Source organism: Corella eumyota, chromosome 6, assembly GCF_963082875.1.
Source record: "Corella eumyota chromosome 6, kaCorEumy4.1, whole genome shotgun sequence".
NCBI classification, from domain to species: domain Eukaryota; kingdom Metazoa; phylum Chordata; class Ascidiacea; order Phlebobranchia; family Corellidae; genus Corella; species Corella eumyota.
This window is the reverse complement of record NC_137495.1, coordinates 6,879,718-7,128,501: the sequence shown is the minus strand read 5'-3', so window position 1 is coordinate 7,128,501 and position 248,784 is coordinate 6,879,718. Positions and strand designations below refer to the sequence as shown.

Genomic DNA, 248,784 nt, shown 5'->3' with positions numbered 1-248,784 from the left:
CAGCGTGTATATAAAGTAAAGGTTAGCAAGTCTTACCCGTTAAGGCATTCGCAGCTGAATGTTCCTGCCATATTATGACATCTGCCCTTGACACAGATTTGTTCAAAAGCACATTCGTCAACATCTAAATTTCAAGTATTTTGTTGAAGCATCAAATAATTGCCTTAATATATTTTGTTAAAGCATCAAATAATGCCTTAACATATTTACTAAAAAATCTTTATAACATGGAATAGATTTGATTCTAATTGTAATAATAATCTATAAAGTACAGTTTTGAAAAATCAAGCTAATTCTTATATATGTATGCCATGCCAATAAAACACAGAAAATAGATATGTTGTTTCTTACCTTTGCAAGCTTTTCCATCAGCAGTTGCAATATAACCCATCGAACAGTCACACATAAAACTACCATCAACGTTCAGACATTGGCCGTTCGGTCCACATAACGTTTCGTCTTCAATGCAATCGTCGTTGTCTAAAATAAACAATATATTACAACAACCGTAAGATAATACACAAACCAAAAGAGATATGCCTTTCTATTTAAAATCACATTTTAACCTTCTTAAGAAGTTACCATAAGAGAAAATAAGCGGTAAAGTTAACTTACCTGAGCAGGAGTAACCGTCTCCGTGGTATCCGTCTGAACAAGTGCAAGCATACGAACCAAGTTTGTTCGTGCAAACAGCAAACTCGTGGCAAAGGTGAGTTTCAGAGGCACATTCGTCGTCGTCTAAAACACAAAAAAGGGTAATTCAATTTTAAAAAACTTTTTAATAAGACTATCCTTAAATTAAGATCTCAGATAAGACCAGCTTAATGTATCAGCGTAAAAATTATTTTTTAACTAAATAATATTGTAGATTTTCAAATGTTACCAAAAGGCTGACGCAAAGTTTAAGTAAACTCACCGTGGCACATGAAGCCATCCCCGTGGAAACCGTTAAAGCAAAGACAGTCGTAAGAACCTTCGGTGTTGTTGCACTCTGCATTAACGTGACAATCATGTTTGGACATTTCACATTCATTTTCGTCTGTTTAAGAAAGCAATTTTTAAAATTATACAAATTCTTTAATTGTAATATACACTGATATTAAACATATCATTTTGGGCATTGGTTTTAAGTTACGACACAAGGAATAGGAAAACTTGAAAAATGTTCAAATCCAAAGTTACTTTTTATTTTAAGCATAAAATTCACATAAAAATATGAATACTCACCGACGCAAAGCATTTGGTCTTTTGGTACACAATAACCTTCATCGCACAAGCAAGTATATGAACCTCTGGTGTTGTGACATCGGCCGTGCATGCAAACATTTTCGTTTATGTCGCATTCATCAATATCGTCACAAAATCTATACAAAATTAAAAAGAATTTTTAAAACATACCTATAGAAACAAGTTGCTTATGTAAAACCAAGCAAGAATTTGTTACACGATTTTTTATATATGTATGTTGGGAAAATTTAAAATTATATTCAATTGCTGGTTGCTTATTTGTTAAAGACGATTACAAATTCTTGAAGGGAGTAAAAAATGCGCAACATTATTATCGCCGTTACCATTTAGCCTTACAGCATTTAAATTCAACATTTTCAAATAAATTTAGTTGATCTATCGTTACAACTTTAAGATGCTGGGGTTTAAAAATTCTTACTGTAAGTCTTTGTCAGCCATGAAGCCGTCGAAGCAAATACATCTAAAGCTACCGACTGTGTTCTCGCATCGGCCGCCGTCGCATCTATTCATTTGTTCCATACATTCGTCACGGTCTAATTAAAAAAATTAGTAAATACAGTATTACATATTTAAAGGAAACGCAGAGTTAATAGCTAGTCCATTTTTACTTGATTTAAATAAAATCCTATACCAAAGAGATCTTGTTAAACAAAGATAGTGCATTTAAAAATCTACAAACGTTTGTGATGTTATATTTATTTGTTACCTGCACAAGAATGGCCATCAAAAGCAAGCACAAATCCGTCATTGCAACTGCACTGGTAAGAACCAACGGTGTTAACGCAATGCATGTGACAACCACCATTGTTTGCCGCACATTCGTCAACATCTAAACGAATATATCAATGCAGTCTTTATTTTACTTGTTACATAATTAACTTTTCGAATATTGTAAAATTACTTTAAAAGCTTTTCATAACACATAAGTACTTTTAACTTACCAACGCAGTCCAACGAATCAGCAGTTGGTACAAAGCCAACGTCACAGCGACACATGTAATGTCCCAACAAGTTTTCACAACGACCATTCGGAGTACATAGATCAGGTGTAACGGCACATTCGTTCACATCTTAACAAAATCACCCGTTAATAACTTTTAAATATCTACTATTGAAACATTCTTTATGTATTTTAAAATAGTATGTTTATCAGTATAAGTTATTTTTACTTACCAATACATTCTTTTCCATCTGGACTAAGTGCCCGTCCATCGCCGCAATGACATTCGTAACTTCCTATTGTGTTCATGCAAGTTCCTCCTGTACAATAACCTCCCAAGGCGCATTCGTTGATATCTACGAATATTAAATTGAGTAATAAATAGTAATGCTTTTTCGTATAACTTTTCTTTATAAGGGGTAAAGGGAATTGAACAAACCTATGCAAATTTTCAATTCTGGTGATGGTTTGTAACCAACGTAACAGTTGCAGACAAATTCTCCGTCGACGTTGGCGCAATCACCCTCACCGCAAAGTCCGGGACTGAAATACAACAACAAATTACAAATTATAAAACAAACTGTAAGTATGACCCTTGTTAATGCTTAAGCAATCATCAGTCTTGTAAAAAAGCAGTTAAATTTATCAATGTATTTTAAATACAATTCGATTTTGTTGATCAAAAAATAAACAATTCTATTTTTATTTGGTTTTCCACTATTTTTGAAGTAATTTATATGTTTTGGTTCAACTCAAATTTTACCTGATAAAACATTCGTCAATGTCAGTGCAGTTTCGGTTGTCAGGAGTTAAAGTGTAACCCTGGTTGCAGTCGCATATAAAACTACTGTCTGTGTTTCGGCAAACACCGTTGACACACAACTCGGGAAACAGGAGACATTCGTTATGAGTTCCACCTGTTGAATATAAAACAGGATTGTTAATTATAAAACAATGCAATGTTATAGTGTTTAGTTAGATCAAAACTTTACAAATAATACTCAGTTTAGAAGAGCCTGATTATTTTAATAATGCATGATACTTCTAGTTATGAATAACAAGATTAAGCATTTAAATTAATGGTTTAGATCACGACTTTAGCATATATTAATTACTTTGAGATCCAGGAGGATTTTGGCAAAGTTTTCTATATTCAGGTGTCATTTCTGGACAAACTTCGCAGTCTTCTCCCCAGCCTGCGCCACCGATACAACAACAACTCAACTTGCCTACAAACAACTCGCCAGGGTTGCTGCAGGTGTTCTCAGAAGACATCTCGTAAAAGCAAATGCCTACACGTTGATCTGAACAAAAGGAAAAAATCAATCAAATATGTGCAAACGTGGTTTGTGAAGGTTGGATAACGTTAAGATTGATAGCAATAAAAGTAATTATATGATGTTAACATATTATACAAACTTGTGTTAATTCAAAAAGCAGTGTACAAGTTAAAGGTATAACTATTGTACTTTGTGTAGTAAAAGTTTATAAAAAACATTTCTTTTATTTTTTGTTTAATATATTTACCAAAACAGTGAATTCCATCTGCGTCCAATGTGAAACCAGGTGGACATTGGCATCTAAAGGAGCCGTCGGAATCGATGCAAACAGATCCTTCTGGACATATCTTAAGATCGCATTCGTTTATGTTCACGCACACGTCGTTTACAACATCGTAGAAGTAACCTTTGGAACATCTAGTCTCTGTAACATAAAGTGCATTGAATGTAGTTAAATCAGTAACAACAAAAAGTCATCAAAAAATGTTTATTGTTTTTTCTGACAAAGTGGTACACTGTTAAAATATTTTTAAAGTATAGCAACACAAAAGTGTATATGAATGATATAGCGGTCGCCAGCTGATACGCAGTTTAAACAAATATTGCAATTAGCTGGGGAAAACTATATGAAACCTTGATATATAATTTTTAACATACCTATATCTGTGCAGGAGATACAGTCACCCCAAGCTTTACCGATTGAATTGCAGCATTGCTCTGCAGTCATTTCAGACTCGCCGACATTGCCAGAGCATACACCATTTGAAATCTCTCTCCAGCATTTACCAAGACTAACGTCTAAAAGAAGAAAATTAATTTACAGTTAGTGTTGTTAATAATATGTAATTTTTAGAACATTACAAACTGCCTTGTAAATTCTTAATATAAAAATCGTTTTAAATGTTTGTTATCTGTTATTTTATTACCGTAGCAAATGAGTCCAGTTACATCCAACATGTGTCCATCTTCACACACGCATTTGTAAGATCCAGGTTGATTCACGCATCGGCCTCCGACGCAAGGATTGGAGAAACATTCATCAAGATCTAAAAAACAATCACTGTTATTACTAACCCATTCAAAATTTATTTTGATTACTAATTTAATTAAAATTTTCAAAGTTGTTAAAATTCCTGGTATTAAATCCCGCAGTTTAAAACAATAAAATTGTCTGTCGTAAACTTTAAAAAAGTAAAAAAAAATTTTTAACCAAAACTGAGTCAACTAAACTCATCACAAATTTTTACTTATTCGAAATGTATAAACAAATCATAACATTCATTTAAAACCTGAAATATAATTGTAAAAACACAAACTCAACAACTGTCCAAGCAACAAAACGTTAATAACACAGCCATACATCAGCTATATTAACTCAATGTGTAAGTACAATAAAACAAAACAATGATATATAAACAAATCAAATTTAACAAACCTTCGCATACATCTCCGATCAAGACAAAACCTTCGTCGCAAGTGCATTGGTAAGAACCAGGAGTGTTTCGGCACATGCCATTGCTGCAAAGATTCTGGATACATTCGTCAAAGTCTAAACATAACCTCAATTAGTAATTATCGTTTTGTTGTTTATTTTAATTTAATTAATTAGTTGCAGCTACATAATAAGTCAACGTTTATTTTTCAGCAGTTTCCGTAAAAGAAAAACATGTTCAATTCTACCCAATTACATTTTATGTCAAGCTCTACAAAAACGTTTACTGGTAAAATATACGCATTAGTTTTCCCCCATTTATAAATCTAATTAAGACATTTGTTTCCACATACCAACACAGGCTTTTCCGTCCGCTGTTGGTAAAAATCCAGTATTGCAAGAACACCGATATTGGTTGAACAACATTTTGATGCAGTGCCCGTTTTCGCAAGGATTTTCAAGTAACTCGCAAATGTTGGTCAAGACGGTCTTATCGCAAAGAACTGCGTAGTCAGCTAAAAAGAAATATAACAAATAATATAAGGGCTGACATTAATACCCAACATTTACATTAAGTAAAAACTTTTTTTCAACTCACCGTCCATCGTTTCGGGACACGGTTCGCAATCGCTACCCCACGCGCTTGTCGCATCTGGTACAGCACAACAACAGTCCTGACGAGTGGTTTCCATCTGCAATGCGTTGTGAGCTCGGCATTGGCCCTTTCGTACGCTTCTGAAGCACTGGCCAACGCTAGTGTCTAAAAGACAAAAAACAATTAATGGAAAGCTTAGCTTAGCTATCGTTATTAGAGTAGTTAACGCTGGACTTGCACAAAATAATTTAATGAAAAACACATTTACCTAAAGCCAAGCCAGTGTTTATAGATTGTACTCAAATACTAAAGTTTCAGTTTAACCTTGTTTAAACGCGGAATAATAAAAATATTTTATTGTAAGTTGACAGTTAACCAACAAGCAAAGATCGTAACATAAAAGTAACAAACAAGATTTTATTCTTACCTAGAATACATCTGGTGCCAGTGTCATCAAGCACTTGGAAACGATGACAATGACAGCTGAAACTACCGACTGAGTTCTCGCATCTACCGTTGGCACAAGGTCTCATAAGACATTCGTTAATGTCGGCGCAACCCCTTCCATTATCCTAAGTCATAAGCGAGAATTAGTATACAGTTTAATGCGACGATTAAGAAAGAGTTTTGTACGAAAATTGGTACAGATTTTTGTGCAACAATTAGTTACAATTTTGATATTTTTAAACTAAGTTATAGTCAGATGAGCTTAAATGAAAGTAAGTAAAAAAATTTGTACCATAAGTTCATATCCGTCGTGGCACACACATTTGAACATTCCTGCCATGTTCACACAATCACCATTTGGACACATATGATCGTGTTCACATTCGTTGGTATCTAAATATGGTCAAGAAACAGTTAAAAAACAATAAACCAGCAGTTTAATAAAAAATGTGTAGCAAAATGAATGCTCGCTTTAGGCTTATTCAGAAAAAAATGTATATAGGCCTTTATGTAAAATGTTGATTCCGTCAACTCGAAAATATCAAACCAGTCAGTCTTTGGTTAAATTTAGGTAACTTTTTTTTTTTGTATATATCTTTATCCTCGATGTGGGAAAGTCGAATGCGCGACTTAAACATAGAGTAACATAAGTTACTCCGACCCAGTCTCGAGTTGCCTGTGGCAGGTTGTGATATTATAGATTATAATTGCCTGATAATTATACTGCTGATCAAGTGCTGGCTCAGCAGGAATTCACAACGTTTATAGCGCCTTACTCAAGGGCGCTACAGCATGAGAACAGTGGGGATTGAACCCACTTTAAACTAATATAAATTCAAAATCAAATTTTTACCAAGACATTCAATCTGGCTGGGCGACAAGAAGAACCCAGGATGGCAAATGCAAGAGTATGCACCTCTGGTATTTATACATCTACCGTTCTCGCACAAACCGACAGTTTCGGAACATTCGTCGATATCTAAACAAGAAAGATGGTATTAGTCAACAATATTTAATTGTCCTTAACATTTAAAACTTTAGACATGAATTTTTGTATATAAGCATAAAGTGAAATTATGTCTGACTTAAAAGACCAGAATGATCAAATTAAAGTTGTGCACATTCACTTTAGCGTGTTGTGCCAAAACAAGCGGTTTCCTCTTCTGAGTCAGGTTTTCTTTGCCAAACCTAGTCAAAATCGTTCAGCAACATCAGAATCGAACGACGAGCTATTTTTGCTTTTATAGCCAATTGATTGACCAATCCTATGTCATATATGTCCTTGTTTTTACAAGTCTTGGCGTCTTCATAGAGTTTACCGGCAGTCGAGACAGTTTTATCTGAACTTTTCATCTGGCATAGGCTATTTTCAAACCAAGTGTACGCGTGTCCGACTATAATATTGTCTCAATCGATTTGTTATTTCCGCTGAGAACGTGCCATTAAGCGCAAAGGACAGTTACAACTTGTGTAAAAGTATAGGTCACAAGCGATCGTTCTCCTTCGAAATACAGTTCTGTCTTTTTGACTTTGACGCAACAAGAATTTTAATGACGGTATTGCGGTTAGCGTTTAAGAGAAGATCAGACCGGTGTGAATGCATTACAAAAAACGTGACAAGGTTTAACAACCAGTTATAAATTCAATAACATTCTTACACCAACTAAGTAATAAAATTAAAAAACCATATCTTAACAAAAGAAGGTATATGCCAAATTTTAGTTTGCCGCATAGGATTTGCCCGTAATTTTTAAATCTACAAATGCTACAAACACAAACATATCTTATATAATATTAGAATTCATCCTTTACCTTCGCATCGTTGTTTTGTTGCAATTGCTCTGTACCCTTCATTGCAGTCGCATATGAAGCTTCCACGGGTATTGATACATTGACCATGTTGACAAAGGCTTTCGTCCAAACATTCGTCAATATCTAAAAAAGATAAAATTTAACAAAAAAAATATATTTTTGTATTCGTGTCTAGCTCAAGCCTTAACCATGTGAATCAACATAAATTAACAAACAGCTTTATTAAAATTATCGTTTTCTATTAACACCTTTGATCTAAATATAATCTTACCGACACATGATGTTAGGCTTCCTGGTTCATTTTCATAACCATGAGAGCAATGACAAGTGTAGGAACCGTCTGAGTTAAGGCAAGTACCGAAAGGTCCACAAATATCTCGAATCTGTCCGTTCTCCGTACATTCGTTGGTATCTAAAATAATACTAAGAGTTAATTGTGTTGTTAAAATTTTAAAATCCTAAGACATTTCAAAAAATTTTGCTCATAAGACACTACAGTTATAAATCATTTTGCATGTACCAGACGTTCTTACTGATATGCACCAAGAAAAACAGTAAACACATTACGTACAAAACAATTACTCGCTCAATACACTTGTTCGAAACATCATCACAAACTCATTAACGAAAAGATTGTTGGCTTACCAACGCAAAGTTTTCGGTCGTGTGTCGGAGAGTAGCCGTCATCACACTCGCAATAGTAATCATGCGATTCTGGTTGGTCTACACATTCGCCGTTACTGCAAGCCTGAGCTCCGTACAGAGCGCACAAACCATCTCCGTCCCTGATTGGGTCTCCTCCCTCGCAGTCGCGTTGATATTCAGCTAAAATAAGATATGATTATAGCATAAAAAGAGACAAAGATATACTTTAAGTACCCTAAAAACTGAACTTAGTGTAAAGGGCCTAATTGGATTAAGTGTAAGGTGATTAATATACTTATATAAGCTACTTATAAAAAACTATAAGCACCCCTAAACCCAAGGGTAAAGTCATTTATAGACACTTGGTTATACTGAATAAGCCTTTGTTAATGTTAGACTTGTAGGTACGTTTCACTGCCCATACTAAGCCTTTGTATTAACCTGGTGTCATAACACAGCTAATAATCATGAATTTATTTACTTTGCCCATGTTCTGATTTACGAACATAAAAATAAGGTTGAGCAGTGTACCAAAACATGATAAGAGAAATCAGATAATAATCAGGTTATTAAGCCAAATAACATGGCACCAATTGCTGCAGAGCCTTGCCGACTTAGCATTGACCAAATTGATTTAAAATGAAACTCGAGAAGGTGTCATGTTTAGGGGTTAAAACAAAGTTTGTTTATAAATAAAGGTTAACTCTTACGTGTCCCAATTGTTGCGCAACGTTCAGGGGCATGGCCAATCGCAGCAAAGCATTTGCCGAGCGTCTCCTGACCGTGAACGACGCAGCAACACATGGTTCGTCGAACAAGGTCGCCTAGTGGTATTGCGCACATCCCGCTTTCAATGGCGGTGTAGCATCGCCCAGGCAAATCGGCTAAAAAATAAGAAAAAAAAAATTAAATTGAAATATTAATTTCGACATGTAAAAAAAAATTATCCACAACGCAATGGAAAATTTTATGGTTAACAATTTTCTTACGTTATTGTTTTTTTTTATATTTAAACGACCAATGCTAAATTGGATAAAAAAATTTAATGCACAATTCTTTTGTTTTGTGCCTTTAAACATTATCCAAAATTTATAAATTAAATTTCTAAATAAGGCATTTTAAGTACCAAAACACTGGTTCTAACAAAAAATTAGGCCTATTTCATGGCCTACGGGCAAAGCTAATGCTAAAAACTTAATAATAGGCGGTTACATAAAAGAAAATCTATTTCTCAATTTGTTTTTGAGGTCATTGTAACTTCCGTTACAATAAATTAATTTCAAAGTTAAACTGTTTATGGCTGAATGAAACGCATTAAGAGTTATATGATTACAGCACATTAGCTACGGATTTAATATGCAAACTGATGCAAATTTGCTATTTTATGATTTAAAATTATAAATTATATAAGTGACTTACAGATACAGTACGTTCCGTCTTGAGATAGTTTGTGGTCTGGTGGACAGTGACAAACAAAACTTCCTTCATTATTAACACATTCGCCACCAGAGCAAGCACCCATAAGACACTCGTCGACATCTTGAATATTTCACAAAAATGTTTAAAAAATAATACTTGCAATTGTATGTTACATAAAAAGTAATTTTATTAAACAATTTCTTAAGTCAACCTAACACTTATTGCATTGTTTAGCCTTTCTTATTTATAAATAGACTTTAGTGTGTTAAGTAACACACTAATTTGCTTATGCAAAGTATAATTTAAACAAAACCAATTAAGTTTACACTTACCGACGCACTGATGAGTAACGACGTTATATTTGTAACCCTTGGGACATACGCATTTGAAAGAACCGTCTGTGTTCACGCAGGTTCCGCCGCCGCATAGTCCGCTCATGATCTTACATTCATCAAGATCTAAAAAAATAAATAGAGTATTGTTAGATTGCTTGTTGGCTTAAAAAATAATTTTTAGGGCTAAAACGAATACATTGTTTTTTAGGCACAAAGTCACATAATAAAGCTTGTGTCAGCACAAGTCACGTTTCAGTGGCAACCAGACAATGCACAATGTATCTACAAGCCTTATTTGGAGGTTATAAAGTTAGAACGTGTCTTAGTTACAGTTAGGCCTCTGTTAACCTTAAAAGAAATATGCAAAACAAAGCTAAATTTTCAATAGACAGTCGTTGTTGTTTTAAAGATTTTAGTAACATTTTACGTGTGTGTTTTTATGTTTTAAATGTCTGTTTTAAATGTAAAGTTTTGTTATAACTCGTACTTAGACAGCCCGCAGTTACTGTTCGGTACTTAGCATTAAAATAGTATTGGTTTTTGCGGCGTAACAATACCCCATTCTACCGGTGTATAAATGTCAGTCTACAGACAGAGATTATCTTATAACGCTGAGCAGGCGGTTTTACCTTTGCAGTCGGGCGGAAGTCGACCCTTTGAACAGTTTCCAACTCGAGCCGGGCATTCTTCGCACGGGTGACCCCAGCCTTCGCCTACAGTGGCGCAGCAGAAGAGTTTGGTACATGTAAGGCCTTCTAGTTCGTTGGTACACGTACCGTTAGCACGAGTCATGAAGCAAGGTCCCTTTCGGTAATCTGTAACAAGTCAAAACGGTAATAAACGAAACCTTATATAATTAAAATTATGAGAAACCTTGGTATATCCTTAATACAGTCGTATATTTGCGTTTTATATTTAGTCATTCACACATTACCTCTCTCACACCGTTCTCCGGTAAACCCGTACACGCATGCGCAGTGTCCTGGTGCTATACATCTTCCTCCGTTAAGGCAGCCAGGACCACATCTGGCTGTTGGAAAAAAACAAATATTTTACAATAAATTTATAAATCAAATAAATCTTTATATACGGGTTAAACGCACGTTACACTACTAATAATTGTATGTTAATATAATACCTTGTTCGCAGTGAGGGCCGGCGTAGCCTGATAGACAATCGCACGTGTTGGTCATGCTGTTGCAAGTACCTCCATGCATACACTTGAAGTTGCAGGGGGTGCCGCGCACTTAAAAAACGTAAATTGCGTTAAAAATGATGCAGTCTTAGGAAAACAAGAATTTTTTTATAAAATTTTTACTGGCTTTGTACTGCTTACACTTTTGTAGTATTACTACATTTCACACATTTAGGGGCCACTTTTTAAATTTGTAGCTATAAAATGTTTTTAAAAACAAAGATGGAGCGAACGCTTGTTAAAACAAGAATATTAAAATAAAACTGGATTTACTTTTGTCCTCCATACACTGTGGTCGGACTTGGCCGTCTGAGCAGAGACACAAATCGGGCTGTGTGCAGATACCGCCACCGCACATGCCCGGTTTGCATTTGGCTGTAACAAAAACATAACAAAATTAAATTTTAAAAAGTAAGGTCAATCAGGTTTTAATTTTTATTTTAGTTGTATATATATGAATACAATTTGTGCACGAGTAATAATTACATCACTACAGACAGGATTTTTTACGAATTAAGTTGACCTAAACATAAACTTTTTCTATTCTCTGCTACCCAAAGTAGGCAGAAGGGCATTCAAGGCAACCAGTTAAGTCAAATTTCAATTCTACTTACGCACTGTACAAGATTTGCCGTCATTAGCAACCATCCATCCGTCACAACAAAACGACGACCCGGATTCAATGCAGACATGGCCACCAGTCAAACTAACAAAAAATATTTTAACTTTCAATTTGAAAAATAAAAATATAAATTTTGCCAAAAAAAGGTTACGCTTTGTTTGAGTAGAATGTAGATTGGTGCCTTGCATATTTGCTTAGCCCATGTTATTTTGTTAATACTGGGAAAATTAAGAAAACGTGATATATTTTTTCTATTACGCTGAGTTTTTTGGCCAATATTTTATAAAATTGGCCTTTAAAACACGCATATTTAACATTCAACACTATTTTGGATAAATTTTAACTTTAATTGTAAGAAGTCAACCTTAAGATCCAAATTTGAAAAAAAAAAAATTTTGCAAAATATCTAAAAAAATATTTAATAAAGTTACAACTAATAAACAAACAAACCTTCCCATTCTTCTTGTTCTTCCTCCTCTGGCGTGTTCTCTTTGTCTCTGCATGATTCGGTGACGTTCTATGGGAGAAAAGTTTCTCCAATGTCGTCTTCTTTGCTGGCCCGAAACATGGGCGGCCAAAAAAACGGCCAGGAACAAAAGCGAAATAAGTCTCGCGTACGTATTCATAGTTTTCCTTGAATTTCTGTTCACTTTATTTATATAGCAACGAATATAAACACTTCTGGGTCGAACGCCTGCACTTGAAATAAATTCACTGCAGGTTCGATCCTCGCTGGAGACAGAGTTTTTTTTATTCTGTTTTGGAGTTTAGCAGACAACTCCAGGTAACTTATACCTTCTTTAAAACAAAATAAAAAGAATTAAACTTAACATAGAAAAATAATAAATAAATCGAAAAAAAATCGCATAGAACAAAATTATCTCTGACTTCATATTGCTACAAAATCACTTTTAAAAAAGTGATTTACAAGAAATTCTACACGCTGGTTAATATTGCTTTTGATTATGACATGTTTAAAGCATACCTAGTGTTACCCTAGCAAACAGACAATAAATTATTTTCGTAAACTGTACATAATGTTTAACGTTTTTCTACCACTAATTTCTACATGCTACCCCTACGTTGATATACGCGAATCGAATTAATCAAAAAAGCCTTGAAATGATCTGAACTAGGTCACGTCGTATTTGTTGTGTGATCTGACCCGTCAATAACAACTGGGATTCCGCTAACGAAATCGCAAAGCCTCAAAATTAGGATCGCGGCAAAGTGAGAAAATTAAATGGTGCAGTTTAGCGCGTGTTTAATCGTATTATCAAGTGTGCTTACTGTTTATATAAAAAATGAAATGAACACAATTTTTAAAAATCAAGTCAAAAACGTCAAAATTTTGTCCGAATATTTTTACTGCCTTTCTACATCTAAATTAACATATGAAAGCCAAAAATTGTTATTGCTACTCAAAAAAAAAACAGTAAAAAATATTCTACGATGCTGTCTGCAAAAAAACGACGGCCTTGCTAACAATTTCTTTCGCTGAACTAAAAATCACAACGACTCGAAATCGAGTTCTCTATGGAAACAAAAAAACTAACTGCCGGCGTTCAGGCAAGGCGCGGCGCTTTTTCTTATTTCCGAGCGTTTCTTCGTTTTGTGTCCGTAGGCTAAGCAAGCGAAATCCACTTCGCAAGCCTAGGCCCGAGCTTGACGAAACGTAATGCCCTCTTTCCGCCAGCGAATCGTCGACTAAATTGCCACTGCCGAAACCCGAAGGCTAAAGTTTTCAAGGAAAGAGAGAAAAGGCGAGCAATCCCGTAACGAAAATTAAAGGTTTAAATCTACCGATTTTGCTAAGCGAGATTTTCATTGTTGTATAATTGCCGAGCCCGGCGCCAAAACTACACGAATTATAACAGTTTATTAAAAAAAATTATGAGTATTACGAAATATATTAGTCCAATAAACGTCCATGTTCAATATATAGTTGCCACTTATCCAAATTTTGCGGTTTTGCGCTGATAATTTTTAACTTAATTAACTTAGCAAAAATTTTGGTGAAAGGGTGCGTTAACTGTAAATATCCGTTTGTTTAAATTTTGTTAATTCAACCAGCAACTAAATTGCCCATGTCTAGACGTAACCCGTACAGGCATTTCTCAATGATAATTGCACTGTTCTTACTTTGCAATCTGCGATAATTCGCCACGTTCAAGATGGTAATATACGTCAGAGCGTTTTAATCCTTCCATGTAGTAATTTACCTACAAGAAGTTGACCGCAAATGTGCTTTATTAACTCAGTGTAGCAAAAACTGCTGTCCTAAGAATCGAAATTTGACTATCAAGTCATTGGCCCGTAAAAGTTTAAAAATTGCATTTTATTGAGCTGGCGATATGCTTCGGTTACTCGGTTAATATTTCGTTTTGATGGATCGGCGTTAATTTGACCGATCATCAATTTTCCTCTAAAGATAGCGTTCTTGTTAATTAGCACAAACCGTGCGCGGCTGAGCGTAAAAAAACGGAAAATAATGCAAACAGCAATAAGTGTGAGCTTAAATGAAACTTGCCGAAATCGCTCGGGCTGTTTCTTTTTGGGCGAAAAAGGCTCGACAGCGACTAAGAAAAGCAAAGGCAGGAAACCGACCCGACCACACAGACTCAAAGCTCTCCAGAAAGAAAGGAGAGAAGCAAAAGTCGCGAACAAAAGTGACCAGGCGTTAAAAACGTTAAAAAAACTTCGAAATTCGTACAAGTGCCTCTAAGTAATGAACGTTGGACAAAATAATAAACTTAATCGAGTGGCCTTGGTGTACATAGATAGTTCTAAGAGTGACCTACATTTACGCTTCGTATTTATTTTCTGCAATTTTCTGCTTCGCGAACCATCGGCAATGCCAGAGCGGATTAAAAAACTGAATGTAAGTATACACTACACCAAATAGAGCCTTTAATTTTTTTCAGGGGACCGCAATCCACTTACGGTTTTCCGCGCTCGCGCGAGCTACACTAAAAGATCGTGTCAAAAAATTTAAAACACTGGCTTACCTGTTCAATTCGCGATGTTGACTTAACATTTTTGCTGAATCTTGCGGTGGACTGCCTTGAGTCACATTTCCGCTCGTCTGAAAGCGTCGTCGTTTTGTGTATATAGAATACCTTAAACTAGGGTCAACTCTAGACGAGACGTGCATATAAAAAACCAGGTGTTTAAATTCGCCCGATATTTTGTTATAAAATTTGAATATGCGCAGAATAGGAGAATTTAACAATATTACTCTGGATTACACTTAAACCTGTTTTAATCCAAGATTTGTATTTTTTTAAAGTAAATGGCAAACACAAATCTTGTACAGCATATTTGCGCTTTCCACAAAGCATATTTGACTTGGATTTTAATAAAATAAAATGTGGCCTGTTTGCAGTTTTCAAGACGAGAAAAGCACACAATAGAATACCCTAGACAATAGAGCAAACTATTTCATGGTATTTGACAACGCCAAATATAAAACTGCAAATCAAAACAAATTAAACTTAAAATAATAAGTTATAAACTTGACGGCTTAAATCATTCGTCAATTTATAGGAATTCTTTACATATTTTTTGGAACGCATTTTTTTGTAAAATTTTGTTGGTGAAATTTGTTAAGTTATGTTAACTGATGATCTGCAAAGTCGTATTTAAATAACGCTTAATTTAATATACATTTCACCGTTTCGAAAAAAAAAATAGTTAAGTATCACATGTTGGCCGCTTTGGTTTTTGATCATGACTTTGATTTGACATTTTTTCCTGATTTGGCGACAAATTATAAAATAAACTTCCGCCTTCCACCTTTTCTGTGCCTTGATAGGTTTCCTGTGCCGTTGAATCTACTCTACACCTCGGTGAAATTCGTGGTCTCGGAATGTAAAGCGTTTATATACAAAATACGGAGATTATTTTTTTATATAGTTTATAAGCCGATGCGATTATAATCGGATGTGATCAAAAGTTTAGCGTTCATTTTTTGCATATTGCCCCGAGCTTTAGACGGTTTAAAAAAAACAACAAATTCTTCAGACAAATGAGTATTATGTCGGGGTTTAACATTTGTCATATAAACGTCGATTCGACAAAGGCTAAAAAAACAATTCGAAGGGTTTTAAACCGCTTTTTAAATGCTAAAATTCAACTTTTTTAACCGATTAAAACACGAAAAATATATATCATAAAATGATGTCATTTTTAGGTAAGTCATCGATTAATTGCCCCAAAATATTTTAATCATCTTATTTTGGGCAAGTTTTAAATGGCGACCTACCAATTAGCAACAAACTATTATTCTAATTTAGGAACATAATTGTCTTTTTCTTGGAAAGGGCTTTCCTTATCACAATCATATCTCATAACCAATCTAACGCACAAAAATAGCTGAAATATATGTCAAGTTTTAATTAACACAAAGAAAATTGGCACTTAATTACATGTAACCATAGCTGCAACACGCCATCAAGTCGATCCTATATTCGAATATGCCCATAAATGTTATATTTTTTTTGTTAAAGTTTAAGTTTCAAAATTATTTTGGAAGGTTTTTGGCGTAAATAACAGAATTCATTGCAACGATAGGAAAAGATACTTTGCAATACAAAAACAAGAAAAGGCGAATACAAAACGTCAGAGGCACAGTGATAACGAAAAAAATAGGTTACCGAAATGGTGTTGTGTAATATATCAACTATTTGGCAATATAAACGAATAGCAATATCCATTATAGTTATTTTTTATTGAATTAGTTGTTTGCCGAATTTTGATCGACCTTCAAAACATGTTTTGTAAGAATTTAAATGTCAATTGCCTTTAATTTAAAGTGACAACAATACATAAAACAACAAAATAAAAAACAAAATATATAGAAGTATAATAAATTAACTTAAAAATAAACACGTAAAATAACTGGTAACACTATTAAGAAATAAAAAAAGTTTAAGAAGATATATTAAATTGGGGTCACCGAAGCTCAGTTAAGAAAATAAACAACTAATTTGGCACCAAAAAGATGCGGTTTACCAAGCGCTTAAAAAAAATATTAAACTGACTAAAAATAAATGAAAGATCATTTTGGTACATAAGCAACAACAAATTTTTGTGCCAACCCTGTCTACCCTTTTTTTTAAAGTTTAATTTTTAATTGGCACTTCCTATTTAACAATTAGGTTTATTTTAAAAATGGCCTTCGCCGGCTAGGAAGTAATATTTTTCATTCACAGATGTTCGAATTAGAGTTTACCTTTTGCTTGCCACCGCGCTACAAGCTCGTTTTTGATCCCGGATTTGAAAGGAAGTGTGGTGTACCGGCCATTCTATGGTAACGTCCCTCGTTTGGTGGTAAGTGAACTTGGTAGGTGCCTTGTTATTCAAAACTGTCCCAATAACCCCGCTCGACAGCGACACCCCGTGTGGCGTTGCTTTGATAGGTTTAGCCGATAAAGTTTTAAATTTCATAGGCACCGGTCTGCCTAACATGTTACTTACAGGCGTCATTTGTTCTCGTTCAATTTTCCGACAGTACAGGCCAGGTGCAAACGTGATAGGCTTCGTAGTACAAGTACCGCGTGCTGGCGAAAACATATTTTTAGCACTGTACGACGAGAAGCCGTGTTCGTTGGCGTTATGCTCGGCAAACGTGCTTAACTTTCCGATTCTCGAGGCCTCTTTGCCGCCATGAAGCGACGACATCGGATACTGTCCTGTCGCCCTGCCATTGTATATGTTACAATGCACGGGGCTTCTGTTTAGAGGCACAACAAGCGAGTGGTTGTGCGTGCGCAGACTGGAATTGATTACAATAGGCGGTATTATGTCGTTGGCTCGAGCGCTGAGTATGTGCTGGTGCTGTTGCTGATGGTATTCCAGGTTCTGTCTCACCTTGTCGTATTCCTGTAAAGCACAATCGAATTTCGATGAACAAATGTTACCGGGCAAAAGAGGCGGTCGGCACAACACAGAGTATACTTTTATTTCGATGTAAGTACAACCGGTAAACACAACGACATAAATAGAAAATATATGTTCTATTTTAAACAGGTGTAGTGCTACGGTATTACAATAAGTGAACACTTTTAAAGCAGTGCGTTTGATCGGAAAACGTGGATAAATATTTAATATCGCAATTCTTAAAGTACAAATACAAAAAATTGGCGTAGTCTTTTTTTCACATGTTTCACCAGTTTAACCACTCGGCTTTAAACATGTCATTTAGAAATGAGACGAATAAAGAAATGGCTGGGCTACTGTCTTTCGGCCGTTAATTGTAAATCAATGACAACAAGACCAGGTTACGTACTTGACTCGCTTAATATCGTTTAAGTGGGCCCCTGTTACTTTCTCTTTCGTACAAAAGCAACTGGTCACTTAATTTTCCTCTAACATTCTTGCTAGTTGCTTTTGAACTAATTTTAAGGTAATGAGACGGGGCTGGTACTGGATTTTTGGCTATCTTTTGTTCAGCTTTCTTTCGGACAAGTCTATAGTCGACTGTACTGTTGTTGTCCTTTTTTAACTTGATAAAACTATTGGGTGCTGACAAGGGATGGAGGCTACCGCTCCTGCTGGTCGAAGGGCTGCTGAACGCGTTTTTGGTGCCGCTGACGACTGGAACACAGCTAGATTTTAGCCCCCCGGAAAACGTATTGTGCCATGCTAGACTTAAATCGGCCGGTAAATTAAACGCGTCGCCTGTGTAGATTCTATGGCTCTCTGAGTGGCTTCTCCATCTTAACTGCTGAACAACCTTCGTGCTATCTACCTTAGCCTGTACTCTAGGCTTCTGTCTCGACACAGCCAGGACTCTAAGTTCCTGCATTTTCGCAAAGGGTTTCTCCTTGCCTCGCACTTCTTGTAAATACCAGTTTTTGTTTAGGCTATTTTGATTCGCAAATAAGAAATTGCTGTAAAGCATGGAAGGATGTTTGTCGGGTAGTATACACCTTTGTGCAGTGGGAATCGCCATGCTCGTAATGTTGCATACGCCTAACGGAAGACTGGACTGGTAAGCATTGTTCTGTTAAAAATAACTAGGTTAAGTAATGAGGTACAAATCTATAGAGTCTAAAGCTGCGATGACTTACTAATATATGAGACTTCTAACCTAAACGACATTTAATTCTTACTTGACAAAGCATTGCTTAATTATCTTAAAACCTGTTAAAAGTATCTTAATGCTAAATTCCTTTATATAATTAGTAGAACAAATCTATGTGTGGGGTTTTTACTAAACACTAAAATAAAGGCTACTTTCTAAAAAGCTTTTATTAAAAATAATCTAGTTTTATTATTTGCTTTAAAAAAACAAATTCCTTTAACTTTTTGAACTTTCTTTGACACTTTTACGGCGAGATTATTTAATTAAAAAAAATGATTTGATTGAATATTCAAAATTGATTAAATTAATTGTTACAAAAAAAATTTCTAACCTGGGGTAACACACTTTTCGTGATCCCGGTTGTTCCCGGAGTACAGTGGAGCAGGCGGTGAACTTGCTCCACCACTCCCAAGCTTCGGATCAGTGAGTCGCGTTGGAGAAGTCCACTTATCCTCTCCAGTTCCTCATCTTCACTAATATCGACTGGCTTAGAGGTATCCACTACAATTTTGACTTCGGGACTATACTGCCGGGAAAGAGTCTGCTGAAAAAAATTAGAATTTTTACATAAATTATTTTTTGTTATTAAAAAAATAATAATGATAATAATAATAGCAAAAAAAAGCTAATTATATTAAGTGCCAAATTAGTTATCATTTTAAAATAAAACAGGGGTTTACATCTATAAGATTCAAAGGTCGCTACAATGTAACATTGCTAGTGACCAATTTAAAATCCTTTAAAATCAAGTAAAAAAACAAGACAAATATCTACAGGACTTCAAATGTCTTCAAAGCCTATAAGGCTTTTAACATTCAGTAAAACAAGATGTCCACAAGGCCTTTAAATAATGCATGTAGCATAACAAACTGTATAAATCGAAATACTTACAGTCAACTGTCGGGTCATAGGTCTATATCGGAACGGGACAATTCCGGAATGTGTTTTTTTATCTCCGCTCGATTCCCCAGCTTCTCGTTTAGTATCCGGTCTATAAGGTTTCCCCTTTAACATAGCATCTCTCTTCTCATTCTTTATCCTAATTTCCTCTCGTTGTAATCTATATATAATGGAGCTAAGTGAATAATATATAAATGTATGGTTAATTTATAGGCCAACAAAATAAAAAAATTCCGTTATGGTACGCATGTAAATTATCGCTGGCAAATACTATTAAGAGTTGCAACCGTACTTTAACATTAAAAACCTGACCGTAGACATTTTTTAAATCTTACTTTGCTGCTTCTTCCCTTGCCTTGGCTGCTGCTGTGGTTTGAAACAGGGAACAACTGTTCTCAAAATACTGGTCGTATTTCTCGTGCCCAGCAATTGGGTAAATTCGCCGAAACCCTCCCATGTGATCGTTCTCGTATTTTTCAATTGAGTCTAAATACTGGTTTTGGGTAGTTTTTATTTCTTCCAACCTAAACAAAAATATAGAATATTTTCCACTGTTATTTATGGACATTTAACAGTAAGTATGTAATAAAACCTACTCACAAGTTAATTGGGCAAAACTACGCGGTCAACAACGTCTAAAACTGGCTAAGTCAACTAAAGATTAGGTCATGTTAAGGCTGAAAAATTGGTCTACTTACATTAATATATGAAAATGGTATTATCAAGATTTAAGATAGCATTTACAAAGTCTATCTTTTTGTTAAGAAACTTGTTTCAAACTAAAATATGTTGATTATAATTACACTTCTAAAAGATATTTACAAAAATTTTAATTTAAGGACTAAAATAGCTCTAAAATAACGGTTGTGCCTTAATTTTTGTATAACAAATTCTAAATCATCTTAATTCACCTTGATTCTCTTGATTTTGGTTTTGACATCAATCTGTCCTTGACTCTTCGCCGATCTTCTTCCAGACACTTCTTGCGATCGATTGATCTTAGGTCAAGGAGGTTAAGTGTGTCGAGAAGCAATCCCTCCTTGACATCTTTGTCAAGTTTTGCATCCGTGTGAAACGAGGGAGAATGGTTGACCTAGTGAAACCAAATTAATTTTTTAAATACATTTTCATATTGATTTATTACAGAAAAAAGAAAATTGAAATATTGTAATAGTATCACTATGAACAAAATACTATTGTCACTTTAAACCAGTCTGTAGTTGCCTTTGCCAGTTACAATAATAAAGACCTATTGATATTTCCTAATTTTGAACTTGTCCATTTCCTTTTTGACTTAATGAAAGTTAGTACAAACAATGAATTGCTTAAAACTATATAACCATCACATAGTACAATTATGTCCAACAAAAAAAATAGGACAATGCTTAATAAAAGCCTTAATAATTGGTGCTCATTGCAAAGTAAATTAAAAAAAATAATTCTTAACATTTAACTTTTTTAATTTTGACAAAAAATATGCTCAAAGAAGACTCTTTCATTTACCTCCAGTAACCAGGCTTTCAGTTTTTTGTCAAGCATAACGTCAAACCCTAGAATCTCGAAGCAAGCACTTCCCCTTAAATGGTTGGGAAAACAAGTTCGGTAATTGTGTTTCAAGATTGGATGTGCAGAAATAAGTGTCTTGATCACCACATCCTTAAAAGTTTTTGAATTTGTTTAAAATTACAAACTTAATATTAACAGGTTTTACAAGTTTCATAAAATTTTGACATTTTATTAAATGGGTACTTAAACAGAGAAGTTGTATTTAGCTTAGAGATAAAAACCATGTCATAACAAATACTTGAACAATAAACTTTTAAATTTAACTGCCTTTAAAATTACCAAAACATTAACCACAAACATTTTGGTATTTCAATTTAAATCAGATTAAATTAAAAAAAAAATGAAAAAATATAAATGCCGAGATTGCAATATTTAGTCAATATTTTTAACCATAAAGTTATAATAAATTTAAAACTATTTTAACTCATTAAATTTGAACCATGCTACGCTGACCAGTTGCCAATTAGGATTTACTATAAATTAATAAGTTTTTACAACTACAGGACGTCTTTGAAGGGTCACAAATAAAAACTACAATACTTTTAGAAATGTTATTGTTCTTTTTTCATTGCTTACAAACTGTTCTATTGTGTATGTAAAAAAATAAACAGTGAGTCAATATAACCAAAGTTTATAAATGACCTAAAAATATTTTTTTACCTAAACAATTAAAAAACCAAAGTGTTCCTTAAATTTATTAAATTTAACAATTTTTTAGTTAACTTTTTTAAAAAGTTAACTAAAAAATTGTTAAATTTAATTTAAAAACTTAGACTTGTTGGTATGAAAAAACAATGTAAAATATCAAAAAACTTTTTTAATTAATTTTCAATTAAAAAAAGTTATTTAAACAATTCAAGAGTTTAAAAAAAGAAAATTAATTGAAATTTTAAATGTTGAAAAAAAAACTCACTTCAATATTAGCCCACATTTTTTTGACGTCGTAACCATGTTCTTCTAACCAGCGGCAAACAGTCTCAAGTTTTCTTTTACTTCCTGATTCGTCATCTCTCACAAAATCGTCGCTGTTTTTATTGATGGCGTAGTTCGTCAAATGCATACATACCTCATCCTAGAATAATTACAATTATAAAAGTTATTGTATTTATCTAAATATAATGGAGCTTAGCAATTTTTATAGGTTTGTCCAATTTAAAGGCCTACAAAATAAATAAAACTGTTGTTTGTGGTGCGGGGGTTAATTAACGTAACCAAAATTATTTGAAAGTTGCTACCATACTACAACAATCACTAGTAAAAGAACTCAGAAAAAACTGCCCACTTGGCAACAGTAGGAATCAAACTCAGAGACTGTGTATTTATGTCAATGACATTAACAGCTGCACCACATTATTATACTTTCAACAAAAAATAAATAAAATATGAAAAAAACATTCAATACACTTTTATGTACTTATTTAATACACCATCATGTACTTGTACTGTACTGGTATTATAGCTTAACAAAAAAAATAATAGAGCCCTTAAATAGTACAATTAAATAAAGGCCAATACAAAAGACTACCATATATTAATAATTAAACATGTCCTTGAAAAATATCCCTAAAAAATATGATCCTATTTTAGATGCTTAGACATGAAAAATCTTACCATATTATGGTTGTTAGGTTCTTGGTATTTCTTCGTAGCAAACCTTCCAAGACCTTCCTTGTACATAAATATACGGAAAGGGTCACACGATGTCACGAGAACGTACAACCGAAAGTCAAACTTGAAACCATCAATAGTTAAACACTAGAATAGTAAAATTATTTTGAAAATCAATTTAAAAATTCTTTGAATAATTTATTTGGATATTCAAAAATTTAGTAGTATTTAGATATAGTATGGATATATTTTAAGACTAAGTACTATTACGATATTGTAATGAGATATTTATAGAGAGAGTAGTATTAAGATATAGTATAAGATATTTAAAGAAATTTTGAGTAGGTAGACATAATAACTTTATATTGGATTTATATACAGAAAAAAATATTCTATAATAATTAGATTAAATCAATAAAAACATCCTTTAAACAAAATCCAGTTTTAACAAGTTAACTTATAGCCTAGGCCCTAAAGTTACATGGCACTATATTTAAAGTATGTTGTTAAAATTTCCCTTTCTACATAAGAAAAACTTTAATACACAAACCTTGTTGACATACTGCTGACATATCATATGCTCTCCAGGCTTCATGTCTTTCGGATTCCTGGTTAGGAAAATTCCTTTTCCTTGGCAACCACTTTCTGGTTTACAAATAAAAGTTTTGTTTTTCTTGGTGCGGCAATAAGCTTGGAAGTCGCTGTAACTAAAAAGAAAGGGTTGTTTTAATTAACATGGCATGTAAAACATTTTAAATACAGTTTTAGTGTAAACAAATATTAAACAATGTTTCAAATGAAATATAAAATAAAACTAACAAAAACAAAATTTACAAAACTATATTCAAATTGTAAACAAAAACCCACAAACTATATTTAAATTGTAAACAGAAACCCACAAAACTATATTTAAATTGTAAACAAAAACCCACTAAACTATATTTAAAATGTAAACAAAAACCCACAGTAGTATATTTAAATTTAAAAATTTAAAAAACAAAACTATATTTAATAAAAAAAAACACCAAACTTTATTTAAATTTCAAAATTTAAAGGAAGTGTACAAAAACATTTATAATTAAAAAAAAAAAAATTGTATAGTACTCCAATTCTTACTTCACGTAACTTTATTAAAGTCTTTAAGATTAATAAACTTCATTAAAGCTAATATTTCGGATCAAAAATACAATGACAGATTAAGTCAATAGGCCAATAATAAATGAGGTCATTTTTCACGTAGACAAACACACTTAAAACTTATCCCAAATAACCAAAATTGTTTTTGTCAACGGCTATTGAACCATTATGAAAGTATAACTCCAATAATTGTTTGTTTTCAGCGACAATAACCCATTGTTAGCTCACAATGAATTATGAGGGCCACTTACTCTGCAGGCAGGCACCACGTTTTCGGAAAACAGGAATATTCCTTTGGAAATAGTTTGTGTAGTCGGTTAAGATTTCTCGCAAGAAAATCTTTGCGGCAAATTTCGTTCATTCCCGGAAAATGATTTATTTTCTAAAAAAAATTATATTTTTTTGAACTAATAACAGCTACAATGAGCATACATATAATTTTAAATAAAAGCACAATTTTTTGTATAAATGGTATGTTTTATGATTACAGTAATATTATAAAATGCTAACTTAGATACTCTTAAAAAAAAATGTTTATATCTATATAAATAACTATAAACATGCTTTAAATAAATATCAATATTAGTTTACTAGAGAGCTCTTTTAAAATACACAAATAAGAAATTAAACCAAGCACCATATAGTGCCCTTTAAAGTAATAACAGCTTTAATAGATAGGCTTATAAACAAATGAAATTTTTATCGAACTAGATTTACATTTAAGGCATAAACAAATCTATAAGCTATAAAAAATCAAAAAAACTTAAGTATACCCTAAAAGCAAAGATAACAATTGTAATTAAAACAATAGTTTGTGTGTTAATCTAATTAGAAAGTCGTCATACAATGAAGAGCATACTTCACTACAAAAAGGTCCGCTACTTAATTTCCCAACCAATTGAAATCTAATAGAATAATTAACATTAAAGAGAGGCCATACGAAGCAAACAAATCAGTAAGGTATTCAAATTTAGTTTTGGGAGTCTGAGATATATTAATTATCATTTCAAAACCTTTGATTACACATGATATTTACGAAAACCTTAAAACTAATTATATTTTCCTAAACAAATATTAAATGATTAAAATAAACATAATGCTGTTCACGGTTTAAAAAAAATTGGAAGTATAGAAAACCAAAAATACTGTTGACATAACCTTTTTTTTGTTTAAATACAACAACTTTTTAATTACAACAATTGTATAACAGCATTTACTTGTTTGCATTTTTTTTTTCTAAAAGAGCTATTTTACCTGAAAACGTTTCATCTCCATGACCCTTTCAAGCGATACAGAATAATCGGTCCAAAATATCGTCCATTCTTCATCTTCACTTACTTCTCTCATGCCATGTCTTCTACTCATTCTACGAACTTTAAATATTTAAACAATTTTTAAACTCTGTTTTGGTGCTCGTATGGGGAAAATAGGCTCAAAGGTGCTTGTATTTTTTTTTCGCCATTGCATAAAAGCAGTGGGAATCGAGCAAATGACCTTATGTTGTAAAAGTTTTGACTACTATACCATGCCAACAAACATAAACTACGATAATGTTTATCAAATTTAATTTTTTTGCATTAACATACCACTTTCATATTTGCAGTTGCTTGTACAAATTCCAATCCATCTAATTGCAAAATTAGGTACATCAATATAAAATTAAAATGTGGCTAGGCCAAAGATTTAAAGACAAAATTCTACTTAGATTGTAGCATACCTTTTTTTCTTTTTCTTCTTTTTCCTGGATGGACTGGAACAGGTGACAGAAATTGCATCGTCTGGTTTCTTAATAGGGACGTGATGGTCATTCTCACCAGGCTCTTCTTCTATTACATCTAAACAAAAGAAAAAAGGAAATGAATGTGTTTGTTTTTTGGTTAGGTGACCATGCCAAGTTATACTGTAACGCTATGCATAAAAATATAAGCTAATAATTTTTTCAGGTTTGAAATCAGAATTTTAATATGATATTTTTTTTAAACTCTAGTTAATGTATTTTTAGTTGTGTAAATCTAGTTTTATTAATGTGTAAAAAATTTAAGATGCAATGGGATTATTTTTTATCATAAACCTCATTTCAACAAGCTAATTATTTTTAACAGACAGAAGTTAATATTGTTGAACCTAACCTAAAGATGTTGCAACACAAAAACAGTGGGGTTCAACCTTAACATAATACTTTAATGCCCAGGAATATAAACACTACACCATGCAAATACTAGGAAATTTTTAAGTACCAACTGCTATAGCATTTACAGATTAAACCCATTTTTGACAACTATAAAAACAAAAATTTAAAAAAGGTCCAGAAAATATGTGTGTAAACATACCTGTTAATAGATTGTTGTTAGTTAAACTTATAGCGTTCACATTTTCCTCTTTTTTACAGTTAGGAGGCTCCGAAGAATTTGAGTCAGAAGATAATAAAGTATTGATGGGCGCAATGTTATTATTACAATCCTGTATGGTCTGTTGACCAGGTTTGCTACCACTATAAGTGAAAATCGACGAATTTAAGTTTACAGTTTTGACCACATTTTTTTCGATATTTTTGCTGTTTTGGTTTGATTCAGAAATTGTTAAACATGAAAGTCTGTTTAGTTCTTTTTCAGGTGAGCTTGTTTTGCTACGATTTGATTTTGTTTCTTCATTTGAAATTTCGTCTTTGAAGCTTATTGATTCAGTTGAGGGTATAGTTACAGTTTCGTTAACACTAATATTTGTAAACATGTTTTCTCTCATTGTTAGCCTGTAAAAAGTAAAAAAATCTTTATGTGACTTAAAAATTATGTTGTTTTTCTATGTTTTAGCAAAACCAATGCCTAAAACGATAAAGTCTGACAGTACCAGTATACTATTTTTTTTAATTTACAAGCAGACTATTTTTAAATAAGCTTAGTCTGAACATAATTTAGTAATTTGCTCCTTTTGCCAAAGCAAATCAAACCCTTCTACTAAATCTTATGTACTTTTACCAACGTGCAATTTTATCTGAATTTTTTTTTATTTATTAATATTTTAATGTTAGTTCTTATTAATTAGAATTTAGGACTTTAACGGTTATATAACAATGGCGAACTTACCCATTACATTTAACGTTATAAAACTTCGAATAGCGTCAGTTGCTTAGTTACATTAATTAATTAAAGTAATTTTATTACAAGATTTCTATTACTGTAAAATTTTAATTAATAGCTTTTATAAAATAAAACGAATACTTTAATCTCTGTCTGAAATATTATATTTTATTAAATATATGTTTATATTTATAATAAATAAATATATTCTAAGACATATAAATATAAATGAGGCCAAAAGCCGTAGTCGTAAAATTTTAAAAGCTCCCGTCTTTTAACCGTTTTAAAAATAAATTTTGCGACATTAATTCAAAAATAGAATTTTAGACTCTTTGTGGCAAAAAAAATCCTTTTAATGTAATATAAGTTTAACGTCTTTAAAATCAAGTTTTTGTCGAATTTCTGCGACTTACTTTTTTCCCTCAAAACAGCGATTTTTGGCATTTTCTACAAGGGTATATATACAAGAACCTTGGTCTTTTTGCTAAATTTGGTCAAAAACGAAAAAAAAAATATTTTAGTATTTTTTTGCAAAAAAGGCCCTTACAGTCTACTATAAGCCATCCTAACGTTTTAAACCTGTTTTTACCTATTTAAAAATCACTTTTTTATCAAAAAATAAAATTAAAAATAAAATCGACTCTCGTGCACTATCTTGCAATAAAAAAAAATTTATAAAATTAAAAAAACGAATTTTGGGCATTTTGAGGCAAAAAAAATCTTTTAATCTAACATAAGTCAGTTTAACATCTTTAAAATCATGTTTTTGTCAAATTTTGGTGACTTACTTTTTCCCCCAAAACATCGATTTTCGGCACATTCTACAAGACATTTTCTATATACCCTTGTAGAAAATGCCGAAAATAATTTTATAACTAGATTTATTTGATGAATAAAATATGGTTCGGAATTATTTGATTATTAGTAGCATAAATTTTTATAAATAAAAAAAGATATGCATAAACATTAATTAATAATATCACATATCTTTGATTTTTAGTAAACAAACAAGTATATTATACAAACAAAAGTTTATATTTTAACCCAGTTTTAAGTTGTCAATATCAGGATATACATTAAACTAAATTTTAAATTCCTAAAATTGATTTTCGATTTTTATTAAATAAACAAGCATTTAAATATGTTAAATAAACGAAAACTATTTTTTTAAATACGTTTTTTATCTTCATATATTATAAAACACATTATACTTAAAATTTAATGCTTAATATCGAACTTTAATATTTAATAAACAAACAAGAATTTAAATATAATAAACAAAGAAAAATTAAATTTTTAATCCTTTTTTGAGAATTCAAAACGAAGCAAAATTTGAAAACCTAATAACGATCTTTAAATTTTTATAAATTAACAAGCAATTAGTAAAAAGTAATAATTAAATTTTATAAATAGGACGATTGGAATACAATATTATTATAAACAACATAATAAAATTTCAGAACCTTGTATTTACATGATCAAAAGTTATTTTGAATCAAAATTCGGATAACTAAGAATTATAAAAATAATACTGACAATATCAATATGTTTCGAAATCTAAGATTTTGAACTATAATTACAGATTGTAGATATGAACAAGGCTAGGTTACGAAAATTTTAAAAGTTTTGTTTGCATGGCGACCAAATTATTACAAAACAATAGTTAAGTGAATAAAACAGCGCCATAAATAGGTTACGAAATGTTTGGTCTATTTAACTAGTGAATGATTTATTTAAGTTGCAAATTTTGAATATATTGTTGTACTTTTGCTTCGTATTTGAACAATATAATAGTGTCATCACAAGCACAACTAACACACAATAACAAAATAATACGATAAGCTAACATCAGCCAATACTAAAACAATGGTCATCATGCTTTAGTTGCTAAAACATAAACAATATGGTCATTTAAAATGTTGTCGAACATATTCACTGCTAATTTACAGACTTTTTAGGTTATGCTTTTAATATTAAAGTAACAGTAAAACATTAAACCTGTAACAAATTGGAACCCGCCAGCTCGGGTTGGGTACCGGGACCTCTTTTATTCCTTTCGGTCTCCCCCGCCCCTAGTCCAAACACTCAAACCTGCATCTGGAAAGCTCCAGGAAGCCAGAACTCCCAGAGGACCCAGAGCTCCCATTCAAGGATGCAGCGCGGGCCAGGAAAGGTTTCTTTTGCAACGTCATGATATCCTGTGACGTCATGTCTGGTATAGTGTCGTGCTGTTCTACAGGCTGTAGAACGGGTAAGTCTGCACACAAGTCAAAGTGAGCCATCTTAATGCTCGAAGTAGGAGGCCCAGTGTTGATTTTCTTTTTGTACGAAAGCATTATTTATTGTTACGTCAGATTGTTATCTACGCACAAATAGCTCTTCTAAATAACTAACCACGTGTTTTTCTTAACTTTATACCAATGGTTTAAAAAAGCAATATTGCATTTAAATATTTACCAACTGTAAAGTATATCCACTACATATAACTTAATCAAAAGTTTTGCTAAATTGGCCGAAAATGAAAAAAAAGTATTTTGGCATTTTTTTGCAAAAAAGGCACTTACAGTTTACTATAAGCCATTTTAACGTTTCAAACCTATTTTTAACAATTAAAAAATTACGTTTTTATTAAAAAATAAAATTTGAAAAAAAAAGGGTCGACTGAAAATGAGGGAATGGAAATTGAAGGAACGGAAAATGAAGGAACGGAAAATGAAGGAACCGGAAAATGAAGGAACGGAAAATGAAGGAACCGGAAAATGAAGGAACCGAAAATGAAGGAACCGGAAAATGAAGGAACGGAAAATGAAGGAAACGGAAAATGAAGGAACCGGAAAATGAAGGAAAGCAAAAAAGGAGAGGGCGGAATCTTAAATACTAAAACGCGGAAATACCGTTGACTGTTTATTTAGGATTACTGTCATTTATTCGAGAACTGACAAGCGATAATAAGTTAATTTTTATTATCCCAGCAATAGCATACCCTAACTCTCTTCTATAAAATGCCCGTTTATTTCTAAAATAATATTGACTTAAATACAAATAAACAGTCAACGGAATTTCCGCGTTTTATTTTTTAAGATTCCGCCTCTCCTTTTTTCACTTTCCTTCAATTTCCGTTCCTTCATTTTCCGGTTCCTTCATTTTCCGTTCCTTCATTTTCCAGTTCCTTCATTTTCCGTTCCTTCATTTTCCGGTTCCTTCATTTTCCGTTCCTTCATATTCCGGTTCCTTCATTTTCCGTTCCTTCATTTTCCGGTTCCTTTATTTTCCGTTCCTTCAATTTCCGTTCCTTCATTTTCCATTCCCTCAAATTCCGCGTCCCCAAAAAAAACGAAACTCGTGCACCATCTTGCAGGAACAAAATAATTAAAAAAAAAAAGAAATTATAAAATTAAAAAAAAAGGATTTTTGGGCATTTTGGGGCAAAAAAATTTCTTTTAATCTAATTTTAGTCAATTAAACGTCTTTAAAATCAAGTTTTTGTCGAATTTCTGCAACTTACTTTTTTCCCTTAAAACAGCGATTTTTGGCATTTTCTACAAGGGTATTATAACCTTGGTGTTTTTTCTAAATTTGGCCAAAAATGAAAAAAAATTATTTTAGTATTTTTTTGCAAAAAAGGCATTAACAGTTTACTATAAGCCATTCTAACGTTTTTAACCTGTTTTTAACAATTGAAAAATCACGTTTTTATCAAAAAATAAAATTTGAAAAAAAGCGACTCTCGTGCACCATCTTGCAGTAAAAAAATGATTATAAAATTAAAAAAAATAATTATAAAATTAAAAAAAAGGAAATTTTGAGGCAAAAAAGTTTCTTTTAGTCTAATTTTATTTAAAAAAAATGTCCTTAAAATCAAGTTTTTGTCAAATTTCGGCGACTTACTTTTTCTCCCTCCAAAACAGTGATTTTTTGGCATTTTCTACAAGGGTATATAGCCTTGGTGTTTTTGCTAAATTTGGCCGAAAATAAAAAAAAAATTTGGGCATTTTTTGCAAAAAAGGCTTTTACAGTCTACTATAAGCCATTCTAAGGTTTTAAACCTGTTTTTAACAATCTAAAAATCACGTTTTTATAAAAAAAAAATTAAAAAAAAAACGATTCTTGTGCACCATCTTGCAGTAAAAATTTTTTTTTAAAAAACATTCTTTTTAATCTTATATTTTTTTCTAGAAATTAATTTTCATTGGATGTAGTTTTATATTATTATGACTTCTATTATTAATACTTGTATAAAAATTAAGTTTTGCATTCATGTTCATTCGTACATTTGATAAAAAATTTTAATATTTTAATGTCTTTATAGTATTAATACTTGTATAAAAATTAAGTTTTGCTTTCATATTTATGTGTACATTTGATAAAAAAATTTGGGTATTTCAATGTGTTTTGAATGGATTTATATGTATTTATACTTTTCTACCACTCTTTAGAAAATACAAATATATTGATAGATTTTATTTAGCATATTTAAGTCACACAACATCAGGTTTATTTCTTTCATGCATTAAATCAGCCATAACCAGATAATAGTAATACCATTTACAAAATTTATAAGCACTAAAATTGCACATGCAGTTAAAAGCAGTATGTTATAATATACATTTACAGTTGTGTGAAAAAATTTGCTTGTATAAAGTTAAAAGATAACAGACAGTTTGCTTAAGAACAGAAAATTTTGACAAGAAAATGATTGCTATAGGTTTAACTTTGTTAGTTCCTCCATTTAATGTCCTGAAAAAAACAAAAGCAAAAGTTAGGTTTTTGCGGTTATAACATTGTTTTAGGACATGTTTAAAAAGTTATTAAAGACGGTGTGTTTTAAACCAAAACATAATTTTCAACTAAATACTATTTATATTTCTTGTATCTTGATAACACTTCTTTAAATCAATATAACACTTTTCTAAGTCAAGCTCTATCTTGATAACACTTTTTCTAAATCAAAAACCCTTTTTTTGCTTTGCATTAAAATAAATATATATACTTTCATATACCCAGTTGTAGTCTAAATTACCTAACTCTGCCATCTTACTACTTTTATCTCTGTTTTGTCTGCCCATATCTTCTTCTTTACCATTCCTTAATATATTAAGGTACACTATCAACTCTATATAGGCCTAATATAGTTTAGACAAAATTTTTTTAAAGTAATTAAAAAATTGGACTACTAAAAGTCTATTAACAGGTAAACTAACCATGACAAATTACACAGATACAAAAACATGCTTACCGAAGATCTGGTTTTCGCGAGAAGATATTGTCTCATGTGCTGGTTTTCTGGTGGAATTTGGTCAAGATAATTTGTTAACTGTCTTCTATCTTTTAAATATGTCATTGCCTGCAATAAAAATAAATTGAAAAAGCGGCAATATTTTAGGATAATTAATTTTACAACCTAAACATAGAGTAACGTTAGTTTCCCCGACCCAGTCTCAAATTGTTTTTGGCAGTTTGAGACATTATAAAATTTAATTGCCATATAGTTAAGCTGCTGAGGAAGTATTGGCTCAGCAAGATTTAATACCGTTTATATCAACTTACTTAAGTGAAGTATGAAATATATTCATATGTTAACATATAGTAAACCTGATACTAGGCCAGTTTATGGAAGTTACCTAGTCTTAAGCGGGCAATCATATATCAGAAATAAATTACTTTTCAACATATAATAACTTACGTCAATTGCAACTTGGTAGCACTTTAATTTGACCGCCATCTCGCATCGCTTTTCTGGATTTTCAATTTCGGCACAATACTTTGCTAAAGTCTAAAAAAAAATTATATAAGTAATTATTTTTTTAAATATTTTGTTATTTTGAAAAATTTTTTCAAGAAAGTTTATAGTAGGTGATACTTACATCTACAGGGGCGAGATTTTTGCTAAAAACGTCACAGACTTTTTCGAAGCCAATGCTGGCCTGCAACCGAGAAGATCTGAACATTGTGCGCGGTGTCGTTAGTAGTTCCTCGATTTTTCTCCATCTAAAAACATAGCAAATAATAACAAAAAATACAGAAAAATCTGGCAGAAAAAAAAGTGACAGAAAAATATAACCTCTACTAACACCTTATATGTATAATAACATAGAGATTATCAAGTTTGTCTAAAAAATATCTAAAAATAAGTCTACTAAAATGTAATCAAAATAACAAAACTTACTTTCTCATTCTGCAAAGTGCGGCAAGAGCGATAAACAAAAATTGTTTTTCGCTGATTTTGTGGTCTTTTCTAATTGAGCTCGGGCTGCTTAACAAACCCTGGTAGGTAAACAAAAAAATGTAAATAAATTTGCAAGTCTAAAAAATTGGATATTTAATAAATAAAATTATTTTTTTTAGGATTCCCAGCTTTCACTTAGGCAACGGGGGTTTGATTCCCGGTGTAGGAACATCATTACCGGCAAAGTGGTGTAGTAGTCAGAACACTTGGTTTCACTACATAAGGTCCTGAATTTGATCCCAACTGCTCTTAGGCGCATCAAACAGTGTATATAAACTTTTGCTAAGCCAACACCTGATCAGCAGCCTATAATTATCAGGAAATTATAAATCTATAATATCCCAAATTGCCAAAGTCAACTCGAAACTGGGTCAGGGTAACTGATGTTACTCTATGTTTGGGTTGTGAAGTCAACCTTTCCATATACGGGATATAATAATTTATATAAAAAAGTAATTTTACAATTACCTCTGCTTCTCCCCAATGATAGTAACAGCAATAATACAGCATTGTTATAACGCTCTTATGTATGACCGATTCCTTTCTCGGGTGGGATTTGAACACCGGGTGGCCGTTCTTTTCCGCAGCTCGATCGCCATCCTCCACCACTGACTGGCGCTGCATCATTATAATTTGCTCCTCAATGCAGCTGGTGTCCATCGACAAGCGAGGGTCGGAGTCAAAGTAGTATCTAAAAATTTAATAAACAATTGTATAAAATTTTTATTTTTTTATTTTTATTTATCCTCGATGTGGGGAGGTCTACTTCATGACCTAAACATAGAGTAACATCAGTTACCCCGACCCAGTCTCAAGTTGCCTTTGGCAGATTTGAATATTAAAGATTATATTTGCTTGATAATTAAGCTGCTGATTAAGAGTTGACTCAGCAGAAGTTTATACAGTTTGTAGCACCCTACTCAAAGAAGCAACAGCAAGAGAGCAGTGGGGATCAAACCCAGGACCTCATGTGAAGTAAAGTGCTCTGACCACTATACCATAATGCCAATTTTTAACAAAAGTTATTCAAAATAAAATTCAAACAACAAATTAGCAGTTATTTTTGTTGCAACATGACATTGTATAAATTTAAACATTGATAATTAAATTAGGTATCGACATAAACAATAGACTTCACATAAAATAATAAACATGTCATATCATTGTCATCTATTTATTTATATTGAGGAGTGTTTAACATTTAAATTAAGGTGGGTTCTAAAATACGACATATTCCTAATGCATTTGTTTATAACTATTTAAGGTGTTCTTTGTCACTTGCTTTATATATTTAAAAAAAATAAATACTTGTAGTGCCTTATTTTTATTAAGCCTTAGATAGGAATACATTACTACCAACTGCAAAAACATTTAATCAAATAGACACCTTTTTGATAATGTGACATTTTTTATTAACTCTCTGTTACGCCAAACCTTCTATTAAAAATGCCCTTTAATTAATAAAAAATTGACCCGACCAGACACATTGTAAAAAATATTACCCTCCGTAATAGCAATCCCAAGCAAAAAACATGTATATAACTATATAACATACTTGATACAGTCCTTTAAACTGTTAGCTCTAATTTCGGGCGTAGTTGTGGAGGTCGAAGTCAAAGCCTGTCTGTATTTTAACATGGCCGCCTCTTCCGTACGACCCAGAGCACTTAGAGTTTCATGTAACTCGTCAATTTCACCGGCAGATTTCAGGTAAGCGCAGTAGTGGTCGACAGCCATGGCTCGTTTCATTAACTCCTTACTAAATAGGTCTAAAAAGTAGTTAAGATATTAAAAAATTTGATATTAAAATTTTAAATATAAAATACCCTATGCTACATCATAAAAAAATTTGACAAAATTTTAAATATAAAATACCCTATGCTACATCATAAAAAAATTTGACTATACAAATATTAAAGAAGAATAAATAGAATAAGATAAAAAACACAGGTTTAAAAAACAACCAATGATATGAATAGGTCTGAAAAGCTGTTAAAATGAAATATTAAAAAGCTTGATAATGAAATTTAAAAAATAAAAATAGACTAAGCTGCCGAATAAAAGATTGGATTTAACATATCTTTAAAATTGAAATAGATTGAGAAACAATAGGTATAAAAAGCGGTCAATTTAAGATATTTAAAAATTTGATTGTGAAATTTAAAAAAAATATATGCATAGCTGCCTTATAAAAAAATTTAACTATACATATATAATAAAAAATTAAATAGAATTACAAAAACATAGATATAAATAGTGGCCCAAGTTAGGATATAAATAGATCCAAAAAGTCGTTAAAACAGTACATTAATGACTTGTTAGTAAAATTAAAAAACAGGTCTCTAAGCCTAAAATAAATTTGATTAAACATAAAAAAAAATTATTTTTAATGTTAGACTAAATTAATAACAATTGACAGATTTCAAGTGCATATAAAACAGTACATCTATAACTTACCTCTTTTTAAAGTATCTCTCATAAACAGCGTGACAGCCAAAATTGCATTACCGTCATGTCTTCTGATAGCATCATCTAGTAAGGCTGCTTTGTCTTCTTTGGATTTGTATAATTCTAAAACATAAGGCTCACCCACCTAAAAATAAATTTTATAAATTTTTTTTACTGGTATCAAAATTGTAAAATAGCTAAATAATTAAAAATCAGTTACTTAAGAGCAGTTATTTTAATAATTATACTAGAGCCCTAATGTCGAGATTGTAATTGCCATAATACGGTCCCAACCCCTAACGAAAATTTGCTGGCATTTACCTAAGCTCTACAAACAGAATTTTTTTTTTATTTGGAAGGCCTATAAATTAGACATACATAGTATATATAACTGTTCCATAAGGCTTTATTATATATCCTAGATTTCAAGTTAAAATCAATAAAATAGCAATGCTGGCCAATTACTGTCTTATTTTAAAGTTAAGATAACTAAAAAAATATACAAAAACGAACTGATTTACCATAATTCTCTTTAAAGTTTCGCCTCTAGATGGGGCTGCTGCACGATCACGCTTTGCTTGAGTGAGCTGCCGCTTTAAAGTAAGAATCTCGGTCTCAAGTTTAATTAAATCTGTGGCGGTCGGAGCAGTTTTGCGTTCCGAGGCCTTTACAACTAGAATAAAATGGTGATATTCAATCTTTAATATTAAATCTTTAATACGCATCAACATCCTACAAGGAAATAAATGACAATTCTATGTTATTATACATTTTACAATGTTACTATGTCATTCAATTAAGTTATCATTTTTTTGGCTAATTATGGTTCGAAATCTTAGATTTCGAAACATATTGTTATTGTCATTATATTTATTATTATTATTATTATTATTATTGTTTTTATTCTTATTTGACCGAATTTTGAAAGACGATAACTTTTGTTCTTTAAAAGTAAAAGTTCTAAATTTTTAGTATGTTTGTTATTTGAAGTTAGTGTTAATATTATGTATAATTATTTAGGCTTATTCGATGTTACCATACCTTCTGCAATTGTTGGATCGGGGCCTGAATTTCCTCGATTTTGATGGTGGTTTGGAAGGGTTGAGGGTGATGGTGGAAACTGGGCCTTTCTATTGTAAGCCCTTGCCGATTGGGACCTTGGGTTGGAATTGTAAGTGGGGGTCGAAGTGGCTTGCCGGGGTTTAACTAATTGTGGTTGGTTCTGGGTTGAGGTTGTAGTTTGAGCTCTAGTTAAATTTTAAAAAAATAAAATAAAAAAATTAGTTCAATTTATTACACAATTATTAAAAAATTGCTACTTTAATTAATACTAAATTTTTGTCAATTTTTTAACAATAAAATTAATACAATTTTGCAAGAAAATCACATATAAAGTAAACAATATGGTACTGCCTTTCTATTACTATATCACGCTAGTTACTAAAGTACTAGCAATTAATAAAAACTAGTGCATTTTAATACAAAATTACATTTACACATTTAAAAAAAATATGCATTTAAAAATAATGCAATTTTTTTTTAAAAAACATTTTATTCATAATTTTTTTCTGCTTTAAGCTTGCTTAAAACTAAGAATGGAGATCATCATTATTCTAACCTTGTAACTATAGGAGTAGCAGTGCTTCCATCCCAACTAATTTGTTCAATGCTATCTTGATCTTCATCATCGTCAAAATTGAAAGCTGTTAAGTTTGAGGTGTTCCAGTAACTATCCGTGTCAGTTGCTACAGGAGGTGGCTGAATTAAAAAAAAGAATTTGAGCATTTTTTAGGCAAGAGAATATATATTAAAGCATTTAGTAAGTGAGAAAAAAATGCAAAAATAAGAATTTACGAAAAGTAAAAAATGGAATACATGTGTATTGTTGCTTGAAAAAATTAGCAAATTTAGAATGACAATGTATATATTTAATTTTGCTATTAAGACCCAAGATCATATTATCACATTTAAGATGTAAGAAATATCTAGTTTTTAAAACCTTATATTAGACTTGAAATTTGAAATGTTAGTTTAAAACAATTCTACTTACAGCTTTTCGTGCAGATGCCATTCTTTTTCTTCTCTATCATTAATAAAAATTAATAGCTGTATAAATAAAAAACTGCTTACTTGCTTAAAATAAATTTAATAATTGGTCATAACATGAGAACCTAATGAGAAAACTGTAATTAAAGAAAGAATAGTTAAGTTAAATGAATGCACCATCATACAATAATATACTACAATGCATATACAATAAATTTTTTTAATTATCCATTTCAAAAAAAGTAAGGTAGAAGATCATTTTCAATAAAATAAAAAGTCTATAGTAATCAATACATATTGATGGCATAAGTTATAATTTAAATGCAAAAAAAACTGCAGTCTTCAATAAGCAATTTCACAATTTTTTTTTCTTAATTGACAATAAGGAAACATCAGTAAATAAATATTGAAAAACATGGCATAATATTATAAAAAACAATACAAATTACGATATTTATATATTCTTTTAATGGATTTGTCTAAATTGCAACTATTTAGTTTAATAGCAAAATAAATATTAAACGGGGGGGTATTCGCGAGCCCCAAAAATACTCGACCCCACCCTTATAGAGGTGCTTCCCGCTTCGATAGCATGGGTAAAGTCAGCTGACATACCCATACTTAACTCTAAGTTTTGTTTGGATATATTAAGTTCAGAGCACACCATTGTCTTACATTTTTGCAAACATGTAAAATCTGGGTTTGGGCTTTTAGTGTAATCGTGTCCTAAAGAGCCGATAGTCATTAAGCCGGCAAATTTTAAATTTGGACAGTTTTTATAAATATGAGTTGCGATTTGTACACACTCTTCGGGTTTTGCGCCGCTCTTGCTGTCCTCTCCACTGGTATTTACTTGGACAAGAATGCGAAGTGGTTCTGCCTTATTCCATCTGGAGTTTATGGCGTCAGCACCGACGACGGAATTTAAAGTTTGGATCATGTATAAGTTTGGTAAACGCATTAGTGATGCCGCCATTTTCTTTTGAAAGGCACCGACGTAATGCCACTTTATGTCAGGACACAAATCAGCCATGTCAGGATTATTGGCCTTCATGTTTAGTTCTTTTACGTAGTTTTCACCAAAATGGCGCTGTCCAGCATCGTATGCTTGCTTTATTGCGACTAGTGGCTTTGTTTTGCTTATAGCAACCAAATAAGGCTCCCGAGAACATTTTGTCACTGCTTCAGTTCTTTTATTTGTGGCTTCAACCATTTTTGACCGAATAACTGAAAGATTTTTTGCAACATCTTCTACAGCTTCTGCCATAATTTTATATCTCATTTCCTATTTACAAGGTAGCATCCTAAAATTAATCATATACAACATCAAGTTAAACCCTTTTTGTTTTTGTAGTAACATAAAAACTCACCACAATACTGTTTTTTTTTTAAATAAAAATCACAAATTTTTAAATTAATTTTTCATATGATAGTATTATGTGTAATGACACTTCCTATTTAGCTGATAACATTATACCAATTTTAAAAGAGATATTGCATAAAACAGACAGTCAGTTATTATATTACAATATCCCAAGAATATAGATTACAAAAGGAAACGTAAAGTATTTCAAAACAATTTAGTTTTTTCTATTTCCTTGCTTTTAAAATAGAGTTCTGGACTATTTTATACAGTTAAAATTTTAGAGATGCCAATCACTTATTTTTTACACACAGGTTCTACAACGAACTGAAAAATTATGATTGAATTAAAAATCATTCGCAGAAAAAAAATTGAGTATATACACATACAATAACAAAAGCAACACCAATACATGAAAATTCTCTTCAAATAAAGAAAGCAAAACAATGTTGATTAGTTTTTAATCTGAGATTATTAATTTTAACTCACATTAGATTAAGCAATACAAATCAGTAAATATTTTAAAACAAAAATACATTTTACCTACTATAAGTTAATGAAAGTGACAACAGCCTTGTCTAAAATTTTAAATAACATTATACTTTTGGAGAGTTAGTTATTTTAATAAATGCTCGATTGCTTGGGTAACGTTTCCTCCCGTCCTAACAAGCGCTCTTATGTTTTCCTCCTGATTCCAGAATCCCATTTGTTGTAATTGTTCCAATTGGGACTGGAAGCGAGTCTCCGGAGGTTGTTGAGTAGTTGTAGATGCACCGGTTGCTAAGCTTTGCATCATTTGCGCTAAGTTCTGTTGAGGATTTGTTGGGTTTGGAGTGGGGTTAGTTGAAGGGATAGTTGCACCCCCCAGATTCATCCCAGCGCCCCCTGGAAATATACCCGGGGCTTGTTGCTCTAACGTCGCCATGCTCCGCTGAATTTGCATCATTGCTTCCATCGCCTCGGGGTTCGTCATTAACTGTTGCATTTCGGGTCTTTGCATTTGTTCAAGCATGGTAGGAAGCATTGATTGCATCTGGGGGTTGTTGGCGAACATTGGGTTCTGCGAGAGCATCTGCTGAGCAAGTTGGGGGTTGCTTGAGAGGCTCTGCATCATGTTTTGCATGTAGGGCGAGTTCATCATCCCTTGCATCATTGACGGGTTGTTCGTGATTTGTTGCATCAAATTTTGCATTGCTGGGTTGCTGAACATGTTTGAACTTGGGGTGGTTGATGGTTTGCTGTCTGTAGTACCTGTATTAGTAGAAGTCTTATTAGACAAAGGAGCTGTGTTTGTTCTCGAAGCCGGAGTCGATCCTGACTGCCATGGATTAGGCAGAGGAGCCGTGTTTTCAGTGTTTTGTGTCTCAGGATTAGCCTGGTTGCCACCTGCCAATGCCGCGAACGGATTTTGACCAAATTGATCCTGTGCTGCGTTGAGCATCGGCTCTTGTATATCAGTGTACATTCTTCTTAATGCATTATACCCACCAGGTATACTTTCGAGATTACTCATCGCCCTGTCTTGATTTCTCATCATTTCTTGTAACATTGCCGGATTCTGAGCCATTTCCAGGGTTTGCTGCATGAGTCTTGGGTTGTTTAAAATGTGAGTTATTTCCGGATTTCTCTGCATGAGTTCTTGCATTTGCGGGTTGTTGGTGATCATCGTTTGCAGTAAATCGGGGTTGTTCATCATGCTCTGAACCATCGGATTCTGCATCATTTGTTGTATCATCTCGGGATTGTTCATCATCTGTTGCTGCATTTCCTGTAAATTCATGCCGGATCCTAGACCGCCTAAACCCCCTAGACCGCCCATGCCACCCAAGCCTCCAAGATTATACGGATCGCCACCTGCTGGCGGGTTTTGAGTCGTTGGTGGTGGCGTCGCAGTTGCAGGCTTGTTATCGCTAGACGCCGAATTTTGTCCGCTTGTTGAGCTAGCACCGGATTTAATAACTAAGTGAACGGTATGCCCGTTCTTGATTTGGTAGCTTTCCACGGTCGCGTCATCTTTCAAAATCTTCCCCGAAAATATAATGACGAGTTGCGCAACGCTGGCTTTAAATTTTTCAGAAACTTTGATTTTTAAATCTTTTATGGTAGCAGTTGGCGAAATGGTTACTGTCACCTTGTCTTTAGGAGTTTTAATTGTAATCTCGATATTATTACTTTCGTCTGCCATCTTTAAACCTTTGTTATTGATTTTAAATCTTACTATTATAGAAAAAGAAGAAGCTAGAACAATATCTTAAAGCGTGACACAGCTGATTCGAAACGTGAAATCGTAAAAAATGGCTAGACGCCGACATCTCGCGGCAGTGAGACAATCTGTTAATAATTTTACTTTATCCTCTTTTGCAAAACGTTTTTTTTTTTAAAATTCTTTATTTGTGCGCTGTAATAAACACTCTTCTACAAAATAAAACAAAGGAAAATTCCCATTTAATTATTTTCTTGAAATCTTACGGTAAAAAAATCGAAAATAAATACTTAAAAATATATTTTTACAGTATATTTAGAAAAAAAGGTGTAGCATAGTACATTAAAAATGTAAACCAATATATTAATACTTTAAAATTAAAATTTGTTACTACAATGCACATCAATTAATAAAACCAAGGAATGTAAAAAATCTGTAAAAATAACGTTACATTAAAATCTAATTAAAAGCTTGAGGTTTTAAGCAGTAAAGTATCACCAAATACTCTTCATGATGCTTAAATGCATCAAAACTGACTTTTGCTTAAAAATTTCCAAAATATAAAAGTTAATAAAACAATGTTAATAAAAAGTATTATCTATATATCCTCGATACTTATTTTTGGTATTGCATGATAATCGATTGGAATATTTAAAAAATGATAAAAACAACAATGTTAGATTATACCAACTGAGTAAGAAAGTAAGGTAATTGGCACAGACTAAAATTAACACTATTGAAATTAAGTACTACAACAATTGATTAAATAAGAACTTAATTCGAACTAATAAAAATATCACTTAAAAAAATTTAAACAGCAGAAATCTGTGTAAAGCCTTTAAAATAAAAAACTTAAAAACAAAATATTTAGATAAAAGTATCACCCAAAAGAATAGGAATTATTAAGAAGAATGTTTAATAACCGTCAGGGTAACCACCTTTTCTTGTATCACATGCAGCAGACAATTTATCGTCTTTAACTAAAATAGCTTGGACCACTGACCCAGCAGAAGAAATCATATCTATCTCATGACCTTTGGATTTTAACCCTTCCACAATGGTCTAAAATAAAAATAAGCTTAGTTAGTTAACATTAAATAAATTTATAAATTTACATGAATTTTGAGGCCATAGGTTCATATCTTTTAATAAAAAAAAATTAAAATGTTGTAAAAATTAAAAGGTTACAATTTTTAATTTATTTATCCTTGACGTCAGAAGATCAATTTGAAAACGTAAAAGTAGAGTAACATTTGTTACCATGGCCCAGTCTCGAGTTGACATTGCCAGTCAAAAAATTTTCAAAAAACTAATATGCCAATTTTTTGGCTTAAAATAAGTTCATATCGTTTATGGCACCCAATTGACAAGAAGCTACAGAATAAAAGCAATAGGAACCCAAGACTTCATGTAGTGAAGCCAACTGTTCTACCTCCTACATCATGTCACTGGTTGCACAAACAAAAAATCAACAAGAGCCTAAGTTTTATGACACAAGCTGGCAAACATATTTCCCCCATAAATAAATAACAACATTCAGTTTTCAACTTACTTCATCGATGCCCTGCTCGCACTGAGTATAGTTGGGCATCAACTGATCATGAATTCTTTTCATTTCAACTGCAGGGCCCACATCAAGACCAAACCATAGAGAGTTCATAAGAACCTAAAAATAAAAAAAAGTAAGAAAAAAATTTTGCGCTATTTATTACTATATATATTAAAACTATAGTATAAAATACAGTATTTAAAAATTGTTTTTTATTACCCATACATATGCTTCAACTTCTATATTGTTAAAATTTCGCTAATTAAAATTGTAAAAAAAACTTGAATCTTCTATAAATACATTTTACAAAATGCTGAACAATGATATACACAATGACTTGGCATTTAGAATTGGATAAAACACAGTAAATAAAACCTTAAATAATGACTCAGCAAAAAGCGTTCACAGATGTTTACTCTTTTTATTGATAATCTTGGTATACGCTGTGCTGTTAGCACTGTTTCTACGTTAAAGTGCCCTTAAGCAACTCTTACTGATTTAAACTCTTGTTAAGTCAAATATATCAAAAGACTAATTATTTGTTAAGCCAAATACTAATCTGCAGACTAATTATTGTAATCCATAACATCTGGTCAGCTCAAAACTTGATATGGGTTACAAATGTTATCCTAAATACGGCCAAAAAGACGACCTTTTCACATGGATAACCAATAAATACAAAAAAAAAAAAACTTATTAACATAGCACAACTGCAAAGGTAAACAGAAAATCAACAAAATACTTGCCAGGGACGTTGCGGTTGTGATTTTGGTGCCTCCTGATGCACCCGCCACCATTTTCACTTTTGGGGGGCTCACAGATGTGTCTACAGCTATCGAGGGAGTCATACTGGACAAAGGGCGATTTCCGGGAACTATAAAATTGTTGGGGGAGGGTGGAACACCTGGGTTAAACATTTTTATTTAAAAATTTTGATTTTTTAACATTTTTTTTGTATATATATTTATCCTGGATGTAAACATAGAGTAACATTAATTACTCCGACCCAGTCTCGAGTTGCCTGTAGCAGTTTGGCATATTATAGAGACTATAATTGTCCGGTAATTATGCTGCTGATTAAGTGCTGACTCAGCAGGAGTTCAAACCGTTTATAGCGCCTTACTCAAGAGGGTATTGAACCCATAACCTCATGGTGGTGTAGCAAGTGTTCTTACCACTGCACCACGCTGCCAGTCATTTTAATTGATTTTGCATAATTCATATTGTAATTATTACTCAGCATTATACCTCAACTTTGCTATGTTAACAGCTTTTTTAGATATTAAATAAACTTTAAACATTAAATGTTAGTCGCAAACAAAAATTATAAGGAAGAATATTTGCATAAGTCACGACAATGTTTAATTAGACTTTTATATATTTGTCAAAGTCAAAAATTTTTAAAGCTTTTGTTAAAGATGACTAAAAATGTTTACATCTAAATAAATCAGAAAAAGATTATGAATTTAAATCTAATTTACAAAAAATTCGAAAAACTAACCAAAACTGTTTGTAACGTTAGGGGTGGAAAAGTCGTCCATTTGGTTGTTGAAGATGATTCCAGTTCTTTTTCCTCTTACCTTACTCCCAAAACTAAACACAGTTAGAAAGTTAAGTCCATACAAAATTGCAGTAAAAATAAATTATACTGGATTGAATAGATCACATGCATTAAATAAATCAAATAGATCTAATGGAATCAACTTGAACCATTTAATAAAGAAAATTTTAACAGAATCCACTAAACTGGTATTAAAATAAAAGTACAAATAACATAGCTATTCAAAGGTGGTATTAGTTTTAAATGTGTAGTTTTTTTATTATTACAATAAACACATTAAGATTTTGAATTTAAGTTATAGCCAAAAATTTCATATAAACTTAAACACTTGCTACACCACACATGAGGTCATGGGTTCAATCCCCACTGATCTATACAAAAAAAAAAACACTGGCAAGTCATTAAATTTAGGCCAAGCAACAAAAATAAAACCAAAATATTGGCAACAATTATTGTAGGGTTTTAAACAACTACTGCCACTACGATGTGTACAATCTCAATTAATTTTTTGACTTGTTTTGCCAACAGTTAACATTTAACATAACTTACTATAAGTTAACTGTACTAGTCAGTGCTACAGCATCGCCGTTTGGTCCAATCAAACTCAAGTGGGCAGTGCCTTTGTCGTCAGGAAGTGACCAATCAGGATCGTAGTACTCTACCGGCCATGTGTGGTCATCATTTATTTTAAGACGAAGTCCGTCCGCGTAAGCATCTGAAGTAAGATTTTTCACAATCTGTAAAAAATCAAATAAGAAAATTTATCAAATTAAAAAAATTAATATGTTTTTAAAAATACCAAAATTAAACAAGTTTTCAAGTCAAAAAAAATTAATTGTGTTAATGGCAATTTCATTAAAGTTTATTGTATTCTTAAAACCAGACAGCCGAGTTGTATTTTAGTAGTCACAATATAGACGCAACACTTAACTAATATTTGGCTGCGCGTATTTACCTGTGCACCACAGACAGCAGTTTTATTTCATTTGCAGAGCTATAAGTTAGACATACATACATATCTCCATTATATGTAGATTGCTATTAAAGATTAGCTACCAATGTACCCCCCCAAAAAAAATTAAATTTAAATCTTACTTCATTTATAAGTGGATTGTGAGTGTCATCGCCTAGCAAACTTCTTTTAGCATAAGCAAATCTAAATGCCTCAACTATTCTGTGGTAAGTGAGAACTCTGTTTTCATTCGTTAAATCTTCTGGTGCAAAATCATAACCTAAAATAATAAAAAATTAATACTAATCGTTTAAGAAAACTACTAGTCGCTCTATAGTAGGAATTTTAATTGTTATATGTTAACTAATATTTGCCTGTGAATAATTTACCAGGGCCGTAAAATGGCAGTTTTTTAATTTTGTATGCCTTTAAGTTAATTATACATTTATATCGTCCATCAAGCCCTATTAGAGATATAGATGTAGAAAATATAAATTTTACCAATAATTTTTTCAAAATTTGATCAAAACTAATTTGAGTATCTTAAATAGAAAACATAAATTACCATCTAGTATGTTGACAATTAGACTCATAACAGCTCCACTGGCAGGCGGTCCAGGTGAAAAGATTGTCAAATCATCAATAGAAATATTAATAGCTGGTTTAAATTGGGTTCTAGAAAAAAAAAAAATTTTTATTTTTTCAAAATAAAAAAAAAATTTTCAGATATTTAATATTCGAACAAAAAAATAATGTACTTGTAAGCAGCCAAGTCTTCTTTTGTAATAATATGATCGCCAAATCCATCTTCTATGTCTTTGATAATGTCATCCGTAAGACTTCCTTCATAGAACGCTTTTTTTCCCTCATCTGCGATGATCCTAAGAGTCTTTGCAAGAAGAGGAAGTCGAATTATGTCACCCATTCCTTTTAGGCTTCCATCATCATTTTCAAATATAGGCCTAAAAATTTCATTTAAAATAAAATAAAATTATTAGTTAAAAATTTTACATTAAATTTTTTAAAGACTTTTTACATATATGAATATAAATATTCTTTTATATTTATTATTCCCAGATATAGGAAAGTTGACTTTACAACCTAAACATAGAGGAACATCAGTTACCCTGACCTAGTCCCGAGTTTCCTTTGACAGTTTGGGACGTTATTGACTATAATTGCCAAATAATTATGCTGCTTATTTAGTGTTGGCTTAGCAGGAGTTTATAGCAATAATAACAACTTTCTTAAGGGCGCTACAGCATAAGAGCAGTGGTGATCAAACCCTAAACCACATGTAGTAAAGTCAAGTGTTTTGACAACAATACTTCACAGTTTAAAAACAGAGTTCAACGTATTTAAATAAAATAAAAGCAAATATATATACATCATTAAAAAAAATTCATAAATAACAAAATATAAATTACCACAAGTTGAAGGTCCTGTTGTTAATAACATAACCCGAGGCTATAATTGCTTTTGCCAATGCAGCTTGAATCACAAATCCATTTTCAGCCATGTCAATCGCTGGTTGCACCACGTCTTTCCATGGCAATTTACCATACCTCTGGTGCGCTTCCCAATAACCAGCTATTTCACCAGGAACACCAATCGCCAGAGTACCTGTATTTAATGGTTTTTAGTATTACAAAATTGATAACCAATTTTTAGAAATATTTGGCGAGACTTTACAAATTATTAAAAAAAATTTAAATGTTAAATATATACCTAAAAATGTAAAAAACTCAATAAATCTGGATAACAAAGTAGCCTATGCTAACAAAATAATAAATGAAATTAATGAAAAACCCCATACTAAAATAAGTAACCACAATATTTTTTGTTACAGTAAATATTTTTTGTTACCCTACCTAAGACTGCGTTGGTTGGATTTTTTTTGAACATGTTTTTATCAGATTTATTTGCTGCTACTTCTCTGGAGTTAACGAAGGTTGCTTCTCCGGTTGTCGAGTTGTAAATTGTCATGAAGAAACCGCCACCTATACCACAACTGCAAAGCAAAGTTACTAAAATAACTAAAATAAAAATTTACTTAAAACTTATTATGGTTAAATCTCCAAGACTGTTATGGCTAAAACCAGCAAATGTTAATAACAGTATGGTACTCATAGCATCTCATTTTTAGAAAACATTCTTGAGCACAAGCATAAAAAAAATAGCTCTTTTTTATTTAAAATTACATTTATATTTATTTAAACTTACTGTTGAAAGACAGAGTTGAAGACCTAAACATAGAACAACATCAGTTACCCCAATTAAGTCTCAAGTTGCCTTTGGCAATTTGGGATATTATAGATTATAATTGCCGGATAAATTAGCTGCTAATAGAAGGTTGGTTTGGCTGAGGGTTCATAGTTCATACCATTTATTAAACCTTACTTAAAGGCACTACAGTATTGCTAGCAAAGGAGATTGAACCCAGTACCTTATGTGGTGAAGACATATGTTTTGACTACTAACCAAGCTGCCGCATATGTTTACATTACCACTTTAAACAAGTCAAAAATGTTGTAAATGGTATACATATGATAAACAAATTTACCTGTGAGAGTTGTGAAGCCCTACGCACAGCATAGCAGCAATAGCAGAATCAACAACTGAACCCCCATCTTTTAATATCTTAACCCCTATTTCAGAGCACTGTCCTGCATCAGCAGCAACAGCCGCATGATCATATTTTCCATCTGGTGGATTCTTTCCGGGTGTTGTCGAGGTAGTTATTTTTATGGTGGTCGTATCGGGAATATCGACAGCAGAGTTTTTAGGAGGTAGACCGAAGTAGAGACCAAAAAATAACGAGAGACCAATTACTGCACCGAGAAATACACCAAGACCAAAGTAACCCCATTTGCTTTTCTGAAATAATAAGGTTTTGGAAATTTATATTCTGATTTTACGATAAAAATTTTTTTTAAATCATTTATCCACAATGTGAGAAGATCGACTTTACAACCTAACCGTGAGTAACACCAGTCACCCGAGCCCAGTCTTGAGTTGCCTTTGGCAGTTTGGGATATTACAGATTAAAATTGCCCGATACCCAAGCTGATTAATGGTCAAGTGTTTTTTAAAAAAAATAAATGTCAATTTTCTTGAACAGATTAACAGTCATTGTAACAACTTTTACAAAAATTTTTCTTACTTTTTTTTTAATCTTATCTGTATTAAGCAAACAGACTTCAGATTCGAGGTCGTTTGAAGAAAAATTATCGGCTTTTGTATAAGACATTTTCAAATTTTTGGGTTATCGAAAATTTTTTCCTTGTTTTATATAAAATGAACTGTTATTCAGTCTTTAACTTTTCGCAAAGACGTGCGATATTGCTTATTACTTTATAATTTAAAATGTAATAAGCGACAGAATATATGAGACATTTATCATAAAGCTTATTTTTTAGCAAGTCATTGCAGCCATATGAGATCTAAGATTTATGAAACACGATGACTAAGTAAAATAAAAGTAAACAAAAATTCTTGGGGGACTTACCCAAAATTGAAAACAATATTAATTTTATGCATAATAAAATAATTTTTAATATTAAATATTAAATTTGTGAATTTCTTAATTTGTTTTTTATTTTTTGTTTTAACTTACCGATTTATTCTTTCCTGAAGGCTCTAAAATATCCATACTACTTTCAACCCCAGCAGAATAATTTTGAGCTACCATGTTATATACTTTTTATATGACTTTATTAAAACAAAAAAAAATTTTTTGGGCTACTTGTTCCTGTAGAATATAAGCAAATATTACATTTGTGATTTTTAAACATAAAATTGTAAGTTATTCAGATTTGCCCATGTTTTTTAATTTTTCTTTAAAACTTGAATTAAAACATTATCTTTTAAATATATATTAGGTTAACAGCACAATTTATTTACGTTTTTCATACAAGCTTCATCTAAATTATTTTTTGATTAAAAAAATAAAATTTTCTTACATTTAGATCAAATATTTAAGTAACATAAAGTTTTTAGTTAAGTTTTGCCTTGCTTTTTAAATAACATTAAATAAGCTTTAAACTATGTTTTCTAACTGCTTTTAAAGATAATACTGTAATTACTTGCGCTTAAAACACGACATGCACTGCTTAAGTAAAATTACCAAGGACAAAGCATTTTTTTAGTCTCTTAAAACTGCAATGCATGGCTTGAAACACTGTTTGTTTTGACGCAAGTCTTGTTAGCGCAAATAACGGCGGTTTAAAGCAATCGGCATTTATATAATGATCTACAGATCGCAAAATATTTACATAACTAGGATTGTTAACCAACGTTTTAATATGTAATAAAAGCATGACATTTTTACACATCGAATTTTTAAGAAATAACTATTTAAGAAAAATATTTGAACAAAACAACAAATTTGTCTGTTTTTTGTCGAAAAAATCCAAAGCATGACACATGTTTGCTTGGCGATGATGCGTGTACTTTGCTGGACAAAAATTTGATATGTGATATTTAGTTGTATTTTTCCAATATAGATCGGCTGAAAAAATCAGCAAGCAACTAATTACATAGCCTAAATCCTAATTATAACCCTAAAACATCAATATTTACGAGATGATTATTTGTACACTAAAAAAACTGAACACATACAAACCATTTAAACAACAATTACAATGCTTTCAAATGGGCGTGAATTTTAATAATAAACCCTGCATTGTCCGGTAATTGAATTAAAATTATTTTTATTTTGCCATTGGCATGCTTTCTAATCCAACAATCAAAATAATTTCGCGCCTAATTCATTGTTTTTGTAGCTAAAACAAAAGAATTTCTAACCGCACCTTTACGAAAATAGATAACAATTTAAAACAAAACGTACTTAATTTACATAATTGCGACTGACGTTTCTAAATGCCCAACGCGATATATAAAAGACAGCAACATACCGTACGATTCAAACTACAAAAAATAAAGTGACTAGAGCGTTATATAACAAACTACCTAAAAATGCATTCGAAAATTGTACTAGGACTTTTTCTGATGACTATTGCAGGTAAGAATACTAGTTTAATATACTTATGCCTAATTATGTAAATGACATTAGATTTTAACGTTTTCTTTTTTACATTTCTAGTACTAGAATACTGTCAAGGATACACTATTAAGAAAGAGAAACAGGTTCGATTTCTAGTTGAAAAACGAACGACCTGCGACAAATGTTACGTTGGCGACACCATGTGTGCAAGTCCCACAGTCGTCAGGCAGGCTCTTAGCGACGTTGACGAAGACGGTACTTGCCTAAGGTGTACACAGTCGAGTTGCAAATACCTTGGTTCGTAAAACGTTGTTGTACAAGTTTAACCTAAGATTTTGAAAAGAAAAAAAAACTGTTTTAAACTCTGGCATTACCAGTATTGTGTTGAAGCCATTGCAAGCGTTAATAAAAGCAGGTTTAAAAACATAGAGTCTTATACAAACTTTAAAGTAGAAAAAAAAACAGTATTGTTTTTTTGCAGCTGAAATGGGTGTACATCCGAGAGTATTGTCCGACTGCTGGGCCAGAACATGGTATAGAGGCTGTGCTGATGTATGCGGAGATATCCCAGAAAGCTTACTTGAACGAGAGGCTAATTGTAGGGAGTGCTTGAAGGGTTGTGAAGATGAAGTACAGCCTGAAAACATAGCTGGAATTACCGAAATCAGTAAGTATTGATAATAATAAGTTCATGAATTGTTAAATTTGACTTTGTAACCACTTTGTTGAAATATATTCATTTCTTATAATAACACCTTTTGAACAAATTTTGGTTACAGTTGATATAAGAATATGCGTATCAAACTGCATAGCAGATGGAACTTGTCCAAACAAAAGGAATTTCACAGATCTACTTATGCCACTTTTGCCAACTCAATGCGGAATCTGCGTCACAGGATATTGTCAAAGTAAGTTTTTTAAGTTCTAGCGGCATTTACAAATGCAATGCACAATAGCTACCCTTTAAAACTAACGACTAGCTTTCTGAGTCCGCCTATACAATATTCCTGAAACAAACACTTATTCTTGTTGCAGATACTTTTTTTAACTATGGAATTATGGCGTCTGTTACTTGCTATAACGATGCGGTCCAGAAATGCGGGGACTGCTCAAACTTGCCACCGAAATACGACTTGACATATTGCGGCGTGTGCTTTCAAGGTTGTAAGAACGCAATTAGGGCTATGAAGGACAACAAGCGTGAAGGTAAGTACAGTTTAAATTAGTGTTTTGCTGCTGTATATTGGAACAAGGCTAGTAGTAACTCTTGCATGATCTTAGAATAAGTAAACGTACAATCAATGTTTTAATTGGTAGATGACAATGAGTTAGCAAACACCAGAATAAATCCAGAAATGAGAGGTGAGGGAAGCGCGGACCTCTAAAAAACATTGTGACCTTATAACATAAAATAAAAGACTCTGCTGATCTCTTTTCTCGTGACTGGATTTTGAATTTTGATTATTTTGATAGCGTTATTTATTTTTTCTCTTATTTTTGCGTGTTTTTGTTTGAAAACAAATAAAAGTTTAAAAGGAACTGAAAATTTTCTCTTCGTTCTGGTTGTGAGTTAACATATATACTAAGTTATAAAACCCCCTGAGAAAAAACTAAAAAAAGGTATCTAGTTTTACGTAATTAGCTTTAGACTTACAAAATTAATAACTAGAAGAATCTGCTTGAAATTTCCATTTCTAGTAGTTGAAATGGCTGCAAAGCAGTAAGTAAGCTGCCTTAGCCTTAACATAAAAAATGTCTAACTGCATAAAAGATAGCCTGTTCCTATTTTGCATCAAAGAAACAATTGATTGGTTAAAAAAATATAAATAACAAGATTTTAGATAGAGTTGTAAATTTAAATCTAAACTGCCTTGTTTTATTAAACTTGCTGGCCCAAGATTGATGTCTATAAAAAAAAACAGAATTGCTTAGTCGAAATACAAGTGTTAGATTTCAGTGTGAATGGTGTTAGAGCCACTTTTATATAACAACATAACCTTAATTTGTTAGAATTTTTCAAATGCAGCCTATCTAATTAAAATTACTTTAAAAGTAAAAAATGTCTTATGTAATATGGCTAAATTTTGCTTTTTATGCTAAGTTTGTTTTCCGCAAAAAATAATTAAAAAAAAGTACAACAAAATAAGAATATTTCTCTATGTCTGCCAGCGTATGAACTTACGAAGATGACGCCGTGCGTCACGTGACTAGCGAGCGTAGGACTTTCCCCATTTATAATATTTTAACTGCAAATCCCGATATCTCAAAATCCACTTAATCAATTTTAAAAATAATGATATCCTCGAGCAAGTTGGAAAAATTCCAACATAATTATATAACATAATCCAAATATTTCTGAGTTATTGTAGTTATACAAAGATAGTATACAGATCAAGAAAGGTACGAGTATTTTGTAAGAGTATTGCATTTTAGACATTGCTTTAAAAATAAAAAAATTAAATGTCAAAAATTTATCAAAGCAGTTAAACATTTAGCTTGAAGTTTGTTTTCTGCAAAAAAAAAATTGAAAAAAGGTACAACAAACGGCTGAGAAAGGGCAAAATAAGAATATTTTCCTAGTCTGCCAGCGTATGAACTTACGACGATGCCGCCGTGCATCACGTGACTAGCGAGCGTAGAGACTTTCTCTATTTACAATATTTTAACTGTAAATCCCAATATCTAAAAACAACTTTAAAAAAGTGTTAAAAATATATTAAAGCAGTTGAACCTTTAGCCTACTTTCTAGTTCGGTTTTCGTAAAATTAATTACTTTTTGAAAAAAAAATCAAAACGTAATACTTCCTACCTGTTTGAAAATCAAAACGTAATACTTCCTACCCCAAAAATTGTGTTTACAAATAGCCTAAACACGTTCTAATAACACCCTTACCCGATAAAACTTTAAGAAATGTAAGAAAGAAAACAAAACTTAACGAATTTTAATCGAATTTTACTTTATTCACGTCGTCCATTAATACGTAATTCTACACAAAAATTAAAAATAAACAAAAAAAAAATAAAAATAACATATTATAAATAATAACATCATTCAGGGATAAAATAAGCGGTAAGATATATCTATAACTTCCATTCTTGTGGGTTTTGTTAACCGCTTCCTTCCAAATTCATACTTATTCTTATTCTGTTCAGCTGAAGACCTTTTGCAAAAAAATATATATAATTATTTGCAAAAATATATATAATTATTTGCAAAAAAATATATATAATTAAGTTAGTCTTATGGTTTATAACTTAAAAGGCATTGTTTTAATTTTAAAATTATATATGATATTGTTACACTAGTAAATGACACAAAAATGGATTTGTTTATTTACCTGTATCAGTATTAAGCAGTGAGATAACCAAGGCACAGTCGCCGAGGCACGTTCCGCATGTCTCCAAACTTTGTTCAAATTCAGCAGGCAAGTCTTCGCAGCCTTGGCAGTAAGGTCGAGTTGCGATCATACAGCTTACAGAGGCCACGATACCGTAGTTGGAAATTGAATCTGAAAACCATGAAACGATTTAAACTTTTTGTTATTGTGACTCTTGGTATGATAAGGTTATATAATAGTCAATTTTGTATTAAAAACTCTTGTACAAAATATCTTACCATCACATGATGATTTGAAACAAGTCTGGCAATCAGTGCTGTTAATTGAATTGATCATTCGACGAAAAACTCTTCTGGTCTTGCATTTTCTAGAGTTAATACAATTCTTAGTACACACCTTTATCGGATCTAGAAATGGAAAAAGAGTACGTTTTTGATTTGTTTATAAACTACATTTTTAGTTGGTAAAATCTGTTAAAGTAAAATTTACCTTCTGTGGTGGTGAGTGGTGCTGTTGTAGTTGTGATATTTACAATGTTTGTCTCTTCGCCAGTTTCAATTGTTTCCTCGATAGTTTTTGCAGTTGTAACTGCAACAGTTTCAGAAACAGTTGCTTCTTTAACAGTTTCAAGTACAGTTGTTGTTTCTTCAATAGTTTTAGGAACAGTAGTTGTTTCTTGAACAGTTTCAAGTACATTTGTTGTTTCTTCATTAGTTTTAGGAACAGTAGTTGTTTCTTGAACAGTTTTAGCTGCAGTAGATGTTTCTTGAGCAGTTTTGGGAACAGTAGTTGCTGCTTGAACTGTTTCAGGTTCTGTAGTTGTTTCTTGAACAGTTTTGGGTGTAGCAGTTGTTTCTTGAACAGTTTCAGGTTCTGTAGTTGTTTCTTTAATAGTTTTAGATGCAGTAGTTATTTCTTCGCTATTTTCAGGTGATTCGGTTGTGTCTTCACCAGTTTTAGTTGTTTTTTCCTTATTTTCGGGCGTTCCTGTTGTTATTTCGCTAGTTTCAGTGACTACTACAACCTTGGTTGTTTCAGAAGCTCCGGTAGCCTCGTCTCCATTCTTGTTGGTTTGTTCGGGAGTGACATTTGCATTTGGTGCCAAATCATTTTTGGGTTGTTCGAAATATTTTACAGTTGTTTCGCCAGTATTTCCAGCTGCTTCTTCTTTATTTACAATCGATCCGGAATTATTTTCGGGCGCTGTTTCTGCAGTTTTATTTGCTTCTTCAACCATTTCGTTTGTTTCTACTTTATTATTCACTGGCTCGTTGCTGTGTGCGGTCGCTTCCTGGCCAACTTCGTTTCCAGGAAAAGTCGACTCAATTTCAACTGCTGGGTCGTGCTTTACGCTGTCCTCGCAGTCGCTTAGACAACGGACGCATTCTTTACCACGTGTCTCCATTTCAGGCGCAACGGGGCCGCAGATGAAGCTGCAGGTTTGAAACCAGGCTCTGCCCCAGCATTCAGATTGCGTTCGATCGTGGATTTTGGGAGAATGGGCACCCCGAGCTTTAATAATAGTAAAGTAATTTGGTAAAACAATGTTTTTTATAGAAATATCCAAGGCCATATAATAAAAATATACTTACATCTTTTAGTTCTTCTACTTAAGCTGCTACACGTGGTTTGTGTACATAACCAGCAGCTCGAGCTCACGTCCTGAAGAGCGGTTTTAACTTCATCAGCCTGCGCGCATTTTTCGAGAGTGTAGCATTCGTCACATTGCGCCCTGATAGTTCGTCTTTCATCGGTAGCTTTTCTTCTTTCTGAAAATTCAATAAAAATAGATGTTTTAATATAGTTTTTGGCCTTACTAGATAACTTTCAGAATTAATAATATTTAGTTGCACAGCAAGGCGCAAATGGATAATCAAGTTACCTTCACGTTCTCGTACTGCACGAGCTGGATCGATTCGCATCTTTTGGCTATCACAAGAGTCAAGGCAATTAGAGCATTTTTCAGAACGAGCGACGTAGCTGTCGAACATTGGGCCGCAAGTCTTACTGCATGTGGTTTCCCAGGATTCAAGCCAGCACTGTGATCTCACGCGAGGAGTTTCCTCTGAAAATTAGGTAGAGTTTAAGCAATGAGTATTCGTTACCTTGGTGCTTTAGAATACATAAATGTGTTTCAAATAAATTGCAGTTTAACACATAATGGTAATGTGTAAAGTTCTATATCTTAATCAACATAGCCTATAGTTTTGTACCTGGTCCGAAGCAATTAGACACAGCGCATTGCCAACAGTCTGGTCCGATCGCAATAAGCTGGTTTCGAACCTGGTAGGGCTGATAGCATTGACTGTCTACGTAACACTTGTCGCAGCCTTCCTGTTGACTTTTGATCGCAGCGCTTTGGCAGTAATTAATAACTGAAAATAAAGATAAAAGTTCTAGTTAGGTTCCACAGATCTTACATTAACATTGCATAGAAATATACAATTAAGACTTACCTGTAATTATTAATGCTATCAGAACAGCGTTCATTTTCAAAACTTCCATTTTCAGTTACTTTTTTCGCTTGAATTAAATTGTACTAATTCTTCTCAGTTAGCTCTTTATATAGCTGTTTATTTTTTCTACTATTATTTATCGGATAATTAAATTAAAAAAGGTGCTAGCAAGAACAATAGCTAATAATTACTGATGAAACGTTCTAAACGATCTTGCAAGGAAGTTAAACCTTACAACAAAAGAGGCGCCATTTTGATAAGACAAGACCGTTTAATTTTCGCTGCGATTGTTTTTTTTAAACTAACACCTGACAAGAATAGACAAACAAAAGACGCAAATAAACAAATTTTCTAATACCGCATAGCTTGTAGTTGTTTTTGGTTGTGTATACTAAATAAAGATTCGTAATATGGAACTTTGCATTGACTCATCTAGGCTAAATGAGCATTGTTTTTTGTTTATTGTATATGTTTTTTTTTATAAGTTTTTTCCATAAACAACAAACTACATTTAAAGTTTTTTTACAATTTAAAGGTTTTTTTTACAATTTAAAGGTATTTAAAGGTTTTTAACAATTTAAAGGTTTTTTACAATTTTAAAGCACATAATCATGTCTATTATTAATATTTATCAGCAGCAAGGTGTAGTGGTCAAAACACTTGGCTTCACTACAAGAGATCCTGGTTCGATCCTCACTGCTTTCATGCTGTAGCGCCCTTAAGTGTATCGGTTAAACTGTATGAAATCTTAAAAAGCCAATACTTAAGCAACAGCGTAATTATCAGGCAAATATAACTTAAAATATACCAAATTGCCAAAAGCAACTTGATACTGGGTCAGAGTAACTGATGTTACTCTATGTTAAGGTCGTAAAATCGACCTTCCCACATTAAGAATAAAAAATTCAATTCCAGTATTGTATTAAACGTGAAAGCCCGCTAAAACTTGCTTATACGATTCTTATGTGTAATTTAATTTAACAACCAACCTAACGGTTTACCAAAAAAGAGAATTTATTTAAAGCAACAAAAACATTTCGTTCTGGCAGGATAAGCTAATTTAGAGAGTTTTGAACAGTAAAAAAATAAGGCAGCCTATAGAAAAAGGGTAAAAATAACGTTACTGGAGAGGTATACAAACACAGCTAATGTTAGTAGCTGAAGTTTTTAACCAAGTTTTGGTTAGTAGTAATGTATATATAATAAGATTTAAACAGACCTATTTAGATTTGGGTAAACATTATAAAGCACTGCAATAATTTACCCAAATACAAAAAAAATATTATAAACTTTTAACCAATTTAAAAAAAATTAAATTAAGAAATAAACCAAATTGTAGTTAATCTTTAATAATAAACTTATCTAAACATTTTATATGAGAGTGGGGGGGAGTTAGGGGGGGGGGACATTTTCTAAGTTATTTTTCAGGGGAGTCTTCCACTGAAGCTGGGTTAGTTTTATTTTCCGAGGATCCCGGATCCTCTTCCTTAACCTTGTCCGTTACACATAATTCCTCTAATTTCTGCACAACAGTCTCACCCTTGTCTTGAGGTGTCCCTTTTTCGGTGCTCTCTTCATTTTTGTCCCCTTTTTCTTCTGTCTGGTTCTCTCCTTCGCTTTCTGAGCTGCTGTTGTCATCTGTTGAAACAGATTGTTTGTTGAAGTATAACTGAAATCTTTCCTGGCCTAAAATAAAACTAGTTAATGCCCTTTTTTGCCTAATAAGAGTATTACCATCCCCCAGCTCTAGTATAAACTCCTGCTAAGCCAACACTTTATTAGCCGATCGATTATAGGACAATTATAATATATTCTATCCCAAACTGCCATAGGCAACTCAAGACTGGGTAGGGGTAACGGATGTTACTCTATGTTTAGTTCGTGAAACCAACCTTTTCACATCCAGGATAAAAAAATAATAAAAAAACACTATCCTTTTATTTGACAAATATTTGTTACGAAAAATCTAAAAAATTTTTTACATCTGAAATGTGTATTTACCTTGTTTTATATCGTCTAACATTTCTTGGCATTCACAAAACTTTTCTTTAAATTTATTTGCATCTGTCAAAAAATAAAAATAAAACATTATTTAGACTAACTTACTAAAAGTTATAAAAGAAATATTAAAAAAGTAAAAAAAATGTTTATTTTGTACTTTCAGCATTTAAGAATCGAATTGCAAATAATTCTTTTTTGAGTTCTTCTTCAGCAAAATCGGCCAAAGCTGTCCATACCCAAGCTCTATCACTCCCAGAGTTAGGAACTAATTTCATTTTTCTATCCACTATCCATAATACAATAAAAATAAAATACAAGGACAATTTAAAACAATTGAAATAAATTTTTTTATTTACCTACATGTAAGTAAATATTCCAAAGTAAACTTATTTTAATTTTTTGTATATATCTTTATCCTCGATGTGGGTGGAATGCGCAACTTAAACATAGAGTAACATTAGGTACTCCGACCTAGTCACAAGTTGCCTGTGGCTGTTTGAGATAATATAGATTATAATTGCCCGATAATTGTACTGCTGATTAAGTGCTGGCTCAGCAAGAGTTCATATCGTTTATAGCGCCTTACTCAAGGGCGCTACGGCATGAGATCAGTGGGGATTAAACCCACGACCTCATGTGTGGTGTAGCAGGTGTTCTTGTACACCACGCTGCGAAGTTATATTAAAGTATAAGTCATAGCATAGTCATTTAAAGTTGTAATTGGAAAAAGTAAATGGATTGTCTGAATGAAAAAGATTCGGGTTTAATTCATGCAATCCAGTTTATTATAGATGGGTATCCATTAACACAACACTTACGGTAGTGGTTGGCACAAGTTTTAAAAGTTTTGTCCCTCCTCATTAACAATCTTATTCTTTTGGTTTGTTTATGTTGAAGAAGTTTAACGTCACCTGTACCCCTTTCCTTCCATTGTGCGGGGTCTGCTTCTGGGGCCCAACGAAATAACTTTGCCCTCCTAAACATAAAAAAAAATATAAAAAGTTGAAAATTTTTTTAAGCATAAACATTTTTTTTGATTTGCAATTTTTGGTCACTGGCTGTGCCCTACATTGTGAATAATAATTCTTCGTCTTCTTCTAGTTGAGGCTGTTCTACTTTATCTGGAAGAGGTATAATTGGTGCATGGTAAGGATCGTGTATGTCCTGTGAAACAAATAACAAAAAATATTTTCATTTTAAAATATAGGAATGTTTAGTTTTGATATCAAAAGTAAAATAAAAAAGGACAATATATCCTGGGTTCGATTCCTACTGCTTCCATGTCTAAGCATCTTGCTAAAATTTTAAGGTTTTTTAACACTTATCTGCATTTGCTTATATATATATATATACAAAAAAGTTAAATAATTAAAAGCTTAATAATCAAGCCAAAATAACATGTCAGATGTCAACGAGCTTTTATAAAAACAACACTTGGCAAGGGAAATTTATAAAAAGAATTGTTAACAAAATTTGGCAATTTGTGAGCTCTACTAGGTCGTCCGCCAGTTTAAACGAGTAGTACTAAAATAAATGCGAAATTCGCAAGGAAAGATTAGGGTAAGGTATAAAAATTCCGTCACTTTTTGCATGCATAAACTGGGCGGACGACGCTAATGGAGCTCCACAATTTTTTTTTTGTATATATATTTATCCTCGATGTGGGAAAGTCAAATGCGCAACCTTAACAGAGTAACATAAGTTACTCCGACCCAGTCTCGAGTTGCCTGTGGCAGTTTGGGATATTCTAGATTATAACTGCCCAATAATTATACTGCTGATTAAGTGCTGGCTCAGCAGGAGTTCATACCGTTTATAGCGCCTTACTCAAGGGCGCTACAGCATGAAATCAGTGGGGATTAAACCCACGACCTTATGTGTGGTGTAACAAGTGTTCTTACCACTACCTGACTACACCACGCTGTCGGTAGAATTTGAACTTGATAAATTTTTAAACAAACAAAGATCACAAAACACATTTACATGGAAATAAAATACCGTATTTAAAAGAACATTACACAATTTAAGCAAAAAAATATCAGTTAAAGCATACCTCTGAGCTCATTGTCAAAAATTACTTTTTCCTGTACAAAAATTGCATTTGCGTAACTTCAGCGAAAGATTTTTAAGAGTTGCATGCACAAAGTGTTGCCAAATTAATTTTTGTATAATTGTTTTTTTTAATTGCACAAACAGTCTTTACGAATAAACTCCAAATATATTTTTACCATATTTAAAATTCAAAAAACAAATCAGTAATTTAATTAAAAAAAGTTTTTAATCCAACTTTGACACGGATTTCATTAATCTGAAGCCTAAAGCTAATTACATTTGTTTAACTAATTGTAACGATTTAAACAGGTAATTTTGTATTCCATAAATTAACCTCAGTTTTTATAACAAACAATATATGTATAAAAACAAAATAGTAATTTTTATATAAGGTTTTTTTGAAAAAAAGTTTTTTTATTCTAAAAAGCTGGAAAGGCTATATACAATAACTGAAAACTATATTACTGATATTTTGCTTTAATAAGATTTTCTTTAATAAGATAATTTAATTTGCATATTTAAAAAGAGTAACATTAATGTGAATATTTAAAAAATACACCACCTGACTGTTTTTAAAACAAGCAATTATACGTAATGTATTTTTTTAACGATTTATAAGGCAATCTTTTGCCATCGGAGTGTGGTAGAGAGGTATAACCACCAATAAGAAAATAAAGTATAACGATCGAAAAGGATGTTATAGTTCACATCCAATAAAAATAAATTAAAGTTTGAGTTTAAAATAGCTCTTTTCGAACTTCTCATCGAAACATTTAAATTTTCGATTTTTAGATTTTGTCAAATTTACAATCAAATTTAATTACGAATAAAAAGATCATCAAACGTTGGGCTACATTTTTATATAAAACAAAGATTATATTTTTGGTAACCGAAATTTAAAAAAATCTTATAAAGGGCGATTGTTTTGCCCATTACCCATTGCATTTGTGCCAGTTGATAAATGTGACTGTTAGTTATTCGCATCACGTTTTAACGACAATTTTGTCGCGTGGGCCCGCCAGGCATCGCAATACGCTGTAAGTTTTTCCCGCAGACAAAAAAAGGGAAAAAGTCAAAAAACGTTTTTTTAGAGTCTGATTTAGCGCACGCTCTAACAAGTAAGTACGTCTAAAGACATTAATTATTACAACTTCTTTGTAGCAGTTATAACTAAGTTTTAAAGAAAGATTAGTAAGAGCAAACTAAAGTATGGACGAATATAGTGAGTACAGTTTTACTATTAACGACGAATATGAAGAGTACAGTTTTAATATTACCGAGCTACCAGGTAAGTTTATTTAAAAACTTTGTTTCAAAAATAAAGAAATAGTGATCAAGATGATATTTTTGACAGGTTTTAGCAGCGTTGACGGTAACGATACAAACGACGGGTCTGTTCGTCCAGATACCTTCGCTATATTGACTACACAACATATTGCACCAACTCTATCTACTACACTGAAAACGTCAACAGAAAACCTCGACTTGCCAAGCAATCCCGACGAGATAGAAAACGAAAAATTGCTTGGTGTCCTTTTGCCGGTGGTTTGCAGTTTTACTGCCCTGTTATTCTTGCTTGGCTTTGTTGGCAATGGTATTTTGTTTACTGATTTTCTTTGCAAAAGAGACGACTCGAAGAGAACGACACAGAACGGGTAAATTTAAGTAATGTATCAATTTAAATGCTATAATAATTTCTCATTTGTTCATAATTATAATTTAAAAAAGAAATTTTAACTAATGTTTTAATTACTTAATGCTAGTAATATAGTTTGGATTAAACAACACGATACATTCTTTTAAGTTTGGTAAGTTTATTATACACCACACCGACGTTTTAATTAAAGCCCGTTTGATTTTTATAGCTTTGGGCTATAAAAAGGCGTAAGCCTTATGAATTTGTTGTTGCCATGTATTGCCAATTACTAAACGTTTACTGGCTCGTATCGGTTTATTAATGCACCAACTGATTAAATTCGACTGTTTTTAACAGAATCGTATTCCAGTTGTCGATTTCCAACCTTTTCTTGGTTATAGGATTTCCATTATTTTTGGTGGGAAAATTGGTGGTTTTCGACAATGTTGCTGTGGGCGTTGTATGTGAGATATTACTGTACATACACTTTCTCAGCTCGCTGGGCTTACAGGTTAGCAAGCAACGTGATCTTTTGTGTATTGTTTAATTCAATAAACTTGTTTATTAACGCCCTGTGGTTCAAATTTATGAGTTTGTTTGGATTTTTAAATTTGTGCCGTAACCCATGTATTACCCGATATTAACTCCTTTAATTTAATAAGAACAAAGCTAACTGGAAATCAACATATAGTGTTCAGGTCACGATATCAGTTAAAGTTAATTTCCTCCCAAGGTTTATTCAAATTGAGAGCTAAAGAGAATGTCATTATGAATCACATGTTTAAGGCGACTTATAGTTTGCTTCATTACAGAATTGGTTCTGACCTATTTTTTATTATATACACAAATTTTTATATTAAAGTTTTTATCAATGTCGCTTTTCCGTTAATTATATTTAAATTTGCTTTGCGGTTTTTGATTATAAATCTTTCCAACTATATTTGAGACCTTTGTTTACACTTGATTATATACTTTTAGATGCAGCACGTTTTCCTTGGTTGCCACATATATACAAGCACAAAGAATGAATGCAAATTCAATGGGAAAGTAAGTCGATACATGGCCCCTATGATTTGGATTGCTTCCGTAATTGTGGCAGCCTTTTGCCTGGGCTTTTACGGAAGAATCAACAGATTTAAGGGAATTTCCATCTTCTTTGTTGTGCTCTTTCTGCTTTCCTTTATTGTAAGTTGGTTGACTGTTGTTGGCAAGTACTCAGTTTACTTGAATGCATGCTTAATGAGCTTCTTTTATTTCAAGGCCGATTCATAAAAAAATGCCAAATAGCTCATTTTACAACAATTGTCAAAGTGCAAAATAACTGTATTCATAGCTCGTGCAAAATGTTAAATAGAAAAATAGCTCAAATTTTTTTTGTTTCTTATTCACTGGAATTCTGGTCTAAATTTACATAAAGCCCAAAATGGCAAGAATATCTTTGCCATTTCAGCTAAATTTCCCATTACGCTTTTTTAAACGCTCGAATATATTTATAGCAAATAATTTTCCAACTGCCGAATACTTATTTTAAATGGCGTAATCTAACTTTTAAACGAGCAATGATTTTATACAAAATAATTAAAAATAACTATATTGGACCTAATCAAAACCCATTAATCATCAAAGTTAATACATTTCTCACACGCAGGCGGTCTTGATAGGCGCCTTTTCCGGCTATTCGAAAAAGCATGTGACGAACACCAAAACTTCAAAGGCCCGATTAGGCCATGAGAAGAACATACGACTTTACGGCAACCAGTTTCCTATTGTATTCTCCTTGGGTCTGTTTACGCTTTGCTGGGTTGTTTTCTTGTCGACCTTCGCGGCTTCAGCTTACGGCGTTTACAACTGCGAGGTATTTATCCAGTTTATATGTATATATATATGCTAGTAAAGCTAACTACTTAATTAAGAGACCAATCATTTTGAACCTTGAAGGCTAAGTAAAAAAACCTTAAAGGCTAAGTTTTATTAAAAAATTAAGAAAGAAGGCATTATTAAATGAATCTGTCATAGGGATAATTGTCTTAGAGTTAATTAATACCAATTTCTTCTGTTGGCCATAAAACTACATTTTTTGTCTAATTAAAAAAAATTAATTCAAAGACGATTTTCAAAATTTTAGCACAAATCGGGGTAATACCTTTAATGGCATTTTAACAACTGTAATTAATGGCATGATTACAAAAACGTGATGTTTATTTGTGTCACATGTCAAGCACGTCACCAAAACCTATTAATCATTATTTAAATTAATTCTCCTGGTGAATTTCAATCATATATGCACAGCTTTAAATTTTTTTTTTTTTATTTTTTCAATAAAAAGGTTACGATATGACTTGAACTTATTTTTATTTTAGATTGCTTTCGGAGTCCTGGACAAGGTTCCTTTAATTGGACTTGGGTTTGTATGTTTTAACGCAGCAGTTGGCCCTTTCATTCAAGTAGTGTTTGGCGAAAAAAAATCCAGAGAAGGGTAAGAAAAATTTTAAATAATGAGTCGTAATTTTTTTTTAACCATGCCATCAAAAAATTTTTTTTTTAAATATTGTCTGTAATTTTTTTTTATGTTAGAAGCGTTCGAAGCAGTAAAGAGCTGATCTGCAACGAAAATAAACCGTCGGTAATCAGCAATCAATACACACTAAACCAAAATAAAAACGTTTCTGGCGTGTAACTTTTTTTTCAAGAAGAAAAAAAAACTAAAACAGAGTTTACCTTCTTTAAATGCATCGTGATTTTTAAGTACCATCATCGTACTTAAAAAAACACAATCGTTTTAAAAAAACGATTGTTATTAACTAAAAGGCAAAAGAACTAACTAACATAAACCTGTAAAATTTATTTTGTGATATCATTTTGGGAAACGTTGTTTATTAAACATTTTTAAACTATTGCTGTTTTTGTAGTGAATTAAGAAAAACATAACTGTTTTAAAAATTAACACTGCCCTTTTTTCCTTTTAAAACAAGTTCATTAACTTTACATTTATAGATACATGTCAATATAATTTTATTTCTAATTTTAAGGAGATTTGTTTTTCTTTTTTTTAGTGCTCTAACCAGTTAATTGTTATAGTTCAAAGTGGTTATGCAGTCTGTTGCCAATCTGTAAAAATGTCTGTACATATTTTTTCATTAATTTCTCTAAAATCAAAATACAAAATCTTGTTATTTCGTAAAAAGGCTAAACTTTCCCTTTTCATCATCACTGTAACTTGCCTTTATATCGCACATTTAATAATATTTGGCATACAAATTTAATAGCATGACTAAAATGACAAATTTAATAGCATAACTTGATACCTAACTTTGCTTCAAAAAAAGGTTAAGCTTTTTGACACCGTATTTTTATTATGAATTTGTATATAATATGATTGTGCTTGTGTGACAGGTATATTGATAAACCTTGTAGTTTTTGGACGTGTTTTTGTTTTTATTCAATAAAGAAAAAAAAGTCTGTAAATTATTAGTCTTTCATTTATTATAGAAAATTTAATAACAAAAGACAATTATTCTTGTAGCAGGATAACTAACTCCGGTCACCCCCCAACCCTACTCGATCACCCTTTACATCCGAATTCCCCAAAAAAGGGGGGTCAACTATTTTCTTTTAAGGCCTTCAGCCGAATATTGCAAATAAACTGATGGTAGTTGCTGGGTTATTAGTTAGCTAAAAAAAAATTTGCAATGTGACAAGTTTGGTGGTGGGTATTCTAGTCATTCGGTTTCGGGTTAAAAATTTCGGGTCAGAGAGTTTCGGGTTAACACTTCTTTCTCAATAAACCAAACAGGCCTAAAATCATACAACAGCCAAATTAAGTATCTTGTAATAAAAGCCTTTGTATGTAATGACCCTTTTTAAACATTAAACGAAAAGAGTTAATTTTATTATTGTATAGTTTTATTCTAAGAATGTGATACAGTTTATTTTTTATATTTATTTTAGCATTATGCATATTATTTATAAAAGTTGAAGGGACTAAAAAACAAAAAAGTTTAAAAGTTAAAATTTAGTCAGATCCGGTTTGTTAAATAAGTCGGTTTTAGAACTTAATACTCTTTTACTTTAATTGAATCTTTTATACCTATTTAATTTGTGTTATACAAAAAGCGACCCCTGATGACAATATGTTTTTACCATAAATAAAGCAAAAAGAAAATTTATATTGAATTTTTTTCTATAGATTACGCATGGCCATTCTTTTTTGAGCTTAACAAAAAGCACCAAAAGCACAATAAGCGTTTTTGGATTAATATAATAATACAAAAGATGACTGTTTTCCAATTGTGCCAACGTGTATAATATTAATCAGAATTCAATCATTCAATCTTGCAAAAAAAATTATGCATAAATTTTATTTGAAAGATCGATTTCCGCATTTGCCGAACAAAATTGGAATACCCGAAAAAAAATAAATCTTTTACGCTTGCTAGCGGTTTGGAATAACAAAAACGCTGCGCGATAATAAACTTTTTTTTAAAGAAAACAATTTTTTCAGCAATGCTTAAAATGAAAAAAATAATTAAATTAACCAATGTTTCAAATTACACTCTTTTAAAATTACAGCACACCTGCAAAAATTTTTAACGTTTCTTTTTCGTAAAAGAATTTGCCATATTAGCATATCGATGACATTTTCTGCCTATACAACAAAATTTTCAATGCTTATCCTTATTTTAAACCTTATAAAGGTGACATTACTTAACAAGGTAAAAACAAATCAATTCTGTTATGGATTATCTTAAAAGTCTTACGTTGTTGATTCAATACATTGAAGACGTATAGCTGATAATGCAAAATTTCGGACAATAGACAGAAAAATCACCTATTTTTTTTGAAATTGTATTTTTTATTGTGTTCAACATATAACTGACCTAATCTGCACCATCTTAAGCGTAATTTAAAGTATAAAACCGGAATACCAAAACAAAAGGAAGCAAGTGTGTCATTATAACAACTATAGTTTACGAAACCAAGTGGCGGATATAATAAAACAATCTTTTTATCGAGGCCCCTTTTTCGAGAAAAGAATGTGATTTTCAGTTTCCAAGATTACTTTATAAAATAAAATAAAATTTGTGTTTAAAATAAAAAAAAGGTTAATGAATAGAGCCTATATATAATCGAAGCAAAGATGAATTTAAATAAAATAAAACGATTTAGGCTAACAAAAATCAGGTTGTCAGTATAAATAAATTTATTACGACAAAAACTTATATTTAAAATTTGGAAGTTTTGATAAAGGTATATTGATTATAAATGTATAACATCCGGCTCAAATATATACGGGATATATATTTATTATTGTTATTTAATATTCGTAGTAATAGGTATATTGTAAACTGTAATACAATTGAAAATGAACTTTGAAAACACAACTTACTTTGACATATTAAAAGAAGCGGACGCAGCAATACGTAAGTTGAATATAGGTGCATGTAATCTAAAAATTTTTTCTTTGTATTTGTTATTAAATAAATAATCAAAAAAGTGTTTAATCAAGGCAAGCTTTAAGTAAAGTTACTGAAACTGTAAAGCGTGAATAGCACTACCAACTCTCAGAGTCGTGGGTTCAAATCCCGTTGTAAGAATACCATCTTGCAAAAAGCGTTATTAATTAATGCTTCTACTCGATATGTGAAAATTGAAAAACAACTTTTAGCTTAATTTACCTTCAAAAACATTGTAAAATCGATGAAATTAGTTTGAATTTAGTTATTATTTTTAAAAACTGTTTCATAATAGCAAGGTAGTATATTCTTCAGATGTTTTTGACAAATTATCGTTATTGCCACTATAACCACTATAGCGGAAATATACTTTTTAGATGTACAATATACTATATCTACTTTAAACTATTTCGCTCTAACGATTGTTAAAAATAGTGCGCAAAGTTAGTGGTACAGGAGCAGTTTTCGTGTTGACATATTAAAATGTGCAAATCATTACGAGGTAGATTTTTCTTTAATGTTAACTATTAAATGCCGAGATGTCATGGCACGCTTAATTAAAAAGTTATTTTAATAAGGTTTAATTTTATCAACATTTTAAAAACGGTTCATGACATTTTTAAATCTTAAACAAATATCTTAGTTAGTACAAAAAAAAGTATTTTAATCTGCAATGCATGAGTAAGACCATAGTACTGCGTAATTAAATTGTTTAAACCGATAATTACTGGTCAAATCATGTTTAAATACAGTCATGTTGTATGTTAAATGTTCTGAAAATGCCGGGCCTCTTATTCAATAGGAAAGTTGCCCTTTCATGGCTATTTATATTTTATATTTCGTGACAATATAAAACTTTGAACTTTAACTATACTGAACTTTAACTATTTTTGTTTTTAAAAGAGTATTGCCCTAATTTAGACATGAAGCACAATGCGTTTTTTGAAAAAAATACGACAAACAATGCAATGTTTTTCAAAACAAAATTACCATACTACATAATTTAACAAAATCGCGTCACTAACAATAGGCCGGATATCCTCTTAGCCCACATCCTATTCAAATAAGGCACGTCTACACAGTACCCAAAAACATCAGAAAATTTTTCGATTACCGAAATTCGTTTCATGATTCCCCCGAAAGCGCGTGCCAAAAATCGAGTACAATCTATGCATTTCCGGGTGTTTCACCCCACGATTTGGACTACGTCACGTACTCGATTGTAGCTGAAATTGTGAGCAGGCTACAATGCGTTATGTAAGTTAAGCAGAGTTCGATTAGCAAAAAAGCAATTGTCCTCTGGTCGTGATGTGAACACTTGTCTGCCCATTGTTTTTTTGGTGTAAAAACATGGACATCTTTTAATTTTAAGTCAGTATGTCAAAACTCTATATGTGCATAGGTTTATATTTTCCCAGAAAAAATGATATATCTTAAATCAATACTTACCAAAAAGTGCAAAATTTATCGTTGTATATTAGTTTAAGCAACTAACCGAAGAAAGAGGCGTCATAAAAATCGAATTTACAATTATTAATTTTTTCTAAACTGATGACTATAGTTTAGGTCAAAATAAAAATTAACAAAAAAATTACGCTTTTCGGAATGGCGCCGGCCTATATAAAACTTGTTTACAAAAAGCAAAAACTAAATGACTAATATCCGAGCCTAAACAGCCTTTTAGTTTATCGCACATGCATGTTGTAAAGTTTTAATAGCTTTAGATACAAAAGTTTTTTGTTTTTTTAGCCGTAAGGTCTTTTCTAATATAAAGTAAATTGTGTCGTGTTACAAAAAGCTATGTCATACTACTACGAAAACGGCGACGGTAAGCGAAAAATACCCGACAATAAATGGAGTATTTTAACAATAACAGATTTCTGAATAAGCATTTAAAAAAACTTACTTAGGGCATAGATCTTAAATTTTTTTTAAATATATATTTTGCGTGTGATATTATTATGTTGTTATTTTTTTTAGACGGGGAAGACTACCAAGTTCCTTGGATCAAAGTCGCGTTTTCTTTGATAATTTGTATACTTGGCCTTATCGGGAACTTCGTTGTTATTTTCGTTATTCTGGTGTTAAAGGAATACAAAAAATCGGTTACCCACTGGTAAGTTTACAAGTTATATTTAAATCCTTAAAAATACGAACCTTTTTTTGGCGGACACGCACATACTAAAGTATTCAAGAATTAAGCAAGGTATATACAAAAACGATAATTTATTTTTAATTTTTCAGGTATGTGCTACAGCTTGCGATTGCAGATTCTTTATTTCTTTTGACTCTTCCGTTTAAAGTAAAAGAAGACATTGAAGGAAGATGGTCGCTCTCACAGAATCTCTGCAAAACCAAAGAAACGATTTTGTTTCTGAACTACTACGCGTCAATTATGTTTCTAGTGGTAGGTTGAATCGATGGAAATTTTTTAAAACTCTGATATAAAAAAAGGTTTAATTAAAATCATAAAAATAATCACCAGCAGTTTAAAATAGGTTTGGTGACTAAAATCTAGCTAACCAGAAACTAGAAAGAAATTGGCAAAAACAGCAATACCTTAATTACTAACTAACATTTTAGATTATGAGTCTTGACCGGTATATTGCGGTCTGCCAACGATTTCAAAAATATCTCCAAAAACTTCGAACAAATAACTCGGCCCTTGTCATTACCGGAGTAACCTGGATTTTAGCCTTGCTTATATGTATACCGGTTATGATGTACAGTTTTAAGGTTGGGAACGATCCAGACTGTTCCTGCTCGTAAGTAAAACTACTTTCAAATAACTGCAACGACAACCAGCATGATATGCAAAAGTATGCCAAACCTGTACCAATGAACACTAACAGCGTGATGTAGTAGTCAGAACACTTTCTACACTACATGAGGCTCTAGGTTTAATTCTCGATGTCCTTGTTCTGTAGCGTGGTAAACAGTATAAACTCCTGCTCGGCTAACACTTTTAGCAGCCTTATTTTTGGGCTAATGTAATTTATTATATTCCAAACTGCCAACAGTAACTTGAGACTGGGTCAGGGTGACTGTTGTTACCCTATGTTTAGGTTGTGAAGTCGACATTACCACATCGAGGATAAAAATATAAAAGAACTTTAATGACAAATACTAAATAATATTCAGTTAGACTGTTTGATAAAAAAAATAAGCAAATCATTGAAAGTATTTTTATAGTGTATCGAATGCCATGATATGTTTCTGAATTTTAATGCCTTTTTAAAATTTCCAATGTTAGATACGAATTTCCAAAGGTGGTTGATTTTACACAGGATTGCATTAACGAAGGTTACACAAATGAGACAATTGGCGAGTGTCTGACGTTGAAAACAAACATAGAAGAAAGTCGAGATGTTTACGAGCCCCATTGCACGTAAGAATGAATAGCTGACTACTACCTAATGTCCTGACTCTATTTATGTGAATTTATACGTTAATCCAGTCAAAAAATGTTAATCTTTAGAAAAGCGGCTGATGTGAATGAATTCCTTTCTAATTATTACGAGGGAGATTTTTCTGTAACAGGGTAAGTCTTTAGAACAAGAATATAATCTAATCCTAAGTGTAAAACAAAAAAATGTTAAGGGAATAATAACAACAAATTCCTATACAAGGTATGCCAATACGCTTTACGGTAAACCTTCCCAGCAAATCGGCTGATAGGGTATTCCCAAAGGTTGGCGCCAAAACTTTCAAAATCGTTAACGGACCAGTTTACTTTCGTTAAATTGTGCTTTCGTTAAATAAAGTCCGTTAATTTAATATAAGTAAATCGTGATATTATTATAGGGATATATTTGTTCAATTTTGCTGTTTATCGAGTTTAAACGTTTCAATTTTTGAAACAATGTATGTAACTATTATCTGAACCCTGTTAATTGGGCATTATTTTAGGTTTGAAGTTTTCAATAACTTTCGTTACAGTCAATTTAATTTGACTAGAAAACGTTAACAAAGTTAATGTATTGTGTAACGAATTACCACTTAACAAAGTTACTTTCTCGGCTAACTGTGCCTACCTGTGGGTACTCTAAAGGCTAAGAACTTAAACAATGGTACACCAATAACTAGAATAACAAATTTTGACAATTTTTATTAGAAACTTCGAGTACACAAATTATAATGAAATTAATAACGAAGAAGTAGTAGAAAACTCCAGCGCTGAAGCCTCGGGCAACGAAACATTTGTGGTCGAAGTAACTACAGCTGGCAGTGCACCTATACCCCAAATCTCACTACAGTGTAATTACTGGGGACGACCGCCCAGCTGGACAGGCTTTTTGATCTTCAACTTTGTCGGCATGTTCATCATACCGTTTATAGTAAGCAACCTATTACTATATAACTTGGTCTCAGAATAACTAATGTTAAACTGAGTATTTCGGAGTGTTGTAAAATTTACAAAATCTAGCTGAATCTTGGATTATACATTCATAAGGTCTTTTTTCATTTTGAATCATATTTTGTTGAGCTGTTAGTTTATATTCGCTTTGTTATTTTAACAGATTATGACCGCTTGTTACTCATTGATTGTTCTCCGTCTTAAGAGCACAAGAGTGCGTCTGCAAAGTACGCCCAGCGTCACGAGTCAATCAACAACTACTGGTGGGGCGGGGGGCAAAAAAAGAAGAAAGTCGTCTTCTAGATCGGACAAGGATCGGAGAAGGGTGACGATAATGTGCGTGATGTTAGTCGGATCGTTCGGGCTACTTTGGCTGCCTTTTCACGCTAATCACATTGCTAAGATTGTAGGAATACCAAGAGTGGAAGGCGACGTAAGTTTATAAACTGCATTACGCTTAATGATTATCCTGACGAGCTAAGTTTAGTTCTCTTTTAAGTTACAACTGTACTTTTTTCGATTATAAATTTAAATTTTTGTCACGGTGTTTCATTTAAATAGGCTTTCCATGTTTAAAAAAAATTGTCATGGTGTTTTACTAAGATACCCATTTTCATTTAAAAGATTTAGTCATGGTGTTTTGATACGATATACTTTTCAATGTTTAAAAGTTATGGTTATGGTGTTTTGACAACATTAATGCATTTTCCATTTAAAAAAAAGTTGTCATGGTGTTTTATTAAGATACCCTTATCCAGGTTCAAAAGTTTTTGGCATGGTGTTTTAGTAAGCTAGCTTTTTTCAAAACCATCTGTTCAGCTATATATATATTTTATGTTTTGTTTTTTAAGGACGCAGTCTGCACAATTTTGCCAGTCGTCGGTTCAATTCTTGCTTACCTTAATTCAGCCCTCAATCCTTACTTGTACAGCTTTTTGGGAACCAGTTTTAAACGAAGATTAAGGTAAGAGCATATACACTAAAGTTTATATATCAAAGAGGCAAAATATCTGTGCAGACATATCTACTTTAGAAGCCAATCAACGTCGTCATGGTCTTATTAGATTTGATTCGGACCTTTTTGTAGTAAAAAAATGAAGTTTCGTAACGGGACATTAGTCGACTCCATAATGTTGAATAATAAAACAAAAATTGGCAATACCAATTTTATTTGTTGGGAAGAGTTAATTTCGCTTGTAAATAGTAAATCGTGTTATTAAGACCGTACAAAAACACTTTATTTCTTGGAAACAATGAATAGCTAGATTAGTAAACACACGAACAATGCAACCGAGTCATTTAGTATTTCGCTTTAAAAAAGCACGCGTACGAACAACACTATTCTGCAAAAAGTTTTCGAGTAAAACGTTGCCTTACTCAACCTTAAAGATAATGCCATGCGTTTTGTCTTGCCCTATACGGTTACAAGTCTGCACGTTAAATTATCTGATGTTATAAGCTCAATTACTCACTCGATTGTCATGGCATTTTGCGACTTTAGACATTGCTTGTTTGTTTTTTATTGGATGAACAATAGCATGAACTTCCATTTATCGCTGGTGTAGTAATAAGTGTGTAAAACAGTATTCTACAAAAACGCGTCGTACGATTCACTCATCTTAAGTAAATGTGTCTACTAAATTGTATACCACCTAGCATTATACTATATAAAGTTTCCTAACTTGATGTAACATTGCAGATTAATGCGACAGTCGCCTAACATACGACACTTTATCTCGCTGGTCAGGCGAAAAGACACAAGTACATCTAGCGAGGCCCAGCCATCCAAGGCGGGTAAAAGGCAGCGCGCGGGTTCAAGGGACTACAGGGGTGCCATTAGTATACGAGATCCGAGCCAAAAAACACGCTTACAAACATACGATACCAAGCACACAGGTTTTATAGACGCCTTACTGTTTAAAAGCTGCATTTAGAAACCTAAATACGCTATCTAGCACATATGTTTATCTTTGCGTATACGTCTGTTGCTTAGCCTATGCATGTAGGCACTTGTGCATGTTAGGTGCATGAAAGTGTTTGATCTTTGGATCGAAAACGCTTCGTCTTAAAGTGTAGCGATTGCCTATACAAAAAACTGCATGCTTGTAAACATAACTCATTCGTTTTAGATCGGCCTCAACAACCATACGACGCTCAGTCAAAAGCCGCAGAGGCAGCTCGACCAGTGGAGCAGTCAAATGGACAAAACGAAACGGAAGTAGCAGCAACGCCGCAACAGCAGTAACAAAGATATACAGGTAAGTTAATTAAAAAAAGATCAATTTTAAGTTCTTTTCACATGCTAAATGAACGGCTTTAGGCTATTTTAAAGCAGTCTGGCCTAAGTTATTAGAAGTACGTAAACGTTTTTTTTTGACTCTACATCACGGCATTTTTTTATAATCTCAACAAGTCATACAATTGGTAAAACCAACTTAAAAGCAGGCTCAGCTCTAACATACAAATACCTCATACGAAATCTCTTAAACAACCGTGTATTTTTCACAGGGGAGGCAGGTCTGAAGGCTCTGAAGCAAACAGACAATCAATTGATGCAACGCAAGGTCTAAAGCTGGAAACGCAAGAACTAAATCCGACACCTCTGCACGCAAACCAAAATGTTACCCCACCACCGAACTACGAGGATATTGAAAATGCACCCCTGACCTAGAGAGATTGCTTTTGTACTAATAAAAACGCTGAAAAAACATAAATTTATGAATAGCAAACTCTACTGCTTATTGTAGCTTATTTAACATTTCTGCATGGGCTTACATTTACAGTTTTTAGTATATAATTCCAAAAACAGTAGCATTAATAATAAGTTTTTTTTAAGAGTCGTTCCATTAAAGATGACATTAAGCTTGTGCATAAATGTAAAATAAGTTACATTTTGTTATTTTTACGTTTTTTTTATTATTTTTTTTTTCTTGCCAATATTCATCAATCCTATATAACATAAGTTATAAAATCAAAATACCATAGACTGCGCCAATTCACTAGTGAATCTAAATTATTCCAAATTTGGAGTACGCAACTTTTGCAACAAAAAAGTTGTTTAAAAACAAATTGGGAAAGTTTGCATGTGACGAATGACATTTTGCAAGTATAAATATTTTAAACATGTACAGCACTTGTGATTAAAAATTCTACCCACTATTAATGAGTGTCACTTGTATATTATATGAATGTCATTACCAGTTTACAGTTAAATGGTAGTTTAGGTTATTACATTAATGAAATTTCGGATAGACTATCATTTTGCGTTTGTGATTTAAGTTAGCCCTGTTAATATAGTTAATGTTGCTTTTTAAGGCGTAACTTTTAGCAAAACGTTTGCCTAGGGCTTTACTAAATTTTTTATAAATTTTAATTTAACCAACATAGATCACCACCAAATCCTTAAGCTTACAATAGCCATTAAAGCAAATATCGAACTAACAAGAAATAAAAAACACCGACCAAACGTTCTGTACTAGTCATGGTAGAGTTGTTGATTAATTTTAATTATTATTATTTTTTGTATATATCTTTATCCTTGATGTGGGAAAGTCAAATGCGCGACTTAAACATAGAGTAACAGAAGTTACCCCGACCCAGCCTCGAGTTTCCTGTGGCAGTTTGGGATATTATAGATTATAATTGCCCAATAATTATACTGCTGATTAAGTGCTGGCTTAGCAGGAGTAAATACCGTTTATAATGTCTTACTCAAGGGCGCTACAACATGAGATCAGTGGGGATTAAACCTACGGCCTCATGTGTGGTAAAACAAGTGTTCTTACCACTACACCCGTCAAATTATAAAGGTTGGTTGTACAGTAAACACTATTCTAGCTAAGATAAATACAGTAACAATAGTCACAAAATTACCACAATGTTAGAGTTAACTTTAACAAAATCCTTAGTTAACTATAAGAAAATCAATGTCGACACCCTTTTACAGGGTTAAACTACTACAACTCTAAACAATCCATCTAATGGTAACGCTAGATTTCTTTATTTAAGGTAGTATCACCTTCACTGTAAAAGTCATGGGCCTACTTCAATTATGAAAAGCCTTTTCTATTTCTGGACAAAGTTGACCAAAAGATATTGAATGATTGACTTACAAGTTTTTTTTCCTAGTTTTTTTTCCCAGAAAACAATTTCTAGCTTAAAAACTAACCTTTTAAGCCAACCTTAAATCAGATTAAAAAAAATCTATGAAAAAGTTTTATTAAAATAATTTCATTTTTTTTAATTAAAATGAAAATGTTTAAAACTATGTCGTCGCAAAAATTTATAAAACTACATCGTCCCCGAAAAAAATTTCAACAAAAATTAAAAAAAAAAAATTTTAATAGCAATGTATAAGTAAGTAAATAGTGTTGCTTAAATGTTATTGTTTTAACCAAAAAATATTTCTCTAATAAATATCCTTATACCGTATAATTCATTGTACTTAAGAAGTTCACTAATATCAGGAAACGCGCCATTGATGGTGTTTACTGAAAATTTCAATGGGTTTTGCCCTTATTTGGGTAACAATATTCAAAACAATATATATAATACCATCGCAGCTTGCTTAAAAGTTTTTATTATAAACTTCCAGCTATAACCCAACTTTCTATATAGTGTAGGTTTAAAGGGCATTACATTTGGAAAAACTGAAAAGAATATAAAATTTTTATTTTTCGTGTTTGTAAATAAATTAGCAAAATAAAAAAATAGATAAAATGTTGCCTAGCCTTTTCATTAATGCGTCAAAATACCTAGAAAGTAAGTAGGAATTAAACAAACTTTAATAAGCCAAAAAAAAACAGAAAGCAAAACATAAAATTTAAAATGAAAAATTTTGATACAATTTTTTAAGATGAAGACGACCATGAAGTTCCTTGGGGAAAAGTTGTGTGCTCTTTGATAATTTGCATAATTGGCCTTATCGGCAACTTCGTTGTTATTTTTGTTATTTTGGTGTTAAAACAATACAAGAAATCGGTTACCCACTGGTAAGTTTAAATGTTTTATTAAACTGCCTTTACTTTGTTACCCGATTAGCTAGCCATTAATCGCTTTAAAACGAAAAAAGATGGAACCATTAACCGCTTTAAATCGGGTCGAAAGATGCGCTCCGCCTGCTGGGGTATATTAATTAAAGCTTTAAAGCGATTATAGAAGTAACCAAAAATTCCATTAGTCGCTTCAAGTCTGCTAGGTGATGTTTAAGTGGTTAATTTACTGATTATTTCAACCTTTATAAAAATGGTTCGGTTTGTTAAAAAAGCATTATTGCTCGAAATTATTAACGTTTGGAATTGGGGTAGTATTTTTAAATATTTAAAATTTAAATATTTTTAAATCATTTTTTCATTAATTGCTCAACCGATAATAAAAACACCTAAGTAGTAATGCATCATATTTTTAAATGTTTAGGTATGTACTACAACTCGCCATCGCTGATTCTTTATTTCTGTTAACTCTTCCGTTTAAAGTAAAAGAAGACATTGAAGGAAGATGGTCGCTTTCCCAAAATCTCTGCAAAGCCAAAGAAACGATTTTGTTTCTGAACTACTACGCGTCAATTATGTTTCTAGTGGTAGGTTGAATCGATTGAAATTTTTTTTAAAACTCTGACGTAAAAAAAGGTTTAAATAAAATCATAATTGGCAAAAACAGCAATGTTTTAATTACTATAACTAACATTTTAGATTATGAGTCTTGACCGGTATATCGCGGTCTGCCAACGATTTCAAAAATATCTCCAAAAACTTCGAAAAAATAACTCGGCCTTTGTCATTACCGGAGTAACCTGGATTTTAGCCTTGCTTATATGCATACCGGTTATGATGTACAGTTTTAAGGTTGGGAACGATCCAAACTGTTCTTGTTCGTAAGTAAAACTACTTTCAAATAACTGCAATGACAACCAGCATGATATGCAAAAGTATGCCAAACCTGTACTAATAAACACTGACAGCGTGATGTAGCTGCCAGAACATTTTCTACACTACATGAGGCCCTAGGTTTGATCCCCAATGCCCTTGTTCTGTAGCGTGATAAACGGCATAAACTCCTGCTGGGGCAACACTCACTTAGCAGCCTAATATTTGGGCTAATGTAATTTATAATATTTCAAACTGCCAAGAGTAAATTCAGACTAGGTCAGGGTGACTGTTGTTACCCTATGTTTAGGTTGTGAAGTCGACATGACCACATCGAGGATAAAGATATAATAAAAACACTAATGAAAAATACTAAATAATATTTAGGTAAACTGTTTGATAAAAAATAAAATAAGCAAATAATTTAAAGTATTTTTACAGTGTATTTAATGCCATGATATGTTTTTAAATATTAATGCCCTTTTAAAATTCCTATTGCTAGGTACGAATTTCCAAAGGTAGTTGATATTACACAGGAATGCATTAACGAAGGTTACACAAATGAGACAATTGGCGAGTGTCTGACGTCGAAAACAAAAATAGAAAAAAATCGAGATGTTTACGAGCCGAGCATTGCACGTAAGAATGAATAGCTGACTACTACCTAAAGTGCTGACTCTATTTATGTGAATTTATACGTTAATCCAGTCAAAAATAGAAAAAAATGTTTATTTTTAGTAAAGAGTTTGATTTGAACGAATACAATCCTGATTACGAAGGAGATTACTCAGCATCAAAGTAAGTCTTAAAGCCAAGATTACTGCACAAAGCTTTAAGATTTGTTTGGCCTTTAAATATTATAATCTTACCCTAAGAGTAAAACAATAGTACACCAATAGCAATACACCAATAGCAAGCATTTCTTGGGACACAAACTATGAATTTTCAATCAATAACGAAGAAGTATTAACAAACTCCAGCGGTGAAGTCTCGGGCAACGATACAGTTGGGGTCGAAGTAACTACAACTAGCAGTGTACCTATACCCCAAATCTCACTACAGTGTAACTACCGGGGACAACCGCCCAGCTGGACAGGCTTTTTGATTTTTAACTTTGTCGGCATGTTAATCATACCGTTTATAGTAAGCAACCTATTACTATATACTTGGTCTTAGAATTAGTAAAGTTAAACTGAGTATTTCGGAGTGTTGTAAAATTTTCAAAATCTAGCTGAATCTTGAATTATACTTTCTTAAGGTATTTTTTTCATTTTGAATCATATTTTGTTGAGCTGTTAGTTTATATTCGCTTTGTTGTTTTAACAGATTATGACCGCTTGTTACTCTTTGATTGTTCGCCGTCTTAAGAGCACAAGAGTGCGTCTGCAAAGTACGCCCAGCGTCACGAATCAATTAAAGACTACTGGTGGAGCGGGGGGCAAAAGAAGAAAAAAGTCGTCTTCTAGATCGGACAAGGATCGGAGAAGGGTGACGATAATGTGCGTGATGTTGGTCGGATCGTTCGGGATACTTTCGCTGCCTTTTCACGCCAATCATATTGCTAAGATTGTAGGAATACCAAGAGTGGAAGGCGACGTAAGTTTATAAACTGCACTACGCTTAATGATAATGCTAAGTTTAGCTCTTTTCTTAGGCATAACCGTAGTTCTTCTAACATAAAAAGTTGTAGTGATGGTGTTTTATTAAGACAGCCTGTTCCGGGTTTAAAAATTTTTGTCATGGTGTTTTGATAAGATCTTTTAGCATTGTCAAACGTAAATTTTCTAAAAAGTATATCATTAAAGACAATGTTTTAATGTTCAGCTATTTATTCCAATGTTTTGTTTTTAAGGTCACGGTCTGCATAATTATGCCAGTCGTCGGTTCGATTCTTGCTTACCTTAATTCGGCTCTTAATCCTTTATTGTATAGCTTTTTGGAGACCAGTTTTGCACGAAAATTCAGGTATATAATAATCAAGTTGGACTTTTTTAAGTTAAAAAAAATTTAGGTTCATTTATTGAGAAAGCAAAAAATTATTGGCAAATATTTTCAATTCAATTTCATGGAAAATACTAGTCATTGTTGTCATATAATTTCACAAACAAATAAAGTGTGGTAACAGGATATTAGTCGACTCTATTATGTTGAACAATAAAACTAAAATTAGCAATACCAATTTTGTTTGTTAGGATGAATTACTTGCGCTTGTTAATAGTAAATTGTTTTATTAAGACCGTGCAAAAACACTTTATTTCTTGGAAACAATGAATAGCTAGATTAGTAAACACACGAACAATGCAACCGACTTATTTGGTATTTCGCTTTTACAAAGTCTGCATACCAACATCACAATTCTGCAAAGGTTTTAAAAACGTTGTCTTACTCAACCCCAAGAAAATGCCACAAGATTTTCTAATATTATAAGCCCGATTACTTACTTGATTGTTATTGCATCTGCAACTTTGGACAAAACTTATTTGTTTTTTACTGGACCCAACAAAAACGCCTTGTACAATCTATCGTCTTAGTTAAATTTATTTACTGAATCGTAAACCACTTAACAATTAGTATAAACCCTGCTAAGATAAATATATTTGTTTTAGATTGGCCTCAACAACCGTCAACCGTATCTAAATTATTCCAAATTTGGAATACGCAACTTTTGCAACAAAAAAGTTGTTTGAAAACAAATTGGGAAAGTTTGCATGCGACAAATGACAATTTGCATGTATAAATACTTTAACATGTACAGCACCTGTGATTAAAAATTTTATCCACTATTAATGAGTATCACTTGTATATTATATGGATGGCATTACCAGTTTACAGGTAAATGGTAGTTTAGGTTATTACATTAATGAAATTTCGGATAGACTATCATTTTGCGTTTGTGATTTAAGTTAGCCCTCTTAATATAGTTAATGTTGCTTTTTAAGGCGTAACTTTTAGCAAAACGTTTGAGGGCTTTACTAAATTTTTTATAAATTTTAATTTAACCAACATAGATCACCACCAAATCCTTAAGCTTACAATAGCCATTAAAGCAAATATCGAACTAACAAGAAATAAAAAACACCGACCAAACGTTCTGTACTAGTCATGGTAGAGTTGTTGATTAATTTTAATTATTATGATTTTTTGTATATATCTTTATCCTTGATGTGGGAAAGTCAAATGCGCGACTTAAACATAGAGTAACATAAGTTACTTCGACCCAGTCTCGAGTTGTCTGTGGCAGTTTGGGATATTATAAATTATAATTGCCCAATAATTATACTGCTGATTAAGTGCTGGCTTAGCAGGAGTAAATACCATTTATAATGTCTTACCCAAGGGCGCTACAGCATGAGATCAGTGGGGATTGAACCCACGGCCTCATGTGTGGTAAAACAAGTGTTCTTACCACTACACCCGTCAAATTATAAAGGTTCGTTTTACAGTAAACACTATCCCAGCTAAGATAAATACAGTAACGATAGTCACAAAATTACCACAATGTTAGAGTTAACTTTAACAAAATCCTAATTATAAGAAAATCAAAGTCGACACCCTTTTACAGGGTTAAACTGCTACAACTCTAAACAACCCATCTAATGGTAACGCTAGATTTCTTTATTTAAGGTAGTACCTTCACTCTAAAAGTCATAGGCCTACTTTAATTATAAAAAGCCTTCTCTATTTCTGGACAAAGTTGCCCAAAAGATATTGCATGATTGACTTTCAAGTTTTTTTTCCATGAGTAAGTATTAAACTATACAGAAAACAATTTCTGGCTTCAAAACTAACCTTTTAAACCAACCTTAAATCAGATTAAAAGAAAATCTATAAAAAAGTTTTATTAAAATAATTTAATTTTTTTTAATTTAAATGAAAATGTTTAAAACTATGTCGTCGCAAAAATTTATAAAACTACATCGTCCCCGAAAAAAATTTCAACAAAAATTAAAAAAAAAATTTTTAATAGCAATGTATAAGTAAGTAAATAGTGTTGCTTAAATGTTATTGTTTTAACCAAAAAATATTTCTCTAATAAATATCCTTATACCGTATAATTCATTGTACTTAAGAAGCTCTCTAATATCAGGAAATATGCCATTGATGGTGTTTACTTAAAAAATCAATGGCCTTTGTTATAAAAAATGAAACCCTTTTATTAAGTTTCAATAGCAAATTGCCCTTATTTGGGTAACAATATTCAAAACAATATATATAATACCATCGCAGCTTGCTTAAAAGTTTTTATTATAGACTTTCAGCTATAGCCCAACTTTCTATATAGTGTAGGTTTAAAGGGCATTATATTTGGAAAAACTGAAAAGAATATCAAATTTTTATTTTTCGTGTTTGTAAATAAATTGGCAAAATAAAAAAATAGATAAAATGTTGCCTAGCCTTTTCATTAATGCGTCAAAATACCTAGAAAGTAAGTAGGAATTAAACAAACTTTAATAAGCCAAAAAAAAACAGAAAGCAAAACATAAAAATTTAAAATGAAAAATTTTGATACAATTTTTTAAGATGAAGACGACCATGAAGTTCCTTGGGGAAAAGTTGTGTGCTCTTTGATAATTTGCATAATTGGCCTTATCGGCAACTTCGTTGTTATTTTTGTTATTTTGGTGTTAAAACAATACAAGAAATCGGTTACCCACTGGTAAGTTTAAATGTTTTATCAAATTGCCTTTACTTTTTTACCCGATTAGCTAGCCATGAATCGCTTTAAAACGAAAAAAGATGGAACAATTAACCGCTTTAAATCGGGTCGAAATATGCGCCCCGCCTGCTGGGGTATATTAATTAAAGCTTTAAAGCAATTATAGAAGTAACCAAAAATTCCATTAGTCGCTTCAAGTCTGCTAGGTGATGTTTAAGTGGTTAATTTACTGATTATTTCAACCTTTATAAAAATGGTTCGGTTTGTTAAAAAAATCATTATTGCTCAGATTATTAACATTTGGGATTGGGGTAGTATTTTTAAATATTTAAAATTTAAATATTTTTAAATCATTTTTCCATTAATCGCTCAAGCGATAATGAAAACACCTAAGTAGTAATGCATCATGTTTTTCAATTTTTAGGTATGTACTACAACTCGCCATTGCTGATTCTTTATTTCTGTTAACTCTTCCGTTTAAAGTAAAAGAAGACATTGAAGGAAGATGGTCGCTTTCCCAGAATCTCTGCAAAGCCAAAGAAACGATTTTGTTTCTGAACTACTACGCGTCAATTATGTTTCTAGTGGTAGGTTGAATCGATTGAAATTTTTTCTAAAACTCTGACATAAAAAAAGGTTTAAATAAAATCATAATTGGCAAAAACAGCAATACCTTAATTACTAACTAACATTTTAGATTATGAGTCTTGACCGGTATATCGCGGTCTGCCAACGATTTCAAAAATATCTCCAAAAACTTCGAACAAATAACTCGGCCTTTGTCATTACCGGAGTAACTTGGACTTTAGCCTTGCTTATATGCATACCGGTTATGATGTACAGTTTTAAGGTTGGGAACGATCCAGACTGTTCCTGCTCGTAAGTAAAACTACTTTCAAATAACTGCAACGACAACCAGCATGATATGCAAAAGTATGCCAAACCTGTACCAATAAACACTGACAGCGTGGTGTAGCGGCCAGAACATTTTCTACACTACATGAGGCCCTAGGTTTGATCCCCAATGCCCTTGTTCTGTAGCGTGATAAACGGCATGAACTCCTGCTGGGACAACACTCACTTAGCAGCCTAATGTTTGGGCTAATGTAACTTATAATATTTCAAACTGCCAAGAGTAAATTCAGACCAGGTCAGGGTGACTGTTGTTACCCTATGTTTAGGTTGTGAAGTCGACATGACCACATCGAGGATAAAGATATAATAAAAACACTAATGAAAAATACTAAATAATATTTAGGTAGACTGTTTGATAAAAAATAAAATAAGCAAATAATTTAAAGTATTTTTACAGTGTATTTAATGCCATGATATGTTTTTAAATATTAATTCCTTTTTAAAATTCCTATTGCTAGGTACGAATTTCCAAAGGTAGTTGATATTACACAGGAATGCATTAACGAAGGTTACACAAATGAGACAATTGGCGAGTGTCTGACGTCGAAAACAAAAATAGAAGAAAGCCGAGATGTTTACGAGCCCCATTGCACGTAAGAATGAATAGCTGACTACTACCTAAAGTGCTGACTCTATTTATGTGAATTTATACGTTAATCCAGTCAAAAATAGAAAAAAATGTTTATCTTTAGAAAAGAGTTTGATTCGAATGAATTCTATTCTGATTACGAAGGAGATTACTCAGGATTAAAGTAAGTCTTAAAGCCAAGATTACTGCACAAAGCTTTAAATTTTGTTTGGCCTTTAATATTATAATCTTACCCTAAGAGTAAAACAATAGTACACCAATAACAATATTAACAAATTATGACAATTTCTTATTAGCATTTATGGAGACACAAATGAATATGCAATCAATAACGAAGAAGTATTAACAAACTCCAGCGGTGAAGCCTCGGGCAACAAAACATTTGTGGTCGAAGATCCTACAACTAGCAGTGTACCTATACCCCAAATCTCACTACAGTGTAACTACCGGGGACAACCGCCCAGCTGGACAGGCTTTTTGATTTTTAACTTTGTCGGCATGTTCATCATACCGTTTATAGTAAGCAACATATTATTATATACTTGGTCTTAGAATTACTAAAGTTAAACTGAGTATTTCGGAGTGTTGTAAAATTTTCAAAATCTAGCTGAATCTTGAATTATACTTTCTTAAGGTATTTTTTTCATTTTAAATCATATTTTGTTGAGCTGTTAGTTTATATTCGCTTTGTTGTTTTAACAGATTATGACCGGTTGTTACTCTTTGATTGTTCTCCGTCTTAAGAGCACAAGAGTACGTCTGCAAAGTACGCCCAGCGTCACGAATCAATTAAAGACTACTGGTGGAGCGGGGGGCAAAAGAAGAAGAAAGTCGTCTTCTAGATCGGACAAAGGTCGGAGAAGGGTGACGATAATGTGCGTGATGTTGGTCGGATCGTTCGGGATACTTTGGCTGCCTTTTCACGCCAATCATATTGCTAAGATTGTAGGAATACCAAGAGTGGAAGGCGACGTAAGTTTATAAACTGCACTACGCTTAATGATAATGCTAAGTCTAGCTCTTTTCTTAAGCATAACCGTAGTTCTTCTAACATAAAAAGTTGTAGTGATTGTGTTTTATTAAGACAGCCTTTTCCGGGTTTAAAAATTTTTGTCATGGTGTTTTGATAAGATCTTTTAGCATTGTCAAACGTAAATTTTCTAAAAAGTATATCATTAAAGACAATGTTGTAATGTTCAGCTATTTATGTCAATGTTTTGTTTTCAAGGACACGGTCTGCATAATTATGCCAGTCGTCGGTTCGATTCTTGCTTACCTTAATTCGGCTCTTAATTCTTTATTGTACAGCTTTTTGGAGACCAGTTTTGCACGAAAATTCAGGTATATAATAATCAAGTTGGACTTTTTTAAGTTAAAAAAAATTTAGGTTCCATTATTGAGAAAGCAAAAAATTATTGGCAAATATTTTCAATTCAATTTTATGGAAATTCTAGTCATTGTTGTCATAATTTCACAAACAAATAAAGTGTGGTAACAGGATATTAGTCGACTCCATTATGTTGAACAATAAAACTAAAATTAGCAATACCAATTTTGTTTGTTAGGATGACTTACTTGCGCTTGTTAATAGTAAATTGTTTTATTAAGACCGTACAAAAACACTTTATTTCTTGGAAATAATGAATAGCTAGATTAGTAAACACACGAACAATGCAACCGACTCATTTGGTATTTCGCTTTTACAAAGTCTGCATACCAACAGCACAATTCTGCAAAGGTTTTAAAAACGTTGTCTTACTCAACCCCAAGATAATGCCACAAGATTTTCTAATATTATAAGCCCGAGTACTTACTTGATTGGTATTGCATCTGCAACTTTGGACAAAACTTATTTGTTTTTTACTGGATGCTTAATGACATGATCTTCTATAAAACGCTAATGCAGCAATGCATGTGCAAACAACACACAACCCAACAAAAACGCCTTGTACAATCTATCGTTTTAGTTAAATTTATTTACTGAATCGTAAACCACTTAACATTTTACAATTAGTATAAACCCTGCTAAGATAAATATATTTGTTTTAGATTGGCCTCAACAACCGTACGACGCTCAGTCAAAAGCCGCAGTGGCAGCTCAACCAGTGGAGCAGTCAAATGGACCAAACGGAACGAAAGTAGCAGCAATGCAGCAACAGCAGTAACAAAGATATCCAAGTAAGTTTAATTAACAAATATCGTTCCAAGAGATTTTTGCATGTTAAAAGTGCCATTTTAGCTTATAGTAAAGCAGTCTGGCCTGCCAAGTTATAGAAGTAGCTGAAATATTGGATCACTTGTAGTTTAAGGCTGTCTCTTGTATTTTGTGGTTCTAGGTTATACGTTTTCGTACTTTACGGTCCTACCAAATTTTCTTTCGTACTATAGTGGTCTAGCAAATTCTCTCCTCGTATTTTACAATCCTTGCTAAATCTCTTTTATATTTTACGGTACTAAGATTTTCCAAGAACCGTTAAGTACAAGTGCTCCGAAATGTTAAATGTAGACTTTGCTTCGTAACATAAATAGTTAGGGCAACAAAGCCAGTATTTTTTACCAAGAAGCAAACATCAGCTAGCAAACATATAACTAATACAAAACACTTTCAACAATAAAGTATTTCTCGCAGGGAATGTAAGTCTGAAGGCTCTGAAGCGAAATCAATCGATGTAACGCAAGGTCTAAAGCTGTAAACGCAAGAGCTTAATCCGACACCTCTGCAGGCAAATCAAAATGTTACCCCACCACCGAACTGCGAGGATATTGAAAATGCACCTTTGACCTAGAAAGATTGCTTTTGTACTAAATAAAAACGTTTGGCGAACATATAAATATATTATGAGAAAACCTTAATGTTGCTTTTTGTGGCTTATTTGATATTTTGGCAAGGGCTTACATTTACAGTTTTTAGTATATAATTTCAAAAACGAAAGCATTAATATTAATAAGTTGTTTTAGGAATAGTTTTGTTTAAAAATCACATTAAGCTTGTCCAGAATTGTAAAATAAGTTGCACTTTGTTATTTTTAAGTTTTTTTTATTTTTTATTTTCTTGCCAATGTTCATCAATCTTAAATAACATAAGTTAACAAATCAAAATACCATAGACCGCGCCAATTCACTAGTGAATCTTAATTCTTCCAAATTTAAAGTACGCAACTGTTGCAACAAAAGGGTTGTTTAAAAATAAATTTGGAAAGTTTGCATGTAACTAATAATATTTTGCATGTATAAATATTTTAAACATGTACAGTTTTATTTGTAATTACAAATTCTATCCACTATTGTTGAGTGTTACTTGGATATGATATATATATATATTTTTTTTTATATATATATATATATATATCATTACTATAGTTTACCGTTATATGGTTTTAAGTTTAGGTTATTAAATTTAAGAAATTATCTTTGGTTTTGTGATTTAAGTTTGCCCTATTAATATAGCAATGTTTTATTCAAGTATCTAGTTAATGTTGCTTTTTTATGTTGTAAATTTCAGCAAAACATTTACCCCAAACTTAATTTTAAACAGATTTTAATTTAACCAATATAAGTCACCACCGAGTTAAAATTTATTATTAATTGTTCGTATCATTAAGGCAGTCGATGACGACATAATTAAAACTGCTCCAATAGCAGCAAATATATTCGGTGCATTACCTAAAGCGATATACTCAAAAATAAAACCGAAAATTGCCTGAGAAGATTTCGCCAAAGCAACTGATCCAGCTTTCTCGTTCTGTAAGCCAAGTGTTAGAAATACTTGGCCCACGAATACGAGAACTGCTGCCAATGCCATGTAGGCTATCGAGCTTAGACATGGTACGACGAATAGTTTAGCTATTAAAATGTAGATGGAACAAACCACAAAACCAATCCAGCTAAAGTAAAATACTGACACAGTAAAGTGAATGGCTTTGCCGATTTTTCTTAGGCTCACGATAGCCATCGAAGTCAATATCGAACTTACAAGAGATAATAACACACCGACCATACGGTCTGTACTAGTCATGGTAGTTGTTGTTTCTTTAATTCCGAATATAAAGGGAGGTTGTGCAATGAACACTATTCCAGCTAAGGTAAATACAGTGACGATAGCCTCGAAAATACCACAAGGCTCTGTTGACAAAAAGCAACTTAATAATGTTAATAAAGTCACATTTGGCCAATTCAAGTTATTGATTAACAAAATTTACCTTCTCCCTAACCCTTCTATATTAATATAAATTGTTTAACAAGTTTAAACTTACCTGATAACATAACGCATGCAAGGACGCCGGTTAAAACTATGTATGCGTTGAAAACTGTCAAAGCGTCTCCTAATGGTATAAATTTGTAAGCTAATAGTAATAAAATATACGACGTAGCACCACCAAATCCACGCACGAGTAAAAGTAGAAAAGATTGTGTTGTAGGTCCCAGTATGTTTGTTCTTTTAACCCCTATAATCGGGTATAGTATCAAAAAGTTGATCACAAATTGTACTAATGCTGAATGACTACTTTGCGAGTCTTTAGGTAAACAAGCAACCAGAACGACCCCAGATAAAGCTTGAAATAATGCTGAAAGAAGCGCACATGTTAGTCCTAGAAGTCGCTTTCCAATGCTTTTATGTGGTAACTTTGTGATAACAGATTTGTCTTCAGAACCGACTTCAAATTCACTTGCAGCCGCAATCGACATATTGTTGTTCTGTAGTAAACAGGAATTGTTACACAATACTTTAAATTAACATTGCCTATTTTCCTAAACCTATAATTAAAAAACAGTTGCTTGCAATGCTTACATTTTTGTGCCAAAATTAATATCGACGCCCTATTACAGGGTTTAGCTACTAAAGCTGACAACAATCTGTGTAAGGTTAACGCTAGACTTGTTTATTTAAGCTAGTTTAATGCCTTTACAACTCCAACCTATTTAAATTTACTTTTTACTGACTTAACATTTCTAAGTAAAGCAAACACTGCAGTTAATAGGCTTTAAATTAAGTGTAAAACGCAATGTCAATATTTAGCAAGAACATAAACGTATGTTAACAAATTGTAACTTTACTTTAATAATAAAAATGGACTTACTTGACAAACTGGTTTTCGTTAAACTACATGTCATTTTAACAGTAACTAAATAATCAAAACCAAGTTAACTATATCATAAGTTTTTAGGGATATCTCATATTTAATCAACTATCAGTCTCCAGGTTATAACACCATCCATAGCCTCAAGAATTATTTGTAAAATTACTTTAAACAGTAAAACAAAAACTATATATTAACAAATGTAACAAAATTTAAGCAATTTCTCGCGTAAAACTAAACTAAAACCTTGGCCAATGTCTTTAACCTTTTTTTAAACCTTTTCGCCTCAATAGGTATTATTGACTTTATATCAGCTTGAACGATCCAAAATTGTTTGGCCCACTTGCGATAGCTTAAGTCGATCGAACTTTAATATTAAGCTAAATATTTTCAAACTCAAAACAGACTTAAAAAAACAAATAAACAAAAGAATTATATAGCTCACAGCCCTAAAAGTTTTATTAAAAGTATTCTTTTTTCACTTTAAACGAAAGATTTTAAATCTACGTCGTCGCAAAATCAAAACAAAAATTTCCAACAAAAATTGTAAAAAAAATTATATAACCAGCAATGCATTAGTAAGACCATATATAATGTTGCATAAATGCAATATTTTTACCCATAATTATTTGTCTAATTAAAATATGCTTATATATTTCGTTGTACTAAGCACTTTATGTAACAGGAAATATGCCATTTAAGGTGTTTACTCAAAAATTCAATGGAATTTGTTACAAAAACTTTTACTAGCCTTTTATTATAATATAAACTTCCTATAAGCTTCACTTCCTACACAGTGTAAGTTTAAAAGCATTGAATTTTAAAAGGTTAAAAAATTGTATTAAAATTTATATTTTTTGTTATTTAACTTGTTAGTATATCAGCAAAATTTAGAAAAAAATAGATTAGCAATGTCTTATAATCAATACTACAACGATTCAGAATACATAAAAGGTAAGTCTTAATGTGGGTATTTATGAAAATAATAAATATGGACAACTGTATTAAGCAAAAAACTCCCAGTAAACATAACAATTTTAAAAATAAAAATTTTAGTATTCTTTTCTTTTGATTATTGTTTTTTTTTCTAAGATGAAGAAGCTTATGAAGTGCCTTGGGTAAAGGTCGCGTTTTCTTTGATTATTTGCATATTTGGCCTTACCGGAAATTTTATTGTTATTTTCGTTTTTGTGGTGTTAAAAGAATACAAGAAATCTGTTACCCACTGGTAAGTTTATTTACCTCAAATTTAAATGTTTTTATAATTTTTATTTTTTGAAGGCCACGCGTAGAGCAAAAGTATGTTTATATAAAGTCATATAGAGAAGATTTTATTATATAATGATGTGCAAAAGCACTAAATTTATGATTATCGTAATTTTTTTATTGGGTTTTTTTAACAATTCCATTTTATTTGATATTTTTCTTTTAAACGTTTAGGTATGTGCTACAACTCGCCATTGCTGATTCTTTATTTCTGTTAACTCTTCCGTTTAAAGTAAAAGAAGACATTAAAGGCAGATGGTCGCTTTCCCAAAATCTATTAGTATAAACCCTAGCTGCTAAAATAAATATATTTGTTTTAGATCGGCCTCAACAACCGTACGCTCAGTCAAAAGCCGCAGTGGCAGCTCGACCAGTGGAGCAGTCAAATGGACCAAACAGAACGTAAGTCTGAAGGCTCTGAAGCGAAATCAATCGATGTAACGCAAGGTCTAAAGCTGAAAACGCAAGAGCTTAATCCGACACCTCTGCAGGCAAACCAAAATGTTACCCCACCACCGAACTGCGAGAATATTGAAAATGCACCTTTGACCTAGAGAGATCACTTTTGTACTAAATAAAAACGTTTGTCGAACATATAAATATATTATGAGAAAACTATGGCGCTTTTTGTGGCTTATTGGGTATTTCGGCAAGGGCTTACATTTACAGTTTTTAGTATATAATTTCAAAAACGAAAGCATTAATATTAATAAGTTGTTTTAGGAGTAGTTTTGTTTAAAACTCACATTAAGCTTGTGCAGAATTGTAAAATAAGTTGCACTTTGTTATTTTTACGTTTTTTTGTAATAATTATTTTCTTTTATTGCCAAAATTCAACAATCTTTACTAATAGAAGATTCCAACAAATCAAAATACAATAGACTTTCGTCAATACACTAGTGAATCTAAAATTAGATCATTCTATTTTACTTTTTTAATATAAAAAATTTTCAGTTATTTTGTTATTTAATAATATACCAAATTTGGTGTATGCAATTTTTATTGCAAAATTGTTGTTTAAAAATAAATTTAGAAAGTTTCCATGTAACTAATATCATTTTGCGTGTATGAATATTTTAAACATGTACAGTTTTATTTGTAATTAAAAATTCTATCCACTATTGTTGAGTGTTACTTGGATATGATATATATATATATATATCATTACTAGTTTACCGTTAAATGGTGTTAAGTTTAGGTTATTAAATTTAAGAAATTTTTAGTAAACTAGCTTTGATTTTGTGGTTTAAATTTGCCCTGTTAAAATAGCGCTGTTTTCTATTAAAATATATAGTTAATGTTGCTTTTTTATGTTGTAATTTTCAGCAAAACATTTGCCCCAAACCTAATTTTAAACAGATTTTAATTTAACCAATATAGGTCACCACCGAGTTAAGATTTATTTTTAATTGTTCGTATCATTAAGGCAGTCGATGACGACATGATTAAAACTGCTCCAATAGCAGCAAATATATTCGGTGCATTACCTAAAGCGATATACTCAAAAATAAAACCGAAAATTGCCTGAGAAGATTTCACCAAAGCAACTGATCCAGCTTTCTCGTTCTGTAAGCCAAGTGTTAGAAATACTTGGGCCATGAATACTAGAACTGCTGCCAATGTCATGTAGGCTATCGAGCTTAGACATGGTACGACGAATAGTTTAGCTAACAAAATGTAGATGAAACAAACCACAAACCCAATCCAGCTAAAATAAAATACTGACACAGTAAAGTGAATGGCTTTGCCGATTTTTCTTAGGCTCACGATAGCCATCGAAGCCAGTATCGAACTAACAAGAGATAATAAAACACCGATCATACGGTCTGTACTAGTTATGGTTGTTGTTGTTTCTTTGATTCCGAATATAAAGGGAGGTTGTGCAATGAACACTATTCCGGCTAAGGTAAATACAGTGACGATAGCCTCGAAAATACCACAAGGCTCTGTTGACAAAAAGCAACATAATAATGTTAATAAAGTCACAGTTGGCCAATTCAAATTATTGATAAACAAAATTTGCCTTCTCCCTAACCCTTCTATATTAATATAAATTGTTTAACAAGTTTAAACTTACCTGATAACATAACGCATGCAAGGACGCCGGTTAAAACTATGTATGCGTTGAAAACTGTCAAAGCGTCCCCTAATGGTATAAATTTGTAAGCTAATAGTATTAAAATATACGACGTAGCACCACCAAATCCACGCACGAGTAAAAGTAGAAAAGATTGTGTTGAAGGTCCCAGTATGTTTGTTCTTTTAACCCCTATAATAGGGTATAGTATCAAAAAGTTGATTACAAATTGTACTAATGCTGAATGGCCGCTTTGCGAGTCTTTAGGTAAACAAGCAACCAGAACGACCCCAGATAAAGCTTGAAATAGTGCTGAAAGTAGCGCACATGTTAGTCCTAGAAGTCGCTTTCCAATGCTTTTATGTGGTAACTTTGTGATAACAGATTTGTCTTCAGAACCGACTTCAAATTCACTTGCAGCCGCAATCGACATATTGTTGTTCAGTAGTAAACAGGAATGTAGTAAACAGGAAGTAAACAGGAATTGTTACACAATATTTTATATTAACATTGCCTGTTTTCCTAAACCTATAATTGAAAAACAATTGCTTGCAATGCTTTTAGTTCTGTGCCAAAATTAATATCGACGCCCTATTACAGGGTTTAACTACTAAAGCTGACAACAATTTGTGTAAGGTTAACGCTAGACTTATTTATTAAAGCTAGTTTAATGCCTTTACAACTCCAACCTATTTAAATTTACTTTTTACTGACTTAACATTTCTAAGTAAAGCAAACACTGCAGTTAATAGGCTTTAAATTAATTGTAAAACGCAATGTCAACATTTAGCAAGAACATAAACGTATGTTAACAAATTGTAACTTTACTTTAATAATAAAAATGGACTTACTTGACAAACTAACTGGTTTTCGTTACACTACATGTCATTTTAACAGTAACTAAATAATCAAAACCAAGTTAACTATATCATAAGTTTTTAAAGATATCTCATATTTAATCAACTATCAGTCTCCAGGTTATAACACCATCCATAGCTTCAAGAATTATTTGTAAAATAATGGGTTATAGTCTCCACCTTACATTTTGGAAATGGATGGTGGCCATAAAGCGAAATGTTAAAAATTCATGTTTACATATTCTGCAAACAATTTGATATTTTTTATTTCTTGATATTTCCTGATGTATATAAAATGTTGTTATGGGCTAAAAAAAAATTTAAAAACGTTTACTTATATTACTAGATTATAAGCTTTGACCGTTACATTGCGGTGTGCCACCCATTTCATAACTACCTTCAAAAACTTCGCACGCCCAAGTTCGCTTTTATAATCACCGTAGTTACCTGGATTTTAGCCCTGCTTTTCTGCATACCAATTATGATGTACAGTTATAAAGTCGGAATCGATCCAAACTGTTCTTGCTCGTAAGTAGAATTGTGGAATGCTTTTTAAATAAGTTAAGATACACTTTACTTTACTTTAAACAGTAAAACAAAAACTATATATTAACAAATGTAACAAAATTTAAGCAAATAATCACCGTTACTCTAAATGTCAAGGGCCTACTGTAACTATAAAAAACCTTCTCTTTTTTTAAATACAGTTGACCAAGAGATATTGCATGGATCTCAACAAGTGCTTTTTTGGGCTTCGCTTGAGTAAGTACTAAACTACAGAACGCACTTTTTTTCCTCGCGTAAAACTAACCTAAAACCTTGCCCAATGTTTTTAACCTTTTTTTAAACCTTTTCGCCTCAATGGGTATTATTGACTTTATCAGCTTGAACTATCCAAAATTGTTCGACCTGTAGCGGTCTCCGTCGACCCAATCGGAAGGTTTTATTTTTAAGTTAAAGACAGTAAATTGTTTTTCTTAACTAGCTAATTGCTCGTCTGCTGGTTAGGAATTCTTAAGTTAACCACGCAGGTGAATTCACTGTATAATTATATTATACGGCAATTTCTTCAAATCAAATTCAAATTTCATTAACGGTAAAGCAAAAATTAAAATTCCAAAATTCAAAATACAACTACTGTGTAGAAAGGCATAAGATAACTAATTAAAAGGAAACAAAGAATCGAATCCCATGTCAAAAGCAAACCTCAGATTTTAAAAACAAGTTTAAGATTAAAAGACATATCAAAATAGGAGTTAATATAAGGTTTTGATAAAATCAAGAAACGATAACAAAAATAATTCCCACCAAATGTGAAATAGTTAAATTTAATTGTTTTTAATGTGAATGAAAGGTTAGCTTATGCACAATAAGCTACAGACCCACTTTCGATAGCTTAAGTCGATCGAACTTTAATATTAAGCTCAATATTTTCAAACTCGAAACAGACTTAAAAAAAAAACAAATAAATAAAGGAATAATATAGCTCACAGCCCTAAAACTTTTATTAAATGTTTTTTTTTTCACTTTAAATGAAAATTTTTAAATCTACGTTGTAGCAAAATCAAAACAAAAATTTCCAACAAAAATTATACAGTGACGATAGCCTCGAAAATACCACAAGGCTCTGTTGACAAAAAGCAACATAATACTGTTAATAAAGTCAAAATTTACCTTCTTCCTAACCCTTCTATATTAATATAAATTGTTTAACAAGTTTAAACTTACCTGATAACATAACGCATGCAAGGACGCCGGTTAAAACTATGTATGCGTTGAAAACTGTCAAAGCGTCCCCTAATGGTATAAATTTGTAAGCTAATAGTATTAAAATATACGACGTAGCACCACCAAATCCACGCACGAGTAAAAGTAGAAAAGATTGTGTTGAAGGTCCCAGTATGTTTGTTCTTTTAACCCCTACAATCGGTTATAGTATCAAAAAGTTGATTACAAATTGTACTAATGCTGAATGGCCGCTTTGCGAGTCTTTAGGTAAACAAGCAACCAGAACGACCCCAGATAAAGCTTGAAATAGTGCTGAAAGAAGCGCACATGTTAGTCCTAGAAGTCGCTTTCCAATGCTTTTATGTGGTAACTTTGTGATAACAGATTTGTCTTCAGAACCGACTTCAAATTCACTTGCAGCCGCAATCGACATATTGTTGTTCTGTTGTAAACAGGAATTGTTACACAATATTTTATATTAACATTGCCTGTTTTCCTAAACCTATAATTGAAAAACAAACAGTTGCTTGCAATGCTTTTAGTTCTGTGCCAAAATTAATATCGACGCCCTATTACGGGGTTTTACTACTAAAGCTGACAACAATTTGTGTAAGATTAACGCTAGACTTGTTTATTAAAGCTAGTTTAATGCCTTTACAACTCCAACCTATTTAAATTTACTTTTTACTGACCTAACATTTCTAAGTGAAGCAAACACTGCAGTTAATAGGCTTTAAATTAAGTGTAAAACGCAATGTCAACATTTAGCAAGAACATAAACGTATGTTAACAAATTGTAACTTTACTTTAATAATAAAAATGGACTTACTTGACAAACTGGTTTTCGTTACGCTACATGTCATTTTAACAGTAACTAAATAATCAAAACCAAGTTAACTATATCATAAGTTTTTAAAGATATCTCATATTTAATTAACTATCAGTCTCCAGGTTATAACACCATCCATAGCCTCAAGAATTATTTGTAAAATTACTTTAAACAGTAAAACAAAAACTATATATTAACAAATGTAACAAAATTTAAGCAATTAATTACCTTTACTCTAAATGTCAAGGGCCTACCTTAACTATTGAAAGCCTTCTCTTTTTTTAGACAGAGTTGACCAAGAGATATTGCATGGATCTCAACAAGTGTTTTTTTGGGCTTCGCATGAGTAAGTACTAAACTACAGAACGCATTTTTTTTCTTCGCGTAAACTAACCTAAAACCTTGCCCAAAAAAACTAACCTAAAACCTTGCCCAACCTTTTTTTTAACCTTTTTGCCTCAATAGGTATTATTGACTTTATCAGCTTGAACTATCCAAAATTGTTTGACCTGTAGCGGTCTCCGTCGACCCAATCGGAAGGTTTTATTTTTAAGTTAAAGACAGTAAATTGTTTTTCTTAACTAGCTAATTGCTCGTCTGCTGGTTAGGAATTCTTAAGTTAACCACGCAGGTGAATTCACTGTATAATTATATTATACGGCAATTTCTTCAAATCAAATTCAAATTTTATTAACGGTAAAGCAAAAATTAAAATTCCAAAATTCAAAATACAACTACTGTGTAGAAAGGCATAAGATAACTAATTAAAAGGAAAACAAAGAATCGAATTTCATGTCAAAAGCAAACCTCAGATTTTAAAAACAAGTTTAAGATTAAAAGACATATCAAAATAGGAGTTAATATAAGGTTTTGATAAAATCAAGAAACGATAACAAAAATAATTCTCACCAAATGTGAAATAGTTAAATTTAATTGTTTTTAATGTGAATGAAAGGTTAGCTTATGCACAATAAGCTACACCCCACTTGCGATAGCTTAAGTCGATCGAACTTTAATATTAAGCTCAATATTTTCAAACTCAAAACAGACTTAAAAAAAAACAAATAAATAAAGGAATAATATAGCTCACAGCCCTAAAACTTTTATTAAATGTTTTTTTTTCACTTTAAATGAAAATTTTTAAATCTACGTTGTAGCAAAATCAAAACAAAAATTGTAAAAAAATTTATATAACCAGCAATGCATTAGTAAGACCATAAATGATGTTGCATAAATGTAATCTTTTTACCCATAATTATTTGTCCAATTAAAATATGCTTATATAATTCGTTGTACTAAGCACTTTATGTAACAGGAAATATGCCATTTAATGTGTTTACTCAAAAATTCAATGGAATTTGTTACAAAGACTTTTACTAGCCTTTTATTATAATATAAACTTCCTATAAGCTTCACTTCCTACACAGTGTAAGTTTAAAAGCATTGGATTTTAAAAGGTTAAAAAATTGTATTAAAATTCTTATTTTTTGTTATTTAACTTGTTAGTATATCAGCAAAATTTAGAAAAAAATAGATTAGCAATGTCTTATAATCAATACTACAACGATTCAGAATACATAAAAGGTAAGTCTTAATGTGGGTATTTATGAAAATAATAAATATGGACAACTGTATTAAGCAAAAAACTTCCAGTAAACATAACAATTTTAAAAATAAAAATTTTAGTATTTTTTTCTTTTGATTATTATTTTTTTTTCTAAGATGAAGAAGCTTATGAAGTGCCTTGGGTAAAGGTCGAATTTTCTTTAATAATTTGCATATTCGGCCTTATCGGAAATTTTATTGTTATTTTCGTTATTGTGGTGTTAAAAGAATACAAGAAATCTGTTACCCACTGGTAAGTTTATTTACCTCAAATTTAAATGTTTTTACAATTTTTATTTTTTGAAGGCCACGCGTAGAGCAAAAGTATGTAATGATGTGCAAAAGCACTAAATTCATGATTATCGTAAATTTTTTTTAAGTTTTTTATTTTTAATGTGTTTTTTTTAAACGTATAGTTTATTACACAATTTAATATTGGTATTTTTCTTTAAAATTTTTTAGGTATGTGCTACAACTCGCCATTGCAGATTCTTTGCTCCTGTTAACTCTTCCGTTTAAAGTAAAAGAAGACATTGAAGGAAGATGGTCGCTTTCCCAGAATCTCTGCAAAACCAAAGAAACGATTTTGTTTCTGAACTACTACGCGTCAATTATGTTTCTAGTGGTAAATTATGTTATCTAGATGTAATGTAGAAAACTTGCGTAGTTTTGGCAGCTTGAAAAATAGCACAAGCAATGTAAAATTTGGATGGTGGCCATAAAGCGAAATGTTAAAAATTCATGTTTACATATTTTGCAAACAATTTGATATTTTTTATTTCCTGATGTATATAAAATGTTGTTATAAGCTAAAAAAATATTTAAAAACGTTTACTAACATTTCTAGATTATGAGCTTTGACCGTTACATCGCGGTGTGCCACCCATTTCATAAGTACCTTCAAAAACTTCGCACGCCCAAATTCGCTTTTATAATCACCGTAGTTACCTGGATTTTGGCCCTGCTTTTCTGCATACCAGTTATGATGTACAGTTATAAAGTCGGAATCGATCCAGACTGTTCTTGCTCGTAAGTAGAATTGTGGAATGCTGTTTAAATAAGTTAAGCTACACTTGGTTTATACAAAATATAAAAAACGAACTTGTAATGATAAACTTTCAGGTACGAATTTCCAAAGGAAGTTGATTTTACTCAGGAATGCATAAATGAAGGTTACAACGATAAGACTATTGACGAATGCCTGAAGTTGAAAAAGAAACCTTATTGCATGTAAGTTCATATACTCTCTATATAAAACTATTGTTGTTTTGGATCATATGTTGTCTATTTATGTAGCTTTCAAGAGTAAAATAAAATTGAAATGTTAATCTATTTTGCTGAGTACATTTTACCAACTAATATCATAAGTTAAATTATTCTAAAGAATATTTAAACGATTTTCAGTCTGACACGAATCGTTTTTTTAACTGTATATTAAAACATGTGTAAAGGGAATACTAAAACAATTATAATTTTATTTTAAGAAAAGAAGAAGACATACCTGAGTATTATTACGATGAAGATTACTCAGGAACAAAGTAAGTCTGTTTAGTAACCAAACGATTTAGAGTGGCAGTTGTAAGGTTTTATATTTGGCAATGCATTACTAATCTTCAAGGTTTAAAATCTTGGCAAAAAAACACCAATAATAAAATTAACAAATTGTAAAAAAAATTAATTAGCAGCCCTGGGTACACGGACTATGAAAATTCGAACACTAGCCAAGAAGTAGAAACAAATCTCAGCGGTGAAGCTACAGAAAGTAATTACGTCCCGGATTTCATTACACCCGAACTTCAATTCTCACCACATTGCAACTACAAGGGACGACCGGCCAGCTGGACAGGATATTTGATTTTCAACTTTGTCGGCATGTTTATAATACCTTTTATAGTAAGTAATTTATCAACATGGCCAAAGAATAAAATTTTTTTGAATAATGATATCTTAAAATTTCTGTTACTTTTTGTTTAAATTTTCGCTCATTATTTTTGCGATTTTACAAACCATTGTTGCATACCTAAAAATAAATTAAAACTGAATTTTAACAGATCATGACCTTATGCTACTCCATGATTGTCTATCGGCTAAAAAGCACACGGGTTCGAACTCAAAACATTAGTCGAAAGGCGACAAATGGCGAAGTGGGAAAAAAGAAGAAGAGCAAGTCATCTTCTAGATCAGACAAAGATCGACGGAGAGTTACGATAATGTGCGTAATTTTGGTCGGATCATTTGGACTCCTATGGCTACCTTTTCACGCCGCTAATGTAGCTAAAATGGTCGGGATACCAAGAGTAGAGGGCGACGTAAGTTTATAAAGTGTACGGGCAAATTTTAGCCCTTTTCAGGGTTTCATAAATTAAGTAATTTTCAGAGTTGCTTTTTTTTGAAGAAAAATTCTTGGTAAGAGAGATGTTTTTTAAAAAGTACTGAGCACCCTACATTTTGGAACGATTTATTATATTTTAACACATTGACGTATTTGTAATACTTTCAATGTCTTGCTAGTTATTTTAATGTTTTGCTGTTATTTTTACAGGACAATATATGCGAGGTTTTGCCGGTCGTGGTTTCAATTCTTGGATACCTTAACTCGTCCTTCAATCCTTACCTGTACATCATTTTGGGAGGTGGTTTCAAACGAAGATTAAGGTATGTGATACTTTAGAACATATTGACACTTTAGTACGTATACACAAAAGCAGATCTTTATGCTATATATAAAAAAGTAGACAAATAGGGTTGATAGACACTTCTTCTGTAATTCCGGGAAAAAATAGTCAACGTCGTCATAGTTCAATTAGATGTCAATTAGGGTCATTTTTAAAGGAATTATGATTTACAAGTATTTCAAGAGATATAGTTTGTGATTTTTCAAAACAACAGACAACCCGATTAATAAACAAACAGGCAATGCAACCCAGTCATTTGTTATTTCAATTAAAAAAGTATTACTTATGCGTATAGCATAGCATTATGCGACTATGAGCATTTATCCTACAGTTGCTTAGTTAAACAATGACATATGGTATTTCCTGTTTAAGTGTATACCAAATAAAAAAACATTCCAAACAACATGTTATCATAGTAAAATCAATCTTTTAAACTAAATGTTTATGTAACATTGCAGATTAATGCAAAACTCGCATTGTATACGACATTTTATCTTGCTGGTTAGACGAAATGGTAGATCTAGCGAAGACCCACCATTTTAGCAGAGTAGCGAAAACGCGCGAGTTTGAGGGACGTTGATGTCTCTAGTTGGGATCCAAGCTAAAACGCGCTTGCAAACATACCAAACAATACTTTTAGGTCTTATAGTCGCTATACAATTACTGTTTATAATCTTTATTTAGAAACATAAACACACGTTTTGAATGTTTCTTTTTTGCTTGTTTTCTTATAGGCTAGTCTCTGCATGAAGGCCGTCGTTGTAGCTCAAACAGTAGCTTAATCTATAGATCAATAACGCTATGTTTTAAGTATTGGGCTTACCTGTATACACAAATTCCATGTAACAATGACTTGATTTAAATTAGGTCGGCAATAGAAAAAGAGCGAGGTTCATTCATAGGTGGCAGAAGCAGTTCGAACAGCAAACCAGTCAAATGGACGAAACAAAACAAAGATGAAACCAGCAACGCACCAACAGCAACAACAAAAATATACAAGTTAGTTCATAGAAAAAAGGGTCCTTTAAAGCTTATTTTTATGTAAAAAGTCTTGCTTAGGCTTATATTGGCGAAGTTTAAGGTAATTAAAGTAGCCTAATAAGCTGTATAACCCTTAAACCAAGATTCGTTACAGAGAAGGTGAATCTAAGGGCCTGGAAACAAACAGAAAATCGTTTGATGCATAATGTCTTAAGGTGAAAACGCAAGAGCTGAATCCGATAACTCCCGTCTACTAAAATTTTACATCGCTCCTGAACTATGGAAATGTTGAAACTGTAACCTTGACTTGAAACATAAACATTAAACTTTGTAGCTTAGGCTAGTACAGTTTTTATTTTGCATGTCTGCATTGTCTTACTTTTATAGTATTGAGTATGTTTTTCCTTATGTCAAATCAACTTGGAGAAAACTCTACCTATCTTAGACAGATTAGCAATATGACTACTCAACTTTTTGTTGTATGTAGCTTTATCCTCGATGTGGGAAGGTCGACCGCGCCAACTTAACATACTCAAGGGCACCACAGCATAATATCACTAAAGATCGAACCCAAGACCTCATGTAGTGTAGTTGGTGTTCTAGCCACCTCACCAACTTGAAAAAATCGATTTTTTTTTTTTTTTCTATTATTGATTTAAAAAAAAATTCCTAAATAATGTTTGCATAAGAAGAACAACGTTGGAAATATGCTTGTAAATCTTTACTTGCTTTTGTGTTTTTGTCGTATAGAAAACAAATTGTATCAATCGTACACAGTAGTTTGAGTTTGAATTTTACTACTTTAAAACACAAATTACAAATTTAAAAAATGTCCATTTTTGCCATACCTTTTTAACTCTTTACAGTCCTAACCCTTAGCGTTTTTTAGAAATTCGAATATAACTAATATTTATTACCACAAATTTAGGATCTATTTTTAATAGTTCGTATCATAAGGGCAGACGATGACGACATAATCAAAACTGCTCCAATAGCAGCAAACATATTGGGTGCATTACCTAAAGCGATATACTCGAAAATAAAACCGAAAATTGCCTGAGAAGATTTCACCAAAGCAACCGGCCCAGCCTTCTCATTTTGAAAGCCTAATGTCATGAATACTTGAGCAATGAATACAAGAACTGCTGCCAATGTCATATAGGCCATTGAGGTTAGACAGGGTACGACGAATAGTTTAGCTATTAAAATGTAGATGGAACAAACCACAAACCCAATCCAGCTAAAGTAAAATACTGACACAGTAAAGTGAATAGCTTTGCCGATTTTTCTTAGGCTAACCATTGCTAATGAAGCCCCAATTGACCCAACCATCGATATTAACACACCGATCATACGATCTGTACTGTTCGGGCTATTTGGTGTGCTTTCTTTAATTCCGAATATAAAGGGAGGCTGGGCTATAAACACTATACCGGCCAAGGTAAATACAGTGGCAATAGCTTCAAATATACCACAAGGCTCTACATACAAAAACATTGTAATAATGTAAATAAAATCACCCGTTTTTCAAATTCCAAGTTAATAATTAATGAAATTTAATTTACTTTTACAATCTCCTATTGTATAAGCATAAATTTAATATGGTTTCAACTAACCTGATAACAGAACACAAGCCAGAACGCCGGTAAAAACAATGTATCCGTTAAAAATTGTCAGTGCGTCTCCGAGTGGTATAAATTTATAAGATAGTAGTAGCAGTATGTACGCAGTGGCCCCACTAAATCCACGCACGAGTAAAAGAATAAAAGATTGCCTTGTAGGTCCCAGCACATTTGTTCTTTTAACCCCTATAATAGGGTATAGTATCAACATGTTAATGACAAACTGTACTAATGCTGAATGGCCACTTTGTGAGTCTTTAGGTAAACAAGCAACCAGGACGACCCCGGATAAAGCTTGAAATATTGCTGAAAGTAGTGCACATGTTAGTCCCAAAACTCGCTTTCCAGTGCTTTTATGTGGTACCTTTTCGATAACAAAATTGTCTATAGATCCGACTTCAAATTCACTGGCATACACAGTTGACATTGTAGTTCCTTACTAAACAGGTAGTATTAAACAATACTTCATCCCAACAGTCCATAAATTCCCTTTAATTTATTTAAAAAAAACAGCTGCCCTAAAATTGCTACTTAACAAAACAAAATTGAAGTCAGCAGCACACCTAGAGTTTAACCAATAAACGACGAACGACGTCAAGTCACGTTTATGTAACACTAACGCTAGACTTGTTTATTTAAGCCAGTTTATATCGCTGAAACGTATTAAAATAAACCACTAGAACTAGCGTAACAAATTATTTGGAAAAAGTGTACCTGTGTACCTCTACAACTATACAAACCATTAACTTATGTATTTTCTAGATACACAAACATGGTAAATAAGTAACAGCCACCATTGGTTGATATAAAAGAAAAAATGCTAACCCAGCGAAAACGTATGATAACAAATTAAATCGGATAAATATTTAAGTAGAGTAATTTAGCCACAGAATGCTTGCCATTTTCTACCAAAAAAACTATTAAAGACCTAGGTATTGTTAATCTAGTTTAACCAATACATTATCGCCATAGATTCACTTGCACGTCAATTTCAAAGAGTAAACAATATTTTATAAGAGACAATGGGTATAAAATATATGCAATAACATTGAAAACTAACCTTCTTTCTGAAAGCAAACGTTACCTCAACAGAGTTGTTATTTTCAGATACTGTTATCATAGAGTTTTTGGATAATATATGCCAAGTTGTTTTTTGGATTTAATTGGAGTAGGTACAGGATCGCAAGTAAGGTTTTTTAACTAACAATAAACCCTTTGCTTATTACAATTTAAAAGCAGAAATCTAAAGCAACAAGTTATTTTACCCGATAGGAACACAAACGATGGAATTTTAAAGGTACTTTGGAAAAGTAAGACACCTAAAAAATCCCAACCAAAAGCCTTTAATTTAGTAATCAGCCAAATTTTCTTCCCAAATCCCAATTTAAACTAAGTTCGAGGGTGCGCGCGACTGAATTCTAATGCTCGGTATAGTGGAAAACTATCTTGCTCTTACGGTTCTAAACCGTATAATTAATTAAGGCTGATTTTTAGCTAAACAATAAATAGTCCAAAAAAATTGACAAAACAAGTAAAGAGCCCGTAAAAAAGGGTAGGTGTTGGTATATAGCCTATAAATATATATACAATTAGAACCTTTAAAAATTAAAAATTGTTTAGAGAAAAATTGTAAGAGAGATGGCAACGAACCGTATTTGTAGATTTTACTTACTATATAAATATGATTCTAAATCTTCTTTTACCAGAACGAAAAAATAAAACTATACCAAGCAAACTGACAATTAATTTACCTTCCTCCTTTCAGACAATGTTAATAACTTTGTGGTTTACCCAACTTCAACAAAGTTAAAACACTTTTTTAAACTAATCTATTTTTAATTTTATAATCGCGATTTTAATTTTTGTTTAGGTCTAATACGAATACAAATACAATAAAGAATTGGGAGAACAGAAAAATATTTTGGTTTTAGGTTCTAAGGGAAAACTCCACTTACAGCTTAGAGCTATGACAATTCAGCTTTTTTGTATATAGCTTTCTCTTCGATGTTGGAAGGTCGAATGCGCGACCTAAACATAGAGTAACATCAGTCCCCGGCCCAGTCTCGAGTTGCCTTTGGCAGTTTAGGATATTATAGATCAAATTTGCACGATTATTAAATTAAGTATTGGCTTAGCAGGAGTTCATACTGTTTATTACTCAAGGGCATTACAGCATAAGATCACTGGCGATCGAACCAAGGACTCCATGTAGTGTAAAAAGTGTTCTGACCACTTTACCAACTTAATAAAACCTTTTTCTTGTTTGTTTTTCTAGTAAGAGTTTTAAAAAACTTTTTACTAAATAATGTTTGTATATATAAGAAAATCAATGTTGGAAATGTAAATCTTTTCTTAATTTTTTCTTTTTGTTGTATAGAAAACAAATTGTATCAATTTTACACTAGTAATTCGGGTTTGAAATTCACTATTTTAAAACATAAATAACATATTTTAAAAATGTCCATTTTGCCATACCTTTTAAACCCCCAACAGTCCTAACCCTTGCGAGTCTTTTAAAAATTTAAAGATAACTAATATTTAATACCACAAAATTAGGATCTATTTTTAATAGTTCGTATCATAAGGGCAGACGATGACGACATCATTAGAACTGCTCCAATAGCAGCAAACATATTGGGTGCATTACCTAAAGCGAAATACTCGAAAATGAAACCAAAAATTGCCTGAGATGATCTCACCAAGGCAACCGGCCCAGCTTTCTCATTTTGAAAACCTAATGTCATAAATACTTGAGAAGTGAATACAAGAATTGCTGCCAATGCTATATAGGTTATTGAGGTTAAACAGGGTACGACAAACAGTTTAGCTATTAAAATGTAGATGGAACAAACCACAAAACCAATCCAACTAAAGTAAAATACTGACACAGTAAAGTGAATGGCTTTGCCGATTTTTCTTAGGCTAACCATTGCTAATGAAGCACCGATGGACCCAACCATGGATATTAACACACCGATCATACGGTCTGTACTGTTTGGGCTATTAGGTGTGCTTTCGTTAATCCCGAATATAAAAGGAGGCTGGGCAATGAACACTATACCGGCCAAGGTAAATACAGTGGCAATAGCTTCAAATATACCACAGGGCTCTACATACAAAAACATTGTAATAATGTAAATAAAATCACCCGTTTTTCAAATTCCAAGTTAATAATTAATAAAATTTACATTAATTATATAATCACCTCTTATTGTATAAGCATAAATTTAATATGGTTTCAACTAACCTGATAACAGAACGCAAGCCAGAACGCCGGTAAAAACAATGTATCCGTTAAAAATTGTCAGTGCGTCTCCGAGTGGTATAAATTTATAAGATAGTAGTAGCAGTATGTACGCAGTGGCCCCACTAAATCCACGCACGAGTAAAAGAATAAAAGATTGCCTTGTAGGTCCCAGCACATTTGTTCTTTTAACCCCTATAATAGGGTATAGTATCAACATGTTAATGATAAACTGTACTAATGCTGAATGGCCGCTTTGTGAGTCTTTAGGTAAACAAGCAACCAGGACGACCCCGGATAAAGCTTGAAATAATGCTGAAAGTAGTGCACATGTTAGTCCCAAAACTCGCTTTCCAATGCTTTTATGTGGTACGTTTTTAGTATAAGAAACGTCTGTACCGACTTCAAACTCACTGGCAGACACAGTTGACATTGTTCCTTACTTCACAGGTAGTGTAAGACAATATATTCCCTCTACCGTGCATACTTTTCCTAGACTTTATTAAAAAGAAATCAGTTGGTCTAAAATTGCTACTTAGCAAAAACAAAATTAAAGTCAGCAGCACACCTACAGTTTAACCAATAAAAGCTGACGACAAATGATGTCAAGTCACGTTTATGTAACACTAACGCTAGACTTGTTTATTTAAGCCAGTTTATATCGCTGAAACGTATTCAAATAAACCACTAGAACAAGCTTGACAAAAAGGAAACGTATGATAACAAATTATTTATAATCTAAGTAAGTTGAGTAGGGTAATTTATCTACAAAATGCTTGCCATTTTCTACCAAATAAGTATTTAAACTTATATATTGTTAATCTATAGTCCAACCATCTAAATTATCGCCATAGCTTTATTTGAACGTCAATTTTAAAAGGTAAACATTGTTTTATAAGAGACAATTGGGTAAATAATATATGCAATAACATTGAATACTAACCTTCTTTCTGGAAGCAAACGCTACCTCAACAGAGTTGTTTTTTTCAGATACTGTTATCAAAGAGTTTTTGGATAATATATGCCAAGTTGTTTTTTGGATTTAATTGGAGGAAGTACAGGACCGCAAGTAAGGTTTTTTAACTAACAATAAACCTGTTGCCTAATACAATTTATACGAGCAATTCTAAATTGTTTAGCACGCTTGGGGTAACTTAGGTCAACTGAACGATAAACTAAGTATTTTCTATTCAAAATGAATCCAGAGAGATTTGTAAGAAAAACAACACAATGGAGGAAAAGTATAGCCCTACAAAGTTTCATTAAATTGATTCCATCTTTCTTAATATAAATTCAGATTTGGCAGATCCATGGAAATTCATTGCAGTTTTACTACAAAAACTTTTGTAGACTTTATTAAAACAAGTTTTCTTTTAACAACAAAACAGTTTAAGTTGTTGGGCAAAAAATTTAAAAATCATTAGTTTAATTAAAATACTTTTTTTTTAACCACCACGTTAAGGTCAATCAGAAAGCAACCGGTTAATTTACCCAATAAGAACCCAAACGATGGGATTTTAAAGGTACCTTGAAAAAGTAAGACACCTAAAAAATCCCAACCAAATTCCTTTAATTTTGTAATCAGCCAATTTTTTCCCAAATCCCAATTTAAACTAAATTCGAGGGTGCGCGCGACTGAATTCTAATGCTCGGTATAGTGGAAAACTATCTTGCTCTTACGGTTCTAAACCGTATAATTAATTAAGGCTGATTTTTAGCTAAACAATAAATAGTCCAAAAAAATTGACAAAACGAGTAAAGAGCCTGTAAAAAAGGGTAGGTGTTGGTATATAGCCTATAAATATATATACAATTAGAACCTTTAAAAATTAAAAATTGTTTAGAGAAAAATTGTAAGAGAGATGGCAACGAACCGTATTTGTAGATTTTTCTTACTATATAAATATGATTCTAAATCTTCTTTTACCAGAACGAAAAAATAAAACTATACCATGCAAACTGACAATTAATTTACCTTCCTCCTTTCAGACAATGTTAATAACTTTGTGGTTTACCCAACTTCAACAAAGTTAAAACACTTTTTTAAACTAATCTATTTTTAATTTTATAATCGCGATTTTAATTTTTGTTTAGATCTAATACAAATACAAATACAATAAAGAATTGGGAGAACAGAAAAATATTTTGGTTTTAGGTTCTAAGGGAAAACTCCACTTACAGCTTAGAGCTATGACAATTCAGCTTTTTTGTATATAGCTTTCTCTTCGATGTTGGAAGGTCGAATGCGCGACCTATACATAGAGTAACATCAGTCCCCGGCCCAGTCTCGAGTTGCCTTTGGCAGTTTAGGATATTATAGATCAAATTTGCACGATTATTAAATTAAGTATTGGCTTAGCAGGAGTTCATACTGTTTATTACTCAAGGGCATTACAGCATAAGATCACTGGCGATCGAACCAAGGACTCCATGTAGTGTAAAAAGTGTTCTGACCACTTTACCAACTTAATAAAACCTTTTTCTTGTTTGTTTTTCTAGTAAGAGTTTTAAAAAACTTTTTACTAAATAATGTTTGTATATATAAGAAAATCAATGTTAGAAATGTAAATCTTTTCTTAATTTTTTCTTTTTGTTGTATAGAAAACAAATTGTATCAATTTTACACTAGTAATTCGGGTTTGAAATTCACTATTTTAAAACATAAATAACATATTTTAAAAATGTCCATTTTGCCATACCTTTTAAACCTCCAACAGTCCTAACCCTTGCGAGTCTTTTAAAAATTTAAAGATAACTAATATTTATTACCACAAAATTAGGATCTATTTTTAATAGTTCGTATCATAAGGGCAGACGATGACGACATCATTAGAACTGCTCCAATAGCAGCAAACATATTGGGTGCATTACCTAAAGCGAAATACTCGAAAATGAAACCAAAAATTGCCTGAGATGATCTCACCAAGGCAACCGGCCCAGCTTTCTCATTTTGAAAACCTAATGTCATAAATACTTGAGAAGTGAATACAAGAATTGCTGCCAATGCCATGTAGGCTATCGAGCTTCGACAGGGTACGACGAATAGTTTAGCTATTAAAATGTAGATGAAACAAACCACAAAACCAATCCAACTGAAATAAAATACTGACACAGTAAAGTGAATGGCTTTGCCGATTTTTCTTAAGCTAACCATTGCTAATGAAGCCCCAATTGACCCAACCATCGATATTAACACACCGATCATACGGTCTGTACTGTTCGGGCTATTTGGTGTGCTTTCGTTAATTCCGAATATAAAGGGAGGCTGGGCTATAAACACTATACCGGCCAAGGTAAATACAGTGGCAATAGCTTCAAATATACCACAGGGCTCTACATACAAAAACATTGTAATAATGTAAATAAAATCACCCGTTTTTCAAATTCCAAGTTAATAATTAATAAAATTTACATTAATTATATAATCACCTCTTATTGTATAAGCATAAATTTAATATGGTTTCAACTAACCTGATAACAGAACGCAAGCCAGAACGCCGGTAAAAACAATGTATCCGTTAAAAATTGTCAGTGCGTCTCCGAGTGGTATAAATTTATAAGATAGTAGTAGCAGTATGTACGCAGTGGCCCCACTAAATCCACGCACGAGTAAAAGAATAAAAGATTGCCTTGTAGGTCCCAGCACATTTGTTCTTTTAACCCCTATAATAGGGTATAGTATCAACATGTTAATGACAAACTGTACTAATGCTGAATGGCCACTTTGTGAGTCTTTAGGTAAACAAGCAACCAGGACGACCCCGGATAAAGCTTGAAATATTGCTGAAAGTAGTGCACATGTTAGTTCCAAAACTCGCTTTCCAGTGCTTTTATGTGGTACCTTTTCGATAACAAAATTGTCTATAGATCCGACTTCAAATTCACTGGCATACACAGTTGACATTGTAGTTCCTTACTAAACAGGTAGTATTAAACAATACTTCATCCCAACAGTCCATAAATTCCCTTTAATTTATTTAAAAAAAACAGCTGCCCTAAAATTGCTACTTAACAAAACAAAATTGAAGTCAGCAGCACACCTAGAGTTTAACCAATAAACGACGAACGACGTCAAGTCACGTTTATGTAACACTAACGCTAGACTTGTTTATTTAAGCCAGTTTATATCGCTGAAACGTATTAAAATAAACCACTAGAACTAGCGTAACAAATTATTTGGAAAAAGTGTACCTGTGTACCTCTACAACTATACAAACCATTAACTTATGTATTTTCTAGATACACAAACATGGTAAATAAGTAACAGCCACCATTGGTTGATATAAAAGAAAAAATGCTAACCCAGCGAAAACGTATGATAACAAATTAAATCGGATAAATATTTAAGTAGAGTAATTTAGCCACAGAATGCTTGCCATTTTCTACCAAAAAAACTATTAAAGACCTAGGTATTGTTAATCTAGTTTAACCAATACATTATCGCCATAGATTCACTTGCACGTCAATTTCAAAGAGTAAACAATATTTTATAAGAGACAATGGGTATAAAATATATGCAATAACATTGAAAACTAACCTTCTTTCTGAAAGCAAACGTTACCTCAACAGAGTTGTTATTTTCAGATACTGTTATCATAGAGTTTTTGGATAATATATGCCAAGTTGTTTTTTGGATTTAATTGGAGTAGGTACAGGATCGCAAGTAAGGTTTTTTAACTAACAATAAACCCTTTGCTTATTACAATTTAAAAGCAGAAATCTAAAGCAACAAGTTATTTTACCCGATAGGAACACAAACGATGGAATTTTAAAGGTACTTTGGAAAAGTAAGACACCTAAAAAATCCCAACCAAAAGCCTTTAATTTAGTAATCAGCCAAATTTTCTTCCCAAATCCCAATTTAAACTAAGTTCGAGGGTGCGCGCGACTGAATTCTAATGCTCGGTATAGTGGAAAACTATCTTGCTCTTACGGTTCTAAACCGTATAATTAATTAAGGCTGATTTTTAGCTAAACAATAAATAGTCCAAAAAAATTGACAAAACAAGTAAAGAGCCCGTAAAAAAGGGTAGGTGTTGGTATATAGCCTATAAATATATATACAATTAGAACCTTTAAAAATTAAAAATTGTTTAGAGAAAAATTGTAAGAGAGATGGCAACGAACCGTATTTGTAGATTTTACTTACTATATAAATATGATTCTAAATCTTCTTTTACCAGAACGAAAAAATAAAACTATACCAAGCAAACTGACAATTAATTTACCTTCCTCCTTTCAGACAATGTTAATAACTTTGTGGTTTACCCAACTTCAACAAAGTTAAAACACTTTTTTAAACTAATCTATTTTTAATTTTATAATCGCGATTTTAATTTTTGTTTAGGTCTAATACGAATACAAATACAATAAAGAATTGGGAGAACAGAAAAATATTTTGGTTTTAGGTTCTAAGGGAAAACTCCACTTACAGCTTAGAGCTATGACAATTCAGCTTTTTTGTATATAGCTTTCTCTTCGATGTTGGAAGGTCGAATGCGCGACCTAAACATAGAGTAACATCAGTCCCCGGCCCAGTCTCGAGTTGCCTTTGGCAGTTTAGGATATTATAGATCAAATTTGCACGATTATTAAATTAAGTATTGGCTTAGCAGGAGTTCATACTGTTTATTACTCAAGGGCATTACAGCATAAGATCACTGGCGATCGAACCAAGGACTCCATGTAGTGTAAAAAGTGTTCTGACCACTTTACCAACTTAATAAAACCTTTTTCTTGTTTGTTTTTCTAGTAAGAGTTTTAAAAAACTTTTTACTAAATAATGTTTGTATATATAAGAAAATCAATGTTGGAAATGTAAATCTTTTCTTAATTTTTTCTTTTTGTTGTATAGAAAACAAATTGTATCAATTTTACACTAGTAATTCGGGTTTGAAATTCACTATTTTAAAACATAAATAACATATTTTAAAAATGTCCATTTTGCCATACCTTTTAAACCCCCAACAGTCCTAACCCTTGCGAGTCTTTTAAAAATTTAAAGATAACTAATATTTAATACCACAAAATTAGGATCTATTTTTAATAGTTCGTATCATAAGGGCAGACGATGACGACATCATTAGAACTGCTCCAATAGCAGCAAACATATTGGGTGCATTACCTAAAGCGAAATACTCGAAAATGAAACCAAAAATTGCCTGAGATGATCTCACCAAGGCAACCGGCCCAGCTTTCTCATTTTGAAAACCTAATGTCATAAATACTTGAGAAGTGAATACAAGAATTGCTGCCAATGCTATATAGGTTATTGAGGTTAAACAGGGTACGACAAACAGTTTAGCTATTAAAATGTAGATGGAACAAACCACAAAACCAATCCAACTAAAGTAAAATACTGACACAGTAAAGTGAATGGCTTTGCCGATTTTTCTTAGGCTAACCATTGCTAATGAAGCACCGATGGACCCAACCATGGATATTAACACACCGATCATACGGTCTGTACTGTTTGGGCTATTAGGTGTGCTTTCGTTAATCCCGAATATAAAAGGAGGCTGGGCAATGAACACTATACCGGCCAAGGTAAATACAGTGGCAATAGCTTCAAATATACCACAGGGCTCTACATACAAAAACATTGTAATAATGTAAATAAAATCACCCGTTTTTCAAATTCCAAGTTAATAATTAATAAAATTTACATTAATTATATAATCACCTCTTATTGTATAAGCATAAATTTAATATGGTTTCAACTAACCTGATAACAGAACGCAAGCCAGAACGCCGGTAAAAACAATGTATCCGTTAAAAATTGTCAGTGCGTCTCCGAGTGGTATAAATTTATAAGATAGTAGTAGCAGTATGTACGCAGTGGCCCCACTAAATCCACGCACGAGTAAAAGAATAAAAGATTGCCTTGTAGGTCCCAGCACATTTGTTCTTTTAACCCCTATAATCGGGTATAGTATCAACATGTTAATGACAAATTGTACTAATGCTGAATGGCCACTTTGTGAGTCTTTAGGTAAACAAGCAACCAGGACGACCCCGGATAAAGCTTGAAATATTGCTGAAAGTAGTGCACAAGTTAGTCCTAGAAGTCGCTTTCCAATACTTTTATGTGGTACCTTTTCGATAACAAAATTGTCTATAGATCCGACTTCAAATTCACTGGCAGACACAGTTGACATTGTAGTTCCTTACACAGGTAGTATTAAACAATACTTCATCCCAACAGTCCATAAATTCCCTTTAATTTATTTAAAAAAAACAGCTGCCCTAAAATTGCTACTTAACAAAACAAAATTGAAGTCAGCAGCACACCTAGAGTTTAACCAATAAACGACGAACGACGTCAAGTCACGTTCATGTAACACTAGACTTGTTTATTTAAGCCTGTTTATATCGCTGAAACGTATTCAAATAAACCACTAGAACTAGCGTAACAAATTATTTGGAAAAAGTGTACCTGTATACCTCTACAACTATACAAACCATTAACTTGTGTATTTTCTAGATACACAAACATGGTAAATAAGTAACAGCCACCATTGGTTGATATAAAAGAAAAAATGCTAACCCAGCGAAAACGTATGATAACAAATTAACTATAATCGGATAAATATTTAAGTAAAGTAATTTAGCCACAGAATGCGTGCCATTTTCTACCAAAAAAAGTATTAAAGACCTAGGTATTGTTAATCTAGTTTAACCAATACATTATCGCCATAGATTCACTTGTACGTCAATTTCAAAGGGTAAACAATATTTTATAAGAGACAATGGGTATAAAATGTATGCAATAACATTGAATACTAACCTTCTTTCTGAAAGCAAACGCTACCTTAACAGAGTTGTTATTTCCAGATACTGTTATCATAGAGTTTTTGGATAATATATGCCAAGTTGTTTTTTTGGATTTAATTGGAGTAGGTACAGGATCGCAAGTAAGGTTTTTTAACTAACAATAAACCCTTTGCTTATTACAATTTAAAGGCGGAAATCTAAAGCAACAAGTTATTTTACCCAATAGGAAGACAAACGATGGAATTTTAAAGGTAGCTTGGAAAAGTAAGACACCTAAAAAATCCCAACCAAAAGCCTTTAATTTAGTAATCAGCCAAATTTTCTTCCCAAATCCCAATTTAAACTAAGTTCGAGGGTGCGCGCGACTGAATTCTAATGCTCGGTATAGTGGAAAACTATCTTGCTCTTACGGTTCTAAACCGTATAATTAATTAAGGCTGATTTTTAGCTAAACAATAAATAGTCCAAAAGAATCGTGAATCAAGTTTTAAAAGCCAGTAAAAAAGATTGGCTGTTAGTTTATAGCCTGAAAAATATAAATTAGAGCCTGTAAAAATAAAAATTGTTAAAGAAAAATTGTAAGAGAGATGGCGACGAACCGTATTCGTAAATTTTACTTACTATATAAATATGATTCTAAATCTTCTTTCACCAGAACGAAAAAATAAAACTATACCGAGCAAACTGACTAACTAATTATTCTTTCTACTCTTTTAACTCCAGACAATGTTAATAACTTTGTGGTTTACCCAACTCCAACAAAGTTAAAACACTTTTTTAAACTAAACTATTTTAAAATCGCGATTTTAATTTTTGTTTAGGCCTAATACAAATACAATAAAGAATTGGAAGAAGAGAAAAATATTTTGGTTTTAGGTTCTAAATTTTAAACAAGTTATATTAACCCTAACTTATTACAGATTAAACAAATACCTAGTAACTATATTCAATAAAATTATCTAACATTACATTAACTTTTAAAGGTCCCGAGTTTTTTCTTATTACAAAATTTAAACCTTAGCTGAGAATTATCGTTTTTTAACTTTACCTATTTAAGATATGGCATTTAATAAATATTTACGATATGACGCTAACCAATGATAATCATGACAGAAAATGGGACAGAATTTTTTTCAAGTTTTAGAATTTATTTATTTTAACTCAACTCTAGTATGTTCCATCCACGTCCAAGTTCCTCCTACCCTGCGATGTTAAATTTCCATTTTCACAAGCTAATACCTTACAATTCTGCAGACTAAGCATGGCGCTATATACTACCCACGAGTAAAACGCACCATGCTCACTAAGGAAGAAAATAAATGATAGAAAGTAGAAAACCGGGGTTTATAGATACCGGTATTTAATTAGCACGAAACTCTAAATATAATTAACTCTGCACCCTCAACGGCGTTGCTTCTTTAGTTAAAGTTTAGTCCCTGGCTATTGAGGATAATCCTCCACATTATCTAATTTTTCGATGCGTTTTTACCCTATCAGATGAGCTATGCGTTGTTTATGTTGAAAAAGTAATTATAATATGCCACGAAATACAACAGTAATAAAAAAATTAATGTGAAAAAAATATACAACATGGGACAACCCGGACGACCATTTGGTGATACGTGGTTCTGCTGACCATAAGGGCCAAAACACAAACTAGTACTGGCACATGGGACACTAAGGGGACCTAACAGTAATGGTAATGTGACAATGGCCGCCGAGAACGCATCAGCTCATTGACTGTTTGCTCCCAAACTTCGACCGACCCACGAAGCGAAATGGGTAAATCTAGGTTTGGGACAGTCCGCAAAATAAAAATACACTGGGAGAAGAGAAAGATATTGCATACAATTCTGTCTTATTCTAGTACTTCAGGGCCTCAAAATTAGTGATTAAAATTAAAAAATCGAAATCTAATCTCAATGTCCATTATTTTTCAGATCATTTATTAATGACCTTATATACGTCACACTGACCATACGTGACGTCACAATTGTTGAATCCAAAATCATCGTCATAATGGTTGAATCCAAAATCGTCATTTTTGAGCAATAGAAAATGGCATATATAAACAAAAGAAACCAAGATTAAAAGAAGCCACATCACTTTTTGAATATCTAAAGTATTTATGCATTGAGTTAAATGTTAGATAAAGCTATACATAAACAAAACATACTTTAAGCCAGTTGGGTTACGTTATATATAAAAAAGCAACTTGTCATAAGAGCTTTGACAATTTTAAAATTAGTTTGAATCCGAATTTTTATTTAAAATATTTTAAACAATTTACCTTCAACATAGAAAGAACATTTACAGTTCCAATTCCGGCTCTAATCTTATCAGTTGTGACGTAATTAACGATGACGTCACTCGCAGGTGAGAAGATGAATATAAAAGTGATGTTGACTTATCACTGTAACAAAACAATTAATTAATAAGTTAAAAAATAATTAAAAGACAAAAATAAATATATATTTAAAGTATATATATACTTCTAATTAATAAGTGAAAAATATTTAAAAGACACTAAAAAAACAATATAACTAATTTTAAGCATAAATTAAAATTACAAATAGTTAATATAAAGGCAATTACCTTTTATCAATTAGGAACTGGCGGTATGAGTGACGTTATTTGTAGGCTATAATGACGTCACTTAAGCACGATGAGTTTTTAAGATCGTTTGGGGCGAAAAAAATTGATCTAATAAATAAAATTAAAAAACTAAATATTTTATTTAAATCTTTATAATTACACCCATGGTTAAACTAATTTTTTTAAATATATATATCCTTAATTGATTAAAACTATTTTAAAAATATAATCACTCAGAAAATATATTAGAAATAAATTTTAAATAAATACAGGGAACGAAATAACGGGTCGCTATTCGCTAAAAGCGAATCGTTTTTTACAAATATATTAGAAATAGCGAATCAACCAAAAAAGGTTCAGGCAGTGATAAAACTCTCGTGTATATTTTTACGATCTATTTTACATCGGTTTCACACTAATTTAATTACATCATCATAATCCTGCGTAAATGTAGGTCACTAAAGGGCATTTAATAACAATAACTTTCCATGTTTTGGCAATGCGAAAATTTCGCTCCCGAGATCGTTTAGTTGTTGCGCAATTTTTTAAATGCATAACACAGCCTTAAAAGAATTAAAAATGTCTCGTTTTTCGTGCAAAATATTCTTAACGATTGTTTAACAATACGTTACATTTAAAAAATGCCACGCAACTCGTCAAGTGATACAAAAAAACGAAGATTATGACTTGGACCTAATAATTACTCTAAAAATGCAACCTCATTTTTAGAGAATCGTTTTTTAAACGTTAATTCGTACCCTGAAATAACTTAACAATAGCGTAAAATATATCCATATGAGGTAAATCTTTGGTTATTTTTAAATGCATAACTTTAAATTCCCGATATTGATGATTGTATGAAGTTGAAGTTAAGTATTTAACTTTTCAATCAGAAACTAGTGTTATGAGTGACGTCATTTAGGCTGTAATGACGCCACTATCGCACAATAAGTTTTAAAGACCATTGGGCTATAGTCGATCTAAAAAAATTAAATAAAGTTCTTAAAATACATTTAAACAAGAATAGAGTTGTATTCCAGTACTACAAACAAATGTATCTAGTTAAGGTACTGCAAAGAAATTAATTTTAATCAATACCTTAAACTTACTTTGGTGCACTTTCACATCTTCTTGAAATCATGCTGTCGAATTGATGACGTTAAAAACTTGTGATTGTTTGGTTAATTACGTTGCATAATAACTGGTGATGTCATATGACGTAGAGTCTGGAAAAAATTAAAAAAAAAATTGATACATTATAATTTTAAACACTATTTTAAATATTGCCAGGCAACAAACTATGATATGTCAAAAATTTATATTTTTAACAGTTTAAGATATTCAGCAAAAATTTTTAAAAATCATTAGTTTAATTAAAACAGAGTTCATTTTTTAAAATTTTTATTAGACATTGTCACTTTACATTCTTACCAAAATGTCAAGGGGTTCCATTTTTGTCTTTCTTGCAACATCCTCCACAAACCATTTGTTGTCCCAATGTTTTCCCCCTTTACTTCTCTCATTCTCTCTAAGATTCAGAAAGCTTTTAAACTTGATCTATTTAAAAAAAATAAAATTTTATCAATCTTTAAAAATTAACAATATTTTAAAACTGGGTCAGAGAATTATAATATGACAAAATAAGTTTTAGTGTATAAAAGTTTGATTATGTAAGGACTTTAAGGAACATAATATGATAGACTAAATGGGTTAATATCTTTAAACTATTGGAACAAAAATTGTATTTAATGCAAAATAATTTAAAATTTTTTTTAAATATGTAGCAAAAGTGTTATGAATGACAATAACATTGTAAAATTAAGAATAATTCCAATTGCTAGTTATGCTTTGTTTAAAACCAACCTTTCAATTGTTCTTGTTTGTCATTAACATTGTTACCAGAATCTGCATCGTGTCTCCATTGTACTTCCCCATTTCAGGTTACATACCACAACAAAAATTAAAAAAGTTAAAGAGATATTTTAGACATGACATTAAGTCGAAAAATCTATTCAAGTGTTTTTTTTTCTAAGATTTTGATATATTGCAAAAATAATATATATATAATAAATTGATTAAGTATTCTTATTTAAAATTACCAACAAAAAATCACCAATTACTACAACAATCAACAACAAAGTCCCCAGCAAAAACACAAATGATAAAAACGACCATTAAAAACAACTAACAATAAAAACCACAAGCAAAAAAAAACAACAGTAAAAGCCACCAGCAAAAACAATCAACAAAAAAGTCACAAGCAAAAACACAAATGATAAAACCAACAGCAAAAACAACTAATAGTAAAAGCCACCACCAAAAACAATCAACAATAAAAGTCAACAACAAAAACAACCAACAAAAAGCACCAGCAAAAACAACCAACAATAAAAGGCACCAGCAAAAACAACCAAAAGCTAAAACAACCAACTATAAAACCCACCAGCAAAAACAGCCAACAAACAAACCAACAGCCAAAACAAGCAACAAAAAAAGCAAACAGCAAAAAAACAACCAGCAACAACAACAAAAAATCAAGTATGGCAAAGCCGAAACACACTTTAAATTCACAATATATATATTATAAATTGCAATATGTCTATAACTAACGGAATAAAAATGTAACCGAATTATTGTTTTAAGTAAAAAATTGAACGCGAGGCCTATAAGTACACTAACAAAACTTACGTTATGACGCTTATAATCAGGAACCAGATAAGAGACGTTGTCACTCGTTGCAATGCTTTCCACTTTTGACGTCATCACTCGTTGGAAGGCTATCCAAACTTTTTTTTTTTGGTGCAAGTGCGAATCGTGTCAAATTTCTATAAATTGAACTCATCAGATTCTGTAAGAAAATTGTAATTTTTTATTCTTTTTTACTTTAAAATTATTAAAACAACTCCTGTTTTTACTTAACTTACTTACAAACAGTTTAAACTAATAACAACTCAAAATCATTATTATTTTATAAATTTCAAACCTTTTCTACTTTTATTATCAATAACCTACCTTTTCCAGACATGTCTGTGGCAAAGGCTAAACAAAATCTAAAAAATAATAATCACTCTTATGTTCAATGAAGTCTTTAGTAAAAAAATTATACTATTGCATAGCCTTATAAGCAACTGTTTATGACGTTATTATAAGTTATTATGCCTGAACTTTAAATTACCTTTTTAGTGCGAGATGAACTTTTGACATCAAGATAAATTTTATTTTAAACAAAAAACAAGTTAATTTACAATTTTTAATAGTATGTATATTTATTAGGACTTTATTGCTACCAAATTCTAAAAATAAATTAAGATCGCGGCTCCAACTTAATCAGTTGAAAAAAAAATTGCCAAAAAAGATTGTCTTTAGCCTAATACTAAATAAAAACAGTACACTACCTAGCCCAAATATTGTCAATATACTCAAAATTAGCCTAAAGTTAAGTTAAAAATTGCATTTTTAACGATATGATCGCCATTTTGAAAATGCCGAAATTTAGCCTAACAAAAACTGTATTTTATTGCAACCTACAGCCTAAGAAACTTATTACTTTTAAGAAGCTTTGTTACATTTTACCTAATTATAAATTAAATAACATATTTCTTGCCTAAAACTTACCTTTAAGTTCTTCAAAACAAACTGTAAAACATGTAAAAATCTCCGCAGCAAAATTCCGACCGGTTTCCGACGAAAGTTTTAGCGAAAGACAGAAAGTTATTGACGTCAATCAATCCTATTGGTTGAAAAAGTGTCGTCTGATTTTCGCAGCGGGAATTTCCATAAAAATGTTATTTTAATTAATGTTTTATCCAATTTTAAGTCTGATATCTTTTTTTATACCATTTTAGGTCTGATATATTAGATTATTGAAAAAAAATGTCAAGTTTTTGAAATTGTTTCCAATTGCCCAGCAAAAAAGTAAAATGTAAATAATTAAGAATGAAATAGAAAAGTAATAAGCATAAGATCGACCATCAAGACCTAGAAGTTGAACTTGGCTTTTAATAACTTCTTGATAAAATTCTGCTTTCTTGTCTCTTCATTGACGTCTTAATATAAATCGTCTTTTATTTCTTAAACTTTCGCATTCTAGAACATTTGTTTTTTCAATGGTGTCATATATATATATACTCTTCTTATGTTGTTGCATGCACTATTGTGGTTTAAAATCTTAAAAATTTACGATTTTACTTGATACAAAAAAAATTACGATTTTACACGCTTGAGCCTGAAATTCCTCATTTATGCAAAGCGCGCGCTTTCCTCGCTTAGGTTAAGCTAATGGAACGCTCTTGCATAGCATCAGCAAACGCTCCCTTAAGTCGCTTTATACCAAAAATGAAATTGCTTTATATAAAATTTCTTTATTTAAAGGGAACTTTATAACCCTATTTAAAAGTATTTTTAAGAAACACATAGTTTTGTAGATTATTTGGTTAAACAATGACATTGAATGCTAAACTTCTTTCTGAAAGCAAAGACTAACATTATTTGTTATTTTTAGACACTGTTATTAAGGAGATTTCGCATGGTATATTCGAAGACGTTTTTGGGGTTTAATAGGAGTATTACAGGGCCGTTTTTTTAACTTACAATAAAGCGGTTGCCTATTAAAATTTATACGAGCAATTTTAAATTGTTTAGCTCGCTGGCGGTTATCTTAGGTAACTGAAATATAATCCAAGCATTTTCTATTCGAAACAAGAGATATATGTAAAAAAAACAACAAAATGGAGGAAAATATAGCCCTACAAAATTTTATTAAATTTATTTCACTTTTTTTAGTATAAATTCAGATTTGGTAGATCCATGAAAATTCATTGTAGTTTATCTACAAGAACTTTTGTGGACTTTATTGAGATATTTTTTTCAATTTCTGCTAAATTTTCTTTTAACAACAAGATTGATTTTTGAGAAATAACCTCACATTTGTTTTCAACCAAACTAAAAAATAAATGTTTTTTAATTAATAAATTCCATGTGTAAGCTACATACTATACCATGAAACATTTTTACTTACGCCAATAAAATTTGAGCCCCTCTGTTGCAAGCAGACCACGATGCCAGTTGAACTGCCGGCACTTTTTCCAAGAGCAATTTACAAAATATTGTGTCTTCAAAACAAACTAGCAAGGTTAAAAGTTTATATTTACTTAGAAGAGTCCAGTGGTAAAATGTAGTGGTTAAAACAATTGGCTTTACTACATAAGGCCAAATGTTTTACTACATAAGGCCAAATGTGTTAAAGTTAATTGTTTTAACCACTACGTTATACCAACCAGCAGCGTGGTGTAGTGGTAAGAACACTTGCTACACCATACATGAGGTCGTGGGTTCAATCCCCACTGATCTCATGCTGTAGTGCCCTTGAGTAAGGCGATATAAGCGGTATGAACTCCTGCTGAGCCAGCACTTGATCAGCAGTATAATTTTCGGACAATTATAATCTTTAATATCCAAAACTGCCACAGGTAACTCGAGGCTGGGTGATGTTACTCTATGTTTAAGTCACGCATTCGACTTTCCCACATCGAGGATAAAGATATATACAAAAAAAAAAAAATGTTGGATTAGATGCCCAGTGCTTCAATGCTCTTTTAAGTAAGCTGTTGAATGAGGCACTAACCCAACCTGCCAAAGGTAACTTGATTTATAAAAAAAATTCTAGTACAAACTTAGATTACCTTCCATTTTATTTTCAGGGGTCTTTGATTCTGCAATAATTAATCTTTTAATGACACTGTGTCCGCATGTATCTTCAACAATATGCATCTAAAAAAATGGTTTAAATAAATTAATGAACGAATGAATACACATTTAATATATATCAATTTTTTTCTAAAACAATAATTTAATAAAAAAAAATTAGAAATAAAAGAATGATAATTGAATATTTTTAATGTAAAACCTGCAGTGTTAACAAAACACTATCCACAATACTATAGTTTGCTAAATGCAATGTTTAAATTTTCTTGCAATAAACAACATAAAATAAATCTCATTGAAAATAATTTACATAACATCTAGTAAAATTCTCACATGTCCATTTTCTTTGGCTCCAGGTTTAAATTCCATATTAGCCAGCGCTAAAATAGCATTTACAATAGGTGTTCTATCTCCCTTACACTTCATCACGGCAATGTCAACAAGCATAAACAAAGAACGATCAAATACCATTTTTTCAAGGTTATTGGATATATATTCAACTATACCCGGAGAGGCAGATTCTGTGAGCTCAGAGTGACGTTGATCCAATGGCTTTTTACTAAAAGCAAAAATTTGTCAATGTGTTACTTAATAAAGGGGCTGGCAAGCATTAATGTTCATTACTTTTAAAAAATATGATTTTTTTCCATGTTTATTTATTTTTGATAAGGGATGTTTAACTTCATTACCTAAACACAGAGTAAAATTAGTTGCCCCGACTAAGTCTCCAGTTGCCTTTGGCAGTTTGAAATATTATTTATTGTTATTGCCCAATAATTAACCTGATGATTAAGAGCATAAGTTAAAACCATTTAGCGCCTCACTTAGGGAAGCTACAGCATGAAAGCAGTGAAGATCAAAACCAAGACCTTATGTACACCAAGTCTTAGACCAAACCGATACTTTGTTGTTAGTTTATTGTCGCCAAGTTACCTGGTTACGTTGTTGTCTCCTAGACTTAACAATTTGACTGTTTCCGGCAGAAAATGAGAGGGATTTCTTGGTGACATTAAATACAGAATCACTTTTCTGCCATATTTGTTGTTAATAATCTCAGCAGAGGCTTTAACGATCGGCTACAAAATGAAAATATATATTTAAACAAATGTTGGTATAGTTATAAAGATAGGTTATAACAGACTGTATCCCAGCTGCTTTTTTAAAAGCCTGTTATGTTATAAACTAGAAACTAACTTACTGCTATAAGAGCCTTTTTTAGAAACACGGTATCGTCAACGCAGTCGAAGGCAGCTAGAATAGGAAGATGACCGAACTCTTCACAGCAAAGTTTCACGATAAATTCCTTCATGGTTTTTATAATAACCTAAATAAAAGGACATTTTTAAAAAACTTGCAATTCTATTTTAAAAAGGCCACATCAGACCATATGATAACCAATATTATTTTCACTTTTCTATCTTTGTTGGTGCCGAACCATAAACATCTCATTGCGACATGAGCGCCATCGTGTGTGTGCATCATGTGGACGAGAGACTCCCGTAACTGTTCAATCAATTCCTGAATAAATTTTGAAAAAAAATTTTTAAATCATTAAAAAGTGTATATATATACATGAGTCAAAATTTCTGTATTTTGTATATTCTACTTACTGTTCTACTGGTGGCATCCTCACAATGCAAAAAGAAATCATAAAAAGCTTTGTGCAACAGGGTATGCACTATGGATGCTTTCTCACAGAATGGCAACAAGGAATCTTTAAAACTGGACATGATTGCAGATTTCTTATCAGAGTTTTCCTCTAAAACTGTTTTCAAGGACGAGGTCTCGTTTTGCTAAAATCAAAATTGTTTAGTCCATTTTTTATCAATATACACATATAAATATAATAAAGTTTAATAAAAGATATATACATGTATGTACAGGCCTACAAAATACATAAACCTGCAGTTAGTGGGTACAGGTAAATTATCGTGGACAAATATTAGTTGGGGGTTGCGATCATATTAAAATAACTTAAATCCCAACTGCAGAGTGGGCTATTGACTAGTTCTTTTAACACCAACACATTTTATATACCTGACAAATTCGAAACAGTTTTCCATACAATTGCCTGACCATTGAGTCACGCTGAGTAGCAGTAGCATAATTATTGTAAGCATATTCGACGACTGAAGCTGATTTGGCTTTTCTAAGTAATTTCCAAACGACACCTTTAAAACTTGACATAATAACAGCCCTTTCTTCTGTGGTACTATAAATGCAAATGTAAAATGTGGATTTAGCCGGCAGGGTGGAGTAGTGGTAAATGCACTTGCTACACTACATAAGGTTATGAGTTTAATCCCCACTGCTCTTATGCTGTAGCGCACTGAAGTAACGTGTTATAAATGGTATGAACTTCTGCTTAGCCAGGATTTAATCAGCAGTTTATTATTTAGACAATTATAATGTATAACAAACCAAACTACTAATGGCAACTCGAGAGTAACTGATGTTAATATATGTTGAGGTCGTGCAATTAATAAAAACACATAGAAAATATATATCACAATAATACAAGTAATCTAATCCTTATAGCAAAAAGGTTTATATTTACCCATATTTTAACATCTTCCAAACGATATTTTTCGCATAGTTGTCTTTGCTTAAGTTAACGATATTATCCCTCAATTCACCGAAGATTTCTTTTCTCTGTTCTGGACTCCCTTGTTTTAAACATGTTTGTAAAACTCTGCTGGTGTCGTGGGCATAAGCCAGATTTAACAACTAAGTAAAAAAAATAATGATATTAATATGAGCAGCCAATAGTTTATATAAAATTGCCAAAGGTGGCCACAGTTAACCGAGAAAGAAACTTCGTTAAGTGATAATTCGTTACATAGTACATTAACTTCGTTAACGTTAATAAGTTAATTTAAACAAAATGTAACGGTAGTTATCGATAAACGTTAACGTTAAAATTTAAATAAAACAAACAAAGAAACGACCCTATTTGAAAAAAAACAGCAGTTTTTATCTTAGTTGATATTTTAACTACACGAACGTAAGTTTAAAAGATTTTCGTTTTCAAAACGGCATCGTTTAAAATTTCAATACATCGTCATCGTCGTCAATACATCGTTTATACGTCAGTCAATACATCGTCAATACATCCTTTAAAATTGAAACGATTAAACCCAATAAATGGCAAAATAAAACATATACACTTTTATATTACCATGGTAAACTTGTAAAAATATTAAATTAACGAATTTAATTTAACGGAAGCACAATTTAACGAAAGTAAACAGGTCCGTTAACGATTTTTAAAGTTAACTTAAAAGTTAAATTTTATCGAAAAATTTAACTTCGTTAATTAACGATTACCGCATTAACGGATAAGTGCCCATCTTTAAAAATTGCTTTAACTAAATAAGTTATTCGACGTTTAAGATCCACACGAAGAAACTGGGTCATTTTAACATAGGAACCCACTAACTATAAAGTATATAATATACTTAACAAAGCAATAAAAACCAATAATAAAGGATGTAAATGCTAATAATGCTAAAACATAATATTCAATAAAAAAAATAAAAATTTATAAACATTTACTATATTTATTAAACTAAAATAAGACCAAATTTAAAAGAAAAAATCAATAGCCTATAGTCTGATAGTATATATATATAAATAAAATTGCCTAATAAAACAAGGATTACCTTTCGATTTTCAGATTTAACCAGTGTCATTAACTCTTGGACCAATACACTTTTTTCTTCTTTTGTTAACTGACTTTTCTGAATTCTTAACTTTTCCCAAATTTTTTTCGACTTATAAGAAAGTTCGTAGTTAGGATTTTGCTTTTTCCTAAAAAAATCAATTTTTTCTTCACGTAACTATTGAAATATTAGTTATAAATTTAACCAGATTTTGTCATTATAAAGTTGAAATAGTGTTTAATAAACATAAGTCCTGCACCTTATTAATTTTCTATCTTTACGTGATTTTGCAGTTTCTTTAGGCAAAGGTTCCTTTTTGACAGTTTTGTTTAGGTATTTGTATGAAGCTTTTTTAACCTTTCCCTTTTTTGAATCATCCGATTCCAATTTCGGCTTTTTAAAAGTTTTTTTGTCATCTGTAATTTTTTTGTTTCGCAAGCATTAGAATGCCGAACAGTTTTAATAAAATAACAATTTACATAATTGTTTCTTACCAGATTTGTTCTTTCTTTTATTTCCGACTTTTGAATCATTAGAAACCTCAGTAGTCATCTTATTTTAAGTTAAAATAGCCAAATATATTTCAAAAAAATCGTCAGCTAAGCTCTAAAATAAAAACATGAACACGTGCGTGTTTCACAAGAGTAGTAAGATGGCAGAATTTACAATTTATCCTCAAAAAAAAAATTATTTCAAAATAATTGATTTTTAATAATAATTTCAGTTTTGGTATAAATAGACATCCGAATTCTAATTTTTCTTTTTATACGGTAAAGTGTGTTTTATAAAAACCCTAAAACATCTTCTCCAATGTAATATTGTTACAATAGTTTAAGAACCTGCGGCGTGATGTAGCGGCAAGAACACTTGCTACACTACCATAAGGTCGTTGGTTCAATCCCCACTGCTCTCATGCTGTAGCCCCCTTAAGTAAAACGCTATAAACAGTATAAACTTCTGCCGAGCCAACCCTTAATAAAAACATAATTACCGGGCAACTATAATCCCTATAATATCCCAAACTGTTAAAGGCAACTCGAGACTGGGTCGGAGTAACTAATGTTACTCTATGTTTAAGTCGCGCATTCGACCTTCCCACATCGAAGATAAATATATATATACAAAATAAAAACCTAAATATATAAAAAAATAAATTTATTTGCAGAAAGAATAAGATTACAATACACAATTTTATACAAAAAAGTGTCAATTTTATTAAAAAATCATGGGTCAAAAAATCTAAAAAATAATCTTTATTTTAAGCCAAAATTGTTCCATGGTTTTGGATAAGGTCGAAGGTTACTTCGTTAATGTTAAACGGTTTTACTTCTTGTGCAGAAGACAAAAGATAAGTCAATACTCCACTTGGCTGTTTGGTTTGATTTAAAGTTTGTGATATTATGGTACGTCGCTTCTATTAATACAAAAAAAATAGTTACAATTTGTTTTTAACTGAACTTTAACAGACAGCGTAGTCTAGTGGTCAGAACACTTTCTACACTACATGAGGTCCTGGGTTCGAATCCCGTCAAACTTACGCTGTGACGCCCATAAGTAAGGCGTTATAAACGGGACGACCTCCTGCTAAGCCAGCACCTAATCAGCAGCTGAATTGTCGTTTTATCGATTAATTATAACCTAAAAAATATCCCAAACTGCCAAAGGCATTTCGAGAGTGGATTAGAGTAACTGTTGATGTTTAGGTCGCGCATTTGACCTTTCCACATCGAGAATAAAAATTAAACAGACCACCTTACAGCCTAAACATGGAGTTACTTTTTTAACCCGGTCAAAATCTTAAGCTGCCTTTTTCTTTTAAATATTTAAAAATGCCGGCAAGTGTATAAACAAGACCCTTGTGTATTATTTTACCATCAACTGAGGCCTAAATCGCGTAGCAAATCTTTTAATATTTTTAAACATTGTTTTTTTTAAATAATTTTTTTTATTTGGCCCTAAACTGTGAGAAGATCGACTTTACGGATATGTGTTACTTTGAGCCAGTCGCGAGTTGACTTAGGCAGGATAATATTACCTATTATAACTTCTGATAAACAAAATGCTAATTGGTATGTTATTCATAGGCATTACAGCATAAAGTCCAATGTTCAATATATTATACCACGACGCAATATATTATACCACGACGCAATATATTATACCACGACGCCTAACAGGTTGAAAAGTAAATCGAAAAAAGGTAAATTACCGATTCTATGTTTCTGTCAGCCCACTTTGGTTCTGGCAGAATCGTAGTAGACAGAAGAGGAAAAACAGATTCCATCACACATGATCGAAATATCTTTTTCATATTTTCTTTATCTCTCTGTAATTTATTGATCAAGAGATTATAAATACAACTTTAATTTATTTATTAACTAATTTAAAAGTAACTACTTAAAACTTTATTTTACATTTAAGTAATGTATAAGAATAAAATAATATATTTTTATTTTAATGTTTAAAGCGGTTTTGCTTACTTTATCAGCTGCGCTCAAAAAATTGATCTTTTCGTCCCAAATTTGCTGAAAAAAAAATATAATATATAAATTGCAGGTAATTTTTGACATCTTGTCTTTCTTATATACTTATTTATCCCTGATGTACAATGATAAAATCACAGATTAATTATAAAGTAACCTTCAATAACCCGACCCAGCCTTAGTTTGCATTTGGAAGTGTTAAATATTTTTATTTACATTGTTTGACCATAAGTAAAAATATTAACTTTATTGCCTGGATTTACCTCCCCCTAGATTTCCCACAGCGTAGCATAACAAAGTGTCGTAACAACCAATTCACGAGCACAACATTTTACTCAGCAAAAATAATACTCAGTAATACGATTTTAAACTTACCCTTAATGCATCCATAAGGTCGGATTGCTCGATGGCCTTAACAAAGGAGTTAATAACCGGAGAATGGACTAAGTCTGCGTTGTTGGTACTACTTTTATCACATACTAATTTGTCCAGAAGAATGCGACGGTGATAGGAAATTAACTCGGCGTACGATGAAGGCGCGACAATAGACGTAGGTAGTAATCTACATAAAAAAGTTAACGAGTAATAAACAGTGTCATGGCTATTACCCTAAGTAGTGATATGGTTAATCCCTCTAAGGGGATTTAAAAAAAATATATAACCTTAAAGAGGAACTGAATTTAAAAAATTAAGTAGTTAATATTGATAAATATAATATACTGAGTTCCAAAATATAATTAAAAATATTTTTGGGTTTGAAAAAAAGCCTTTTAAAAAAATTAAACTTTTCCGCCAAATCATGTGACTCAGCTTGTTTGAAAGACGTTTCGACATTAGTACTAGTATGTTTGTCATACAAACAAACAATTCAGTTCCCTTTGCCAATTTCAGTTCCCTTTGCCATGAGCCTTTAAGCGAGCTCGCTTCGTAGCTCGCTTCTCTCCTATTTTTGCTTACCTACATTTTGAGAGAACCAGGCCTAAATTTAGCCCGAAAACAGGCCCAAAGAAAAAAAGGTCGGTTAACACCTTTTTTCGGTTAACAGCGAAAGTCGGTTAACAGCGAAGGCTTTAGATGCGGTGGGCTTGAACATAGTCATTAGACCCGAACATTTTTGTCGTTTGTCGTTTGTCGTTTCTAGAGCGAATCGCTCGAAAACAACGCGAAGCGAAAAAGAGAGATTCTCATGGAATTCCAGGACAAAAACAAAGTTACATGTAAAAACCGCCTTGATGTTTTTTCTTGCAGACGAGAAAACCAAAAGCGACAACCATAAGATACTTGAACGCCTAAACGAGAGAACAAGTCGACGTAGTATCTTATGGTTGTCGCTTTTGGCGACAGTTCATTTTTTTCTATAACTCTCAAATCACCTTTAAAAGGGCGAAAAACGACGGGTATTAAAGTATATTTTCGACAAGTTTGAGCGTGAGCCCAAACGCTACACTTTGTTATAGCCAAACAAACGGTAATAAATAGCATAATAAATATGGGAAACAAATGCTTAGGGTGGCTCAAAAGAGATGATAAAACATCAAATAGTTCACGCCTGAATCTACAAGCAGCAAGTGACCCCCCAAGCCAAAGATGTGTCTACATTAACCCAGGTTTGTCATCAAATTTAACATGTTATTGTTAATCGATATTAAATCACATACAAATAAGATTGTTTATATAATATCTGTTAAAACGACGTAATTTTACAGGTGATACTGAGAAAGAAGTATACCGCCTTACTACGTTTAAGAAGTTTCCGTCGCATATTTTAGTTGACCAACTACAGTTAGCGTCCGCTGGGTTTCATTATACGGGTTATAAGGATCGAGTAAAATGCTTCAGGTACGTTTAACATTAGTTATAAGATAAATATATATAAAAAGTATTAATAAAAACAACGTCTATGCCATTTTTTAAACCACATAATAGATTTATTTTATTTTATCAAGTTGATAACATGTTTAAATCCTATACATTTATACTCTTAAATTTTTTCTTGTGCTCGATACATTACAAATCAAAAAAATATGGTTTTATTATTAGTTGTGGCAGTATTAAAGAAGATTGGAATGCCAAAGACGATCCCAAATCACGTGATCTGCACGACGTAAACTGCGAGATGATTTCATCAACGTGCACTCGAAATCAACCTATCGGTGAATACTATTTGATATCAGCGTAAAAGCTTATGCCACATTGAGCACGTTAACATTTATAAACATTTTAGTAACTAAATTAAATTTGTGTTCAGACGTGAAAATTAGAAGACCACCTTTTTTTCAAAACCAACCTGCAGGAACACCATCAAACAGACAACCATTAGGTAATAGCAAAAAGTCCAGAAATAGTCGTAGCAAATCTGTCAAGCGCAATCATTTTGAAGCGGCTACTACTGCTTTAAACATTAACAGAAGCTGTGGTTTTCTATATCAGCAAAAAGTGCGCATGTCTCTTGGACAAAGTTAAATATAGACTGCTTTATAAAAGGACTTGACACCTATCGTATATAGTGCCTTAAAACAGAATTTAAATATTGTTTACTCAACAAACGAATTATTTATGTTTATAGGTGACCGAGATAGGATAAAATGCTGGTATTGCAATGACGGTTTACAGAACTGGGATACGTCAGATGAACCTTGGTTTGAACATGCAAAATGGTTTCCAGGGTAACAACGAAAAATGAATACTAAAACTTTTAAATTAAATTTCACCATTTGCAATAGATTTGAATTTTCGTTTTTGGCAGAGAATGGCCGCTGATTATTGACCCGCAAATTGAAATCCGAGAAAGAAATAGAAAAGTTGAATGGGAGATGAGAAATTCGTTCTTTGTTGGCGAGGCGAAAAAAATGGGATTTTCAGACGAAGAAATTAAACGGGCATATAACAGGTAAATTATATACGTAACACAAACAAAAGTCTAACTTATTAAAAGTCCCGTTTTTGCCGAAGAGAAATTTTAACCTATGTTCTGTGTTGCCAGACAATTACGTGCCAAGAATGCCCCATTTAAAAATTTCACATCCTTGGTTGAATTTCTTCTTGCCCCTACTGACGATATTTCCGAAAACCCACCAACACCCATTCAAACTGAAATTCTGCCTAACTTGACGGAAACTGCCTTGGAGGAACTGCGGATTCTCGAGCAATCGCGTTTGTGTAAATTGTGCAAAGAGAGACTCGCGAACGTCGTTTTTATATCATGTGGACACCTGGCCGCGTGCGTGAAATGTGCAGAAACGCTTAAAAAATGCCCTGTTTGTGAAGAAAATATAAGGGGTGTCGTTGTGGTAAAAAGGCCGACTATTCCTTATTAGGTTTATTACCTCATTACACCGATTGTTTTAGAACAGTGGTTCTTAACCTTTTTCTAACCACGCCTCCCTTAAGTATTGATATTACCCTTCAAGCCCTCATCCTCTCAATTTTTTAATACGTACAAAATGTATTTTTTGTCGATTTATCTAATTAACTGCAGTAATATGACTACTGTAAGTTACCTCTTTCTACTTAAGTTATGCTTATCTTAATGACTACATAAACTCTCGTGCTAGAATCTGTTTATCAACTTTTCTGTGCTAAATTTTTAAATTGGGATTTAAGGTTTTGCCCCCCTTTGTAAATTCCTGACACACCCTTAAGGGGCGTGCCCTCCTGGTTAAGAACCACTGTTTTAGAATGAATTAAATTTTTTCTTAATTTATATTTTTGCTTAGAAAATGTTGTTGTATAAACTTTTAAACTTTGCTCAAGTAATGTTGCATATATCACATATAGCAGTGATCGGCAACCACAGGGCCGCGGCCTGGTGCCGGTCCATTACCGGGCGTTTTTTTTCCAGGTTAAATGCTTAGAAACAGAAACGGTTTTTCTTTAGTATTGTAAGCTTATTTTGTCGTAGAAACAATGAAAAATGTTTAATGTCGATTTGATAAGGGAATAAATAAAACTTATTTGCGTCTCTTGAAACATCGTTATTAGCTAAACTGATTGATTTTCTTCACCCGAAAATGCAAAAAATATTGTTTTTTTTAAAGGCTCCCCGCGAAAAAGATTTCAGTTTTATATTGGTCCGCAGTGTAAAAAAGGTTGCCGACCCCTGATATATAGCATTATCACCTCATTCTTTTTTTGCAAAATCTTTTAAATAGAGGAGCCACTCGAATTATAATGGAAGCTCGTCTTAAATTATTTACACATGGAGTTTTAAATAATTTTAATTTTTTAGGCAAAAAAAAAATCCTTTGGATATTTATACTATAGCATGTAGTGAATATGTCATATTATAATCCAAAACCATATCTTAATCAAGCTAAGGAGAACTGTTAAGTAACACAACATTGTGTATTAAACAAAATGCAACTAGTTTTTTTTAAGGCCAAAAAATAAAGCAGCATTAGTTACTCCGATAAAGTTTCGAGTTGACTTTTGCAGTTTGAGATATTATAAATTATATTCGCTTTATTATTATAATCTGCTGATTAAGTTTGGCTCAACAGGAGTTCATTCCGCTTATATCGCCTTACTCAAGGGCGCTTTAGCATGAGAGCAGTGAGAATTGAACCTAAAACCTCATGTAGTAAAGTTAACTGTTCTGATCACTACACCACATTGTCAGTCAAATTTACTTACAAAAAATTAGGAAATTTTAAATTGTTAATAACAAATTTACTTACTCTAAGTATTTTCGCTTAAAAGCTGCTGGATTTCCAATCTGTACCATGAGCTTGGGTTGCTTGTTGGCGGCCAGTAGCGCGCGAAATCTGTTCGCGTTTGCTCTTCTAGCAATAGAAGGGTCGACATCTATGCCTTGCTCAAAGGGTGTCCCCCCGTTAACGTTAAGCTCATAAGTCCTATGTAATAAAACAATAATTTATTTATATATCACGGTACGAATTAACGTTTAAAAAACGATTCGCTAAAAATGAGGTCGCATTTTTAGAGTAATTATTAGGTTCAAGTCATAATCTTCGTTTTTTTGTAACACTTGACGCGTTGCGTGGCATTTTTAAAATGTAACGTATTGTTGAACAATCGTTAGGAATATTTTGCACGAAAAATGAGACATTTTTAATTCTTTTAAGGCTGTGTTATGCATTTAAAAAATTGCGCAACAACTGAACGATCTCGGGAGCGAAATTTACGCATTGCCAAAACATGGCAAGTTGTTGTTATTTAATGCCCTATAGTAACCTACATTTACGCAGGATTATGATGATGTAATTAAATTAGTGTGAAACCGGTGTAAAATAGATCGTAAAAATATACACGAGAGTTTTATCACTGCCTGAACCTTTTTTGGTTGATTTGCCATTTCTAATATATTTGTAAAAAACGATTCGCTAATTTAAAAAAACGATTCGCGTTTAGCGAATAGCGACCCGTTATTTCGTTCCCTGTATATATTTATATAGTTCTATATTTATTTATCCTTGATGTAAAAAGGTCAACATCACTTACTCCGAACCAGTCTCAAGTTTATTTTTGCGGTTTGAGATATTGTTAAATACAATTGCCTGATAATTAAGCTGCTGATTAAGTGTTGGCTCAGCAGGAGTTCATACAGTTTATAGCGCCTTACTTAAGAGCTCTACAACATAAGAGCAGTAGGGATCAAACTCAGGACCTCGTGTAGTAAAGCCTAGTTTTCTGACCACTACACAACGCTCCCGTAGTGTTTTAAAACACTAAGTATAACTACACGAGGTCCTCAATTCGAATCCTACTTCTACCATGTCAAAAAATCGAGAACTAATTACTGGGTAAAATTAGAAAAGGGGTTAAACTAACTTGTTGGGTATTGGGTTTCCCGTTTCGTCGAATAACTTTAGATGGACCCAACCGCAACTTAATTCGCCCCGCTCGCCAGTTTCCTATTAAACAAACAATAACATAGTTATACAATAAAAAAAAAATCTAACCCTTACTTGAATCGGTATCCGACAATATGACCGAGAACCTTTTAACCGAATGGACATTTGCCAAGAAAAACAAAAATTTTAAACGAAAATTTTACCAAAACTTAAAGCAGGATCAAATGCCTTTTTGGTGTGAAAGAGTTTAAGGTGGAATATCAGTAATTTAACAATTATATTGCTATTTGTCCTCAAGTATTTTTACTTATGTAGGAGGCAGTTGACCATATTCTCGTTTAAACTTAATTAAAAAAGTAACAATAAAGTGCTGGGATGAATAGGCGATTTTTTATCAGAATGATGTTAAAGAAAAGTGAATCTATGTATATGTAATCTGATATTACTACCTCTACTATGCTTAGATGTGAATAATACTTGGTATGTTAAAATATATGTTAACATTATAATCAAATGAAATTACAAAATGTTTGATACAATTGAAACGAAATCCAAAAAAATAACATAAAAATGGATTTTAAAAAAACAGAACTGATTATTGTTTTTTTCTACAACATGCCTGCAGTGGGAATTGCACCCAAGACCCTATGTGTTAGTAAGGCTGAAAAACCAAACTAATAAGCAACTCAGAAACTAATAAGCAGACAACCAAAACTTTGCCAAAAACATACCTCCAAAACTGAGATCGAAACAAAAATGATTTTTTTTTTGCAAATTAAAAAACAGCTTCAATGAAAAAAGCCTTAAAAATTTAAAGAGTTAAAATTTAAATTAGACCGACAAATTTAAAATTCAAAAATTTACCCTACCAAAATCCAAAAAAAGAGGTATTAATTCTAAATGATTTTAGTTTTCGCAAATTAATCTACGAGAAAGTGGGGTAAAAAATCAGCCCCACTAAAGCCCCGCTCCAAAAAAGGTTTAGTGAATCTATTAGATTCTTGTTTTAACAAATTAATCTAAAAAAGGGGGTTCGAAAATCAGCCCCACCAACTCCCTCTCCAAAAAGAGTTATTAATTCTAAATAATTTTAGTTTTCGCAAATTAATCTACAAAAAAGGGGGTTTGAAAATCAGACCCACCATAACCCCCCTCCCCCAAAAATGTTTAGTAACTCTAAATGATTCTTGTTTTTGCAAATTAATCTACAAAAAACGGAGGTTAGTAATCGGGCACCCTTAAATTTTGCCGCGAGCCTTCCCCCTCGTCCTCGCTATACTCACAAGAGAGACCGTCGCTAAATCGAACCAATCTTTTGGGAGGCTGTAAACATTTTTTTTAAATATTTATTTATCCTCGATGTTAAAAGGTCGACTTCACGACCTATACATAGAGAAACATCAGTTACTCTGACCAGGTCTTGAGTTGCCCTTAGCAGTTTGGCAATTTGGAATGTTTTAATTATAATTGCCAGATAATTAAGCTGCTGATTAAGTGTTGGCTTAGCAAAAGTTCATACCGTTTATACTGCCTTACTCAAGGGCACTACAGCATGAGAGCAGTATGATCAAACCCAGGACCTCATAAAGTGAAGTCAGGTGTTACCCACGAGAAAGTTAATATCCTATCATCCTCCAAAACTACTTTCAGTCAAGTACAATAAAGGTACAACCTAAACCAATTTTCAATACATATAAAACCACTTTCTTTTACACGTTTTATTACTGAGAGATCGTCACCTAATCAAAAACATCATAAAAACTAAATAGAACAATGAGTCAATTTAGTACTTACTGTTCTAATATATGTAAGAGCCAGTTCAAATAAAATCCCAATATTTGAATGATTGCTTTGTGACCTGACAACAAGGTTGCCATCCATTACACTCTGAGGTATGTTAGGTGCCTAAAAATATTAAAAAACAAATTAAAATTATGCTAAAAAATTCACCTAATAAAGAAAACTTGCAGTCTGGTGAGTGAATCGGCAGCTTGGTGTAGTGGTTAGAACACTACAGGCGGTCCGGAGTTCGATCCCCACTGCTTTCATGCTGTAGCGCCCTTAAGTAAGGTGCTATAAATGGTATAAACTCCTGGTGAGCCAACATTTAATTATAATCAGTGATATTCCAAAATGCCAAAAAAGTCAACTCAACACTGGGTCAGTGTAACTAGAGTTACACTATGTTTTGGTGATAACATCAACCTTCCCACAACGAGAAATAATAATAATTGTTAAAAAGTTATATACCTCCAATGCTAGCTTGTTTAATTCCTTGTCTGCGTGCTTCTTAGTACTCTAAAAAACAATAAAAAATAATTAAAAATTTCCAAAAATATATTTGGAATTTACACAAAAACCATTGACTAAGTATTAATAAAAAGTCTAAAAGTTAATTTACAACACTAGTTGGCTAACTTACTGCTGAGCCATGTAGAAATGTCCATAATTTATTGTTGTTGGTAGAAATCGGTTTTGCTCTTACAGTCTGTATATTGCTGAGCACCTGCATATGTAATAAGTTTTTGTTTAAAACAAGAACAACAGTGTCACATTTTTAAAATTACAAATAACAAAATCCTTAATAAACAATTTGGATCACTTGTACTTTATGGTTCTCTAAAACCCTTAGGGTCGCAAAATACAAAAGAGGATTACTGAAGACCATAAAGTATGAGATAGAATTAGCAAGGAACGTAAAGTACAAGAAAGAATGAGTGAAGACCTTAAAGTATAAGAGGTAATCAGCCAAGAAAATTAGCTAGGACTGCAAATTACAAAAAGAATTTAAGAGTACCATAAAGTATGAGAGTTTTTTTGAGAACCGTAAAGTACAAGTGATCTAAAATTTGGAGAAAATAAAACAAAAAACACTTGCCTTTGTTCCGTCAAAAAGAGCCACCCTCACATGACGACTCAGCACTTCTACTCCATCTGCTGGTAAAGGTATCATCCGACATTTCCATATTCTACAAGACCTTAAAACCCTGGTTACTATTCTGTGAAGCTAAAAAATAAAATAAAAAACTGGTTTTATGCTGAAGTGCTCTTGAGTAAGGAGCTATAAACAATATAAACTCCTGCTGAGACAAAAACCTATCTGCAAATTAATTATCGGGGAATTATAATCAATAAAATCCAAAATTGTCAGTGTCGAAATCGAATCAAAAAAATGGATGTTCATTTATGCTTAAGCCAGCAGCGTGATGTAGTGGTCAGAACACTCTCTTATCATACACAGGGTCCTGGGTTTGATTCCTAGTAATCTTATGCTGTAGCGCCCTTTGGTAGGGCATTATAAACAGTCGAACTCCTGCTGAGCTAGCATTTACTCAGCAGCTTAATTATCGGACAATTATATTCTATAATATCCCAAACTACCACAGGCAACTCAAGACTGGGTCGGCGTAACTGTTTGTTATTCTAAAAATATTTTTTTGCATGATTTTAAACAAGTAAAAACTTTATTTGAACTTACTACTTCATATATATAAACAACCTTTTTTATTCTTAAAAAATATGTTAAAAAACATATAATACTATTTCAATATAAATTCATGTCTTACTTGGCCTGTAGCAGGATCCAGATGTAAATCATTAAATGCTAAATTTGAGTCAGTCATAGTGGGTAACACAGCAGTTTGTAGTGTATATTGGTTAGATTGAGTTAATAAATGGTGTAACATAGAAGGCCTGAAGCCAGCAGGCAAGGCACCCATTGCCGCTAGGACATCTGTTACATCCATTTTGTGAGGCTGTTGAAAAAATAATAAAACAAATAATAAAAAAATTAATATTTAGTTTGTATATACTATGTTTTTTTGAATAAAAATGCTCTAAGTCATTAACATAAAACTTTCAACCTGCCTCTATATATATTAAAGCTTAGAAGACAGTGTTAGCCAATTTATAGGCATACAAAACAAAAAAAACTACAGTTTGTGGTGCGTGGGTAAATATTTGTTGAGAGTTGTGACTATACTATAACAATTAAAATCACGACGATAGGGCAAGATTTTGACTATTATCGTTTAATGGCTCAACAAAAATAAGAGGTACAATACAACCAATTTACACCTTAATTAAAAATACTTTAGAGCAGTAAAAATCGAATTCGGAACCTTGTGTAAGAGTGTCTAGGGGTTAAATCACTACCAAACACTGTCAAATGTCCATTTATCTATATATCTTAAAACTAAATGCAAAAATATTGTCAAAGTAATACAATACCTCTGTTACTTGGTCTTTTATTCCCTTCCAAAGTTGTTTTCCGCTAGCAAATAAATAATTAATTTTATATGAATGTCTTTTATATAAATGTCAATACATTTTTTTGTATTTTAATCCTCGATTCGGAAAAGTCTAATGCGCGACCTAAATACATAGAGTAACAGCAGTTACTCCGACTCAGTCTTGAGTTGGCTTTTAGCAGTTTGGGATATTATAAAAATTTTATTTGCCCGGTAATTATGCTGATGTTTAAGTGCTGGGCCAGCAAAAGTTTATACCGTTTATAGTGCCTTACTCAAGGCCGCTACAGCATGAGAACAGTTGGGTTTAAACCCACAACTTCATGGTGGTGTAGCTTAAAAAACTTTAACTTAGCAATATTATGAACAGTTGGGTTTAAACCCACAACTTCATGGTGGTGTAGCTTAAAAAACTTTAACTTAACAATATTAGGAAAACTAACCATTATATATTTAGAAAGATATTCCAAAATGGCAATATAAAATTAATACCGGTTTGCCTTCCTAATGAAAGCTCATACTAAGCACATAATCTGATGCCAAATATTGTAAAACAAAAAAAAGAAAAGTGTGTGCTACAATAAATGTGCTGCAATGTCACCCTTTTTACAATAAAAAAGCTTGTCTTGAATAAAAAATAATGATACATGCAAAAGCAGTGTAAACAAATGATTAAAACCTGTCAACTGAAGACCAATTTTCACTCCTATACCAACTAAAATGCGAATATTTTAAGAGATTTAAGAAAAATATTTAATAAAATGTCAGGATATCAATTTCAAAAAATACAAAATGGATTATTCTTCTTTAGTTTAATAGAGTCAGCCCATATTTTGGTAAAAAAAAACACAGAATTTTTAAAAAAAATTTACCTTCTCGATTTGGTCAAGCTTTGTTCACCATCTTTGTTATCATTTTGAACCACTTTATCTTTTGTGTCCGGAGTGACAGTATTCTCTGCTTCTTTCTCTCGCTCCTCTGGGTCGTCCTCGACCTCCTCCTCATCTTCGTTGTACTCCTTGAGAAATGTGGATGGCACCATTCCTCTCACTCCGTTCTCGTTTTCAACTTTCCACCATCCGTCTTCCCTGAAAATAATTTGTTAAGTTAGTTTTTGTAATCTGACTTACTTCATCAAATGAAATATTAATTTGTTAATGTCCTTTAAAAATGGCAGCATGGTGTGAGGTTCAAAACACTTGACTTTACTACATGACATCCTGGGTTTTATCCCCACTGGTTTTATAGTGTAGCATCCTTGAATAAGACGTTATAAATGGTGTGAACTCCTGCTAAACCAACAGTTAATCAGCATATCAATTAACTTGCAATTATAATTCATAACATTTTAAAATGCAAAAGGCAACTCAAGATTAAAAGATTACTCTTTAGGCCGTCAAGTCAACGTACTCACTTTTAACTGTTAAGTGAATTTTTTTGCAACTTAGAATTTTGTAAACCTATTTTTCTTTACACAATTGTTCTATACCTAATTTTTAACAGTATAACACCTATTAAACCATAAATTTATTTACAGAATAATAAAGATACAACAACAACAACTGCAAAAAAATATAAATTAAAAACAGAGGTCCCTTACCTCTTGGAAATGACATCGACAATTTCCCCGATCTGGATTGAAAGGTCTCCCTTTTCCTCTCCTTTAAAATCTGCGAGGACCTCGTACAAGTCCTCCTCCTCCTCACCTTCCTCTTCTTCTTCTTCATCTTCTAACTCACTTTTAAAAAAATAAAAATAATAAAAATCCCTTTTTAAAATTAAAAAATGTTATGAGAATTTTGTTAGGTTAACTGTTCAATTTTTTTCAATTTTTATTATGTCAATTTTAAGATGTTAATCATAAAATAAAACTGAAATTAAACCTCTCATGATCTTCTTCATCCTCCTCTTCCAGAGTCTCTTCCACATCCTTATCTTTAAATTCAATAGTTCTTGTGTTCCTAAATAAGTTTAAAAAAATTTACTGAGAAAAAATTTAACTTAAAAATATAAAAATGTTATGTTAATATATATTGGTTAAATTTAAAAGTCAATTTATATCTCAAAATATTAAAGTAAAAAATACAGTATACATATTACTGTATATTTATATACATTTAATAATTCATTTTGAACAATTTTTTTACCTCAGTTGGTCCCCATTTTCCAATTCTTCCATGTCATTTATTATTTTGTTTAAGCGGTTCTAAAAAACAAATTTTTTATTTTAAAAAGACAATTTTTTGATATTTTGTTAATAGAATGTTTTAAAAATAATATTTATAATTTATATTTTACCTGAAATCCTTGTAAGCGATTTATTTCTTCCTTTTTCTTTTCTTCAAAATGATTAATCAAACTTGGCTCTTCATGCTAATTAAAAAAATAAAATAACATAACTAGGACAGATTTAAATTAGTTATACATTCATGCTTTTAAGTACAAAAGAAAAATAGCAAAGATCGTAAAGTTTTAAAATAAAATTATTAAAGACAGAAAAGAAAAAGAATGAATCAGAAAGGACTGTAAGTACGACAGAGAACTACTTACAACCATAGAGTACAAGAGAGAAATACCGAAGGGCGTAAAATATGAAAAAGAATTTGTGCAGAACATAATTTTGAAAAAAGCAATAGCAAGGACAACAAAGTATGACAGTTTGTAAAAGAACTATAAAGTACTAGTGACCCAAAACGTCAACTCAAATTTACCTTTTTCAATTCATGTGCAACAAGTAATAATGAAGAAACTTTTAATTTGTATTCCACACAATTTCTATGGCACTCAACTACTTTGGGTTCGTCTGCTGTTTTTGGTGACCATTTGGTTGTAATTTGGCTTATTTCATCGATCTAAAAAACAAAATTTGATTTGTGTTAGTAATAGTTTGTTAATGTCCTTTAAAAGATCCTGAATTTGATTCTTACTGCTCTCATGTAGTGCCCTTGAGTAGGGAGGTATAACATACTGGCAGCATGGTGTAGTAAGAAAAGGGTAAGAAACACTTGCAACACCATCATGAGGTTGTGGGTTTAATCCCCACTGCTCCCATGCTGTAGCATCCTTAAGTAAGGCGCTATAAACGATATAAACTCCTGCTAAGCCAGCACTTAATCAGCAGCATAATTACCGGGTAATTATAATCTATATAATATCCCAAACTGCCACAGGCAACTCAGACTGGGTTAGAGTAACTAATGTTACTCTATGTTTAGGTCGCACATTCGACCTTCCCACATCGAAGATAAATAAATTAAATTAAAAAAACACCCCTAAAAATAAAATTACATTTATTTTTAATTCGTCTCCTTCTCTTTGCAGTTTTCCCAGAGGCCCGTTTGGCCGATTTTTCTGCAAAGCCATACTTTTTATTTTTTAGAAATTTTTAAATTAAAAATTTTTTAATCAAAGCCTTCGTATTACTATTCCTATTCGATTATTTAGTTCCCCAAAATTTTCTAAAGCAAAACAATTTTCTGACGACCGTTTAAAACAGCTTCATTTAAAGTAACGCTCGTTAAGTAGACACTTTTGTTTATGCAATAACATAATAACAAAAAAAACATAATTTAAAAAAAGTTAACAACAAAATAACTTTTTAATTATATTAAATAGTCAATAAAAATCCTAAATACAAATTAAAAACTTCAGGTTAAGCCTTAATTTCCTTTCCATTGCCCAATCATTATCCTTTGAATCCACTGCTACAAGGCCATGAGATCGTGGGTTCAATCCCCACTGCTCTCATGCTGTAGCGCTCTCAAGTAAGGCGCTATAAACGATATGAACTCCTTTAGAACCAGCATTTAATCAGCAGAATAATTATCGGGCAAATATAAGCTATATAATATCCCCAAATGCTAAAGTTAACTCGAGACTGGGTCGGAGTAACTGATGTTACTTTATGTTTAGGTCGCGCATTCGACCTTCCCACATCGAGGAAAATATAAACAAAAAAAAGCTATAGACCCAAAGTATTATCCCCACATGTCGACCCTTTTTTTCCACCCAACCAATAGTAAAAAATAAACATCGTAAGACATGTTCTATACGTTCTACAAACGACTTTGGGTTAATTCTTAAAAATGTAGCTATTCTCCTTTAAAAAAAACACAATTTTTTACAAGTTTTAAATAAATTTCAATCAATTAACATAACACATGCAAGCAAGAAAATAGTTTTATATGTACACACGAAAAAAAACTTAAATAACCAATCGTATAAAATCCGAATTGACTAAACAGGATCTATTTTCTAACAGAAGCCGACTAAAAAAGCTAGGTAGAATAAATACGTATAAAATGGCAACGGATAAATCGCCAAAAAATTGAGCTCAAAGATGTTGCCTTACTAAACTGTTTGGTATAACACAATGTCAATTTTGATATAAATACCTATTGCAATAACGTCTAAAAAAACTGTTATTAACACTTTAATCAACGGCAGTTTTTAAACAATAAATATGGTCGTATTACAGAAGGTATTATAGCCAAATTCTTACCAAAAATTTACAAGAAAAAGTTAATGCGATACCTAAACAACCAAATCATCTATACTCTAAACAAAAATCAGTACAAAAAAACAAAGTATGTACTACATGACTGGGTTAAGGCAGTACGGTATTTTTATATTTAAGCAGACCATCCTAACCGAAAGTAAGTATGCTCAAATACCAATTTAAAAAACATCTTTTGGAAATAAGTGAAGTATCGATTTGGCTTTAAAAAAAAATTTTTCACTTAAATTTTTTTTTTCAAAATTAACCATTTATAACCCTACAATACACGGTAAAAACACAGGCACCTAACTATTGGAACAGTAAATAAATAAACAAAACAAAGTTGTTTTTTATGGTGACAGGGTCGCTGGGCGCCCTGTTGCAAAATTAAAGGTCGTCGGGACGTTTGTGGTTGCAAATTGGTAACCTCCTGTTTTTTCAATTCTCTTAGATTCTAAAGCAATAAAAAATATTTGACTTTAAATCCAAGAAGCAACTTAAGAAAATAGAGTTAAAAATTATTTCTCTCAAGAAATTTTGTCTCTAGCCGCTGGTTTGATTCTCACTGCTTACAATTAAAATTCTAACTAATTAAAAAAAACATTAAAAAAATTTAGAAATTTCCTGGGTCAAGATTCGAACCCCGTGCCCAAAGATAGGACAATAAGCCAACATCACAATAAGAGAATAAGTTAGTTGTTTACCTGCAGCTGCCATTCGTTGATCGGCTAGCACGTAAATATCTTGAATTGATTTTCGTTGCTCCTGCGACAAACCGGCAGTTAATGCGGCGTACCAGGCAGGGTCACGTGACTCCAACGCTAAAAAATAAGATCGTTAAATATCGTTTATTACCAGATTTTCTTTAATTTTGTTCACGACCTAAACATAGAGCAACATCAGTCACCTCGACCCAATATTGAGTTGCCTTTCGCAGTTTAGGATATTGAAAAATATGATTGACCAATACTTTAGCTGTTGATTAAGTGCTAGCTTAACAGGAGTTTATACCGTTTATGGCGCCTAACTTAAGGGTGCTACAGCATTAGAGCAATGGAAATCGAACCCGGCACCTTACGTAGTAAAGTCAAGTGTGTTTGTTACCTACTACACCATGCTACTTTTAACATATAAAAAAATGTTTTAAACTTTGTGGAAAAAATTGTTGTGCTCTGCTTTCTTACTCGTTAAAACAATTTTAAACGCCATAAACTCATCAACATTAGTATCTTCTTCCAAAGAGGAAGCAAACACTTCCAACATTGTCTCCCCGTCCTCCTTTAGATCGTCTTCGTCGTCTCCGAGTCCTGCCTGTTTCAGAGTTGCCAGAAAATTTTCGTGTCAGTATTTTTTTAAATTTTTATTTTGGTAAGAAAGGAAAAAAAAGGTAGGAAAAGAAATTAAAGATATCTTAGTTTTTAAGAGTGGAAGATTTAAGAATTGGTGGTTAAAAGTCACTAAGAAAAAAACTCAAGCTATTTTTATATATATTTCTGCTCGTATCCTTTTGCTGTATACGCTAAAACTGACTTTATACGAAAATAGTCGCAATTTTATTAAAAAAAAAAGAAAAAGAAATAAGAAAAAGGAGAAATGTGTATTTTTAGGTATTCTGTACTTATGTTGTGTGCTGTCTGTTAAACTGTTATCTTGGATAGGGATAAGACACTTTTACTTTTTCTTATAAATTGTAACAACTAGTGCAACTGCCTGCAAAAAATGTCAACCTGCAAAAAATTTTTTTAATTTTTCTAGCTCTCAAAATTACCAGTCATCGCCTTCTTAAAGATCGAGAACTCCTCAACGTCATCTGCATCTGCCTCTAGCTTTGATCCGAAACTCTCCAAATCTGTCTCCTCATCCGAGTAAATTGAATCCTCGTCATTATTCTCCTTAATTTTATATTTTTTGCATAAAAAATTTTTATTTTTTATATTTTTCCTGACTAAAATAGAATCTAATTTTCAATGTAATATTACTTATTACTAAACCTCTTACAGCTTAATTTTTTTAACTGTAAACTATTAGCTATTATAACGTCCTTAAAATATCTAGATTCTCAAATTAGGTTACCATAATGCGGCTGACTATAATATTGGTAATTATTTAGGAATTTTTATTTCTGTCAAAGAAAATAAAAAGTAAGGAAAATTATAATTTACAAAATTTAATAAAAAATTATTATTTATTTGAATGTTTTTATTTATAAAAAAAAGTATTTACCCTTTAAATAAAGTATTTACCTTTTTCTCCAACATTTCGAGGTACTCTGCCGATTCTTCATCCACCTCATCTTCATCTGATGCTAGCTCCTGTTGCTCATAAACCTGATCCTCATCTTCGTCTTCTTCATCGGAAGAGTCGCTGTTGGAGCTAGCCGCCTCTTCTCCTCTCACTATTAAAAAAAATTTAAGAAAAAAATTTACCCAAAAAAATTGACAAAATTTTTTTTTGTGTTTTTTATTTTTTTAGAAATTTAAATAAAGAAAAAATATTTAACTAACCCTTATAAGCTCTGACAAGGCCTTGTAGTAGCATGATGAGAGAAGGTAAGAGCCTTGATGTGAGCTCGTTAATACAATCAGGTCTATTTTGTAAGTCCATGAGTGTACATAAGCCTAACACGCATACCCTTCTATCATGAATTCTAAAAACAGTAATCAAGTTTTAAAAGTAGTTCGACAAAAAATGTTACAAATTTTACAGTCTGTTATAAAAAAATTAAAATTTTTAAATTAATTTATTAATTTTTTACATAAACATACTAAAAAAAATCTGTTGCAAGATTCTAGTTATTAGGAAGAAAAAAATCTATAAAGCTTAGTGGACAATATATACATATATATATCCAATTTATAGGCCTACAAAATATCTAAAACTGTCGTTTGTGATACGCATGTAAATTACAGCAATTACGACAATTAAATTTGGAACCGTAGGTCAAGCCATCAACTATTTAGTAAAAAAATACACATATTTACCCTAAAAAGCAGTCGACGTCGTCAACCCATTGCCTAAAAAACTGCTCAGAAATAGCTTCTGTTGTATTGGGAAATCTCATGTTGTTGAGAGTTTGAATCAATAATATTGGGTTGTAATACAGGGCTGCTATCACCTTTTAAAAAAGAAAAAAATGTAGATTTATTGCTAGTGCAATTATATTTTTCCAATAACTTTACGATGACGTTAAATGTGCCTATATTAGCTTAATAAAAAAAAACCACAATAATCTAAATTTCAAAAAAAAATAAATCAAATGCAAATAAAAGGCTGCATGGTGTAGTGGTTAACACTCTTGGGTTTATTACGTAAGGTCCAGGGTTTGATTCTTATTGCCTTGTATGCTGTAGCATCCTTAAATAAGAATTTATAAATGGTACAAACTTTTGCTAACACCAAACCAATTAATGGTTTAATTTTTAAGCAATTATTATCTATAAAATTCGAACTATCAAAGGCAACTTAAAACTGGGTCAAGAAAACTGGTATTACTTAATGTTTAAGCCATGAAGTCGACCTTTTCACATTAAGAATAAACAAATACAAAAAAAATATATCTACTTGTTAAAAACTATTTTGAAATACTTACAACTTGTAGGCACATTGTTCTTAATTCACTCGTCTTAACTTCTTTGGTTAGTCTCGCCAATGCTGCTTCAACAAACGGGGGGATGCACTGAAAAAATAAACAAAATATAAAAAAAATAGTATTTTTAACTTTTAAAGAAAATTATATTGTAATAGTTATTCAAATACAAAATCTTCAACACTTAAAAAAAATAAAAACAAAAAAATTTAAAATTAGTTATCATTAGATTCTTTACCATATAATTAAATATTTATTAAAGTTTTTAGGCTAAAATATTACCTGATCAATTTGTCCTTTACATTGAAGAATAATAACCTCAATTAATTTAGCTGCATGACATTCAGCATCTTCCCCAGAATCCTTTTCCATTACCTGCATTACAATTTAGATATATTAAAAAGAACAATTATTTAGACCAAACAAAAAAGCTAAAAAAATCGTAAAGTTGGAATTAAAATGTATATACATATTTTACAGTTTTAAATAAACTCAAAAAATGTCCCCTATGAGACTGACAATCCCATTATTCTTAAAATTAACCACAATTTCTGTACCCATACAAATTTGCACTTTTCTTTAACAAAAATTCCCTTTTTGCCTTTTCCTTTTTATATATTTAATTTTTTTTTATATTTTAATTTATCCTTGACCTAAACATAAAATTACATCAGTTACTCCAAATCAGTTTCAAGTTGCCTTTGGTAGTTTGGAATATTAAATATTGTATATGTCCAATAATTAAGCTGCTTATTTAGTATTGGCTTAACAGAAGTTCGTGGTGCTACAGCATGAGGGTAGTGGGCCCAAACCCAAGACCTCGCGTAGTGTAGCCGTATGTAGCGTGTTTTGACCACTACACAATGCTATCTAATTAAATAAATTCTTAGTTAAAAAACTAAATAAAAACAAAAATTACCGTTTTGCACATTGTAAAGATAGCCTCTAAGTAATTAGGGTTGGCAAGTAAGTGTTGTGACCCAATTGTGGAGTAGTTGTGAAGGCAAGGCATCATTTCGACAAAGTAGTCAAAACCATCGTCCTTGAAATTCAAAATAAACACAAAATTAAAATTTGCCAGTTAAAAAAATGCCAGCTAAAATTATTGTTCCTTGTTTTATTTTAGGGCTTTTTATATACTTTCACCATAAGAGAATATATATTATTTTAAAATTGATAAATTGAGTTTTAAACCTGAAAAACTTGGCAGATTAAAGGCAATGCATCCCACATGGGTAAAGATATAGCTTGACATGTGAGAGAGTGCATAAGAGAGAATATCTCCTCATAATAATCTGTAGGAGAAAGGGAAAAATAAATTTAAAATGGAAAAAAAATTAAATTAAAAAAAAAATAATTTTTAAAAAATTTTTAACAAAACATTTTTTTTTAAATATTTTTAAGGAGGAACCGATAATTCTGTTCTTGAGGATGTGTGCAATAAGAGGAGCAATAATCTCCTCCAACTTGACAGTGATGTCTCTCTCCTCTTCCATCATCTCAAGGATGGTCTCGATTGTGCTAAGAATGCCCATCGCTGTCACAGCTTTATCCTCGCCAGTTCCGTCGTCGGCATCGGCATCTCCGTTGTTACAACTCTCAACAACTTTAAGGAATGTCATGGTCTGAAAAAAATAATTTTTTAAAAAATATTAAAAAGGAAAAAAAATTATTTTGAAACTTTCCTGTTTTTTTATATTTATTTTAACAAATATTTTTTTTAATTTGTGTTTCAATTTATTTTTATTGTCTCCAAAAAAACATTTTTTTTAAAACAAATAAAAAAAGATTTGTTTTTGCAATTTTTTTTTAATTATTTTAATAACTTATTTTTTTAATTTTTAAGTTAATTGCCTTTTTATAAATATTTAGTTGTTTATATTGAACACCAACAACTTTAATTAACCCAAAAAACTAAATGTAGATACTTTTTATGGTAAAAATTATCAATTTAAAAATAAAAAACAAAAAAAATTTCCTAAACGAAAGAATAACAAATTTAAATTTTAATTGTTTTACTTTAAAGCAGTTTAAAACAAAACATTTAAAAAAAATCGAAAACATTTACCAAGTTTTGTGTGATTTCAACGGCATATGGAATAACATGCTCACAATACAAACAAATAATTTTTTGTACAACGGTGGTTAAATCGTCATTTTCTGTTTCGTGTACTAGCTGAAGTAAGGCTAAAAGTAAAACAAATTTAAAATTAAAAAAAAAATTAATTTAAAATATATATTAAAGAGCTTAGTGGACTATATAGACGACCAAATATAGGCCTGCAAAATAAAAAAACTGCCGTTTGTGGTGTGTGGGTAAATTAATTATTGTAGGCAAAAATTAGTTGAGTATTACGACTTGTGACCATCTTTCGACAATTAAAATTTCGACCAAAGGGCTATTAACTATAAAAGATCATTTTTTTTATTGAATCAAATTTTAAAATTTAAAATTTTTTAAAAATTATTATTTTCAAAAATTTTTAAATTCACCTTGAATAATTGTTCTGACTTCTGGAATGAAATGTTTCTCTGCAATTTCCTGTTCTGCTAAGAAAGCCTGCAGTGCCATTGCTGCTTCGACTCTGACCGGCAACTCCGGATCGGCGACTAGAATTTGTTTTAAGGCTTCGCTGATCATGATAATGTTTTCTTTTTTGCGAAATTTTGCTTCGCTAAAGTGTTGAATTACCCAGCATGACTAAAGAGAAAGGGGTTTGATATCAAAATTTGATTTTTCTTTTTTTTTTGAATAAAAAGACAGGTAAATTTGTAAAAAAACATTTTTAATCGTTTAAAATTACACATTTATTATACACAACTGGTTTTATTGCAGCATGCAATGGTATTATAACACTTGGCTTCACTAAATGAGGTCCTGAGTTTGATTCCCACTTCCTTTATGCAGTAGAACCCTAAGTAAGGCATCACAAACAATACAAAAGCTTGCTAATCTATAAACCAATCAGCAAAAAAATAATAATAAAATCATAATCAATTTTATCCCCAACTACCAATGTCTATTTGAATTTAGGTTAAAAAGATCAATACTACTCTATATTTAAGCTAAGGCGGCCTTTTACATCAAAAAAAAATTACCATGGAAGAAATGAAAATAATTTCCTTACCCTTGCTCGCATGTATCCATATTGGCTTCCAATCCCTGGAAGAACATGAGTTGTTACAAGAAGCTCAATCTGATCTTTGTAGATCTTTTTCTTCAGAAGGGTCTCTCCGAGTGCACCGATGATGTGAAGAGCTCCGTCTTTCCTCCGTGCAGCTTCGCTCGTTGTGTTGGGAGACTCCGTAAGAACACTAAAAAAATTAAAACCAAAAATAAATTAAAAATTATTCCTTTTTTTACATTTATTTATCCTCGATGTAGAAAGGTCGACTTCACGATCTTAACATAAAATAACATCAGTTACTCTGACCAAGTCAGCAAGAGTTTATCATACCGTATAGCTCCTTACTCAGGCGTGCTACAGCTTGAGAGAAGTTGAAATCGAGCTCAGCACCAAATGTAGTGAAGCCAAGTGTTTTAACCACTACACCACGCTGCCAGTCTTTAAATAAAGTAGATAGAGTAACACTTACGTGTAGCAAAAACTCATGGTTCGTTGTAAAACCTGTTTACGTTTTGAGCAAGCAGAATAGAGAAGACATTTTGCTGCGCTAGATGGAGATAGAAAATCTTCAAATACATCTAAAATATTTAAATATACAAAACATAATTTTCAATTAAATTGTGCAGTACATATGTAATAGACTCAAAGACTATTTAGTACAAGTGAGGTGTTTTTGCTATTGTTACTAATTCAATAAGGTTTAAATTCATTCTAAGTCAATATAGCAGTAATGGTCATACAATTTAAACCACACCTTTTTTACAGTAAAAATTAAATTGTTTACCTTAAGATTATGTTATGCAAAAATTAAATGCAGAAAATTTAAAATAAAAAATATGAACTTAATTTGTTTACGCACCAAATTTCATCCGGATGTACTCATGTGGATCATCCTCCCAAACTTCTTGATCTTCGTCAGTGAAGCACATCAGAGGAAAAATGATGTCCTTTAATATGTCCTAAAAAATTTAAAAATAAAATAAACCTAAATCCTATAAATGTTGAAAAAAAATTAAAAAATGGTGGTTTGTAGTCAGAACACTTGGCTTTGCTTCATGAGGTTCCAAGTTCAATCCCTACTGCTCTTATGCGGTAGTGCCTTTAAGTAAGTGGCTATAATCAGTATTCCACTCTGCTGAGCCAACATTTAATCAACGGCTTAATTACTTGGCAATTATAATCTACAATATAACGGCTAAAGGCTACTAGAAACTAGCTTGGGTTAACTGATGTTTATGTATAGGTTGTGAAATTAATCTTTCCACATTGAGGATAAACAAATATAAAAAAATAAAAATAATTAATTTTTGTAAAAACACATTACAGTTTTTTATATATATATAGTTGTTTTAAATAATTTAACACAAATAAACATCGATTTATTTCTCCTATTGAAACCTGTCATAATTTTCAGGCACAAAACTATTATTAATCTGTCAAAATTTATAATTTACAACAACAAATCAAAAAATTTTGATTCTTAATATTTCTCTTCACCTGATAGACACCTTTCATCAGTTTCCATGTGTGAGCATGACTGACAGATTGTTCTAGAAAGTGTAAAGCTTGTTGTAGCACCCTCTGTGCAACATATTCCTTGTGTCTGTACCCATCCAATACTTTTAATATGACTTGCAATATTCCAACTAAAACGTAAAAAAAAATTTAATATAGAATATTTTACTGCGTTAAAACTTTAATATATACATAATACACTTCAAATGTTTAAAAAAATTAAAGTTAATATTTCCGAAAATTCAATAAAATTTTTAACTTTAATTTGATTCACAACTAAATATCAGTTATTAACAGCTAGAAAATAAATAAATATGTTTTGTTAGTTTTCCAAAGTAAAACAAACAATAGACCTTTTCAACAATGATATACATACAAAAAATTGCAACTAATCAAATTTTACAATTAAAACAAAGTGCTTTTATACATTATGTAATTCGTAATCAGTTATAAATGAACGTAGAAAATAGCAAATAAAAATTTTTATGGGCATAATTTATACCTGTGTATCGTTTCAAAAAAAATTCTGAGAAATCGTTATATTCTTTGGAAACGCTGCCAGGGCTTCCGTATCTTAAAAAAAAAATAAAAAATAATTTGATATAAATATAGCCTACTTAAACACACTATATTTTCAATAGCATAGACAAAAAATAAAGCATAGGCTACCCAAATTAATATATCAACAAATTTTGTTTTATTTATTTACCGTTCAAAGATTCTAGCTAGAATATGAATTGCCCATTTTTTACATTTCCACCAAGGCAACTCCGATCTTTCTAATTCATCAACCTAAAAAAAAATTGACCTTAAATTTTACCAAAATATTAATTTTAAGTTTGTTTTTAAGTTGACAAAATGGTAACAGCAAAGCAGGCTTAAAACATAAGTTATACTAACTTTTAGAAGTTTATTCTATTTAATAACTACAAAAATAAATTATCTTTTCTTTACAAATCAGTTTACCTGCAAAGTGTCTTCAGGTACCCCTCTTCCTATAATTTCACTCATAATTTTAATCCATTCGTCCATAATTTGTTCGTTGAATAACTCCATTGGAAGGTTGTACTAAAAAAAAGGTAAAAATATATAGGCTTAACATAAACAATAAAATTTTAAAAAATATCTAAAATTTGGGATTTTTTTTCTAATTTTTTTATAAACATAGTGATCCTAACTGTTCTTGAGGACCGTAAAGTACAAGGAATACAAAAATTGCATTAACATTGATTTTAAAAATAAAAAATCACAACAAAGATTTTCAAAAAACTGTTACAACCATACACACCTGTATAAGTGAATAAATAATTTTTAACAATTGCTTTTGTAGCAACACAGAGACCGCGGATGTGTCGTTGAGATATTGTTTACAGAGCTGCAACATCACAGGCAAAAATATCTTCATTGCAGCGATCAAAGGAGCTCGCTCGTCAACTTTTTTATACCTATAATATAGTAAGTTTTTTGACATGTATATATTTTTATCCTTGATGTGGGAAAATCGAATTCACGGCCTTAACATAGAGTAACATTTACCTCACCCAGTCTTGGGTTGCCTTTGACAGTATGAGATAATATAGATTATAATTGCCCGATAATCACGCTGCTTTTTAAGTGTTGGCTCTGCAGAAGATCATACCGTTTATAACATCTTACTCAAAGAAGCTACAGCATAAGAGCAGCTGGGATCAAACCCAGGACCTCATGTAGTGAAGCCAACTGTGAGTGTTTTAATTTGCCTAATATTATATAGCCCATACACATTTTTTTACATAATTTAAATATTTATTTATATTAAATTTAATTAAACTTGTTTCAGAAAAATGTACTTTTTTGTTAAAAAACTTACTCGTAATTTTTAACAAGCTGATACAATGTCAAAAGAGCACCCATCCAAGCTCTGTGGTTATCACTTTGTAGATGTAGAGTAATTTTGTCCACCACCGCAGGCCATTTACCGGGGTAATCGTATTTTATTATGTTATATACAATCACAGTGAGCTGGTTCCTGTAAAAATATAAAGTATATATATATCATGTATTGGAAATATGCTAACCCATGCTTTTAACTTTGCTTTACAATAAGATGTGAACAATTTTTAAACTTTGTAAAAATTCAAGGTCTTAAATAATAGAGAAATTACAGGGTCAAAAAAATTAAAAATTACACACGGAAAAAAATGTAATTTTCGTAGAGGTATTTTAAAGTGCATAACTTCTACATATTTTTAACTAATTTAAGCAAAAAAATCACAGTATACAAACCTTATTATATCTGGTGCATGTATAATAGCTTCCACAATGTTTTCCCGAATGACCGCTCTGTCATTTTCGTGGATGCTAAAAACTTCCTCATTTTCTTGCCTGTCGTGCCACCACTGCGTGCACATATTTTTCAGATAGATGGCGCCAGATTGGCGCACAGCCAACAGAATGTCCTCCGACATTATTAGCTGCATCAGAAGAGGACTAAAGCCCACTATTTTGTACATCTAAAAGTTTAAAAGTGTGTTAAAATAAATGTAAAGTTTCAGAAGCATTGTAACTTTATAAAAACATTGAACAGTATAGGCCTATGGTCCAGTGTTGGAAGTAGTGCAGTGTGCATGCACAAAAGCTTTTTGAATAAACAAATGCATGCTTTACTTTAGCGTTAAAATTATTTGGTTTCTAAAAAACCTACACATGCGACATCAATACCTTTTTAATCAATTTTTACATTGTCAAGTTTAATGCTAACACAAGAATTAAAAAAGCATTATTGCATTATTGCTTATTATTGCTATATTTGTGGCATTTTTATCTTGTGTTTAGTATTTAACATATCAATTAAAAATTTTAAATAAAAAAAAAAAAAAAAAAAAAAAGATCAAAAATTATTGTACACTTGCTCACACAGTCTTAGTATTTTTTTTCGCCAGACTGGTATATACCGATAGGCTATAGTACTGTTAAACTTAATTGTTAAAAATAAATAAAAACTGCTGGAACAAAAATTTATACCTCGTCTAATTTTGACTCAGCCTCTTTCCGAAGAGTGGGATTCATCGTCCCCTCCAAAATAGCGACAACTTTGTTAGGATCCATTGTTCCTTGCACCTCTGCACAATCTGGCATCTGGGTATGTCAAAGTTCAAATTTGGAATGGTTTCAAACTTTTGCAATTAGACAATCACAGAAATTTTACAAGAAATACAACAAAGGCTAAATCAAATTAAAAAAAAATTTCGAAGTAATGCCAATAAATACAAAATGTGTTTAAACACTTTTATTTTCTACTTGAATTTAAAAAAGTAAAATTACGTATTTTTGAGCTACATTTTGCAAATATAAACTGTAAAATGTAGTTTTCGTGAGCTAAACTTAATAAATTACTTTAACAACTTCTCTAAATAATATTTACAGGTTTATGTTAACAAACAATCACCCAAAGTTACTAAAAACAACTTTAAATCTACTTATTCTATCAAATTTTATTTTAAAAATTTTTATTTTATAAACAGAAGACATGCATGCTTTAAAAGTAATAACGATAGTGAATGTAACTACAAAGTGGCATACACCACAATGCGAAAAAAATATGCCACCTAAATTAAAACTTGTTAAAATACAATTAATCAGTATTTAGTTAAATTTCCAGTTTATAATAAAGCCCTGTCAAACAATTAATAAATATTGAATCATGTCGCTCATAAAAAAAATTAACATTTAAACATTTTTTTTGAAGATTCTTTTTTTATTGGGTGGATGTCTATTTAAACTTTTACTGTAAAACATTTGTAAAAATAGTTAAAAAATTGTAAAAAGTAGGGTAAAAAGATTGGAGTATAAGGTAAGGGGTAGTTAAGGATTTGAATTATGGGCCAACACTTATTTTCTAAATTTCCAACTAACCAGGAGTAAATAAGTATAGAGGGTATCGTAAGTATATATGTTAAATATAAAATCAATTTAGTGCGGAGACAAATTGCTTTAAATGTCAAATGTTCTGCAATAAGGAAAAAAAAACCTTTAAATGTAAAAAAAATACTAGATTTATTTGATAAATAAAAAATGGTTCGAAATTATTTGATTATTTTTTAAATTAATCTTTATTGTAAAAAAATTTATACATAAACATTACTTAATTAAAAATATTAACTGAACTAATTAATCAAATATTACGTATACCTTTTTTATTTATTAGACTAAAAAATTAAAAATTTTTCTTTGTTCTGCGGTTAAATTACAATCCCTAAATTTTATTGAATAAACAAGCATTTAAATATGATAAACAAAATTTAATAAATATTGAATAAACAAGCATTTAAATATGATGGCAAAAATTAATTTTAAAACTTGTTTTTATGTAATTCATATCATAATATACAATTAACCAAGATTTAAAAAACTAATAACAATTTTTAACCACCTATTAATTGGTAATTAGTAATAAAAATTAAATTTTTAATTCATTTTTAAGTTATAAATATCTTAATATATAACTGACCAAAATTTAAAAACCTGTTAACGATCTTTAAATTTTAATAAACAAACACCTATTAATTAGTAATTAGTGATAATTCAATTTTGAAAATATGAGAATCAGAAAACTTTATTATGACAAACAACATACTAAAATTTCAAAACCTTTAAAGTACTAGAACAAAAGTTATTTTGAACCAAAATTCGGACTAGTAAGAATAAAAACAATAATAACAAATATAATGACAATAACAATATGTTTCGAAATCTAAAATTTCGAACCATAATAAAATTGATAATAACAATGTGTTTCGAAATCTAAGATTTCGAACCATAATAAATATACGAACAATAAAAATATGTTTCGAAATCTAAGATTCGAACCATAATAAATATAACTAGATTTATTTGATAAATAAAATATGGTTCGATATAATTTAATTATGTTTAGCATAAATTTTATTAAATGAAAAAAGATATGCATAAACATTTACTAAGACTATTACGTATCTTTGAATTTTAATAAAAAAACATGTCTTCTAAGACATTAGTATAAAATGTTTTGTGGGGGGACCCCACAGATAATTGCACATTTGCTCTTACATCTTATAAATAAATATCTTACTATTTGTGGTGCGTAATAATTTTAAAGAAAATAACTTTAAAGAAAATAATTTTAAAAATTTAACTTTTAAAGAAACTTTAAATATTATAACAGTATCATATTATCAAATGTAATATGACACGTTCCCTTTAAGCTAAAGTCATAAGATATTAGCTTAATTTGTTTAGTGGAAGACGCCACAGATAATTGCACATTTGCTTTTACATCTTATTAATAAATATCTTATTATTTGTGGTGCGTAATAATTTTAAAAGAAATAATTTTAAAAATTTTGTTTTTATGGAACTTTAAAAATTATTATCGAACATGTTAACTTTTGTTAAATTGTTCTTCCGTTGAAATCAGTTCGATTATAAATTTTTTTAAATCTAAGTTTATAAATGTTAGGAATTACCGCATTTTTACCATATCACAATATCAAATGTAATATAACACGTCCCTTTTAAGCTAAAGTCATAAGACATTAGTTTAAATTGTTGTGAGGGGGAACCCCACAGATAATTGCATATTTGCTCTTACATCTAATAAATAAATATCTTACTATTTGTGGTGCGTAATAATCTTAAAGAAAATAATTTTAAAAATTTAACTTTTAAGGAAACTTTAAATATTATTACCGTATTATATTATCAAATGTAATATGACACATCCCCTTCAAGCTAAAGTCATAAGACATCAGCTATAATTGTGATGTGGAGAGGAACCCACAATTTATTGCACATTTGCTCTTACATCTTATAAATAAATATATTACTATTTGTGGTGCGTAATAATTTTAAAGAAAATAATTTTAAAAATTTAACTTTTATGGAAAAATTAAAAAGTTTTATTGAACCTGTTAACTTTTGTTAAATTGCTCTTCCGTTTATATAATTACTTTATCTAAAAATTTTAAATCTAAGTTTATAAATGTTAGGAAATACCGCATTTTTACCATATCACAATACCAAATGTAATATAACACGTCCCTTTTAAGCTAAAGTCATAAGACATTAGTTTCAATTGTTGTGAGGGGGGACCCCACATATAATTGCACATTTGCTCTTACATCTAATAAATAAATATATTACTATTTGTGGTGCGTAATAATTTTAAAGAAAATAACTTTTGATGTCTTATGACTTTAGCTTGAAGGGGATGTGTCATATTACATTTGATAATATAATACGGTAATAATATTTAAAGTTTCCTTAAAAGTTAAATTTTTAAAATTATTTTCTTTAAGATTATTAGGCACCATAAATAGTAAGATATTTATTTATTAGATGTAAGAGCAAATATGCTATTATCTGTGGGCCCCCCCCACGCAGGGTCTCCCCTCCCAACAATTTAAACTAATGTCCTATGACTTTAGCTTAAAAGGGACGTGTTATATTACAATTGATATTGTGATATGGTAAAAATGCGGTAATTCCTAACATTTATAAACTTAGATTTAAAACATTTTAGATAACAAAATTAAATAAACGGAAGAACAATTTAACAAAAGTTAACAGGTTCAATAAAACTTTTTAATTTTTCCATAAAAGTAAAATTTTAAAATTATTTTTTTAAAAATTATTACGCACCACAAATAGTAATATATTTATTTATAAGATGTAAGAGCAAATGTGCAATTGTCTATGGGTTTCCCCCACTCCACAATTAAAGCTGATGCCTTATGACTTTAGCTTGAAGGGGATGTGTCATATTACATTTGATAATATAATGCGGTAATAATATTTAAAGTTTCCTTAAAAGTTAAATTTTTAAAATTATTTTCTTTAAGATTATTAGGCACCACAAATAGTAAGATATTTATTTATTAGATTTAAGAGCAAATATGCAATTATCTGTGGGGTTCCCCCACGCAGGGTCTCTCATCCCAACAATTTAAACTAATGTCTTATGCCTTTAGCTTAAAAGGGACGTGTTATATTACATTTGATATTGTGATATGGTAAAAATGCGGTAATTCCTAACATTTATAAACCAAGATTTAAAACATTTTAGTTAACAAATTATATAAACGGAAGAACAATTTAACAAAAGTTAACAGGTTCGATAAAAATTTTTAAATTTTCTATAAAAGTAAAATTTTTAAAATTAAATTTTTTTAAATTATTACGCACCACAAATAGTAAGATATTAATTTATAAGATTTAAGAGCAAATGTGGAAATATCTGTAGATTCCCCCACTCAACAATTAAAGCTGATGTCTTATTACTTTAGCTTGAAGGGGACGTGTCATATTAAATTTGATAATATAATACGGTAATAATTTTTAAATTTCCATAAAATTTAAAATTTTAAAATAATTTTCTTTAAAATTATTACGCACCACAAATAGTAAGTATTTATTTATAAGATGTAAGAGCAAATGTGCAATTATCTGAGAGGTCCCCCCAAAACAAATTAAGCTAATGTCTTATAACTTTAGCTTGAAGGAAACGTGTCATATTACATTTGATAATATGATATGGTAATAATTCTTAAAATTTCCTTAAAAGTTAAATTTTTTAAATTATTTTCTTTAAAATTATTATGCACCACAAATAGTAATATATTTAATTATAAGATGTTTGAGCAAATGTGCAATTATCTGTGGGGTCCCCCACAATAAACATTATAAGCTAATGTCTTATAACTAGAGCTTAAAGGAAACGTGTTGTATTAGATTTGATAATATGATACGGTAATAATTTTTAAAGTTTCCTTAAAAGTAAAATTTTTAAAATTATTTTCTTTAAAATTATTACGAACCACAAATAGTAAAATATTTATTTATAAGATTTAAGAGCAAATGTGCAATTATCTATGCCCCCATTCCCGCTTAACATTTTAAGCTAATGTCTTATGACATTAGCTTAAAGGGATGTGTTATATTACATTTGATAGTATGATACGGTAATAATTTTAAAAATTTCCTTAAAAATTAAATTTTTAAAATTATTTTCTTTAAAATTACTACGCACCACAAATACTAAAATATTTATTTATAAGATGTAAGAGCAAATGTGCAATTATTTCTGGTGTTCTCCCTTGCAATTTAAACTATTGTCTTATGACTTTAGCTTGAAGGGGACTAGTCATATTACATTTGTTAATATGATACGGTAAAAAGAAGGTAATTCGTAACATTTATAAACTTAGATTTAAAAAATTTTAGATAATGAACTTATAACAGATGCACAATTTAACAAAAGTTAACTGGTTGGATAATAATTTATGATACGGTAATAATTTTTAAAGTTCTATAAAAGTAAAATTTTTAAAATTATTTTCTTTAAAATTATTACGCACACAAATAGTAAGATATTTATTTATAAGATGTAAGAGCAATTATGAAGTTTTCTGTGGGGTCCTCCTACAACAATTTAAGCAAATGTCTTATGACTTTAGCTAGCTTGAAGGGGACGTGTCATATTACATTTGATAATATAATGCGGTAACAATATTTAAAGTTTCATTAAAAGTTAAATTTTTAAATTTATTTTCTTTAAAATTATTACGCACCACAAATAGTAGAATATTTATTTATAAGATGTAATAGCAAGTGTGTAAATATTTGTGGGGTCTACCCACTCAACAATTTAAGCTAATGTCTTATGACTTTAGCTTGAAGGGGACGTGTCATATTACATTTGATAATATAATACGGTAATAATATTTAAAGTTTACTTAAAAGTTAAATTTTTAAAATTATTTTCTTTAAAATTATTACGCACCACAAATAGTAAGAAATTTATTTATTAGATGTAAGAGCAAATGTGCAATTATCTGTGGGGTCCCTTCTCCCAACAATTTAAACTAATGTCTTACGACTTTAGCTTAAAAGAGACGTGTTATATTACATTTGATATTGTAAAATGGTAAGAATGCGGTAATTCCTAACATTTTCAAACCTAGATTTAAAAAAATTTAGATAACAAACTAAAATCAACGGAAGAATAATTTAACAAAAGTTAACATGTTCGATAATAATTTTTAAATTTCCATAAAGTTTAAATTCTTAAAATTTTTTTCTTTAAAATTATTACGCACCACAAATAGTAAGATATTTATTTATTAGATGTAAAAGCAAATGTGCAATTATCTGTGGCATCCCCGGGTCCACCTCCCAACAATTTAAACTAATGTCTTATGACTTTAGCTTAAAAGGGACGTGTTATATTTCATTTGATATTGTGATATGGTAAAAATGCGGTAATTCCTAACATTTATAAACTTAGATTTAAAAAATTTTAGATAAAAAAATTATATAAACGGAAAAACAATTTAACAAAAGTTAACAGGTTCAATAAAACTTTTTAATTTTTCCACAAAAGTAAAATTTTTAAAATTATTTTCTTTAAAATTATTACGCACCACAAATAGTAATATATTTATTTGTAAGATGTAAGAGCAAATGTGCAATTATCTGTGGGCTCCCGGTCCCCCCCCCACACCACAATTAAAGCTGATGTCTTATGACTTTAGCTTGAAGGGGATGTGTCATATTACATTTGATAATATAATACGGTAATAATATTTAAAGTTTCCTTAAAAGTTAAATTTTTAAAATTATTTTCTTTAAGATTATTACGCACCACAAATAGTAAGATATTTATTTATTAGATGTAAGAGCAAATGTGCAATTATCTGTGGGGTCCCCCCTCACAACAATTTAAACTAATGTATTATGACTTTAGCTTAAAAGGGACGTGTTATATTACATTTGATATTGTGATATGGTAAAAATGCGGTAATTCCTAACATTTATAAACTTGGATTTAAAAAATTTTAGATAAAGAAATTATATAAACGGAAGAACAATTTAACAAAAGTTAACAGGTTCAATAAAACTTTTTAATTTTTCCTTAAAAGTAAAATTTTTAAAATTATTTTCTTTAAAATTATTACGCACCACAAATAGTAATATATTTAATTATAAGATGTAAGAACAAATGTGCAACTATATGTGGGTTTCCCCTACAACAATTTAAGCAAATGTCTTATGACTTTAGCTTGAAGGGGACGTTTTATATTACATTTGATAATATAATACGGTAATAATATTTAAAGTTTACTTAAAAGTTAAATTTTTTAAATTATTTTCTTTAAGATTATTACGCACCACAATAAGTAAGATATTTATTTATTAGATGTAAGAGCAAATGTGCAATTATCTGTGGGGTCCACCCTCACAACAATTTAAACTAATGTATTATGACTTTAGCTTAAAAGGGACGTGTTATATTACATTTGATATTGTGATATGGTAAAAATGCGGTAATTCCTAACATTTATAAACTTGGATTTAAAAAATTTTAGATAAAGAAATTATATAAACGGAAGAACAATTTAACAAAAGTTAACAGGTTCAATAAAACTTTTTAATTTTTCCATAAAAGTAAAATTTTAAAATTATTTTTTTAAAAATTATTACGCACCACAAATAGTAATATATTTATTTATAAGATGTAAGAGCAAATGTGCAATTGTCTATGGGTTTCCCCCACTCCACAATTAAAGCTGATGCCTTATGACTTTAGCTTGAAGGGGATGTGTCATATTACATTTGATAATATAATGCGGTAATAATATTTAAAGTTTCCTTAAAAGTTAAATTTTTAAAATTATTTTCTTTAAGATTATTAGGCACCACAAATAGTAAGATATTTATTTATTAGATTTAAGAGCAAATATGCAATTATCTGTGGGGTTCCCCCACGCAGGGTCTCTCATCCCAACAATTTAAACTAATGTCTTATGCTTTTAGCTTAAAAGGGACGTGTTATATTACATTTGATATTGTGATATGGTAAAAATGCGGTAATTCCTAACATTTATAAACCAAGATTTAAAACATTTTAGTTAACAAATTATATAAACGGAAGAACAATTTAACAAAAGTTAACAGGTTCGATAAAAATTTTTAAATTTTCTATAAAAGTAAAATTTTTAAAATTAAATTTTTTTAAATTATTACGCACCACAAATAGTAAGATATTAATTTATAAGATTTAAGAGCAAATGTGGAAATATCTGTAGATTCCCCCACTCAACAATTAAAGCTGATGTCTTATTACTTTAGCTTGAAGGGGACGTGTCATATTAAATTTGATAATATAATACGGTAATAATTTTTAAATTTCCATAAAATTTAAAATTTTAAAATAATTTTCTTTAAAATTATTACGCACCACAAATAGTAAGTATTTATTTATAAGATGTAAGAGCAAATGTGCAATTATCTGAGAGGTCCCCCCAAAACAAATTAAGCTAATGTCTTATAACTTTAGCTTGAAGGAAACGTGTCATATTACATTTGATAATATGATATGGTAATAATTCTTAAAATTTCCTTAAAAGTTAAATTTTTTAAATTATTTTCTTTAAATTTATTATGCACCACAAATAGTAATATATTTAATTATAAGATGTTTGAGCAAATGTGCAATTATCTGTGGGGTCCCCCACAATAAACATTATAAGCTAATGTCTTATAACTAGAGCTTAAAGGAAACGTGTTGTATTAGATTTGATAATATGATACGGTAATAATTTTTAAAGTTTCCTTAAAAGTAAAATTTTTAAAATTATTTTCTTTAAAATTATTACGAACCACAAATAGTAAAATATTTATTTATAAGATTTAAGAGCAAATGTGCAATTATCTATGCCCCCATTCCCGCTTAACATTTTAAGCTAATGTCTTATGACATTAGCTTAAAGGGATGTGTTATATTACATTTGATAGTATGATACGGTAATAATTTTAAAAATTTTCTTAAAAATTAAATTTTTAAAATTATTTTCTTTAAAATTACTACGCACCACAAATACTAAAATATTTATTTATAAGATGTAAGAGCAAATGTGCAATTATTTCTGGTGTTCTCCCTTGCAATTTAAACTATAGTCTTATGACTTTAGCTTGAAGGGGACTAGTCATATTACATTTGTTAATATGATACGGTAAAAAGAAGGTAATTCGTAACATTTATAAACTTAGATTTAAAAAATTTTAGATAATGAACTTATAACAGATGCACAATTTAACAAAAGTTAACTGGTTGGATAATAATTTATGATACGGTAATAATTTTTAAAGTTCTATAAAAGTAAAATTTTTAAAATTATTTTCTTTAAAATTATTACGCACACAAATAGTAAGATATTTATTTATAAGATGTAAGAGCAATTATGAAGTTTTCTGTGGGGTCCTCCTACAACAATTTAAGCAAATGTCTTATGACTTTAGCTAGCTTGAAGGGGACGTGTCATATTACATTTGATAATATAATGCGGTAACAATATTTAAAGTTTCATTAAAAGTTAAATTTTTAAATTTATTTTCTTTAAAATTATTACGCACCACAAATAGTAGAATATTTATTTATAAGATGTAATAGCAAGTGTGTAAATATCTGTGGGGTCTACCCACTCAACAATTTAAGCTAATGTCTTATGACTATAGCTTGAAGGGGACGTGTCATATTACATTTGATAATATAATACGGTAATAATATTTAAAGTTTACTTAAAAGTTAAATTTTTAAAATTATTTTCTTTAAAATTATTACGCACCACAAATAGTAAGAAATTTATTTATTAGATGTAAGAGCAAATGTGCAATTATCTGTGGGGTCCCTTCTCCCAACAATTTAAACTAATGTCTTACGACTTTAGCTTAAAAGAGACGTGTTATATTACATTTGATATTGTGAAATGGTAAGAATGCGGTAATTCCTAACATTTTCAAACCTAGATTTAAAAAAATTTAGATAACAAACTAAAATCAACGGAAGAATAATTTAACAAAAGTTAACATGTTCGATAATAATTTTTAAATTTCCATAAAGTTTAAATTCTTAAAATTTTTTTCTTTAAAATTATTACGCACCACAAATAGTAAGATATTTATTTATTAGATGTAAAAGCAAATGTGCAATTATCTGTGGCATCCCCGGGTCCACCTCCCAACAATTTAAACTAATGTCTTATGACTTTAGCTTAAAAAGGACGTGTTATATTTCATTTGATATTGTGATATGGTAAAAATGCGGTAATTCCTAACATTTATAAACTTAGATTTAAAAAATTTTAGATAAAAAAATTATATAAACGGAAAAACAATTTAACAAAAGTTAACAGGTTCAATAAAACTTTTTAATTTTTCCACAAAAGTAAAATTTTTAAAATTATTTTCTTTAAAATTATTACGCACCACAAATAGTAATATATTTATTTGTAAGATGTAAGAGCAAATGTGCAATTATCTGTGGGCTCCCGGTCCCCCCCCCCACACCACAATTAAAGCTGATGTCTTATGACTTTAGCTTGAAGGGGATGTGTCATATTACATTTGATAATATAATACGGTAATAATATTTAAAGTTTCCTTAAAAGTTAAATTTTTAAAATTATTTTTTTTAAGATTATTACGCACCACAAATAGTAAGATATTTATTTATTAGATGTAAGAGCAAATGTGCAATTATCTGTGGGGTCCCCCCTCACAACAATTTAAACTAATGTATTATGACTTTAGCTTAAAAGGGACGTGTTATATTACATTTGATATTGTGATATGGTAAAAATGCGGTAATTCCTAACATTTATAAACTTGGATTTAAAAAATTTTAGATAAAGAAATTATATAAACGGAAGAACAATTTAACAAAAGTTAACAGGTTCAATAAAACTTTTTAATTTTTCCTTAAAAGTAAAATTTTTAAAATTATTTTCTTTAAAATTATTACGCACCACAAATAGTAATATATTTAATTATAAGATGTAAGAGCAAATGTGCAATTATATGTGGGTTCCTCCCCACTCAACAATTAAAGCTGGTGTCTTATGACTTTAGCTTGAAGGGGACGTTTTATATTACATTTGATAATATAATACGGTAATAATATTTAAAGTTTCCTTAAAAGTTAAATTTTTTAAATTATTTTCTTTAAGATTATTACGCACCACCAATAGTAAGATATTTATTTATTAGATGTAAGAGCAAATGTGCAATTATCTGTGGGGTCCCCCCTCACAACAATTTAAACTAATGTATTATGACTTTGTCTTAAAAGGGACGTGTTATATTACATTTGATATTGTGATATGGTAAAAATGCGATAATTCCTAACATTTATAAACTTGGATTTAAAAAATTTTAGATAAAGAAATTATATAAACGGAAGAACAAGTTAACAAAAGTTAACAGGTTCAATAAAACTTTTTAATTTTTCCATAAAAGTAAAATTTTTAAAATTATTTTCTTTAAAATTATTACGCACCACAAATAGTAATATATTTAATTATAAGATGTAAGAACAAATGTGCAACTATATGTGGGTTTCCCCTACAACAATTTAAGCAAATGTCTTATGACTTTAGCTTGAAGGGGACGTTTTATATTACATTTGATAATATAATACGGTAATAATATTTAAAGTTTCCTTAAAAGTTAAATTTTTTAAATTATTTTCTTTAAGATTATTACGCACCACAAATAGTAAGATATTTATTTATTAGATGTAAGAGCAAATGTGCAATTATCTGTGGGGTCCACCCTCACAACAATTTAAACTAATGTATTATGACTTTAGCTTAAAAGGGACGTGTTATATTACATTTGATATTGTGATATGGTAAAAATGCGGTAATTCCTAACATTTATAAACTTGGATTTAAAAAATTTTAGATAAAGAAATTATATAAACGGAAGAACAATTTAACAAAAGTTAACAGGTTCAATAAAACTTTTTAATTTTTCCATAAAAGTAAAATTTTTAAAATTATTTTCTTTAAAATTATTACGCACCACAAATAGTAATATATTTATTTATAAGATGTAAGAGCAAATGTGCAATATCTGTGGGTTCCACCCACGGCACAATTAAAGCTAATGTCTTATCACTTTAGCTTGAAGGGGATGTGTCATATTACATTTGATGATATAATACGGTAATAATATTTAAAGTTTCCTTAAAAGTTAAATTTTCAAAATTATTTTCTTTAAGATTATTACGCACCACAAATAGTAAGATATTTATTTATTAGATGTAAGAGCAAATGTGCAATTATCTGTGGGGTCCCCCCTCACAACAATTTAAACTAATGTATTATGACTTTAGCTTAAAAGGGACGTGTTATATTACATTTGATATTGTGATATGGTAAAAATGCGGTAATTCCTAACATTTATAAACTTAGACTTAAAAAATTTTAGATAACGAAATTATATAAACGGAAGAACAATTTAACAAATGTTAACAGGTTCAATAAAACTTTTTAATTTTTCCATAAAAGTAAAATTTTTAAAATTAATTTCTTTAAAATTATTACGCACCACAAATAGTAATATAATTATTTATAAGATGTAAGAGCAAATGTGCAATTATCTGAGGGTTCCCCCCCACTCCACAATTAAAGCTGATATCTTATGACTTTAGCTTGAAGGGGATGTGTCATATTACATTTGATAATATAATACGGTAATAATATTTAAAGTTTCCTTAAAAGGTAAATTTTTAAAATTATTTTCTTTAAGATTATTACGCACCACAAATAGTAAGATATTTATTTATTAGATGTAAGAGCAAATAGGCAATTATCTGTGGGATCCCCCCTCCCAACAATTTAAGCTAATGTCTTATGGCTTTAGCTTAAAAGGGACGTGTTATATTACATTTGATATTGTGATATGGTAAAAATGCGGTAATTCCTAATATTTATAAACTTCGATTTAAAAAATTTTATATCACGAAATTATATTAACGTAAGAACAATTTAACAAAAGTTAACAGGTTCGATAAAAATTTTTAATTTTTCCATAAAAGTAAAATTTTTAAAATTTTTTTCTTTAAAATTATTACGCACCACAAATAGTAATGTATTTATTTATAAGATGTAAGAGCAAATGTGCAATTATCTGACGGTTCCCCCCATTCAACAATTAAAGCTGATGTCTTATGATATTAGCTTGAAGGGGACGTGTCATATTACATTTGATAATATAATACGGTGATAATAGTTAAGGTTTACTTAAAAATTAAATTTTTAAAATTTTTTTTTTTTAATTATTACGCACCACAAATAGTAAGATATTTATTTATTAGATGTAAGAGCAAATGTGCAATTTTCTGTGGCGTCCCCGCAGGCAGGCCCTCCCATCCCAACAATTTAAACTAATGACTTTAGCTTAAAAGAGACGTGTTATATTACTTTTGATATTGTGATATGGTAAAAATGCGGTAATTCTTAATATTTATAAACTTAGATTTAAAAAATTTTAGATAACGAAATTATATAAACGGACAAACATTTTAACAAAAGTTAACAGGTTCAATAAAACTTTTTAATTTTTCCATAAAAGTAAAATTTTTAAAATTATTTTCTTTAAAATTATTACGCACCACAAATAGTAATATATTTAATTATAAGATGTAAGAGCAAATGTGCAATTATCTGTGGATTCCCCCCAAACCACAATTAAAGCTGATGTCTTATGACTTTAGCTTAAAAGGGACGTGTTATATTACATTTGATATTGTGATATGGTAAAAATGCGGTAATTCCTAACATTTACAATCTTAGACTTAAAAAATTTTAGATAACGAAATTATATAAAAGTAAAATTTTTAAAATTAATTTCTTTAAAATTATTACGCACCACAAATAGTAATATATTTATTTATAAGATGTAAGAGCAAATGTGCAATTATCTGTGGGTTCCCCCCCGCTCCACAATTAAATCAGATAACTTATGACTTTAGCTTGTAGGAGACGTGTCATATTACATTTGATAATATGATACGGTAATAATTCTTAAAATTTCCTTAAAAGTTAAATTTTTTAAATTATTTTCTTTAAAATTATTACGCACCACAAATAGTAAGATATTTATTTATAAGATGTTAGAGCAAATGTGCAATTATCTGTGGGGTCCCCCACAATTAACATTATAAGCTAATGTCTTATAACTAGAGCTTAAAGGAAACGTGTTGTATTAGATTTGATAATATGATACGGTAATAATTTTTAAAGTTTCCTTAAAAGTAAAATTTTTAAAATTAATTTCTTTAAAATTATTACGCACCACAAATAGTAATATATTTATTTATAAGATGTAAGAGCAAATGTGCAATTATCTGTGGATTCCCCCCCACTCCACAATTAAAGCAGATGACTTATGACTTTAGCTTGTAGGAGAGGTGTCATATTACATTTGATAATATGATACGGTAATAATTCTTAAAATTTCCTTAAAAGTTAAATTTTTAAAATTATTTTCTTTAAGATTATTATGCACCACAAATAGTAAGATATTTATTTATTAGATGTAAGAGCAAATATGCAATTATCTGTGGGGTCCACCCTCACAACAATTTAAACTAATGTATTATGACTTTAGCTTAAAAGGAACGTGTTATATTACATTTGATATTGTGATATGGTAAAAATGCGGTAATTCCTAACATTTATAAACTTGGATTTAAAAAATTTTAGATAAAGAAATTATATAAACGGAAGAACAATTTAACAAAAGTTAACAGGTTCAATAAAACTTTTTAATTTTTCCATAAAAGTAAAATTTTTAAAATTATTTTCTTTAAAATTATTACGCACCACAAATAGTAATATATTTATTTATAAGATGTAAGAGCAAATGTGCAATTATCTGTGGGCTCCTCCCACGCCACAATTAAAGCTAATGTCTTATCACTTTAGCTTGAAGGGGATGTGTCATATTACATTTGATGATACAATACGGTAATAATATTTAAAGTTTCCTTAAAAGTTAAATTTTCAAAATTATTTTCTTTAAGATTATTACGCACCACAAATAGTAAGATATTTATTTATTAGATGTAAGCGCAAATGTGCAATTATCTGTGGGGTCCCCCCTCACAACAATTAAACTAATGTATTATGACTTTAGCTTAAAAGGGACGTGTTATATTACATTTGATATTGTGATATGGTAAAAATGCGGTAATTCCTAACATTTATAAACTTAGACTTAAAAAATTTTAGATAACGAAATTATATAAACGGAAGAACAATTTAACAAATGTTAACAGGTTCAATAAAACTTTTTAATTTTTCCATAAAAGTAAAATTTTTAAAATTAATTTCTTTAAAATTATTACGCACCACAAATAGTAATGTATTTATTTATAAGATGTAAGAGCAAATGTGCAATTATCTGACGGTTCCCCCCACTCCACAATTAAAGCTGATATCTTATGACATTAGCTTGAAGGGAACGTGTCATATTACATTTGACAATATAATACGGTGATAATATTTAAAGTTTACTTAAAAGTTAAATTTTTTAAATTATTTTTTTTAAATTATTACGCACCACAAATAGTAATATATTTATTTATAAAATGTAAGAGCAAATGTGCAATTATCTGTGGGTTCCCCCACACTTCACAATTAAAGCTGATATCTTATGACTTTAGCTTGAAGGGGATGTGTCATATTACATTTGATAATATAATACGGTAATAATATTTAAAGTTTTCTTAAAAGGTAAATTTTTAAAATTATTTTCTTTAAGATTATTACGCACCACAAATAGTAAGATATTTATTTATTAGATGTAAGAGCAAATATGCAATTATCTGTGGGATCCCCCCTCCCAACAATTTAAACTAATGTCTTATGGCTTTAGCTTAAAAGGGACGTGTTATATTACATTTGATATTGTGATATGGTAAAAATGCGGTAATTCCTAATATTTATAAACTTAGATTTAAAAAATTTTATATCACGAAATTATATTAACGTAAGAACAATTTAACAAAAGTTAACAGGTTTGATAAAAATTTTTAATTTTTCCATAAAAGTAAAATTTTTAAAATTATTTCCTTTAAAATTATTACGCACCACAAATAGTAATGTATTTATTTATAAGATGTAAGAGCAAATGTGCAATTATCTGAGGGTTCCCCCCATTCAACAATTAAAGCTGATGTCTTATGACATTAGCTTGAAGGGGACGTGTCATATTAAATTTGATAATATAATACGGTGATAATATTTAAAGTTTACTTAAAAGTTAAATTTTTAAAATTATTTTTTTTAAATTATTACGCACCACAAATAGTAAGATATTTATTTATTAGATGTAAGAGCAAATGTGCGATTTTCTGTGGCGTCTCCGCAGGCAGGCCCTCCCATCCCAACAATTTAAACTAATGAATTTAGCTTAAAAGAGACGTGTTATTATTACATTTGATATTGTGATATGGTAAAAATGCGGTAATTCCTAATATTTATAAACTTAGATTTAATAAATTTTAGATAACGAAATTATATTAACGGAAGAACAATTTAACAAAAGTTAACAGGTTCAATAAAACTTTTTAATTTTTCCATAAAAGTAAAATTTTTAAAATTATTTTCTTTAAAATTATTACGCACCACAAATAGTAATATATTTAATTATAAGATGTAAGAGCAAATGTGCAATTATCTGTGGATTCCCCCCAAACCACAATTTAAGCTGATGTCTTATGACTTTAGCTTAAAAGGGACGTGTTATATTACATTTGATATTGTGATATGGTAAAAATGCGGTAATTCCTAACATTTACAATCTTAGACTAAAAAATTTTAGATAACAAAATTATATAAAAGTAAAATTTTTAAAATTAATTTCTTTAAAATTATTACGCACCACAAATAGTAATATATTTATTTATAAGATGTAAGAGCAAATGTGCAATTATCTGTGATTTCCCCCCACTCCACAATTAAATCAGATGACTTATGACTTTAGCTTGTAGGAGACGTGTCATATTACATTTGATAATATGATACGGTAATAATTCTTAAAATTTCCTTAAAAGTTAAATTTTTTAAATTATTTTCTTTAAAATTATTACGCACCACAAATAGTAAGATATTTATTTATAAGATGTTAGAGCAAATGTGCAATTATCTGTGGGGTCCCCCACAATTAACATTATAAGCTAATGTCTTATAACTAGAGCTTAAAGGAAACGTGTTGTATTAGATTTGATAATATGATACGGTAATAATTTTTAAAGTTTCCTTAAAAGTAAAATTTTTAAAATTAATTTCTTTAAAATTATTACGCACCACAAATAGTAATATATTTATTTATAAGATGTAAGAGCAAATGTGCAATTATCTGTGGGTTCCCCCGCACTCCACAATTAAAGCAGATGACTTATGACTTTAGCTTGTAGGAGACGTGTCATATTACATTTGATAATATGATACGGTAATAATTCTTAAAATTTCCTTAAAACTTAATTTTTTAAAATTATTTTCTTTAAGATTATTATGCACCACAAAGAGTAAGATATTTATTTATTAGATGTAAGAGCAAATGTGCAATTATCTGTGGGGTCCACCCTCACAACAATTTAAACTAATGTATTATGACTTTAGCTTAAAAGGGACGTGTTATATTACATTTGATATTGTGATATGGTAAAAATGCGGTAATTCCTAACATTTATAAACTTGGATTTAAAAAATTTTAGATAAAGAATTTATATAAACGGAAGAACAATTTAACAAAAGTTAACAGGTTCAATAAAACTTTTTAATTTTTCCATAAAAGTAAAATTTTTAAAATTATTTTCTTTAAAATTATTACGCACCACAAATAGTAATATATTTATTTGTAAGATTTAAGAGCAAATGTGCAATTATCTGTGGGTTCCCCACACACCACAATTAAAGCTGATGTCTTATGACTTTAGATTGAAGGGGATGTGTCATATTACATTTGATAATATAATACGGTAATAATATTTAAAGTTTCTTTAAAAGTTAAATTTTTAAAATTATTTTCTTTAAAAATATTACGCACCACAAATAGTAAGATATTTATTTATTAGAAGTAAAAGCAAATGTGCAATTATCTGTGGGTTCCCCCCCCACCCACGCAACAATGAAAGCTGATGTCTTATGACTTTAGCTTGAAGCGGACGTTTTATATTACATTTGATAATATAATACGGTAATAATATTTAAAGTTTCCTTAAAAGTTAAATTTTTAAAATTATTTTTTTTAAGATTATTACGCACCACAAATAGTAAGATATTTATTTATTAGATGTAAGCGCAAATGTGCAATTATCTGTGGGGTCCCCCCTCACAACAATTAAACTAATGTATTATGACTTTAGCTTAAAAGGGACGTGTTATATTACATTTGATATTGTGATATGGTAAAAATGCGGTAATTCCAAACATTTATAAACTTAGACTTAAAAAATTTTAGATAACGAAATTATATAAACGGAAGAACAATTTAACAAATGTTAACAGGTTCAATAAAACTTTTTAATTTTTCCATAAAAGTAAAATTTTTAAAATTAATTTCTTTAAAATTATTACGCACCACAAATAGTAATGTATTTATTTATAAGATGTAAGAGCAAATGTGCAATTATTTGACGGTTCCCCCCACTCCACAATTAAAGCTGATATCTTATGACATTAGCTTGAAGGGAACGTGTCATATTACATTTGACAATATAATACGGTGATAATATTTAAAGTTTACTTAAAAGTTAAATTTTTAAAATTATTTTTTTTAAATTATTACGCACCACAAATAGTAATATATTTATTTATAAAATGTAAGAGCAAATGTGCAATTATCTGTGGGTTCCCCCACACTCCACATTTAAAGCTGATATCTTATGACTTTAGCTTGAAGGGGATGTGTCATATTACATTTGATAATATAATACGGTAATAATATTTAAAGTTTTCTTAAAAGGTAAATTTTTAAAATTATTTTCTTTAAGATTATTACGCACCACAAATAGTAAGATATTTATTTATTAGATGTAAGAGCAAATATGCAATTATCTGTGGGATCCCCCCTCCCAACAATTTAAACTAATGTCTTATGGCTTTAGCTTAAAAGGGACGTGTTATATTACATTTGATATTGTGATATGGTAAAAATGCGGTAATTCCTAATATTTATAAACTTAGATTTAAAAAATTTTATATCACGAAATTATATTAACGTAAGAACAATTTAACAAAAGTTAACAGGTTTGATAAAAATTTTTAATTTTTCCATAAAAGTAAAATTTTTAAAATTATTTCCTTTAAAATTATTACGCACCACAAATAGTAATGTATTTATTTATAAGATGTAAGAGCAAATGTGCAATTATCTGAGGGTTCCCCCCATTCAACAATTAAAGCTGATGTCTTATGACATTAGCTTGAAGGGGACGTGTCATATTAAATTTGATAATATAATACGGTGATAATATTTAAAGTTTACTTAAAAGTTAAATTTTTAAAATTATTTTTTTTAAATTATTACGCACCACAAATAGTAAGATATTTATTTATTAGATGTAAGAGCAAATGTGCGATTTTCTGTGGCGTCCCCGCAGGCAGGCCCTCCCATCCCAACAATTTAAACTAATGAATTTAGCTTAAAAGAGACGTGTTATTATTACATTTGATATTGTGATATGGTAAAAATGCGGTAATTCCTAATATTTATAAACTTAGATTTAATAAATTTTAGATAACGAAATTATATTAACGGAAGAACAATTTAACAAAAGTTAACAGGTTCAATAAAACTTTTTAATTTTTCCATAAAAGTAAAATTTTTAAAATTATTTTCTTTAAAATTATTACGCACCACAAATAGTAATATATTTAATTATAAGATGTAAGAGCAAATGTGCAATTATCTGTGGATTCCCCCCAAACCACAATTTAAGCTGATGTCTTATGACTTTAGCTTAAAAGGGACGTGTTATATTACATTTGATATTGTGATATGGTAAAAATGCGGTAATTCCTAACATTTACAATCTTAGACTTAAAAAATTTTAGAAAACGAAATTATATAAAAGTAAAATTTTTAAAATTAATTTCTTTAAAATTATTACGCACCACAAATAGTAATATATTTATTTATAAGATGTAAGAGCAAATGTGCAATTATCTGTGATTTTCCCCCACTCCACAATTAAATCAGATGACTTATGACTTTAGCTTGTAGGAGACGTGTCATATTACATTTGATAATATGATACGGTAATAATTCTTAAAATTTCCTTAAAAGTTAAATTTTTTAAATTATTTTCTTTAAAATTATTACGCACCACAAATAGTAAGATATTTATTTATAAGATGTTAGAGCAAATGTGCAATTATCTGTGGGGTCCCCCACAATTAACATTATAAGCTAATGTCTTATAACTAGAGCTTAAAGGAAACGTGTTGTATTAGATTTGATAATATGATACGGTAATAATTTTTAAAGTTTCCTTAAAAGTAAAATTTTTAAAATTAATTTCTTTAAAATTATTACGCACCACAAATAGTAATATATTTATTTATAAGATGTAAGAGCAAATGTGCAATTATCTGTGGGTTCCCCCCACTCCACAATTAAAGCAGATGACTTATGACTTTAGCTTGTAGGAGACGTGTCATATTACATTTGATAATATGATACGGTAATAATTCTTAAAATTTCCTTAAAACTTAATTTTTTTAAATTATTTTCTTTAAGATTATTATGCACCACAAAGAGTAAGATATTTATTTATTAGATGTAAGAGCAAATGTGCACTTATCTGTGGGGTCCACCCTCACAACAATTTAAACTAATGTATTATGACTTTAGCTTAAAAGGGACGTGTTATATTACATTTGATATTGTGATATGGTAAAAATGCGGTAATTCCTAACATTTATAAACTTGGATTTAAAAAATTTTAGATAAAGAAATTATATAAACGGAAGAACAATTTAACAAAAGTTAACAGGTTCAATAAAACTTTTTAATTTTTCCATAAAAGTAAAATTTTTAAAATTATTTTCTTTAAAATTATTACACACCACAAATAGTAATATATTTATTTGTAAGATTTAAGAGCAAATGTGCAATTATCTGTGGGTTCCCCACACACCACAATTAAAGCTGATGTCTTATGACTTTAGATTGAAGGGGATGTGTCATATTACATTTGATAATATAATACGGTAATAATATTTAAAGTTTCTTTAAAAGTTAAATTTTTAAAATTATTTTCTTTAAAAATATTACGCACCACAAATAGTAAGATATTTATTTATTAGAAGTAAAAGCAAATGTGCAATTATCTGTGGGTTCCCCCCCCACCCACGCAACAATGAAAGCTGATGTCTTATGACTTTAGCTTGAAGCGGACGTTTTATATTACATTTGATAATATAATACGGTAATAATATTTAAAGTTTCCTTAAAAGTTAAATTTTTAAAATTATTTTTTTTAAGATTATTACGCACCACAAATAGTAAGATATTTATTTATTAGATGTAAGAGCAAATGTGCAATTATCTGTGGGATCCCCCCTCACAACAATTTAAACTAATGCATAATGACTTTGGCTTAAAAGGGACGTGTTATATTACATTTGATATTGTGATATGGTAAAAATGCGGTAATTCCTAACATTTATAAACTTAGATTTAAAAAATTTTAGATAAAGAAATTATATAAACGGAAGAACAATTTAACAAATGTTAACAGGTTCAATAAAACTTTTTAATTTTTCCATAAAAGTAAAATTTTTAAAATTATTTTCTTTAAAATTATTACGCACCACAAATAGTAATATATTTATTTATAAGATGTAAGTGCAAATGTGCAATTATCTGTGGGGTCCCCCCTCACAACAATTTAAACTAATGTATTATGACTTTAGCTTAAAAGGGACGTGTTATATTACATTTGATATTGTGATATGGTAAAAATGCGGTAATTCCTAACATTTATAAACTTAGACTTAAAAAATTTTAGATAACGAAATTATATAAACGGAAGAACAATTTAACAAATGTTAACAGGTTCAATAAAACTTTTTAATTTTTCCATAAAAGTAAAATTTTTAAAATTAATTTCTTTAAAATTATTACGCACCACAAATAGTAATATATTTATTTATAAGATGTAAGAGCAAATGTGCAAATATCTGTGGGTTCCCCCCCACTCCACAATAAAAGCTGATATCTTATGACTTTAGCTTGAAGGGGATGTGTCATATTACATTTGATAATATAATACGGTAATAATATTTAAAGTTTCCTTAAAAGGTAAATTTTTAAAATTATTTTCTTTAAGATTATTACGCACCACAAATAGTAAGATATTTATTTATTAGATGTAAGAGCAAATACGCAATTATCTGTGAGATCCCCCCTCCCAACAATTTAAGCTAATGTCTTATGGCTTTAGCTTAAAAGGGACGTGTTATATTACATTTGATATTGTGATATGGTAAAAATGCGGTAATTCCTAATATTTATAAACTTAGATTTAAAAAATTTTATATCACGAAATTATATTAACGTAAGAACAATTTAACAAAAGTTAACAGGTTCGACAAAAATTTTTAATTTTTCCATAAAAGTAAAATTTTTAAAATTTTTTTCTTTAAAATTATTACGCACCACAAATAGTAATGTATTTATTTATAAGATGTAAGAGCAAATGTGCATTTATCTGACGGTTCCCCCCATTCAACAATTAAAGCTGATGTCTTATGACATTAGCTTGAAGGGGACGTGTCATATTACATTTGATAATATAATACGGTGATAATATTTAAAGTTTACTTAAAAGTTAAATTTTTAAAATTTTTTTTTTTTAATTATTACGCACCACAAATAGTAATATATTTATTTATTAGATGTAAGAGCAAATGTGCAATTTTCTGTGGCGTCCCCGCAGGCAGGCCCTCCCATCCCAACAATTTAAACTAATGACTTTAGCTTAAAAGGGACGTGTTATATTACATTTGATATTGTGATATGGTAAAAATGCGGTAATTCCTAATATTTATAAACTTAGATTTAAAAAATTTTATATCACGAAATTATATTAACGTAAGAACAATTTAACAAAAGTTAACAGGTTCGATAAAACTTTTTAATTTTTCCATAAAAGTAAAATTTCTAAAATTATTTTCTTTAAAATTATTACGCACCACATATAGTAATATATTTATTTATAAGATGTAAGAGCAAATGTGCAATTATCTGTGGGTTCCCCCCACTCCACAATTAAAGCTGATATCTTATGACTTTAGCTTGAAGGGGATGTGTCATATTACATTTGATAATATAATACGGTAATAATATTTAAAGTTTCCTTAAAAAGTAAATTTTTAAAATTATTTTCTTTAAGATTATTACGCACCACAAATAGTAAGATATTTATTTATTAGATGTAAGAGCAAATATGCAATTATCTGTGGGATCCCCCCTCCCAACAATTTAAACTAATGTCTTATGGCTTTAGCTTAAAAGGGACGTGATATATTACATTTGATATTGTGATATGGTAAAAATGCGGTAATTCCTAATATTTATAAACTTAGATTTAAAAAAATTTATATCACGAAATTATATTAACGTAAGAACAATTTAACAAAAGTTAACAGGTTCGATAAAAATTTTCAATTTTTCCATAAAAGTAAAATTTTTAAAATTATTTTCTTTAAAATTATTACGCATCACAAATAGTAATGTATTTATTTATAAGATGTAAGAGCAAATGTGCAATTATCTGAGGGTTCCCCCCATTCAACAATTAAAGCTGATGTCTTATGACATTAGCTTGAAGGGGACGTGTCATATTACATTTGATAATATAATACGGTGATAATATTTAAAGTTTACTTAAAAGTTAAATTTTTAAAATTATGTTTTTTAAATTATTACGCACCACAAATAGTAAGATATTTATTTATTAGATGTAAGAGCAAATGTGCAATTTTCTGTGGCGTCCCCGCAGGCAGGCCCTCCCATCCCAACAATTTAAACTAATGACTTTAGCTTAAAAGAGACGTGTTATTATTACATTTGATATTGTGATATGGTAAAAATGCGGTAATTCCTAATATTTAGAAACTTAGATTTAAAAAATTTTAGATAACGAAATTATATAACGGAAGAACAATTTAACAAAAGTTAACAGGTTTAATAAAACTTTTTAATTTTTCCATAAAAGTAAAATTTTTAAAATTATTTTCTTTAAAATTATTACGCACCACAAATAGTAATATATTTAATTATAAGATGTAAGAGCAAATGTGCAATTATCTGTGGGTTCCCCCCACTCAACAATTAAAGCTGATGTCTTATTAATTTAGCTTGAAGGGGACGTGTCATATTACATTTGATAATATGATACGGTAATAATTTTTAAAGTTTCCTTAAAAGTAAAATTTTTAAAATTATTTTCTTTAAAATTATTACGAACCACAAATAGTAAAATATTTATTTATAAGATGTAAGAGCAAATGTGCAATTATCTATGCACACCTTCCCGCTTAACAATTTAAGCTAATGTCTTATGACATTAGCTTGAAGGGATGTGTTATATTACATTTGATAAGTATGATACGGTACTAATTTTAAAAATTTCCTTAAAAGTTAAATTTTTAAAATTATTTTCTTTAAAATTACTACGCACCACAAATACTAAGATATTTATTTATAAGATGTAAGAGCACATGCGCATTTATTTTTGGGGTTCTCCCTTGCAATTTAAACTATAGTCTTATGACTTTAGCTTGAAGGGGACTTGTCATATTCCATTTGTTAATATGATACGGTAAAAAGAAGGTAATTCGTAACATTTATGAACTTAGATTTAAAAAATTTTAGATAATGAACTTATATCAACAGATGCACAATTTAACAAAAGTTAACAAGTTGGATATTAATTTATGATACGGTAATAATTTTTAAAGTTCTTTTAAAGTAAAATTTTTAAAATTATTTTCTTTAAAATTATTACGCACACAAATAGTAAGATATTTATTTATAAGATGTAAGAGCAATTATGAAGTTTTCTGTGGGGTCCCCCTACAACAATTTAAGCAAATGTCTTATGACTTTGGCTTGAAGGAGACGTGTCATATTACATTTGATAATATAATACGGTAACAATATTTAAAGTTTCCTTAAAAGTTAAATTTTTAAATTTATTTTCTTTAAAATTATTACGCACCACAAATAGTAGAATATTTATTTATAAGATGTAAGAGCAAGTGTGTAAATATCTGTGGAGTCTACCCACTCAACAATTTAAGCTAATGTCTTATAACTTTAGCCTGAAGGGGACGTGTCATATTACATTTGATAATATAATGCGGTAAGAATATTTAAAGTTTCCTTAAAAGTTAAATTTTTAAAATTATTTTCTTTAAAATTATTACGCACCACAAATAGTAAGATATTTATTTATTAGATTTAAGAGCAAATGTGCAATTAACTGTGGGGTCCCTTCTCCCAACAATTTAAACTAATGTCTTATGACTTTAGCTTAAAAGGGACGTGTTATATTTCATTTGATATTGTGATATGGTAAAAATGCGGTAATTCCTAACATTTATAAATTTAGATTTAAAAAATTTTAGATAACGAAATTATATAAACGGAAGAACGAGTTAACAAAAGTTAACAGGTTCAATAAAACTTTTTAATTTTTCCATAAAAGTAAAATTTTTAAAATTATTTTCTTTAAAATTATTACGCACCACAAATAGTAATATATTTAATTATAAGATGTAAGAGCAAATGTGCAATTATCTGTGGGTTTCCCCACTCAACAATTAAAGCTGATGTCTTATGACTTTAGCATGAAGGGGACGTTTTATATTACATTTGATAATATAATACGGTAATAATATTTAAAGTTTCCTTAAAAGTTAAATTTTTAAAATTATTTTCTTTAAGATTATTATGCACCACAAATAGTAATATATTTATTTATTAGATGTAAGAGCAAATGTGCAATTATTTGTGGGGTCCCCCCTCACAACAATTTAAACTAATGTCTTATGACTTTAGTTTAAGAGGGACGTGTTATATTACATTTGATATTGTGATATGGTAAAAATGCGGTAATTCCTAATATTTATAAACTTAGATTTAAAAAATTTTAAATAAAGAAATTATATAAACGAAAGAACAATTTAACAAAAGTTAACAGGTTCAATAAAACTTTTTAATTTTTCCATAAAAGTAAAATTTTTAAAATTATTTTCTTTAAAATTATTACGCACCACAAATAGTAATATATTTATTTGTAAGATTTAAGAGCAAATGTGCAATTATCTGTGGGTCCCCCACACACCACAATTAAAGCTGATGTCTTATGACTTTAGATTGAAGGGGATGTGTCATATTACATTTGATAATATAATACGGTAATAATATTTAAAGTTTCTTTAAAAGTTAAATTTTTAAAATTATTTTCTTTAAGAATATTACGCACCACAAATAGTAAGATATTTATTTATTAGAAGTAAAAGCAAATGTGCAATTATCTGTGGGTCCCCCCCCCCAACGCAAAATGAAAGCTGATGGCTTATGACTTTAGCTTGAAGCGGACGTTTTATATTACATTTGATAATATAATACGGTAATAATATTTAAAGTTTCCTTAAAAGTTAAATTTTTAAAATTATTTTTTTTAAGATTATTACGCACCACAAATAGTAAGATATTTATTTATTAGATGAAAGAGCAAATGTGCAATTATCTTTGGGATCCCCCCTCAGAACAATTTAAACTAATGCATTATGACTTTGGCTTAAAAGGGACGTGTTATATTACATTTGATATTGTGATATGGTAAAAATGCGGTAATTCCTAACATTTATAAACTTAGATTTAAAAAATTTTAGATAAAGAAATTATATAAACGGAAGAACAATTTAACAAAAGTTAACAGGTTCAATAAAACTTTTTAATTTTTCCATAAAAGTAAAATTTTTAAAATTATTTTCTTTAAAATTATTACGCACCACAAATAGTAATATATTTATTTATAAGATGTAAGAGCAAATGTGCAATTATCTATGGGGTCCCCCCACACCTCAATTAAAGCTGATGTCTTATGACTTTAGCTTGAAGGGAATGTGTCATATTACATTTGATGATATAATACGGTAATAATATTTAAAGTTTCCTTAAAAGTTAAATTTTTAAAATTATTTTCTTTAAGATTATTATGCACCACAAATAGTAAGATATTTATTTATTACATGTAAGAGCAAATGTGCAATTATTTGTGGGGTCCCCCCTCACAACAATTCAAACTAATGTCTTATGACTTTAGTTTAAAAGGGACGTGTTATATTACATTTGATATTGTGATATGGTAATAATGCGGTAATTCCTAATATTTATAAACTTAGATTTAAAAAATTTTAGATAAAGAAATTATATAAACGAAAGAACAATTTAACAAAAGTTAACAGGTTCAATAAAACTTTTTAATTTTTCCATAAAAGTAAAATTTTTAAAATTATTTTCTTTAAAATTATTACGCACCACAAATAGTAATATATTTATTTGTAAGATTTAAGAGCAAATGTGCAATTATCTGTGGGTTCCCCACACACCACAATTAAAGCTGATGTCTTATGACTTTAGATTGAAGGGGATGTGTCATATTACATTTGATAATATAATACGGTAATAATATTTAAAGTTTCTTTAAAAGTTAAATTTTTAAAATTATTTTCTTTAAAAATATTACGCACCACAAATAGTAAGATATTTATTTAATAGAAGTAAAAGCAAATGTGCAATTATCTGTGGGTTTCCCCCCCCACCCACGCAACAATGTAAGCTTATGTCTTATGACTTTAGCTTGAAGCGGACGTTTTATATTACATTTGATAATATAATACGGTAATAATATTTAAAGTTTCCTTAAAAGTTAAATTTTTAAAATTATTTTTTTTAAGATTATTACGCACCACAAATAGTAAAATATTTATTTATTAGATGTAAGAGCAAATGTGCAATTATCTGTGGCATCCCCCCTCACAACAATTTAAACTAATGCATTATGACTTTGGCTTAAAAGGGACGTGTTATATTACATTTGATATTGTGATATGGTAAAAATGCGGTATTTCCTAACATTTATAAACTTAGATTTAAAAAATTTTAGATAAAGAAATTATATAAACGGAAGAACAATTTAACAAAAGTTAACAGGTTCAATAAAACTTTTTAATTTTTCCATAAAAGTAAAATTTTTAAAATTATTTTCTTTAAAATTATTACGCACCACAAATAGTAATATATTTATTTGTAAGATTTAAGAGCAAATGTGCAATTATCTGTGAGTTCCCCACACACCACAATTAAAGCTGATGTCTTATGACTTTAGCTTGAAGGGAATGTGTCATATTACATTTGATAATATAATACGGTAATAATATTTAAAGTTTCCTTAAAAGTTAAATTTTTTAAATTATTTTTTTAAATTATTACGCACCACAAATAGTAAGATATTTATTTATTAGATGTAAGAGCAAATCTGCTATTTTCTGTGGGGTCCCCCCAGGCAGACCCTCCAATCCCAACAATTTAAACTAATGTCTTATGACTTTATCTTAAAAGGGACGTGTTATATTACATTTGATATTGTGATATGGTAAAAATGCGGTAATTCCTAACATTTATAAACTTAGATTTAAAACATTTTATCTAACAAATTATATAAACGGAAGAACAATTCATTAAAAGTTAACAGGTTCGAAAAAAATTTTTAAATTTTCTATAAAAATAAAATTTTTAAAATTCAATTTTTTTAAATTTGTACGCACCACAAATAGTAAGATATTTATTTATAAGATGTAAGAGCAAATGTGCAAATATCTGTAGGCCTCCCACACTCAACAATTAAAGCTGATGTCTTATGAATTTTGCTTCAAGGGGACGTGTCATATTACATTTGATAATATAATACGGTGATAATATTTAAAGTTTCCTTAAAAGTTAAATTTTTAAAATTATTTTCTTTAAAATTATTACGCGCCACAAATAGTAAGATATTTATTTATTAGATGTAAGAGCAAATGTGCAATTATCTGTGGAGTCCCCTCTCTCAACAATTTTAATAAATGTATTACCACTTTAGATGAAAAGGGACGTGTTATATTACATTTGATATTGTGAAATGGTAAAAATGCGGTAATTCCTAACATTTTCAAACCTAGATTTAAAAAAATTTAGATAACGAACTTAAATCAATGGAAGAATAATTTAACAAAAGTTAACATGTTCGATAATAATTTTTAAATTTCCATAAAATTTAAATTATTAAAATTATTTTCTTTAAAATTATTACGCACCACAAATAATAATACATTTATTTATAAGATGTAAGAGCAAATGTGCAAATATCTGTAGGTTCCACACCCACTCAACAATTAAATCTGATGTCTTATGACTTTTGGTTGAAGGGGACGTGTCAAATTACATTTCATAATATAATACGGTAATAATATTTAAAGTTTTCTTAAAAGTTAAATTTTTAAAATTGTTTTGTTTAAGATTATTACGCACCACAAATAGTAAGATATTTATTTATTAGATGTAAGAGCAAATATGGAATTATATGTTGGGTCCCCCCTCTCAACAATTTAAACTAATGTCTTATGACTTTAGCTTTAAAGGGACGTGTTATATTACATTTGATATTGTGATATGGTAAAAAACTTTAGCTTGAAGAGGTCGTGTCTTTTACATTTGATAATATAATACGGTGATAATATTTAAAGTTTCCTTAATAGTTAAATTTTTAAAATTATTTTCTTTAAAATTATTACGCACCACAAATAGTAAGATATTTATTTATTAGATGTAAATGCAAATGTGCAATTATATGTGGCGTCCTCGGGTCCTTCTCACATCAATTTAAACTAATGTCTTATGACTTTAGCTTAAAAGGGACGTGTTATATTACATTTGATATTGTGATATGGTAAAAATGCGGTAATTCCTAACATTTATAAACTTAGATTTAAAAAATTTTAGATAACGAAATTATATAAACGGAAAGTTAACAGGTTCAATAAAACTTTTTAAATTTTCCATAAAAGTAAAATTTTTAAAATTATTTTCTTTAAAATTATTACGCACACAAATAGTAAGATATTTATTTATAAGATGTAAGAGCAATTATGAAGTTTTCTGTGGGGTCCCCCTACAACAATTTAAGCAAATGTCTTATGACTTTAGCTTGAAGGGGACGTGTCATATTACATTTGATAATATAATACGGTAACAATATTTAAAGTTTCCTTAAAAGTTAAATTTTTAAATTTATTTCCTTTAAAATTATTACGCACCACAAATAGTAGAATATTTATTTATAAGATGTAAGAGCAAGTGTGTAAACATCTGTGGGGTCTACCCACTCAACAATTTAAGCTAATGTCTTATAACTTTAGCCTGAAGGGGACGTGTCATATTACAATTGATAATATAATACGGTAATAATATTTAAAGTTTCCTTAAAAGTTAAATTTTTAAAATTATTTTCTTTAAAATTATTACGCACCACAAATAGTAAGATATTTATTTATTAGATGTAAGAGCAAATGTGCAATTATCTGTGGGGTTTCCCTTCCCAACAATTTAAACTAATGTCTTATGACTTTAGCTTAAAAGGGACGTGTTATATTACATTTGATATTGTGATATGGTAAAAATGCGGTAATTCCTAATATTTATAAACTTAGATTTAAAAATTTTTAGATAACGAAATTATAAAAACGGAAGAACAATTTAACAAATGTTAACAGGTTCAATAAAACTTTTTAATTTTTCCATAAAAGTAAAATTTTTAAAATTAATTTCTTTAAAATTATTACGCACCACAAATAGTAATATATTTATTTATAAGATGTAAGAGCAAATGTGCAATTATCTGTGAGTTCCCACCACTCCACAATTAAAGCTGATGTCTTATGACTTTAGCTTGAAGGGGATGTGTCATATTACATTTGATAATATAATACGGTAATAATATTTAAAGTTTCCTTAAAAGTTAAATTTTTAAAATTATTTTCTTTAAGATTATTACGCACCACAAATAGTAAAATATTTATATATTAGATGTAAGAGCAAATATGCAATTATCTGTGGGATCCCCCCTCCCAACAATTTAAACTAATGTCTTATGACTTTAGCTTAAAAGGGACGTGTTATATTACATTTGATATTGTGATATGGTAAAAATGCGGTAATTCATAACATTTATAAACTTCGATTTAAAAAATTTTAGATAACGAAATTATATAAACGGAAGAACAATTTAACAAAAGTTAACAGGTTCAAGAAAACTTTTTAATTTTTCCATAAAAGTAAAATTTTTGAAATTATTTTCTTTAAAATTATTACGCACCACAAATAGTAATATATTTATTTATAAGATGTAAGTGCAAATGTGCAATTATCTGTGGGTTCCCCCCACTCCACAATTAAAGCTGATGTCTTATGACTTTAGCTTGAAGGGGATGTGTCATATTACATTTGATAATATAATACGGTAATAATATTTAAAGTTTCCTTAAAAGTTAAATTTTTAAAATTATTTTCTTTAAGATTATTACGCACCACAAATAGTAAGATATTTATTTATTAGATGTAAGAGCAAATATGCAATTATCTGTGGGGTCGCCCCTCCTAACAATTTAAACAACTTTCTTATGGCTTTAGCTTAAAAGGGACGTGTTATATTACATTTGCTATTGTGATATGGTAAAAATGCGGTAATTCCTAACATTTATAAACTTAGATTTAAAAAATTTTAGATAACGAAATTATATAAACGGAAGAACAATTTAATAAAAGTTAACAGGTTCAATAAAACTTTTTAATTTTTCCAAAAAAGTAAAATTTTTAAAATTATTTTCTTTAAAATTATTACGCACCACAAATAGTAATATATTTAATTATAAGATGTAAGAGCAAATGTGCAATAAGCTGTGGGTTCCCCCACAGTCAACAATTAAAGCTGATGTCTTATTAATTTAACTTGAAGGGACGTGTCATATTACATTTGGTAATATAATAGGGTTATAATATTTAAAGTTTCCTTAAAAGTTTAATTTTTAAAATTATTTTTTTTAAGATTATTACGCACCACAAATAGTAAGATATTTATTTATTAGATGTAAGAGCAAATGTGCAATTATCTGTGGGGTTCCCCTTCCCAACAATTTAAACTAATGTCTTATGACTTTAGCTTAAAAGGGACGTGTTATATTACATTTGATATTGTGATATGGTAAAAATGCGGTAATTCCTAACATTTATAAACTTAGATTTAAAAATTTTTAGATAACGAAATTATAAAAACGGACGAACAATTTAACAAATGTTAACAGGTTCAATAAAACTTTTTAATTTTTTCATAAAAGTAAAATTTTTAAAATTAGTTTCTTTAAAATTATTACGCACCACAAATAGTAATATATTTATTTATAAGATGTAAGAGCAAATGTGCAATTATCTGTGGGTTCCCCACACTCCACAATTAAAGCTGATGTCTTATGACTTTAGCTTGAAGGGGATGTGTTATAATTGCACATTTGCTCTTACATCTAATAAATAAATATCTTACTATTTGTGGTGCGTAATAATCTTAAAGAAAACAATTTTAAAAATTTAACTTTTAAGGAAACTTTAAATATTATTACCGTATTATATTATCAAATGTAATATGACACATCCCCTTCAAGCTAAAGTCATAAGACATCAGCTTTAATTGTGGAGTGGTGGGGAACCCACAGATAATTGCACATTTGCTCTTACATCTTATAAATAAATATATTACTATTTGTGGTGCGTAATAATTTTAAAGAAAATAATTTTAAAAATTTAAATTTTATGGAAATTTAAAAAGTATTACCGTATTATATTATGAAATGTAATATGACACGTCCCCTTCAAGCTAAAATCATAACACATCAGCTTTAATTGTGGAGTGGGGGGTGGAACCTACAGATATTTGCACATTTGCTCTTACATCTTATAAATAAATATCTTACTATTTGTGGTGCGTAATAATCTTAAAGAAAATAATTTTAAAAATTTAACTTTTAAGGAAACTTTAAATATTATTACCGTATTATATTATCAAATGTAATATGACACATCCCCTTCAAGCTAAAGTCATAAGAGATCAGCTTTAATTGTGGAGTGGGGGAACCAACATATAATTGCACATTTGTTCTTACATCTTATAAATAAATATATTACTATTTGTGGTGCGTAATAATTTTAAAGAAATAATTTTAAAAATTTTACTTTTATGGAAAAATTAAAAATTTTTATCGAACCTGTTAACTTTTGTTAAATTGTTCTTCCATTTATATAATTTCGTTATCTAAAATTTTTTAAATCTAAGTTTATAAATGTTAGGAATTACCGCATTTTTACCATATCACAATATCAAATGTAATATAACACGTCCCTTTTAAGCTAAAGTCATAAGACATTAGTTTAAATTGTTGGGATGGGAGACCCTGCGTGGGGAGACCCTGCGTGGGGGGACCCCACAGATAAATGCACATTTGTTTTATTGAACCTGTTAACTTTTGTTAAATTGTTCTTCCATTTATATAATTTCGTTATCTAAAATTTTTTAAATCTAAGTTTATAAATGTTAGGAATTACCGCATTTTTACCATATCACAATATCAAATGTAATATAACACGTCCCTTTTAAGCTAAAGTCATAAGACATTAGTTTAAATTGTTGGGAGGGGGACCCGGGGATGCCACAGATAATTGCACATTTGCTTTTACATCTAATAAATAAATATCTTACTATTTGTGGTGCGTAATAATTTTAAAGAAAAAATTTTAAAAATTTAACTTTTAAGGAAACTTTAAATATTATCACCGTATTATATTATCAAATGTAATATGACTCGACCTCTTCAAGCTGAAGTCATAAGACATCAGCTTTAATTGTTGAGTGGGGGGGGGGCACAGACATTTGCACATTTGCTCTTACATCTTATAAATAAATATATTACTATTTGTGGTGCGTAATAATTTTAAAGAAAATAATTTTAAAAATTTAAATTTTATGGAAATTTAAAAATTATTACCGTATCATATTATCAAATCTAATACAACACGTTTTCTTTAAGCTCTAGTTATAAGACATTAGCATATAATGTTAATTGTGGGGGACCCCACAGATAATTGCACATTTGCTCTTACATCTTATAAATAAATATCTTACTATTTGTGGTGCGTAATAATTTTAAAGGAAATAATTTAAAAAATTTAACTTTAAGGGAAATTTTAAGAATTATTACCGTATCATATTATCAAATGTAATATGACACGTCCCCTTCAAGCTAAAGTTATAAGACATTAGCTTAATTTGTTGTGGTGGAACCCACAGATAATTGCACATTTGCTCTTACATCTTATAAACAAATACTTACTATTTGTGGTGCGTAATAATTTTAAAGAAAATAATTTTAAAAATTTGGAACTTTAAAAATTATTATCGAACATGTTAACTTTTGTCAAATTGTGCTTCCGTTGATTTAAATTCGTTATCTAAATTTTTGGAAATCTAAGTTTTAAAAGTGTTAGGAATTACCGCATTTTTACCATATCACAATATCAAATGTAATACTAGATTTATTTGATAAATAAAATATGGTTCGACATTATTTGATTTTTTAACATGAATTTTTAGAAATAAAAAAAGATATGCATAAACATTAACTAAGAATATTACATATCTTTAATGTTCAACAAACAAACAAGTATTTATATACATTATACAAACAAAAATTAATATTTAACCCAGTTTTAAGTTGTTAATATTAGGATATACATTATTGCTAAATTTGAAATTTCTAAAATTGACTTTTATTGAATAAACAAGCATTTGTATATGATAAATAAACAAAAATTCTTTTTTACATATGTTTTTTAACTACCTATATTATAAAATACATCATACCAAATTTTTGATGCTAAATATCGGACTTTAATTTTTATTAAACAAACAAGCATTAAATATAATAAACAAACAAAAATTAAATTTTTAATTTATTTTTGAGTTATAAATATTATAATATATAACTTACCAAAATTTAAAAATCTAATAACAATCTTTAAATTTTAATAAACAAACACCTATTAATCGGTAATTAGTGACAAATATTAAAATTTTAATTCATTTTTGAGTTACTAATATCATGATATACAATTGACCAAGATTTGAAAAATTAAAAACAACCTTTAAATTTTAATAAACAAACAGCTATTAATTAGTAATTAGTGATAATTATGGTTCGAAATCTTAGATTTCGAAACATATTGTTATTGTCAGTGTATTTATTGTTTTTATTCTTTCTAGTCAGAATTTTGAAAGACGATAACTTTTGTTCTTTAAAAGTAAAAGTTCTAAATTTTTAGTATGTTTGTTATTATCCCAACGAATCGCAAACCTCCTATTTACGACATATAAATGTCACTAATTACTAATTAATATATTTTATTATTAAAATTTAAAGATTAAATTTTCTGAAATTTTAATATGTTGTTGTTATTATTATTTTGTATGTTGCTATTTAAAATGAAGATTTAACTCTAGCTAAATATCGTTTAATCATTATTTTAGTTTTTTTTTATAAAATAACGAATCAGTGTGAGTTTAACGCTTAAATAATTTAATAGCGTTTTGGTCGCCGTCAAAAATCGTCCTTTTCGCTGTCTATTAAAGTAAAAAATATTGGTTGAAAATTTAAGTAAAATGTTAAAGTATAAGTCAAAAATGTGTAAATTTTGTTTTTTTAATTGTTTTATTATTATTATATTTTAATACTCGTTTGATTACTAAAAAATTAAGATCGGTATTTTGCTTTTAAATTTAGTTTACTTTTCTATTACAATATCAATAAATGCGTGTTCGTTTGTTAAAATTAGGTTTAAATATAAAAAAGTTCATATTTAAATTTATAATTTAATTAATAAACCTACTAAATAAATTATATTTATAAAAAGAATCAAACGAAAGAATCAAAACGAGAACCATATTTTATTTATCAAATAAATCTAGTTAAATATTGTAAATAGGAGGCCTGAAGCGCATTATGATATTATACAACATATTAAAATTTTAGACTTTTAAACTTTAAGGAACAAATGTTATCTTCTTTCAAAATTGGGACTAGTAAGAATAAAAATAACAATAATAATAATAAATACACTGACAATAACAATATGTTTCGAAATCTAAGATTTCGAACCATAATAACTAAAAGGTTTTAAAGTGCGATTTAACTTACACAAAGGCGTTAACTACTTATTAAATTAACAATATTTTTTTAAACTTTTTAATTTACAATCGGCAACAATTTCTTTTTCATATGAATAGGGCTTATGTTAAGTACCGAAACCATAAGAAGCCTTAACAAGAGAGAAAGTGCGACCGCTTGTTCTTTATTGACTTAACCCTGGAGTGTTTTTTGTTTAATTCTTTCCTCTGTTCTCCTTTTAAGCGGACTGTTTACGCTCGCTTATCGGGGATTAATCCTCACTTGTGTTCGCTAATTCAAGGGCTCGGCACTGGTTGTTCGAGCGCCTTGTCTTGCCTTAAAACGACGCGGATACGAGTGAAAACAGACGAGTGCCTGTGTTGTGAACAATTCGACGACAAGGCGACAGAGACCGCCCATTTGGCGCATTGGCAACCGGTGTAGCGTCGTTTCAACGAGGATTTAAACTAATATTGCCCTCCTATTATGGCATTTAAATTGATTAAAGAACGCGAGGTCTTCTGTAAAATAAAAAATTTTCGGTACCTGAAAACAGGTGTTATAAACAAGGCGCATAAATGGTCTTTGTATAATTAAGTTATGTACAGTAAATAATTTAAAAGTACATTGAAGGTAGTTATAAGTCTATATATTTCAGTGAACAGTCAGATAAGTACCATGTACTCTTGGAAGATCGAAGAAATAAAGTATTCTTGCCAACATCAAAATAAGAAACTTGAAAAAATAGCTAATCTTGTTGTAAAAGCAATTTGAGTATTGTAATTTGATTTTTAAAAATGTCCATGATGTCCATGTTTTTATAAGGCTAAATAAAGAAAACAGAAACAGATAAGCTAGAAAAACACAGGATTAGCATGCACAAAACATTGTTGTTTCGGTAGTCGAGTAACACTGCGTTAGTTTTACGAAAAAATATTGCCCTGGCAACTTTAATCCATCATATACGTCGCATTTTACATCGAGGAATACATTTCTATTGTAGAAAATCGAAAAGTGGCCTTAGTTGAGATTTATAGATTTTTTATCCATTGTTAAAGTCAAGTTTTTGGTTTTTATTTGCGCTATGACGGTGTAGCAAACATAAAATACACGGTTTGCCAAACATGTATTTTATTATAGCCTAACAACGGTAAAAGTGTATTTATTTAGTGGTGTAAGTGATCGAGTTACCGAGAGTTAATGCCTGATAAGAAAAGTCAATATTTAACAAACAGGTTATACAAAATAGTGTAAATATCAGCCATTTTTAAAACATTAAAAACCAAAAACGATGCTGCCAAAAACATCTTATAAAATAATCTAATCACTTTTAATGGTTTCACTATAGATAAAATAGAATCGTTTTTTTGTGAAAATAAGTTATTCGAATAGTTTGAAAATATTTAAAAATTCAAAATGCCAAGAAAGAGCGAATTATTTACGGAAGATCCTTTCTACTTGCCAAGGTAAGAAAATAAAAACAAATACAATTTTACTAATACTTTTTTTTGATTTGGTTTATTTGTGTTTTGTGTTAAGATGTATAAGTAATATATCTATGCCAAAACAGATACAAAAAATGTGTGACAGATTAAAAACAATAAAGGTCAAAGCTATCTATCATAACGGCTTTCACGATAACATAGTTGTACTGTTTACATACAGGCACGTTTTTATGGCGCATATTGTATATACAAACTTTCAATTAAAAAGTATCCAGTCGAAAATTCGGTAGAAGTAGCTTAGAAAAGGTGAAACATTTAGACTGACATTTCTTTTGTTGGTGTTTTAGATGAAAGAGTTTAATCTTACCTAAGTTGGGTAGGGTTTCAATAGGTTGGCATTTTATACGGGCGGCCTTTGTTTACTTTTCATACAAAAATCTATAAGGCTTTATTAGAAAAATATCTAAAGTCTTACGAAGGCGATTTGACCCTTAATAAAGTATATAGAAAAACGTCCGATTGATATCGTTTTTGGATACGTTGTTTCGTTTTGCTTATTTAATGATGAACTATACAATACACTATACCCAATAAAAACAATTATGGTAAACATAAATATATATTCGTTACAGATACTGCGGATATTTGCCCCAATACAAATACCGGATCGGCAAAACCTATGGTCGTCACTCTGTGGATATTTTAACAGATGATTCAGTTTCCAAGTCGGGCTTTTACGTTTTGACTCCTACGGAACACCAGGGAAACGAAAGAACGGATGCAAGAAGAAACACCTTAAAAACGAGGTCGGATAGTTGGGGAAATCAAAACTTGACGGATCAGATGGTGCCGGGATACACAGGTACAAGACTCTATTTATAAAGAGCTTTAAAATGTATAAACTGCCTATTAGGGTTAATATGTCATTAGCACAGTCCGTCTGAAATACATTCAAGATGATGAAGGTTGTAGACATTACATTATGTAAACGATCGTGATCTTCATTTTTTTAAATAAGCTATAGTAATATTAAATAGAAAAAAATTAATGTAACAGTTTTGTACCCTACTTATAGTCCCTTTGCAATTTTTTTTATTCACAAAGCATTTGGATATCTTTTTTTTTGTATATATATTTATTCTCGATGTGGAAAGGTCGAATGTGCGATCTAAACATAAAGTAACAACTGTTACCTGGAATATTTTATGAGTAAATTAATCACATTTTCTCTATATTTAGGCTACATCCCCAAAAGACAACACCATTTCGCCAACACATATGGAGAAATGTGTCGGTCAGCATTATACCAGCACGAGTGCGATCAGCAAGAAATTAAAAATAACCAAAAACATCTGAAGAAGGTGCTGGCCCTGCAGTCTGGTACTATACGACCTACGTCCGACGACGATAAAATGGTACGTAGGATTTTTCCATAAACTTTATTAATATATTTCTTTAGACCCTTGGTTGTTTTAAGCTAAATACTTGTACTTTAAACCCATAAAAAGTATATATGATGTTACGATTTGATCTTAAGGCAATGACGTCAAGATATACCACCCCTTTGATGGCGCAACGAAGGGAACCAGCCCGGTTTCAATCTGCGCAAGAATTTAAACCCTACGGGTCACCTTACTTCATGGAAAACGCGAATTCGATGAAGTGGTTTAAATCAGGTAATACAAAACACAAACAAATTGCCGGTGTTAAGGAACTTACAGTTCAAGAAAATTTTTGTATTGATATTGCCCTTGGTTATATCTTTTCGCTACAACGTTTTATTTTATTTTAGGTTACACTGGCTTTGTACCTCGAAGTCGGGAACTCATCGCGCTGGGCTATCCAAACCAAACAAACAAAGGCTTAAAAATGTTTAAAGAAGACTTGAACAAGGAGACGTCTATCGGAACTCAACCTGCTGAACCCCAACCGATTAAACGACCCAAACAATCGCACAATAAACTGGCAAAGACTGATCTCTATCCAGTTAACAAAGGAATGGTGCCCCACTATACTGGATATATACCAGGTAGGCTACACGCGACAAATTTAGATAACAAAATGCTGTAACGGACAAGTTAGATAAAGAAAATTTATATGTTAACTATTTAGTTTTATAAAAAAAATTTTTAGAACATTTATTTACCTCTTTAGGTTATAAGTACATGATTGGACACACATACGGCAAACACACCTTCAACACTTTAAAGCTACCGGTAGCTGACCCCAGAGAGTCAATGGTAGTGTCCTGAATGCAAAAAAACGCATTTACTACTAAATCATTACCTATCCAATATTTACAGAAAAAAATAAATGTTGCCAATTTTAGTTCAATTTAGAAAGGGTTTTTATATAATTTTGTACGAGTAAAACAAAAAAAGGAATATTGATTGAGTAAATAAAAAGTTGTGTTAAAACTTATCAAACAGAATTAATTTGAATTGTTTTATGTAAAGCCACAACGACTTTCTAAATCAATGTGTTTTTTTGCTATTTATCTATTAAAATATTTTACTTCCAAGTTAGTTAATAATTGCGCTAAATTTAATTTACCTTTTTGCTTTTTTATGTAAAATTGGCTACAATGTTTTATGTTTACCATGCACTTATACCTACTCGAAAATGTATCACAAAAAAAATTCTAATATATTATTATAATAAATATAGTTATAAAAAAAACAAATAAGATTCTTTTTAAAGGATAAAAATGTAAACTAGAAAAAGATTCAACATACAAGCATCACCAAAACATATACACAATCAGAAACAAGATAACCCTATTTTAACTAAAAATTTGTTAAAGTTAGTTTATTACCTAAATGAAAAGCGCTTCAGCCTTTGATAAACTTACATCAAGCAAAACCTAAATCCATTAGCGCCCAAAACATCACCTTTGGCAAATCGCTTAAACTTGACTTATATGTTCACATCAGCTGTTGTTGACACTTCAACATTTGTTAAGCAAAGTGTGAATAGCCAGTATATAAACCGAAGTCCGAGTAAAAGAAAATCACAATTCGACTTGGATTCAATACAACAGTCTTTCTAATTCTATTTTTAAAACAACCGATCAAACTTCAAAATGGTAAGTTGTGTTAACTAAGAGTAATCATACTGCTTCTGTAATAAGCAGTACAAATCGTTTAAAGTGGTTTTTGATATTAAGTATTGCACATATATTTGCAAATAACCAATGGATTATGGTAGAAAAATAGACTTGTAATCTAGTATTAAATAATATATAACAGGCAGGAGGAAAAGGAAAGAAAGGAGGTAAGAAGGCACAAAAATCTTCGTCAAATGTTTTCTCAATGTTCGACCAAAACCAAATTCAGGAATTTAAAGAGGTAATGTTTTATATCGAAACAATGCATTATGTAACATCAAAATAAACTTTGTTTGTACTGTATCTGACTAGTACCTTATATGCAGGCTTTTTCTATTATGGATGCCAACAGAGATGGGTTCATTGACAAAATCGACTTAAAAGATACTTACTCCGCACTAGGTATGCCAAATAAAAAGGCCCAATATTTTAAGCATAAAAAGGAGAACATGTTGTTAAAAGCAAAATAAAAAATATTAAACTTTTTTTAATTTGTTGTACAACAAAAAATTGTTGAACGTGTTTGTTGTATCTTAACAGGCGTTCGGGATTGCAAAATGGAAAAATTGGAAGCCATGATCTTGGAAGCACCAACTGCCATCAACTTCACCGTTTTTCTAAACATGTTGGCAGATAAACTTCACGGTAATTTAACTTTATTAAAGTCTGGGGAACAGATCCAGTAGTTTAAATATAAATCATATACTTTAAATCAATATTATTTTTAATTAGGAACCGATCCAGAAGATACAATTGTGCAAGCCTTCAAATTACTCGATCCAGAAGCAAAAGGTGTTATCCACAAAGACTAGTAAGACTTTGAAGCGAACTTATCTTAAAAGAAGTTTACAATATTTGTTATGTAGATAGAAATAAATTAAAAAAATAAAATTATACTATAAAGCTTACAATATTGTGTGAGAAAATTTATCAAGTTATTTTAATTATTTTAGCCTTGCACAAATCTTAATGACCCAAGCTGACAAATTTAATCAAGAAGAGGTAAAAAGATCATTTTTTAAACCTAATTTTAGTACAAAGTGATAATGTTGATTAAACGATCTTTAAAAAAATATTTAATATATAAACATAATATAATTAAGTGATACATTATCAACATGCCAAGTTAATTCGAAGACCAACTATTTTCGTTAAAAAATTAAAAGAACAAAAAATCTAAACAACGTTTTTTATAGGTCGACCAAACTTTCGAAATGGCACCCATTGACGTAGCCGGTAACCTTGACTACAAAGCTCTTTGTTATGTCATCACTCACGGAAAGGAAGAAGAATAAATTTCAACAACTCATCATTTTTTATTTATAGTTTAACTTTTAAATTAGGCAAATTGTGATATTTACAATATTGTGAAATTTTTTTTAATAAATTGAAATATATTGCAAATTTTATATTAAATTGTATACGTTTTGACTTCGAAACTTTAAAATTGGTAATTACTAAAATTGCATTTAAATACGAAAATATTTGCAAATAAACTAAACCGAATGTATTTATATTGTATCATTTTAGTTAAAACCAAAAAAACAAGGTAAAATTAAATAAAAGCAGATTTAAGGTGATTTTAAGATATTTTAGTCTATTACAAGTGTTGTTTAATAGGAAACTAATACGAAAATCATTACCATTACCAAACATAAATAAAACCATAAGTTAAACAATTAAAGCTTTTAAGACAAAGAATTTAAATAAAACTCGGTAAATAACTAACCGTGAGAATACTATCCAAGTGTGTTACTTTAAAATTAGAGCTATATTTTGAAATGGCATTCCATTAGAATCTTGTTAGGAAGCCAGGGGCTTGTAAAAAATGCGCAATGAGTTTTTTTAAACCACCAATGTTTCATGTATATGCTTAGCAAATATTTTTTTTAAGTTTAACGAAAAAAACCTTAGAGCAAAAATTACCAACGTTCCTTGTAACAAATTTTTTTTTTCGTATATAAAGCTTTATGTTTATCAACCCTTGCTTACACCATCGCATGTTTTTGTAGTTTGTGTATATGCCGTTAAAAGAAATATCCAATGAACAAGTAGCTATATTTTAAATTATGTAGTTCATAAAATACGATTCGTCTATTTTTTCAATAATGACTTTGTAAAATCTACTTGCTAGGGTTAGTTCTTTTTATGTACTTACATAATGAGAAAAAAGTTAAGGATCATGGGGTAAAGGGCTTATTTTATAGTGGGGGACTGGGTAGAGAAAACAAGGGTACTGTCGGAATAACAAGATCGTGAGGTTAATAAATTGTATGATAAAAAGGTATTGGGTATGCAAGTAAGTTACAGTGTTAAATAGATGCAACAAAAAAAATTAATAAAATGCGTTAAAGTGAAACATTGCCACGGTATATTAACAATCTTGCTAAAACATTACGCAATGAACAAGCCTTTATAAAGATGTCGGCATCATATATGTTAATTTAAAACACACATGTACGTAACAAAATTCTAACAGCTATAACACGTCTAAAACACAAAAAAACATTTTATCAAAAGTCTATACCGACAATAGTTCGACGACAACGCTGCAAATCTATAGCGCTATTAATGACCCCTTGCCTGCAAAAGTGATAACCAAACGGCTGTCATCACCAGAGCATATGTTAAAACGAAGTGTCAAATATTCATATAAAAAGCAATCCTCCACACAAAACATTACATAACAGTTCGACTTGTATCCAATAACATTGTATTCTAGCTTTTGATTATAAATAAACAGCAAATTCAAAATGGTAAGTATCTGAGAAAAGTTGGAATAAGAAAATAAAATAGCTTGAGAATTTAGATTAAATTGAATTTCTAAAAAAAAATTTTAAGCAATGTTTTGAGCAAAAAATAAAGGTAAATTTCAATATCGGCAAAGCGTTTTCATTAAATTTGTATGTATAACAGGCAGGAGGAAAAGGAAAGAAGGGAGGAAAGAAGGCACAAAAATCTTCGTCAAATGTTTTCTCAATGTTCGACCAAAACCAAATTCAGGAATTTAAAGAGGTAATCATATTTAAATTCGATCAAAAAACACCACTAGCAATGTGAAATAGCCTTGAATTATGTTTACGAATTAGTAATCCAAGTTGCGTTTTGCTAAACTGTCAAATTAACATATTGTGCTACAACAGGCTTTCTCAATAATGGATGCCAACAGAGATGGTTTTATTGACAAAATTGACTTAAAAGACACCTATTCAGCATTAGGTAAGCTTAAAGGCTATTGAGAAACACTAAAAACTGAAACTTTAAAAAAACTTGTTGTACAACAAAGATTTGTTGAACGTGTTTGTTATATTTAAACAGGCGTTCGAGATTGCAAAATGGAAAAATTGGAAGCCATGATTTTGGAAGCGCCAACTGCTATTAACTTCACTGTTTTTCTTAACATGTTAGCAGATAAACTCCACGGTAATTTAGTTAAATATTTCTTAAACACGTTTGACATTTACGTAAAACTAAATACCAACCCAAATAAGATGGCCTGCATAGTTGTATATGCAACCTAAACATATTTGCTTTTAAATTAACAACCCAACAATTACAAAAGCTTTTAATAAAACCTACTAATGTAAACATTAATTGTAACATTAAAATGCTTTTTAAGGAACCGATCCAGAAGATACAATTGTGCAAGCATTCAAATTACTTGACCCAGAAGCAAAAGGCGTCATCCACAAAGACTAGTAAGACTTTAGATATATATCGCAACAATTGTGTAAAAGCTAAAACAACGGACTGCTGTGTAAAAATAACCTAATATTGTTCTTAATTTATGTTTATTTGTTTTAGCCTTGCACAAATCTTGATGACTCAAGCCGATAAATTTAACCAAGAAGAGGTAAACAAACTTGCCTTAAATTTAATAAACCTATCAAACTAACGTCATAAGTCGATACTAACTAAAACAAAAGCCTTATTCCATATTCATAGTGTGCAAAAAAACACAAAATAAAAATTTTACCTTTGTTATTAGGTCGACCAAACTTTCGAAATGGCTCCTATTGACGTAGCCGGTAACCTTGACTACAAAGCTCTTTGCTACGTCATCACTCACGGAAAAGAAGAAGAATAAATTTAAACAGATTTCCCTATTACAACTAATTTCTTATTTATTATATTTCAATCTGAAATACAAAATAAATCATTTGTTATCGTGAAAATTGCTGTCTTTGTTTAATAGTGAGATATATTTAAATAAAAAAAAAATTAGTCCACTTAAAAAGCAAAACAGAGATTAATTAAAAAAATTAAAACAAAATTTCGTTAAAATTAAAGTAATGCAAATATACATCTCATTTTATATTAAAAAATGTTCTAGCCAAGATAGTGCATATAATAAATAATGTTGTGTAACATTCTTTAACGTTGACAATATACAAAATTGCACATTACTTAAAGGAAAAAAAACAATACATTAGAAGTATTAACTTTGCCTAAACCCCTAAAAAATTCTTCAAAAAAAGGTATACAGTATTGCTTTTAAAATCTACAATAGGAAAAGTTAACTATATAAAACAAAATAGATAGTGCAAAGGTAAATATAACAAATAAACTAATTTCTAAGATGATACAGACTAATATACTACAGTTTCATAATCAAAAATCAGGATTGATTAAAAAAATGTCCAATAAACTGGTAAAATATAAAATTTAAATTCTGCTGTATATCCTTTTGCAACTTTAATACTTTTCTTGTTATTAAAATCTAAAAAAATAATGATTTAAGTTAGGCTCTGAAAAAAGTTTCATACTTAAAGTATAACACCAGTTTTTAGTAAAATATGGATAAAAAAAGTCAAATTTTAACATACCTTTTTTAAATTTCTGGTCAGAATTTAATCTGAACTGACATGGCTTTTATTATACATATAAACAAACAGTAGTCCATTGCACAAGACTCCCAGATAACCGAACCCTTCAAACCCAAAGTATTGAAACAAAAATGCACCAATCGTAGGTGAAACACTTCTTACAAGTGAATGTACTGCCATACTGATGCCAAGAATTGAACCTTAAAAATAAAACACAACTCATTTTTAAACCTTAAATCATTACAGTCAAATTTTTTTATAAATATTCCTGTTTGGGTTAAAAATTAAATTTCAATGCCAAATTGAGAAATATACAAAAGCAAAACTAGCCCCTACACTTTGCTAAAGTAATAATAAATTGATTCTAATATGTTTATTAACAAAACATAAAACTATGTCCGAACAAAATGATTAAAACAAATGTGTTTTTAGGGTCTGCTCTAACTTTACAAATTGACTTAGATCTCGAAAATTGTAGTAAATCACATACCTGTATCTTCATTGGGAACCGTTTTGGTCAGCTTAGACTGTACTACAGTAGAAAATATGGCCCCAGCAACTACCATAGGCAACAGGGCTATACAGAAACTAGTAATCCCTTGTACCATGGTTGCTAAAATGAGGTACCCACCACATAGCATGGCAATTGAGCCCTTGATCAGAGTCCAGTCGTTGTAACCGAAGTGCGTCAGTTTGCCAACAAAGCCTTGAGTAATCTAAAGTTTACAAGATTTAAAATTCAGGTTAGTCCAAAGTAAAAGTTTTTACATGAAGAAATAAAATCAAGTAGAGTAGTAAAAGAAAAGTTACATAAAAAATAAAGTCAAATAGAATCACTCGTTCTTAACAGTTCTTATTAAAACACTCGTACTTTGCAGTTCTAGCTAATTCTCTCTCGTACTTTATTCTCCTACCTAATTTTTTCTTGTCGGTTACTGGCCTAGCTAATTCTCCCACTCAAATTTGACGATCCTAGCTCCTTCACTCTTGTATTTTACAGTCCTCGGTAATTCTCTCTCGTACTCCATGGTCCTTTCTAATTTTCTCCCGTCTCCCACAGTCCTTCCTAATTTTCTCATGCACTTAACAGTACTAAGATTTTCTTAAAACCATGAAGTAAGTTATCTGTCAAATATATTCAAAGAATTTGCAATCAAACTCACCATTGATACAACTCCGATGTAAGACAAAACATAACCATTAACCTCAGCACTTAGATGAAAATGATTAAGGGAAATAAGACTGAACATGCTATGTAGTACGCCAATAGGAAGACCTGATACGATTTTAATCAACAAGAGATATCTGGCCAAGGCATTTCTCCAGATAAGGGTCATGAATAAATCTACATCGAGTATTTTCTTGCTAGCATCTTTCTTTTTTGAGTCAGCAGCATCCTAGAAATTAAAAACAATTTAAAGTCACTGAAAGTATGACGAATAGAACTCATTTTAAATTTTGATACATAAAGTCATGGACTTTAGAACACAAGTAAAGCGTTATTAAGGATTAAAAGTCTGCGAAAACCAATTAGCAGCTAAAAATTGGGCAAATGTAATTATTATTATCCAAAACTGCTGAAGGCAACTGGAGAGTGGGTCAGAGTAACAAAAAAAATTTCTACAATAAAGTCGTTAAATTATCCTTCCAAAAATAAGAATAACATAAACACAAAAAATAGTACACAAAAACTATAAAGTTGGTAGAAATATAAAGCAAGATTTTTAAAATTCAAGATAAGTTATTAAAAATTACCTTTTCTTCAATATTTTTGGTTTTTGCCGGTATAACAACATAAGTGAGCACAATCGACAAAATTGAACCAAAAGCTGCCACAAATGCAGCAAACTGTTCGCTTGAATATTTCGTACATAGCCCACCCACTAGAGGGCCTAGAACCATTCCTATTCCGTAGAACAAACCGAGTTTTCCAAGCTGATTGGATCGTTCGCTGGGCTCAGAAATATCAGTGATTACCATTTGTGCACCTAAAAATTTTTTCGTAAAAAATATTAAAAATTTTAGAAAACGGAAAAGCAAAAACAAATTCTAAAAGATATTTAATCCTAGGACTATATTAAAAATTGAATATTTATAGCCTACATATGTTATACATATACTCTAAGCACCTTGCATAGCATGCATAAATACAGAAGGGAGTCTGGAAAGAAAAACCAGAAAAACAGTGTTTGCCAAACCAAGTAGTAAGTAACTGCAAAATGCAGAAGCAAAAGCTATCATTAAAGCATTTCTGCTGCCAAAGAGATCGCCAAATCTAATTAACAAAAATATTTTAATATATTTTATAAAACAACAAGAAACTGTCAAAATAATTTGGCAAACTAACAGTTTAAATTTATATATAATGTAGCTTAATAAACAATATGTATATCCGGTTTATAGGCCTACAAAATAAAAAAAACTGCTGTTTGTGGTGCAAGTGTAAATAATCAGGGAGAAATATTAGTTAAAAGTTGCAACCATATTACAACAATTAAAATGCTGACTGTGGGAAAGGATAAATGTTAACAAATTCAAATAATAGATTTTTTTTAAAACCGATTAATTAAATAATATTCTGGCATTTAGTTTGTTTTTTTACAACCAAATTTTAAAATTATAAAAAGGAGTAACATCTCACCTTCCAAATAAAGGACCACCCATCAACTGTACAACGGCAAATGTAGTTTGAAGGTAACCAAACGTTATAGTGTTCACATCCAACTTTTTCGTCAAATACTAAAAAAAAGATAAAGTTTATGATATTTTAAACTTTTTATACAACTAAGAACCAAACTATTGGTTGTACAGTTGGCTTAGCTTAAAAAATTATGTATTGAGACTTAAAAATTAGAAAACAAGTTAGTTATTTGCATTAAAAATTACAGTTTTCTAAACTGTTACCGGCAAAGTCCCAATTTGAATCCAGAAACACATAGCATATAACACAACAGTTAGTTGTGTCGCTATTAATGTAGTTGACATCTTTTTTTCTTGTTTCATTTTTAGTATTTAAATATTTATTTGTTATATTAACCTATTCCTGTAAAATAAAAACAGATTGTGTTTCAGTATTTTTACAAAAATTGACTTTAAAAAGTTCGATAATTGTTACAGATGATAAAAAAGCACCAAGAACATATTAAATCATAAAGAAACATTTTAAACTTAATAAAAAAACAAATTAAACTACATAATTGATTATTGGTTGTTACATTTTTGCTATAGAGGCAAAAAACCTTGAATTAAAGTAGATTATAAAAATTATTAAAATAGTGCAATTTCTATTCAGAACTTTAAAAAAGTAAAGCAAATTTAAATATGATGCATACAAGAAAAAAAACAGTAACAAAAAAGCAAGATTTTGCATATAAGAATGACAATTATACAAGCACAAAATTAAAAAGGACAATGTTTAAAAATTAAACAAAAGTTACAACTGGGCCTATATATTTTAGGTTTAAAAAATATTTAAAAATTGTTTGTTGGTGCTATTGGTCAAAAAATTTGAACAAAATGTAAAAAATTTGTGAGGGTATTGCAGGTGAATTCAATAAAAAGGCACTGTTTAGTAGAAAAGTATCAAAAACTTGTCTAGTATTACATTATCACACTCAAAGTATTGCTTATAAGTTAAAGTTTTAAACTTAAAAAAAAAATAAAAACAAAAAAATCGAAAAATATAATAAAAAGTTACTTTAACGAAGTTTTAAACTTAGCCAATTAGAGACGATAGCACGACGGTTCTCTTCAGTGGTCTGACTGTTGCTAATAATTAAAGGGTGATGACATAACTGCTCGGGCAATGGCCGTTTGTCCGCTTGCTTTTGCAGACAGCAAGATATAAAGTTAGACAAATCTTCAGGGTGCATGCCTTGCGGTAGTCTGGGAGCAGCCTCGTTCACAATGCATTGCATTATCTCAATAGGAACAACACCTTTGGTGCCTAAGATATAACATTTCAATTAAATAAATGTAAATATTGATAAAAAAATAACTTTTTTATATTTATTTAACCTTGATGTGGAAAGGGCGACTTAAAGACTCAAGCATAGAGAAACATCAGTTAACCTAACCCAGTCCCAAATTATGGCAGTTTGGAATATTAATTAAGTTTTCTAATTAAGTATTGACACAGTAGAAGCATGTACCATTTATAGCACCTTAATCAACCCTTAATCAAGGGTGCATCAGCATAAACGTAGTGAAGGTTGAACCTTAGACATCTTGTAGTGAAGCCAAGTGTTTTGACCACTACACCATACTGCCGGTTAGCTAACTTAGTTTAAATATTAGTAAAAAATTACCTGCTATTTTAGAAGCCAATTGTGGGTAGGGAAACCTTCCGAGGGCAAGTTCGCAAAGAGAAAGCCCGAAGCTCCAAATATCAGAATAAATCGTGTACTCCTCTCCTACCACTCTTTCTGGGGCCATATACGCGTTGGTCCCAATGTAGGTCCTCGCTATGGAGTTGACCAACTGGGTACTCACACCAAAGTCACAGAGTTTTATTTGACCGCTTGTGTTAACCAGGACGTTAGAGGGTTTAACATCACGATGCATAATGCGCAAGCTCCATAAATGCTGAAGACCAAATGCAATCGCCCTGAAAATAGTTTAACAATAATTTACGAACTTGTTTATATAGCCTATATAGTTTGCCTGACAATAGATATAAAATTGTCATATAACAAAATTATGCTGTAGCAGCTTTAAACCAAATGAATTCCTCCAGTCAATACTTAATCAGAAGCTTAATTGTCAGGCAGCTTTAATCTATAGCCTATTTTACCAAACTCTTCCAAAAAAACCTAGGACTTGGTAAGGGTATCAAATGTTACCCAATGTGTAAGCTGTAAATTCAACCTTCCCACATCAAAAATAAATATTAGTTTAGAAAATAGTTTTTAATACCTTGCTACATTACGAAGCACAATGCTCGGAATTGCACCAAACTTATCCAACGAACCTCCGTCCATATATTCAGTGCACAAAAGAATTTGATTCTCATTAAAAAATGCACCATAAAATGCTATGATGTAAAGCGATCCATTGCATCTAGAAATAAAAATCAAAGTAATGCCTATGTAAACTTTATAAAAAAATAAACATCAAAATTTAAAAAAAAACAAAAAATTTACAGCAATATAGACAAGCTTACCTATGTAAAATTTCAAGTTCCAAAGCGATTTGCCTTTGCTCATCTCCTGTCAGATCAAGAGTTATAGATTTTACTGCAGTCACCAAACCTGTGTCTCTGTGGACAGCACGTCTTACAACCCCGCTGTTACCATTACCCAAGGTTTCAAGAAATTGCAAAGCGTCCTTGTTAAATTTACCCACTTCGAATGTCAAAGATTCTTTTATAACTTCAGCATTTTGCTGCGTGGGTTTTGAGTAATGTTGCTGATTCATCGTGCTGTTATTAAGCGTTGAATTTTCAGAATGATGCGCCCTGCTTAAATTATTTGAAAATTGTTCCCTTTTTTGACTGTTTCCAGATCTTATAAGAGAAGATGCAGATGGCGTGATTGACACTTTTAAATCGTGCATGTTTCTTCGTTTTTGGTGTTTACAAATTTTGGGATAAACTTTTATGTGGTGTTTGTCTTCGTTATTGGCGCTTATAAAACGATTGTTGTCGTGTAGCGAGGACAAAGTGCTTATGTGAAAATGCATCATGGCACGAAGCTCTTCATCGGACTTCACAGTGATGCGGTCCCCATCTTCGTCTTCATACTCAAACGATGACACCATCACCTTATCATCAATCGTCTAAAAAAAACTTACTTTTAACTATTTTCAAAAACAGTAAAAAATGTCAACGCTTTCTGAATGCCTATTAATTAGCATTGACAATTTCTGCTGCTTTTTAAAAATACTGCAAAAACTTTTCCTTAAGCCCCTCTTTCCGCCTTTTCTCATTTGATTGTTACCCTTTTTAGGAGCATAATAAACTTGGCATTATTATTGTTTAATTAAGTCATAAGTAACATTAAGAAAAAAAAATAATTTGTACCACAAAAAGTCTCCAAAAAGTAACAAAGCACTAATGCAACCATCAATCTAAGCCACTAAATGTCTAACTGTAAGCCTTGCTATAAATTTCTTAAGTAACACAAACCCAAAGTTAATTAACTCGATACTTACTTGCAAAATTACGTCCAAAACATCTTGAAACGAGATCGAAAGTGGAGAAGTAATATGCCAATCAACTTGATGGTCGTTCGGAAAGCATATTCGTATTACTGCATTCTCCATAGTCCCATTAAGCTAGTTCTCTGCTTTGCTTTTATACCACACACATACAGAACGTTTAACAGAAAAATATAAACAAAAAACTACAAAATCATGATCTGTCTCAGTTTGCTGGTAAAAATTAATGTTGACTCATAGTGACGTGGGAATTTTTATTAAAATTTTCCCACGCCAATGACGTAACTTTCAGTGTTTACAAAAGCGTTACATCGACATGGCAATTTTTTAATATTCTATATTTAAATTTAATCGTAGTTTTGCAAAAAATTAGTAATTAAACAATAAAAAAAACAGAAATATATAAATATATTTATGACATCATAATAAAACTTAATAATTTTCTAAAATTTAAATTTTTTTGGCAAAATTTGCATAATAATAATTTGTTTAAATAAAATAAAATGTTATTTTCTTGTTGATAATGCACATGTATGATGGGAGCACGACTTGTGAAATTTTTTAAACCTTACAATGTCCGCGTGCTTATATTGGGTCCCGATTCGGCAGGAAAAACGACTTTGTTGTACCGCTTGAAAAACTCCAGAGTTGTGACAACGATACCCACTATTGGATTTAATGTTGAATCTGTAGTTGTAAGTATTTAAAAAAATTGAATCACATAATTATTTAAAATAAAAAAATATATCTTATCTTATTTTTGGCTTTCTATTAAATTATAAGAAGAAAAAAAACAAAAAAGTTTATTAATCCGAAAATTTTGAAGCATTGAAAAAAAAAATGATAGACATTTAAATCTAGATAAACAAAACTCGATTTACATTTTGGGATATCGGTGGTCAAGACAAAATAAGAACTTTATGGAAACATTATTTTATCGGAGTCACTATTTTAATTTTTGTGGTGGATTCTTCAGACAGGTACGTCGTAAAAACTTTAATTTATAATCGCTAGTTGTCAGTAAAGAGCGTGTTTTGACACAGTATCAGTCCTAAGATGTGCTAGTGCACATATAACACAAACAACAACTCTCCTTTTTTATAAATAAAATTTTATCACCTTTTGTTAATGTTGATATCAAAAAAAATATAAATTTTATGTGAAAAACTAAATTCTATGGCCCATCTATGCAATTTAGTATTTTTAATTAGATCCTCACGCAAAAAATAATAACATTTTCAATGTCTTCGCATTACTTTCGAAATTAAAAACTAAAGTACATTTTACCGCATATAGTTCGTTATTTAGAGCAAAAAGTTTTAGACCTATGTTTAGGCTACCCGCAAGTCGCGTGTTTTGTTAATTTAAGGCCTGTGCGGTTCTATGTAGTCATGCATATATTTACTTAAACCTCCTTAACACAGCTTTAAGCCAACGTATTATACATAATAATATATACAGCTTTACTTATATAAACTAAGGAGTCCAATTGTGTTTTAAAGACCTACCTTACCACACTAGAGACCGCATAGAAGAGGCTGGCGAAGCCTTGGCTGGTGTGTTGATGGACTCGCAAATGGACGATTGCATTATTCTGATCTTCGCCAACAAGCAGGATATCGAAGGTGCTATGGACTCTGAGACGGTGGTCGAAAAGTAAATTAGTTAAAAATATATAGGTTTAAAAACATTAAAAAAAACATGGGGGTGGTAATATAAGATAATTATTGGTGTATATGGCAAAACGTATAGTACAGTCTCTGGTTAATTTTATTAAACGACCTTTAAGGTAAAATTCAAGGCTATAGACTTACAAAGCCTTTAACAATAAAAATAAGCGGTTTATAATTTATCATAACTTGCTTAGTTTAGTTTTTTAATTGTATTTTTTTGACATGATTATCAAAATAAATTTTTATTTAAAACAATTTGTATCTATAGGTCTAAAGGTGTAATATAATTTGCGTGGGTTGCAAAGAATTAAAGTTGTATTAGTTGCAAAATAAACTATTTATAAAAAGTTCTCGTAAATTCGTTTTTCTCATTTATATTGCACCACTCGTATATTTTACATATCACGTGACTTTTTATTAGATATTATATAATTGCGTGCGAGAGCGTTAAAAAAACCGTAAATCACAACCAGTGTCGCAGTTAACGAGTTTACTCACAAGTTTAAATTGCCCTTTTAAGGCTTGAAAAAAGCAATCCAATAAAAACTAAAAAAGCGGTGTTTACCGAACACACAATAGAAGTAGTTTAAAGAGAAAAGCATATGTAAATAAGCTCAACTGATGTTTCTCTTTACTGATTTTCTCCCAGTGTGGTATAGCCGTTACACAAAATTGATTGAACTACAATCTTTTTATTTGTACTAATGTAACAAAACTAACAAATGCTACAAATTAACAATTATCATAAATGTTGTATTTTGTATTATAATACTAACAGTGAGAAATTAAACCTACGACTTTAGGCCACAGAATATGCTACATTTTGCCTCTAAAGTTATCGCCATTTAATTGCAGGCTTGTTGCAGCTTAATAGTTACCATTACTTGTTTTATTTATCTCTACAGGTTATGTTTACGTACGATAACTACTAGACCTTGGTTAGTAAAACCGTCCTGTGCGTTGTCCGGCGACGGGCTCTACGAGGGATTGGAGTGGGCAGTTGCAGAAGAAAAAAAGTTGACAAAGGAATTGAAACGGCGAGCCAGTTATTCTGCCAGAAAACGTGGCAATCCTAGGTTGGAGTTTTCCGACATTATGTAAATCGCAAAAAATAAAACTTTCCAAAAAAAAAAAAAAAAATTTTTTTCACTAAAAAAATTTTAACAAATATTGACGCACAGCAAAAAACCTTTCATGAGTCACGTGACTGTCACGTGACTAGGCATCATGTGACAATCAAAAGTGTGCATTCGAGCAGATCCACCCCCGCAATTTACAACCATGCAATGGGTGAAATCAAGCCCCCGATAAACAAAACTTGGGTATCAAGTCAACGGACCCAAATATAAACGCGGCCAAAACCGTTTAACCCCAAACAAGCCCAAAAAAGTCCCCCATTTTAAACTGGTGGCGCAATGTTAGTGTTAAATGGAAATCACCTGGCTTGTAAATGAATTACAGCCTAATCCCATACAAAAATAGGGCCAGACAACAAACAAATGCCATATGATCGGTGTTGTGTTACTTAAAATCAAGTAGGGCGCGTTTTAACCTATTCAAAATCGCAAAATGTTGTAAATTGTGCAAAAAAATGATAATGTCGTTGCGAAAAAAAATATTATAAAAAAAATTAAAAAATTAAAAATCAGCAAGTGTGTTTTTTATTTAGATCAAATGCATTATTAAATAAACCGATTGATCTTCAAGTATTTGTTTTTTGTTTAAACACATTGACGTTCGGTACACAGATAGTTCAATTAAACAATCTAATCTATTGCATATTTAACGATTACGTTATAAAATAGCCCTCGCTAGATATTTAAAACACAGAAAAAAATTTCAAAAGTAAACAAAGACACCGAATATGCCCGAATAAGGCTGTAAAAAGTTGGGGTAATTTTGATTGACGTACGCGGTGTATTTTTAGGCTTTTTAGTTCTTTTTTTCTTAACAGTTGCCTGGAGATATGACAATGAATTTGCCTACCGCAAAGGTCTGCTTTATATTTTCTCAATTTACTATAGGAATGACGTAATTTTCATTGATGTAATGAACCTGGCAAAATAGTAAAACCTTTGAAAGAGTTATAAAACGCAATTTGAAATGTCTAAAAAAGTTTTGGATTTTGAGAAATTTTAACCTGCCATTTTTTTGATTAAAATATAGTATAAAAAAAATAGTAAAAATCGTTTAATTGTTAACTTAACCTTTTAAATACCTTTAGACAAAAAAAAATTATTTAAAAAATTTTATAAAATTGCGAATATAAATTTTTTTTGGTGTTTTTTTTTGGTCATTTTTTTAATATAATAAAATTTTCATTAAATTTAAGCAACAAAGGTAACTAACTCATCGTGGTTATTTAATATTACCGTTATAAATAAAAATTACTTTTTATGCCTAGAGTGCTAATTTTTTGCTGATTTACATATAAAAAATATATCATGTTATATTTATTTTTTTATTTATTTGTTTTATTTACAAAATTATGATTTATAATTTTTACTTAATTTCTGCACAAAATCGTATTAAATTTTTTTTTTATTTGGTATTTCGAATTAATGTTTTTTCTTTAAAAACATCGTCAACAATAATACACAAAGGCCTTATGCAGACCATGTGACTCAGCCTTAATTTTACTGAGAAAGTAAAACCAAAACGACATCACATGACCACCAAATCACCTGATATTAAACCAAAAATAACTCAAGCATGCTGAATATTTAAGATTACGGGCGAGGTAAAACAGAAATTTGCCTTAGGCGTGTGCTTCTAGAACGGTTTCGAACTTGAAATTGACTTGTTTTTTAATTATAATAACACGGGTACTTTTACGATGCAAAAATAAATATATTTGAATACAGTTGATGATAATATGATATATTTTACAGGAATGTCGATATACACTTGTTGTTTAACAAAGATTGTTGTTTAACAAAATCTGTCGATTTTTGCAAAGCAAGGTCCAGCTCTTTATTGTTACAACACCTTTGGTATATTTTTGGGAAAATTACAAAATTTCTTAATGTTTACAATAATTAAGACACCTATTCCATATCACACGTGCATCTAGAAACACCACCAATTCTCGGCCAATCAGAAACTGTGATTTTCTGGGCGGGTGGGGGCGTGCCCAAATAGCCAATGCACTTTTCCATGACGTAATATTTTCCTTGGCCCTTATAAAAGTTAATAAGGTAAACATAGTTTAGTAGTAACGCGAAAATTAAAATTTTTATCTTAACGTTTAAAAAGGAGTCGTAAAAAGAGCGAAGTTCAAACGCGAGTTTTTATTTTTCGCGTAGGCGGGATTGGCACACACAGTTATTACGTCACTTATTTTAGTTATCAAGTGGGTGACGTCATATCTATAAAGTTAAACCCACGGCGTCAAGTTGCTGCAATTGCATTTAGCAGTCTGCGGAACTTCATTTAAAAGTACAAAATTGAAAAAAAATTATCACAAAATTATGACGTCATGCAACCCCCTTTTTTTTAATAATATTTTTCCCCCATTATTATTCGCAGACCCTTGTGTTTCAAAAAAAATGAATGCTAGTAACGGCGATTTAAAAAAAATTAAAGGCCGATATTTTTACCCAGGTATTGCATCAACTTTTGCAGCGGAATAATCCAAGAAAATTCCAAATTATCGACGCTATTGCATCAGAAAAATAACCATGGAAAAGGGTTCTGTATTTTGGTGCAAATTCAGTATACGTGTCCGCATTTTACACGCTCTTAAGCTAAGTTTTAAGAAACTAAACTTTTAGCTACAAAGATGATGTCATATTAAACCACTTTATCCTTTTTGTTTGTTTTTCTTTATCGTATCTCTCGATAGAAAGTCCCGGTTCTACCTGAAAAAAAAAGAACTGTCTCTGAAGTTCTCGAAAATTAAAGTTAAAAATGGGGATATTATGCTGCTTAAAGTGATATTTAAGCCAATAAAAAAGATCCAACAACATTTTCAATTGATTGAATGTTTGAAAATGCTTATTTTGGTAAAACAACATTTTTAGTGTTTTTTTCATTTAAATCCTAATATTTTCTACTTTGCGAGTTTAATAAAAATTATTTAATAATCTACTCTTTCGCAACGGATGTAATATTTGCCATTAAAACGATGTTGATAACGTTAAAGCTCGCGGAAATAACCGAACGAAAAGCACCTCCAATTTTCAAGAGGGTGCTACGGCCGGGGAATCCCCCAGGTGATTTTGACGATGAATGTCGCGTCGTTCGCGTTTCTCTCGCCTTTCGAACAAGAAAAAGCGCGAAAAGAAAAAAGGGGATTGGTCTATATCATCGCAGTGAATCAGAAATTCGTTACTAGTGTCAACTAGGGTCGGCGATGAATCATTTTTTTTAATTCGGTAACTTAAACAGCAACAAGTGCGACTTGCACGCAAGTTATAAGTCTGCAATTGCGATTTCGATTAAACGAGTTGCTTTTTTTCGCTAGATATTTATTTGCAAAAGTTTATTAAAGTTTAAGCAAACATTATTACCTGAGATTGAACAATGATTGAAGCGCTTTCCGGCATCCAAGACCCCTACTTTTTCTCAACTGTCGGGATTCCCCAGATTCCGGATTGGAACCCCGAAGTTACATTTCTCCAGGAGGTGAATACGTACTGGCCGTCATCTTCTGAGAGCGACTCAGACTCTGGGTGCTCCATGGGAGCATGTAGCGACCAGGACCTAAGCGAAGTCCTCGCCGATCTCGAATTCTCTTCCGAGGTCGACATCTACGCCTCCTCTAACGCGTCATCGATTATAACGTCATTCATGGACAGCGAGAGCGACCTCACGTTTAGTGACATCGAGATCTCGGACACGGAAGAGGAGCTGGAAGTGTCCGGAGTTGAGGTCATTGATGAGATCCAGGAACCGGACCCAAACTTCCAGGTTGTGCCCGGAGCTTGCAATTATAATGGCGGGATCCATCTCCCGGAGCCCCAGGAGCCAGAATTAAATGCCAGTAAGTTTATATTTGAGTTTTTGTTTTATCCCTATAGTAAATTAAATAGTCAAAAAGCTTATTTACTAGACATTAGTTCGGATTATTAATCTAAGCCCTTTTAAATTAAACTCTGTACATTTTAATAAACACGTTTTTTTAATGTTTTAGTACGAAAACGTCGCACAAACAAACAGCCCATCTTGTCGAATTTCATTTACAATTCCTTGGAAAATCCTGCTCAGTACAGCAGCATGCTGGTATGGGTTGACAAGTCAAAAGGAATTTTCAAGGTTGGTTACATTAGAGCTTTACTTTCAATAACAGACCTGGCTTAACAAGATTTATGGGTAAAGTAATGTTTACCCAACCTTTATAAAAAGTTTACTACGTTCTATATGTAAATGAATTGTTTAAAATAACATTTGTTGGCGGGGTAACTTGATTAAACCTAATGTATGTGAACTGTTTACTAATACACAAACTTATCACTAATTGACAACAGGCCCACGCAGTTTATTTTTGTAACTTAAACACATTGCACACTGTGTTTGCATTATATTATATCTTACTTAAGTGGAGGTTATGTACCTGTTGAAAGATTGACAAGTGTTTTCACAGTCAACACACAAGTGTAACGGTTTTATTGTTAACCCAGGACCGGTAGTGTTTTTGTATAGCGCTCAAGTAAAAATATTTATTGAAAAGAAATTATTCAAAGGCGTAACTGTTTCAAAAGATTTTCGTTGGTCACGCTTTTTTGGACAAGATTTTCGTTGGTCACGATGACCATTTAACTATTTTTGAATATAAATTTTATAACACGCTTACAAAATCCCCTTCAAACTAAACAAATATTAATCTTCAATAAACTGGTCACATTGCTGTTTGTTCAGCGAGGGTACACACAACAAGAGAATATTTATTAACTTTAAATCCAAATTAAAAATGAAATTGTTATCGTATTGGCACAAACAAGACAAAGCCATCTGTCGAAATTGATTTAAAGGGCGTTAAGGAATTTCAAAATTGCATGCCGAACTTAATTGTAAATAAAACCAATACCTTAATAACTCCAGTATCTACGTCGGGCCTTGAAGGGTTCTATTGTTATGAGCGTAACACAAGCTCCGACCTTTTGTAGATAACATAATATATTTCATATGTTAAAACCAAAACAAAAAGGCGAAAAATCGACACGTAGAGCGAAAATGGAGTATTGCGACCGGTTGGCTTAAAGAGAAAAATTTATTTAAATAATAAAGGGTGACGTAACCGCGAAACTGTAGTATCGCGTCTGGTTAAAATGGAACTGGCGCGGCAGACCGTAGCCGACTTTTAAAACGCCCACTTAGAAACTTAAGATAACATTTTAAATTTAGTTTTATCGTGGGGCCTAATCGTATGATGTAATAAATTTTGCGGGGGCGTAAGTTGCAACGGTTAATATTGGTTAATATTTAAACGCGACTGCACATAAAAAAAACATTACAAAAATTCGTCATGGTGTTTGTTTAAGTCGATAGTCGTTTATTACCAAGTTTCTAGGACAACAAAACTGCCTTTTAAAAAAGATTGTAAATACTGCTCGTCGTAAAATTTGATGCAAATTCAAATGTTGATTTATGAAAAGTTGAAAAGTTTTTAAATTTTGATTTTTTTTTTAGTTTTTTTCTGACACCAAAGAAAAATTCGCGGCCGAGTGGGGGCGAATGAAGCACAACCGAACCGTGATGACCTACCAGAAGATGGCGCGCGCACTCCGCATCTACATTAAGAAGCAGATCGTCATCACCAAGATGAAGAAGAAGTTGCACTACGTCTTCCGGGAGAAGTTCATGGCAGAGAGAAGAGCTTTGGAGACGTCCACGCGATCTTGATTAAAAATATTTTTTTTTTATAAATTTGATAAATTATAATTGCCTTCGATCCGAGAGATAAGAAGTGAAAAAAAACTATTTTAATTACACAAAAAACTATTAAGCGCCCCCTGGTACTTTTTTAACCTTTTTTACTGACCTGTTTTTGTCAAAATCGCGTTATTTTTTTATGCGCTTTTTTCGGTAAGGTGTCTTTTCTACTAGTTTGTGCAAAACGTGTGTATTAAGTAATAGCGCACATTGCGTAACGTTTACCAGCAAATGTGCTAAAACTTTGCTGGCAAAGTCCACTATTTGTTACCGTTCCAATCAACTCAATGAGTGTGTAAACCTGAATAAAATGCCTGAAAGTTTATTATGCCTTTTTATATCTTTGTATGTAAATATATATATATATATTTGTATTAATTTTATAATATTGTTTTGTGTTTTTGATGCAGTCTGGAAGATTTTTTGTTATTTTTTACTTGTAAAATATTTCTTTTCGTATAAAAAGTTCAATATTCAATAAACGAAAATTGTTTGATATATCTGATATAGCCTTAATGAAACAAAACAAAAGTCAAACAACAGAACAAAACGTATTTTAACTTATCAAATAAAGTTCAACACATAAGGGCCTATAAAAAGACAGTATATTGTCATTCAATAGGTGTTTGTATTCGGATGCTTTTCAAACAATGTCGTTAGATGTTTGCATTTGGTCGCTATAGTTTCTTTTTATGGCACCCCAAAAGCCAGAAAATTTCCCACATACGTAAATAAATGGTTAGACTTAACCTTTTAGAATATAGAGTAAAGGTTTTCTTTACTACTTTAATCAGATACTTTATATCAAATTTGAAAATTTTTGCTAGTTAAGTAAAGTGACCGCCTTTGTTTTAAAATACCATGTCGAATTTAACATTCGTTTTGTGTATAGGCAATTGAATGTGGTGCACGAAAATACTTTTTTAATATTATTTTAAATGTCTAAATACTAAATTATAATGTTATAACGTGATATATAAAATTTGTTAAGGTTAAATTTTAAATAAATGTTTAAAAACTAAAAAGGAAACGAGTAAATATTTCAAACATAGAAATCCACGAAAAAGAATACATTTTTTAACCCTTTAGTACCAACTAGCGGCTAAACCTTTTTTTATAGAATATTAGCAGGGTACCAAATTAAATCATTGCAAAATGTAGTACTAAATATGAAACTGTGAAGTATAATTTAAATTATACATATTACAGATTTTATATTTATTAAATAACATGAACTTAGGTTATTACATAAACATTCTTTGGATATCGTTATAGACTTTTGTATATTCGAAAACGCCTTGGTTTGTGTTAAGGTAATAATACCTTGATAACAATACAACAAAGAATTGCGTAATACAATTGTAGCTGACTAAATTAAATCTGTTTCTCTTTGTCCAAAAAGGTCGTGGGCTAATATTTTACATTAAGTCGTTAAAATTCTATCCATCAAAAATAAATACATATGTATTTGTTTGGATATACATGCCCATACTTGGCTATACTCAAACAAAGATTTTACACTTCAATGCACTAGGTTGCGTAATGTTATTTTAGTGCAGAAAAAGCATATTTTACACTCCTACAATTAGAATTTAGTTAGACGGTAAGGTTGTGTATAACTCTAGTTTGTAAAGCTATGTTAAAGACAGGAGTAGTTTCTTAAGCCTAAAAAATAGTAAAAAAAAACAAATTGTAAAGCTTTGCCAAATTCTGTAGACCACCAACATTTAATTGTAAGACTTACAATATTAAACATGGAAAGCGACCTATGGGAAAAACTTAAGAATAACAAAAGCGAAAATAACCTATCCATCAGTATTGATGTGTTTTACAAACTTGGACAAATCTATTTGAACAAAGCCAATGGGGTTGAACGATCTGACATGTTTAACATTATTCGAAGTGCTGCTTTGATAAACGCTGGAATTGTAAGAGCTAAATCCAATGTTTTTAGACTTCTATCACTACGAGACAGTTTATGCTGCCGTTTGTTAGATTTATCAAGTGCTAAAAATCTAAATGCCAATCTTGTGAAGTTTTCAAACAAAGTTTACAAAGACTTGTTACTACCTATAAGAAAATCGGTCCAGCACGGTTTAGCTGAAATTCAGCCTAACCAATCTATAAACAAATACAATGCAATACAAACTAACAATGAGGTGGCAAAGATTGAAAATTTGCTGAACAATACTCAAAATTTGATGCTTAACCTGTACCAAACTATTTCGAACTATTGCGTACAAACTTTAGGGGCGCCTCCGTGCCAATTCGCACATGTTGGAATGGGTTCTTTGGCAAGAAAAGAAGTTACTCCATACTCTGATTTCGAAAACATGATTCTGCTAGAAGAGGGAGTGCAGTCGAAGGAAACTTACTTTGATATTCTGCAATATTTTCGTTGGTATTCGGTGCTGTTTCATGTCATTCTTCTTAACTTTGGCGAGACTGTTTTACCATGTGTATATTTTCCTAAGTTGTACGACGAGGCTACGGGTAAATGCTGGTATTACGACAATGTAACCCCGAGCGGTGTTTGCTTTGACGGCATGGTGCCACATGCCAGTAAAATCCCACTCGGAAGATCAAAAACACCAGCTAAACCATGGCTAACAGAGTTGATTAAACCTGTTAGTGAAATGTTAAAGTACTTGGACAAAAATGAAGATCTGAAAAATGGGTACAATTTAAAAAAGGTGTTGTCGTGTTGTTGCTTCGTTGCGGGCTCACCAGTGATATTTCAAGAGTATCAACAACAAATTCCATTATTTCAAAACACACGTACTGAAAACTTCAACACTGCAACATTCCCAATCGAAAAACTCTTACGATATCAACTGAACCATGAATTTAACATTAAATCAATTCTCTACCGAGATGTGACGGTTTTGTTGTTTGATATTGGAAAACGCTTTAACATAAACAGTAATAGCTCTTTCGATATCATTCGCGAACTAAAAAACATGAAAAAATTATCTTCCATCCAAGAGCAAGAACTTTTAAATGTGGTGGCTACAAGCTCGAAGTGTAGATTTGACAGATACACGCAATGTAGTGCTCAAAAGGATATCATACTAATGGATAAGAACCTGGGCAATCCGTTAAACCATTGCTTAAGTGATACAGACTTAGTAAACTTTTTTATCACATCATCGGAATTTCTAAACCGGTTTTCTTTCAAACACAATTCAGTTGAAGATCATGATTGTCAAACTGAATCACAAGAACTTCTTATCATGGGACTTTTTAATTTTAATAAAATGATTATGTGGAAGTGGAAAATGTTGTCTAATATCAGCTCGACGAATTTTTCGTACTGGATAACACAAGCATTCTTATCTGATACTTCGCATCATCCCGACCTTTCTAATGAGAGTGCAGACGCCGCTTCAATGATTGCTCTTTTTCTTTTCAGCATAAAGAAGATGATAGTGAGTGAAGATGATTGTGCCAAAAAATGTTTGAACGAAATACGTCTTTTGGATGAGGAAGTCAACCATTTTTTGTCAAAAACAGGTTTAGTAACAAGTTATTACCTAATATTAAATACTTCTTTTCATAAAAAGCCATAGTTGAACAACTTTTGGTAAGCGATGTTAATACTCATAATTCGTATATTTAAAAAAAGGTTTAATAATCTTAAATATGTTTTTTTTAATTTTTTTTATATAATTATTTTTTTACATCTATTTATCCTTGTTGTGGGAAGGTCGATTTTACAGCCTAAACAAAGAGTAACATTAAATACCCCGACCTAGTCTCGAGTTACCTTTGGCAGTATGGGACAATATGAATTTATATTTGCTCGATAATTATAATCTGCAGACTACTTGTTAACTTAGCAAAAGTTTAAACCGTGTATAGCGCATTACTCAAGAGTGCTACAGAATAAGAATATTGGGGATCGAACCTAGGACCTTATGTAGTGCAGCTAAATGTTTTGACTACTATACCACACTTTGTAAAGTAAACAAAACTTTAACCAATTCAAAAGTATATCCGAATTAAACAAATTGGTAAGTAAAAAGGTAAGTTTTTATATTGTGTTAGTAAAACAGTACAGCACAAGATCAGGCCTAATTTATTTTCAAAACCTACAGTTAATTATCTTTTAAATGGTCGCACGGGCACTAGATTCAGCAACTAATTCTATTTGCAGTTGCAGACAAGTATAACGAGCGAGATAAAAAGCAACGCTACCTGGCATTAAACTATTTGGCAATATGTGTAGACATGTACAAGAAAATTATCGACATTTTATTACATTTCATAGAAAGCAGGCAGACTTGCCCTGACCATCAGAAGATTGAAAGTATTTTCCGTTACAAAGCGTCAGGTCCTATGACCTGTCGTGTCTGCCCTCGTGGCAATGCTTGGTCCTCATAAACCTTGCAACAAAAAACTATATAAAACTAAATACTCAAAAAATTGTAACGCTCAAAAATAACGGAAAAGAAATCAATAAACAGCTATAAAAATAAAAAAGATCAGTCTGGAAAAGTGAAAAAATGTATTACGGAAAATAGCTCAAATTATAGCTTAAAAGAGGTAGCCAGGCTAGTTTTAGTTTTATTTAAATTAACACTTTTAATAGTATCTAGTGTAATAAAATCTTTTTAAATTTTTTTTAACATAAATCTTTAAATTTTCGATAATATTTATACTACCACTGTTCCCTTTTTTTAGATTTTCTTCAAAAATTGGTCAACCGCTTCAAGTCTAAAGTCATATTTTCACAGTTGTACAAAAAGTTAAAACTTGCTAATTCGGAACCAAAGTTTAGCGATCAATTTTAAAAACTTTTTTCTTTTTTTTGTTTTTTTTTAAGGCCCAACTTTCTGCTTAAATAGTCATAGTTTCCCGACTTGTCGACCAGTAAACTGATTCCGGGGAAGGGCCTCTGTCCTACCTAAAAAAATAAACCCCCGGAAAATGATGGCGCTGCGAGAGTGGTAGGACAGATCGGGTAATAAAATCCGAGTTAAAAGGCTGATCTATATACAACAGAGTTAAAATTAAAATCACGATGAATTTAACTTAATTATAAGGCATAAATTCGGCTTAACTTGGTAAGCGTATACGAGTATTACGCGCTTGGGCGCTCATGTATACGTGGCAAGTTATTATGATATGGCGAAAAAACTTCTTTTCGTATATGAAAAAGGTATTACGGTTGGTTGCGGAAGTAAAATTATAATTTCAGTCAGACTTTGTTTAAAACGACAGATAAGAAAACAGAATGGAACAAATATTTTATTGACCTATTATTCGAAATATAGGTTAATAAGGTTTAGTTTTTTGCAAGTAACACTTATAAAAACAATTGTTAGTACAAAATTAATGTTTTTCTAAGTTACATACGATGTTGTAGTTACTTTTATAGGTAGTAATTTAAAATATGGAAAAGTACTTGTGGCAAAAACTTAGAAATAACAAAAGAGAAAACAACCTATCCATCAGTGTTGATGTGTTCTACAAACTTGGACAAATCTATATGAACAAAGCCAATGGGATTGAACGATCTGACATGTTTAACATTATTAAAAGTGCTGCTTTGATAAACGCTGGAATTGTAAGAGCTAAATCCAATGCTTTAAAACTTTTATCCCTTCGAGACAGTTTATGCTGCCGTTTGTTAGATTTATCAAATGCTAAAAATCAAAATGCCAATCTTGTGGAGTTTTCAAATGAAGTTTATAAAGACTTGTTACTACCTATAAGAAAATCGGTCCAGAACGGTTTAGCTGAAATTCAGCATAACCAATCTATAAACAAACACAATGCAACACAAACTAAAAACGAGGTGGCACAGATTGAAAATTTGCTGAACAATACTCAAAATTTGATGCTTGACCTGTACCAAACTATTTCGAACTATTGCGTACAAATTTTAGGGGCGCCTCCGTGCCAATTCGCACATGTTGGAATGGGTTCTTTGGCAAGAAAAGAAGTTACTCCATACTCTGATTTCGAAAACATGATTCTGCTAGAAGAGGGAGTGCAGTCGAAGGAAAATTACTTTGATATTCTTCAATATTTTCGTTGGTATTCGGTGCTGTTTCATGTGATTGTTCTTAACTTTGGCGAGACTGTTTTACCATGTGTATATTTTCCTGAGTTGTACGACGAGGCTACGGGTAAATGCTGGTATTACGACAGTGTAACCCCGAGCGGTGTTTGCTTTGACGGCATGGTGCCACACGCCAGTAAAATCCCACTCGGGAGATCAAAAACACCAGCTAAACCATGGCTTACCGAGTTGATTAAACCTGTTAGTGAAATGTTGAAGTACTTGGACAAAAATGAAGATATGAAAAATGGGTACAATTTAAAGAAGGTGTTGTCTTGTTGTTGCCTCGTTGCGGGCTCACATGAGATATTTCAAGAGTATCAACAACAAATTTCATTATTTCAAAACACTAGTACGGAAAATATTAACACTACGTTATTCCCAATCGAAAAACTCTTACGATATCAACTGAACCATGAATTTAACATCAAATCAATTCTTTACCGTGATGTCACAGTTTTGTTGTCAGATATTGGAAAACGCTTTAGCATACGATCCAATAGCTCATTTGAAATCATTCGAGAACTCAAAAACATGAAAAAATTATCTTCCATCCAAGAGCAAGAACTTCTTAATATAGTGGCTACCAGCTCGAAATGTAGACTTGACAGATACACGCGGTGTAGTGCTCAAAAAGATATTATAATAATGGATAAGAACCTGGGCAATCCGTTAGACCATTGCTTAAGTGATACGGCCTTAGTTGACTTATTTATCACATCTTCCACAGTTTTAAACCACTTCTCATTAAAAAATAATTTGCCTAAAGTTCAAGATAGCGAAACCGACTTGGAAGAGTTTCTTGTCATGGGACTCCTTAATTTAAATAAAATGATTATTAAAAAGTGGAAAATATTATCCAACATCGATTTGTTGAATGTTTCATATTGGACAACACGGGCATCCCTATTAAACACTTCAAATAATTTATACTACAACTTATTCGATGAGGGAAGCGACGCTTCTATAAAGATCGTTATAATACTTCAACGACTTTTTATACACCTAAAGGTAGTCATTTGGGCAGTAGTTTATTTTAAATGTAAATTGAAGATTTAAATATGTCGACATTGCCAACTTGTTGACGTTTAATAAAAATTGTTGTTTAATATAGGGAATTTACAATGCCAAGAAATGCTTTAATGAACTAAGTTTTCTCGGTGAGCAAGTCAATTCCTTTTTGTCGAAAACAGGTTAAAAACATCTTATTAAATTTTAAATTCTATTAAGGTTTAACTACTCTGCTTTTAACTGTAGATAATGTTTAACATTTAAAATTTTTCATAATTTTTAACTGATAGTGTTGAGATAACTGTGCTATTTATTAGTTTATTAATACTTTTTCAACAAATCCAAGTGCATTTGATTGTGAAGGTGAGTATATAACAAGGTAAGTGATTTAATTTTAAATCGTCTCAGAGTTCAGTACAATGTCAGGTCTAATTTAAACCTCAGTCAATTATCTTTCAAATGGTCGTACGGGCATTAGATTTAGAATTCAATCTTTACAGTTGCAGACAAATACAACGAATACGACAAAAAGGAACGCTTCCTGGCATTAAACTATTTGGCTATATGTGTAGACATATACAAGAGCTTTGTGAAGACTTTATTACATTTTAAAGCAAGTTACAGTCAGACTTGCCCGGACCATCAGAAGATTATAAGTATATTCCGTTGCCAAGCGACAGGTCGTTGCGACCTGTCGTCTTTTGTTACCTATGGTAACGCTCGGCGATCCTCGACAAAAATGCCTTCGTGCAAACTTTATTGCCTTCGTGCAAACTTTATTGCCTTTGTGCAAACTTTATTAGCCTTTGTGGCAAACATATCATGCAAATTCAATTGCAAACGTACAAGCCGATTCGAAACGGAAATATAGTTGATCTAGTTGAGATTATTTAGAGGTAGCCAGGCTTTAGTTTTAGTTTTATTTAACTTAATATTTTTTAACAATAAGTGTATTGTATAGTATGATAAAATTTTATAAAACTAATGATAACATAAACGTCCGTGGTTTAAATAATATGTTTCTTAAACCATTTTTTGTTTATATTTTAGATTGCCTTCAACAAATGGTCAACCGCTTCAAATCTAAAGTCATATTTTCACAGTTGTACAAAAAGTTAAAACTTGCTAATTCGGAACCAAAGTTTAGCGATCAATTTTAAAAACCTTTTTTTTTGGGCCCAAGTTTCGGCCTAAATTGTCATAATATCTCGACTTGGTGACCAGTAGCCTGATTTCGGGGAAGGGCCTCTGTCCTATCTAAACAAATAAACCCCCGGAAAATGATGGCGCTGCGAGAGTGGTAGGACAGATCGGGTGATAAAATCCGAGTTAAAAGGCTGATCTATATATAATTGTGGGTAAATGACTATAAACGTTAGTTATTGGTGTTCATTTTAAAGATAATTGAAACAAAAACATTTTTAAGGCTAAATAAATGTTGTAAATATATTATGTCCAGCAATGTAATAGTATCCGCACCTAGTAAGTAAAAAAACATTTTTCGGGTAGGCACTCTATTTAAATCAAAGATTAAAATGTCATGTTCAAAATTATTATTGTCTAGATATTTTAAATTACTAATATTATTATTTATTACTTTTTGCCATTTTCTTTTTATGCTCTTAGTTTATTTTTCTTAATGTTGTTTTCTGCCTTAATTAAAACAAAACTTAGGTTTAATATATAAAAAAATCCAACAGCTGTTTTTTTCAAATGTATACAACGATTTTATTGAGCAAATAAGATAAGTCGCACGTTTATAAAAAGAAAGCACGAAAAAAATAAAAAAAAATTTAACCCTTAACTGCTATATATTAGGGTACATAAAGGGCCTGGATATGCTGTTGTACTAAGCTGCCGTGCGCTGAATGGTTTGGGCTGTAGGTTCTTCAAGGAATGAGTCAAAACTGCCGATCTGTATTGCTTCTTGTCCGACAGCAAAGCACGGGATACAAGCATACAACACACAGTCTTGCTGAAATGAGCCATCAATGCCCTGAAATCCAACAAACTTTTTAGATGACTTGCGTAATAACCTTTAAAGAGATGGTTCGGTCGTAGAGTTTCTTTTTTAATTATGTTTACGATATCTTAAAAACTACTTAACCAATTTTTAAAATAATCGTATCATCGTGCAAGTTGGAAAAATTGCAACATAACTAAAAAAGAAACTCTGCGACCGAACCATCTCTTTAAGTATTCTAGTTATAGGCTTGTGTTATTATAGCAGTAGATATCCACTTAAATACACAAATTTGACGGATAACTTACATGTTTCTTTCTAATTTGTCCTCGGATATAGGCACCAACTAAACATGGTGCTATAAACATGCCCAACGCCCATAGCGCAGGGTCGGGAAATCCCATGGCTTGGGCATTTATACCGGCCAAAAACTGAGTCGCACAACAAGCCAAACAACAAATTCCACTGTTTTCAAAACAACCGCTTAAAGGTACGGTCCATTCACCCATTTTCAGGAATTTTAGAAAAAAAACGTTAAATGCGCTTAAAATTCTGAAATCATAAATATATGTTTAGTTTTAATAAAGTACTAACAACATCTCAGTTTTAGGTTAATAACAATAGCTCTGCAACTATCTTAGTTCTACATATAATTTTCAATGCATACGAAACTATAATCCGCAATAAATTCTACAAATCTTGGGTTTGATGAAACATCGTTCAACTGAATTGACGCCTAGATATTGTTCGTAAGGTTTGTTCAACGGGTTGTAGAAACAACGAAAAACGATATCGCACTATTGTTAACTAACATAGGGTCTCTTGTTATCTAACAAACGTAATTGAGGCCGTTAACAAAGATATCCTTGGAGACGGTGAAAATAAAAAAGAGCTTAAAATCACATGCTTATATTTTACGTGTTTGCCTTTTTAAGACAGTAATTCTTGATAATAACTTTGATAAAGTACATGGCGATGTAACAATAAGCATCGTACTTAAACGTCAAGTTTTAAATCCTTTTCTTTTAATCAAAGTTTCGTACATTAGGCTTTCGATAAGATAGGTTTTATAATTTAAATTTTCAACTAACTATAGCGATATCGGGGTATAAATAATTAATATTGCCGTAAAAGTTGCAATATTTAAACGGTGTAAAAACTGCACTGGCTGTCGTCATCTGTCCTTTATGCCAGCTTTAAGATCCCCCTTTAAACTAACGTTTGTTTAGGTAAAATATCAACTAAGATCTAAACTATCGCTTTTGCAAAAAGGGGAGTTGTTTCTCTGTTTTTTTACTTTTAATATAACGTCAATTATTTATTACTTTTGTTAAATTTTGTTAATTTAGTCCAACTTTCTAAACGTTAATAAGCCAATGCTTTACGTAAACACTGAAAAGGGCTTAAGCTACTGAGACTTTTCTTGTTTTCTTATACCACTTTCGTTTAATAAATAAATCACATTTTGCTTCAATTTAAAAATAACAGATAAGTATGCATCAAACAAATTAATTAACAAATCCTTTAAAATAAATAAAATAATTTCAACTCAGTAATAAAACAAGTAGACTACAATTAAACAAATTATATATTTTTTTCTGTCAAAGGTACTGACTTTTATATGAAATTTAGTTACACAATAACTATAATAAATACCGTTGCTATAGTTTAAGATAAACTAAATAAGTATCTTTTAATTACTAAATATGTCTCATAGAATGTCTTTAATTTAATATATTTAAATTAGAAGGCTTTTCTATTGATAGCGTTGCGTATCGGCACCGAGGTATATTCCAAGGGATTTCGCCTAGCGTGCCAGCCTAACGCATTAAACCAGCGCAGGGCCTCGTCTGAAGACATAAAACTAAGCAAGTATCTCTTTTTTTCGGCGTACTCGGTCGCCGCGGTGTGAATAAGAATGACATTGGACTGGTTTTTGTCTTGGTCAACTTCCTCGCCTCGAACTTGGATCGTTCCTTGCGGATTTTCGGAAGTCTCAGTCTTGTACCAGGACAGCAAGCCTTCTTCGGTTAGTCTTAAATAGCGAACCTGCATCTGGTCTTTATTACTCCCGCCAAGCTTTTTCGTGTAGCCTGTTTTGAAGATATTTAAATGTAGGCAGCACTTTGACAGTTCAAAATCAAGATTTGGGCAAAATAATTTTAAATATTTTTTATATTTTTCAATAATTTTGTATGGCATATATTTTAAATTAGGTCAGCTCAAAAATAAAATACCAGAGTCGTGTTATATTGTTTTACTAACCTTCTGCTGAGGGAGCACTTCGACAGAACTGGGATAGAACAAGCAACCATTTTAAGGCTCTGCTGTCGGTTAAAGCGCGAAAAGTTCTGTGATCTTTCGAGCTATCCATTCTAAAATGTATTTTTTACAAAGTATTACCAAAGATGTGGTTAATGGAAACTAAATGGTGGTCCCAAGGTAGCGCTAAAGAGCCATAAACACAACTAAGGGGCAACAAAGATGAATTAACAGAAGACCTAGTTATTATTTTGGGGTATTTTTACCTAATCAGTCTTTTAGTTTGGATTGCAACAAAATAGTTCTTAAGATCTAGAACGACCTCGTTTGTCACCAGTTCCCTTGAGTCTTTTAGCCTCATAAACCCGTCATTTATTTCTGCATAGACTTTGGACCAGCACAGATATCGGCCCGGATTTCTAGCGTCGCCTAGTGTAAATTATATAGTGTAAATTATATTTGATAACGCTAGCCTAGTGTAAATTATATAGTGTAAATTATATTTGATAACGCTAGCCTAGTGTAAATTATATAGTGTAAATTATATTTGATAACGCTAGCCTAGTGTAAATTATATTTGATAACGCTGTAAATCAGATGTTTTTTAATTTAAAAATGTCAGCTGATAGTGTTTGTTTTTTTACAAATTAGTAAATACATATTGGTATAAATGTATTATCACGTGCCCTTATTAAATAAATATACTTTCTAAAAGTTAAAGAGTCCAGGACAAAAAATATCCCAAAACTTACTGCTAGCCAGCTCGAGATACCCATTTATGAATTGGAATGGAATGGGAGGAGAGATGGAGTTGTAGGGAGGGGGCTGGCTCGATCCGGAAGAGTTGGAAGACGATACGGAATCGCAAAAACTCTGATGAAAAAAATTGTGATAAAAACGCTGGGAAATATTTTTTTAAGTATTTTAGATGTTTAGTAATAAAGCAACAGCCTATTAATAACGCAAAGCTAGTATTGGAAAATGTATATATGTTTTTATTGCGTGGGCTCAATCAAAAACCTATTTAAATTACTAAACTTATCAAGGTTCAACAAATGCCAAAACAAAACGAATTAACATTTTAAACTTTGAGCCAAACAAATAATTCAATGTAGGCTAATGATATATTAAGAGCACCGTAAAGCGAAACTGATAATGCGACAAACAAATACGTGCCCTAACAAAAAAGTTATATTTAATTGCAATATTGCATCACGATGTTGGTAAATCTAGGTCTGCGGTGGTTAACGACATGTTAACTTTTTGTTTACTAGCAAATGCACGTTTCTAAAACGAGCTGAATTCTTGGTACAGTTGGCCGTACGACTTGCGCAAATAGCCGAAATGCAAATAACGAAGGTCAATTTTTCGAGTATTTGTTTTATCACGCATGTCAAATTAAAACAATTAAAAGATAACTTTTGCTGCTGGATTTTTTAGCTAAAAATTTTCTTTCTTTTTTTGAATAACAAATTTTTTTAATTACCCTAGGTTGCTCGGAAAAAAACGACGCTGGTCTTCTTAGGGAATTTCCCTTTTCCACTGGCGCCGTAAAAACGTTGTCGTTGTCGTCCAGAAACTTGTCTTTAGATTTTTGTCTTATAATGTTTTGGCGCCTGAGCGTAAAACTGTGTTCGGTTGGCACCTCTGATACGCTGGGATTCCTTGGCGGACTGGGTGCTCTGTCGCTACGCTGTGAACTGAAAACTCTTTCTCTCTGCGGAAATCGGGGTGTGCTTTCCTCTTGTGGTGACATAACCTAAAAAATGAGCATAAAAGCGTTCGTCAAAATATGTAAAACTTATCAAACCCTTATACATAATAAGCATGTAAAATTTACTGCTAAATTTACGTGTTACTACTTTAAAAATTATAACTACGGGCTAAAACATTTGCTATTTTGTTTTGCCATGCTTGGCAAAGAATCTTTTGAAATACAATTTTTTAGCTTGATTAATTTTTTAGTCAAAAAACAACTTATGCTTACCACAAAGTCTGATTTTACAGAATATTGCCTTTCCATTGCTTAAATCAATTATACATACTAATATAAATCTAAAAATTACTTTCATCGAATTAAAAAAATGTAGTTTAAGGCGAACTTATATATACTTATATAATTTTAAAAGGTTTCTGATCTTATAATTTAATAATTAATCCACTTATATCACGTACAATCAAAACTGTTATGCCTTAGCTATAGGTTTATGGCTTCAGTTATCTTGATTAGAATTTGTGTGCTTTGCTTAGGCCTACTGGCAAGCAAATTTACTTTCGCTTCAATTTTTCTAATTAAGGCCACAAGTGGTTAAACTTTGGCAAAAATTCCCTCTTGTTCTATAAAAAAGTTTGCGAAGCAACTCTATTATGCTTATTTAAGTTAAATTAATTCATTACGCAAGTTTGACTATTTATAACTGGTGGTTTTTTTTCCAATGCTTTAAACTTAGATAGGAAACTGACTAGACCTGCAACAAAGCAAAAATTTATGTCATTGTCCAAATAAAATACTGTTAAATTTAAATTCAGAATTTTTATTTGAACGACGACAATAAGTTTAGTTAAAAAGCTGCCGTCGTAATATTAAAACTCCGCGCGCAAATTCTATAGAGATAGTTTAGCTTTTTAACAAAACGATTGAATATAAAATGCTTGGTAAATAAAATAATGCAAATGTTAAAATATAATAAAATATTTTTTCTTTCAATAAAACAAATAAAAGTTTAGCTTTTAGGCTAATACAAACTAAACTCAATTTTTAAAACAACTTTCTTTTTAAATTCGTTTACAGTCATCCACATTTTAGCAAAACTTAAATATTGCACAACAGGCCTACAGAACATCTTTTTAAAATCACAGATCGCATGTGGTTCTTAACCTCAATAAACAAATGCAGTCACAACTTTCAGTATTTATATTTAAGCAATGGTGACGCAACATCGCAGAGTCAATACACTAGACCTAAGCAACTTTAAACATTCACAAAAGCGGCATAGCATAATTAAACAGAATTTTTCTAACTGAGCAAACAGCTAAAGGGTGGTGACAAAAAAGGCGGCTGATAGATATTTTGTGTCAAAGACATAACAAAACGTTTCTGACTATAGTTGCAGATTAAAATCTTGCTTTTACAAATAAAGCAATTGCAAAGTTTTGACCATGCTTTTTAATTTAAATGTACATATTTTAAACTGCATTACTGATTTAGCTTAGCGTGTATAGCAAAGTTATCATTAGGCTAAAATACTATAGTTATGAGCGACTCAGACGACAACCTGCAAACTTTGGACGAAAGCGAGCCAGCACAAATAGACGACAGAGTTAACATGGAGGAATTGGTAAACACGCCTTACCTTGACCAAGACGAAACCGAACCCGAACCGTCACCATCTGGAGACGAGTCCGAAGAAGAAAAAGAAGAAGAAGAAGAAGAAGAAGAGGAAGAAGTATTTACGGTAACATACAACTTCAAAATATTGGCATAAAAATTATAAAGTACTTTGAAACTTGGACCGAACGTGTCGTGAATCTTATTTAAAATCCTAAAAGTTAGTATAAGTTTAACAAGATTATTTTTAACTCTATATGTTTACATAGAACATGAAGGGTTTAAATTCAAGCCTGAATCCGACACCCGTAGTCACGGAACCAGAACGGAGCAAAAGCTTAACAGAACCCCGCCCTTGCCGGATAGCACCGGACCCTCCAAAACAGACCCAGAGGGCGGGTACCCTTAGCGGTTCGATTTCGTCGGGTCCGAACAAGAGTGCTCAATCGTTCTCAAACGCAATGAACCCGGGTAGTGCTGCCATCACGCCAAATGCAAAAGTCACAACTCCGTCTACAGGCAAAAACCCGATTACACCAATAATGGAGCGAATAGATACGCTAAACAATGGGTCAACCACAGACTATCGAAAGGTAAGTAACTTTTATATAAAACAAAAGACAGTTTTAATCAAATCCGTTTGTTTACATTGATGCAACATAAAGGCTCGAGTAGAAACTTTATGTGTTTACTGTTAAAGAGAAACTAGTTTGGCATTATGCAGTTTCTTGGAAATCAAGTCAAATATTGACATTTCGAAGCACTTCGCAAATAATGGACCATAACATTGACACGAACTCAATCAGATTACTTACTTAAATGTATATAACCTCGATATTGCGTAATTACTAATAAACGTCAATTGTAATAAATTTTATGAGGCACTAACTATAGCAATAAAAAAATCAGGGTAATGCCAAATTGAAACAGCGATACTAAAAAAATAATAAACCTTGCATTACTATAATTGTAGTTTCGTAAATTCATTTACTATTATCATAATAAAAACATTTTTTTGCAGAAGCAGGATAGTTCGCCTCCACCTTATAAACCAGCACCTTTATTGAACGGGTATCTCGATAAGGGACGAGGTACGTAAATATATCTAGACGTAAAAAGTGTTTTATATTGAAAGGTGCATTAGGCATTGTAACGTTTTATGGGTCATCAATAATCAATAATAAAATGCAAATAGTTTGGTATTGGTACACTCAAAACCGAAACCTTTTGGCTCGTAATCTGATGACGTAAGCGGTATAGTACACCATGAGGTGCTCAGCAATCTTTAACTAAGTAAAAGCAACTGTTTGTATGTAAAATTGTACAGGTAATATAAAGAAAGGTTTAAAATCATTGGTATGGGACAGACGTTACGTGGACTACATAGGAAATGCACTGAAATTAAGTTTGTCCCGCGAAGAGAGCAATTGCAACGGCGAAACGATACAACCCCTCGACGCCATGTTTGTTTCAGTTCAAGCTGACATATACATCAGGCAACTTTTCTTAGATTGTTTGTAAAATTTACAGTTTTTGTATAACTTAATACCTGTTAATGGGTAAACAAAAGTAAGTAACTTTAGCTTGTTTCTAAAAAACTTTGAATTAATTGGGAATCAAACACAAAGCCTCTGGCAGTTCCTTAAACGCTGAGCTACGTTGGTGAAATCAACTTTAGTAAATAAAAATATTCTTTTTGTATAGGTTAGATGGCAAGATGGGTTCTGTAGTATTTAAGGCTCAAAATCAGATCCAGGCTCTGCAATGGGCTTTATTTTTGGGACAGCATTGCAAAGTAGCGCCCGCTGCTGAAGGTAACTGTACCTTTAAAGTTATGTTCAACGGCACAGAATTGTAAATTAAAGACAATTATATCTTTTTTAACAATGGGTAACTATGGGCTAATAACATAGGTTTACATGTCTTTCTATTTAATTACAGGTTATGCGCTCAAGGAAAGCGGAAAGAAAAAAATTATGGAGCAACGGTACCTGAAACTTACCGCTGAGGGTTTGCTGTCGTGGTACACTGGCGAAAACGTAACCAAACCTCAGGGCACCATCCAAATACGTGGCGAGCGAGTTAACCAGAAGAAAAAGTACGTCCACGTGGAGATCGAAAACAGAACATACAACTTCGAGTTTTTACACGACAGAGAGGCGACGCTTTGGTACAACGCAATACAGTGGCACTCCGGTAGACAGAAATTAGAAAATCCATCAATTCCAACAAGAAAGAAGTGACGGACAAAACTATCGTAATATAAGTTTTAAAAGATCTGTGCAATTTTTCTATATTAAAATTAGTGATTAATATTCTGTACATACATTTATTTGCTTTAATAAATTATCAACACTTCTAATTTATGTTGTTTGCTTGTTGCTAATAAATAGGAACTATTTACCTTTAACCCTGTAGAATCAATTGTAATAAGCCTATTACAATCAATTCTAAGTTCAAGCTAGTTCAATGTCATTGACCGGACACGTACAACAATTATTCTCGTTACAACGGGCGTCAACTTCAAACAATGCACTCTAAAATCGCCCTTAACGAGAATTAGCCACGTAACCTATACGTAAAAGGCCAGCGGCTTTACAACGAACGAACTTTTATTGCCTTTCGGTTGTGCTATAAATACTGGAACAATTTAAACATTCTTCACCAATCTACCGATAGTTGGTCATCGTTATATCGTCGGGTCAATCTAGCAATAGTTGGCCACCGTCGCATCTCGCAATAACTGGACCTACAAACCGTACTTTAACTTTAACGTCAGTCTAGCAATCTAGCTGATCTTGTAATGTAACTTTAAATCAAACCGTGTAAGTGTTTTGCCGTTTTACAATAAAAGTATTACTGTTAACGTCTTGTCGTTTATAACTAAAACTTAAACAAAATACCAAACCAAATATAATCATAATAAAATGAGTCGGTAAACGGAGTCAAGCCAAATTAAACAGTTAAACCGAATAAACAACCAAAATAACTACAACAATAAAATCTAGTAACTCTACAACCCCAAAACCCTACCGTATTTAAGAATCTTCCGAATCGCCAACCCTAAAATGTTTTTTTGAGCAAATATTACAACTTTATGTAGACCTTGTCTTGAAGATTTAAATAGCTGGGTGGCATCCAGTAGGCTATAATCTTGGTTATAGTTATATATAGGCCTGTATAAACCCCTGGGCCTGACAAATTCGCAAGTTTTTGTAGTCTACCGTGTTTATAAAATTGTACTTCGAAATAATCAACTACAATATTACTCGCACATACAAAAACACTCTATCACAGTTGACTAGTACGATATATAACACCATGCACAGTTAACACTACAGTTGTAAATACCACATAGCACTCTATATAAAAATTCTTCACAGAAATAGAGAAGTATTCCAAGAATCAGTCTAATTAAAAAGATTGACTAAAAAACTTGTCGAAAGCGTCATCCATTGTAGAAGCATCCAAAAAATCAGACCGAAAATCAAAATCTAAAAAAATAAACATGATAATTCGATAAATCTCTATTTTTAGTAATATGTAATAAAAGTTTTGTAAAACAGCATGAATTTACTAACCAAATTAAGGTTGCAGGAAAATTTACACCTAATCTCATACAATGATGTTAGTATAAAGGCAACATTCAAAATATTTGTGTTAAAATAGTTATAAATATTTTTTAACACAGGGTCCATGAAAAGCATAGACTTTTTATGTAACATACATCTTTTTTTGTTAGTATGTTTTCTTCTATTACATCAAACGTTATTTAAGGTACAAACAAGAAAAAGGGAAGAAAGGTCAGTATATTTCAAGGTTCACAGTACAGTTGACATTTACAAAAGAGACACAGTTAAAAGGAAAATAAAGAAATATTTACGGATAAAAGGGCATTTGGTTCAGATCAGAACGAAAAGAGAAAATTCGATTATGAAGTCGGTTTTGCTGCATGCGCAAGTCATCCAGATCACTTTGCATCTGTCTTAAATCCGACCCAATTTCTGCATTTACTTTGAACAAGGATATGAAAAATAGAAGAAAAATTTTACCATACATATCTTACTGCATGATACAATTGCTTTACTTATAAAAAAAATAATAATTTACAATTTTTATACTACTAAAAACATGCACAAAACAAGTAAAAAAAGTTAAACAAAAAATAACAAAAGCTTTTCTTTTTTAAAACACTTCATTTTTTAAAACACTTCAAAAATAATTTTTTTGCATCTAAAAACAAAAAATTCAACTACTTACGCTCATGCATTCTCATGTGGTGTGTACTAAAATCATTCATTTTGTGGATTTTCTCAAACAAGTCATCAAAACCATGCATGTTCGAAAACATATTGGGAACATTCTGTCTCCAAAATTCGCGATCCTAAAAGTTAAATTAAAAATTGCATGATATAGCTGGAAACAACTTAATTTAGTTTTTAAGTTTAATAAATACCCAATAAAAAATGTATACAGTTTAATTGTAATATTGTTTAGTACAATTACATCTACAGACCAATAAAAAAATAGCTGCTAATTTATCAAGATATTTCTAGTAATTGTTTTATGCGGATGTTTTTATTGCTTTTACTCTTTTTATTAAAAAAATGTGTCAATTTTTGAACTTGAATTAAATTTTACGTCAAAAAAGTTGTCGAATGATGGTTCAGGGTGATCAAAATCCATAAAATCAAAGTTGAACGACTTTGCTCTGTCTCTCTGTGCCTTTTTTCTTCTTGCATCTTGCTTTCGCACGTAGTCCCTTTGTTCCTTTGCCATTCTCCTAACTTTAAAAAAATTAACTCAAAGTAATGTTAAAAAACAGAAAAAAACAAGTACTGTTTTTTTTTACAATTCATAATGGAAATTCAATCTTTAAATATGAGTTTAAAATTAAAGCAACATACCATTATCTTTTCTTCTTTCGTTGTTCATCTCAAATTCATATCTTCTCTCTTCATTATTTCTATCATAATCTCTTCTCTGTGATTCTAAATCAAAAAATAATATATAAATATATTTATATAAGTAAAACTTACCTTGAAATTTGCTCTGAATAAAAATATTTTTAATTAACAGATCATGCATACACTTAAAAATTGCTAGAAAAAAAAGAAGTTGAAAAGTATACTCAAGAGGTCATAACAGAACATTAAGAGTATTAAACAACTTTCACAACTAAATAAAATTGTTTAATGTATTAGCTACAACCAAAAAATAGCACTACATAAGGTTCTGGGTTTGATTCTCAATGCTTTCAAGTTGCAATTTTTTCTCAATGCTTTCAAGTTGCAAGAGGCTAATTTGTAAGAAAAGTAAATACTACTACTGAAACAATACAACAACAAAAAACGAATACCATCTGAAAGAACTTTGTAGGCTTCTGAGATTTCTTTAAATTTTTTATCGCAATATTCTTTTCGGTCGGGATTTTTGTCTGGGTGCCATTCTTTAGCAAGCTGGCGATATCTAAAAACAAATTTCAAAAACAAAATTTAACAATAATACTTATAAGATAAAGTATTCAAATTCTAAAATATTTTTCAGTTGTTAAAGTTTGCAGTTTAAATAGAGAATAAAATTTTAATAAACTTTGGATCAAAAAATTAAAAAAAAATCTTTTTAAATTAGCAAGTAGAGTCTGCATTCTGCAAAGCATATAAAATTCCAACCGTTTTTTGTTCAATTTAAAGGCAAAGTTCAGGCCAAAGGTGTAATATGTATCTTAACCTTTTTATTGAAACTATCTGAACCTTTTTTATTTCAATGTTTTGGCTCGGATAAAACATGAATGAGTCAATGTTGAGTGAGATTTTATTCGCTGGCGATAAAGTTATTGACAAGGGTTTTATTGTAATATTAGATGCTAAGGACAATAAGACACTACAACAATAGGACTATGTTGTGTAAAGAAAACTGTTTTCGTGTTCAGAAAATTTCTAGAAAATTCTACTTTCTAATTTTTTTAGGTATCTAAGTTGTATTTATTTTACAAAAATTGCATTTTTCTTTTTATATATTAATAAAATTGTTGTAATGTAATTTGCATATCAAACAAACCATTTTCACTTAGCAAAAAATCAAAGAATTTTTTTATACAACTAACTTCTTTTTGTCTAAATTTTTTTTAGGATTTACTAAATTAAAATACTAACTTTTTTTGCAAAAATAAATAAAAAAACATTTTAAAAAAGATCTTTTTTGGAAATTTATAACAAATTTACTATATCATGTTAAATATGTAGTATTTAACATTATTAGGGTTTTTGTACTCACGCTTTTTTAATTGAGTCCTGGGAGGCAGATTTGGAGACACCCAACACTCTGTAATAATTCATACTATCACCCGGCCTCATCTTTAATTTAAATTAAGTTAAACAACATTAATAATTATCGCCAATGGATTCTAAAAATATAACAAACCAAAATTATTTATTTTCATAAGGTTTGTTAAATACAACTAAACAGAAATAATTATTAAATAACTGTTCCAAAAATAGAGACCTTTAACTTAGACTTTAATAAACCTTATTCATTCCTGATGTACGCACTTCTAACCGAAATATGAGTAATATTGATAACTTTTATAAAATTATGATTAACCTACACATGTATATTCACACTACCTTAAGCAATAAGTGCTTAGTAAGTAGACAAGTTACTAATGAGTCATGTTGCAAAAAATCCCCATGTGATAAATATTTTAAAAAAGGGTAATGTTGCAATCATAAGGCAATGCAATAAATGTTAATAACTTATTTTAATTGGTACTCTCAAGAAACGAAAGGTTAGTAAAGTATAGAAACTACTATATTTGATAAAATATTTAAGTTTTGTACGATACTATATTTTTTTTATTTCAATATAAACAAATAGTAAAAGACTTTCACTTTTGTATAAAAAACAATAGTAAACCATGAGGTTACAGGGAAAGTAAATAAAAATTGCTTGTTAGCCATTTATTTATAACTTGTGGTCAACACAAGAAATAGGATATTAGCAATCTTGTTCATTTTCTATAGTTAAGAATGAGTAAATAAGTGGGTTGTATAAAGAGATATAAGCTTTAATAAAAAAAGAAAAACAAAGGCTTAGACCAGAAAGCCTGCTTAAGTGTTTCAGATAGTTAAAAACAAATCAAAAACTTAATTTAGAAAACTTTATGAAGAAAGAGATTAAATAGCTTGATAAATAGTTTATTAAAATTTGACATTAAAAAAATAATTTTAATTCTAAGTTAAAGGTAATGCAAAACTTTATATTTTTTAGGGTTATTAACAAACTAATTAAGATACAAAATGACGGAAGACAACCTAAACCCCTTTAAATACAAATGTAAAGTAGTGCTACTAGGTGAGATTTCTGTCGGCAAAACATCGCTAGTGTTACAATATACTAAGAACAAGTTTGACGAATTTTCTAAATCAACTATAGGCGGTAAATATAAAGGCTTACCATAAAAATCACAATTTTTATAATAAACCCCGACTAATTCAACTGCATATATATAGTAAATACTAAGTTATGCTAGTAGCAAATAATTATAGTACATATAGTTACTAATATTGCAAATTTTACCAATATTAATCAATATTTTAAATTTAGTTTTAAAAGAATTTTTTTTTTACTATATTTATTTAATCAATGTTATATTTTAGCCGCTTACATTACAAAAACTATCAAGTTAGTCGACGGTACTTTAAGATTTGATATTTGGGACACTGCTGGTGCAGAGAGGTACCACAGCATTGCACCAATGTATTATCGCAAATCACAAGCCGCTATTATAGTATATGACATTACAAAAGAGGTTTGTTTGAAACTTAAAGTATTTAAATTATCTTTATGAAATTAAAAATTTTAACTATATGGTATTAAGAAGCCAAAAACTTGCATAATTATAAACCTCAAAATACTTCAAACAAAAAAATTTACACCAAATATTCATTTTTAACAATATATAATCCTAAAATATTGCCTTATTTATATAACACAATTTTTATTTAAGTTTTATAACACAATTTTTATTTAAGTTTTAGACTCTCTTATTATGACTAAGTGTGGTTTACAATGTTCATATGTATATACATAAAAAAATTTAAATCTAAATTCAAAAACTAGAACAATGTTTGCCTTTTAGCAAAGTTTTACACAAGCAAAATCCTGGATAATGGAACTTAGGAAAAATATTAAAGAAGAGATTGTTATTGCATTAACAGGCAACAAATTAGACTTGGAAGATCAAAGAAGAGTTAGTTATCAAGTAAGTGCTAACACAAACTCATAAAAAACAGGATTTAATTTAAATATCAGGCACTAGGTTTGATTTATCTGCATGTTATAGATTTATATATAAAATATAATAGCTTACAGACCACAAATCCTATTTCTTTCAAGCCTTTAAAAACAACAGGTCACTATATAGACAATGCCAGTATGTCACCAAACCAAAATAGAAAGATTTTCTTAATTTTTATAATATATATATACTTTATGATATTTTGCAGGAAGTACAAGCATATGCAAATCAAAACAATCTTCATTTTAGTGAAACATCTGCTAAAACGGGGGAAAACATTGAGCAACTATTTCTACACATTGGTAAAGTGACAAAATTATAATTAATTAAGCAAATAATGATTTTGTTAAAGAAAATAAGGCTACAAATTATATTAAGTTTAAAATTAACTTCGATACAATGTTTTTAGCAAAAAATTGCCCAAAGCAAGAACCCTACCCGGAATCTAAACGAGAATTAAATCTAACACCAAATAACAGTAATAACTTGCAAGAAAAAAGATGCTGCAGTACAGGAAACTGACATTTTATAACACAATATTTTAAACTGCTAGAATATCTCTATTTTGTCAGTGAACTTTTCAAAAATTACCACCATGTTAGTTTTGCAGATGAAGCTTCAATTGTGTAACTTATAACATAACACACCTAAACAAGTGGTTTATAAAATTCCAATGTTTAATTAATATATTTGTGCTACCGTATTTAATTATTCTTTTTTATTATTAAGAAAAAACTTTAATAAAAAAGGCGTACAAAACTTATAATTTTCGCGTTCAATTTTTACAACAAAAATCTGGTTTATCCCTTTCTGCTATTATTTTAGTATTTAATTATACAGTCGTAGGAAACCAAACAAACTAAATTTTCTGTCTACTGCCCATACAGTGTCTTTAAAACCTTTAAAAAAAAAAAAAAAAGTTTAAATTTATTACCAGCAGATGAGGTTTGTTCTATTTGTGGACGTGATGTAAACAAAAGTTGTGGCTTTACATAAAGGCGGAGTTTATAAACGGAGAGCACGGGTATAATAAAAAGTTGTAAACGGAATACAACTGAAGTTTATCCGCTAGAAAAGAAATTTTTACCTTTTTATATTGATAAATATTAAATATTAAACACAAATAAAGTTGAACATGCAAAATTAGCAAAAAATCTTAACTTATTTTCTATTTTTAAGCAATATATTATATTTTATGGAGAAAATTAATTAAGTAATCCGCTATTCCCACTTTTTGCGTTCTCCCCTTCATATTTTTAAATAAAAAAGTATAGGAAGTGTGCACGTGTTTTTGTTTTTAACGCAAACCTTGTGCTTTATCTACAATAGAACTAAAAGAAGTAGTAAAATGGCAAGTAAACGTCAACTGGACGGCACATCTGACAGTGACGAGCCACAAGCAAAGCGACCTTCTGCGATTTTGCCCGCCGTTAACTTGGGACCAATATCGTCTTTGGTAAATGCCTTTTTGTGTTAAATTTCGACATAATATTGTTTTTTAATTATTTTAAATGTTCCAATTATTTAAATTAAGAACCTGTCATAAGGTTTGTTTAAAGATTTAAGACTTGACTCTACTGGGAATCTAACTCGAGACCTACTGACTGACTTTAGTTGCGTTATAAAAACATGATACTCTGCACTTTTAAACTGTGGGTTAACGTTTAATATTTTTATTTTTTCAGGAGGAATTGGACCTTAAGGTTTTGGCTTTCCAAAACAAGAAATTATGGGAGCGTCTTGAAGTGCGCAGACAAGCCGAAACCGATTTGTTAGTGCAAATTGAAACGATGCAAGCTAAACAAACAGCAACCGATGCCACTTTGAGTCTTGTTAATCGATATTGGGATCAGGTATGCTGAGTTAAATACATGACCTTGAAAAATGCACTTTACCAGTAACATAGTGTAATGGTTTAAAATCTTGGCTTCACCATATGAGGTCTTTGGTTTGATTCCAACAGTTTTCATGCTGTAGCACTTCGACAGCAGGGTGTAGTGAGTGGTAAGAACACTTTCTACACCACCATGAGGTTGTGGGTTCAACAATCCCCACTGCTCTTATGCTGTAGCGCCTTTGAGTAAACGCTATAAACGGTATGAACTCCTGCTTAACCAGCACTTAATCAGCAGCATAATTACCAGGCAATTATAATCTGTATAATTTCCCAAACTGCTAAAGGCAACTCGATATTTACAAAAAAAAGATATGTTACTATACACAATATAAACTCCTGCCAAACAAAAAAACATTGGTAAAATAATTATCAGTCAATATAATCAATATCATCTAAAACTGTCCTGTGTAAATGGAGACTGGATCAGAGTAGCAAATTTGACCCTATTTTTATGTATTAAAGATGGTCTTTTCTTAGTGATGCTAAAAATAAATGAAAAAACTGCAATAATTATTTTATGGTTAAAATAATCCATTAAATTATTTTTGTGCAACTGATTTATGAATTTTTAGTTAGATGAAAACATCAATGTCACTCTTCAGAGACTTGAGATCAAAAAAGAGAGCGAGCTAAACGTGGAAGAGAACTCAAACCAGGATGAGGAAGATGTAAAACGGAAGACTTTTCACAGATTGCTAGGAGACAAGGAGTTCCAGGACATTAAGGAGAATGTTGCAAGCCGCTTGGAGTTTTCGCGACAGGCTTTTGCCAAAGTGGTCGACGCTATTAACAACGAAAGAGAAAATCATAGAAATTTTATAAGGTTAATTTGTATTGTAAAAAATCATTTGTTTGTAGGCTTAAACAAGTACAAATATATTAAAAATAGTAATGGTACAAATGCATAAATAAATATCCTTGAAATATTATACTACATACTTCAGTTTAAAAAATCCAATTTTTATGAAAAAAATGGGGTAAAAAATGATCTTCTTCTATTTTTAGATCATTGGAAGAGTCTGAGGGAGTTGACGAAAAGTTGAAAGTGAGATTGGATAAATTGGAAGAAACAAATTCTAATTTGGAGCATCTTGCTTCTGGTCTTCAGGTATTCTTTGGGCGGTTCTTTTAAAAAGCAAATTGATTCTGAAAAAAAAAAACATTTAAACTAAATTTTCAATTAAGAAAATTGCGATGTTTAATACAATGTTAAGACAGAATTATTGTCTAAATATACCTTTTTAATATTTAAAATTTTTAAAATATTAGGCAGAGCACCATAAGTTTCATCTTGAGCGATCAGATCTAGAAGAGAAAATCGACGGTTTGGTTGAGAGGGTCGAAGAATTGCAGGAAAATGCAGAGAATGCTCGCTGGGAGTTAAAGAAGACCAAATTAAAGGAAGATAGGTAAGTTAAAATAGTGTTCTGTTCATTTTAAAAAGATTTTTAATGTAAAATAGAGGTTAAACATACTTTTATTTTCACTTTGTTAGTTTTTTTTAAGGTTATTGTTTTAGATTAACAAGGCACTTGACTGAAGCCCTGGACAAAATCAACAAGGGTGTTGTCAACGTTGTGCCAGGCGAGGCTGCCAGCACAGCGCAGGATCCTGTCAAGAGCGGTGACAAGTCTCCCTCCGACGAAGACCAAATCCTCGCTGAAAGTCGATTGGCTGAGCTCAAACAAATGAAAGCGAAAAATGAAGAGGTCTTAAAGGAAGTGGAAAGACTAAGAGCAGATGTAAAAATATTTTTCAAAAAATGATTTTAAATTGCAATAGCAAAAATTACCAAGCTTTTTTTTTTCTTTTAGGCACTACATGCACCTGAGAGTCTGGTTATTAAATCTGCTGAGTATCAAACCCTAAAGTCCCAGTTTGCGGTGTTGTATAGAGAAAGTGTGCAAATGAAAAGTCTGTTGGATGAATCGAGGACTTTGATGCAGCAATCGAGACACAACCACCTTAGAAGAATAGAACAAATGGAGGTATGGCCAATGTTTATAATAAATATGTACCAACATTTTTAACTTGTTAATTGTTTTTTATTTCACTTTTATTTATCTTAGTGTGATGAACTCCAGACACAAAAGAAACTAAGGGATGAACTTGTACAACTTGAAGACACTCTCACAAAAGTAAATATAATAATTTTTTATAAAGTAGCCAATCAATAAAACAAAGGCAAAAAAATAAATTATGAGTTTTAATCAAAATTGAAAAATGTTTAAATATTTTTACAGGACTTTGGTCAAATTGAAATAAATAATTCAAATCGAATTTATTTAAACAATAAATCAGTATAACATAGGCCTACAGATCTATTCTATATAGTGTGATAATTTTTAAGTTATTAAAACTAATGCAGAACTTAAACGACTACTATTAACAATAAATATTTTTTTAAAGGTGCGCCATGATTACGAAGCCCTCCATGCAGAATTAGAGCAAAATTTGGCAGCCAGTGAGCAGGCAGGACCAGTCAACAGAGAGATGAGACATCTGATTAATAGTTTACAAAACCACAACAGGCAACTCAAGGGTGAACTTCAGAGATACAAGAGGAAAATGAAGGACATGCAAAACGAATTAAGCAAGGTAATCCCTTTTTTCCTTTTTCTTATAATTATTTATTTTTGATGTGGAAAGATTGACTTCACTACCTAAACACAGAGTAACATCCAGTCTTAAGTTGTCTCAGGCGGTTTGGGATTGTATAAATTATAATGGCCCGATAATTAAGCTGCTGATTAAGTGCTGGCTCAGCCGAAGTTTGTACTGTACTCAAGGGCTTTACAGAATGAGAGCAGCGGAGATCAAACCCAGTACCTCATGTAGTGAAGGCAAGTGTTCTGACCACTTCACCATGCTGCTGATATTAATAAAACTTGATTAAAGTTATTATTTTATTGGGTTAGGCCTCTAATAGATATTTTAATGTTAGTTCCATGGGCCTATTAAATTAAGATAATAAAACTTTATGACTATTTTAATTACTTGGCTTTGCTTTTTTGCTGGCTATATATATATATATACACTTAAAATATGTGTGTAGATAATTTTAAGGCTGACTTATTACCTAACTTAGCGTACATGATGTTTTTATTGAAGTGTTATATTATTAGCTTAGGCTTAAATTGTTTTCGAAAGCTTTGTTTACGTAATTTATTCCTCATAAACAATATTCCAAACCAAACACTCAAATTAAGTTTATTTGTCCAGGCAAAGCAGGCGGAAATAAAGAGGCTTGAAGAGGGAGTTAAAATTGAAGTTCCCCAACCTGTTAAAACTGAACAAACTGAAGAAAAAAGCGAAAATATTGTGAAGACTGGTGGGTTTTTGAGTTAAGTTTTCTTTAAATGTTCATCTAATTAAGATTCTGTGTTAGTTTTATTAAAAATGTCCTAATTTCGGCAAAAAATAATACTACATAAAATTGTAGTTTTTTTTAAAGTAAGGCACTATAAACCGGCAGCCTGGTGTAGTAATCAGAGCACTCGTTACACTAGATGAGGTCATGGGTTCGATCCCCACTGCTCTTATGCTGTATCGCTCTTCAGGAGGGCAATATAAGCAGTATAAACTCTTGCTGAGCCAACACTTAATCAACAGCCTAATTATAGGGCAATTTATAATATCCCAACTACCAAAGGCAACTCGAGACCGGGTCGTAGTAACTGATGTTATTTCATGCTTAAGTCATAAAGTCTACCAAACATCGAGAATAAATAAATATAAAAAAAAACAGAAAATATTTTTATTAAAATTGATTTTTTTTTTTAGAAGTAAAAACCGAAGAGCAAGAAACTAAACCCCCCTCTGTTAATGAAGAAGAATTGTTGGAAAAAATTAAATTTGGTGAACAACAAATAAAGACCCTCAAAGAACAATTAAAGTAAATTTACATATTTAAAATACAATTTACTTTTTTAGTGTTTTCTAAACTAGTTTTTGTTAGATTTGTACGGCATTTGATTCTACAAAAATCTTAAAAATTGCCTTTTGTAAAATATAAAAAAAATATTTACTACAGAAAATTTCTGTTAAATTTTTATTTTTAATTTATTTAACAGAGCTAGTCAAGATCAGATCAAAGAACTAAAGTTACTTCTTGATATGTACAAGAGTCTGTCTAAAGAACAACGAGATAAGGTCAGTGTTCCTAATGGAATTTTTAACTTTTATTTACTGTTATTTTGCCCCAAATGGCATTGTTATTTTTAGATGTAATTTCTTTAACAAAAATTACGATTTTTTTGTAAAAAATTATTTTTTAAATATTTTTAAATTCTAGGCTGAGATTATGGTGAGCGAGAAGACGACCAAACTGAACTCTGAAAAAATGGAGGAAGAGCTTCAGATGTTGCAGGAGAAGGTATCTACTTTAGAGGAGGAATATGAGGAGGCCCGGATGCAGGCGGAGTCCAAGAATCAACAGCTTGAGGAGGTCCTCACTGAACTTCAGGAGGAGAAGGATAAGTCAAGGTTCCCAAAAGAAGATCCAGAGATGCAGAGAAAGTTAAAAGTCAGCATTGAATTTTTTATTTTTAGATTTATTTAAAATTTTTGTTGCAGGATTAATCATATCTGTGAATCCTATTTTTTTGGATAACCAGTTTTACCGAAAACGTCATTCACTGACATCGAAGGGCTTTGTCTATTAACTTTCTTCACCCTAACCCCATCAGGCCCATCACCCTTTTTAAAAAACAGACTTAAAATTTAGTAAAATGTTGTTTTCTTTTGCAACTCCAGTTTTCTCCTTTATGTCCATTCGTAAAAGTCTATCCCTGCCCTAACTGATGTAACATGGTCGCTGCCTAACTGCCCTAACTGATGTAACATGGTTAACTGATGTAACATGGTCGCAACTTTTAACTAATATTTGCCAGTGATAGCAGGGAACGAAATAACGGGTCGCTATTCGCTAAAAGCGAATCGTTTTTTAAAATAAGCGAATCGTTTTTTACAAATATATTAGTAATAGCGAATCAACCAAAAAAGGTTACGGCGATAATAAAACACTTGTGTATACTTATGTATTTTTACGAAGCTATTTTAAACCGGTTTCGAACTAATTTAATCATATTAACATATTTCTGCGTAAATGTAGGTTACTATAGAGCATTTAATAACAATAACTTTCCATGTTTTGGCAATGCGTAAACTTCACTCTTGCAGTTTGTTTAGTTGTTGCGCAATTTTTTAAATACGTAACACAGCCTTAAAGTAATCAAAAATGACGCGTTTTTTGTGCAAAAAGTTAATTGTTTAACAGTACGTTTAGCGAATCGTTTTTTAAACGTTAATTCGTACCCTGGATAGTTAACCCTCGCACCGTAAATTTCAGTTTATTTTTTGTACGCCTCTATTTTAAACAGAAATTTATAGATACGCCTCTAAATTAAACAGAAATTTACAAATGTACAAAAAACACAAATATGTTAAATTTCAAGGTTTTGGAGGAAAGTGCTGCGGAGTTGAAACGAAATCTTGCTGCCACCAAGCAGGAAGAGGAAGCCTTGTTGAGTGAAATGGAAGTGACTGGGCAAGCCTACGAAGACATGCAGGAGCAAAATATGAGGCTCCTCCAGCAACTCCGGGAGAAGGATGATGCCAATTTTAAACTCATGTCCGAGGTATCTAGAAAAACAAATTTTTTGAAATAAATTTAAAAAACATTTTTTTTTAAATTACTTTTTTTAATAACAATATTTATAATACAGAGAATAAAAGCAAATCAAATTCACAAACTACTGCAAGAAGAAAAAGATATTCTACAAGATCAATCAGCAACCCTCCATGAACAGGTAGAAAAATCTGTTTATTTAAATTTTCTTTTAAATTTTTAATTGAATAATTTAATGATACAACCCTAATTTTTTTCATTTAAAAAAAAGCATGCGAGTATAGGTAGTTATATGACATTATTTATTGTACTTTATCAATTTTTTATGTTTATGAAGGTTGAATCTCAAAACTTGGTCGTTCGTAAATTAGAAGAAAAAGAAAAAGTCCAACAAACTGCATTGATGACTCTTGAAAAAGAACTTGCTTTGAGGGTGCAAGTTATGGAGTTTCACAAAAGAAAGGTTAAAAAAAATGATTTTTCACATTTGATTTATTCTCGATGTAGGAAGATCAACTTCACGACCTAAACATAGGGTAACATCAGTTACCCCGACCCAGTCTTGAGTTCCCTTTGGATGTTTGTGATATTATAGATTGTAATTACTTGATTATAATAAGCTGTTGATTAAGTGTTGGCTCAGCAGGAGTTCATACCGTTTATAGCTAAATGAGAGCAGTGGGAATCGAACCAAGGACACCATGTAGTGAAGCAATAATAAAGTCAAGGGCAAATATTAGAAAAGGGTTGTGTTTAAATAGTGTTTTATACAAATTCAACTAACGATTTGTTTTTACGAAGTAATTTTGATTCCTAGGCTGTTGAAATGACGCAGACTACGGATAACTTAAATAGGGAATTCGTCAAGCAAAAGGAGAGACTGACCATGTTAGAGGAATCGGTAGACCGTAAAGTAGAGAGTTTAGAAGAAGAACATTTCAAACTAAGTCGTCTTCAAGTAAGTTTTTATGAACCAGTCCGGTAGTGTGGTATACCGGTCATGACGTCGGACTACGAGCCGAAAGGTTACGGTTCAAGCCGCACCAAAGCCACACTATTTGCTCTTGAGCCCTTCGTTTACGGATAGCTCAAACACGTCCCAATATCACACCTTACTTAATAGAAATATTAAAAAAAACTTTCCCTGTTTGGAAATATGAAAAAAAAATTTTATTTTATTTTTAATTGCAATGTTTTTGGTCGTTTAGGAAGACGGTGCGAAGCTGCGAAGAAAATTAGAGAAGCATAAGAAAACCGAAGGACTATACAGTGCTGATGAAGTCCTTATGGAAGAAATAAAAGAATATAAGGTAATCTTTTTTGTATATTTTTTGTTGGAAAAGAAGACTTTACGTTCTTAACGTGGAGTTAAAAAATTCGTACTGTTTATAGCGCTTTACTCATGGACGCTACAGCTAAAGAGTACGGGGAATCAAACCAGAGACCTTATCTAGTAATGCGAAGTTTCTCTTCTACTACACCACGCAGCATATCTAATTCATTAAAGCAATTTTTATGTATTTTTATTACCCCCAATTAACACTACATACGATATATCGTTTTGCAGACCAAGCTGCGCTGCCCATGCTGCAACGTTCACAACAAGGACGCGGTGCTCACCAAATGCTTCCACGTTTTCTGCATCAAATGCATTAAAACCAGGTACGAGACCCGGCAGAGGAAATGCCCGAAGTGCAACGCCGGCTTCGGCGGCAACGACTTCCATCGCATCTACATCGAATAGGCATGTGACGTCATCGGCTGTTCATGACGTCATTAACTGTTTTTGATGTCATTGGCTGTAAAAAAACTTTTTCGGCTATTTATGACGTTATCAGCTGTTTATGACGTCATCGTCTGTTTATGACGTCAACATATTTTTATGACGCCATCTTCTTTTTATGACGCCATCTTCTTTTTATGACGTCATCATCTGTTTATGACGTCATCGGCTGTCATTTCAGCCTTGTGCCTCTAGCTTTTGTATGTTGCTCGTATAGATTGACTGCGCTTGTGACGTCACATGTTGTTATGACGTCGTAAACACATAAGATTTTAAGTTGTTTATGACGTCATCGTTGTACGGCCTTGAATCGAGTTTCGCTATTTTGCCAATAAGATGTGAAGAAATAAAATAAGAAATGCTGCTTATACTTGAAAATGTAATTGAGATGTCGATTTGGGTCTTTAAGCAGCTTTAGATGTTGTTCTCTAATTATTTGGACCAAACTTTGTTGTTTTAAATTTTTTGGTAGACTTTGTTGTTTTCTTGTATGGTTTGTTGCAAAGATTAATAAAATTAAAATTGTGCTCTTTATTCTTACGCTGTAGTCGTTGTCCGTGAATAAATTCAAACACTACAAAATATATTAAACAAAATAAAAAAATTTAAAAACATTTTGATTTTTCAGTGACAGAATTAGATATTTTTCAAAGCTCAAAAATGTCCAACATTAGGACAAATTAAATTATTTTTATTTTAAGTAAGTTATACTAAACGGCTATAGAGCCTACCCGTTATGAACAGTTATATTAAACGGTATATACGTCATAGCTTTTAATATGAAACACGTGTTAGGTTAGTATTGCTATCGTCGCTTGTTAAACAATAGGCGTTATTGGTTTTTGATTAGGCTTATGTAAATGGATAGATTACCATAAGTGGTAATTTAAAATGACCCCTTTCTATTTAAGATGACCGGAAATTTGACCGTTTTGAAAGGTTACGCACGAACATTGAACAAAATTGTTTTTTTTTCTCTAAAAATAATTTTTCTAGGTGGCCAAGCTAAAATTAAATGTATTTTTTAAATTAATTTTTTTAATTAAGGAACAGTTTAAAAACCTTGAAAAATATTTTTTCTGCGCTTCATAATTATTCTAGTTTTTTTGTGATTTTATTAAGACAAAAGGACAAAAAATCATTTTAAAAATGATTTTTAATAAGACAAAGCTTTTATTGTTTAAGGAAATTATTTGCGCATATTTTTGCTCTGACATGTATTTTTTTTTGATTGACAAAACCTTAAAAAGTTGAACATTAATTGGACAAACTGACGTAAGTTCTACACAAAATAGAGTACAATATCAACTACCTGTTTATTTTTGCACTTCATTTATTTGACTAGCAAAGTTTAATTAGCCAACTGATTGGTGACAGTTAGAAAGTCCATATTTACTTAATGAACAGCCTGTTGAAATAATCATAGTATGTGTATTAAGAAAATAGTAACAAATATTTTGATAGGCCCTCGTTTTAAAAATCGGTAGGGTATCAACTTGTTAATAGGCACGAACTAGTAGTTTACATTTATTTGTAGTTGGTCTTCGTATTAGTTTGCGATTATAGTAAGTTAACGATAGAGTTTTGAGTACGGATTTAGGTTCTGAATGGTCTGATCTAGGCGGGAGTCCAAACCAAAGTCACGATCACTTTGGATAATAAAACTAGTGGTATTAACTGAATCTTTGGTTTTAGTTAAACTTTTTGTTTACAACTTGTTTAGTTAGGCAAAAATAGAAAAAAATGTACTGAATAGGACATTACACTGTAAACGTGATCTGTAGCATAACATAGTTTTATTTTTAGGCTTTATTATTTAATTAAAATTCTCTTTCATGTATGTTTTTTGGCCTAATTTTTTTAAATATTTGTTAAGATCAAAGGGTTAGTGTTCGATTATAGACACTGTCGTCTAGTAATTATGACGTCACAAAAAACGTCACAAAATATTTACGTAGCGCGCTGAAGCCCAAATTTACATTAAATTTTTGTCATAAAAATAAAAATTTAAAAAATCACATTTGCATAGCATAAAAAAATAAGTTTAAGACAGTTTTATTGCTTTGTTTTTTATTTAGTTTGCCAGCTTTTTTATTGTTCTTGGAAAGCGTGAATTGTATAATAAGCAAAGAGATAGACAGACTTCAGAATTATAAAGTTAACTCCATAAAAAGATTAATAAAAACCACGTTAGTTTTTTCGTTGGCAAATTATTAAAAGGACAGTAAGGACGTACATATATCAAATGCTTTGTCTTATGGACATAGGTGCGCAGTAGGCAATTGCGCACA

General features: G+C 30.8%; 35 protein-coding genes across 48 annotated transcripts in view; 15 read left to right on the top strand and 20 right to left on the bottom strand.

Annotated features, from left to right (window-relative positions):
• The window catches only part of LOC145755513 (fibrillin-1-like), a 22,271-nt gene extending 9,506 nt beyond the window's left edge, over positions 1 to 12,765 (bottom strand). The window contains exons 1-33 of the mRNA XM_082571756.1: positions 12,421 to 12,765; positions 11,963 to 12,054; positions 11,622 to 11,723; positions 11,292 to 11,399; positions 11,088 to 11,183; positions 10,783 to 10,968; positions 10,151 to 10,276; positions 9,819 to 9,938; positions 9,110 to 9,283; positions 8,400 to 8,579; positions 8,026 to 8,166; positions 7,755 to 7,877; positions 6,796 to 6,921; positions 6,235 to 6,335; positions 5,923 to 6,067; positions 5,499 to 5,660; positions 5,254 to 5,415; positions 4,904 to 5,017; positions 4,395 to 4,514; positions 4,126 to 4,266; positions 3,716 to 3,892; positions 3,304 to 3,492; positions 2,952 to 3,105; positions 2,628 to 2,731; positions 2,422 to 2,544; positions 2,190 to 2,318; positions 1,955 to 2,077; positions 1,667 to 1,781; positions 1,228 to 1,364; positions 917 to 1,039; positions 616 to 738; positions 352 to 480; positions 37 to 124 (exon numbers count right to left, since the gene is read on the bottom strand). Of these exons, the coding sequence (XP_082427882.1) occupies positions 37 to 124; positions 352 to 480; positions 616 to 738; positions 917 to 1,039; positions 1,228 to 1,364; positions 1,667 to 1,781; positions 1,955 to 2,077; positions 2,190 to 2,318; positions 2,422 to 2,544; positions 2,628 to 2,731; positions 2,952 to 3,105; positions 3,304 to 3,492; positions 3,716 to 3,892; positions 4,126 to 4,266; positions 4,395 to 4,514; positions 4,904 to 5,017; positions 5,254 to 5,415; positions 5,499 to 5,660; positions 5,923 to 6,067; positions 6,235 to 6,335; positions 6,796 to 6,921; positions 7,755 to 7,877; positions 8,026 to 8,166; positions 8,400 to 8,579; positions 9,110 to 9,283; positions 9,819 to 9,938; positions 10,151 to 10,276; positions 10,783 to 10,968; positions 11,088 to 11,183; positions 11,292 to 11,399; positions 11,622 to 11,723; positions 11,963 to 12,054; positions 12,421 to 12,596 (4,409 nt within the window). The 5' untranslated portion in view covers positions 12,597 to 12,765. The remainder of the gene's footprint in view (positions 1 to 36; positions 125 to 351; positions 481 to 615; positions 739 to 916; positions 1,040 to 1,227; positions 1,365 to 1,666; positions 1,782 to 1,954; positions 2,078 to 2,189; positions 2,319 to 2,421; positions 2,545 to 2,627; positions 2,732 to 2,951; positions 3,106 to 3,303; positions 3,493 to 3,715; positions 3,893 to 4,125; positions 4,267 to 4,394; positions 4,515 to 4,903; positions 5,018 to 5,253; positions 5,416 to 5,498; positions 5,661 to 5,922; positions 6,068 to 6,234; positions 6,336 to 6,795; positions 6,922 to 7,754; positions 7,878 to 8,025; positions 8,167 to 8,399; positions 8,580 to 9,109; positions 9,284 to 9,818; positions 9,939 to 10,150; positions 10,277 to 10,782; positions 10,969 to 11,087; positions 11,184 to 11,291; positions 11,400 to 11,621; positions 11,724 to 11,962; positions 12,055 to 12,420) is intronic.
• A 3,626-nt stretch (positions 12,766 to 16,391) lies between these two features.
• LOC145754699 (tubulin polyglutamylase ttll6-like) lies at positions 16,392 to 27,009 on the bottom strand. 2 transcript variants are annotated; one of them, XM_082570803.1, is made up of 14 exons: positions 26,599 to 27,009; positions 25,986 to 26,103; positions 25,855 to 25,895; positions 25,523 to 25,641; positions 24,520 to 24,650; positions 23,682 to 23,838; positions 23,135 to 23,278; positions 22,437 to 22,595; positions 21,461 to 21,613; positions 20,869 to 21,050; positions 20,293 to 20,481; positions 19,949 to 20,117; positions 19,389 to 19,601; positions 16,392 to 17,853 (listed from the first exon to the last, which is right to left on the bottom strand). In XM_082570803.1, the coding sequence occupies exons 1-14, from the start codon at positions 26,996 to 26,998 to the stop codon at positions 17,200 to 17,202; spliced, it is 2,829 nt and encodes a 942-aa protein (XP_082426929.1). In that variant the 5' UTR covers positions 26,999 to 27,009; the 3' UTR covers positions 16,392 to 17,199. The 2 variants fall into 2 exon arrangements, with proteins under 2 accessions (XP_082426929.1, XP_082426930.1); XM_082570804.1 differs by having other exon boundaries at positions 19,389 to 19,598.
• Positions 27,010 to 31,791: 4,782 nt separating this feature from the next.
• On the bottom strand, positions 31,792 to 38,216 carry LOC145754731 (spermatogenesis-defective protein 39 homolog). The gene is made up of 12 exons (XM_082570837.1): positions 38,070 to 38,216; positions 37,638 to 37,777; positions 37,061 to 37,266; positions 36,541 to 36,692; positions 36,029 to 36,164; positions 35,127 to 35,340; positions 34,040 to 34,262; positions 33,512 to 33,609; positions 33,210 to 33,333; positions 33,029 to 33,118; positions 32,582 to 32,689; positions 31,792 to 32,082 (listed from the first exon to the last, which is right to left on the bottom strand). Exons 1-12 carry the CDS (start codon positions 38,088 to 38,090, stop codon positions 32,062 to 32,064), a joined length of 1,533 nt encoding a protein of 510 aa, XP_082426963.1. The 5' UTR covers positions 38,091 to 38,216; the 3' UTR covers positions 31,792 to 32,061.
• A 110-nt stretch (positions 38,217 to 38,326) lies between these two features.
• On the bottom strand, positions 38,327 to 39,362 carry LOC145754732 (pyridoxal phosphate homeostasis protein-like). The gene has a single exon (XM_082570838.1). The coding sequence runs from the start codon at positions 39,345 to 39,347 to the stop codon at positions 38,583 to 38,585; it is 765 nt and encodes a 254-aa protein (XP_082426964.1). The 5' UTR covers positions 39,348 to 39,362; the 3' UTR covers positions 38,327 to 38,582.
• Positions 39,363 to 39,369: 7 nt separating this feature from the next.
• On the bottom strand, positions 39,370 to 41,700 carry LOC145754730 (ubiquilin-1-like). Its single transcript, XM_082570835.1, has one exon. The coding sequence runs from the start codon at positions 41,611 to 41,613 to the stop codon at positions 40,045 to 40,047; it is 1,569 nt and encodes a 522-aa protein (XP_082426961.1). The 5' UTR covers positions 41,614 to 41,700; the 3' UTR covers positions 39,370 to 40,044.
• Positions 41,701 to 41,947: 247 nt separating this feature from the next.
• On the bottom strand, positions 41,948 to 49,446 carry LOC145755643 (glutathione hydrolase 1 proenzyme-like). 2 transcript variants are annotated; one of them, XM_082571891.1, is made up of 12 exons: positions 49,310 to 49,446; positions 48,257 to 48,570; positions 47,565 to 47,704; positions 47,121 to 47,316; positions 46,452 to 46,655; positions 46,259 to 46,368; positions 45,837 to 45,973; positions 45,291 to 45,478; positions 44,682 to 44,773; positions 43,927 to 44,084; positions 43,184 to 43,297; positions 41,948 to 42,693 (listed from the first exon to the last, which is right to left on the bottom strand). In XM_082571891.1, the coding sequence occupies exons 1-12, from the start codon at positions 49,382 to 49,384 to the stop codon at positions 42,547 to 42,549; spliced, it is 1,875 nt and encodes a 624-aa protein (XP_082428017.1). In that variant the 5' UTR covers positions 49,385 to 49,446; the 3' UTR covers positions 41,948 to 42,546. The 2 variants fall into 2 exon arrangements, with proteins under 2 accessions (XP_082428017.1, XP_082428016.1); XM_082571890.1 differs by lacking the exon at positions 49,310 to 49,446 and adding an exon at positions 48,857 to 49,128.
• Positions 49,447 to 57,541: 8,095 nt separating this feature from the next.
• Positions 57,542 to 60,623, bottom strand: LOC145754796 (ran-specific GTPase-activating protein-like). Of its 2 annotated transcripts, none has more exons than XM_082570917.1 (6): positions 60,547 to 60,623; positions 59,563 to 59,657; positions 59,312 to 59,469; positions 58,651 to 58,779; positions 58,494 to 58,556; positions 57,542 to 58,178 (listed from the first exon to the last, which is right to left on the bottom strand). In XM_082570917.1, exons 1-6 carry the CDS (start codon positions 60,556 to 60,558, stop codon positions 57,910 to 57,912), a joined length of 726 nt encoding a protein of 241 aa, XP_082427043.1. In that variant the 5' UTR covers positions 60,559 to 60,623; the 3' UTR covers positions 57,542 to 57,909. The 2 variants fall into 2 exon arrangements, with proteins under 2 accessions (XP_082427043.1, XP_082427045.1); XM_082570919.1 differs by having other exon boundaries at positions 57,542 to 58,130.
• A 1,020-nt stretch (positions 60,624 to 61,643) lies between these two features.
• LOC145755172 (uncharacterized) lies at positions 61,644 to 65,630 on the top strand. Of its 2 annotated transcripts, none has more exons than XM_082571398.1 (7): positions 61,644 to 61,833; positions 61,900 to 62,200; positions 62,539 to 62,692; positions 63,160 to 63,228; positions 63,830 to 64,036; positions 64,542 to 64,657; positions 64,756 to 65,630. In XM_082571398.1, exons 1-7 carry the CDS (start codon positions 61,755 to 61,757, stop codon positions 64,856 to 64,858), a joined length of 1,029 nt encoding a protein of 342 aa, XP_082427524.1. In that variant the 5' UTR covers positions 61,644 to 61,754; the 3' UTR covers positions 64,859 to 65,630. The 2 variants fall into 2 exon arrangements, with proteins under 2 accessions (XP_082427524.1, XP_082427523.1); XM_082571397.1 differs by having other exon boundaries at positions 63,160 to 63,366.
• Positions 65,631 to 67,506: 1,876 nt separating this feature from the next.
• Positions 67,507 to 75,138, top strand: LOC145754793 (nociceptin receptor-like). Of its 3 annotated transcripts, none has more exons than XM_082570911.1 (12): positions 67,507 to 67,601; positions 69,615 to 69,750; positions 69,879 to 70,041; positions 70,218 to 70,399; positions 70,888 to 71,022; positions 71,113 to 71,175; positions 71,749 to 71,971; positions 72,155 to 72,424; positions 72,843 to 72,955; positions 73,691 to 73,887; positions 74,121 to 74,249; positions 74,500 to 74,637. In XM_082570911.1, the coding sequence occupies exons 1-11, from the start codon at positions 67,544 to 67,546 to the stop codon at positions 74,234 to 74,236; spliced, it is 1,656 nt and encodes a 551-aa protein (XP_082427037.1). In that variant the 5' UTR covers positions 67,507 to 67,543; the 3' UTR covers positions 74,237 to 74,249; positions 74,500 to 74,637. The 3 variants fall into 3 exon arrangements, with proteins under 3 accessions (XP_082427037.1, XP_082427038.1, XP_082427039.1); XM_082570913.1 differs by lacking the exon at positions 67,507 to 67,601 and adding an exon at positions 69,369 to 69,462; XM_082570912.1 differs by lacking the exon at positions 73,691 to 73,887 and having other exon boundaries at positions 74,500 to 75,138.
• Positions 75,139 to 76,599: 1,461 nt separating this feature from the next.
• On the top strand, positions 76,600 to 80,601 carry LOC145755754 (somatostatin receptor type 2-like). The gene is made up of 10 exons (XM_082572002.1): positions 76,600 to 76,752; positions 76,847 to 76,982; positions 77,407 to 77,569; positions 77,682 to 77,863; positions 78,358 to 78,494; positions 78,599 to 78,653; positions 78,755 to 78,998; positions 79,182 to 79,451; positions 79,708 to 79,820; positions 80,462 to 80,601. Exons 1-10 carry the CDS (start codon positions 76,710 to 76,712, stop codon positions 80,490 to 80,492), a joined length of 1,374 nt encoding a protein of 457 aa, XP_082428128.1. The 5' UTR covers positions 76,600 to 76,709; the 3' UTR covers positions 80,493 to 80,601.
• Positions 80,602 to 81,457: 856 nt separating this feature from the next.
• On the top strand, positions 81,458 to 87,294 carry LOC145754675 (somatostatin receptor type 2-like). Of its 2 annotated transcripts, none has more exons than XM_082570777.1 (11): positions 81,458 to 81,597; positions 82,377 to 82,512; positions 82,937 to 83,099; positions 83,210 to 83,391; positions 83,886 to 84,020; positions 84,120 to 84,179; positions 84,313 to 84,535; positions 84,719 to 84,988; positions 85,245 to 85,357; positions 86,066 to 86,194; positions 86,646 to 87,294. In XM_082570777.1, the coding sequence occupies exons 1-11, from the start codon at positions 81,594 to 81,596 to the stop codon at positions 86,707 to 86,709; spliced, it is 1,479 nt and encodes a 492-aa protein (XP_082426903.1). In that variant the 5' UTR covers positions 81,458 to 81,593; the 3' UTR covers positions 86,710 to 87,294. The 2 variants fall into 2 exon arrangements, with proteins under 2 accessions (XP_082426903.1, XP_082426902.1); XM_082570776.1 differs by lacking the exon at positions 81,458 to 81,597 and adding an exon at positions 82,090 to 82,281.
• A 290-nt stretch (positions 87,295 to 87,584) lies between these two features.
• LOC145755753 (solute carrier family 35 member G1-like) lies at positions 87,585 to 88,702 on the bottom strand. The gene is made up of 2 exons (XM_082572001.1): positions 88,270 to 88,702; positions 87,585 to 88,138 (listed from the first exon to the last, which is right to left on the bottom strand). Exons 1-2 carry the CDS (start codon positions 88,700 to 88,702, stop codon positions 87,585 to 87,587), a joined length of 987 nt encoding a protein of 328 aa, XP_082428127.1.
• Positions 88,703 to 89,908: 1,206 nt separating this feature from the next.
• On the top strand, positions 89,909 to 90,646 carry LOC145755752 (C-C chemokine receptor type 6-like). The gene is made up of 3 exons (XM_082571999.1): positions 89,909 to 90,048; positions 90,187 to 90,322; positions 90,535 to 90,646. The coding sequence occupies exons 1-3, from the start codon at positions 90,006 to 90,008 to the stop codon at positions 90,644 to 90,646; spliced, it is 291 nt and encodes a 96-aa protein (XP_082428125.1). The 5' UTR covers positions 89,909 to 90,005.
• A 1,106-nt stretch (positions 90,647 to 91,752) lies between these two features.
• LOC145755751 (solute carrier family 35 member G1-like) lies at positions 91,753 to 92,870 on the bottom strand. Its single transcript, XM_082571998.1, has 2 exons — positions 92,438 to 92,870; positions 91,753 to 92,306 (listed from the first exon to the last, which is right to left on the bottom strand). Exons 1-2 carry the CDS (start codon positions 92,868 to 92,870, stop codon positions 91,753 to 91,755), a joined length of 987 nt encoding a protein of 328 aa, XP_082428124.1.
• Positions 92,871 to 97,288: 4,418 nt separating this feature from the next.
• Positions 97,289 to 101,878, top strand: LOC145755056 (delta-type opioid receptor-like). 3 transcript variants are annotated; one of them, XM_082571257.1, is made up of 11 exons: positions 97,289 to 97,435; positions 97,574 to 97,709; positions 97,919 to 98,081; positions 98,304 to 98,485; positions 98,579 to 98,686; positions 98,941 to 98,994; positions 99,142 to 99,349; positions 99,508 to 99,765; positions 99,999 to 100,111; positions 100,999 to 101,130; positions 101,267 to 101,878. In XM_082571257.1, exons 1-11 carry the CDS (start codon positions 97,393 to 97,395, stop codon positions 101,316 to 101,318), a joined length of 1,449 nt encoding a protein of 482 aa, XP_082427383.1. In that variant the 5' UTR covers positions 97,289 to 97,392; the 3' UTR covers positions 101,319 to 101,878. The 3 variants fall into 3 exon arrangements, with proteins under 3 accessions (XP_082427383.1, XP_082427382.1, XP_082427384.1); XM_082571256.1 differs by having other exon boundaries at positions 99,139 to 99,349; XM_082571258.1 differs by lacking the exons at positions 100,999 to 101,130; positions 101,267 to 101,878 and adding an exon at positions 100,590 to 100,729 and having other exon boundaries at positions 99,139 to 99,349.
• A 158-nt stretch (positions 101,879 to 102,036) lies between these two features.
• On the bottom strand, positions 102,037 to 103,161 carry LOC145755750 (solute carrier family 35 member G1-like). The gene is made up of 2 exons (XM_082571997.1): positions 102,729 to 103,161; positions 102,037 to 102,593 (listed from the first exon to the last, which is right to left on the bottom strand). Exons 1-2 carry the CDS (start codon positions 103,159 to 103,161, stop codon positions 102,037 to 102,039), a joined length of 990 nt encoding a protein of 329 aa, XP_082428123.1.
• A 2,125-nt stretch (positions 103,162 to 105,286) lies between these two features.
• Positions 105,287 to 106,442, bottom strand: LOC145755748 (solute carrier family 35 member G1-like). The gene is made up of 2 exons (XM_082571996.1): positions 105,982 to 106,442; positions 105,287 to 105,843 (listed from the first exon to the last, which is right to left on the bottom strand). The coding sequence occupies exons 1-2, from the start codon at positions 106,409 to 106,411 to the stop codon at positions 105,287 to 105,289; spliced, it is 987 nt and encodes a 328-aa protein (XP_082428122.1). The 5' UTR covers positions 106,412 to 106,442.
• A 2,312-nt stretch (positions 106,443 to 108,754) lies between these two features.
• LOC145755747 (solute carrier family 35 member G1-like) lies at positions 108,755 to 109,882 on the bottom strand. The gene is made up of 2 exons (XM_082571995.1): positions 109,450 to 109,882; positions 108,755 to 109,311 (listed from the first exon to the last, which is right to left on the bottom strand). Exons 1-2 carry the CDS (start codon positions 109,880 to 109,882, stop codon positions 108,755 to 108,757), a joined length of 990 nt encoding a protein of 329 aa, XP_082428121.1.
• Positions 109,883 to 112,007: 2,125 nt separating this feature from the next.
• On the bottom strand, positions 112,008 to 113,135 carry LOC145755746 (solute carrier family 35 member G1-like). Its single transcript, XM_082571994.1, has 2 exons — positions 112,703 to 113,135; positions 112,008 to 112,564 (listed from the first exon to the last, which is right to left on the bottom strand). The coding sequence occupies exons 1-2, from the start codon at positions 113,133 to 113,135 to the stop codon at positions 112,008 to 112,010; spliced, it is 990 nt and encodes a 329-aa protein (XP_082428120.1).
• A 7,796-nt stretch (positions 113,136 to 120,931) lies between these two features.
• Positions 120,932 to 126,346, bottom strand: LOC145754981 (pumilio homolog 3-like). 2 transcript variants are annotated; one of them, XM_082571165.1, is made up of 13 exons: positions 126,206 to 126,346; positions 125,971 to 126,127; positions 125,712 to 125,859; positions 124,607 to 124,776; positions 124,087 to 124,261; positions 123,660 to 123,842; positions 123,460 to 123,567; positions 123,248 to 123,373; positions 122,983 to 123,125; positions 122,383 to 122,608; positions 122,028 to 122,115; positions 121,364 to 121,469; positions 120,932 to 121,287 (listed from the first exon to the last, which is right to left on the bottom strand). In XM_082571165.1, the coding sequence occupies exons 1-13, from the start codon at positions 126,261 to 126,263 to the stop codon at positions 121,161 to 121,163; spliced, it is 1,815 nt and encodes a 604-aa protein (XP_082427291.1). In that variant the 5' UTR covers positions 126,264 to 126,346; the 3' UTR covers positions 120,932 to 121,160. The 2 variants fall into 2 exon arrangements, with proteins under 2 accessions (XP_082427291.1, XP_082427292.1); XM_082571166.1 differs by having other exon boundaries at positions 120,935 to 121,287; positions 121,364 to 121,457.
• Positions 126,347 to 126,875: 529 nt separating this feature from the next.
• On the bottom strand, positions 126,876 to 141,709 carry LOC145756024 (nephrocystin-1-like). 2 transcript variants are annotated; one of them, XM_082572253.1, is made up of 20 exons: positions 141,546 to 141,709; positions 140,969 to 141,109; positions 140,556 to 140,630; positions 140,405 to 140,463; positions 140,141 to 140,218; positions 139,858 to 139,995; positions 139,130 to 139,345; positions 138,238 to 138,280; positions 137,574 to 137,762; positions 136,886 to 137,014; positions 136,430 to 136,513; positions 136,258 to 136,305; positions 135,802 to 135,912; positions 135,244 to 135,330; positions 133,985 to 134,067; positions 132,871 to 133,047; positions 128,570 to 128,756; positions 128,192 to 128,236; positions 127,921 to 128,037; positions 126,876 to 127,125 (listed from the first exon to the last, which is right to left on the bottom strand). In XM_082572253.1, the coding sequence occupies exons 1-20, from the start codon at positions 141,618 to 141,620 to the stop codon at positions 126,970 to 126,972; spliced, it is 2,238 nt and encodes a 745-aa protein (XP_082428379.1). In that variant the 5' UTR covers positions 141,621 to 141,709; the 3' UTR covers positions 126,876 to 126,969. The 2 variants fall into 2 exon arrangements, with proteins under 2 accessions (XP_082428379.1, XP_082428380.1); XM_082572254.1 differs by lacking the exon at positions 135,244 to 135,330.
• On the top strand, positions 129,637 to 132,115 carry LOC145755213 (E3 ubiquitin-protein ligase XIAP-like). The gene is made up of 8 exons (XM_082571441.1): positions 129,637 to 129,801; positions 129,901 to 130,033; positions 130,235 to 130,347; positions 130,443 to 130,514; positions 130,761 to 130,860; positions 130,941 to 131,084; positions 131,178 to 131,347; positions 132,096 to 132,115. The coding sequence occupies exons 1-8, from the start codon at positions 129,684 to 129,686 to the stop codon at positions 132,113 to 132,115; spliced, it is 870 nt and encodes a 289-aa protein (XP_082427567.1). The 5' UTR covers positions 129,637 to 129,683.
• A 714-nt stretch (positions 141,710 to 142,423) lies between the features above and the next one.
• Positions 142,424 to 154,181, bottom strand: LOC145754562 (importin-7-like). The gene is made up of 24 exons (XM_082570636.1): positions 153,988 to 154,181; positions 153,250 to 153,476; positions 152,834 to 152,992; positions 152,273 to 152,429; positions 151,951 to 152,052; positions 151,694 to 151,776; positions 151,487 to 151,557; positions 150,967 to 151,115; positions 150,329 to 150,428; positions 149,939 to 150,047; positions 149,470 to 149,656; positions 148,835 to 149,042; positions 148,410 to 148,528; positions 147,753 to 147,966; positions 147,536 to 147,636; positions 147,261 to 147,383; positions 146,624 to 146,716; positions 146,345 to 146,431; positions 145,737 to 145,870; positions 145,260 to 145,402; positions 144,999 to 145,150; positions 143,940 to 144,066; positions 143,460 to 143,576; positions 142,424 to 143,209 (listed from the first exon to the last, which is right to left on the bottom strand). The coding sequence occupies exons 1-24, from the start codon at positions 154,099 to 154,101 to the stop codon at positions 143,106 to 143,108; spliced, it is 3,180 nt and encodes a 1,059-aa protein (XP_082426762.1). The 5' UTR covers positions 154,102 to 154,181; the 3' UTR covers positions 142,424 to 143,105.
• A 37,340-nt stretch (positions 154,182 to 191,521) lies between these two features.
• On the top strand, positions 191,522 to 194,245 carry LOC145755059 (ciliary microtubule inner protein 2B-like). Its single transcript, XM_082571261.1, has 6 exons — positions 191,522 to 191,641; positions 192,253 to 192,482; positions 192,860 to 193,035; positions 193,158 to 193,296; positions 193,413 to 193,649; positions 193,775 to 194,245. The coding sequence occupies exons 1-6, from the start codon at positions 191,592 to 191,594 to the stop codon at positions 193,870 to 193,872; spliced, it is 930 nt and encodes a 309-aa protein (XP_082427387.1). The 5' UTR covers positions 191,522 to 191,591; the 3' UTR covers positions 193,873 to 194,245.
• A 613-nt stretch (positions 194,246 to 194,858) lies between these two features.
• Positions 194,859 to 196,041, top strand: LOC145754765 (myosin regulatory light chain, smooth muscle-like). Its single transcript, XM_082570875.1, has 6 exons — positions 194,859 to 194,967; positions 195,053 to 195,128; positions 195,267 to 195,371; positions 195,459 to 195,537; positions 195,680 to 195,728; positions 195,923 to 196,041. Exons 1-6 carry the CDS (start codon positions 194,932 to 194,934, stop codon positions 196,019 to 196,021), a joined length of 444 nt encoding a protein of 147 aa, XP_082427001.1. The 5' UTR covers positions 194,859 to 194,931; the 3' UTR covers positions 196,022 to 196,041.
• Positions 196,042 to 197,640: 1,599 nt separating this feature from the next.
• Positions 197,641 to 198,839, top strand: LOC145754764 (myosin regulatory light chain, smooth muscle-like). The gene is made up of 6 exons (XM_082570874.1): positions 197,641 to 197,741; positions 197,870 to 197,945; positions 198,045 to 198,149; positions 198,346 to 198,424; positions 198,531 to 198,579; positions 198,715 to 198,839. The coding sequence occupies exons 1-6, from the start codon at positions 197,706 to 197,708 to the stop codon at positions 198,811 to 198,813; spliced, it is 444 nt and encodes a 147-aa protein (XP_082427000.1). The 5' UTR covers positions 197,641 to 197,705; the 3' UTR covers positions 198,814 to 198,839.
• Positions 198,840 to 198,864: 25 nt separating this feature from the next.
• On the bottom strand, positions 198,865 to 202,597 carry LOC145754753 (solute carrier family 67 member A1-like). Its single transcript, XM_082570864.1, has 8 exons — positions 202,457 to 202,597; positions 202,194 to 202,291; positions 201,682 to 201,827; positions 201,308 to 201,540; positions 200,716 to 200,949; positions 200,043 to 200,268; positions 199,553 to 199,752; positions 198,865 to 199,446 (listed from the first exon to the last, which is right to left on the bottom strand). Exons 1-7 carry the CDS (start codon positions 202,553 to 202,555, stop codon positions 199,577 to 199,579), a joined length of 1,212 nt encoding a protein of 403 aa, XP_082426990.1. The 5' UTR covers positions 202,556 to 202,597; the 3' UTR covers positions 198,865 to 199,446; positions 199,553 to 199,576.
• Positions 202,598 to 202,763: 166 nt separating this feature from the next.
• On the bottom strand, positions 202,764 to 205,931 carry LOC145754748 (dual specificity mitogen-activated protein kinase kinase 5-like). Its single transcript, XM_082570858.1, has 5 exons — positions 205,703 to 205,931; positions 204,714 to 205,327; positions 204,467 to 204,610; positions 203,860 to 204,158; positions 202,764 to 203,498 (listed from the first exon to the last, which is right to left on the bottom strand). The coding sequence occupies exons 1-5, from the start codon at positions 205,811 to 205,813 to the stop codon at positions 203,251 to 203,253; spliced, it is 1,416 nt and encodes a 471-aa protein (XP_082426984.1). The 5' UTR covers positions 205,814 to 205,931; the 3' UTR covers positions 202,764 to 203,250.
• A 313-nt stretch (positions 205,932 to 206,244) lies between these two features.
• Positions 206,245 to 211,717, top strand: LOC145755745 (ADP-ribosylation factor 6-like). The gene is made up of 6 exons (XM_082571993.1): positions 206,245 to 206,403; positions 206,570 to 206,688; positions 207,230 to 207,364; positions 208,287 to 208,478; positions 211,226 to 211,385; positions 211,526 to 211,717. Exons 1-6 carry the CDS (start codon positions 206,245 to 206,247, stop codon positions 211,715 to 211,717), a joined length of 957 nt encoding a protein of 318 aa, XP_082428119.1.
• A 9-nt stretch (positions 211,718 to 211,726) lies between these two features.
• On the top strand, positions 211,727 to 214,684 carry LOC145755040 (uncharacterized). Its single transcript, XM_082571239.1, has 3 exons — positions 211,727 to 212,365; positions 212,516 to 212,637; positions 214,012 to 214,684. The coding sequence occupies exons 1-3, from the start codon at positions 211,906 to 211,908 to the stop codon at positions 214,222 to 214,224; spliced, it is 795 nt and encodes a 264-aa protein (XP_082427365.1). The 5' UTR covers positions 211,727 to 211,905; the 3' UTR covers positions 214,225 to 214,684.
• Positions 214,685 to 219,572: 4,888 nt separating this feature from the next.
• Positions 219,573 to 222,534, top strand: LOC145755166 (uncharacterized). 2 transcript variants are annotated; one of them, XR_014284184.1, is made up of 3 exons: positions 219,573 to 221,332; positions 221,436 to 221,711; positions 222,383 to 222,534. XR_014284184.1 is itself a non-coding variant. In XM_082571390.1 (2 exons), exons 1-2 carry the CDS (start codon positions 219,650 to 219,652, stop codon positions 221,517 to 221,519), a joined length of 1,767 nt encoding a protein of 588 aa, XP_082427516.1. In that variant the 5' UTR covers positions 219,573 to 219,649; the 3' UTR covers positions 221,520 to 222,534. The 2 variants fall into 2 exon arrangements, 1 of the variants encoding a protein (XP_082427516.1); XM_082571390.1 differs by having other exon boundaries at positions 221,436 to 222,534.
• Positions 222,535 to 223,042: 508 nt separating this feature from the next.
• LOC145755459 (uncharacterized) lies at positions 223,043 to 223,870 on the bottom strand. Its single transcript, XM_082571698.1, has 2 exons — positions 223,604 to 223,870; positions 223,043 to 223,328 (listed from the first exon to the last, which is right to left on the bottom strand). The coding sequence occupies exons 1-2, from the start codon at positions 223,802 to 223,804 to the stop codon at positions 223,182 to 223,184; spliced, it is 348 nt and encodes a 115-aa protein (XP_082427824.1). The 5' UTR covers positions 223,805 to 223,870; the 3' UTR covers positions 223,043 to 223,181.
• Positions 223,871 to 232,007: 8,137 nt separating this feature from the next.
• LOC145755145 (uncharacterized) lies at positions 232,008 to 235,312 on the bottom strand. 2 transcript variants are annotated; one of them, XM_082571360.1, is made up of 7 exons: positions 235,162 to 235,312; positions 234,245 to 234,354; positions 233,793 to 233,876; positions 233,527 to 233,672; positions 233,146 to 233,269; positions 232,769 to 232,898; positions 232,008 to 232,379 (listed from the first exon to the last, which is right to left on the bottom strand). In XM_082571360.1, the coding sequence occupies exons 1-7, from the start codon at positions 235,239 to 235,241 to the stop codon at positions 232,373 to 232,375; spliced, it is 681 nt and encodes a 226-aa protein (XP_082427486.1). In that variant the 5' UTR covers positions 235,242 to 235,312; the 3' UTR covers positions 232,008 to 232,372. The 2 variants fall into 2 exon arrangements, with proteins under 2 accessions (XP_082427486.1, XP_082427487.1); XM_082571361.1 differs by lacking the exon at positions 232,769 to 232,898 and having other exon boundaries at positions 232,009 to 232,379.
• An 847-nt stretch (positions 235,313 to 236,159) lies between these two features.
• Positions 236,160 to 237,882, top strand: LOC145755192 (ras-related protein Rab-5C-like). The gene is made up of 5 exons (XM_082571419.1): positions 236,160 to 236,322; positions 236,544 to 236,695; positions 237,026 to 237,148; positions 237,393 to 237,486; positions 237,594 to 237,882. The coding sequence occupies exons 1-5, from the start codon at positions 236,184 to 236,186 to the stop codon at positions 237,704 to 237,706; spliced, it is 621 nt and encodes a 206-aa protein (XP_082427545.1). The 5' UTR covers positions 236,160 to 236,183; the 3' UTR covers positions 237,707 to 237,882.
• A 571-nt stretch (positions 237,883 to 238,453) lies between these two features.
• On the top strand, positions 238,454 to 247,064 carry LOC145754744 (E3 ubiquitin-protein ligase BRE1B-like). The gene is made up of 19 exons (XM_082570855.1): positions 238,454 to 238,640; positions 238,870 to 239,037; positions 239,654 to 239,904; positions 240,087 to 240,189; positions 240,351 to 240,490; positions 240,601 to 240,823; positions 240,896 to 241,069; positions 241,151 to 241,219; positions 241,491 to 241,679; positions 242,304 to 242,412; positions 242,865 to 242,976; positions 243,155 to 243,233; positions 243,376 to 243,606; positions 244,538 to 244,720; positions 244,808 to 244,891; positions 245,048 to 245,173; positions 245,528 to 245,668; positions 245,919 to 246,020; positions 246,278 to 247,064. Exons 1-19 carry the CDS (start codon positions 238,533 to 238,535, stop codon positions 246,452 to 246,454), a joined length of 2,769 nt encoding a protein of 922 aa, XP_082426981.1. The 5' UTR covers positions 238,454 to 238,532; the 3' UTR covers positions 246,455 to 247,064.
• The last annotated feature ends 1,720 nt before the right edge of the window (positions 247,065 to 248,784 follow it).

What these genes read in the sequence shown, in the direction of transcription:
- LOC145754765 (XM_082570875.1), top strand. Translation starts at nt 194,932, where the DNA reads ATGTTCGACCAAAACCAAATTCAGGAATTTAAAGAG. An exon ending in GTTGGCAGATAAACTTCACG is followed by an intron (nt 195,372 to 195,458) that starts GTAATTTAACTT and finishes ATTTTTAATTAG; the next exon opens with GAACCGATCCAGAAGATACA. An exon ending in ACAAATTTAATCAAGAAGAG is followed by an intron (nt 195,729 to 195,922) that starts GTAAAAAGATCA and finishes CGTTTTTTATAG; the next exon opens with GTCGACCAAACTTTCGAAAT.
- LOC145756024 (XM_082572253.1), bottom strand. Translation starts at nt 141,620, where the DNA reads ATGGCTTTGCAGAAAAATCGGCCAAACGGGCCTCTGGGAAAACTGCAA. An exon ending in CATTTCTACATGGCTCAGCA is followed by an intron (nt 136,306 to 136,429) that starts GTAAGTTAGCCA and finishes ATTGTTTTTTAG; the next exon opens with AGTACTAAGAAGCACGCAGA. An exon ending in TAAACAAGCTAGCATTGGAG is followed by an intron (nt 135,913 to 136,257) that starts GTATATAACTTT and finishes TAATATTTTTAG; the next exon opens with GCACCTAACATACCTCAGAG.
- LOC145754675 (XM_082570776.1), top strand. Translation starts at nt 82,239, where the DNA reads ATGTTGCCTAGCCTTTTCATTAATGCGTCAAAATACCTAGAAA. An exon ending in CGTCAATTATGTTTCTAGTG is followed by an intron (nt 83,100 to 83,209) that starts GTAGGTTGAATC and finishes CTAACATTTTAG; the next exon opens with ATTATGAGTCTTGACCGGTA. An exon ending in TGTTCATCATACCGTTTATA is followed by an intron (nt 84,536 to 84,718) that starts GTAAGCAACATA and finishes TTGTTTTAACAG; the next exon opens with ATTATGACCGGTTGTTACTC.
- LOC145755172 (XM_082571397.1), top strand. Translation starts at nt 61,755, where the DNA reads ATGGACGAATATAGTGAGTACAGTTTTACTATTAACGACGAATATGAA. An exon ending in TCAGCTCGCTGGGCTTACAG is followed by an intron (nt 62,693 to 63,159) that starts GTTAGCAAGCAA and finishes ATATACTTTTAG; the next exon opens with ATGCAGCACGTTTTCCTTGG. An exon ending in ACGGCGTTTACAACTGCGAG is followed by an intron (nt 64,037 to 64,541) that starts GTATTTATCCAG and finishes TTTTTATTTTAG; the next exon opens with ATTGCTTTCGGAGTCCTGGA.
- LOC145755459 (XM_082571698.1), bottom strand. Translation starts at nt 223,804, where the DNA reads ATGGGTGAATGGACCGTACCTTTAAGCGGTTGTTTTGAAAACAGTGGA. An exon ending in GACAAATTAGAAAGAAACAT is followed by an intron (nt 223,329 to 223,603) that starts GTAAGTTATCCG and finishes GTTGGATTTCAG; the next exon opens with GGCATTGATGGCTCATTTCA.
- LOC145755751 (XM_082571998.1), bottom strand. Translation starts at nt 92,870, where the DNA reads ATGTCGATTGCGGCTGCAAGTGAATTTGAAGTCGGTTCTGAAGACAAA. An exon ending in TGCATGCGTTATGTTATCAG is followed by an intron (nt 92,307 to 92,437) that starts GTAAGTTTAAAC and finishes TTTTGTCAACAG; the next exon opens with AGCCTTGTGGTATTTTCGAG.
- LOC145755750 (XM_082571997.1), bottom strand. Translation starts at nt 103,161, where the DNA reads ATGTCAACTGTGTATGCCAGTGAATTTGAAGTCGGATCTATAGACAAT. An exon ending in GGCTTGTGTTCTGTTATCAG is followed by an intron (nt 102,594 to 102,728) that starts GTTAGTTGAAAC and finishes TTTTGTATGTAG; the next exon opens with AGCCTTGTGGTATATTTGAA.
- LOC145754796 (XM_082570917.1), bottom strand. An exon ending in TCGATTCTTAAATGCTGAAA is followed by an intron (nt 58,557 to 58,650) that starts GTACAAAATAAA and finishes ATTTTTTGACAG; the next exon opens with ATGCAAATAAATTTAAAGAA. An exon ending in GTTAGACGATATAAAACAAG is followed by an intron (nt 58,179 to 58,493) that starts GTAAATACACAT and finishes GTTTTATTTTAG; the next exon opens with GCCAGGAAAGATTTCAGTTA.
- LOC145755745 (XM_082571993.1), top strand. Translation starts at nt 206,245, where the DNA reads ATGGGAGCACGACTTGTGAAATTTTTTAAACCTTACAATGTCCGCGTG. An exon ending in TTAATGTTGAATCTGTAGTT is followed by an intron (nt 206,404 to 206,569) that starts GTAAGTATTTAA and finishes ATTTAAATCTAG; the next exon opens with ATAAACAAAACTCGATTTAC. An exon ending in TTGGAGTTTTCCGACATTAT is followed by an intron (nt 208,479 to 211,225) that starts GTAAATCGCAAA and finishes ATCTCTCGATAG; the next exon opens with AAAGTCCCGGTTCTACCTGA.
- LOC145755166 (XM_082571390.1), top strand. Translation starts at nt 219,650, where the DNA reads ATGGAAAAGTACTTGTGGCAAAAACTTAGAAATAACAAAAGAGAAAAC. An exon ending in GACTTTTTATACACCTAAAG is followed by an intron (nt 221,333 to 221,435) that starts GTAGTCATTTGG and finishes TGTTTAATATAG; the next exon opens with GGAATTTACAATGCCAAGAA.
- LOC145755192 (XM_082571419.1), top strand. Translation starts at nt 236,184, where the DNA reads ATGACGGAAGACAACCTAAACCCCTTTAAATACAAATGTAAAGTAGTG. An exon ending in TATATGACATTACAAAAGAG is followed by an intron (nt 236,696 to 237,025) that starts GTTTGTTTGAAA and finishes TTTGCCTTTTAG; the next exon opens with CAAAGTTTTACACAAGCAAA. An exon ending in AAAGAAGAGTTAGTTATCAA is followed by an intron (nt 237,149 to 237,392) that starts GTAAGTGCTAAC and finishes GATATTTTGCAG; the next exon opens with GAAGTACAAGCATATGCAAA.
- LOC145754753 (XM_082570864.1), bottom strand. Translation starts at nt 202,555, where the DNA reads ATGAAACAAGAAAAAAAGATGTCAACTACATTAATAGCGACACAACTA. An exon ending in CCAAAAATATTGAAGAAAAG is followed by an intron (nt 200,950 to 201,307) that starts GTAATTTTTAAT and finishes TTTAATTTCTAG; the next exon opens with GATGCTGCTGACTCAAAAAA. An exon ending in GGTTCCCAATGAAGATACAG is followed by an intron (nt 199,753 to 200,042) that starts GTATGTGATTTA and finishes TTTATTTTTAAG; the next exon opens with GTTCAATTCTTGGCATCAGT.
- LOC145755754 (XM_082572002.1), top strand. Translation starts at nt 76,710, where the DNA reads ATGTTGCCTAGCCTTTTCATTAATGCGTCAAAATACCTAGAAA. An exon ending in AAGAAATCGGTTACCCACTG is followed by an intron (nt 76,983 to 77,406) that starts GTAAGTTTAAAT and finishes TTAAATGTTTAG; the next exon opens with GTATGTACTACAACTCGCCA. An exon ending in TGTTAATCATACCGTTTATA is followed by an intron (nt 78,999 to 79,181) that starts GTAAGCAACCTA and finishes TTGTTTTAACAG; the next exon opens with ATTATGACCGCTTGTTACTC.
- LOC145755752 (XM_082571999.1), top strand. Translation starts at nt 90,006, where the DNA reads ATGTCTTATAATCAATACTACAACGATTCAGAATACATAAAAG. An exon ending in CGATTCAGAATACATAAAAG is followed by an intron (nt 90,049 to 90,186) that starts GTAAGTCTTAAT and finishes TTTTTTTCTAAG; the next exon opens with ATGAAGAAGCTTATGAAGTG. An exon ending in AAGAAATCTGTTACCCACTG is followed by an intron (nt 90,323 to 90,534) that starts GTAAGTTTATTT and finishes TTAAACGTTTAG; the next exon opens with GTATGTGCTACAACTCGCCA.
- LOC145755040 (XM_082571239.1), top strand. Translation starts at nt 211,906, where the DNA reads ATGATTGAAGCGCTTTCCGGCATCCAAGACCCCTACTTTTTCTCAACT. An exon ending in GGAGCCAGAATTAAATGCCA is followed by an intron (nt 212,366 to 212,515) that starts GTAAGTTTATAT and finishes TTAATGTTTTAG; the next exon opens with TACGAAAACGTCGCACAAAC. An exon ending in AGTCAAAAGGAATTTTCAAG is followed by an intron (nt 212,638 to 214,011) that starts GTTGGTTACATT and finishes TTTTTTTTTTAG; the next exon opens with TTTTTTTCTGACACCAAAGA.
- LOC145755746 (XM_082571994.1), bottom strand. Translation starts at nt 113,135, where the DNA reads ATGTCAACTGTGTCTGCCAGTGAATTTGAAGTCGGATCTATAGACAAT. An exon ending in GGCTTGCGTTCTGTTATCAG is followed by an intron (nt 112,565 to 112,702) that starts GTTAGTTGAAAC and finishes TTTTGTATGTAG; the next exon opens with AGCCCTGTGGTATATTTGAA.
- LOC145754981 (XM_082571165.1), bottom strand. Translation starts at nt 126,263, where the DNA reads ATGACTACTGAGGTTTCTAATGATTCAAAAGTCGGAAATAAAAGAAAG. An exon ending in AGGATGCCACCAGTAGAACA is followed by an intron (nt 123,568 to 123,659) that starts GTAAGTAGAATA and finishes AAATTTATTCAG; the next exon opens with GAATTGATTGAACAGTTACG. An exon ending in GGAGACAACAACGTAACCAG is followed by an intron (nt 122,609 to 122,982) that starts GTAACTTGGCGA and finishes TTTTGCTTTTAG; the next exon opens with TAAAAAGCCATTGGATCAAC.
- LOC145755748 (XM_082571996.1), bottom strand. Translation starts at nt 106,411, where the DNA reads ATGTCAACTGTGTCTGCCAGTGAGTTTGAAGTCGGTACAGACGTTTCT. An exon ending in GGCTTGCGTTCTGTTATCAG is followed by an intron (nt 105,844 to 105,981) that starts GTTAGTTGAAAC and finishes TTTTGTATGTAG; the next exon opens with AGCCCTGTGGTATATTTGAA.
- LOC145755145 (XM_082571360.1), bottom strand. Translation starts at nt 235,241, where the DNA reads ATGAGGCCGGGTGATAGTATGAATTATTACAGAGTGTTGGGTGTCTCC. An exon ending in CTACAAAGTTCTTTCAGATG is followed by an intron (nt 233,877 to 234,244) that starts GTATTCGTTTTT and finishes TTTTTGATTTAG; the next exon opens with AATCACAGAGAAGAGATTAT. An exon ending in CGAAAGAAGAAAAGATAATG is followed by an intron (nt 233,673 to 233,792) that starts GTATGTTGCTTT and finishes ATTTTTTTAAAG; the next exon opens with TTAGGAGAATGGCAAAGGAA.
- LOC145754744 (XM_082570855.1), top strand. Translation starts at nt 238,533, where the DNA reads ATGGCAAGTAAACGTCAACTGGACGGCACATCTGACAGTGACGAGCCA. An exon ending in CGAAAATATTGTGAAGACTG is followed by an intron (nt 242,413 to 242,864) that starts GTGGGTTTTTGA and finishes TTTTTTTTTTAG; the next exon opens with AAGTAAAAACCGAAGAGCAA. An exon ending in AGATGCAGAGAAAGTTAAAA is followed by an intron (nt 243,607 to 244,537) that starts GTCAGCATTGAA and finishes TTAAATTTCAAG; the next exon opens with GTTTTGGAGGAAAGTGCTGC.
- LOC145755643 (XM_082571890.1), bottom strand. Translation starts at nt 48,943, where the DNA reads ATGTCTTATACAAAAGCCGATAATTTTTCTTCAAACGACCTCGAATCT. An exon ending in AATTGTCAACATACTAGATG is followed by an intron (nt 45,974 to 46,258) that starts GTAATTTATGTT and finishes TTATTATTTTAG; the next exon opens with GTTATGATTTTGCACCAGAA. An exon ending in ACAATCCACTTATAAATGAA is followed by an intron (nt 45,479 to 45,836) that starts GTAAGATTTAAA and finishes GATTTTTTACAG; the next exon opens with ATTGTGAAAAATCTTACTTC.
- LOC145754699 (XM_082570803.1), bottom strand. Translation starts at nt 26,998, where the DNA reads ATGTTTACAAATATTAGTGTTAACGAAACTGTAACTATACCCTCAACT. An exon ending in ACGTGGTGCCTGCCTGCAGA is followed by an intron (nt 23,839 to 24,519) that starts GTAAGTGGCCCT and finishes CTTTCTTTTTAG; the next exon opens with TTACAGCGACTTCCAAGCTT. An exon ending in TGAAAGCCTGGTTACTGGAG is followed by an intron (nt 21,051 to 21,460) that starts GTAAATGAAAGA and finishes TGGTTTCACTAG; the next exon opens with GTCAACCATTCTCCCTCGTT.
- LOC145754731 (XM_082570837.1), bottom strand. Translation starts at nt 38,090, where the DNA reads ATGGCATCTGCACGAAAAGCT. An exon ending in AGTTTAAAGGACTGTATCAA is followed by an intron (nt 34,263 to 35,126) that starts GTATGTTATATA and finishes TTAAATTTTTAG; the next exon opens with ATACTACTTTGACTCCGACC. An exon ending in GCTACCAAGTTGCAATTGAC is followed by an intron (nt 32,690 to 33,028) that starts GTAAGTTATTAT and finishes TTTTTATTGCAG; the next exon opens with GCAATGACATATTTAAAAGA.
- LOC145755059 (XM_082571261.1), top strand. Translation starts at nt 191,592, where the DNA reads ATGCCAAGAAAGAGCGAATTATTTACGGAAGATCCTTTCTACTTGCCA. An exon ending in GATCCTTTCTACTTGCCAAG is followed by an intron (nt 191,642 to 192,252) that starts GTAAGAAAATAA and finishes TATTCGTTACAG; the next exon opens with ATACTGCGGATATTTGCCCC. An exon ending in CGTCCGACGACGATAAAATG is followed by an intron (nt 193,036 to 193,157) that starts GTACGTAGGATT and finishes TTTGATCTTAAG; the next exon opens with GCAATGACGTCAAGATATAC.
- LOC145755056 (XM_082571256.1), top strand. Translation starts at nt 97,393, where the DNA reads ATGTCTTATAATCAATACTACAACGATTCAGAATACATAAAAG. An exon ending in GGTTTCAAACGAAGATTAAG is followed by an intron (nt 100,112 to 100,998) that starts GTATGTGATACT and finishes GATTTAAATTAG; the next exon opens with GTCGGCAATAGAAAAAGAGC. An exon ending in GCAACAACAAAAATATACAA is followed by an intron (nt 101,131 to 101,266) that starts GTTAGTTCATAG and finishes GATTCGTTACAG; the next exon opens with AGAAGGTGAATCTAAGGGCC.
- LOC145755747 (XM_082571995.1), bottom strand. Translation starts at nt 109,882, where the DNA reads ATGTCAACTGTGTATGCCAGTGAATTTGAAGTCGGATCTATAGACAAT. An exon ending in GGCTTGCGTTCTGTTATCAG is followed by an intron (nt 109,312 to 109,449) that starts GTTAGTTGAAAC and finishes TTTTGTATGTAG; the next exon opens with AGCCCTGTGGTATATTTGAA.
- LOC145754562 (XM_082570636.1), bottom strand. Translation starts at nt 154,101, where the DNA reads ATGCCAGATTGTGCAGAGGTGCAAGGAACAATGGATCCTAACAAAGTT. An exon ending in TTATTTATTCACTTATACAG is followed by an intron (nt 152,053 to 152,272) that starts GTGTGTATGGTT and finishes CCTTTTTTTTAG; the next exon opens with TACAACCTTCCAATGGAGTT. An exon ending in TGATGAAAGGTGTCTATCAG is followed by an intron (nt 150,429 to 150,966) that starts GTGAAGAGAAAT and finishes TAAATTTTTTAG; the next exon opens with GACATATTAAAGGACATCAT.
- LOC145754732 (XM_082570838.1), bottom strand. Translation starts at nt 39,347, where the DNA reads ATGAGATATAAAATTATGGCAGAAGCTGTAGAAGATGTTGCAAAAAAT.
- LOC145755213 (XM_082571441.1), top strand. Translation starts at nt 129,684, where the DNA reads ATGGGAAACAAATGCTTAGGGTGGCTCAAAAGAGATGATAAAACATCA. An exon ending in GATCGAGTAAAATGCTTCAG is followed by an intron (nt 130,034 to 130,234) that starts GTACGTTTAACA and finishes TTTTATTATTAG; the next exon opens with TTGTGGCAGTATTAAAGAAG. An exon ending in ATTAAACGGGCATATAACAG is followed by an intron (nt 131,085 to 131,177) that starts GTAAATTATATA and finishes CTGTGTTGCCAG; the next exon opens with ACAATTACGTGCCAAGAATG.
- LOC145754748 (XM_082570858.1), bottom strand. Translation starts at nt 205,813, where the DNA reads ATGGAGAATGCAGTAATACGAATATGCTTTCCGAACGACCATCAAGTT. An exon ending in TTTTGGACGTAATTTTGCAA is followed by an intron (nt 205,328 to 205,702) that starts GTAAGTATCGAG and finishes AGTTTTTTTTAG; the next exon opens with ACGATTGATGATAAGGTGAT. An exon ending in ATTGGCTTCTAAAATAGCAG is followed by an intron (nt 203,499 to 203,859) that starts GTAATTTTTTAC and finishes GTTATATCTTAG; the next exon opens with GCACCAAAGGTGTTGTTCCT.
- LOC145754764 (XM_082570874.1), top strand. Translation starts at nt 197,706, where the DNA reads ATGTTCGACCAAAACCAAATTCAGGAATTTAAAGAG. An exon ending in AAATTCAGGAATTTAAAGAG is followed by an intron (nt 197,742 to 197,869) that starts GTAATCATATTT and finishes GTGCTACAACAG; the next exon opens with GCTTTCTCAATAATGGATGC. An exon ending in ATAAATTTAACCAAGAAGAG is followed by an intron (nt 198,580 to 198,714) that starts GTAAACAAACTT and finishes CTTTGTTATTAG; the next exon opens with GTCGACCAAACTTTCGAAAT.
- LOC145754730 (XM_082570835.1), bottom strand. Translation starts at nt 41,613, where the DNA reads ATGGCAGACGAAAGTAATAATATCGAGATTACAATTAAAACTCCTAAA.
- LOC145755753 (XM_082572001.1), bottom strand. Translation starts at nt 88,702, where the DNA reads ATGTCGATTGCGGCTGCAAGTGAATTTGAAGTCGGTTCTGAAGACAAA. An exon ending in TGCATGCGTTATGTTATCAG is followed by an intron (nt 88,139 to 88,269) that starts GTAAGTTTAAAC and finishes TTTTGTCAACAG; the next exon opens with AGCCTTGTGGTATTTTCGAG.
- LOC145754793 (XM_082570911.1), top strand. Translation starts at nt 67,544, where the DNA reads ATGAACTTTGAAAACACAACTTACTTTGACATATTAAAAGAAGCGGAC. An exon ending in GATCCAGACTGTTCCTGCTC is followed by an intron (nt 70,400 to 70,887) that starts GTAAGTAAAACT and finishes TTCCAATGTTAG; the next exon opens with ATACGAATTTCCAAAGGTGG. An exon ending in TGTTCATCATACCGTTTATA is followed by an intron (nt 71,972 to 72,154) that starts GTAAGCAACCTA and finishes TTATTTTAACAG; the next exon opens with ATTATGACCGCTTGTTACTC.